Source organism: Sceloporus occidentalis, unplaced genomic scaffold, assembly GCF_023333645.1.
Source record: "Sceloporus occidentalis isolate IW3139 unplaced genomic scaffold, rSceOcc1.0.p SCAF_5, whole genome shotgun sequence".
NCBI lineage: Eukaryota > Metazoa > Chordata > Lepidosauria > Squamata > Phrynosomatidae > Sceloporus > Sceloporus occidentalis.
The window spans coordinates 53,231,386-53,519,743 of NW_028316985.1; the positions used below are offsets into that span (position 1 = coordinate 53,231,386).

At 40.1% G+C, this 288,358-nt stretch overlaps 3 protein-coding genes across 14 annotated transcripts in view; all 3 read left to right on the forward strand.

The window, feature by feature from the left end:
• LOC149312162 (uncharacterized) overlaps nt 1-4,950 on the forward strand; it is a 9,369-nt gene extending 4,419 nt beyond the window's left edge. The window contains exons 3-6 of the mRNA XM_089526812.1: nt 80-146; nt 1,716-1,806; nt 3,757-3,866; nt 4,436-4,950. Of these exons, the coding sequence (XP_089382938.1) occupies nt 80-146; nt 1,716-1,806; nt 3,757-3,866; nt 4,436-4,710 (543 nt within the window). The 3' untranslated portion in view covers nt 4,711-4,950. The remainder of the gene's footprint in view (nt 1-79; nt 147-1,715; nt 1,807-3,756; nt 3,867-4,435) is intronic.
• A 3,214-nt stretch (nt 4,951-8,164) lies between these two features.
• Nucleotides 8,165-45,864, forward strand: LOC149312163 (calcyphosin-2-like). 6 transcript variants are annotated; one of them, XR_016281229.1, is made up of 21 exons: nt 8,165-8,401; nt 8,620-8,699; nt 13,347-13,441; nt 14,137-14,183; nt 15,147-15,192; nt 19,048-19,173; nt 21,035-21,066; nt 21,657-21,834; nt 26,418-26,540; nt 27,598-27,665; nt 28,176-28,295; nt 31,050-31,124; nt 32,034-32,129; nt 32,225-32,318; nt 35,555-35,673; nt 38,093-38,169; nt 39,022-39,176; nt 39,871-39,990; nt 40,634-40,823; nt 41,799-41,863; nt 43,430-43,514. XR_016281229.1 is itself a non-coding variant. In XM_089524086.1 (21 exons), exons 4-21 carry the CDS (start codon nt 13,364-13,366, stop codon nt 44,701-44,703), a joined length of 1,827 nt encoding a protein of 608 aa, XP_089380212.1. In that variant the 5' UTR covers nt 8,166-8,401; nt 8,620-8,699; nt 10,115-10,152; nt 13,347-13,363; the 3' UTR covers nt 44,704-45,864. The 6 variants fall into 6 exon arrangements, 4 of the variants coding, with proteins under 4 accessions (XP_089380212.1, XP_089380210.1, XP_089380211.1 ...); XM_089524086.1 differs by lacking the exons at nt 40,634-40,823; nt 41,799-41,863 and adding exons at nt 10,115-10,152; nt 44,528-45,864 and having other exon boundaries at nt 8,166-8,401; nt 43,430-43,526; XR_016281230.1 differs by lacking the exon at nt 40,634-40,823.
• Nucleotides 45,865-66,042: 20,178 nt separating this feature from the next.
• Nucleotides 66,043-240,267, forward strand: LOC149312164 (voltage-gated potassium channel KCNC2-like). 7 transcript variants are annotated; one of them, XM_089524090.1, is made up of 6 exons: nt 66,109-66,416; nt 68,052-68,965; nt 186,569-187,496; nt 191,955-192,122; nt 195,674-195,768; nt 196,833-196,919. In XM_089524090.1, the coding sequence occupies exons 2-5, from the start codon at nt 68,138-68,140 to the stop codon at nt 195,733-195,735; spliced, it is 1,986 nt and encodes a 661-aa protein (XP_089380216.1). In that variant the 5' UTR covers nt 66,109-66,416; nt 68,052-68,137; the 3' UTR covers nt 195,736-195,768; nt 196,833-196,919. The 7 variants fall into 7 exon arrangements, with proteins under 7 accessions (XP_089380218.1, XP_089380219.1, XP_089380221.1 ...); XM_089524095.1 differs by lacking the exon at nt 191,955-192,122 and having other exon boundaries at nt 66,049-66,416; XM_089524088.1 differs by lacking the exon at nt 196,833-196,919 and having other exon boundaries at nt 66,050-66,416; nt 194,801-195,762.
• The last annotated feature ends 48,091 nt before the right edge of the window (nt 240,268-288,358 follow it).

A 288,358-nucleotide genomic window follows, 5' to 3' on the forward strand; every position in this document is an offset into this window, starting at 1 on the left:
CTTTATTGGAATGCAGTTTTAAAAATAGTGAAAGATTTGTTGATATATATTATAGTAAATTCTATTTTACTAATTCCAGATGAAAGCTCAAGAGGAAAGTTTATCCAAGAAAGAGAAAAACACAGAAGATAAGGCAAAAGAAACAGGTAGTAATTGTTTAAAAGTGTCCCAAACATAGTTTTAATACATTGGCACAGCTTGATACAATAAAATATCACAACTCAGCTTAATGCAGAGATGGCATGTACACCCATTTTTCAGGGCACATGAAAGTCCAGCCCAAGTCCAGCCGCAGAAGTCTTGTCCCTGGCACTGGGTGTTAATCAGTGTCAGAAAGCCTTTTATTTGGGGCACTTGGTCCCTAAAGAATTCGCCATCACTGCAATATATTGTACATGCTTGTGTTCAGTTGCTTTGCTCCTCCCTTTACATTACTCATGAATAAGTATGCAACTCTTTAATTAACATAGGTGCAAAACACATTGCAAAAATAATCCAGTTTGAGGCAATTTTGACTGCCCTGGCTTAATGCTAGGGAATTCTGGAAACTGTAGTTTTGTGAGAAATTTAGCTTTCTCAGTCAGCTGTGGTGCCACAGTAAACTACAGTTCCCAGGATTTCCTAGCACTGAATCAGGGCAGTTAAAGCAGTCTTAAACTGGATTATTTCTGCAGTGTGTTTTGGACCATAGTTTATATTTTATTTGAACTGGGAAGCTCTGATTCCCAGTTTGGAACAAGCCTAAGCACATTAATACAGCTTCAGGCTTTGTCTGGATCCAACTCTGGTAGCCATGATTTATTCTGTGGATGAAATGGGAAAGCATGGTTAACTAGATACTTCATGGTTTTATAGATACTCCGTGGTTCAAAAAGGTAGTACACTTTGACAATGGGCTGTTCGATATCTCTGCTTATTGAGAAATATCCTGTCATTTGACCAGCATATACGGTACATTAATGAAGAAACTCATTACTGCATACAAAATGAAGTAAACTGAATTTAACATTATATGTGCCTCAGTTCTAAGCAGTATTATTTGATGGTAATTTTTTTTAAAAAAATACTTTTAAAATGATTGCCAAATTATATATGAACATTATGTTCATTCATCATAGTGGGGCTATTAAACTAAATTGGCTTTAAAAGTGCATCATCTTAAGTGTTTTGTAAGCTTGCCCATGAGAATTTTGTTGCAAGAACACTCCACAGTATTACTAGAAATGCACTCTGCCTACATCTTCTTGATAACTATGGCAAAGCTTTCTTGCAAAATTATTTCTGGGAAAATATGGAGGCATAACACAGTCTGTTTTGGAAACTAGAATTTTTAGGAATGTTATTATGCTGGAAATGAAACTTTGTCTGTACAGTATTTGATTTCCAGACAAATCTGTCTTACATATGAAATCTTACAGATTTAACAAGCAGTGAAACAGTTTATTTCATTACTGTCCTAGAAAAGATAGCTTTTAAAAACACTTTTTAAAAAACTGTATTAAATGTGTAATCCTGAGCATCATTACCTGAATTTAGTTAATTAAAATTACATAAGGCTCAGCAAATTAGTAGAATGCTTTAAATCCCATCTAGTAAAAAAGTTTTTCCACAAGAGTATATAATTACTTTTTTAAAAAATATGTATGAAAACTGTAATACAACAATCTGGCTTGTCAGTAATGTTACTTATTTAAAGTGTTGGTTTTCATTTGTAGAACGTCAGCTTTTGGAGTTGGAGCAACATCTAGCACAGACAGAGAAAATGCTAAATTCTTTATTAACTCAGTTAGATCCCCTTTCCAGTTGGTGAGTAAATTAGGCTAAATCATAACATTTTGCTTAAATAATGTAATTTTGATTCCTTAAGACATGCAAAAATTACGTTGGAGTACTTGTGAATTTGAATACAAATGCCACAAGAATATTGGTTAATATGTGAATTGTTTGCCAGTTGATATATTCTGGATGTAGTTTTAAGAAGAAAAAATTATTGGAATGACTTTTACCCTCTTAGATACTAAATATCATACAAGTTGGCTGGGAGAGTAAATCACATTTAAAGATACTAGCATAAAATGCTACTCAAAGCAGTTGGAATGTTTCCAGGTTTAGAATTATTTTTTTATTACTGAAAAATATTATCACACTAACATCAATTTTTAATCATCTTGATAAAAGTGCATAAAACTAAGTGACTGCTAAGCAAATATGATAATGCAAGTTTTGTGGGAATATCCATAGTCCTCTTGTAATGCAGCTTTCTTGAAGTTGTAGCAAAATTTCATTGGTCCACAGAGCTGCTTCTGACTACCTTGGGGACAGTGCAACTAAGTCAGAGTCTACATTATAAAGATGTGTTAGCTCCTTCACACTTCGCCCTTTACTTTTAAATTGATTCCTCAAATCCTGGCAACATGGGCTTTCTGCTGTTATCAAGCTATGACTGTAGTGAAACCCCACCCCTTTGGCTGGCATAGCTAAAGGGTGACCCAAAGGCCTTAATATTGCTATGATGAGAATTTATCTTTTAAAAAAAACAAATTAATGAAATTTCCAACATACCAAAAATAAACATATAACCCACAACAATTTACAAACAAAACACATCAAACAAATGAACAAATAACAAACATATTAAAATTTGCATCCTTCATTTGCACTTCTAACCAAGATTCATTTAAAATACAGCAATAATACACACTCCATTTGTAGAATCATAAATAGACAATTTCTCATTCATTTCCTCTTGTTCCTTTCTTTAGACATTTATTCCTTTTCTTCAGTTCTTGGGTATAATTATCAACATTATTAAGTTTTAATTACCTGCTTGCAGAAGCTAGCTTTGTTCTTTCAGCAATTTTGAGTGCCTTAATTTCTCTGTATTTTCCTTTTCATTACAAAGAATGTATTTTTGAGAACTTAAGTATGTGATGATTTGTGGGTGGCGACTCTAAATGTTTTTGACCTGAAACTCCCATCATCCCTTTCACTGGCAGTACTAGCTGGGGTGGGTGAGAGTTACTGTCCAGTTAGGTCTCAATGTGCTCATCCCAGCTTTAAAACAGATTTGGTTCAGATATAGCACTCATCTGTTACTGTACTTTCTGAGGATGGTGTTCAGTGCATCAGAGGGTACCTGGCTGGAGGATTTTATCAAAAGAAGCCAGCTTTATAAATTGTGGTCTGAACCAAGGACCTCAACACCTCCCTGTTTTGTTTTTAAACGTTTGGATGGATTTTTCCCCACTCACTGAAATAAGCCCAACTGCCCTCAGAGGTTGGGTGGCAATTATGCCATGTTGTGGCCTACCTAGAAACTAATCTTCCTGTCACTTCCTGTTGTTAAAAGGCATCTTCTAGATTTAAAATGTTTTTTTGCGGGGAGGAGGTATGTCATAATTGCCTCTCGACTCCACTGAGGGGGCAGTTTGAATGGTGTGTGTGTGTGTGTATATAATTTTAGGTTTCAGAGGTGAGGGTAGCAGAGAGGAATAAAGCCCCTAAGGGCCTCTGGGGGACAGTGTTGTTCCAATGTCCAAAAGTTGTCCACCCCTGCACTAAAACATTATGCATTTGGATGCAATGATAATGTGTGAAGGGTAGAATTCAGTTAGTTATAAAGATTAAAAATATGTATGTAGTTATTCTGATTTAATTTTTTCTAAAAAATTTATTTTGATGGACTACGTAACATCAGTCCTCTTGCCACCACTTGTTCAATTTTCAAGTCTTTTTTTTTTCTTTTTGGCTTTTCAGTATTAATGCCTTGGCTTCTGAACAGAAAGATGAAATTATGATACAACTTGAGTCCATTAGGAAGTTGATGAAAGAAAGTGGATTGGACAAATCAGCAATCAAACCACAAGGTAATTGTTGTTTTACAATTTTTCTATAACAAAAACTCATATTTGATAACTTACATTTCAAAAGATATTATACATATTTTTTATGGTCTCAACATGGCATTGTGACATTTTACTGGTATAGTGCAGTATCTAAAGCAGTTGCATGGCAGCACAGCGGTGCCTTTTCATTAGGTTATTGATTTTCTAAGCTCACACAGATGTTGTGCTTATATAATGATTTTCTTTTATTTTAATAGAGGAAGATGATGTATACAGCCATTCCTTTTTTGTGTACGAGTTGGCTTTCCCTGCTATCGTATATTGAATGGTATCCTAGGTGGGAAGGAAAATAATTCTTGCTGTTTCTTTCTCTTTTGCCTATAATGACTGTAGTGCAAAAGCTGTTTGCTGCTACAATGCAAAAGGAACTTGGTTTATAATTTAATGTGGAAGTCAAAGAACTGGCCATTTCATCAGAATATTTTAAAAGCCTCTTACATGTAATTTGATGACAGCAGCTATTTTAGTTATTGTAAAGACATCAAACATATCAGTAATTTTAAATTTTCACTTTTGCCTTTGAAAATCAGATATTAGCCACACATGCCAAGAGAAGCTCGAAGATCTTATTCACTCATTCAGTGAACCTCCTGAGACAAAGATGGGTGAGGGGACTGATGAAACATGTGAGGAAGAAGTGCTGTTTGATGGTACTGAGGGACACTGTGATGAAGAGGAGCATAAACACTGTGATCACAACTTCTTACTTAATCAAATGGAAGAACCACAGATCATGGAAGCTACTGAAGTAACTAACCAAGATATAGCAGAAACTGGATTAAGACGACGTATTAGAAATGAATGAAATAGATAGAAGTTTGTGGTGAACTATTGCACATCTTATTATGCACTTTTAAATTCTCCTGTAATGGGTTCACATTTATTGCTATATGCTTTAAAGTGAGATATTTATGAAACTTTTCTATTTATTCTATATAAAATTATTTCTGTATATATTATGCTGAAAATCCTATATGGTATTTCACTATGCTGTCAAAATTTGTCATATTTTTACAGTGATTAAAGTTGAGGAATGGCAACAGAATATGTTGTAAGCATGTTTGTTTTTACTCACAGGAAATAACTTCAGGTGTTTCTTACTGTTGAAATCACTTCGAACAAATGCTGAATGGATTCTGAATGGATAGTAGTTGGTTGCTGTGTTTATGGACTCTTGGTAGAGATTGAATGCACTTCTTGTTTCTGTTATTTTTTTCCTTTGATTTGAAATAGTAGAAATACTCTGGAAGGCTGTGGAAAAGCTTGTTTACATTTTGCTAATTTGTATAAAAATGCTGTAGAAAACTTGCTGCATAACAATCTGAAGCTGCATCTGCACTGCAGAAATAATACAGTTTGACACCACTTTAATTCCCATGGCTCAATTTGATGGAATTCTGGAACTGTATTTTTGTGAGATATTTAGTCTTCTCTGTCAGAAAACTCTGGTGCCAAAACAAACTACAGTTCCCACAATTTCATAACATTGAGCCATGGCAGTTAAAGTGGTGTCAAACAGGATTATTTCTACAATGTGCATTCAGTCTAGGCGCAGTCTTTTTTAACCCAGTACCATCCAGATGTACTGGGGTATAACATTCATCATCCTCAGTCAGCATGCACAACGGCTGTATTGGCTGGGAGTTATGAATATTGGAGTCCAGTTTGGAGGGCATCATGTTAGAAATGGCTTGTGTAGCAAACAACGATAGTAATCAACTTGTTGCATCACATAATGTGTATAGATAGATATGAATTGATGAATAAGTTTTAGTTTTATCACCTAAACTTGCATATGGATAAAACAGTATTTTCTAAGCAAGAAATATTATTTTTTTTGCTTTTAGATCATACACTAATGTATAGTCAAAGCTACCTAGTAGTAGTTTGTCTTTTCATGTACAATTTTTATAAGTCCTTTTATAAAGTGGCCAAACTTAGATATATTCTTTTTAAAAACATCTTGGGGACAGCTGGTGAGGAAGGCTTAGCTGTTTCCCTCCTTTTCCTCCGTTTTGCTTTCTTTCTGCATGCTTGGTAAGTATTTTTGAGGCAGGGGCTCTTTGCCTGATACTCTAGATACATTAGAGTAGAATCCTATTCTTTCTCAGCAAAAGCTTTATGGTGCAGCTTACTGAAGATCTGTTGTTGCAACCTGAATTGAAAGGCTGTGTTTCTTCAACCTTCCTTTACCATCCTCCCAGCCCCAATGCTGCTAAAAAAAATCATTCAGGTGGACAGAGGAAGACAAAGAAAGTGAACTGGGTATCTATAAAATATGTTGTAAAAATTTGTCAGAGGCTTTGTTAATTGAGGAGTGCGTGTAATCATCTGTAAATCAACACATCCATAATGGTATATTGATACTATCCTCAGATTCTGAGTTGGAAGAGACTCTAAGGGCCATCTAGTTCACCCCCTTCCATACAGGAATATACAGTCAAAGCACCCCTGACAGATAGTCATGCAATCTCTGTTTAAAAACCTCCAAAGAAGGAGACTCCATCACACTTTGAGGCAGCATATTCCACTGTCAAATAGCTCTTATGGTCAGGAAGTTCTTCCTAATGTTTAGATGAAACCTCTTACCCTGTAGTTTGAATCCATATCTTTCTATCCTGTCTCTGGAGGGGCAGAAAACAAGCTTGCTCTATCCTCATTATGACAGCCTTTCAGATACTTAAGCACGGCTATTATGTCACCTCTTAACCATCTCTTCTAAGGCTAAACATATCCAGCTCCCTAAGCTGTTCCTCATAGGGCTTGATCTTTATGGTTTCCAGACCTTTCACCATTTTGGTTTGACAGTGGGAGACGCTGCCTCAAAGTGTGGTGAAGTTTCCTTTGGAGGTTTTTAAACAAAGGCTGGATGTCCATCTGTTGGGTGTGCTTTGACTGTGTATTCCTGCATGGCAGGAGGCTGCATTGGCTGATCCCTGAGGTCTCTTCCAACCCTATGATTCTGTGACATGTTTACTTATTTATTGAATGAATGCATACCCTGCCTATCTCCCATGATGGGATCTATTATAAAGACCTTGTCTTTATGTCTGAAGATTTTTAGTGGTCCTAACTGATATTTTAAGTCCCTATCTTTACTTTTTTAAAATATGATAGCCTACTTCAAATTATGGAGATGAATGAGGCTATGATCTATCAAGGGTTCCCAAGCTTTGGCCATCCAGGTGTTTTGGACTACAGCTCCCAGAAGCCCCTTTTAGCTTGGTCAATAGTCAGGGATCCCAAGGGCTGAAGTTCAAAACCTCTGGCGGATCAAAGTTTGGGAATCACTAACTGCAATGATGAATCACTGAGCAGTTTTCTGACTTCAGCTCCCAGAATTCCTGGCTGATGGCCAAGGCGACTGGGGCTTCTGGGAGCTGAAATCCAAAACACCTGGAGGACCAACGTTCAGGAATTGGTTCCCAAATTTTATGTTTCCAATTGTTTTTGGACTTAAGCATCCAGAAGCCCCAGCTAGGTAACAGTAAGGGCTGAAGTCCAAAGCACCTGGAAGACCAAAAGTTTGGGAATCACTGCTTTAAGGGTTCCTAAACTCTGCATCTCCAAGTCTTTTTATTGACTTCAGCTCCCAGAATGCCTTACTGTTACCTGGCTGGGCCTTCTGGGAGCTGAAGTCCAAAACACCTGGAAGACCAAAATTTGGGAAGCACTGATTAAGGGTTCCCAAACTCTGCATCTCCAAGTCTTTTTGTGGCCTTCATCTCCCAGAATGCCTTACTGTTAGCTAGCTGGGGCTTCTGGGAACTCAAGTCCAAAATAGCTGAAGGACCAAAATTTGGGAAGCACTGCTTCAAGGTTTCCCAAACTCTGCATCTCCAAGTCCTTTGGACTTCAGCTCCCAGAATGCCTTACTGTTACCAGGCTGGGGCTTCTGGGAATTGAAGTCCAAAACAACTGGAGGTCCAAAATTTGGGAAGCATTGATCAATGGTTCCCAAACTCTGGGAACTAAAGTCCAAAACACCTGAAAAACCAAAGTTTGGGCATCACAAGGGTTCTCAAACTCTGCATCCCCAAGTCTTTTTTGTGTGGACTTCATCTCCCAGAATGCCTTACTGTTGGCCCACAGGGCTGGGGCTTCTGGGAGTTGAAGTCCAAAACACTAGGAGAACCGTTGGAAAATAAAATCTAAACACGAAGCCCAGAGAGAGGCCCTTGGGAAGCGAGGCGGGCGGCGTGAGGGGAAAGCAGGGTGTGTGTGGGTCCTTTTCTGTGTCTCGAGGCCTTCTTCCAGTTTGAGAAGGTAGCCTTCGTGAGGGAACTGGGAAGGGCCTAGTAGTAGCCTATGTTCCTGGGCGCCTAGGAAACCAGGAGCGCTTCCCTCCCTCAGGATAAAGAGGAGGAGGAGGAGGAGGAGAGGAGAGCAAACGAAATAGTATCTGAGATTTATCCTTATTTTCTCTCTCTGTCTAAACAGGGACCGACCCTTGGAAAGCTGTAGGCGTCGTATGTTTATTTTGCTGCAAAGCCCAGGTGTGTGTGTTGTGTGTTGTGTCACTTGTGTGTGTTTGTAGAGCAACAAAACCCAGCACCTAGGAGGGTGAAATGAGGGGTGAATAACCCCTAGTACGGCTGGGTATTGCTGAATAATAGCAATAATAATAATAATAATAATAATGAAATTTATTATTATTATTATTATTATGTTGTTGTTGTTGTTGTTTCTTACCTGCCTTTCCCCATGGATTTAGGTGAAGGACCCCTATTACTGTTGAGTATTACAGAATATTAAGAAGAAGAAGAAATACTAAGAACTAATAATAATAAGTAGGTAAGAAATTATTATTATTATTATTATTATTATTATTTCGTACCTGCCTCTCCTCAAGGATCAAGGCGGGGAACAACAACATATCAACAATGAACAACATCAGTTAAAGCACATTAATTAAAGCATGCAACAGTTTAAAAGGACAAATAAGGCCCTGGGTGACCAGATGTCCTCAGCGCAAAGGAAGACACCACAAGATGGAGGTCATGACCAATTGAAACTAAAAACAATAATGTAAATTCGTGCTTCTTAGTTATGCTCACATCGGAGGACGTTTTGGAATCCTTCCTGGACAGAAGGTTGAAAGGTAGGAAAAGGAGGACATCTGGTCACTCTGGGTGAAGCAGCCTTGACTATCGCTGCCAGAGGATATTAGGTGAATAATAGTAATCATCATCATCATTGTCATCATTTATTACCCACGTCTCCCCATGGATCGAGGTAGGGAACAGCAACAAATCAACAATTAACATCACTTAAACCACATTAACTAAAACATGCCACAGTTTAAACAGACATGTAAGACATACACATTAACACATGCACACATATATTCTTTCACTGCTGCTGCTAAAGCTCAGATAATAAGTTATTAATTATTTGGAAGTTTTGTTTTCTTGCCCTGTTTCTCAGCAATAAAGACTCCTGGAGCTTTTTGCAAAAAACAAAACGGTAACAGTAAATTAGAATTTTAGAATAACTGGTTGTTTTTTTAGAGTGCATCTATACTGTAGAAATAATGCAGTTTGACACCACTTTAACTACCATGGCTCCATCGTACAGAATCCTGGGATTTGTAGCTTTGTGAGGCACCAGCACTCTGATAGAGACAGCTAGAGACCTTGTAAAACTACAGATCCCAGGATTCCATAAGATGGACCTGCAGCACTTAAAGTGCTGTCAAACTGCATTACAGTTGTCCCTCCATATTCGCTGGGGTTAGGGGAACCCCGTGAATATGGAAAACACCACAAATAACAAAAACACCATGTTTTTACTGAGAGGACACCTCTCTAGGAATCTCTAGGTCCTCCAGTGCAACTCTGTGGTCAATGTCCAACATACACTGACCATAGAATGGCACTGGAGTAGCTACAAATGGTCTTTCAGTGCAAGTTTTAGTTAAAGTTGACCACAGAGTTGCACTGGAGGACCTAGACAGTCCTAGAGAGAACATATTAATCAAATCCGTAAATAATCAAATCCGCAAATATCAAAGCTGCAAATATGGAGGGATGACTATTTCTACAGTGTAGATGCACCCCAGTGCACTCCAACTGTATTTATTTCTCTTACATGGAAAGAAATCTCTGTGTGGGATGTACTTTGGTATAAACCTGCTTAGGTGGATTGGTAGTTACACGAACGATTTTAAAAAGCTCTGTGCACTCTCTCTTTTTCCCCTCTCACTACAGTTTAATTAACGTCTTTATTATTCTGCACATTGCATGAGGTAAGGCTGGCTTACAGCACCTTCAACAAAGATAGTCGATAATTCACAGTCTCCAAAGGACTTAATTTGTTTTGTTTAAGTACAAAGCCTTAGAAATAATGGGAACAGTGTAAAGGAGTAACGATATTGACATTTGAATCACATGATATATATGAAAACATTTTCTGTGTCATAATATTAGTGAGAGTATGTCTGCTCAACTTCTGGGTGTCTTATATGTTTCTATTAGACCCAAACAGAAAAGAGAAGTAGCAGTTACATAAATAGTAAAATATGCTGCTGGCTGAGGATGTTTAAAGTTGATGTTTGACACATCTGGAAGACAGCAGATTAGGCAGCTGATGTAATATTTATCCCAGCACCAGTTACAGCGTTAATGAATGTTGAGCTAAAGCAGTGGTGAGAATCATGTGGTTCTTCAGATTTTATACTGTAACACCCATTAGCCCTTCCTAGTATAACTAAACAGGAATCAAATAACATCTGTCTGGAGGATTTCCTAATTTCCATTTCTGGACTAAATCTAAGGTTAGATACAGATTACAGTCCTCCCTCTATTCTCGTGGTCTTTGGACACGTGTCCCTCGCTTATGCGCGAGGGACAAACAGAAGAAGAATGAATGGGGTGCGTGCCCCCGTGCCTTTATTCAAGCCAATGGGGCTTGAATATAGGTGAAACTTCGTTTTTGTGAGGGGGTCCACAATGGATCCCCTGTGAAAAAGGAGGGGCAACTGTAGAACAATACAGAATAGAACCATTTAAACGACCAGGACTTCTTGAGTTACATTAAGTTCTGTTCCTTTTAATAGGTTTGCAGTGGATAGGATTAATTATGGATTTAGCCAGTTGTCTTGGTTCTTATTGCTGGGATATTTGGTTCTCTGGACTTTATCACATGGAGGAAAATTGGGGGATGCAAAAGGCATTGTCCAGGGAAAGTTGCACGATTGTGGCTAGGATTATCCCACACATTGGCCGGTACAGACTGCCCCAAAGGGGCGGCCTGCACCCGCCCCTTTTCTCGCCAGATTAGGGCCAGGGCAGCCTCACTGGCAGCCCTGTGGCCCCAATCCACCATTTTTCCAGGCCACGGAGAAGAGGAAAAATGCTGTTGCTCTGTGGTTTGGAAAAGGGGTGCTCTTGGGGCTTCATGTCCCCGTACACCCCGGGAGCCACGGCCATGGGAGAAAGGGGCCACCCAGCCCCTTTCTCCTCGGCATAGTTCCCGCAGCCATTTAGTTGCGGGAACAATGCGTATGGCAAAAAGGAGCTCCACTTTGGAGCTCCTTCCTGCGCCACAGCCAGACTGCCATAACAGACATCACACACGCCCCACGCCGCTTGGATGCAGCGCATGCATTATGTCGTCATGCGCCCTGTGTAGATGACGCTACGTAATGACGGCGCCATCCTCACAAACTAGGGTTAGGGAGCGTGCTGTTGGTGCACTCTCCCTAACCATAGAATTGGCATGAGTATGCCACTATGGCGGTCTATACTGCACCATTGTGATTAGTGTCATGGCCAGCCAAGATGAGCTCTTGGAGGATGAGGAGGAGGATGAGCCTCCTCCAGAGCAAGGGCTGATTGAGGCTACGCCAGGTGTTAGTTCCACTCTGCCAGGTCCCAGCTGTGCTTCCCCAGCCCCAGAGCAGGAGGTCCAACCAGGTCCTAGTGCTGAGGAGAGGTCTCCTGTGGTGCCACAGCCTAGTGGTGACTCTGGAGACGAGGCTTGCCTGCAGGCGTCTTCTTATCAAGAGAGAAGGGTCGAGAGTGCTTGCAGGCGCAGATCCAGGAGGATTGCAGAAAGACAATTAGCAAACCAGCCTCAGGTGGCTCGAGGGAGAGTTTCCCTGATTTAAGTGGGAGAGAGGCTTGAGTTTGTTGCATGAGCCCTTGGTGTGATTGCTGACGCTCTAGCTCCTGACATCTTGTTACCTTGCTACTTTGTTATCCTGACCTCGGACCGGACCTCTGTTATCTCTTGGCTATTGTGACCTTGGACTGTTTTGACCACGCTGCTTTCTGGCTTCCTGACTTCGGCTCGTCTTTCGGTACGCTTGACTTTCTGGAACCCTGACATCAGCTTGCTTCCTTGGCCTGCTCCTAGACTGCTTCTCCACAAGGTTTGTTTTGCTTGCACGTGTTGGCTGAAGGCTTGGTTATCAGCATAAGTCAGAGATTGCTGGCAGCAATCCCGGACAATTAGAAAGGGTTTATCCTGGGAATAACCAGGGAATAACCAGCAACAAATCATTCATGGGATTTTCCCTCTCTAATTGCAACGTCATGTGAAAATCTTAGCTGCGATTGTGCGACTTTCCATGGATAATGCCTTTTGAATCCTCCGATTTCCCCCATGTGATAAAGTCCTAAGTCAAAAGAAAAGTACAGTATAGTATGCTAGGAAAAGCACCTATGGATTTTTTTTTTTGGGGGGGGGAGGGGTAAAACTGTCACTTTCCAAAAACCTGCTGGTCTTCTGTTTAAAAAAGGACTGCAAGGAGGGAGCCACCCTAGGCTCTCTGGGAAGGGAATTCTAGATTCTGGGAGCAGAATCCACTGTCCAGAAAATATCTTTTTATCAGTGATATTGTTTTACTGAATTTCTATCTACTTGGCCTGCACTTACATGAATATAAAAAGTGAAAGAAAAATTGTTCAGAGGGGGTTTGCCACTGCCTTCTTCTGAAGTTAAGAGTGTGGTCTAGTGGGCATCTAAACTTTAGTCTCCTACAGTCCTATTCCACCTTTCAAACCACTACTCCACACTAGCTCTCTTGGAGAGGCAGGACAATACATAAATAAATGACAGATAATTTTTATGAAATAAAAAAACCTGTTTGTTTACTTTGTTTTGAAACACCATGGCAAACTTATGGTGAAGACTGGAAAATAAAATTTATTAAAGCTGATAGGTACTATTGTTTTTAAACAATAAATTATGACCCATAACTTCATTGAATATTTTTAGACAGAACTACAATTCAGAGAGAAATATAATGATTGCCAAGGAATTTATTGCTTAATATGAAGTCTAAGGATTTCACGGCTGGTATCCTTATTTTTTTTTGTTTTTTTGGGCTATTCATTGTTTTTCTAAAATCTTTTTAAAAGCTATCTTCCTCATCCATGAAGATTATCTTTATTTGTTTTGCTTTTGTTTTGCACTTTTTTTTTTAAAAAAAAAAAACATTGATAGTGATCCAAATGGATTTAGAGATTAAAGGAGTTGCTGCATCTCCAAGGCAAGCACTACTGACTTCAAGGAAAAGTGAACCTGCTCAGGTAAGTTTAAATCAATGATGTTAATAATTTTAACACGTGAAATGGTTTTTCTTTTAAAGTATTGTATATTAATGTAACAGATCTTTATATTTCAGATAATTGCTTACATATGAGATTGATACTCATGTATCATTGTAGAAATTTTAATCAAAAATTAAACCAAAAATCCTGGGCTGACTTATCCACGGGTCATTTTAAGTACAGCCAGCCCTTCGTATTTGTGGGGGTATTCCAGACCCCCCCCCCCCAATGGATGCTTAAAACCACAGGACCATAATTCTCATGGCTTTTAATGGTGTGTAATACTGCGACAGCTGCATGCACTCACTGCCATTAAGGACAATGGGGCGGAGATGAATAAGTATATTATACAGTATATTACATGGATGACAATAAAACCCAGAAAAATTATACCTGAAATCTGTGAATAGAAAAATGAGTCTGAATCCATTATTGCAGGAAAAAATGTAGTAATGTTGTCATTAGACACCATCTTACTCTCTGATATTTCAGGAAATTAAATCTTCTGTGGAATATAGAATAGGTTATTAAACTCCTTGCTATGCCTTTGTTTTAAAAAGTTATTTTGACTTAATTTGATTTTTATTCAAAAGTTTTGCAATCCTTCCCTGAGGTTTAGGATTTGAATATATAGACAAACTTTGAGTAAGAGCTGGGTATGTGTTCTTTTTTAGGGTTGGGGATTACAAACAAAACCAAGTCATGGTCCTCGACCAGCAGAGTAAGTCTGTTTTTTTCTGTTTTAAAGAATTGTGCAAAATACATGGAAAATTTAATTTGAAAAACGTTCAACTCATTTAATTTTTTTAAAAAATGCTCAAAAGCCAAAAAGGGGGAGAGAGACCAAGGGCCTGAGCAGATGGAGAAGAAAAACCTGGTTGATCCTGGTTTTCCCCAAACTGGGTAGAAATTCTGCTGTCTGCCCACTCCCAAGGCAGGCCAAATGCCCATGGGCACTTTGTACCATGCAGTGTTGAGCATCACCCCTTGGTGTTTGTTTTTTTACCTCCACACCATGCATGTGCACTATTGCATGAACAAATCACCTGTGACTGCCAATTACCTCTCTTTTTCTGCCCAGCTGCCATCCCTTTTGATGCCTTGTGTGACCAGCTACACAGTCGCACAAGCAATACACTACCCATACATTGTATAGGTGCACCCAGTGACAGATTGACAAAGCACACCCAAGGAGGCCCCCATACATGACAACTTTTCTGTCCTTCACCCCATGCCCTGCTATTGGTCCGGATGCACTGTACATGATGTCAGCTTATACATGAGTAAGTATGGCAAATAAGCCTGAGGCCTTAATACCACTCGGTACTGCATCCAAATAGTGGATTTAATTTCATGAAGTCTCCTGCAAAAATAAAAACCAGTTGGTGCTGCCAGTTTTCTCCCCCCCTTCCCCTTCCTTCCTTCTTTTTGTGCTGCAAGAGACTAACAAGGCTACTTCTTTGTATACATGATAGTGCTTCCAGTGTCCTTTTCAATCATAGGTGAAAATAATTCAGCATTTTTCTTTTGCTTCCTGAAGCTAAAGCATGTTAGTAGGAAAATTTATGTTAATGAGGGTTAGACCATTATGAAAATTAGTAAACCTCCTTCACAGGAAGACATCTGGTGGCCCCTGAAACTTATGGGAGTTTGCTACACTTCCTAATTTCTAATTTTTCTGCAGAGTTCCACGTCTTGACTTGGGAAAGCTGAGAGAATCAGAAGATGAGGTAACAAATATTAGTTATTTTCTGAAAATTATTATCAACCACCCAAATGTGATAATTACCAGGATATAAACACTAGGGGAAATATTAGATTTGCTGTCCACATCTCATGCTGTGGTTGATTTGTGTACCCTAGCTGTTCTTCTGAATTCATGAAAATGTTTTTCTAGTGCAGGGGTGGAAAACATGCAGCTTGCTGGCTTCAAGAAATTCTCAAACCTGTTTATGTATGTCATTCAGACTTCTATTTTTTTTTAAATCCCCCTCCCTGGGCCATTTTAGGCCCTGAAGAGGCCTTTTCCCAAATACAAGTGATCCAAGGCCTCCCCGCCCCAACAACTGGAAAAATGGTTGGAAAAAGGCCTCATCTGGTTCAACAATTAACCAAACATGTAGAAAATTTGGTAATGTTGCCTTCACATCTCACTGGGGTATTGGATTTAAAAAACAAAACTGGAGGTGCACCCCTTCAGGGGTCTAGTATAGTTTCTGCTTCCCAACTGTAGCCCATCTTATTTCAATAAGTTAATAATAAGGGTTAAATGTGCAGCTGTGACATTGTTGTTTGTTAACTGCCCCCAAGTCAACTTGGACTTATGGTGATTCTGTGAATGAGATATCTCCAAGATCCCCTATTCTCTAGATCTCTGCTCATTTCCTGCACGTTCAAGCCCATCCCTGATTGAATCTAGCCATCTGGCATGCAGATTTCTCTTTGTTGCCTTCTGCCTTTCCTTGCATTATTGTCTTTTCTACTGAGTCATGCTTTCTTATGATGTAGCCAAAGTACAACAGCCTCAGTTTTGTTATGTTGACCTCCAAGGAGAGTTTAGACTCAATCTGTTCAAGGTCCCATTTGTTTGTCTTTTTGACTGTCCACAGTATCCTTAGCACTCTTCTCCAGCACTAAATCTCAAATGAGTTGATGTTCTTTCTGTCTGCTTTCTTCACTGTCCAACTCTCACATCTGCACATGATGATGGGAATGCAGTGGATTGGACAAGTCTGATTTTAGTGCTGAGATGTATATCTTTACAATTTAGTAACTTGTCTAGTTCTTTTATAGTTGCTAATACCATTTCTAATCTTCTGACTTCTTGATTGCAGTCTTTGTTCTAATTATGGTCTGATTCAAAGTATGGGAAGTATTTAACTATTTTGATTTCCTCATTATCTAGGTGGAATTAATGTAAATCCTCTGTGGTCAATATTTTTGTTTTATTTATGTTCAGTGGTAAGCCTGCTTTTGCACTTTCTTCTTTAATTTTCCTTAGTTTCCTTGTTCTAAGTCATTGATGTTTTCCAGTACTACTATTGTGTCATCCACATATTTTATATGGTTGATGTTCCTTCCTCCTACCTTTACTCCTTTTCCTTCTGAATCTAAACCTCCTCTTTGTATATTTTCTGCATATAAGTTGAACAAGTGGGTGATGGTATTCACCCTTGCCCCTTTGCCAGTTGGGAACCATTCTTTTTCTATATATTCTGTTCTAACAGTAGCCTCTTGTTCTAAGTACAGATTTCTCATTAAGGGTGTTAAATGTAGTAGAGCTTTTCTTTAAGAGCATTTGATAGCTTATTGTGATCTATGCCAGGCAAAAGCTTTGCCATAATTTATAAAACATACTGATTATCCCTGGAAGCCAAGGTGATCAAACTGAGGCTGTCACACTTTGGACATACATTAAAAAAGACAGTAATGCCAGGAAGGATGGAGGGAAGTAGAAAGGGAGGAAGACTGCATGGTATATGTGTAGACTCTATTAGGGGGGTCACGGGTATGAATTTACAGAAGCTAAGCAGAGCAGTGGAGGGACAGGGAGTCTTGGAGATATCTCATCCACAGGTTTGCCATAAGTCGCAGTCAACTCCAAAGTGGTTAATAACAACTATAGTCCTAGCTCTTCTTCAAGGTATTTCCTTGCTTTAGGTTGTTAAGTTGTTGCGTTGCTCTTCCTTCTCTTGGATGTTCTGTATTTTCCTTCTGAATTTGTAACTTTCTCTTTGGTATTTTTTTCTTCTCCTTGGCTCTCCCTTTCCTTAATTATTTTTAAAAACCAACAAACCATACTCCTGCCTAGACTCGCGTATTCTAGCAATTCACAACAATTCCTTTTTTCATGTCTGTGCCCTGGCCCCTCTATTTAATGAAAAAACTCATATCAAAAATATCACCTTAGCATGAGTCAGTGGATTTTGAGATAGAGATAAGTCTGGTCCCAAAGATAGATATTTGAATAAAAGACTCATAATTGCTTGTTCTCCATCACTTTCTTTATTTCTCACCATCAAGAGGATGAATTCTTTAGTAGCACCATTCCTACTGCTATGGAGAAGGTTAAAGGATAGCAGTTGTGCTACTGAAGAATCAATCCTACCATTCGTTCTTCATCTCTATTTTTGGGCCCAGTCATCTACTAGATTGTGACTGGTTGCATCTACAGTAGCTGTTACTGGCAAGACAAGATTGAAAAAAATGGGAGAGAGAGTCAACGCATTCAACGGAATAAAAAATAGTCTTGTGGCTTCCTACCTTTGAAACTGATGTGAGGTGATAGAAGCTTAGTGAAATGATATCAATCAAGGCTTTGTGGATTGCTCTTCATCACATGCAAGAATGACTATATCACAGACAGTACCAACCCCCTCACTGAAGGTATTGTTAATACTCTGTTTTCTTCTCTTTCAACCTAGCATTAGGGTGTAAAAGACTACCTGGAAGACTTTCCTTCCTTAGTGCTAGATTGGAAATTTTCCAACATGGAGTCTACCATGCTTCAGACTTTGTAATGAATGTCCATTCCTATATGTGTTGAAGGAATTACACAGAGTCATACTTAATCTGGCACTGTAATATTCTTAGTGGGTGAAGGTTGGTTGTCAATCACGTTTGTGCCACTCCTTTCTGCCTGTTCGGTTAATAGGAGTCTCCATCTGCAGCATTCTTGGCTGTATTAAGAAGTGTGTGTGTGGGGGGGGGAGCAGGTAGGCATATATATATTTTAAAGAAAGTTTTTGGACACATGTTCCTTGGCTTGGTTGAGAAGTAATAGGAATTAACCCCATGGATGTGTCTCTTCCACAGACAAGAGTGGTCTTTCACAAAAAGTACCCAACATAGATCTGATAGTGTTAACAGGTGGCCTCCTGATTAAGGAGACTGAAACCTTTAAATGCCTGTTGAGAAGATATTAATAAGGTGTTAAATTCGGAGGTATCCAGTATTCAGATGGAAAGATTTTTGTTGGTTCCATCTGGACAAGGAAATCTGTAACAATAAATATGCAAGAAGGGATTTAAGCCATCTGCAGTGGTTTTAGGAACAAACTCTTTGATGATACAGTTTTACTGCTTATTGTACGTTAGTGGCATTCTAAATACTTTAAAGATAGTTCATGTGTTTTTCTGTGAATATTTCAACATCAGACATGCTAACATAGTTCTAGCATTTAGTCTGGTACATATTATAGATTTATACTGTGTCTGCTTTCAGTTGTAACCTGGGTAGGCTTAAGTGAAAACTAATTTCATTTCAGAATATACTGTCAATAATCATCAGTTACTATTTTTATTACATCTGATAATGTATTTCTACTTGATGTGTGGAAACATTCCTATAAAAATGTTACAGACGACTAGCAAATCTGAGGTGAAAAAATGTTCTTGGATAGTTTGCATGTTAATATTAGGCCCTTCTATTTTCAGTATCAGAGTGTTGTATTTTCAGTATCATAATGTTGTTAATTTCTCTCAAGAATTCTTAAACAGCTGATACTTTGCTACTAAATTATCTGAACATTATGTTTTGAAACAGTTTTGAAATATACAAGCCAAGAACCTTCTCTTTTATTTTAGAATGGAGATAACTACACATCATATAGAGTTCGGAATCCTCGTACTGGTCCTCTACATTCAGCTTCAAGTACTAGCTGGGATACTCCATTACAGAGTCCTTATGCACAGCATTATAGTGTTCAGCAGGTAAGTTGATTTCCTTTTTGTAGATATAGTTGGCCCTCCATATTTGAGGCTTTGGCTATAGCAAATGTGATTATTCACGTATTTGATTAATATGTTTTCTCTAGGAATCTCTAGGTCCTCCATCATGACTCTGTTGCAAACTTCTGCCAAAAGTCACGTTGGAGGAGCTAAAGATTCCTAGAGAGAACACTTCTCTAGGCATTTGTAGTCCTTCAAAGCAATTTTATGGTCAGCTTCTGGCAGAACGTGATCATAGAATTGCTCTGGAGGATCTTAGAGAGGAGTTCTCTCGTATTAAAAAAGGTGTTTTTTTATTTGCGGTTTTTCCACTTTCACAGCAGTCCTGTGCCCCTAACCCCAGAGAACGTAGAGGGTCCACTGTATACTAATGAACACATTCTTCAAGAAACAAATGCTGCACCAAATTACTGTATTATGTTCATGGATAAAATGGGAGCATTATACCAATAAATTGCCTATTAACTTCCTGTTGATCAAAGTTATGCTTATTTAGGGGTATTTTTAGAAGATTCCAAAGTATTTTAAAGTATTTTTTTTTCCATTGCAATACTATAATTAGTTTAATTTGATGTAACAATAACAACACTTCATTCATCTGCATTGGTCAAAATCACTGAAATATTGTATAAGAGTAACTATGTGTGACTTTGACCATTAAAGAAGGTATACAGTCACCCCTCCTTTTTTGTGGGAGATCCATTCTGGACCCCCTCACGGAAATGTTCCAGAGTTGTTCTCCTGCACATAAGTTGTCTGATTGTGACAGGTATATAATAGGATTCTTGTGTGTATGTGTGATTTTGAATGATCACTATGTTAGGATTAGTGTTTTAAGCTACAGTCCTATAATTCTGATCTGGATATAAGTCCCAGTGAATTCAGTTTAGGTGTTTTATTGCTAACATGAGGAGCCCTGGTGGTACAGTGGTTAAATACTAGTACTGCAGCCACTCACTCACAGTCACAAGATTGTGTGTTCGATACCAGCCAGGAGGTCCAGAGTCAACTCAGCCTGGCATCCTTTTGAGGTTGCTAAAATGAATACCCAGCTTGTTGGGGGCAATTAGCTTACACATGGTAAATTGCTTAGGTAGTGCTTCAGTGTACTGATAAGCAGTACAGAAATGTATTTGCTATTGCTATTGCTAACATGATGTCTTTTCCAAACCAAAGTTCATATCACATTTCAAAGAATTTTTTTTTCCATTATAACAACTTGCCTAATTTTCCTCAATCAATTAACTCTGAAATTAATTTCTTCCTTACCTTATGATAAGTAGCTTAATGTCTGAGGATCCTGGATTATAAGATGTAACTCACATGTAAATGTCTCCCATTAATCACATGTAACTCACATTTAAATGCCTCCCATTTAATTCCCTAACCCACCTTTTTCTGCAACAGCCCTCCCACCCAGTGGTTCTTTCCTGTCTGGTGGAGAGCAGCAGAGAAGTGTCCAGCTGTTTTCTTACAGCAGGACTCACAGAATTACATCATCCTCAGAAACCTCCAGAAGACCCCTGAAAGAAAAGTGATGGAGGATGCATGCCAAGCTGTAAGAAAATAACTGGACATTTCTTTTCCGTTCTTCCTCCTCTCTGCCAGCTAGGGAATAACTGTATTGGGAGGGAGGGCTGTCACAGAGAAAAGGAGTTTTTTGAAGGGATTTGGGTCATTGTGTTATTGGTACCGAAGTCTAACATCCATAACCAACAAATAAGTGAGTTCTAATGGTTAACAAAATGTAAGATTATACCTTTTTTTAAAAAGGGGGTTAAGTATGATTATATGAAATATTCTGTCTCTTTCATTGAATGTTTTTTCTATTTCTTTTGTCCAGACAGCCAGAAAACCAAGTCTAAAGAAATCTGAGGTAAATTTGTTGTAGAAAAATGTGTTTTCTGTACCAAAATTGTTTTTGTAGTGAGAAATAATGAAATCACAAATATTTTTACTACTGTCCATTAATAAAAGCAAATCATTCAGATGTTGAAAAAATCACATATTGAGTTAATTTGTTTAAATTCCACCTTTCTACCTGTGTGAGACCCCAAAATGGCTCACAGAATACGGTAGATTAAAACAGAATGCAGCTAACAGCTCACCATTAGAAAAAAGTATGCTGGTTTACATTTTCATATTTATGAAGTTGCTCTTGGTATCGACTGCCATATTTAAATTTTTTATATGGGATTTTGTAGACATTTCAGGCTATGTTCTTGTACTTATTAATCAGTACAATAATAGGCCAGACTATTCACCAGTATTTCAATTTCTGTTTTAGATCTGTAACAAAATATTTGGTTTTTTGCAACATTATCACAACTAAATATTCTTTCATTTTTTTGTTAAAGTGGCTCCTGTTCTCATATGTCAGTGTCTTCCAGAAAATACATGTTTTAGAGACAATAGAATTTGCTGTAATAACTGTTTGTGATTGTTTACTTATAACTTTTTTTGTTGGAGCAAAATGCAGTACCAGAAAACCTGCCGCCGCCAACAGATAAATACAAATTGAAGTATCAGCAGTATGAATCTGAAATGAAAGAGGGATATAAACATTACTCTCAAAGAGTTGCAGAAAAGAAAGCTCATAAAATCGAGACTTCTGAACCTCCTGGAAAAACAGATGAGAAAAAGGTAATGTTCATACTAAATTCGACAATGAAAACTATACTGGTCTCTGGTTAAAAATACAGTGAGCCCTTCCCTTACGCAGGGGAGCCAATCCGGATCCCCCTGCGTAAGGGGAATTCCATGTATGCTCGAGTCCCATTCAGAAGAATGGGGCTCATGTCCGCAGTGTGCCATGACCCCTTCCAGGGTGTGCTGAGCATTCTTCTGGCATGGCTTTCAGCATATGCTGAAAGCCATGTAAGTCGCGCCCATGTATAGCGTGGGCGCACTGTACTGTTGTAAGACCAGAGCCTTTGGACCAAGAGTGAGACATATAGGGGCACAGTCACAGTGATTCCTAAAGCGGGCAGTATACCCCCCTGGAGCAGTGAGAAGATCCAGCAAGACAGTGAGGAGGAAGGGGGCAGGAGGGAGGCAGTGCGAGGAATAAAAGAGTGACAAGTCAAAGTATTGGTGTGCAAGAAAGACACGGGAAACCAGCAGCCTTTAGGAGCATGGTGGGAATGAAGGTTGCATGATACCTCTTAAAACCTCTGCAGAGCCATGCTGATTGCTTTATGTGGTGGTGTCTCCTGCTCTTCAGTTCCCCACATGAACTCACTCCTTTAGCTGCATCTTTCACTAAGTGTGGTGGTTGGGAAACGCTGATGTGGCTTGGGTGGAGGGCATCTCTTCCGTGGCTTGCAGAAGTGTTATTGTGAGACAAATTGGCTCCTGAAGCAGAATCCCTGGATTTCTCCTGCACCTTACTCGTGAAACTGGAGACGACTGTCTCCCATTCTAATGACAGTGTTCTGCTTTGGGAGTTAATAGGAGGAAGAATCCCTGGATTCCTCCTGCACCCCACTCCTGAAGCTGAAAGATCTCATATCAATTGCAAATAGCAGCCTTTCTCACACTCACTGGCTCCCTGATTCTTCTACCTGCTTCTCCCTCTCTCGCTGATGGGGCTAGGCCATACCAGGAGGTTAGAGGATCCCAGAAAGTCCTGCCATGTCTCTTCCTCTACTCCCAGAGTGTGTTTGAAGCTCAGTGGTAGGAGAAAGGAGAGGCCTTGTTTGCTCCACTTTCTGGCCACACCATTTCTTCCACTGAGCCTCTCGTGTCTTACGAGGTACACTAATGCTAAGTCCCGTTTCTTCCAAAAGGCAGACATTTAGGGAGCAACAGTAATGTTGCTAGGATGGTGGCTGTTCTATCACGCCACTTAAGGTATCACCTAGTGCAGCCCACACCCTTCATGGCCCCTAGTGACACCTCTGCCACAAGGCCAGCACAGGCAAGAATATTCTCTGTCACTTCTCAGCCAGTTACTTGGTTGCTGCTCCTAAGATGACTGGGGGGCAGCGGAAGCGCTGACTTAGATTGGTTGTTTTGAATGTGCAGTGAAACAGTAGATCTAATATCAAGAAATATGTGTTGGGGGAGGGGGTGCTAGAGTTTTCATCCAAGAGGAAAGGGAGTGGTTATGCAAAAATGTTTGGGGACCACTGGTCTAGAAGATATGCTAAAAACACAGGTTCTGACACATTGTTTCCCAATTCTCTGTCCATTGCACTTTTCTCAATCTAGTCTCTGCCTATTGCACTGTACATACATACACACATATATATTTGCCTGAGATAAGACTCATATGTGGTGATGGTAGTTTTTGCATCTCTGTTGCTGTTCTCTGTCACCCCTCTGGTGCAATTTTCAACTCAGATATTGTTGCCTGACTCACCCTTAACTGTGCCATTTTGCGTATGCTCAAGCCGCGTATGGCGCAGGCGCGCTGTATATTCTGTTGGACCCTCTCTTGATCTTGTTATCAGGGGCTGCTCTGTTTCAGATGTCTGCTCCTGCATTTTCTCTTTCAGAGATGTTCTACTGACCCCACATTGTGCTTTTTTTTGCATTATGTCCCTCAAATCCATTAATTACTTGGCCTTCTTCAAAACATTGTTCTCATTTCCCTTTGCTGAGTTTCTTTTTCTTGTTCATTATGTGCTGCAGTTTATACTTGGTTAATCCCTGTCCTTAACACACAAAACATTTGCCCCATCCCCTCAGTTAACTATTCATCACTCTCATCCCTAGCCCTGGGTCACTGCCTGTTCATGTGCTCATGTAGCTGCAAACTTCTGGAAGAAAGCAAAAGAGTTGGCTGACGCACATGCACATTATATTATCTTTTGTCTATGCCATCAGCTTCATTAAACAGCAGTACTTAGCTTTCTGATCCACACTCCTCAGCTATCCTTTCTCCATATTTCATATCTGAAACTCTCATCATCATTTTATGTTCAAGATTTTGCTGCACTCTTCAGTGCAAAAATTAAATCTATGTGCTCTCTCCACATCATTCCTTCTCCACTTTTCTACCTCTCCTTTCCTGAGCATCTCTTTATACCCTTTCATTTTTGTCCCATCACATTTCATGAGCTGATTACTGAAATCCCCCTATAACCCTTTCATATGTCCTTGATTTTGTTGTTTCTTGATTTCTTGTTGCTAACCTCCCTTCCATTATCCAGCTTTTTTGCCATGTTATCCCTTCAGCTTTCAGCATGCTTATCTTCCTGTTGTTGAAATGTGGTGCTTAAGCTCATTGCATCAACTTCTCTTATCCAACTTTGTTTTTGACAGATCCGTCTCTTGCTCTGCGCTCCAGTGAGACGGTCCCATGATGTTAACTGATGAACACTTCATCAGTGCCAAATATATGGGCCCTTGGTTAGCCCTAATCTTTCTTGAACTTTTTGCCATGTTTGACATACATAATTCTTCTCTACAGCTTCATACTCTTTAGGTCTCCATGATTTTATCTTCAGGTGATTTACTTCCCACCTGTCTGGTAGATCTCTCAGGATGTCTTCAAGGAAGACTATTTGCTTTCCTTTTTTCTATTGTCCCTCAAGAGTCTGTACTTTATCCATTAATATTATTTCTCTATCCTTTGTCTCTTGGTACCTCATCAGTTTTGTAGCTTTTCAGTATCACCTATTCACTTGTGGTACCCACCTTTTTTTTTTTTTGGCCTACAACCAATCCTGCATCTGTAACTGAGTCATTAGTATTTTTACTTGAATACTTTCTCATCATCTGAAGTTCTATATGTCCAGGATCAAATTTCTAATTTTCTATCCTAAAGTCTCATCTCTTTGTTCTCTCTTCTTATCCACAGAATGTGTTAGCTGTGAAGACTTGTTTTTTCTTCTTCCTCCTGCTGCTCAACACTGCCCCAATTTAACCTGTTGCTGAGTCATGACACTTCTGCCTTTACAAAGTTACAAAAATAGGATTTTTCTGTCTTCACTTGACCAAAACCTCCTGTCCATTCCCTGGTCATTTTGTCTTCTGTTTGGTTTCCTTTTGTCCCACCTTCACTCATTCATATTTATCCATTATGCTGCCAAAATTAATTTTTCTCAGTGCTGTGTCCATGTGACTCATTTCCCAAACTCTTCTTACTGGTTTCCAGTATCCCCCAGATTTGCATAAGTTTCTTTTTCTTAGGCCCAAACACATGGGCCAAAAGAAGCTGCTTCCGACTGCATTGGAGGCATACCATTTATACGACCCATGTCTCCAAAGTGGTCGGAAGCTGCACGGAGGCTGCAGGAGCTGGAGTAATCTGGCTGATGGCAGCACAGCTTGGGTCTGGCAGCTTTCGGGGTGGGTTGTGAGGCTGCTGCGGATCTGATCTGCTTGCAGCTGGAGTGGCCTCAAGCTGTGCTTTCCTGGCCGTTTGCTCTGCTTCCCAGTTTCCAGCCCTGTTGAGGTTGTGTGTTTCCTTATTGCTCTTCCCACTTTAAGTAGTTTAACGGCAGTGGGAACAGCACCTACAGCCTTAGGGTGTGCAACCCCATACTATATGAATAAGTAAATCAACATTAATAAGGATTACATAAATTGCTTTTTCACAGTTGTACTATATCTTTATTTGGACCAAGCACAATGCATTAGAAATATGTAAACTTTCAAGCTCTCTAGAACTTTTCATTGGGCTAAATAATTCAGAAAGCAAGAGAATAAACTAAAAAGTTCAACAATTAGGCCATGATAGTTTGTAGTTTAAATTGAGCCACAAAATGGAAATCTGTTGGAGGTTCATGACTCTGCATTTGGAAGTGTATTCTGGAGTGTTGGCTGATCTCCATTTCTGGATGGATGAAGGATAACTGCAGTTCAGGTCTGTTTCTTGACTTGGGCAAAGTGCTTAGGTTTGTGATTGGGTTCAAAGCAGAAATAAAAAGAAACAAAATACTTTATATATTAAGTATTACAGAACTTAATTACACTTGGTGTAGTACAGTAGATAAAAAAAGTCAATTGGAGGAAAATTGTATTACGTAGCTCTGTTGCATTTCAAGCATTGCCATTGCTTACATTTGTTTGTGTTAATTTTGTTAATTTTAATTTTGGCTCCATCAAAGCCTAGCTATTTACCATTATCAAACATAAATATTCAATAAAATTGACTTTTCCTTTGCATTTTTCTGCACATCCTGGGCAGTGGGGGTCAAAACTAAAATGGAATAAAATAATGACATGGCTGGTTGGTGATGTTTTGTCTCTAAGAAATATATTGTGTCCCAGTGCAGGATTTACAGCTTGAAGGTAAAACAGATGATGAATTGACAGTTCTTGATGAGAAGGCACTTCTACAACATTGCTATGCAAGTAAACCGTACACAGTACAGCACAGTATAAGAAAATTGGAAGCTGTAAGTTTTCATGGGACTGTTATGTTGTTAGAAAAGTAGATACGGTACATACCATTGAATTTAATTGTTACATTATAGAAGGGAAATTGTTTATTATTCTGGAGCATTAATACCACAACCTCAGGCACATGGCATATTTATTTTAGCTTAAGTTGGAAGACAGTAAGCTCATACATAAGCCATACATAAGCCATTGCTACTAGAATTATTTTCTGCTCTATTAGAATATTTCCATTCAATAAGCATTTAAAATGTTTTTAAAATGTTACTCAGGCTGTATGTGCACTGCAGAAATAATGCAATTTGACACCGATTTAAGTGCCATAGCTCAGTGCTTTGGAATTCCATAATTGTAATTTTATGAAATATTTAGACTTCTCTGTCAGAGAGCTCTGGTGCCACAACAAACTACCCAAGATTCCATAGCATTGTGCCATGGCAGTTAAAGCGATGTCAAACAGCATTATTTTTTCAGTGCAGATGCCGCCTCAGTTACTTAAAACCCTGGGTTTAGAATTAGAATAGCACAGAACTCCAGTTTCATTCAACTTTATATTGAGCTTATATTTATATTTGATTATTTCTAAACATGATATTAGATATTGATATCACTGAAATCACTCAGATCAGGATAGAAACAAATATAATGGAAGTATTTCCTCTACCTATCAGAGTGAAGTTTGGACATACAGCAGATTCTCAAATCATTATTTCCTTATCCAGTTAAATCAGTGGTTCCCATACTGTGCTCTTTAAGGGATTTTGCACTTCAGTTCCCTGACGCCTTCGCCATGTTGGCCAATAGTTTGGGATTCTGGGAGCTGAAGTCCAAAATACCTTAAAGAGCACAGTTTGGGGACCACTGAATTAAATGGAAAGAATTCCCTCTTTTTTGTTGACTCAGCTATAATTAATAAGCTTTGAAAACTTACAGAACAACATTTCACGTATATCCTAGATGATCCCTTGTTTTGAAACTTTATCGTAAGTTACACATTTAGCAAGATTTTCTGAACTACTTTAATTTTAATTTTTCTTTTCCATGGATGCCTTTCAGGAAGATGTAGCAGCAGAGAAGAAAAAGCAAACAGTAGTGGAACAAGTGATGATAGATCAATTATCTAGGTAAACTAATAAATATAAGTGTTAATTTACTAAATGGAAGACTGCAGTTATAAAGATGTGTGTATTCCTTCCCTTTCCAGAATGAAATGATAAACATTAATGCAGTTAATTTAAGTCACAATTCCACTTACAGTAAGCTTAGTTCTTTGATGTCCCTTTAATTTGGAATAATGAAGTACGTGAAATTGGTGGAATTTCAAAAGGTTTGTTAGATTATATCTATATTATATCTCCTGTTGCTAATATTCTCAAGATACTGTAATTCATATGTTACAAATCATACAAAGTAACATAAGATGTTGAGAAAATAAAACTTAAGCAGCCCACATTTAAGCATATATGTAGAAAGAGCTACATTAGTAGCATTAGTAAATACTCAATGAGTTGTACAGTTTTGGTGTGAAGCAGAAAGATTGTGTAATGCAACTATTGTGTAACTACATGAATGGAGATTTACGCCACACAAACAGGATATATGATTTCAACCAACGTTTTTTAATTATTATTTAGAGCAGTGATAAGTGACCCTGAGCAAAATGGAAAGGCAGATGCTTTTGAGAATGATTCTGTTCTTCCAGGATTAAATACAGCACCTCTTCGCTTTAGGAAAAGAACATTGCATGAAACAAAGCAAGTATAAATTATTATATTATTCCCCCCCTCCCCCCCCCCCCCCCCATCATTGAATTGTCAGCTTTGGTTGATTTAAGTTGTGTGCCTATATTTCTTTGTTCTGTGTAATGGAAGACAGTAAACTCAGCAAAGTAAGACCAATCCTGTTTTTGACAGGATTATTATTATTATTTTATTTATTTATTTCATTTATATGCACCTTTGTCCCAGAGTAAGATCCAAGGCAGCACCCAGACAAATCAATTAAAAAAATTCACAATAAAAATTTTAAAACAATTAAAATCACCACACAAAAAAGTATAAAATTATTTAAAAGACATACAAAATTTTAAAAACAGTTGATGAAATATCCCACTAATAAGCTCCCCTGCTTAAACCAAAAGCTGTTTGCCCGCTGATGAAGCAGTTAGATGGGTTCTATGCAAAACTGAAGCTACAGACCTTTTGTTATGTTTGATAAATCACACTGTTTTATATTTTACTGTTCAATTGTAACTAGTAATCATGTTCAATTATTACCACTCTTCAGTTTTGTGGATCATATGGGCCACATCCAACTGTGTTGGTGGAGATACTTTATGGGCCTCCCCCCCCCCCCCCCAAAGTCCCCTTGGAAAATATGTCAGAAAATTAAAAAACGTTCTGCTGAAAATCCTGAGGATGTGAGATTGGAACTGCTGGCTGTTTTAAAAAAAAAAGCCATGTGAAAGAAAGCAGAAGCAACTCCTGATTTCCCAAAATGTCATTTCCGGTCACCATTGGGAGGAAAAATACACCTTGCCAGACATTTGGTATAGCCAGAATTGACCAGCTGCCCTAGACATGTAAAGTGGCGTATAACCCTTGATTTAAAGTAATGTGTAATAGAAACCAGATAATACAGATATAGTGCCCTCTTTAGATGTGAATTGCATGAAGGACTATTATGCAATAACCAAATCTGGTCAACTGTTGTCTCATCCCCAGTTGCCCATGCATTGACAACTGATGTGGACTTTGAATGAGCAGCTGGTTTTTCAGTGCAGATGCTCTTATCAACTTATCAGTGTGGCCATTCTATGATGTGTACCCATTTCTAGGGTAGAGACAGCATCATGCATATGCTCTCAGCCACAGCATGGCACCTCTACTCAGTTCGCATGTAAAGTGATACTTTTGATTTGAGATCCACTAGTTGTAGATTAGGTGTTGTCTAGAGCAACTCCCCTATGAATAAAGGTTACCATGTTTGAGGATATTTTGACCCTGTGTGGTTCAGAAAAGTAAAGGAGGATATTTATTTATTTATTTATTTATTTATTGATGGTATTTAGCTCTAAAGGCTATCAGAGTGGCTTACAATTATTATTTTTAATTAGATGGTTCCTTGCCCTCAGGCTTACAATCTAAAAGACACAACACAAAAGGAGAAGGGAATAGTGGTGGGAAAGGGGATGAGGTCCAGAGGCTCTTCTCTCCCTCTGAGGCCTGGACCAAGGCAGATGGACTGGAGGGAGGGCTCTCTTTCTTTAGGCTAGCCCTGATGGAGCTGGACCTGCCGGTTCACTCCCTCACAGGCCGAAAGATGACAGTTATCATGGAGGGAGGGCTCTCTTTCTTCAGGCTAGCCCTGATGGAGCTGGGCCTGCCTGTTCACTCCCTCACAGGCCGAAAGATGACAGTTATCATGGAGGGAGGGCTCTCTTTCTTCAGGCTAGCCCTGATGGAGCTGGGCCTGCCTGTTCACTCCCTCACAGGCCGAAAGATGACAGTTATCATGGAGGGAGGGCTCTCTTTCTTCAGGCTAGCCCTGATGGAGCTGGGCCTGCCTGTTCACTCCCTCACAGGCCGAAGGATGACAGTTAATGACGTAAGTGTAGAAAAATTTGCACAGTGAAAAGAGTGCTGGAGAGCCAGCATGGCATAGTGGTTTGAGTATTGCACTATGACTCTGGAGACCAGGGTTAGATTCCCAGGGTGATCTTAGGCAAGTCACATGCTCTCAAACTCAGGGGAAAGCAATGGCAAACCTCTGACCAAATCTTACCAAGATAATTCCATGATAGGAAAGCCATAAGTGAGTGGATAGGGATAAGCTTTCTTATTTCTCTTGGACCTGGAGTCATCTAGTGCAACTGAAGGGCAGGAGCTTCCAGAGAGACAAAAGGAAGTACTGCTTCACAACACATAATGTAACTGTGGAATGCATTCCAGCAAAATATGGTGATGAACACCATTTGATCATTTTTAAAAGGGCTTAGCAAAAATGGTGCTCGCTAAGGAAATGAAATTACTTGTTGCCATGATGGCTGTGTGCTGCTTCCAGGGTCAGAGCAGCATGCCTATAAATATCAGATATTGAACAATAGTTGGAGAAGGCTGTTGATTTCTTGTTCAGATTGCAATAAACATCTGGTTAGCCACTACGAAAAACATGTTCATCATTATAGTTTTTGTGGTGAGCTGGAGTGTGTTATTTGGTTCATTAGGATTTTGAGGCCAGGTTTTTACTTGAGAGCCCTGGAAAAGGTTTGCAACCTCCTGAGGTTATGTTACACTAATGAACAGTGAGGGGAACATAACTACTTTCTATGATGTGTGTGTCTGTGTATGTCTCTGTATATTTGTGAGACACATTCACATTTTTGCTTTGTCCTTTCATGATTGAATTCACTTTTAATTCATCAGCATTTTAAGTTCTAAAATCAGTTGGTGTGAGACTTGTCTTGTTTTGCTCACATAGAACTTTAATATTATGAATTCTTTTTACAGAATAAAGACTAGGTCAGCATTAACGGAAAATGTGCTTTCCAATAAATTACGCTTTGATGGTAGATTAATATCAAGGTATGCTAAAAATATTTTTCAAGTCTTTTTTGTCTGTATGTGATATTTTTGTGAGCCCTAGATTGTTAACAAAAATCTGTCTTTCCTTAGTTTGAGAAAATGGGTGTTATAAAGGGGGTGATATCCAGCCATCAGCACTCTTCAACAGATGATACAAGGGATACAAGAACAGTTCAGATTCCTACTCAGTTTTAGAGCCAAGCCAGACATATTAAATGTATTGTAGCACTTCATGTAAGCACTTTTTAAATCAACTATTGCAGGGGATCCAATTTATCCCTCCCCTCTATTGCTATGATCCTGATGCAAATTTTGTCAGCATTGTGGCAGAAGAGGAAAAGGTTAAAACACCTCCCTTAGCTGCAGTCTGAATTCTCAGTGCAGGTTGGAATCACAGCAAATTGCATTTTAACACTATATTCATGTTAAATGCTAAAACTTGTAAATTAGCCTTCATATTTCTTAATTGTATAGAACAACAAGTTGTGAATCTTTTCTTCTTGAGCATGTCCATTGAATGAATAGATTGGCTGCTGTGGCTGAGCCAAAGACCCTCCCAGTTGATAGAATGTTGGAGGTGTGGGGATGATATGCTTTACTCATTACTTTCTCAGAAATTGAGATCATACTTTTTGGGTTGATAGTGTTAAGTGTAGAATTTCTCCAGTAGGTAGTCAGCTTCATGACTAAACACACCCTTGTGCAGGCTACTATAAGTTGTGACAGATCTGGAGGAACTATTTGTACTTCATCTATGAAATTATTCTTATGGCTGTATGATATTTAATCTGCCAAACAAATCTCAAGACCATGTGCATTTCTTGTCTGTTTGGTTGATAGGGATTTTATTAAATAGGGATTTTATTAAATAAAGTTTTAAAAACTTTATATGTTCTGTTAATATTATAGAAATGGGCGTGATGCTTGTCGAGAACTAATTGGATTTTACTTTGCATATGACAAATCTCTGACTGTATATGAATATCGACAGTTTGGTAAAAACAGGTAAATAGGACAAAGAAGAGTTTCTTCAAAATTGTATTGAATCATTGTTGCTTAGTGAATTCACAATAACTTAAAATATTTTTGATTCCATGCAGAACAAATGCTTTACCTTTTATTCAGAAAGGAATTTATAGTCATCAGCGGGGACAAAAGAAAGGAAAACAATACTGCCTTAGTGACTTCTGTGTTGTAAGTATTGTGATTGTTATAATTGTTAAGGAAAATGCAACATGGGATATACAGTGATGGAAATAAAACATGTATGTGAAAGTCACTATGACTAAGCAAAAGCAATTGAGAAGCCACACAGGTGTAAAAGGTAATGTAATTAGCAGTCCTAAATGCCAAGGACAGAAATGCAGAGTGAATAATTGAAAACACCTGAGAATCGATGAGTGGACAAGGTGAAATGATGAAATCATTAATTATGGGTTGAACCATGAGAACCAATCAAAATGGATGTACACGCCCACTGGGTGGAAACTGGCTAAGTGGGTGGTGTTTTACTATGACTATAATAATTGCTTTGATTCCCAATGTATTTTGTGGGTAGTTGTTGGATAGTTGTGGTATTTGTATATAGTAGAATAAAGTAGATCTTTTATATAAGACTACTGAGTTGTCTGGTGTCTTGAGTCAAGATACAAGAGCCAGCTGGATCCTGGAGAAGTGTGAAGACTTCTGTGGAAGAAGAGAGAGAAGGCTTGGAGAGTTTGTCAGGGTCTTCAGCCTATTCTCTGAAACTCTGCTGCTTTAGAGCAAAGCTTTAACCACTGGCCAAAACTGGTCAGCACCGGTGCATAACAAGGTGGTGAGTTAGAGCCAGAGGTGAAGAGCTACAACTCCCATCATCCCTGACAATAATTTCACATAAGATCTAATTCCTCTATAACTATTAGATAAAAACAGCTGGCCTTCAGATCTTGCTTTAATCATTTTCTTATGTTCTGGCATTCACTGTTTTGAGAGATGAACATTGCGCCTGTGTCATATGCGGGTGCGCTATAGACGGCTTCCAGCATATGCTGGAAGCCGCACTAGAAAAGCTCCCGCGACCCGGAAGAAAGAATGGGGCATGCGGGGTATGCGCCACGGGAACAAGTCCCATTGTTTCTAATGGGGCTTGACTTTACGTGGTATTTCCGTTACGCGGCAGGGTCTGGAACGGATCCCCTGCATAAGGGAAGGGAAGCTTGTGGATATATTGATCCAGCATTGCTTACTGGGAACTGTCAGGTAAAAGACCTATTCACATATAGCCTTGCTCCTTGATATCATTTGGCCTCACCCAAATTTTATGTACATCTGTGCAAAGTTCTGCACTATTTCTTCATAGGTATATGTCTTGCCTTAGGAACTGCCTTCTATTGCAAAGCTGCTTACCTGGCACCTAGAGGAACTGTTCTTTAAGTACTGGCTAAGTACACACCCACTTTGTTAGCTGCTCACCATCCCATTCAGCTTCTCTGTTCCAAACTGATTTCGTTGCCTACTCCTGTTCCCTGATTTTGGCTTCCATGCCAGAGGGTCCCCATCTGTGTATTAAATCAACATTTGAGGCATGGGTGGAGTGTGTATGTTTAATGGCATTTTTGAAATTTCAGATCAAAAGCCATAATAATAATCAGGAAGATTTTATACTAGTTTTTCATGACTAATACAGAAACAAAATGATATTTTAATGTATTTCAGTTAATCTACATTCTTTGCCTAAATTGGTGTTATGACTCATTAAGTGTTCTGTTGGCTAAATCTGCTGTATATAACATTACCATTGTAAGACTGCATGTCTTGCTTTTCCCACAAGAGGGCAACCAGGAATAGTCAGGATAGATTATTGAACACAGTTTGGATTTGCTTACTGTTATAATGAAGTGAATCACAAGTGTTTTTTAATGGCTAGTTCTAATTAACAAATTTAGCAAAATCTAATGATATGTATTATACAAATTGTGTATCACAATTTATAGAATATAAAAGGATTACAGCTAAATGTTGAGAGAGCAATTTACATGTTTTAGTTTTAGGTACTAGTTTTTAAGTGTGTGTGTGTGTGTGTGTATAATCCAAGAAAAAAATAACTTGTGTTTAATAAGGTAGATCTATAGATAGAATAGTTCTGTAGGGGAACTTTATGCTCAGTTTGGAAAGGAATTTTTTACATTAAATTTTGAATATGGAGTCAGTGATCTAACAATTGCTTCTGTATCAGAATAGGATTCATAATGTAAAATATCAGAATCCATGCTGTGAATATAATATAGAATCTTGGATCCAATGTTAAATCCAGTGTTAGCTCTATCTAAAACAGACTAAATGGACACCTTTGGGGTACCAAAAAGTGCCAAATCACAGTGACTAATTAATACAGTAAGAGTAAACATATAGGCTGTACAGTCATTTTGTGAATGGAGGAGTATAGCACACCTTGCCTTCAGAGAATGCAAAGCTCCATTCATAGGCAGCATCTGTCGATGCTGCCACAGAAGATAAGACTAGTCTCTAATAGCAACAAATGGGGCAGAAGAGACAGCTGTGAAGGACCAGCTACTCCTTTTTACGCCAGCAAAAACTGGCTTTTCCCACCCTGCCATGGCTTTATGGTGTTCTGGTGACATGCAGCGTCTAAACGCCGTGCCGCCAGAGCTGCTGGCTTCTGGGTGTCATGGGGGCATGCAATGTGCTTACGCCACGCCCCAAGCTGGCTTTTCATGCTGGTCTATACCTGCCCAATGTCTAGTCAAGGTTTGTAGCTGATTGCTAAGAGCCCTTTCATGGTTTGACCATTTGCTGCTGTCTTCATTGTGATTATGGCAACTGGGCCTGGGACTTGCATAAGGGAGTAGATGTGGCCTTTCATATGAATACTGTATGTATATAGGTGGCAGAATTTTCCATACACAGACAAAGAAATGATCACGCACTGTACATTCTCTTTAGGCTCTATGTGGATACCGGTTCTACATTTTAACTCAAGGGGAACACATTTAAGATAAGGAAAAAGGGATTTAAAACTAGAATTGTGAATCTAGAATTGTGAAAAAGCATCTGTATGGCTTTTAACGTATGCTTTTCTAAGGATTATATATTTCTTTACAATATTTCCTGTTTTGATACACAAAAATCCAGTTTGATATATGAAGTCTTTGGATTTAGCCTGAGTCACAATGTTGTATTTTTTATAGATGTGTGTTCATTTTAACCTTACAAGTATATTGGAAAGAACTACCTGCCCTTCTACCTTTTGCACATGTGGGCTGTATGATGATCATGAATCTTGATGCTTTCTAGTGACTCTTGATTCAAGCCTATGTGATAGAGTTCATATCTGTGAAGGTAGTAGTGATGGCTGAGTTATATTTTGTGGGATAGCATAAAAAGAGTGTGCACTTGTAAATAAATCACTCTTACATTATTGCTCACAGGGCGCAGACCTAACTTTTTTGAGCCTTCAGCATCCTAGCCTTCCAGAAAGTATTAAACAGAAGCCACTATTTACAATCCGTGTCACAAATATTGATGAAACTGCTAGAGCTTTTCTCAAGTAAGTGGAAACAGACTAACTGGCCAGATTTTATTTCCTGTCTTGAAAATATGTTCCCAGAGAAAAAGTTATACTTATCTTTAGAGGTTGCACTTCCTGACATAGACATTTATATTTTATTAGAGATATTATGGAATTGTATTGCTGAACCATATATTGTAGAATTTCAGTTAGGAAGATAGAGGGTTTTTTTGTATGTGGGGGGGGGGGGGGTCACAATCCTACCTCTGAAGGCTCCATCCAGACAAACAAAGAGAACTGCTAAAAATGCTGTCTTATTTGTTTTAGAGATTTTTCTTTCAGAAAATTTTTGAATTTTGGACTGGTGTTGGGGCATGGGGCTTCTTCCCAGTTACCCATTTTCTTGCCCCAAAACTTCCTTTCTCAGCTTTTCCTGGCCTTTTTCTGCAAGGAGAAAGGAATAATGCAGATCTTTCCCCTAAGAGTATAACTTTAGTCTGTGCATTTTATACAGCAAAACAGTTGTCTGATAAAAGAAACACAGAACTGTGTATTACATGTACTTTTATCCTCAAAAATGGAGCTCACCCCATCATGCAGCACCCAGGCCTCGAACTGCCAACCTTCCGATCATCAGAATTGGTGTCTTAACCACTAAGCCACTGCAAATGCCCAATGCCTTCCTATAATTCTTGCTCCCTACATCCAGGGACTTCATTGATCAGCAATAAAACCATAGGATTATATTTGGAGGTAAATGAGGATAAATGTTATGGCTGATCATACTTTACTATAGCATTTATATTGGTTAGCACCTTTTATGTGTTCCTTGGAAGCTCTGCGTGACTTTGGGACCAGGTTATCTGAAGAACTGTGATAACTCTTTAGAAAAGGGTTGAGCAGTCACTCAATGGCTACACATATCCTTCACCAAAACCTGGATGGCTCACCTATCCTGTTATGCCCCCACCTCTGAAAGACAAGTTCTTCTTTTCTTTAAAAAGATGTACTCACATTGCACCTCTACAACATGGAAGGACACTTTCACTGTATTTTTGGATGCTCTGGGCAACTACAAACTTTGTGTTGTTAACTGCTTTTGAGGTGACTTTGACCTATGACAGCCACATGAATGAGACACCCCCAAGACCTCCTGTCCTCAACTACTGTACTCTGCTCAGGTGCTGGAGGTTCAGGGCTGTAGCCTCCTTTATGGAGTAATTATATTCAGTGATATATCTTTGTATTTGAAGATCTTGTCTAGTTCTTTCATAGCTACCCTTCCCATTCCTAGTCTTATGATTCCATGATTGTAATCTTGGTTCTGATCAATAATTGAACCAAGGTATGGGAAATCTTTATTTCAGTTTACAACTAGTACTGTAGAAATGACATTCACTTTGTGAAGTCGGAGGCTTTCATGACTGGAATCCATAGCTTTTTATGGGGTTTTCAGGCTATGTGGCTGTGTTCTGGAAAAGTTTATTATAAGAATAAACTCTTCCAGCTCATGGCCACAGAGCCTGAAAATCCCACAAAAAGACTTTCACTTTACTTGATTGTTCAAAAAAGGCCTCCCCTGTGCCTGAAACAGCCCAGACCACCAAAAAACATAGTGAAATTGCCTCATACTTTCCTGATTTTTTTTCTGGCTCTGTGCTGAAAGTGGCTAGCTTTTGTTGCTGTCTTGTTTTTACAAAGTGTCTCTAAGGCTGCTGCCACGCTGCAGTTAATAATAATAGTTTGACACTGCTTTAACTGTAATGGCTCCATCCTATGGAATCCAGGGATTTGTAATTTGTTGTGACATCAAAGCTGTCTGACAGAGAAGGCTAAATATCTCACAAAACTGTAAATCTCATAATTCCATAGCACTGAGTCATGGCCATTAAAATGCTGTCAAAATTGCATTAATTCTGCTGTGTAGATGCAGCCTTAGATGCCATCACTGTGGGACATAGTGGGTAATTAAAATGGTAAGTTTTGGCCCATATTATGCTGCTTGATGCTGCTACCATCATTCTTGCAAGAAAGCTCACCAAAAGAATAGGGAGCCCACCAGAGGGGATGTTGCCCAGGGCCCATCAAACTGAGAACCAGTCCCAATTTGAAGCATAATTTAGTGTCTGGTGTATGACTTAGGTGATGTCATACTATGAATATCTTTAATTTACTTATATTACAATTTTGTACTCTTGTTTATATACACCTGTAAAAAGTATACACATTTATTACCTTGGGGAGGGGAATTATTTTGTCCCTTTATATTAAATTGGTTTCAAAATTTGTGAGCTCTGAGAATCTTATATAAAGTATTTGCATGTTATAGAAAGCTGCCTTCTCCTCCCACCCCCATCCAGGACTTGATTACAGAAGATGATTCTTTGTATTTTTATATCTGTGGAAGTTAGTTGCTTTTGTGTGCAATGTGAATGCTTAATGAATGCATATATTATAGGACTTCTGGTATAGAAAAAGAGGAACATCCTATCAAGCAGGAAAGTGATTGCAGGAGTATTTTTAGGACTGTTCAAGGTATGCATGGCTTCTTTACTTTAAATTTTTTGTCTTGTGACATCTAGACTGCAGTTTACTCCAAAGATAAATCTTATGTTTCTGTGATATGTAGGGTACAGTTCATTCCAAAATAATTTTATAAACATTAGTAGATCTTCAGAATAAATTGGCTTGGGATTGTAAATAATAATAATAATAATAATAATAATAATAATAATAATACATTTTATTTATAGACCGCTATTCCGCAATGATCATAGTGGTGTACAGAACAAAAATGCAGTACAATACAATCTCTCTCCCTCAAGAAGGTGGCTGAAGGGAGGTCTTTTCTTCTTCCAGGCAAGCCTGGTGGAGCTAGCCTGCCTTTCTCTCCCTCAAGATGGAGGATGAAGGGAGGGCTTGTCTTCTTCCAGGCAGGTCTGGTGGAGCTAGCCTGCCTTTCTCTCCCTCAAGATGGAGGATGAAGGGAGGGCTTGTCTTCTTCCAGGCAGGCCTGGTGGAGCTAGCCTGCCTCTCTCTCCCTCAAGATGGAGGATGAAGGGAGTAAATATGTTATTTACTGGCACAGAGTAAGTGCTGTATGTATCCATTTATTTGTTTGTTTTAATATGTTATACCTTAGAATATTGGAAAAGCACCTACTTTGTGTGCATGATTTCCCAAACTGAATTCTCAGCATCTCCACTAAGTTGTATTTACTGCATCAGAGTTGGGAAAGTACTCTGTGTAAGACCTTGGGAATAGACAGTGTTGAGCTAGATGAACCAGTGATCTAGCTTCATGCACAGCAATATCTTGTGCTTTCTGTAAATAATCAATTTCATAAAAACAAATTGTCATAAAAATTTTTTGTTTCTTTCTTCCTAGGTAGGCTAAGAGAAAAACTAAGTAAGAGAGGAGTTCGTGTTGTTACAGGGTTAGGAAAGTACTTCCGAGAGTTAGACAAAAAACATAATGGAGTTCTTTCAAAAACAGACTTCAAGCAAGCATTGAAAATGTTTCATTTAGAAGTTCCAGAAGAGGTATGTTGTCATGAACTTACTCTTTTGAGTGATGCTGTCAGTCTCCATTTGTACATAGCGTTGTAATTTGTATTAAAAAAAATTACGCTGGTTTTGCCAGAAGTAAGCCTTTCCCAGTGCTCTTTTGATTGCTTTCCTTCCCCAGTACTTTTATGGAGAGATAGCTCAAAAGAGGAGGAGGTAACAATAGGCTTGTGATACTCATTCTCCTTAGTTGTGCCATCTTCATCATCTGTATGAGTTCAAAATGCATGTATAGTTGTAACCTTTTGTAATTAATATAGATCCAAAATACGCTGCAGAAATAATCCAGTTTGAGACCACTTTAACTGCGCTGGCTCAATGCTAGGGAATTCTGGGAACTTTAATTTTGTGAGACATTTAGCCTTCTCTGTCTGAGAGAGCTGGTGCCACAATAAACTACGGTTCCCAGGCTTCCCTAGCACTGAGCCAGGGCAGTTCAAGCAGTCTCAAACTGGTTTATTTCTGCAGTGTGTTTTGGAGTACAGGTTGGGTTACACAGTTCAAATATGATGGAATAATAATGATCTGCTTTTGTTACACAGTGTTCAAATTATGACTCACCTTCAAGTGATAACTTGGACTTTGCCACTGTTTTACTATGTAATAGTGTTAAATCTTGTGTCCTCTGCTGTATAGTAATTTATCTGACATACAGAATTATAAATTTTAGGATTTTGAATCTCTGTGGTCAATACTGGATGACAACAATAATGGTAACATTGATTATACTGACTTTACTCGTGCCATTCTTGGAGAAATGAATGAATATAGGAAAGCATTTGTCAGAAAAGTAAGTGTATTTTAATTATTTAGTTTGTCAACAGATAATTGAGTATTACCAATTCATAACACTTTAACTTTATATTTTATAAAGTACCTTTTATGCATTTGGTATTATTAATTAATACAGTTGTACAATGAAAGTTCATGTCTGTTTCTCTTCTCATTTATGAGTTAATTCTCGTTGCCTCAAAGTACTTATTTTGGTCCATTGACTTCTCTGGAGTTACTCAAGAATTTTGGGGACACCAGTCAGTAAAGGCAATAAATAATGCAGTTTTTCATCCAATGCTTTGGATTCCTCGTGGTTGTACTGAACAGGTTTACTAAAATTCTGAATGTGTTTCTCAGTATATGTAAAAGATAGATAACTGTTTCCTTTGTGAAAGGCAGACATATTAGTACTCCATATATAATATATATATTATTTCCAGTGGTAAGAAAAAGTTTATGAACCTGTTAGGAATTTTGCATATTCCCAAGCAAAAATGTTATTAGATCACATAGCTCCACAGTTCTAGATTTTTTTTTGACAAAAATAGTTAACCTGCTTAAACAAATGATGCAAAAATATGGCTCCTTTTCAGCATTTATTTATCCACAACTGATTGCACATTCAATATGTATATCTGGAAAATTATGTGAATCTTTAGATTCAGTACCTGGTGACACCCCCTTGAGCTGTAGTGACATCACGTGTTCCTGCCATTGTTGATCAGTCTCTTACATAAGTTTCAAGGAATTTGGACTCACCCCTCCTTACAGAACTGCAGTGATATTTGATGATTTCCTTGAATGAACAGTTCACTTCAGGTCTTGCTACAACATTTCAATGGAGTTTAGGTACAAGCTTTGATAAGGCTATTCTAAAACAAGGGATTTCTTTTGTTGATGTGCTTGGTTGTTTAGGATCATTGTTGCTTTGCTAACCTACCTCTGATTCAGCTTTAGTTTTCTAGAATATTTTTATACACTGTAGAATGACCCTTCTGCCTCAACAGTTAGAATGCTCACAAAATGCGAACATACTTAGTTCTAATTATTCCATTTAACTGAGCTGTGCTGTCAGGGTTTCACTTTTGCATTTGTTGCTTGCTTAATCTATACATTATTTTGTTTTGCAAGACATTGAATTGATTACATTATTTTGTCTTACAAGACACTGAATTGTTTGATATAAACTCTGCTGGATATTTAGAAAAAAGACTGTTTTTGATTAATGAAGGCTATCTATAGTAAATCTATAGAATTTCAGTAATTATAGTCAGAGTTTACAGACATTTTTTTTCACTACTGTATATAAAGCAGGGGTAGGCAACATTTTTGACCCGGGGGCCAGGTTGCTGTCCCTCAGACAACTGGGGGGCCGAAGCCAAAAAATAAATAATTTAAAAAATTATATAAATAAATAAACCGGGACAAATGTAGGGCAAATTTTTCAAACAGAGGACACTTTTTTTTAAAAAATGGAAGACACGTGAAAAAATTTGCTAATTTTTTAAATAAATGTTAATATAAATGCATGTTTCTGCGGCATCTATAGACAATTGCCCCCCTTGCCCTCACATGAGAGGCCAAAGGCCCCGGCGGCAATCGGCGGCAGGACCGGGCTGGGGCCGGTCCCAAGGCCTCGCCGGGCCGCATCCGGCCCACGGGCCATAGGTTGCCTACCCCTGATATAAAGCCTTTCATGTATACTGGGGTGGCTTTGTGTCAAATTAAGGATTAGATGAGGGAAAGGGTTTTCATTAAGTAGATACTGTTAAAAGGATAGATATTACTTTCTAAAACACTACCTACCTGCAATTTATTTCCTAGCTGTGAATGTATAAGTCGTGGAAGGGTATGCTCAGCTGTGTGATATCCTGAAATGTTTACAACTTGTGAGTATTCTAACTGTTGAGGCAGAAGGATCATTTATAAAAATATTGACAAACATTACAACTTTTGTTAAGTGGAAAGTCACCTTTCCTAAGGAAGGAAGTCCTATCACTGGCTTGCAGAAGCCAGTAGAAATTGGAGGTTGACAGGTAACACGAATGAAGAGATATCAAAGTTGTGAGAAACAAGAGAGCAGGAATTCATTTTCTTGATCATACTGTTAACTGCAATTTTGTGTCAGCTTATCTTGGAGAAAGTCCCACTTAACTCAGTAGGTCTTGTTTCTGACTAGACAGTGGATTTCACTGTTAGACTGTAGGCAGGCAAAGCTTACAAGCTGAGTATATACAGAGATCATATTGGCTCCACCAGCACAGGTACAGCAAGAATAGAGTAGCAATAAAAATGCTGCAGTGTGGAAAGGAAAAACAAGACAGTGATGACAGGAAAAGGATGGTACCATCTTCAAACCAGTTGGCTTTTTGGTGACGAGGGATGTAATCAAAGCCAGGACTGTATGGAAGAGACAACTTGGATAGTTGCTTGTCCCATGCCATGGGCAATTAACTAAATCTCTCCTCCTGTACCACCTTGGCTTGAAAAGCACCTTCCTCAAAAGCCAGACTTTTGACGAAAAGGCAGCTTGGAGCTAGAATCATCCTCCTTCCATTGCTGCCATTTCCCCCTCTTTGTATGAGTGTTGAGGAACTAGAACTACTTATAGGTGGTGTGTCATGTAGTTAAACATTTCTTTATCTTGAAATATGGTAATGAGGATGAATGTAATACAGTGGCACAGTGCTACTGATTGGCAAATAGCTGATTGAGTTGCCTTCAGTTCATTTGTGTAAACATTCAAAAAATGTGTTTGTTACAGTAACCATCCACAACATGACCATTTATGAGAAGGCACTCCTGAATTTTTTATATTGAAAATAATATGTCATATCTTTAACTGCAGGCCTCTCAAACTAATTTACTTTCATCTGCAGGCTTTTCCCTTATACTAAACTGAATGTATGCTTCTTGGTATTTAATTATACCGTCCTTGAAGCTACTAAAATTTCACTTCGTGAAAATATAATTTATTCTTTGAACAGTATCAAGCCAATACAGTTTGGCAGGGATGGGGAAAGGGAGAATTTCACTTTCTGAGTTATCTAAATGTAATTATCAGTAAGTCACAAAACAAACGAGACAGTGAGAAAATACTTCACTGTTTATGCAACAAGAAATATTGTGTTAATTAATTGTTAATCAAAAACAGATTTCTGGGTATAAAACACCTATGTTTTGTTGTGAGTATCAGTGGTAAAGAGCCTATAATCCTGAGGCCATTTTTAAAGGTGTATTTATTCTGAAAGTAGTGCACTTAATTATGCCCTAGTGTTTATGTAATTGTTTAATTTGTGTACTGTCTTTTCCAGTTTTAAATACATGTAGACTTGCAGCAAATATAAATTCTACGTTTTTATGATTTTGTTTAAATAGATACATACTTCTGTTTTTAAATATTTCTGTTGCTTTGTTCCCTCCCATACACTTTTCTGATTGTTACCTGTATTCAGGCTTATATGAAGCTGGACTACAACAAAACTGGCAGTGTGCCTATGATCGATATCAAGAAATGTTATTGTGCTAGAAAACATCCTCAAATCTTAGCAGGTAATTAATGCACCAGAATGTAGTTATTCATTTGTTTTGTTACCAAGACGGTAATGTTATTCTCACTGCTTCTGACTGGTTCTCTAATCTTGTACAAAATGACATTTACCTTGAGTGCTCAGAGAATTTTCAGTATCTTACAAATTGCTGCGTGGATTTGTCTCCAATATTTTGTTTCTTTTGGACTATTCCACCACATGTGAAACCAAGGACCAATTGATTGTTGGTACCGTATTTTCCGGCGTATAAGGTGACTTTTTAAGTCTGCCTTATGCGTTGGAATTATACCCCAGAGACAGGCGAATGGCATAGCCACCTCCCTGTCTCTGGGGTCCTTGCTGGGTCCTCTCCCAGCTAGCTGGCACTCGTGCTGGCTGGAAGGGGCCTCTCTAGAGGCCTGAGAGAGGATCCTCGGCGGCTGGGTTCTCGCCGCCATTTTTTTTCAAAAGGCGGCGGGGGAAGCGGCTCCAGAGCCGGCCGGGCCGAGGAAAAGAACCGGCCCCTTACTCCTTGGCGGTGCCACCGCCGCCGCTGGGGACCCTCCGAACCTCCAGCGGCTTCAGAAGTCCTCTGCAGAAGCCGCCGCCGCTGCCGCTGCCACCCATGATCCTCCGCTCCTCCAGCGGCTTCAGAAGTTCTCCGCGGAAGCTGCTGGAGGATCAGAGGTTCATCCTTCCATGTGCCAGGCATTTTTTCATCTCTTTCATATAGCTCTTCTGTGTACTGCATCCAATGTCTTTTTATTTCTTCTTGATCTTGTAGTATGTTCCTCTTCTTGTCATAGAGCATCCCAGTCCTTGGTTTGAACTTGGCTTTGAGTTCCCAAATCTTCTGGAAGAGGTCTCTTGTTCTTCCTTTTTTGTTGTTGTCTTCTCTTTCCCTGCATAGATTATTATAGTAGTGCTCTTTATCCTTACACACTAGTCATTGAATAGTTTCATTTATGGTTCTGATTTTGTTCCTGTCTCTCTTTTCTTTTGTTTCTCTTCTTTCCTTAACAGATAGTGCAACAGAGGAAGAAATTAAATCTGCATTTCTAGAAACACTGAAAGATGCCTGCAGCAATCCCCATGAAGTTTCATTCTCTGAATTTGAGGATTATTATGAAGGATTAAGTATTGGAATTATGGATGATGAAGATTTTGTTAATACATTAAGGAATCCTTGGGGAATTTAAAAGTGAAGGAAATAACGCATTGACAGTAACATCTAGCTTGAGAAATCAAATACTAGAATTTGAGACATACTAGCCTTTGAATGATAATTTAATTGATTGACCTGAATAGTTTAAAGATAATTTGGTAAACATTTGAAATGTTGTTTGTTCAAATCCATACATATAAACATATGTATTTCCTATAAGTGCAGTCTTTACATAGTTTTGGATCAAATTTATAACGTTTTCCTGCAAGTCAAAGTACTACTAGAACAACATTCTAGATAAAGATGTGTAAAGTTTTCTAAATCTGTGAACTGTAAAATTTATAAAAGTATATAAGTAATAAAAATATGAGAGAGATATAATTGATACATTCTTGATAGTCTTAACTGAAGTACAGCCATTAAACCAGTGGGATTAACACAAGTGTAGATTCACCATTCAACTGTTGATTCAATAAATTTATCCTATTGATAGGATTTAGGCCTATGATGTATGTTTTAGTGAATTTGTATAGATTTAGCCTTGTTTACTTGTTAGCAGAGCACATATACAAATCCTCTACCTTTCTCTGACATTCCATGCTACAAAATGTATCTGCAACTTCTCAGTTACCCTAGTTGTAGGTTCATCCAGTATCATACAATTTTTTTTATTTATATGTTCCTTGTGCCTTTTAAAAGACTATCTTGAAAGATAATCTTGTTGCAGATAATCCAGGAGAGTCTTGCTATAGCAGCTAGACTGTAGAAAAAAAACTGTACAATGAGTTACATAGTTAAGAGTAACTATTCTCATAACCTTTTTAAAATTTTTTTTTTAGTTCACCAGATTCTCTGTTTAGATTTTAAAAACAGTTTCTTGATTATTGTTAGATTTACTCCTATACCTTACCTAATAACTTCTTTAAGTAATTTAGTCCACATCTATTCCATTGCTGCAATCTGTCGTTATTTTAGTTATTTTTAATCAAAACTAATTTAACTAATAGCTCAACTCCATTTGAAGAGGTTGTTTAATATTTCATTCAGTCTAAATGTGCACATTTTCTTTAGTACCGCTAATATGTATTTTATTGCACATGTAAAATAATATAGGTTGCATTGATTTTTAATATTTTTCCATTTTTATGGTTTAAAAATCTTGGAAATTAGTATACGGTAGTCTGATTATAGGAGTCTTAAGATGAAATATACTATTTAATGCTACAGCTTTTCATAACCAAATTTGATTTTCAATTATGTACTATTAAACTATGGATATTTAGTATATTTGCAAGCGTTGCTGTGTTTTATTGTTAATTCTTTTAATGTCATATATTAGTAAAATTATTAGCTCATGTTGTTTGTTGTTGATGTGTGTCTTAAAGTCATTTCTGACTTATGGCAGTCCTAAGGAGACCCTACTATGGGGTTTTCATAGCAAGATTTGTTCAGAGGAGGTTTGCCATTGCCTTTCCATGGAGGCTGAGAGCATGTGATTTGCCCAAGGTCACCCAGTGGGTTTCATAGCCAAGATGGGAATCAAACCCTTGTCTCCAGAGCTGTAATCCAACACTCAAACTGCTACACCATGTTGGCTCTCATTCTTGTTAACATTTCTCATACAGCAGGTACTACTCTTCTTCCTTGAGTAAAAGGACACCTGGGGTATTAGGAAAGACAATGCTTCCTAGCAGGAGAGGGATATGGTGCTGATAGCTATCAGATTATAAAGAGGAGTTATTAACTTCTAAATTTACTTCTTCCATCCTTCTAAGAAAGAAGTGAAGGAACTTTTGGCCTTCCAGATACTGGAGTGTTGTCCTCGGTATCCCTGTCCACTAGACATGTAGGTTGAGGCTAGTGGAAACTGAAGCTTAACACTTGAAGAAAAATAGCTTTCCCATTCTTTTCTAAGACCATCTGCAGTTTCTTTTAAAGATGAAGATCTTCCTGCTGAGTTTAAGCACATCCCTTTTGAAGCATGTTCAGTATCACACTTAGACAGGGTAGGAGGAAGAGCAGGTAATTATAATCAATGTCACCTCATTTTTCTCCATTTTTTTCCTTTAAAGGGAAAACAAAGTCAGAAACATTTGGAATACATTTAAAACACAAGTATTTAAAATAATTGCATATAAATCAGAAATAGTTCCTAGTCTTTTTTGGAGATATCTAATGACTTTTCTTTAATAAGCATCACCAGTTTATTCTATCTCAGCCAAATGTAAATGTTTAAGAATCCACTTGTCTTCTGAATATAAAGTGTCCATTTTCCAGTACTAGACAGACAATAATCTTGCTGCTTTAATCATAGAGTGCATATAGATATAATTTATATCTTTAAAATTCTCTTTTGACATGCCCAACAAGAACAACTCTGGCCTTAACACCATCCTACATTTTCATATAGATTGTATTAACTTTGTGACTCTGTGACTTTTTGCTTTGTCACAGGACCACCACAAAGAGTAAAAGGTACCTTCATGTACCCCTCATTTCCAACAATTGTTTTTTATTCCTTTGTACCTTTTAGATAATCTCTCTGGTGCCAAGTACCATCTGTACATCATCTTATAAAAATTATCTGTCATATTGTAAGATAATAATTCTTTCAAACCCATTGTCCACATTTTCTTCCAATATTCCACCTCAGTGTTATACTCAAAGATCTGAACACAAGTAACTATACAGTCTTTTACCTGTTCATCTTCCATTTGCATTTTCAATAACATATTATACATTTTCCCAATCAGATGCTCATCATCACTACATAAATTCAGTACAAACTCTGTTTTTCTTTATGAAACCCCATAAGTTTCTTACCTGCTTTTAATCTTTCCAATAATTGCTTATAATGATACCAGTGAAAGTCAAGTCCTTCTCTGGCTAATTCCTCCTGAGACCTTTAAAAAAACAGCTTCATTAATCTCCCTTTTAATTAAATCTTTGTAAATAATCCACTTTTAAAATCTCTTCTGAACAAAGTGTCCTGTGGTATTTTTGGTGACAACCTTAATTTATATTTATTCCATGTGCTTAAATTAGCACACCTTATGAAATGATTATCAAAATTTTGGTTACGTTTATCATATCATACCAAAGACATACCACCCACATCTCACATAGTTACCCACCAGGTTTAACAATATGTTATCCTTCAAAGTTATCCATTCTTTTAACCAAACTAGTGAACATGCAGCATAGTACAGTTTTAAATCGAGTATTTCAAGATCTCCCCTTTCTTTAGAATCCTGTAACAATTTTAGTCTAGTCCTTGGTTTCTTGCCTTGCCAAATAAATTTAGATAAATCTTTCTGCCACTTCAAAAAAGGTAACTCATTAGTTAAGATAATCAAAGATAATGTCACACCATTCCATCTTTCTAAATCCTGTCTAATTTCCTGCCAAGTCTTTTCATAATTTTTTGAAAATAGGTTTGAGTTTTTATTTGTCAAGTTATTTCACTTTAGCCTCAACTGTAAATTCAGATAAAGATTCTAACGGCTCCTTGGAGCTGAGGCAATGCGCCAGCATAGCATGGGCTGAGCCTGTGCTATTCTGGCCCTGGTGCTCACCTGGGTCAGTGTGTGGATAGGTAAGTGTTTAAACCAACCGAAGTCCCCATAACCGAAAAAGGCCAAGATAATAACCAAACAAAACAACCGAGGGGCTCTGGTAAAAACTACAAGGGAATGACAGCACCCTGGAGCAAAAAAACAACATTGTTTTTTTGCTCCAGGGTACTGTTATTCCCTTATAGTTTTTACCAGAACCCCTCGGTTGTTTTGTTAAGGAAGTGTTTACACATCTGTCCCTGCATCAACCTGGAACCTGTTATCAGCACCTTGCCACGCCATTGCTCATACTCAGAAGCTCCCTCTTGCTGCGTCTAATGTGGAAACAGAGTATCTAGTTACACCCACATGGCCAGGTGTCCTGCTTCCTTGGCACAGCAATGGGACAGGGGCATCTGAGCATGAGCAATGACACGGCAAGGTAAGGCACACGGGGTGCTGTCTAAACAGCTGGGGTTTGCTATGGAATTTCCAGGGATCTCAATGGCAAGCTAGGGGTCAAATTGTTTACCCTGGGGTTGTGCCAGCTCCACCAAATCTGCAACCGAACTGGCAGAATTGGGTCTGATTCTGACCTCGGCATTATCTGAACTAGACAATGTGAGGCCAGGAGGAACATGCCTCATTTGGCCCATGCAGGCAACCCCATAATTTCTTTTCATCATGGTCATGATTAACATATTAGTCTTTTGTGTGATAATTTTAAATCCTGAAACAGATCCAAAACTGTCTTGATTAACATATTAGTCCAGCAAGGCAAAATCAGTTCCAATGGATCTTCCAGGGCTATGATGACATCATCAGCAAACACTCTCAGTTTTATTCTTCTTTTAATTTTAATCCTTAATTTTCTCCTTCTTTCTAATCACTCTTAATAAAGTCTCTAGTGGCAAACTAAACAATAATGGTGAAAGTGGAAAACTTTTCTCAAGTCTTTCTGGGTATCACAACTTCTAGTCAGTTCTTCATTAATCAGAATTCTTGTTGATTGCTCATTATAAATCACCTTTACCTGGATATTGAAATTATAGCCAAAGTCCATCTTTTCTAATAGAGCTAACAAAACGTCCCAATTTAAATTGTCAAATGCCTTTTCTGCAACCAGAAAAACCCAATGCAGCTTGTCTTTCATGCTTGTCTAGCATTTCAATAATAACTGATACATATCTTAGGTTGTATCTTAGTTGCCTTTTAGGTAAGGAACCACATTGGTCTTCATGAGTATAGTCTTGTAATATTCCTTTTATTCTAGTAGCCAAGACAGAAACAAGTTGTTTATAATCATTATTCAATAAGGAAATTGGTCTATAATTACCAAATCAGTTTCTTCTCCTCCCTCTTTTAAGATTATTATTGCTTGTTTCCAAGAATCCATAATTTTAAAGGCAAAGATGAATTATATGTTGTTTTAAAATATGGAGCTAAATCCTATTTAAACGTCTCATCATCTAAAGCTGTGAAGCCGTCTGGTTCTGGAGCCTTCCTTCTCTTTACCATATCAATCACCATGTATGCCTCCTTCAAAGTAATCAATCCATTCAGTTGTCCTTTTTGAATTTCCAACAAGTGATATGGGTCTAAATAATTTCTGATCTCTTCTTTTGAAGCTGGATTCTTATATAAATCTGCATAAATTATAAAAAATAAGTCCATTTTGTAATCCTATAGTTTCAAAAGATTTGAGCAATTTGACTTGGTTTCACTTAATAACATTCTTTGATTTTCCATCCAGATTCAGAAACTAATCCATTAAAGGCCTGAAACAGATGGCTCAGATGCAGCAGTGCATGGCTGCTCTGGTGCCATTTGCAACGGGGCAACCACATGCACTTGGCCCTGATCCGGGCTGCCTGAAGGAGCAGATCCTATAAGATGGTGCAGCATTGAAACAACTTCTGCCCACGTTCAGAGTGTGTGTCATCTGAACGCTACACCTTAAATGCAGCAGGAAGCCACATCATTTGGCCCGTGTGTTTTGGGCCAATGTCTCCCATTAATACCAAATTTTCAAAGGAGGTTTCAAGCAAAATCTGTAAGAGCTTAAGAAAAAATTATGACCTGTTCTCTGTAGGAGCATAAACTCCAACTATGAGTATTTTTTTCTCCTTGAAACTGAATCTCTATTTACACATTCCCTACATATATACACTCGGTCCTTCTTATATATGGATTTTTTTATACACAAATTCAAGCCTCCACGGTTTGAAAATATTTAATGGGACTTGAGCATTCACAGATTTTGTTATACACGGGGGATCTTGGAACCAAACTCCAGCATATAACAAGATGTCCCCTGTATTGTTCTCATTTTCAACATACATTTGGAGTCAATTTCTCAGGTGTCATATATATCTGGATACGTCATTTTATAAAAACTCTTCATGGTAAGTTTCAACCCCTTTGGCCACATTTTTTCATTGCTCCAGTTGTATATTATATATACAGTGAGTCCTTGTTATCTGCAGGGGTACTGTTCCACCACCCCCATGGATTCTCCATCAATCTCTCTCTTTCCTTCCTTTCCTCCCTTCCTCCCTCTCTCTCTCTCACGCCACTTGCCACCGCCCACTAGCTGTTTGGCAAATTTGGTCTGATTCCTCAGCAAAGGCTGTCTGTCATAGGATACCCTACCTCTAGCATTGCTGATGTCATCATAGGCTCTTGCATGCAACACCTCCACCAAGGATAGATTGATTTTGGTGATAAAGAGATTAAAAGCCTCTTAATTAGATGCCCATTTAAGTTGGTTTTGATTGTGTATCCAAGAGGTTGTGAAGGACAAGGTTAAAATCTGAAAGTAAATTGAAATGATTCTAGATCATTATTTTAAAATCTTCAGAGACAGGAGGCTACCTCTTTAAAAACCTAAAACTTTTCCCCTTAAGATAAAAGATGTCTACTAAAAATATTTTCTAATACTGTTTCCAAGTTTATATACAGTCTTCTCTAGATTCTTACTCATAGTAAATTATTTATAGACCCGTCTTTTTGGTGGAACTGTGTGATTTATAAATTATCTCATTTTCCACTGCTCAGATTATCTAATCTCATATGTCTTCCTTTGACACTGAAGATTTTACGTTAGCTGGGAAAACTGAAATGACAAGTACATAAAAATCACAGCCTGAACATATTCTAGATACATAGACTGAGCAAGGATTCCCTTCTCCAACAAGTGATAGGTGTTGTAACTGAAAACATAAACCATCTGTCTAGCAGGTATGCATATGGAGAGTTTCATGTATAGCAGTATCTGTAGATCAGTAGAATATAGCCATTACATAGAAGTAAGTTCCACTGAAAGATTTAAGAATAGTGGTGTGCAAAAACAGCAGGATTCACTGCGTGGACTACCTGCTCCCATTAATATGGATGTTACATCAGCATAAGCAGCCAGTGAAGGTGCCCACAACATCCAACCCAGTCAAAGAAAGCCGAGTGGCCCCTTTCTCCCTTTCCCCGCCACTGGTGGGGTATCCTTGGGGCCTGAAGCCCCAAGGACACCCCTTTCCAGGCCGTGGGGAAACAACGTTTTGCCACTTCCCTGCGGCCTCGAAAAGCGGTGGCAGCTGAGGCCCCGATCCGTTGTGGAAAGGGTCGGGTGCAGGCCACCCCAAACTGCCACTGACTTCTTTTCCTGCATCTACCATGCAGAGTTACATTTAATATTAACATATTTGGACAGTCATAGGATCATTCTGTACCGGATTTTTTATACATGGATTCAAGCTTACATGGTTTGAAAATGTTCAAAAAAGTATAAATTTCAAATATCAAACCTTGATTTCCATTTTTAAATAAAGGACACCATTTTGCTATGTCATATTTAATGGGATGAGCATACATGGATTTTGTTATCCACTGGGGATCTTGGAACCAAACCCCAGCGTATAACAAGGATTCACTGTATTGTTCTGTTTTCCATTGTATTCCCTGCTTTAAGGGATTATGGCTATGGGAGTGAGTCAGAGATGCAGTGAATTGTAAATTATCTAGAGGCCACCATTGTTGTCATGGTGCTGGAGTAGATCAGAATAGATTGAGGTGGGAATCACATTTCTTCATGTGTTAATCTGCAACCCTGTGTAGCACTAGGAAGGATAGCTATTGGGAAGTTCCAACCCCTTGGCATGAACCATTCTTGCTAAGGCACTGGAAATCATAATGCTGATTGGGGAGAAGAGGCCAATAATGAGAGCAGACATCCATATTTACCTTGTCAGCAAACTATTATTATTATTATTATTATTATTATTATTATTATTATTACCTGCCTCTCCTCCCGGCTCAAAGCGGGTTACAACATAGTTAAAACACAATCATTACATAAAATACATATATTAAGCTGCATCTCTATGCAATATTTATATTACAATAAGTATAAATATAAAACATGATATTGAAACACACACACATGCCCAAAGCAATACTTCATGGCTGGAGAAAGTATACAGACAAACAAGATTGCAGCAATCAGATTCATTTTAGATTGTTGGGTTTATCACAGCATGAAAAAGCTACGGTTGATCTTAGGAAATGAGACTGAACAAATTTGGACAAGAAGCTTATTGTTTGGATTGTCAGAAAGAAAGTGCAAATGTCCTGTGTACAAAAAAACCTCTAGAGCAGGACAATACCCTTATCCAATTTTCCTCTATACAGGGGTATTGTTCGGCTCTAGAGGCCCTGTCTAGTTTCCTTCTGGGGGAAACGGTGGCTTAGTGGTTAAGATGCCGACTCTGGCGATTACCAGGTCAGCAGATCGACAGTTCTAGACTCAAGTGCTGCATGACGGAGTGAGCTCCATCGCTAGTCCCAGCTTCTGCCAAACTAGCAGGTCAAAAGCATGTAAAAGTGCAAGTAGATAAATAGGTACCACTTTGGTGGGAAGGTAACAGTGTTCTGTGCAATCATGCTGGCCACATGACCACGGAGTCATCTTTGACAACACTGGCTCTCTTGGCTTAGTCATGGAGATGAACACCACCTCCTACAGTTGGGCACGACTTAACAATCTTGTCAAAAGGGAAACCTTTACCTTTACCTAGTTTCCCTCTTAAACTAAAAACTAATTTTTCTCTTATGGAGTAAGAGTAAATAGAGTTTAATTTAAAACTGATTTATTTATCACCAATTGCCTGTCCACACCCCCTCTTCATTTGATGGAATCTCTTTGTGCTTGGTTAACGGTTGTTTTTACATTGTTTGTACATAATATTTCAATTAATAGCCCAAATCAAGCAGAGACCTCTCATGGTCTGCTCTTCAGACAGTAGAAACAAAAGAGAAAGCAATTCTTGCCCCAGAAACATTATAAGGGGCAGTAGTTTGATTAAATGAATGGTTTGAAGGCTACCTGAAGTGAATATAGCACAAATGTCTCATCTTTTTACTTAGCTGCCCAGCCACATCAAAATGACAGAGCAAAATAAGAGCTTGAACAGTTTCTTTGTGTAGCAGAAGTTTCCAGGTGATTTCAACACCTAAGACATGAAATGACCAGCTGCTTTACTTAGGCACGTTACAGACTGCCATTTAGTACGCGCTCTGCGCGTACTAGGATTAGAAAGGGGCGTGCTAGGGTTAGAAAGGGTCTTACCTTCCTAACCGGCCCTGTCCCTAGTACACGCGGAGTGTGTAGTAAATGGCGGCACCCGTCCACACGGGCGCCGCCTTCTTTATGTCTCAGACGCACAGCGTCCGGACGTGGCACGGCGGAAGCAACGCCACAAGTGTGCGCCTTGCGCCTCGCGGCGCCACTTCCGGGTGCCAAGAAGAAGCGCCATTTTGGCTCTTCTTTTTAGCTGCGCCGGGAAGCCTCGTGGTCTGGCCACTGGGGCTTCTCGGCGCAGCTAATGATGGCGGCGGCAGACTTCCAGCTTTTGAGCGGTCTGTAACGCGCCTACGTTTCATAGAAATAGAATCACACTTGGTCAGAGTTTTCCTTTCTTTCAACCATACAGCTGGTATATGACTGATTAATGAAAAGACTTGGTAAATTAAAAACATTTTTACTGAATTATTTCTCCCCTTAAAATTGAACATAGGTGCTTATTCTGGATGTGCTACCCACTTTTATGGGCACCATTCCAAACACATACAATTCGAGGGCTATCAATAATGCACACTTCAACCTGGCAGTCAAAATAGATGTCAGACAACAACATAAGAACAAAACAAAGCCTCTATAACTTTCACCCCATAAAGATCAAAAAGCCTAGAAGGCAAAAAACGTAATATATTCCAAAACTTTCTCAACATATCTATATACTAGCTCTTAAATGGGCATGAAGAATATTTCTTAAGCAGGAAAAAAGTCCTTGTGGAGTAAAATGCTCCCTTCAGTTGTTTGAATCCGCTGCAAATCCATCCCCTAGAACAGCTGTATTCAGATAGCAAAATAAGACTGAGGTGGCTTTCCATCTGACTAATCCCGTGTCATTTACAACTGAGAAACCTATAAAATCACTCCTTTGAATTTCGGCTGGAAGCTTACCAGAAGCTAATGCAGATCCAGTAACATGCTCCTGAAGTTATGCTCTAATTAATCTGCAAGGCATGATATTCTACGTAAGCTTTAGATGTTGCAGTCTCTCAGGGTGATATCTACTCTCCACAAAACAACTACATGGAAGGTTGTGGCACAACCAACAATGGGCACAAATTAGAATTATTTTCTTGGTATAAATTAAGGGTTGTCCAAATAGGATTAAAGGAAAGCAGAAAAGGGTTACTAAGCTGGATAGCTTCAACACTAAACCTTTCTGGCTGGTTAATCAATGTTTATAAATGAATCTTGGACTTAAAAGGTTTAGAATTGCTACAGGGACAAACTATTGGCCTCTTTTTAATTATCCAACTAAACAGGAAAGATGCAAATTTCTCTGTAACATAAGAACAGTTTCATTATCTATGTAACTGCAGCACAGTGTCTGCATGTGCTTTGGACCTAATGGTCCTAATACTGTATTTACAATGGATTGATGTCTCCTCTCTGCTGGTCCTACCATATTTACTGCCATCATTTATTTATGGTGCTATGTGTTTTGGTAACTTGAAAGGAAGTATAACCCACTGTACCAGTGAGAGTTTTATCCTCTTATCTTTTGTGGGCAAGAAAGCTAGGTGAACTTCACACATATACACATGGCTTAGAAGAGATAATTCCTACAGCATATCTTGCTTCTAGAAGCTACAGATAATTATACATGTAGAAGAACACAACCTATTCTTCAGAAGACAGGGTCTTGTCAGTCAGTGAAACATTGAAATGCTCCGTAAAAGTATCTGGTTTGAGTAATGGTTGGTTTGATGGTAATTAGGATTGCTTTCAGAGATTCCAAAATGTGTCACAACAATGCAAAATCTCATAGGAGCATTTGAGTGGGATGGAAAAGTTCCCATTTCTTCAATAACTGATGTGAAACATTGGTGAAATATGCTAACAAGAGACATCTGGACAAAAATATTATTTCCACGTATTTACTGTAGATTATCTAATATGATACTGAAACTTGTAAAATGATTGAAATGCTTTAGTCCTCCTGACAATTTTCGGAAGCAAAACAGAAACTATGATGAAATGGCTTGGATTGTAATATAAATCATTATAGAGAATGTCACAGAAGACTCCTGTTCCAGTGGTCACTCAAGAATAACTCCCAAACCATGAACACTGAGGTGCACAGTCTTGCAACAATGTGAGGTTGAGGTGGCCTTTCCCATCTATGGATTTTTTTTTGAAAATAGAACTAATCTTAGGCCTCAAGATTAATTTTGTGTGATGCCCCTTTTTGTCAGCAGCCACCTACATGCCTTCCTACATAATTTAGAAAGCTTTTGGTAGTGGTGGTGAAAGGAACCACAGGTAGGTTCAAGTGGAAAGAAGCAATGGAAAACATTATTTTCATGAACATGATTCTTTGGATTTGATGTGTTTTCACTGCTATTCCTTCAAAAGAATAAGAATCTACAAATACACCATGCTTTGGAATGGATATTTGCCAACTGGCAGTCTTGTACTGGACCATCAGCCCTCTCTATGCAGAGGAGCAAAACAGTTCAGGGGATATCACAGGAAGCCACTGAAGCACCTCTTAAAGACTTGACTAGAAAATACTGCTTGAAAATAAGCAGAGAAATCTAAGCACTGGTCCTTTGTAGAACATTGTTCGGTTTCCATGGCAGTAGACAGCTCTGTCCAAACACAGGCAGTTTTCTCTGCAAAAATATTACATGGGGGGTGGGGGTGGCAGCATACAGCCCAAAGGAAGGTTGTTAGCACTTGGTCTAAAAGCAAGCTGTGATCGTTTGTAAATGCTTGAATGGGGAATAGGAAAGCCTCATCCTCCACATTGACTTCTGCTTACATTTGAACATAGTATCCCTTGTAGTTGATTCACACATCTTCCACTTAATTACACAAACAAACAAACAAACGCACCCATTATGTTGTTTTTTTTGTCCTTTTTTGGTATCCAGCACAGATTCTTTTCCAACAAATGCTACTACAGCTGTAAACTGCTGGAGGGGCTTATAAGGCTTGCTTATCCATTAACCTACTCCATGCTTCTGGAAGGTTAGATGAGCCATTGACTACTGCACCCTTATCTGTATGTGGTGGTGGTGCTAGCAACAACACTTAGCTTTTTGCAAGGCATCAATGTACTGCTCTTTATGTCAGTAATGTCCCTTGCTGGCTACGAAGAAGATCAGGAATAGCATTCAAATGATATCTCAGCCGATTTTTCTGTTTTCTTTGGCACTCCCTCAATTGAATTTCATACAAACAGAAGCAGGATGAAGCTTCTCTTCAGCTTCAAGATGGTTCATGCTTGAATCTCGTCTTATCTGTAATTCTCTTTGCCATGCTTTCAGGGTTGCCAGGTTTTTCTGACAGGACAACCTCCTTTGTTGCCCAGTCAGCTCAAGATTGACTCGTACACATGAGGCAGACCTACATAAAGCCTGCCTCAGGTCCCATGGGAAAAGATGTTTGCCTGGGTATAAAGTTAACAGATCCTTTCCACACCTTTTTGGCGTGTATGCAGAGAAGAAATGTCACAGAAGTCAATCAGACTTACTTCCAGTGAAGTGCTCTTAGATTGTACTTTCAAAAATACATTATCCTTGTAAAATAGCTCCCTGCAATTACTCTAAATCAGGGATAGGGAACTACTAAGAGGAACGGGACCATTTCCTTCTGAGACTTCTCTTCCTGGAAAGTCATCCTATTTCTTTCAGTGCAACTGGAAATAACACTGTATAATTTGTTTCTGGAATTTGATTTTCTGTTTGGTTTTTGCCAGTTTACTGAGGTTGGGAATGAAAGAGGTAGTGTGTGTTAAGGGTGAAGACAACCCCAACAGCCATGTTTTTTGTGGCTGTTTTTCTGGTCAGTTGTGTTTTATAAATGGAGGGAAGTGTGCTTTTTTCCCCTGGACTCCTTGGGATCTTCAAGGCCTCAACCCTTTTTCAAAGGCTGTGCTTTGCCCACCCCTTCTTCTAAACTGTGCCATTTGAGTCCTTCAGCACCCTTCAGCACTTTCTCCTTCTAGTTGTATTTTTACATTTCTCTTTTGCCCTGCCACATTTCTTGACTGTTCTTATTTGATACTGCAACTAATGCATGTATTCACTATTGATGCATATTATTAATTATTAATGCATTTTCAACAACGAAAGTACTTGTGCACGTAGTTAATATCTTCATGGTTTAACATATATTTGTATTTCTCTCTGTTATTTCAGTTATCAGATTTTGTACTGGCTAGAGTTTGCTAATATGGAACAATGTAATAATTTAATGTGTCTTAGTAGAAATGCAGGCCTTTATCTTGTCCTTTTCTGAATGTCAGTTAGGCCTACAAGGCATAAATTACCCACAATTTTAATGTAAGAGTAGCATTTAATCTGTAAATTTCAAAATAGTTTAATGTTATTGAATCCTAGGGAAACCATTTGTACAAGTACAGCACAAGTAATTTTCTGTCGCTAAAATGCCAACACAACATCAGTGTGAGGAAAGCAAGCAAATGGAGGAAGAAAAATAAATTGAAACTTTAAAATGGTAGCAATATATGTTGTGGTTGAAACTTTGTTTAGAAAGGAATGTAAATACAGTAAAGAAATAGTAACTATCTCCCTTTCAACAAATCATAATGCCACATGAATATATTTCCCCCACTCTCTATGCTCCTTTCCCCATTTGTTCAAAGAAGTTTTTTTTGCCAGTGGTTTTGCACCTTCTCACACATTCTGTTTCATTAACAAAAAGCTAACAAAATGAAATTCAACACGGAGAAATGTACTGCTCTTAGGGCGGAAAAATGAAATGCACAGATATAGGATGGGTGACACCTGGCTGAACGAGACTACATGTGAAAGGGATCTAGGAGTCCAAGTAGACCACAAGTTGAACATGAATCAATAGTGTGATGCAGCAGCTAAAAAGGCCAATGCAATTTTAGGCTGCATCAATAAACATATAGTGTCTAGATCAAGAGAAGTAATAGTGCCACTCTATTCTGCTCTGGTCAGGCCCCACCTGGAATACTGTGTCCAGTACAGGGCACCACAATTCAAAAAGGATGTGGAGAAACTGGATTGTGTCCAAAGGAGGGCAACTAAAAATGGTGAAGGGCCTGGAGACCATGCCCTATGAGGAACGACTGAGGGAGCTGGGGATGTTTAGCCTGGAGAAGAGAAGGTTAAGAGGTGATATGATAGCCCTGTTTAAATACTTGAAGGGATGTCTCATTGAGGAGGGAGCAAGCTTGTTTTCTGCAGCTCTAGAGACTAGGACCCGGAGCTATCGATGCAAGCTCCAAGAAAAGAGCAATGGATCCAAGCTCCACCTCAACATTAGGAGGAAATTCCTGACAGTAGGGGCTGTTTGACAGTGGAACAAACTCCCTCAGAGTGTAGTGGAGTCGCCTTCCTTGGAGGGTAGTTAAACAGACGCTGGATGGCCATCTGTTGGGGATGCATTGATTGAATGGCCGGGGGTTGGACTGGATTTACGTTGCGGTCTCTTCCAACTCTATGATTCTATGATTCTAAGATTCTAAGCAGTCAGGGATCTAAGAAAGCTTTGCAGGAAATCTTCCAAGAGGAAACCTCTTCTGTACTGTTCAAATGCTATTCTCATCATTGCTTTTTGGTAATACAAAATATGTACCTTTCTTTCAAACTTTGAAAGGGATATTGTTTTTTGAAAAAAGTCTGTTCATTCCAACACATTTTCTCAGATCTTCAGTTATGAAACCAATAGCTAGTGAAAATTTGTGTAGAATTCAGTTAATGTTGGTTGAGGTCTGTGTGTGTGTTTGTGTGCAGATATATACATTAAGTGTATTATAGAGAAAAAAATTGGGAGGAAGTAAATATGAAAGTACTAATAGTAGGAAAATTGACCACATCTAAATGTTTTTCTGTAATCATATATATTTAGCTATATGGATATCCATATTGTGTGCACACAAAAATATATATAGTATTCTAGCTGTGATAGAAAAAGAATTTGAAGAGAATAAATGTGAAAGTATTTCTAATAGGGAATTTGATTGTATTTAAAGATTTTGTACTTTTATATTATTGTGTGTTTGCATGTCTGCCGAAAATCATAAATGACTGGATTCTTCAGATAACTAAACCCTCTCACTAGGAAAAAAGAAGTTAGAAATGTTTCTATGTAAACAGCCACTTATGAAAATGAAAGCTACTGGAGGGGATTAGTTGATTCACAGAGTTGATTCAGGACTTGATTTTTGAGAGTAACAGTGTTTTGCCTCCCTTTCAATTTCACCTAGGAATATATTTATACTATAATATAAACTGTTTGACTGTTTGGCTGTCTGGCTAAAGAAATACATAAGAAATCCAAACTTGATGCGTTAAATCTAATGGGGCCAAAACAAAGAGACTAATAAAATTTTGGATGCAGTCCATCAACTAATCTGGGTATCTTTCAATGAAATATTTTTATTTATATCTTTTTTAAATAAAAAAAGTTCATTTATAAACCAAGTCTGACAAAAACTAATATTTAAACTTAGGCTGATACCTACATTTTTCATGTAAATTCAGGACTGATCAGCAAACTTAATCACTTTTAAAGAAAAAGGCTGTTTTTAGTCCATGTTGTATGGAAGTGAGTGCGAAAGAAATGTTATGGATTTGTCGGCACGACCACTCAAACTTTTGTTTTATTCAACTCATGAGAAAAATAAGCAACACCCATTCTGGTCACCTGGTTCAGGACCTTGGAGGCAGCCCAGATCAGGACCGGGTGCATGTAGTTGCTGTGGTCCCAGTGTGGACAGCGCAAGCTCAGCTTTGCGCTGGTCTATTTGGCCCATCTGTTTCAAGCCATGGCTGACTATGACTTGCCCAAGGTCACTCAGTAAATTTTAATGGATGAGTGGGGATTCAAACCCTGGTTTCTAGGGTCCTAGTCTTGCACCTTAATTACTACACCATGCTGGTTCTCCAGGTATAGCGGTATAATTGATCAATGACTCTGGCATTGTCTGTGTTTAACATTTCTATTAACTGTTACTACTTATTTATTTATTTATTTATTTATTTAGTGCCATCACTATACACGGTGCTTTACAAGTAAGAGGTAAACCAAACCTCCCTCATTCCCTGCCCTCAGTCTTACAATCTAATTAAGACATTACACAAAAGGAAATAGGATGGCAGTGTAAGAGAGGATTCAGTTCAGCAGATATTGCCTTTTCTTATCTGCCTCCAGGAACAATGGCAGCTGGGATGGAGGGAGGTCCTTTCATTTCCTTCTGAAATAGTATTCATGGTTCATTTTCTCACTGCAAGGCATGTAGACAGTAATCTCAAACAGATTGTTGATTAATGTGGATAATTCCTCTGATAGTCTTTGTAGTAGTTCCTTCTTTTGTTGACTCTTCAGTAATAGTTCAAGGTGAGACCTGTGATTTTATTTTATTTTACTTTTTTTCTTTGGATATATTGTGCAGATTTCCTAGCACCCAAAAGAACTAAAGGGGAAAAGAACCATATATGGTATGCCAAAGAATTTGTTGGTAGGTGTGGCTGTGGTGAATAAGCCCTATGTATCTATCCATGGATTCAACCATCCATGGCTTCAAAATCTTTTTAAAAATCAAAAAAGCAAATCTTGATTTTGATATTGTATATAAAGAGCACCATATTACTACACCACTGTGCATAATAAGACATGAGTACCCACAGATTTTTGTATCCATGGCAGGTCCTAGAACCCTCCGGAGGCAGCTAGAGGTAAGGAAAGATCCTTCTCTTCCTGGACCTTTCCCTGCCCCCATCTGTCCCTCCAGAGGCAGCTGAAGAGTCAGGAAAGGTCTGTGGAGAGGAGGAGAAGAGGGCACATGCCTGGTCCTCCTCCTCCCAGACCTTTCCCTGCCCCCAGCTGTCCCTCCAGAGATAGCTGGAGGCCAGGAATGGTCTCTGGGGAGAAGCAACCAGCATGCACCAGTTGCTCTTCCTCCCACCTGCCCTATTCATGGCCTCCAGTGGTCTTGTAGAGGCGGCTGAAGGCTGGGAGAAGGCCAGGAGGAGGAGCTGGAGGTGCATGCCTGTGGCTCCTTCTCCCCAGTGCCATTTTCCAGCTCCCAGCTGTCTCTCTGAGACAGCTGGAGGCTGAGAAATGGCAGGGAGTAGCAGGAACAGAGGACGTACTTGCCTGTTCCTGCTTCTCCCTGGTCCACGCCAGGCGAAATGGCATCACGTGTCACCTGTAGCACATGTGTCATAGGTTCGCCATCACGGTCATATTCTATACTGGCTAGAATTGCTGGAAATTATAGGCCAAGAATATCTAGAGGCCCATACAATTCCCAATCCTACCTTAGACACTATGCATGCACACAATCTGTAGATCTCAGGGTAACCACCTACAACTGCATTTACAACCATTCAGTGAAACAGTATGTTTGCTTTCAAAATCTTGTCTTTCGGTTTTTGGAGGACATAACAATCCTATTTTTAAAAAATATAAGCTAACAGTGGATTGAAATAGTTAATATTTTAGGTAGTAGTTCACAATCTAAGGCTCTCCAGATAGTTAAGACTACAACATCCATCAGTCCTGACTATCTGGGGATGATGGGATAATTCAGACTAGCTTAAATCTACTCAGATGGGATTTCAGACCTCTCTTTGATCTATTCCTGCTTCTTGATTAAGAATAACAATCTTTTAAGTGTGCTTGAGCCTTCCTGAACCCCGGGGAGGGGAAGGAAATGAAGAAATATGAGACTGGTCTTCTCTAGGCAGTAGGTTTTACTCTTGCAAAATAAAATAAAACAAAATAAAATAAAATCTAAATATTTTTAGATCAAAAAAGAGGCCCATGTAGAGAAACATTTTGTTCAAATAGTAACCAGGTTGCCTATGGGAATCCTGCCAGTAGGACATGTGCAAATGCATTCTCCACCTTATGTTCCTCAAGTAACTGATATTGAGAAGTATATGACTTCTAATACAAACAAACTTCATTTATATACCGCTTCATACCACCTAAGCAGTGTCTAAACGGTTTACAACTGTAAGCTAATTTGCCCCCAACAATCTGGGTACTCATTTTGGCGACCTTGTAAGGATGCAAGCCTGAGTCAAGCTTGAGCCCTTTTGCTGGTCTTGAACTCACAACCTTGTGGTTTTGAGTGAGTGGCTGCAGTACAGGCATTTAACCACTGCACCACCAGGACTCTAACCACATTGATTGACCTATCTCTCTGAGTTTAGTTTATCTCCTTTTAAAGCCATCCAAATTGGCAGCCATCACTACTTCTTGCGGCTGTAAATTCCACTAGATATGCTCTGTAAAAAAAAAAGTACCTTCTTTTCTGTGCTGAATCTTCTATCACTCAGTGTCAGTGAATGTCCCTGAGGTTCTAGCATTATGAGAAAAACCTCTTCTTACCTGCTTACTCCACATAATATTATACAGTTCTATCATGTCTCAATTTACCTACCTTTCTTATGAGCTGAACTGCTTCCAGTTTTGTAACAGTTCCTCATAAGGGAATTTCTCAGTTCCTTCATCATTTCAGCTGTCCCTTCTTGCAATTCTCTTCTCTCTACAATTTCTATTTTAAAAGATGTGGTGATCAGAACTATCCACAGCATTCCAAATGTAGTTCCACCATGGATTTGTATTAGATCGCCATTATATTCCATCTTTGTCCTATGTCTGATTTAAGCTCAACCATTCCTAGGATTTTCTTAGTGACATTTATTCAGAGGGGGGTTGACATCACCTTCCTCTGAGGCTGAGACAGAGTGACTTGCCTGAGTTTACCCAGGGGGTTTCCAGAGCTGGGTGGGGATTCAGTGCCACATATCTCAAGAATCTTAGTTCAATATTCAAACTAATACACCATGCTGGGTCCATACAGTATTTTACTGGCAGTACTTTTTTTGTTTACTCCTTTTCTAATAAGGCCCAACATGGAATTTGCCCTTTAAAAAAAATAACCACACAGTGGGGTAATGTTTTCGCTGAGCTTTCTACTACATCCTCAAAATGCTTTTTTTGGTCAGTCACTATCAGCTCAAACCCCATCAGCATATCAGTGAATTGGTTATTATTCTTTTTTGCCTCACTATGAATCACTTTACTTATGCTTATGTTAATTTTTATTAGCCATTTCAATGCTCATTCTGCCAGTTTGGAAAGAACATTCACAATTTATGAGAACACAAATGTTTGTTCTCATTACTCTAAACAAGTTCTAAATAACTTCAAGAGAATAATGTTTGGTTCTCACAACCCTAAATAAATTTGTGTCATCACCAAATGTGGCCAACTCACTACTCATCCTTAGCTCCAGGATGGTCTTTTTGCTGGAAAATTGAAGCAGTGAGAAGGGCATGTGTAAGTGTATTTAGGGTTGTTGCTTTTGTGTGACTTCAAGTTGTTTCCAACTCATGGCAAGCCTAAAACAAGCAAGCCTATCATAGGGTTGTTTTTTTTTTTTTTGGCAATATTTGTTGAAAGGGTTTTATATGCCTCTGTGGCTGAGAGTGTGACTTTTCTAAGGTAACCCACTGGGTTTCCATAGCTGAGCAGAGATTCAAACTCTGGTCTCCAGAGTCCAATACTCAAACCACTACATGTTGACTCTTTAGGATTACGTCTGTATATGTAGCCCCCTGAGCCAAAACATATCTTCCACCCATTTTTCTAGATCTCAGAACAAGATATACTTCTCTGTTAAAAGGGATGCACCAATCAAGTCTAAGTGCTTTTCTAGTATAATTCTTTAGCTCTTGGAAACCATTCTATATTGGATGATGTCCTCCAGTTCCTTGAAGTTAGTACTGACTTCCTAGAAATAATAAAGACAAATTCTTACGGAGTGGGGATTTAGTAGTGACAGAGAGAGCAAAGGCTAGAACAGTATAGGAGAATTATTATCTGTGAGTCATGGGATAGGAAGGTCAGTCTAGAAACACACATCAGAGGAAGGTCCTATGCCAAGACCTATCTGACCCCTCCCCAGCTACTGTGCCTGTCATAGCACTCCCTTAGCAACTGGAATTCATGGGCCAAGGTGCAGAATTTCTCTGTGTCATCCTCACCTGTGAGGAAGACCACTTTCATAGCAAAGAAGATGCCAAGTTCCTGTGTGCCATCCTCACCTGCGAGGAAGACCACTTTCCTATATGGTCCCAAGGTCCTCTGTGGCATCCTCACTTGTGAGGAAGGCCACTTTCATATCAAAGAGGGTGCTGAGTCCTTTTGTGCCATCCTCACCGGTGACGAAAGCTACTTTCATATCAGAGAAGGTGCCAAGGTCCTCTGTGCCATTCTCACCTGTGAGGAAGGTCGTTTTCTTATTAGAGAAAGTGCTGAGTCCCTTTGTGCCATGCTCACCTGTGATGAAAGCCACTTTCCTATCAGAGAAGGTGTCAAGGTTCTCCACACCATCCTCACATATGAGGATGGTAATTTTCCTGTCAGAGAACGTGCCGAGTCCCTTTGTGCCATGCTCACCTGTGATGAAAGCCACTTTCCTATAAAAGAAGGTGCCAAGGTCCTCCAAGACTGTGAGGAGAGCCACTTTCATGTTAGTTATGGTGCCAAGGTTCTCTGCACCATCCTCACCTGCAAGGAAGGCCACTTTCATATTAGGTAAACATTTCTATAGAGCCAGCATGGAATAGTGGTTTGAGCATTGGCCTATGACTCTGGAGACCAGGGTTCAATTCCCTGCTTTGATACGGAAACCCATGGGGCGGCCTTGGGCAAGCCACACTCTCTCAGCCTCAGGGCAAACCTTCCCTGAACAAATATGTCCAAAAAACCGCACAAGAGGGTCTGAAACAACTTGAAGGCACGGGTCAACAAACAAACAAAGAAGCAAACAAATACCTCTGCTAGCTCCCAAGGCTTTTGATGTGAAATAAAGGCATGAAGGACAGGAAGGCGGCCTCTTTAGTGGACAAACAGTCTTAAAGACATATAGGGTTTTTTTGTGTGGGTTTTTCGGGCTGGGTGGCCGTGTTCTAGAAGAGCTTGCTCCTGAGGTTTAAAGCCTTAAAGGCAATTTGTCCCATAACCGGAGGATCAAGGGCAAAATGCGTCAAGGTTGCCAAGGGCTGGGTGGGTAGAAGTGGTGCTGAAAGGACAGCTCCTTCCTCACCGTCTTTATAAAACCAGGGATCAGCTGCTTCTTCTCTCCCGAGCATGAAACCTGGGCAGTTAAACCGGGATCAACCTGGATTATTTCCCCAGTACAGATGCAACCCAGGTGGCTTTTCACCAGAGACGAACTGGAGCTTGGATGCCTGGCTTTGAGCAGCATCACAATTGCCCCCTCCTTCATTCCTCCTTCCCTCCCTCCCTTCCTCCCTTCCTTCTCCCCTCCCCATGTGCTTGTGTGTGTGTATGTGATGGTTGTGATGCTGCCTGCTCTCTGTGTGTGTCTCCTCTCTCTGTCTCTCCCACAATGACACCAGGGAGGTTCCTTAGCAGCAGGTGGGGAGACTCTGCTCTGGCTCTCGGGGCTGGCTACCAAGAGGGGAGGCATGGCCACCTGAAGCTGCCCGGCAGGAGGAGGAGGAGGCGAGCCAGTGGCCACAACAAGTAGTTCCTCCAAGGAGCAGGCATCCGGGGAGCCCGAAAGAGCCACTCTTCTCCTCCGAGGTAAGGGACCTGGCCGGGGAGGGAGAGGGAGGCAGGGATGGTGGTGGTCCCTCTCCATTCAGGGAACAGCATCCTCTCTCTCAGGTGGAGTCCAGCGGAGGCAGGAGGCTGGAGGAGCCCAGGTAGGGCGTGCCTCGGGCTCTCTCTCGGACCAGGCTCCCAGGCTCTCTGGGTGTCTTTTCTGGAGGAGAAAGACCTTCCCTCCTGAATTTAGGGAATGGGGTTTGTTGGGCTGGAAAGCTAGTCCGTGCCCAGGAGGGACAAAATGGGCACCCAGGTTGAATCCGCACGGGAGGGCTAACCCGGTTTGATACCGCTTTGACGGCCACGGCTCAGGGAGAGGGATATTCTGAGGGTGATCGCTTGTTGTGGCACCAGATCGACCCCACCCTCGGAATCCCCTCTCTTTAAGCCACGGCTGTCAAAGCGGTATCAAACCGGGCTATTCCTCCGGTGCGGACGCAGCCTTGATTTTGACTCGACGGGGAGGGAAGAACTGGAAGGCTCCGCTTCTGAAGGCTGGAAGAGATGGGACAGATAAACCACCCTTCATATACATACATATATATGTGTGTGTATAGGGTGGTTTTATATATATATATATATATATATATATGGTCTATGTGTGTGCGTGTGCATATATATATATATATATATATGGTGTGTGTGTGTGTGTGTGTGTGTGTGTGTATATATATATATATATATATATGGGGTGTGCATGTGCGTGTGTGTGTATATATGGTGTGTGTGTAGAAGGGTGGTTTGGAGGTCAGGGGGAAGGTGCCCAGAAGTCCTGACCACCAAGGCACCACAAATGGAGGACCTTCCAGAAAAGAAAAGAAAAGAAGGACATGACCAAAAATACAAAGCTCAATACACTCCTGGGAAAAAAAAGACAGAAGTAAACCCATGCTTCTTGGTCCGTCTCAAAATGGAGGCACTTTTGACATTCCTCCTGGGCAGTAGGGGGAAATGGGGGAAGGTCTTGGAAAAGGAAAGCGACTGGTCAACCTAAAATAATATGTCAATTTACGCTTTCTTGGTCCGTCTCAAAATGGAGGACCTGTTGGCATTCCTTCTGGACAGAAGACTGAAATGGAGGACAGGAAAAGGAGAACCTCTGGTCACCCTGAACTAAAATGAATCATTGTGCTTTTTTTGTCCTGCTCCAAATGGAGGACCTTTTGGCATTCCTCCTAAAAGGAAGGAAAGGTTCTGGAAAAGGAGGACCTCGGTCACCCTGAGCTAAAATGAATAATATGTCAATTTATGCTTTCTTTGTCCTGCTCCAAATGGAGGACCTTTTGGCATTCCTCCTGGACAGAAATTTGAAATGGAGGGCAGGTCACTCTTAGAGGGAGGAAACAAAGAAAGAAACAAAGAAAGAAAAAAAGAAAAAAAGAAAGAGGCGGGAAAACATGGGGCAGGCAGGTGGCATTGGTGGTGGGGAGGCATGGAGGTGTGAAGGCTGGTTAGAAAGGGAGTTAATCCCTTCCCCCCAGATATAAAGGGGGTGAGGGGTTTCTCTCATTTTCCTGGGCTTCCTTCACTGTCTCCCTTGGGAGGCTCAGCATCCGGAGACAGGTCACAACCACCTCCTCTCCCTGACCCTCTCTGTCTTGTCTTCCTCAGGCATCCTAAAAATAGCCGTCCGGATGCCTAGCGTCGCCTTTCCTCCTCTTCCTCCTCTCCTCAACAGTCATGTCTGAGCCACAGAGATGGGGAAGCTCGAGGACAACGAGAGGGTGATCCTCAACGTCGGGGGCACCAGGCACGAGACCTACCGGAGCACCCTCAAAACTCTGCCAGGCACTCGCCTGGCCCTCCTCGCCTCCCAGTCTCAAGGCGAGTCCCCGGGAGGCGCCGGAGGAGGAGGCATCGTTGTCATTGGGGAGGACCAGCAACACCACCATCCACACCACCACCACCACCACCATCCCCACCACCCGCCTCTCCCATCTCCTTTGCCAGCTCCCAACCCGGGCCCCAACCCCGGTGTTGTTGGGGGTCCCTTGGACAACGGCGTTGGTAGTGGTAGTGGCATCCCTCGTGCTCATGACGGTGGTGCCATCGTCTCGAGTGCTGGGGCTGCTTCATCCACCTCGTGCTGCGAGTTCTTCTTCGACCGCCACCCAGGGGTCTTCGCCTACGTGCTCAACTACTACCGGACAGGGAAGCTCCACTGCCCGGCTGACGTCTGCGGGCCCCTCTTCGAGGAGGAGCTGGCCTTCTGGGGCATCGACGAGACCGACGTGGAACCCTGCTGCTGGATGACCTACCGCCAGCACCGAGATGCCGAGGAGGCACTGGACATCTTCGAGGCGCCAGACCTTATCACAGGAGAGCCTCCCCTCGATCCTGACGATGACGAAGTGGCTGCCAAGCACCGCCTGGGCATCGAGGATCTGGGTGCCACTGGGGGAACCTCCTCTGCCTCCTCTTGCACCAATGGAGCCCCGCTGGACGGGAAGGGAGGGCGCTGGAAGAGGCTTCAGCCCCGCATGTGGGCACTCTTCGAGGACCCCTACTCTTCCCGCGCTGCCAGGGTAAGGAAGGGAAGACAGAAAAGGATAGATGGGACAGGAAGGGATTCCCAGGTCCAGTCAGTGGCATCACTAGAGTTGGTGTCACCCGGTGTGGTCACTCATAGTGTCATCCCCATTGACCTCCTACTCCCATTTCACACTATACAGTATCCTTAGAAATGCTTTTTTTGAACTAAAGTTACTTATAAATCATAAATCCCATATATCATTGAATGTCATGTTAATAGTTGTGACATACTGTATATAAACATGTATAAGTCTACTTATAAGATCGACTTATCCATGGGTCAATGTAAATACTATACTTTAACCCAGTGTGCTTCTAAAGAGATTTTGAACATCAGCTCCCAGAATCCGAGGCTATTGGCCAACATGGCTGAGGCTTCTGGGAGCAGAAGTCCAAAATCTCTTAAAGGGCACAGTTTGGGGACCACTGCAAGTTTAACCCTTATTTGAAAAGGAAAGCATCCCCTGGTAAAAGACAAGAGTGCAATCTGTCCTGGAAGCATTGACCTCCCTCTACTCTCTCTCTTCCATCCAGTTTTTAGTGTGAGTCAAAACAATTATGTCTGCCATAATTTTGTAGGTTATTTGGCATTGTTGTCCTTTGCTTCATCATTTAGATCCTTTGTTGCATGTCCCTAAGTTTTACCCTCAACCTACCCAAGTGTCATATCAAAATCCATAATTATACCCCCAAAACCTGCCCTCAACTAATTCATGAGGTCGACTTATAGTCGAGTATATACTGTAAAAACTAGAAAAATTAAAATTTTACCTTCCAATTACAATATCATATGCATAACCTAAATGTGTTTACATATATATAGTGAAGATTGGGTTAAAAATGTAATGTTTTAAAGAAAAAATTAAAAGAATATGTTTTTTTAAAAAATCAATTTTTTTTAAAAAAATCAAAATTTGAAATTTGAAATTTGAATTAAAAAAAATCTGGTGGGGGCTCCTTTTTTCTCCCACTGAGCTTCACTTCACTCTCACCATCTTTCAAAGCATTTTAAAGAGATACAGGTAAACGCCACAATGTTTCTGTCAAAATACAGGTATTTGAACAGGCTGTGGCATTCACCTGCTTCCATTTAAAATGCTTTAAGGAGTTTATCACATGGGCGGGAAATTGGGACTTTAAACAGTGATTAACCCAAGAAAATCAAGCAATTGACATTAAAACACGATTAAAATGCGATTAACACAAGAGCCATTATCCTGTGAATAATGAGGATTTGTGAGTAATATTGGTACAAAAACATGACTATGAATTCTATGGGCCTGTTACAGACAGCCAAAATAAAGCTGCTTCAAGTCACTTTGGAGGTATGGTATTTCAATGATGCATGAGTCCTAAGAGTCTGGAAGCTTCACCAAAGCTGCACTCCAGTCTTTAGGACTGGAGTGTGGCTTTGGTGTGGCCTTTGGACTCTTAGGACACATGTATCATTGAAATACCATACCTCCAAAGTGACTCGAAGCAGCTTTATTTTGGCTGTCTGTAACAGGCCATAGTGTGTGGTATGGGAGGAAGTTTTTTTTTAATCAGTCTTTATTAAATTATTTTAACATATATACAATGTTGCATATGCCCCATTCCCTACTTCGCCCTCCCCCCTGCCGCACGGCTTGAAAGAGTGTAGGATCAATACATGGTTTACAGTTAATACCTATCATTTAATATGTGGGCTTTAATTACATTACTGACTTCGTTGTACTCTGTATTCCCTTTAACCTTCTCAAGCAGGATTTCCCAATGGTATGGGAGGAAGTCAGTGGGTGTATGTGTGAAACAATGAGTTAATGCACCAGGTGACACCACCCCTAGTGACAACACTGCCCACCCGCATCAGTCAGCCCCTGGGATTTATAGTTTGTTGTGGCACCAAAGCTCTCTGACAGGGAAGGCTAATGTCTAACAAAAATAACAGTTCCCAGAATTCCATAGCCTTGAGCCATAGCAGTTAAAGTGGTGTCAAACTGGAGTGTGGTGGCATCCTAAAAATCTGCATGAACTTGGTGGAACTTACTTCTGAGTAACAGACACAAAAAGTGACATGCAGATCATTATATTCTTAGGGTTGCTGTGTATATTTTGATAGAATCATCATTACTGTTTTAGAAAGGGCCATTTAGTTCTTTACTGTCCATATTCCCAATTGAGTTTATGTGGTCCCAGCAAAGTGCATTGTAACCTGCTTTGTAACCTGGCAGGGCTAGTCAGTCACTCTGAAGTCAGTGAGGTGGTGAATTTACACTGGGTCTTTGAATGAACTTTAATAGAGCATTCTAAGGTGTTGCATTTATTATGGGAATTGGGCTGAGCACCTTGGAGATGTCTTAAAAAACAACTACTACTTGGGTCCATTGCTTCAGTGATATGGAAGCCACCAGTCATCATTGCAGTCTTAACATGTTGATTTTCTTTAAATTATTATTTACTATATGAGATACCTGCTTGTTTCCCTTTCTATATGGGGTGGAGGGGGTAATGTGGCAGAGTTTGGGAACTGGAAAAGATGTGTTACAGGCCACAAGTAAGGCAATTCTTAATCATGTCCATGTTTTAAGTGAGCCATCCATAACCCCCATGGTAAAAATAACATGCTACATAGATTGGACCTCTTTGTATGTAGCATTAGTACCTGCATACTAATGAGTGGCCAAAGGGGTCAGAGCATGGGACAAATTCATCTTCTGGACTACAACCTCTCAGAATCTCATACCTAATATGGCTCTTGTACTTTTCAGGCTCTGAAAAGGGTAAAGAACATGCTTTTTCCCCAGATGTTTTGGGCTACAGCTCCCAAGGTCCCCGACCACTTTTCATGTTGGCTGGGGCTGATGAGTAGTCAAAAAATTCTTTTTATATTAACATTACATGTTGCCAATATACATGGTAAGTGATGGGTACTCATTGGATGCTTTTGCACAAAAGTATAGTCGTAGGCAGTTACTGCCACCATTTGGTACTTTGTAGGTAGTGATGTGACCTAATTTTTCTGAAGGCACCAGATCCTGTCTGATATTGGAAGTTAAACAGGGTCAGTACTGGTTAATGCTTGGATGGGAGATCACCAATGAATACAAGGTTCTGTAGGCTATATTTCAGAGGAAGGAATGGGCAAAAATCACCTTTAAGTGTTTCTTGCTTACAAAATGTTATGAAATACATGGGATCACCATAGATTGATGACTTGAAGCCACACACATACCCAAAGGTAATGAGATGTGTGAACACAAGTTTTCATATGGAAGCTCATTCAACTAAACTAGTTTGACTGTAGCCTTGAATGGAAAAAGGCAAACTTGGAACATTTGCAAGGACAGTCAAAGGCAAGTCAGCCACATAAACTAAGAATAACCCAGAAGACCTTCTCTTACAGTAGCAAGGCCTTAACAAGCCCAAGGGCAGATGCATGAAAATGAGAGACAGTTTTTCCCAGGTTTCCACCTACATTATAGATCTGTAAGATGGTTTCTCAAATTTCTCTGATGGAGGTTTTCCTGTGAGAAAAGTTCATCACTTTCTTTTCTATCTGACATCCTCAAAAAAAGATAACCTTGGCTGGACGTGTGATTATCATGTTCAAGCTGTCTTATTTCTCCATACGAACACATATTGGAAATATTCAGCTTGTTTGAAATTCTGCCCTTGAATATATGTTTGAAATGCTATGCAGTGAAAAGCAGGTTTGAGGAAGTAGGATGAGTGTAGAAAACCATAAACTTCAGCATGCTCCTTTTCTGTGTATGTGCCTTCAAGGTGACTGCCAACTTAAAACAACAACACCAATTTCATAGGGTTTTATTAGGTGAGGAATGCTCAGAGGTATTTTTTTATTGCCTGGTCTGAAATAAAGCCTATAGCACCTGGTAATCCTTGATAATCTCCTATGCAAGTACTAACCATGTCTGACCCTGCCTAGGTTCCAAACTCAGATGGAATCTGGTGCTTTCAGGGTACTTAGAGGTTCGTCATGCTGTATTTTCTGGGCTCCACAAACCCTTGCAGATGAAGTAGGGCATTTTTGTTTACAAGAAAAAGAAAGGAGAAGGGAATAAAAAAAGAAAAGGAAAGGAAAAGGAAAAAAAAAAGAACCAGCCCTTTCAGGAAACACCTGAATTCAAAGCAGAAAGTGATATAGAACAAATTAACATGTACAGGTCTTGTTCTCTATTGTGTGATGAGTGGAGATGACTGTAGGCTGAAGCGCACCAAAATGACTCAACTGCAGGGGGCTGGAAGTACTGAAACCATGTCCTTGGATCCTAAAATCAAGGGCTGTCAAGAAGTGCTTAGGTAACAAAACCTGGAGAGTGTTGTGGGTTTATCAGGAACCATTTTAAGGATACTGAGTTCTGCTTTGGGTCTGGCTTTATCAGTATGAAGATTGAATAAATGCCAGGAGTTACATTAACATATTTACTCCTAGTTACTGTAAACAGAGTACTCTCAGATTTGTTTCATTTCATTGACAGCATCATTTTATTTTAGCATCATTAACTAAGTAATTCCCACACCAGTCTTGCTTTGTTCCCATGTAGATCTGGTTTGTTGATGAGAAGCTGAGGATGAGAGGTGGTGAAACAGTGACTTACCCATTTTGAGCTGGATTTTTGTTGTTGTTCTAGGAGAGTTTTGATTTTTCTTTTCTTTTTAAAAGTTTTTTTTTTAGCAAAAAAGCAGTGAATTTCAGTGGAAGAACAGCAGAAGGGCTGTGTAACCTTTTCTCTTCTGTCTTTTCCTTCTTTCAGAATCTACCCAGCCACTTTTCATCCCATGGAAAAAAGAATATTTTACGCATTCTGCTTTTCATTACATGAATGTAACTTGTATGTTACTGCAGCACTATTTGTACATACAAGAAGACCGTAGTATACTTACTCATGCAGGACAAAGCATAAACATAGCATAAATAGTGCTTATAAAGAGGAGATAACTGTCTGTTTACATCTGGTGATGAATGCTGCGTGTTGCTGTACATGGATGTGAGCAGTATGAAAGTGCTGCACTGATTTTCAGTGGCTTGTCTGTGTATAACAGGTATAAGTTCTAGGTGTGGGTAATATTGCAAGACTGTACATGGACAGAGAATCTATACAATTTTTAAAGCATTGTAAAAAAAACTATCTGATACTACACATGCCTCTCACCAGACCTCGGGAGCTGCCTTGGGCCCCCACTCCCATGTCTGAAATGTTATTTTTTAAACTCAAAATACACCCAAACCCTCCAGGAGTCCTGAAGGAAATTTTACCATAGTTTTGGCCTCCCCTGGGCTGGTTTACCTACTGGATTGTTTTAGGTCCAGGAGGGGACTTTTTCTGAAATAGGAAGTGAACTGCAAGTCACTTTTGGTTCTGAAAGAATGGTCTCTACTTAACTTTGTGGGCCATACCTGGGCTGTGAGCCACATTTTAGTTATCCTTGCTGTAAAGACTAGTTATGTTAATTTACTGTTTATCAGATTACCTTTGAAATCAATGGACCTGAGCCTATGAAGCAGTTATTGATGTGAGTATAAGTAGAGAAGATGTTATATGCTCAGTGAAATGCTTCATCTTGGTAGGTATTTCCCATTTACATCACATGGAAATCTTTATGGAGTGCTTATTCCTAATTCTCCAATTTTAAATCTGGGTCCAATTACATCTGATGTAATTGATTGGATAGAGTGAATTTGTACTGGAGAGATTAACGTTAAAATATCTCCCCACCCACAGAGTTTACAGCTGGCCTTGTGACAGCCACCATTTCTTAACCTAACTTGCCTCCAGTTATTGTTACAAAGAGGTTGTTGCAAAGAGAGAAAGAATTTTTAGAAGTGTTCATACTACTATGAACTTTTGTAAAGCAGATGTGGGATACTTGTGATAATATGTGATTCTTAGTTCTCTTGACCATAAAGTATGAAAAAGCAGTGTAAAAAAATAAGCAAATTTGTGTTTACCGTAACCATAGTCTTTCAAGGGAACGCACCAGTCTCCTAGGTAGATGAAAGATTTGTCTGCAAGGACTGCAATCAGAGACTTACATGAAGTACAGTTCCCAGAATTCCATAGCATTGAGCCAGGGCAGTTAAAGTGGTGCCAAACCAGATTATTTCTGCAGTGTGTTTTGGACCTGAGGAAAAAAAATTACTGTTTATAAGCTATTTTGGGCCTATTATTGTCTCTTGAGGGCTGAACAGACTGCCTCTAAGAGACAGCCTGCAGCTGCCTCTGTCTTCACCAGATTGGGGCCGCTGCAACTACACACTGCACCCGCAATCTGGCCTTTCTGTGGTGTGAAAAGGAGCTACAAAAAGCATTCCTTTTTGCTTTGTGGAAAGGGCACCATAGTCACCAGCACCATGGCTTTTCAGTGCTCCTTTGGTGCTATGTCATCTCCAGAGGAGTGCTGTGATGCCGCCCACCGTGTGATGGGGCGTGCAATGTCATGTCAGCATGGGGTGGAGTCAGGGCACCTGTCGTGCAGGTGCCATGCCCCCACTCTGTTCCAATGCTGGCCTTCGATGCTGGTCTGTTGAGGCTGTTGATCACTGGATAGCTGTTTATTTTAATCCACGGATTCAAGCATCCACAGCTTGAAAATATTTTTAAAAGGTATACATTCTAAATAGCAAAGCTTGATTTTCCATTTTATATTAGAGACACCATTTTCCTTTTCCATTCTATTTAATGGGACTTGAGCATCCACGGATTTTTTTATCCTGGAACCAAACCCCAGCGGATAACAAGGGCCCACTGTACCATAACCCTGCTAAACTGAGTATATGGCCACAGATCTCAGTGTATTTGTGTACAGAGTTCATCTTTTCTGTTCTCATTCTATATGTCCCAAAAGAATGGAACAATTAGCCAGAAGGGAGGTATTCAATGACCTCACCAGGATTGAAGTGTGAAAGATTAGATCAGACATGGGGAATCCTTGGCTTTCCAAATGTTTTCACTTACAACCCCCCACAGTCCCAGCCAATATGGCTAATGGTAAGGAATAGTAGATAAGAACCACTGGAGGGTTCAAGGTTCCCCTTGCTTGGTCTCATCATTCCCTTTGAACAGAACCTTTAGCTCTTTCAAAATGTGCACTTCCTTTCTAGCCCATGCTTGTGAGTTTGAAACCCAGTTTGCTTTTTTAAAAAATAGAATACAGAGGTGCCCCTGAAATTCTAGGGCTTATGTCAGAAGGGGAGTTTACTGCACTTCTCTAAATGGTCACTCATATCATCATTTTCATTTCAGTTTCTAGCAGCTCTGTATTATCATGTCAGTTGGAATTCCTCAGGTCTTGACTAAAAATTATACTGATGCCCTTGTTTGTGTCCTCCTTTGAAATCTAGATCTCTAGAGAATGTAAGTTTAATGTCAATGCCAAACACATTTACTGGAGAATAAGTACCATTGAACTTGGAGGAACTTAGTTTTATATAAATCTGTTCAGGATTGATTTGCCTTGTTACAGAAGGTTAATCTTGATTTCCCCCCTCATCTTTCATTGAGCCCTCGATTTCACAAGGTGATTTGTGATATCACTTTTGACTGAATGCGAAACCAAAGGAGTGTGTGACTGCATTAAGTTATCTTTAGGTGGGAATTTTAGCATCTCTTTTATTATCTGCCTTTGAATTTGACCTTCTTCTTAGGCCTTCATGTAAGTTTCTGATTTCAGTAGCCAGCTAGATATAGCCTCTGATATCCTTTCTGCCTAATTCAGACTTAGTCTGGCATGTTGGCATTTTCTCATTTAATACATACACTGGCTATCACTGTAGGTGGGGAAGACAGAAGGAAATTCTCCCTTGTGAGTTTGATGAATCATATGGCAAATGGACTAAGTTTTAGAAAATTGGATTGGAACCCTGTATTACATGTTACATATAATGCTGTGCATACCATTGTGAGCTGTACTCCCCCCCTTTCCCTCTAGACACACATGTACAGACATATGGATTAACATAAAAATAGATGTCAGATGAACAATTTCTTATTGGTGTTTGTTTGTTTGTGTCCCCCCCCCCCCAGTCACAAATTTTTCATGCATCCTGATTTTTGGACAAAGGCTAGGACCCAATGGCAGTGGAATTGGACATTTATTCTCCTACTTCTCCCACCTCATATTTCTGTGATGTTTGTATCACCTCTTTAGCTGTTCCCCAAGTTAAGGGTACATAGAGGGTGGGGCTTTAGAAGAGAAACAGGGTTATTGATTTTGGCCAAGACACTGAAATCTGATGTAAATAGATTAGGATCCTCATCTGTGTCCTAAATATTTATACTTAGAGGAAATCTTTTTCTGAGATTGTTATCCCGATTAAGGATATAGTCCTTAACTGTAGGTGAAGTCTAGAGAAATAGATTAGCAAAGTTTATCTTCTACGTATTGTGTCCTAAGGTCTTTGTCATTTGAGTCAATGCACAGAACCAAACATTATTCATTAATGAATTCTGTAGATTACAGAAAGTGTGTTTTATAGATGGAAAAGTATCTATTAGAATGAATGAGATAATGAAGAACTTGTCTTCACTGAGATGTAAACAAAATCTTTGAAAATGGTACAACTTGCTGAATTCAGACAAATCTGATTTATCTCAGGCAACTTTTTAAAAATGTTATAATAACCATGTGGAGTACAGTCCATTATGTCCAACAAAAACTTTCAGTTTTTAATCACTGCTGATTTTTCACATGGCTTCAGTTACTGAATTTTCATCTGTAGCCTACAGAGTAAAGACTGCAAAATGTTGAGCTCTCCAGAACAAAAGCAAGTAAATGAGGGAGGGACATGGCAGTTATTTATAAAATTATGATGTGTGAGGAAACTGGATGGGGAGATGTTTTGTCCCTCACTTTCTTATAAACCTAAAACCCAGAATCATCAAAATAAGTTGAGTGGTGGGAGATTTAGGACAGGTAACAGGAAATAGTTCTTCACACATAGTCAAACTATGGAAGTGATGATCTCAAAATGATATAGTGATGTCAGGCAGATTGATGTTTTTAAAAGTAATAAGACAATTTCATGGTAAAGCTATCAATTATTGCTAGTCATGATGGATATATATTATCTTCAGTATGATGGTATGTCTCTGAATACTAGTTGCTAGGGAACAAAAGCAGGAAGGTGATATAACACCTGTTTATTTATTTATATCAATGTTTAGACCATCTTTCTGTGTCATGTTTGTGAATTCTCATAGGTATCTGGTTGGTCATTGTAGGAAGTGAATGTTGGACTTTATCCTGCTGTAGCACAGATCTTATTGTATTCTTAGGTTTATCGGATAGGTAGCATGCCATATTAAAAGGGCATTTTTGTTATAAAATGTAAGATCTCTGGAGATCAATATATGAAGGCAGTGGGCCTCAATGGATCAACTATCATACTGGATGTGGGTGAAGTGTGGGTAATTGCTATAGAAAAAGCAAGAGGAGTTGCTAATTTTAGGCTCCGCATGAGTCATATTGTTGCTTCGTCTTTATTGAAGGGCAGTTGCTTTCACATGTCATTAAACACGGGCCAGACTACTTCTATTCAATCATCATTATCATTGTAACAATTGAAATATTCTGGGTTCAAGGTGTCTTTTTTCTTCCTAAATTGTATCTATTCATGTTTTTAAAAGTTAAAATAAACTTTGTGGTTTCCTTATGCCTGAAGGCTTTATTGTTAAATAGACCAGATGAATATATCTACAGTAATATTGTTGTTAACTGGCCTTGAGTTGATCTTGACCCATGACAACCCTCTGGATAAGACATCTCCAAGACCCTCTGTCCTCCACTGCTCTGCTTAGTTCCTGCAAAACGATGCCAGTGATCTCCCTAATAGAGTTCATCCATCTAGCATGCAGTCTTCCTCTTTCTACTTCCCTCTACCTTTCCTAGCATTATTGTTTTTTTCCAGTGAGTTGTGTCTTCTCATGATGTGTCTGAAGTATGACAGACTCAGTTTTGTCATCTTAGTTTCCAGGGCTACGTCTGGCTTGATCTGATCTAGGACCCATTTGTTTGTCTTTTTGGCTGTCCAGTCTTCTCCAGCATCACATCTTGAATGAACTGATTTTGTTCCTGTCTTTTTTCTTAACTGTCCAGCTCTCACATCCCTATGTGGTAATAGGAAAAACAATGGGTTGTACAATTCTGACTTTTTGTGTTCAGTTGTATATATTTGTATTTTAGAATCTTTTCTAGTTCTTTCATAGTTGTCCTCCTTATTCTTATCTTCTGATTTTCTGACTGCAGTCCCTGTTTCTATCAATATTTGATCCTCAGTATGAGAATTCTTTTACTACTTCTATTTCTTCATTGTCTAGGATGAATTTGTCTAGATTTTCCATTGTCCTTATTTTTGTTTTCCTTATATGCAGCAGTAGGCTTGCCTTTGCACTTTTTTCCTTGAGCTTCTTCAGTAGTTGTTCCAGGTTTTCTGCTAGTATTATGGTGTCATCTATGTATCTTAAATTGTTAATATTCCTTCCTCCTATTTTCATTCCTCCTTCCTTTGTGCCCAGGCCTGCTTTCTTTGCGATATGTTCTGTGTGTAAGTTAAACAGGTGGGTTGATAAGATGCAGTCTTGTCTGACCCCTTTGCCAATTGGTAACCATTCTGTTTCTTTGTGTTATGTTCTGACAGAGGCCTCCTGTCCTAACTACAAGTTAACAGTGGCCTCTTGTCCTAAGTATAAGTTAAACAGTAACATTAGACTACCATTAAAAAGGTGGTACTTTCTCAAACGTTTTATTTGTAAGTGCACCTCTCTCTCTCTCATTCTCATGAGTGGGGAGCTTATTTAACCAATGAGTAATAATAATTGTGCTCATTATTTAATTGGTTACATGCTGGGGAGAATACAGTGCAACTGTGCTGGTGTATATTTAGGTTACAACAAAAGTGTACATGGTTTTAACTATATTATCAGCATGTTCATGTTATTTGCTTTAGTTGGGTTCCCTTGGTGGGTCTAGTATCTTCTTCCTTGCATATTGTGGATCAGTGAGACCCTGAAATTAATAAGTATATATAGAAGATTATCGCATCGCGTTCCGAGAACGTTTTTGGAACCCGATTGGAACAGAACACTTTCAACTTTACTGCACGTTTATGTCCCCATCGGGTTCCCATCGCGTTCTACATACCCCTCAAAGCGTTCCATATGTGTTCCTCTGAGGGAACGGATGAGAAAGTGATCCAAGCTTGTGGAAACGTTTTTAAAATGGTCCAAGAAATGGGAGAGCGGTAATGTAATCCGTTCTTACTTCCGTTCTCATGATCTGCCTTGTTTTGATTGGCTGAACGGACTTCCCTCCCTGCATTCCTCCCCATTCCTAGAGCATCGGTTTTCTTGCTCTCCCTGGGACTCATCAAGTAAAATAAATAGAGAAAAAAAATCAAGCCCCACCATTTGTGAGGGCTATGTGTAGATAGATGTGTGTATAATTATGGTATTATATATATGTATATGGAAAACTTTCTCTCTCTCGCTCTGTCTGTATCTCTCTATATATATACATATACATACATACGTATATACAACATATATATATATATATATAAGAAACATATGTGAAATATGTAATAAATAGAAAACATGTTTTATATATATATATACACACACACACACACACACACACACACATATATATATATACATGACATCTATATAGATTATTAAATTATATCAATGTTTGTATATATAGATAACTGGCAATATATATGTATATTTATATATTATATCTATATTACATATATATATATATATGTGTGTGTGTGTGTGTAATATATTATATATATATAATATATATATATGTGTGTGTGTAATATATATATTATTTATATATTACATATTTGTGTGTGTGTGTGTGTGTTTGTCTATATGTGTATATAAAAAATCAAGGCAGTGTTTGAAAACAATTTTTTTCTGGGAAATCCTTTCCTTCTGTGCATGTGGTACTCATGGACAATAATACACTGTATGTCATCTTTATGTATGGTCATAAAGATGATTGTAGTAGTTTTTTTGCATTAATGATTAGTTGTCACAATACATGATGGACGAGATAATAAATAAAACAATGTGGTTGAGGTATCATTTCAGTAACAATGGGCCAAAACTTAGTACTGCAGCAAATAGGTCCAATACGATCAAAAGCTGTATTACTGGTATGTTGTATGTGGTGCGTAAAATATGTAAAGTGTTGATGATTGTTGACTTCTTATCTTGCAGCTTTCTTAGATTTTCATGTCATCCATAATATGTAACCTTATCTTAGTAGTTAAAAAGATCCTGACATGGAGCTTTTTGTTAGGAAAGTGAAATTAACTAAATTTATCACAACAATCCTCAAGATGAATTATGTGTTAATGGGTGGTCATGACCACGGTATTCCCTGATGACATGGATCAGAATACTATGCTTTCATTTTAAAAATGGAGTTTTTTGCATGTCGAGGAGGGAATATAATAATGTAAGGTTGAAAAAACATGAGCCAGCAGAGGCCGGTTACAACAAAATTGTATGGGGACGTTATATTTTGTGCCTTTTTAATTCTTTCTTCACATCTATAATGAAGCATTTTCTAGCATCGTGGAGTAGGAAGAGTCCACAAGGGCCATCCAGTCCAACACCATGCCATGCAGGAAATCACAATCAAAGCAACCCTGACACATGGCCATCCAGTCTCTGTGGGAAGAACTCTAAGGAGAGTCCACCACACTTCATGGGAGTATGACAGCCCTTATTGTCATGAAGTTACTCCCAATGTTTAGGTGGCCAGGTGGACATCCATGCGAGACAAGCGGTAATATTTACATTTCCACCGCCAGCTAAAATTAACAATTTTCTTAAAGCAGCTTTTCGTCGCTTCAAGAGAAATAGAGTTTTTGCAGTGTGACTTCTTCTCCTCCGTCTTTGCTCTTCATCAATCTTTATAATACTGCACAGTAGCTCCAAAAACACTTCCTTAGACGCCATCTTTACACCCCACAAAAGGTCACCCGATTCAGTTCCGGGTGAAAAGGAACAGTAGAGTGATTACGTCATCATTACAAGGTCCTCCGAAATAAATACGCATGCGCGAATATTGAAACGTTCTCATACTTATCACGCTTCCTATAAGGACAAATGCGGTAAATTGTGTTCCCGTTGCGTTCTCGGAACGCTTTACATTTTCGAATGCGATAATATCCGTTCCCATAACGTTACCTCTTGAAACGTTTTGGGAACAGAATAGAAACGTTTCAGGCACTGATGCGATAAGGTTCATAGTTTTGTGTCTAGCTGCCATCATTATTGCCCACATGTGAAGCCTAAGGGCTGTGTCTCTATAGCAGCCTTTAAAAATGGTTTTTAGTTAATCTTAGTGCATTCAGCAGTTTCATTGGTGGGGGGGAATCTTATTTTTCTAGAAAGTTTACATGCTTTTTATGTGTGGAAATAAAGGAGGAATGCTATTGTAAGCAAGTGTGATAATATGTGGCCAGGCCATAGTTGGTTTATTGTAAATATAATTATGTAAAATGTGTGTGTGTGTGTGTGTGTGTGTGTCAACCTTGACATCCTCACCATAGGATGTGCTGTTATTGAAAATGTGTTTTTGTTATTTAGGAGGTTTTTTTTTCCATACAGAAAATGACTGGATGTTTACTTCCGGTTTTGAGAAGAGATAAAACCATGGAAACAGTGCCTTTCATTAAAGCAAGGTCTCACATCTTGCTTTAGAGTATGCTGCGTCTCTCAGTTGTCGCACTGCACAATTTTAGCAGTTTGATCCCACTTTACTGAATAGTTCCTGCCTATGGAATCCTGAGATTTGTCATTTGGTGAAGCACTCGAGATCTCTGTCAGAGAATTCTCGTTCCCTTGTCACCAATTTACAAATCCCAGGATTCCACATGATGTAATTATAACAGTGGCATCAAAGCAGTATAATGGTGTAGTGTACATATATTCTGGGTCTGCTTTTCACATATGATTTTGATCATGGCAGTGTGGGAACATGTTTCCAGACTTGCAAAAATGGTATAGGGTTGTCGTATCCAGCCTGTATGTGGTCTATCCTTGTTATAAAAAGTAGGTAACACCTTTTAAAAACCCAGGTACAGTGGGCCCTTGCCATGCATAAGGGAAATCTGCGTATGCTTGAGCCCCATTAAAAACAATGAGGCATGTGCTTGTGGCTTGGGGACAGCATGCATGCCATGGGCATGCACACCATTGCTTTAATTGGTGTGTGGTTTCCGCATAAGCTGGAAGCTATGTATAGTGTGCCTGCAGAAGCAATTTCTGCTTATTTCTTTAATTTCATCTGAAGAAAAGGTAAAATCTCATGCACTTGATAAGAGAACTATCTTACTTTCCTACATATACACACAGCTGCTGTCCCAATACTTTTGCTCATTCTACTCAGTACAGCTGTAAATTAATATTTATTTATTTTTATCCCGCTTTTCTCCCAAGTTGGGACCCAAGGTAGCTCACAATACACACACGCATACACACACTAAAACAACACTTTAAAAAACAATTAAGATAGTCCAGTTAAAACAGTAAAAAGTTAAAAGAATTACAACGTACACAATTAAAAACATACAAGGTTAAAAATAATCTAAACCAATCCCCCCCATACCCCAATAAAACCAGGCCTGCATGATTTTAGAAGGCTTGCTTGAATAAAAATGTCTTTGCTTGCTGGGGAGAGGCCAGCAGGGAGGAAGTCAGCCTAGCCTCCCCTGGAAGGGAGTTCCACAGGGTAGGAGCAGCCGCTGAGATTTGTACTCTGGATTTAAGATGATTAATTTACCTGGGTACAAAGGAAGAATGAATTCAGGTACAGAGGTTCTCGCAAACATTTGAACAGTGTTATATGCTGAAACTCCTACAGTCTTTGGGGAAATGGAAATGTATGAAGTAGGCCTAATTCTTGAATTTAGCTGACTCTCCAAGTGCCTTTTCAGTGACTTGCATTCAGGAGTGCGGGAGGTGCAGACTGCACCAGGTGACACCTCAGAAGGTGGTTTCTCCTGGTGCACTTGTAAAGGAAATCTGTTTTACTAGTTTACAAAATGATATACAGTAATAGCAAAATCCATTAACCTCTCCGGTCATGCTCTCTGAAAAATTACAATTCTTGTGGACAGATGTACTACATGAAAGAGAAGTGAAAAGTTTTTTTAAAAATTAAGTATTCAAGTATATTTTGCTGACAGTTCTAGGGGGTGCAAATCAAAATGTGTAGGATTGTGTTAGTTGTCTGTTTGAACACTCCTGCTGTGGATTTTGAGAGGAAGACAGCTGGAAGGTTGACTGAAACCTGTTGCTTAACAAGTTCAAGGTATATGAAGGGGGGAAAATGGCTTACTCATCCTACTGCTTGGAAGCTATATGTTTGAACTGATGTGTGGAAAAAAAGGTAAAATAGGGAAGATTTCTCTCTGCCCAGCATCTGCATTTCCCCCAATAGAGCAGCACTGTCTGGTGCTCCTCTTGTTTCCATGGAAACAGGTCAGCTTCTGGCTTCTTGTTTTCATTGAAAACAGCTTCCCTCTGCCAATTATTAATCTTAGAATACATTTTCTCATTGCTTTGACACAAACATCATATACTGATCTGGGCTGTCATTTCAGATGAGGGCTCTATGAGAATGTATGTGCATGTGTCCAAATTCAGCTATGGTGGAATAACCCAGAGAAACACCTCCAAGTTGTGATTCAGCCCTAGTTTGCATTAGCATAGCTGGGAGCAGAAGTTGGCTGGAGATTGTAATGTTCACATATGCAGCGATGGTTAAATAAAACGTGGGCATCCTTTTTCGTTTGGAAAGTCTCAGAGACAACATTATGTTCTTCTTCTTTAATGGCTAAACAGAAGGGATATTCTCACATGTTTCAGCACATGTTTATATTTAAATATTTTAAAATAAAAGGATAAAAAACACCTTGGTGCAATAAAGGACTCATATAAAAACAGCAGGAAGAGGGTTTCTGATTTTGATTCTGTTGCCATAGATCTCAAGACTGCATCATCTTAGCAAAGGAAAGATGATGAGATGGCTGGAAGAATTGCATACATTTTTGTTCTCAGGCGGCAAGAAAGGTTATGCTGGTATCTACAATTGTGTATATTTTCCCCCAAGCTTTATAACCAACATTTAGAGAGCAGAGTTGAGAGGATAAGCTATCATTGGTGGGTCTCTTCACAACCAGCATAACGGTTAAGGGTAAGAGTACACACAGCTTAAATATTGTTATTCTTATCTGCCCTCAAGTTGACCACATCTCATGGTGACCCCATGAATGAGACATCTCCAAGACTCCTTGTCCTAAACTGCTTTGTTCAGGTATTGTAGGCTCAGACCTGTGGCCTTCTCATGATGTGGCTGAAGAATGACAACTTCAATTTAATCATCTTGGCTTCTAGGGAGAAATCATAGAAACATAGAATCGCAGCGTTGGAAGAGACCACAAGGGCCATCCAGTCCAACCGCCTGCTATGCAGGAACTCTCAATCAAAGCATCCCTGACAGATGGCCATCCATTTAAAGACCTCTAAGGAAGGAGACTCCACCACACTCTGAGGGAGTGTGTTCCACTGTCGAACAGCCCTTACTGTCAGGAAGTTCCTCCTAATGTTGAGGTGGAATCTCTTTTCCTGTAGCTTGTATCCATTGCTCTGGGTCCCAGTCTCTGGAGCAGCAAAAAACCAGCTTGCTCCCTCCTCAATATGACATCCCTTCAAATATTTAAACAGGGCTATCATATCACTTCTTAAGATTCTGTTCTCCAGGCTAAACATCCCCAGCTCCCTAAGTCGTTTCTCATAGGGCATGGTTTCCAGACCCTTCACCATTTTAGTCGCTCTCCTTTGGACACGCTCCAGTTTCTCAATGTCCTTTTTGAAATGTGGTGCCCAGAACTGGACACAATATTCTAGGTGGAGCCTGATCAAAGCAGAATACAGTGGCACTATTACTTCTCTTGATCTAGACACTATACTTTTATTGATGCAGCCTAAAATTGCATTGGTTAGCTGCTGCATCACATTGTTGACTCATGTTCAACTTGTGGTCTACTTGGACTCCTAGATCCCTTTCACATGTAGTCTCGTTCAGCCAGGTGTCACCCATCCTATATCTGTGCATTTCATTTTTCTACCCTAAGTGCAGTACATTTCTTCTTGTTGAATTTCATTTTGTTAGCTTTGGCCCAGCTTTTTAGTCTATTCAGGTCATTTTGAATTTTGATCCTGTCCTCTGGAGCATTAGCTATTCCTCCTAATTTGGTGTCATCTGCAAATTTGATAATTTGTCATCCAAGTCATTGATAAAGATGTTGAATAGCACTGGGCCCAGGACAGAGCCTTGTGGGACCCCACTGGCCACTTCTCTCCAGGATGAAAGGGAGCCATTGTTGAGCCTCCTTTGAGTTTGGCCGGTCAACCAATTACAAATCCATGTAACAGTTACCTTGTCTAGCCCAAATTTTACAAGCTTGTTTGCAAGAGTGTCATGGGAAACTTTGTCTAAGGCCTTACTGAAATCAAGATATACTATATCCACAGCATTCCTTCATCTAACAAGCTGGTAATTTTATCAAAGAAAGAGATAAGATTTGTCTGGCATGACTTGTTTCTCTGAAACCCATGTTGACTCTTTGTGATTATGGAATTGCCTTCTAAATGTTCACAGACCCTCTGTTTAATGATCTGCTCTGGAATCTTTCCAGGTATTGATGTCAGACTAATTGGACGATAATTGTTCGGATCCTCTTTTTTCCCCTTTTTGAAGATGGGGACAACGTCTGCCCTCCTCCAGTCTGCTTGGACTTCTCCTGTTCTCCAAGAGTTCTCAAAGATTATTACCAATGGCTCCGATATTACATTTGCCAGTTCTTTTAATACCCTTGGATGTAGTTCGTCTGGTCCTGAAGACTTATATTCATTTAGATTAACCAGGTATTACTGTACTATCTCTTTGCTTATTCTGTGCCAAAATTCTTCTATTCTGTCCACTGCTCCATTATCCTCAAGTTGAGCACTCTTTGCCTTTTCTGAGAAGACTGAAGCAAAAAAGGTGTTGAGTAATTCTGCCTTTTCTCTGTCTTCTGTTAGCATTTTGCCATCTTCTCCACGCAGTGGCCCTACCATTTCCTTTTTCTTCCTTTTGTTGCAGACATATCCAAAAAAGCCCTTTTTATTGTTCTTATCCTCTCTAGCAAGCCTGAATTCATTCTACACTTTAGCTTTACTGACTTTACCCCTACACATGCTAGTTATTTGTTTGAATTCCCCTTTGGTAATTTCCCCATTTTCCCATTTCTTACATATGTTCCGTTTAAAACTTAGCTCAGTTGAAAGTTCCTTAGTCATCCATCCTGGTTTCTTGAGACACCTCCCATTTTCTTCCTCATTGGAACTGTTTGAAATTGTGCCTTCAGTATCTCCCTTTTGAGAAACTCCCATCCGTCTTGAACTCCCTTCTCTTTTACTATTCCTGACCATGGGATCACCCCCAGTATTTCTCTAAGTTTACTGAAATCAACTCTCCTTGAGTTTAGAATGCGTGTCTGACTATGCCTGGCTTCTCCTTTCCATTGTATAACAAATTCCAGGAGAACATGGTCACTTCCACTTAATGATCCCACCAATTGCACCCCATTAACCAAGTCATCCTTATTGGTTAGGATCTGATCTAAAATAGCTGATCCCCTTGTTGCCTCTTCCACCTTTTTGAAAATAAAATTGTCTTCGAGGCAAGTGAGGAATTTGCTAGACCTTGAGGATTTGGCTGAGTTTGAATTCCAGCAAATATCAGGATAGTTGAAGTCACCCATTACCACTACATCTCTCCTTTCTGAGTGTGTAGTCATCTGTTCTAGAAAGGTGTCATCAAATTCCTCCATCTGACTGGGGGGGCAGTCTGTAGTAGACTCCCACCGTAACATCCTTATTGTTTACCTCTCCTTTAACTTTTCTCCAGATGCTCTCCACCTGGCTTCCAGTATTGATGTCCTGGATCTCTTCACTGGTGTAATTTTTCTGACATATAATGCTCAATTAACAATTTTTATAACTGAGATGCATGAAGCTGGCTTTGTCTGAAGGGTGAAGATTTCTGTCAAAAAGTCCACTTAAAACAGATACTGCTTTTTACAGATTTAGGCACATGTTTATGTTTATTGTTCTTTTTCAGTTCAACGTCTCATTGAAGTCAGGCACTGTAAGTGTTTGTTAAATGTACATATGATGCAAGTTTGTCTGTAGAGAGGTGTGTAAGAAAGAGGGAGAGTATGTCTTTATATGGGATACCCAATATGCCCTGGTAGAGCTCTTCTCAAACACTATGCCTGTTTTATGAGAGGAGACAGCTGCCATCCCTCCATTTATAAATGCCATTTCATTATCCTTGGGTTAATGTTTTATCAGTTGTTTTGCCTGAGATGTGGCAAGGGCTGGTGAAGAAGCACAGTGGATAGGAAAGGAGTATGTGATGCCAGCTAATGTGGTGCAGCAAAGAACCTCCATGTTCTTTCCAGTGTGAGATGCAGAGCAGAGGTGGCAGCAAGGGCTGGCTGGAGATGGCAGCACAGAGACCTAATGGCAATTAACCACTCCTGCCCAATCAGCAGCTATGTACAGTGTTGCTTCCACTGCTTCCTCAAGTAGAATAACAGTATCAGAAAGCCGGAAGGGACCTTAAGAGTCATTTCATCCAATTATATGTCAATTCATGAATCCATAGCTAAAGCATCCTTGAAAGATGCTCATCCAATCTTTGTTTACATACCAGCAACAGAGGAGAGCCCACCACTTTTTGATGTAATCCGTTCCACTGTCAAATAGCTCTTACTGAGAGGAAGTTCCTCCTAATTTTTATTTAGAATTTCCTTCCTTGAAATTTAAATCCCTTCCTGCAGATCCTCTTCTTTAAAGCAGCAGAAAAAGCTTGCTTCCTCTTCCACATGGGAGTCTTTCAGATATTTGAAGATGGTGCCATAGCACCTGTGAGCCAGTGTGGTGTAACCATTTGAGTGTCGAGCTACAACTCTGGGATATCAGGGAGCAGTCTGGCAGGGAAAGGGTCTTGTGGGGTGGAGGTTCCTCCTGCCTTTCCCTGATGGTTTGCTCCCTGGCCGGCTGGGAGAGGGATGTGCATTGGCTCCTGGGCTTTTTCTCCTGAGGAGAAAAGCCCGGGAGGGAGGAGGAGGAGGAATGCATGCATTAGCGGCCTTGACCTCACGACTAATTGAAACCATGAGTCTCAAGGCTGTGAATGTGAAGGGCCAACTGTATTTATTTTGCCATCTTTCCAAAGAAAGTTGAGAGAACAGGAAAAGAGAAATGCAACAGTTCAGTTGAAAATCTTTGAGATAATGTCAGTTAGTCTCAAAGGGGGAACTACCTAAGTCACATGGTTAGTTTGAATGAGAGAAAGGGAGGAGTTTGCATGCAGGAAATCCCTATCTAAGGAGGAGGAAAGAGGATGCAAAAATCTTCCAACAGAGACTGGTGGTGGTGATTTTATAATTACAGTATTCTTTTCTATATGCTATCATATCAACAATTTTTTAATCTGTTCTACCTACTTCTTTGATATCAGTGTCAAACTGATTGGTCAGTTGTTGTCCATGTCTTTTCCCCTGCCTTTACAAAGATGGGTAAAACATTTGTTTATACACTGAATTAGCCATGAACATGTTTGCATGTTTATTAACCTTTTAATAAAGTGATTCCATGGATCCAATTGGGAGAGTCATTAAATTCTGGCTCTTTGCTTCGATAATCACTTTAAGGATATTTAAGAAGCTTATTTAGAGACCATATGGTAGATTACATTTGATGTCTTTAATCGGATCACGCAGTATTACAAAAACACTGTAAAAACACATATGAGGTGTTTACTGGGTTGGTATATCCACTGTCCCTGCATGAAATCAGGCTAGGAGTAGATAATCCTTTCTCACTGCTCTCTTTCTACAATTGATATACCATTCCTCCAAAGCTTGTGTTCACTGTACTGGATGGAAAAAGAGAAATGCTCAGTACTGGGTTGTTGTTTTTATGTTCAGCAGGGCATATAGCTTCACAGGAACAGAGGAATTTGTCTTATTCAAGGTCAGATTATTTGAGCATCTAGTGTCCAGAGTTTTCTTGCTTATAGAGTGGCTCTACAGGCCCCAGGGGTCTTTACATCATGTGCCAGAAGATTCTTTGAACTGAAGGTGTTGCACATTTCATGTGTTATTTTCTGTATGTAAAGTGTGTGCACCTGTGGTCTGGTATGCTATCTTTGGAAGGGTGGCCAGAACAATGGTGTGGAAAGAAAAGGTTGAACTCTCCTCCTGACCCCACCTCAAAGCCAATCAAAGCCAGAGTCTACTACTCAGTTTGCATGTATTTATTTATTTAGTTAAATTAAGAGATTCAATCAGGAGATCTTCTGCATAATGTATCATTTGGATCATCAATGGCAGAAGACACTAGAGATGTGGCACATCAAAGCATATTATGCAGTACCCAGATGAAAAGCAGACTCTGTGCATGAAATAAAGGATACTGATCTTGCTGCTGATGCAGCTAATGGCTTTTACTGAATATGAATCACATTACACTTTTTATACAATGGAAATCAAATATGTAGTTCATTTATACCTTGCTACTCCATTTAAATCTTTTGGTTAGTTTTAATAATTCTGATTTGGTATGGTATCTCATCCACAGGGTCGCCATGAGTTAGAGTTAATTTGGGGCAGCTAACAGCAGCAGCAGCAGCAACAACAACAGAGTACTAAAAATATAGGAGCCATTTTGAAGTTGTGGTTTGAATGTTGGGCTAGGATTCTGGGAGACTAGGGTCTGAATTCCTCTTTAGTGATGGAAATCCACTGGGTGACCTTGGGCAAGTCATACTCTTTGAGCCTTAGAAGAAGGCAATGGCAAAGTTCCCCTGAATAAAGCTTGCCAAGTGGTAGGGTTGACATAAGTCAGAGGTGACTTCAAGGCACATAACAAGGCAGCTGAAGTATAATGTATCATTTTTCATTCCCTGCATGGACAAAATAATGTGGATTCATTATTCTAATTAAGGTGAAACCCTTCCTTCATCATGAAAAAGCAACTATCTGGTTACATGATCTATGCTAGAAAATGATTTTGCTGAATTTGTACAAAAATTAATAGTTCTCACATAATAAATATCCTAGCTCAACTATATCTGTGCTTTCCATATAGGCCAGTGATGACGAACCTTTTTCGTTCGCCGTGCCAAGGGTGGAGATTCTGCCCTCCTGGGGGCGGGGGCCCGTGCCAGAGGCGGGGCTTCCACCCACCGAGGGCGGGGCTTTCCCCGCACCCTTTCACGGCCTCCAGCTGTCTCTGAGAGACAGCTGGAAGTCGGGGGAAATTGGGGGAGGAGTGACAGGTGCACATCTGCTCCTCCTGCTCTTCCCTTGGCCTCCAGCTGTCTCTAAGAGACAGTTGGGGACCAGTAAGGGCCCATGGGGGGCAGGAGCAAAGGGTCCGCAGGCCCTGCTCCTGTCCTCGGGGCTTCCCCAGGCCGGAGGTGTCCTCCAAAGGACACTTTTGGCCTGGCGAAGCCCCGCGGGCAGGAGGAGGAGGAGGAAAACCATGTGTCCTGGTTTTCATCTCTGAAGTATAGGGTTGCAGGTAGGATAGAGTCATACAATCATAGAACCTTAGAGTTGGAAGAGACCACAAGGGCCATCCAGTCCAACCCCTTGCCATGCAGGAACAAAGCATACCCAACTGATGACCATCCAGCCTCTGTTTAAGGATAGGATATGGTATAGGGTTTCTATATCTTTTACAGTCACCCCTTGATATCCACAGGGGATCTGTTATGGACCCCTCTGCAGATACCAAAAGCTGTGGATGCTTGAGTTCCATTGTCCCCAATGGTGGCACAGCCACCCAGCTATGCTGCCTTTCGGGACAAAGGAACATGACCTGAATGGCAGGCCAAAGATGGCGGGGTAAGAAGACTACCCCCAAGCCAGCCACTGGGATCCTGGCCCTCATCTCTCCTCTCTCCCTCCTGTGTGCCGCCCCTGGTTGCCTGGTCTTGCCGGTCTCACCACTGGTGGGTGACAGAGGTCCACCATCACCTCCTTGGTCTCATGCTCCTCCTTGGCCTTCTCTTCCTCCTCCACCTCCACCTTCTGCTTCCTGTCTGCACATGCTTCAATCCTTGGATGGCAAGTCCACAGATACCAGGAGCCTCCTGTAATTGTTAACAAATCTTAAAGTAGGAATATATAGTGTGAAATTCCACTAGACAGATCTATGCTCTCCCATTCTGTACCCCATCTTTCAGCTGCTACATCCCCTCCCTGCAACATTGTGTTTACTGATATATGGTGACTGGTGGGAGATGTCATTCTTCCACGTTGTACATGAAGCTATAGAAACATATTCTTTGTTGCCTCACTGCTCTCCACCAGCCAGTAAATGGCCATCTTAGGAGCTGGGTATGCAGCAAGTAAAATGTGGGTTTGTGGGAAAGGATGAAGGAAGAGATATTTGGTGGAACTTCATGCTACATCTGCAGAACGTTACATTACATCTTCCTTTTCCAGGATCTGTTAACTATTAATGATGTAGGAGCCAGGATGATGCAGGAACCCTCAAAAAATGGCATTTCACATATCCCTGATTTACTTTATGAACTTGTGTATGGTATAAAAGGTAATGATAAAGGTTTCCCCTTGACATGAATATCTAATTGTAACTGACTGTAGGGGAGGTGCTCATCTCCATTTCATGGCAGGAGGTTGGACTGGATGGTCCTTGTGGTCTCGTCCAAGTCTATGATTCTATGATTCTACTAAGCCAAAGAGTCAGTGTTGTCTGAAAACAACTCCATGGTCATGTGGCCAGCATGACTGCACGGAATGCTGTTACCGTCCCACTGAAGTGATACTTGTTTATCTACTTGCATTTGCCTGCTTTCAAACTGCTAGGTTGGCAGAAGCTGGGACTAGTGACAGGCTTGGGCCCCAAACTGCCAACCTTCTGATCTTGCGATCATCAGAATTGGCATTTTAACTACTAAGCTGCCACATTCCATGTCCCGTGTCCTGCATATGACCATTAGGAAAATTCAGGTTCAGATTCCCACTCAGTCAAGAAGCTTGCTATGTGCCATCAGAATACCTAATCTACATCACAAGGATATTGAGAACATAACTGGATGCTCTTGCAGGCTCATCCCTGCAACACTAAACCACTGTTGTCTGAATCAAACCATGTTCTGAGATCCTTAAAATAAAACATTCTGAAAAATTCATCAGTTGGTAAAATTAATTGTCCCCATGGATCTTCAATCCCTAGCGTCTCTTTCTACAGTACCTCCTACATGCTAGTGGCAGTTTTCTAAATTGGCTAAAGATTTCCTATAACATACAGGAAATCTAGAAAGAGTGAGCTGACACAGTTGCATGCTGGAGCTTCTAAAAATAGCTATAGTTGGGATATCAGTGCAAGCCCCCCCCCCCACATATTAAGACCTCAAGGATAGATACTCAGAAGCTGCTGAAGAGAACTGATGCCTGTGAAATGACAGTTAATTAAGATGAAAGACTGGGAGACAAAGTCTTTGGGGAGGGGGGAAGACTGAGAGTGAAAGCTTTTGAAGACCAAAAGAGAAGAGACAGACATGGGGTATCAGATAATGGCATTGCCTTGAAATGTAGGCTGTGTTTGATGGTAGTGTCTTCCTGCTCTTTTCTTATTCTGCTGCCTAGGGAAGAGAAAACACATGTTAACCATTTTGTAGGGTAAAATTATTTGCATTTATCACAGACCTTGGGAATTCTTGAGCTGATTAGTGTGAAGCAATAAGGAGAAAAATCTTTAATGCTTTCTAGTTTTAGATGTGTTAAGTCTTAATTGACATAATTGCATAACTGAAAAGAGAGAAAGAGAGAGGCATTATATGACAATATTTTGTTTCTGCACTTGGTATGGTTGCGATCCAAGGAAGAAAATTTGACTGATGCAATGTAGGTACTTCAGATATGGTCACAAATAGCTCTTCCACACTACAGAAGTAAAGCAGTTTGACACCACTTTAACTGTCATGGCTCCATCCTGTAGAATCCTGGGATTTGTAGTTTGGTTGGTGAGATATTCAACCTGGCCTGTTAAAGAGCTTTGGTGCCTCACCAAACTTCAAATCTTAGGATTCTTTAGGACAGAGTCATGGCACTTAAAGTGATGTCAAATTGCTTTATTTCTGTAGTATGGATATACCCCTAGTGTAAGGTTTCTTTTTTTAAAAGAGGACTATGGTTATAGGTCCAAGGTTTCTTATTTTGTACACATTGCCAAGTCAACTTACATGCTCTTTACCCATAAGCTATAAGGGGATGCCAAGAGTTCATAGGGATCCATTTGATTTTATAAAGCGGCTGTCTTGGCCTGCTTCTCCATGCAAGGTACCAAGGAGCGGTGCCTCAGTTTCTTCTTGCTTGCTAGCATGGTCACAGGCAACTTTATATACTTGAGTATTGCAAAAAGGTTTCAGTATTTAGTATGGATTTAAAGAATACTTCAAAATGTTCTCATCTTTGATAAACAAGTATGTCTCAACATCCTGAGACATTTTGTAGAAGAAATGGTCAGCCATGAACATCCCCCCCAACATTTTGCTAGTTCTTTGAGAAAGTTTTCTTTGCATGAAAACCCCTGGAGTGTTTTTGTATGAAAAACAATGCTTTTGTTCAGAAAATAGTGTAGTTTTCAGAAAATACTTTGTTCTTACACAAAATGTTTTGTGGAAATGAAAGTTCCACCAAATAATAATAATAATAAAAATAAATCCTCCAATATGAAAAAATAATAAAAAACTGTGCAAAAATTCTCATAATCTCATCCACCAAGGAGAAAGCCCATAAATGTCTTTGCTCTTGCATGTGAGAGCCAGCAAAGATTTACATCCCTAACATTTAAATGCATTTCTTCCAATCTGTTGACCTACAGATGTTTTGGACTAGCACCCTTATATCCAAAGCCACCACAATTAACCTACCAGGAAGACAATAGATTGGAAAAGACTGAAGAACATTAGCAATGCATGATCACCAAAGTAATGCTTAAGGATAGGGTTTTTTTTTACAAGCAAAGAATGATTGAGAGTGCTTCTTCTGTATTACTTTGCTTATAACAGATAGAATTATCCTTATCTAGTAACTCCTACACACAGTTCTTTATGTGTCAGAATGCACAGAATTTTCACTGCAAATGCAATTACTTCTTTGCATGCGTAGAACTCTGGACAAAAATGAATTGTGTATTTTGTTCAAATTCAAGATAGTTCTATTTAATTTTTTTTTAAAAAAGAAAATAAATGTTTTATACTTGCAGACAAATAGACATTCTCTACTTGGACGTACTGGCCATGTGAATTGCTAGGTTCTCCATAATAGGCAATGGAGAATAAAACAAATTATCTTTGTTTGGGAAACACTGATGACATATTAGTTTGTAATAATATTAATAAGAAAGGGCCTATCTGTCTATAGTTATTTATTCAAATTCTAATGAAGTACATAGTACAAAGAAAGACACTTTTAAGACTATGAGGGTCAGATTGACTTTTCACAAAAGTCAATTTGCAGAAAATAGGGAAATTAAAAATAGGCCATATTAATCATAAAGGACAACATAATGAGGTAGAAGTTTGATAGGTAAGTTTGCAAAAATGACTAAGCAGTGCTAATGACAAAAGGAGTGTCACTTCCTGCAACCTAATGAACTCAAACTAAACAGATAAGGAAAACTAATCTAAAAGAGATAGCAGGTATGAAGAACTGAGCGCTAAATTAACTGGCTAGTCAGCCATAGTGAACTTTGTTCTATTTTTCTAGTATTTTAAAGGGTTTCCAATAATGGCCTGGGTCATTAGTAAGTGAATGGGAAGAAGATGATGGAGTGAAAGCCCATGCTACCTCCCAGAGAACCTCTCTGGGGGATCATGGAGCCCTCCTCAACAGTACAAGATAGGATGTGCATGACTTGTGGTGGAGGGGCAAGTTGCTTAAATGAAAACAGTGGAAGGGAAATTGTCTGTGATGAACATCCTTAAGTCAGCTGGAGCTCTGTCTGCACAGGTCAAATAAAATATTTTGCTGCTGTCCTCTTGGCAGGGAGTCTGGATGACACACCACCTAAACCCCAGTTCTTGTGTGTACAGTCCAGATAATGTTCAGACAGTTGAGCGCCAAACCTGAAGTGTACCCTCCCCCACCTAGAATAGATTTTAAAAACTCACTCTTTGCTCTCGATCTTCTCTCCATTGTGTCCAACTGTGCTGTGTGGCGTGATAGCGGTAGCAGTGAGTTGTTTGCTTTGAGGTCAGAATGAGGTGCTCAGCCATGTGATCAATGCTGGGCACAATGCAGTTGTTCTGAACTTAGAGCAAGTGATTCATTGTTTGTGACAGCTGTGCTGGGTGGCACAGCAGGATGAACATGCAAACAGCTGCCTGATGTTACAGTGGAGGATCTCAGGTAATGGAGGGGGAAGACTGAGACAGCTCTGGGACCAAGATACTCTGGGCTGTTCCTGCAATATTCTGGTCCATGAAAATACTACTTTAGTTTAGGAACCATTTTAATATTCCTTCTATAACAAAAACAACATGATTGTTAAAAGATAAAAGAAAGGAAAATGACAAAATTCTCCATCTTATGAAGAAATCGTAACATAAAAGTCAAATAAGTAAAGTGGAATAATATGGGGTGTAATCCTACAGCATCTAAGTCAATGTGAGCTCATCATAATTAACTGGTGAGACTGCAGAGTTTATTACAATTACTGAGTTTGCTAAATTTTCTCTCCCTTTATTCTAGTCTGCAAATTTTGTAATTTCCTCCTAATATTCTAATGTCAAGATGAAATCATTTCTACTGGACTATTCATGTTTTGTAACTCCTTTTTCATGGTGTGTCGTTGCTGCGCTGTTTGGTTGGCGCGGGCCACAATCCGGGGGAGAAAGGGGCGGCCTCTATCTGCCCCTTTCCCCCCATCTGTACAGGTCCTTCATCTGGATTACAGCTATGGCTTTTAGAAACGAGACCCATTCCTTCAGTCACCATACTTTTTGAAAATTACTAAATTTTAAGAATCTATGGGGCTTCTATTCCTATATTTGTGCCCCTCCCCAATGCCTGTTATGTCTACTCAGAAGTGTCTGAGTTTAATTGATCTTACTCTTTATATTCCTGGGATTATAGATGTGATCAAAAGCTAACTCCTGAAAATTAAACTTGAGTGAAATTAAGGATGTAAACCCCCTCCCTCTTTAAAACAGAAATTTGTTTTAACTTTTACTCAGGACCATCTAGCACTCCATAATTCAAATGGTTGTTTGAATGAGTCATTTGTGAAGTGAACATTTTCAGCTGTGGACTGCTTATTGTTTTATAAAGGAAATTCCACAGAGAATTATTTCTGTTATGAAATAAGAGTACAAAGTAAAAGCAAGATTTTGCCCTCAATTGTCATGACAGTCTTCTTAAAAAAGCTTTCATTTTTTCCTTCTCAAAGAGCTCAGTTTTAGCACTACATACATTTTGGTTATGGGAGTCTATGCACTTCAGTTTATCAAGAAAAGACTGACTGGCTAGGTTACATGGATATTCCATATCATTTGGCCTGTGGCGTCTCTGTAGATTATTTCTTAAATATTAGGTTGTAGAACCTTGGATCCATACCCTCTAGTTAAAAAGTCTCTTCTGAAAATACCAGATGCAATAGAGAGAAAAGTCATGATTGAAATTTACATTTCAAGCTTTAAAATATCTCTTTGCATTCTAATACACTGGTAAATACTACCTCTGCCATCTTCTAAACCATTTTATGTCAACAGAAGCTTTTTGGAAAACTGCAAAAGTGCAGAAGTGCAAAGATAAAAGATTGGGGTCATAAGTGATGATTTAATACTACCTTTATTTCATGCACTGGAGAGACCCAAGTGTTTATTGTTTAAAAAGTGTAAATCTGACCGCCTATATAAAATTGATTTTTTCACTGATTCGAGATAGCTTAGTTTTAGTCCAGCATCAATGGCATTGTAATTTTCTATTCTGATTCAATTATATGACATTTCGTGAACTTTGTATTGCATTGTGGTACTTTGTCTAGCCGCAAATTGATTTTCCTCTCTTTTGCCCTAATTTTATCTTCCTGATGTTTTCAGCAACTATTTTCATACGCTGTATTTCATTTGTCATTCTGACTTTTCATAGTTCCAAACTAAATTCATGTTTGCTTTTCTGTAGAACCATATGTCCAAGCGCTAACTTCTTTTGCACTTGAACCATATGTCCAAGTGCTAACTTCTTTTGCACTTTGGTGTCAATTTACAGCAATTGAAGTAAGCTGGGGACAAATGAGGAAGGTGGGAGGATGAGAGAGAAACTGATACATTTTAACTGCCAAATTGAGACAACTGGAAGGTATGTAATTGCATTTGTAGCAAATGTTCCAAAGCCCCCAGCAGCTGGAAATCCCATGTTGCTGCCACTTGCCACCATATACACACAAGTTTCTTGTACTATGAATCTGTCAACAGTAGCTTCTGGGAGAATGCTGCTTCTGGAGAGAGGAGGTCTGTAGATCTCTCTCACCTGTGCTTGCCAAGGGTTGGTAATTTACTGTTCACCCTAACCTGTTTTCCAGCTCTGTTGTATGTGACAGTGCAGGTACTTCCTTGGTGTTGTGGCCTTGGAAACTCTCATGTCAGTTATATCAGATGGCATCCAAGCAAGGAGCATGCTTAGAGCTACTTCATCCCTCAAGCCTGAAAGGGGTTGGTTCTGGCCTCAGGGAATCTTTCTCTTGGTCCAGCAGTACCACCAAGCTTCATTGACCATAGCACAAAACCAGCCTTGCAATGCAAAGGTTCATACATATGCATAAATGGCCTCCTGTTTTTTGAACTGCTTTAAGTATCCAACCATATTAACCTGGCCTTTCAAGTGTCCAGTTCTTTGTAGTAGGTCATGAACCCTGTCATGAGATCTCAAGAGCAATGGCATGGCTGTTGAGCGGGAAGAGATGTATAGAGAAATAGGAAATCCCACTGAGAAGAGTTCAGGCAGCCATAAAACTGCTGTGAGTTTCTTTGCACTTCAGGAAATATTTATCTGCACAGAAATACACGTATGTTTTCATCATATAAATTAATTTTCTGCACAAGAAATATATTTGTATTTCTGCACAGAACAACCACATGCATGTCAGAAAAAAATGTGCTTTTCCATAGAATTTTTATACAGGAAAAAAATGCATTTGTGCACAGAATACATTTTCCTGGCTGATAATCTACTTGTATGTCTGCACAGAAAGTGTATTTCTACACAGAAAACATATCTTCCACACAGAAATATTACATGTACTTCTGTGCAGGAAGCATGTTGTTTGCACAGAAAACATGTTTCAGTGTGGAAAAAATGTATATCTGTACAAATGAACATTTCCTGACATGTGATTATGCAGAAATCTTTGTGTTCTCATCTAATGGGGAGAATACTGATAGAATTATTCATTCTTCCCTGTACGTCTGAAGAACATTAAGAAGTTCATCCTTAGTGTGACTGGATGATGATATATGCAGCCAATGCCAAGTGCTGCCACCTGCTCAACAACTGTGTGCCTGCACACTGTTGATGTTGGAGCCCATCATCTCCTCCACTGCTCCCTTGTGATGCTAGCTGTGAGTACTTCAGTACCTGGTGCTTTCCCTCTGTCTGGCCCATTTCCACTTGAGCTGGGAAAGTCTATCTGACCTCAGTTTCAGAGGCTACTCCTGCTGCTCAAGGTGCCTAAAGACCATCTTGGTTGAGTCTTGTTTAGGTGTTGTTGTTGTTAGTTTTGATCAACTGTAGTAGTTCCTGTATGTTTTTATATTTCTTTTGGTAGGCTTCATTGGTATGAAATATTAACAGAGCCAAGTTCAGTTTTTTTAAATCTTGTGTCGTTATTCAGGATGAAAATTGTTTTTCTTCATTCTTGGGTACAATGAGAAATATTCACATTTGGATCTTCTTCTGAAAGATGGCAATATGTGTTTGTTTGGCAGTGTCAGTATGAATTTGGGCACTTTGCAAGATTATTTTTTTGTGTGAAAATTGTACAAAACTCAGATAGCTGCTGTCTTGTTGCATGGATGACTTTTAAAAACAGAAGCATTAGGCAACTGATGCTGGCGAAACGACAGGAAGATTTTTTTTTTATCATGGCCACATAGCCCAAAAAATCCACAAAAAAAAAATGGATGCTGGCCATGAAAGCCTTCGACTTCACATTAGGTGACCTATTTGCAACTTTTTGTTTGTCAGCTGGTTCTTCTGTACTTGTGTGTGTGTGTGTGCGTGTGGCGCACACATGTGTGTTCCTTTCAGAAAGGGAAAGACAGATATTTTGTGCAAATACATTATGTGTAAAATTCTGAAAACGTGATAGGGGAAATGCTCATTGCCTTGTTCTGGTGCTGGAGGTAAGAAATTTGAAAGGCTTTAGAAAATTCTCAACAGGCTATCTCAGCATGTTCAACTGATTTGTTATACGAATGAGATGATGAACAAGATTTTTTCCATGTCTCTTAATACCTATGAACTACTCTAACACTTGTTATATTTTGTTAGAACTTAATGAACTATCTTGAAATGCTGCTATACCATGTAAGTTCATCTGATATTGCTGTGAATAATTTGGAGAAGCAGCACACAGATAAACTCATTATGACATGCTGCCCAAATGTCCTGATTTGGAAGGGTCAGTCCTGATGATTCCTCTCTCATTTCAGCTTCTTGTAAAATGTCCCAGTTTCTCTCCTCCTCATCTCACTTTCTTTCTTTGTCATGAGCTTACTTCAATTGCTGCAAACTGAGTTCAGAGTGCAAAAGTACTTTGCACTTCATTAATTCATCTGTAAAATGTTGTTGGGTATGTAACAGCATCCTTTATTGATGGCATTGAATGGCCCTCTTCCATTCAACAGGGTTTAGCAAGTTCAGTTGGTATTTCTCTAGTGAGTGATATGGGCTGTCGCCACCTATAAACAGGACATGAGTAAAGAAAGTATAGTCCCTGCTCCCATTGTTTGTTGCGGGTATCTGGTTTTTAGAATTATTTGGCTTTTGAGCACAACATATTCTGTTTAGTTATCAGAACTAGTGACCAAATGACTCTGGGGCAAAGGTGGCATCTGTTCACTTCTCAGGTGCATAGTCACTACACTACAGAACACCAGAATGAATGGATGTGCTTTGGGACAAACCATGATAAGACCTGAAAATATCCACATCAGATATGAACAGAAATTGATCAGGACCAATAATCTCTTCCTGTCCTAAAGTAATTTCTGTTAGAATCATAAAATCATAGAGTTGGAAGATATCACAAGGGCCATCCAGGCCAACCCCCTGCCATGCAGGAAATCTAAATCAAAGCATTCTTGACAGATGGCCATCCAGCCTCTGTTTGAAGACCTCTGAGGAGGGAGACTCCACCACACTCTGAGGGAGTGTGCTCCACTGTTGAACAGCCCTTACTGTCAGGAAGTTCCTCCTAATGTTGAGGTGGAATCTCGTTTCCTGTAGCTTGTATCCATTGCTCTGGGTTCTAGTCTCTGGAGCAGCAAAAAACCAGCTTGCTCCCTCCTCAATATGACATCCCTTCAAATATTTAAACAGGGTTATCATCTCACCTCTTAACCTTCTCTTCTCCAGGCTAAACATCCCCAGCTCCCTAAGTCGTTTCTCATAGGGCATGGTTTCCAGACCCTTCAACATTTTAGTCGCTCTCCTTTGGACACGCTCCAGTTTCTCCACATCCTTTTTAAATTGCGGTGCCCAGAACTGGACACAATATTCCAGGTGGGACCTGACCAGAGCAGAATAGAGTGGCACTATTACTTCCCTTGATCTAGACACTATACTTCTATTGATGCAGCCTAATTAGATTGGACTTAAATTTTACTATGTATGCCCCTGCCTCTAGCTTGTGTATGGGTAGTAGATGTAGTATGAATGCTGCTGTACAGTGGGTTGTCCTGGGGTGTAGATAAAATAAATGTGTAGGGTTAGTCATCCTCCTTCAATTAACCATCCCATTCACCCTTTTAGTGGAGATAAAAGGGAGGGAATGGGAGAAGAAAAGCATCTCTTTGTTTCACATGAAATGCTTCCTTTCCCCCTTTTGTTTTCCACCTTCTTTTAAATACCTCCCTTGAAGCTGTAAACCAACTCTCTCTGCTTGACTGAACATTACAGTGTTCCTTGCTCATGGTTATGGTTTCCAAAGCTTCAGAACCAGTTTGACTGGCTGATCAAATGTCACAGGAAATGTCATAAAATTGAAAATAACTTGACTTAGACTTCAAAACCTCAAGTCAACCCACTGGGGATCTAACCAAGGACACATGGTATAAAGAGGCTGATGCAATTTAAAGTGATTTTAGTTTGAACTATAAAAGTATTTTCTACTGGATAGGAAATGGCAGGAAGGCTACATCATCTCTCTTGCAGACATGCATCTCCAAACAGGATGCAATACCTTGAACTCAGTGGCTCTTTGGCAATGATGTAAGATTCAAGTCAAGTCTCAAGCTGAGTCTCAAATCTGGGAACCAATATTAACAGAAAAAAGGAGGTAGTGGTGGCGTCTGTACTGTGGGTGGCTTGAGCTGGAAGGAGCTACAATATGCAGCAGGAGCAGGCTGCTGAGTAGATCTCACCCCCTATCTCCAGCCCATTGCCTAATGCATTTGCTGTTGACCTTTGAGAAATGTGCCCCACGCTCTTGACTTGAGGTCTACTTAGCAGCCTGTCCCCACTGAACATCGGAGGAGTCTGCTAAAGCTTTTCCTAGGAGCAGCAGGCAAGTCGTGCACCCATAATGCAGGCTATGCTTCTCGGAGGGGAAGAACAAATGCATTAAGCAATGGGCTTAAAGCAGAGATCTCCAGGATTCCTGTATGGCACTTGTAAAATACTGCTTCCATCATTGACTTTTAGGCAAAAAGCAGTTAGACAGAAGTATTGTTCAAAGGAGGAAAATCATTTTCTATTCCCTAATGTTTTTGGATGAAGTAAGGCCAGTGAGTTGATCACTAAAAATATACAAGGCATGAGTTGAATCAAGTCAGTGCCATTTATTGCAGAAGTGAGTCCAAGTTGAGTCATTGAAGTGACTTGAGTCCAAGTCAATCGACTTGAGTCTACATCAGTTCTCTTTGGATTTAATCAGTTTAAAAATCTATCAAAATTCTAATCTATTTTAAAATACATCCCCTCTAAGGCTTCCCCTTAAACATTTTTGTTAGCAAGTATGTTAGTGGCTCATGCTTTTAACCTGAGAAGTAGTGGGGGGTGGGGGGTGGGATTGACCAAGTGCCAGTTCTCCACCTATTTGCTTTTGAATGAAAACCTCTTAGATCAAAGCAATTTACTTCCAAGCAAGTACCTAATGGTTCATAATGGATTGCAGACCCAGAAGGCAAATTGATAGAAACCAGAGTTAAGATCTTTCACATTTGTCAAAGAAATGCTTTTATGACCATACATATACCAAAGCTTAGCCATCTTACTAAACTCCAAACTAACTGATTTGTTTTTAAATATTTATTATTTCCTCACATTTGAAAATCTCATGGGTAAGAACAGCCATCAAGAAAATATGGAGGTTTAACAAAATTGCTATGGAGAAAATTTAGTGACAGTAAGGGGGAAAAAATCAAGATGCTTTTCAAGTTTACATACTGTTCAATAGGGAAGATAAAAAGAGTTTTATAGTTTCATTTCTCAGGTAATGTAAGTTTTACAGGAAGCTGCAGGGAGAATGATTTACACTATCTAATAGCAGTTGGAAAGTGTTTGAACTAAAAAAGGAGGCTTATTTATTTTCATTAAACTGTCTATATACCAGCTTCTTGAATGCTTGCTGTCACTCTCTCAGTGTATTGAAACTGTAAATAAGTTTTTTTAAAAAAACAGTGGTATAAAAGTGCAGCCTATTTTATGAGAAAGTAACCAAGAGAAGATCAGTAAGTAATGTTTGTCCATCACTCTGTGCTTTTGGAGTAGATTATTTTGCCTTTTCTCTTGAATAGTATTAAAACACATTTGGAGTCCTTATAGATATTAGTAGAACAGCTGGAGTAATGAAATTCAGCAGTCAGCTAGAGCCTTGTGGGAGATCTGTGGAGATTACCTCTCTGGGTAATCTGTGTAGAACAGCCACACTTTAGCAGCCACACTTTTTATGTGCATGTATGTGTGTAAATTTGGATTTAGACTGGGGCCTGAACAAGATGCCCTTATACAGCTAATGTTTGTCCTGCAGTTAGGAACATTATGCACCTCATATGTTTGTTGTTGTTGTGTGCCTTCAAGCCATTTCCAACTTATGATGACTCTAAGGTGAACCTATCATGGGATTTTCTTGGCAAGATTTGTTCAGAGCAGGTTTGCCATTGCCTTCCCCTGAGGCTGAGAGCATGTGACTTTTCCAAGGTCACCCAGTGGGTTTCTGTGGTTGAGCTGGGATTTGAACCCTGGTCTCCAGAGTCATAGCCCAACATTCAAACCACTACACAATGCCTCCTCTCTTATCTCATATGTATACAGCCCAAAAGACAAATAGCAACTGAGGGAGGGGGAATTCCATAAGGAACATGACATGAGAAAAGACCATGGAACGCATACTTTATGATTACAACTCCCAGAATGCTCCAACCAGGATAGCAGTGGTTTTGGTGGCTGACGATTCTGAGAATTACACATGTCCCTCCATATTCACTAGGGTGAGGGGCACAAGACCCCCGTGAATATGGAAAAACTGCAAATAACAAAAACACCATATTTTTACCTGACAGGACATCTCTCTAGGAATCTCTAGGTCCTCCACTGCAACTCTGTGGTCAACGTCCAACAGACACTGACCATAGAACTGGAGGAGCTACAAATGTCTAGTAGAGTATTTTCTCTAGGAATCTCTAGATCTTTCAGTGCAACTTTTAGTTAAAGTTGACCATAGAGTTGTACTGGAGGACCTAGATATTCCTATTCAAATCTGTGAATAATCAAATCTGCAAATATCAAAGCTGCAAATATGGAGGGAGGAGTGTATAATTTAAAAATGGCTGACCTCTTGTATAGGAGACATAGCTACTGATTTCTCTCGATGCCACCATTCAAAATCCTACTTTTGAAGCCTTGCAGTCCCTGCCCCCCGCACCACTATACATCCATTTTCAAGGTGCTGGAGAGTGGAAATAATGACGTGCCCAGGTAGAATTTTGATGGTACATTTGGTTGTTGTGATATGCAATGATTGTAAATGTGAAATGGAATAATCATAAATAATAAAGACTTACAACATTGTAATTACTAAACAGGATGCTAGCCAATTTTTTCAAAGTATGTCTGTGTAAAGGTTAATCCCTTTTCCTAGCACAACACTTTGAATTTGGAATCACCTTGAGGCTGCTGCTCAATTTAAAAAAAGAACATAGGCTGCCCCTTTTCACAGTTCTACTTTTGCCATGCCAGGTGACCTCAGGAAGACGACTTCTCCTCCAACTCCCCAACCTTACTTACCCATCTTGCATCAATTCATTCCTATCACTAAAATAGATCAGGGGAGAAAAAGGCTTGGGAGGAAACAAGAATGAACCAAGCCTTCTGTTTTAGCTGTGAATAGGGCACAGTGGTCAGTAGACATGGCTGCCCGATCATAGCCTTTGGATGCGGACTGCATTCTCTGACACTGTGGAGCTGGACACAGAACGTGCAGAAGTAATTTAAACATTTTTCTATTTCACAGTAGGAAAGCCACTGATGCTCTCTGTAGGCTAGAGAGAATGATAGGAGGTAGAGAAATTGCATGGAATCTGTATCAGTGCAAGTGAAACTAGCTGCAGTGTGGTCTGAAAGGAGCTCATTTATTGTGACATATTTTTAAATGTTAAAAATGGAGATCAACCTTACAGAAATATAAAAGCAATGGGTTATTTAAGAAGTACTTTTAGAGGAGTAAAGAGTGCTAAATAATAATGGTTACCAGATGGTTTAGTCCCATGATCAAATGAGTATTGTGTTAAATATGAACTGTACTCACTCTTTCTTTAAATGCCCCTTTATGCAGGTTAATTACAATTTGTAACTTGATTTAGCCTTGAAAAGAATTGTTTCCCCAACAATATGCCACTTGATTTGCTTGCATGGGGTGCCTTACAATTTGGTTTTTATATTCCTATGCACAATGAGGCTGTTGCCTTCAGCAGGATATAGACAGCCTAACTAAACCTCATGCTAAACACAGTCACATTTACTTGGGGGTTGGTTGTGTTGATTTCTGAAAAACATAGTGTCTTTTTGAGTCAGAAAAAAAGGAAAAGAAGGAAGAAGGAAGGAAAGATTGAAAAGAAACTCAATTTAGAATATATATCAAATGCTCATGCAATGCCTTGGGGGAAAGTAACGTCCCCCCAACACATTGGGAGGGAAGGGCTTGTTTTGCTTAACCCTCCCGAGATCACAGGCAGTAATATGTTGTTGCCATAGAGGGGAGTTGCCACAATAAAGGCCACAATGCAATTCAGTTGGAAGGAAAGGCCACAACTTTATTAACATCCACATCTGTAAAGTAGGGTTGGCCTACAAAGCATGAGGTCTGGATCTGCCATCAATCAACCCCTGGTTTGTCAATGAAACTATTTGCTTGGTCATGGCCAAGCTTCAGGATGACATAGGGGCAACCAGTTAAATGCCCATCTGCAACTCAGGTAACCGGCTACTCTTAATCACCAGGGGATGAGCTGCTTGAGCTGGAGCTGAATCGTGTTGCGCTCACCCTCTCCTCTTGGCCCAACTGCACTCGCTTGGATGCAGATAGTTGGTTGGCTTTGGCTGCCTGTGTTATCAGTGCTGTGACTGAGCAGGTTAGATCAGTCACTGCATCCCCGCTCAGCATTGGTGAGGGATCTGGTGAAGCTACGGATGTTACTGGGGTTAGGGACTGCTGTCATTTTGACTTGGGGGCCAAGTCCACCCAGGACATCCTAGGTTGACCTATTTGGTCCCTAGTGGCAGGGCGGGCCAACCCTATCACTTGTTTAGACTTTTTCAGGGGTATGGCTGAGCAGTACTGAATTGTACTGAACCTATGCAGTGATTATGTGTGTATGTGTATATATTTATAAATGTTATGCACCCAGTGATTAAGGGCAGGGGTGGGAGCTGTCCAGTGGCAGGTGCGCTGTGAGCTGCCACCTCACTGGAGTGTTGGGACAGACAGGCCAAGCTGGCACTGCTGTGCCTGTTCGTGCAGCTACGGGAATTTTGGCGCCATTGACAGCGCCATCATTGATGGTGTTGGAGCCGCTGAGCTGCTGTCAGTGGTGTCAGGGCAGCTGTGCTGATGTTGTTGTTGGGGCGACTGCTGCTGGTGGTGTGGCCATTGCCAATATTGGCATGCACTTGCCGCCACCACCACTGCCACCTGGGCCCCCTTAGCACCCCAAACTGCCGCTTGGCACATCTTCCCACTGGGTGAACTGAGCTGGAATGGTGCCAGCTACATGTGCTGTGGTAAGTTAGGCAGCCCCTTTTTTTTGTCTTCTAAAGCAGCAGGAATCACACAGCACTCCAGGGGCCATTTCACATTGCACAGACATAGCACTGTGATTCCACTTTTACTGTCTTGGCTGCAGACTCTGGAATTCTGGGGGTTTGGAGTTTGGTTCTGCACTAAAGTTCCTTGGCTGAGAATTCTAAGCATCCTTCCTAAATCACCAATCCCAAGATTCCATAGGATGTTACCCTGGCAGTTAAAGTGGAATCATAGTGATATAACTGTAGAATGTGAAAGGGCACTAATATCATTTGACTGCAACTCCTAACTATTCTCAACATTGACTATGATAACGAGAGCTGATAGGAGTTGTAATTCAGTGATAACTGGAAGGGTGCACAAATCTCACTCCATAGCGTGATGAGGTGAATGTATGAAGATGTATGAAGTATAAATGTATGAAGTGCTGTCTTTGAGTTCTGTGAAAGAATAATTTTTGAAAGATATTTAAAACCATCACCATACATTGCAATACCCTTGTTCCACATGTTGATTATGTGCTGTGTGAAGTGCCTTATTTGTCTGCTCTAAGTATGCTACCAGTCGGGATCTGCTATGTAAATATATAGCCTATGCAAAGGAGAAAGATGCATCTGTCTCTACATACCATGCATAATTTTGAAAATCTCTTAATAGTGCCTCTCAAATGTATCTTTTCCACTATATTTACTGGCATACAAGGCTTCAGCTCTCTTTTGTGGTACAGAGAAGATGCTCCTTAATTAATGTTGGTTATTCCCTCCTTTCAAACATCTTGTAGCGATTTTCAGTTATTTCTCTTTTCATTGGAACAGTGGTCAAACCTGGCTGAACAAGAAGCAGTGTCAATGTGTGTGACATCAATGTGTGTGAGTAGAGGCAGCAATATTGGGCAAATACTGTGCCCATATGGGTCAGCAAAAGACTGCTAACCTTCAGAATGAATCTAGGCCTTGAGGAGCCCATTCACGCACCAAAATTGAAGGATCTAATTTCCTTCCTCAATCTATGAGCCTAATTCTGCTTCTTCTTCTCACAGCTCACCCAGTTTTGTTCCGACCCTGGCTTTCCTATCACTCTTTCCTAGTTCTCAAGGTGAAAAAGGCTTGTCTCATGAGCACAGTTATCTCATCCTTTTCTTTTCTTTAATGGGAGAACCTCACCTGGGACTCTCCCAGGGTGTCGCTTAAAACAATAAGAATTCTGGTTCCCAAGTGAAATTTCCCTTCTAGCATTGGAGAGAGAGAAATATTGAAAATTATTCATTGTATCTGCTGTGTGTCTGTTCCCTTGGTAATGTTGCCTGTCCCTTTTCTTTATATATTAAAACTGTATCTCTAAAGGCTCAACTAAAGTTTTAAATTACTGCAATGCCAGAAATTCAGGTAGCAAAGAAAACTTTCATGGGGAGGGAGGATTCTTCTTGGGGGACAATGCCCTCATTTGGACCCCTGCCTCACCACTGGACTTTCTTTCATTCGTTGAATGCTTCCTTCCCCTTGGAAGCATAGTGGTTGAACTCCCAAATGCTAACTGGGCTGAATTGGACTTTTGTCTCAAGAAAAGCCAAAGGAGATGCAGCAGTGTGGAGATATTTTAAGCTTCTTTTCTAAGAGATGTGTATGGGGGGAGAAGATCTTCCCATCCATGAACATACTTCCATGCCACTGGACCCATCATTATCTGCTTTCTTGGTCTGTGGATGCTCCTGCTCCCTAACCCCCCCCACCCCCCACCCAGTGATCATAATAGTTTGATAGGAGGGACATGTGTCACAGGGATTGGGGCTGGCAGCCCTCACAGTTTAGAAGACACATGTTTTGGGACTTCTCAAAAGGAGCTGGGATTAAGTTGGGAGATCCTGGGAGTGGTTTAAAAAAACAAACAAACAAAAACAAAAAAGCCTTTCCAACATCTGGCACTTCTCTTTGACTCTGCTTTCAGGACAGGGGAATCACTTGGCAGTCATCCAGATGTTGTTGAACTGCAGCTCTGATTGGCCCATCCAGTCTACCCAATGATAAGGAATTCTGGGCATTGCAGTCCAACAATATCAGGTGGGGGCATGCATTTCCCATCCCTATTTTAGAAATGGAGCAGATGCCTATATGAGCACATGCTGTTTTCTTATCTTAAGCATCCTGTTATGGTGGCTGGCATCATAAGTAGGAAAAGTTACTTTTTTAGGACCCCTCTTTAGTCAGCAGATCTGGTGGGCTACACAGTTCTGGGAACCGTAGTCTGAAAAGTAACTTTGAAAAGCTCGGAATGGGGAGGGAGGAAAGGAAAGGAAAGGAAAAAGACCATCCTTTTAGAGGACCATTTTATTTATATGGAGATAACAGAGCAAGGACAGCTTAAAATAAAAGCAAGTTGCTCTGTACCACCTGCTGTCTCGTGAGCAGATGACCTTAGTTTGACTGGCCAACAAAACCTCTAGGAGAATAAAAAGCATTTTGAGACTATCCACCAAATAAACATTCATGAAGAACAAAGTTATTTTGGGTTTTTTTATTTTTGGCCCCAAAGTACATGCTGACTCTTTCTTGTAGTGATCTGTACACTTTTAACAACTGGAATCAAATTGATCATACCAGTATCCATTTATTTATTTTGACAGCACAAGCACACTGTCTTGTTTGCTTGGTATATGTGATTTAAAAGTGTTTTAAGTTTATGGCTTTTGTCAGTATTTCTCAGTTTCTCAGTTAAACAGTCCATATGTAACACCTCCATTTCAGCTTACTGCCCCAATTTGAAAGCTCCCTTCTTTAAAGGTATATGTTCATTATTTCTATTGGGTTGGATCCAGACTTAGTCATCTTAGAGTGGATCCACTGAAGTCCATGGGATTTAAGTTAATCATGGCTGACTTAAGTCTCATACATTTCACAGGGCCTGTTACAAGGCTGAAGAAGACTAGATTTATCCTACTAACACTAAAAGGAGTTGAGTTCAAGTATGTGGGTGATAGAGTATACCTCTAGATCTTAAGATGACACCATAAACAGGATGAAACTTTTTTGTTTTTGGGTTGTTTTTTTTTTAAGTAAAAGAGGTGTTGTGTATATCATTGTGTGTGTGTAGTATCTCAAAATCAATTCAGAACATCATCAGAATATCAAAGCTGGCACTTTGAGCTCAGTGAATGAAATGTGGGCTATAAATGTAGCAAATACTTCTAATGTAACAAATGTTCTACCTCTCTCAACTAAAAGGGGCTGTAACAGTGGCAGAATACATGTTTTGCATTTAGAAGGCCACAATATTGATCCTGTCATGTCCATGTGCCGGGTGACCAGATGCAATAACTGCAAAGGAGGACAAAACACTGTAAAATATAGTACATTCAAGAAAAATGTAGGACATTACAAAATAAAAACAAAAAACCCCACTAATATAAATATAAATCCATGCTTCATAGTTATGCACAAAATGGAGGCATTGATGCCTCTGGACAGAAGGCTGAAATGTAGGACATGTCCTGCAAAAGAAAGACATTTAGTCGACTGTCCATGTAGGGCTAGGAAAAAATCCTACTTGAAACATTCTTCTGTTGTATAGAGCTAGTTATGCCAGTGCAAATATATGGAAGATCACATGAGGAGCCTTTTGTTTATGTCAGCAGCATGTGATCAAACTGGGAATGTTGTTGAGCTCACTTGATTTGTGCTTGAAAATGTTCATTCTTTTTGGAGAGGATTCTGGGAGCTGTGGTTCAAAAAAGTAGTATTTTCAAGCTGTGCACTGGATATACTTCATAGTTGCTGTCTGTTGATCTTCAAATGTGTGCCATAATGCGTGATCTTATCAAATTTATTTAGTAAGCATAACCTGGCTTTCTTTTGTGCCTGAGACCTCAGTAACCATACTCAGTTTGCTTGTAATTTCTTTCCAACTGTTTGAGATCTTGGGTCAGAGTTACTGCATATAACTGAATGTGCCATTTTGCAGCTGCCTGCTCCTGTGCAGTGATGTGATTCTTTGTCAGATTTGTTCCTGCTGTGGGGCACAAATGCTGCAAGAATGGGGAGAATGTCTCTGACCATTTTCCCGCTCACCCTCCATGGCCATGCGGTGGTTAGGGATCAGCAAGGAAGTGATGACAGTGTCATCCTCTGGGGCCTCTGAAAGACCAGAAGAAGGATCATTTGTCCAGGTGGGAGCCTGCATTCTCAGGCAGTCAGAACAGCCTGAGGATTCTCAGCTGCTCTTACCTTTGTACAGTCAGTCACTACATGGTCATGTTGGAGGATGCAGTGGGGACTAGAAAGGCAGTGAGCAGCTAGCAGTGGAGACTTAACTAATCTGCACTGATGAAGGATCATTGGATCAGGACTTGTCCTTGATGAAGTTTCACATCTTTTGAGAACCCCCTTTTTTGTACCCACCTCCCTGGTTGTAAATTGCCATTAGGTAAATTTTGACTTATAGTGACTGTGAATGTGAAATGTCCGGGTTAGCCTGTTATCAATAGGCATGTTCAGGACCATGGCTTTCTTGACTGAGGCTTTCCATCTGTAATGTGGTCTTCCTCTTTCTACTTTCTTCCACTTTACTAAACATTAGCCAAGTACAATGGCTTCAGCTTCGTATCTTGACTTCTAGGGGAAGTTCAGGCTTCATTTGCTTTGTTGTATTATTGAGTGCCTTCAAATCATTTCTGGCCAATGGAAATCATAAGGTGACCTTATCACAGGGTTTTTTGGGGCTGAGAGTTTTTGATTTGCCCATGTTCACCTAATAGGGTTCAATGGCTGAGGAGGAAATTGCATCCTGATCTCCAGAGTCGTAGGCCACCATGCTGACTCTCTTGATTTGCTCTAAGACCCATTTATTTGTTTTTTTAGCAGTTCACAGTATCAGTAAACCTTTTCTCTAGCACCACATTTCAAATAAATGTATTATCTTTCCCTGTAATCCCCCCCCCCCCCAGGTCTTTGGGTATTCTTTCCATCCCTACTCTTGAAATATGTAGAATCATATATACATGCGCCAAAATAAATTACCTCTCCTTGAGAATTTTTTGGTCTTTTTTTTCAAGTTTTGCACCCAGAACAGGAATTCTCCTTTTGCTGTAAGCTTGAGAGTACCCATCTATGCTAGCTAGGAGCAAAAGGTGACATACCCTGAGTTAATTCTTCTTCTTGAGTAGCTGTTAAGCAGAGTAAAGGCTGATTTTTTCACTGGGGAAAACTAGTCCTTGCAGCCTTGACTGCATTTGTGGGTAGGGTGCAGTCACAGGATGGTGCCTCAAAAATACAATCAAACTGAAATCAGATGAATAGTTACAGGAAATGCCAACAGCACTATTATTACTGACTCCAGAGTGATAAAACAAATATTTTGCTGACCTTATTGAGTTGCCTGCTCAAGGATATAAAAATAAATGAATGTGAAAAGAGGCAGGTGAGAGCCTTTTGGACAAGAACATCAGAGAAGTCATCTGCTCATAGCATAGGGACAGTTTTGTTATTGATGTCTCTGTCTCAGAGTACTGTCAAGGTTAAGTGTCTGTAGCAGATATTCCAGCAGGGGTGTTCAATTCCTGTTGACTGAAAGTTTGATAATGCCACTTTCACCACCATATATTTTTCTGGCATCCCAAATGTCAACGGAACACTTTCTCTGCATAGAACAAATAAGTGACCTTGCTGTAAATGGACAGAAACATGTTGAAATAATGAAAGCATGTAATCTTGAATGCTGAGGCTTTGTGAACTCAAATGACTTGTGCTGTGAAAGTTTTTTTTTAAATCATGGGTGTGCATATGCACGGGCATACAAACACATACAGTCAAATGTCATCGTTTGGGCATGAGTATGATCAGCTGCAGGCTAATGTCTACATATTTAATAAGCCTCAATATTGTTTTAGTTATTCAGTCAGCCCTCTGTATCTATGGATTCTTTACCCACAGATTCCACCATGCATGGCTTGAAAGTACTAAAAAAACATTAATTCCCAAAAGCAAACCTTGATTTTGCCATTTTATATAAGGGGCATCATTTCACTATCCCACTGTATTTAATGGGAGTTGAACATCCACAGATTTTGGTAACCACGGGGGTGGGTGGGTGGGGGGATACCAACCCCCCAGTGGATTCCAAGAGCCCATTGTATAATATTCTTCCCACCATCCTTATTTATACCTCAAGTGAATCCAGCCTAAAATTGACTGCATACCAGGTAATGAATGCAGTTTACTGAAAGCATAGCTGGCTCTTGCAGCCTCGTTGTCCATGGGAAACTTTGCTGAGACAAGGAACCGGGCTATGCACGAGCTCATGCTCCGCCCTGCCCCACCCAACCACCTGACATTTCCACTGGTGCCTGCCGTGCCCACACAGACTGGGCCGTGTGTTGGAAATGGTACGTGTACCATAGGTTCACCAACACAGAGATAGAAGATTAAGATATACTAGAGAAAGGAAGGAAGTAAGAAGCTTGGAACTTGGTTTGGAAAATTCTGCTTGAGAAGGTCAAAGGGAATATGGAGTACAGTGAAGTCAATACTGTAATTAAATCCACATCCTACATACTGAATGTAGGTTTTTAACTGTAAACAGTGTCTTGCTTCTAATCTCGAATAAGCCGTGGGTGAGGGGGGAGGGGAGCATGGATATATGTTACACTGTATACTCATTAAAATAATTCAATAAAAATGATTTTTTAAAATACAATTAAAAAGAAAGAAAACTGACTAAGGAAACCTCTCTGTATGTTTCCTGGAAGTGTGTATGCTGGAAAACATATACAAGTCAGGCACTGTAATGTTTGAATCATTAACGCACATTTGGTTTCACCTCCATGATTGACATTTTTTTGTGTGGACACATAAAAGAGCCTTCTTGGTAGCTGATCTCATGCTAGAGATTTTCTTTCCATGGGAGACCTTGTTGGGTCCCTCTCTGCTCTCCACCAACACAGGGCCTTTATCTAGACAGGTCTTTGGATGTTAACTGGCTGTGTCAGAAAGGTCTTTTAATGGGATGCACTGTACTTTTATCTTCTCTATTAAATTTTGAATGTATTTTAAATTGGTATTTAAATAGGATTGCTTACTTAATGGTTTTAAAATTTCTTTATTATTAGATTTTTATTGCTATCTTGTTTTTATCTTTATTACAAGGTGCCTTGGGTCTGGTGCTTTGAGAAAGGTAGAATTAAAATTCAATGAACGAATGAATATTTTCTTAAGCCCTTTACAGACTGTCCTGAAAGTGTAGTGTCCTCATGATGCACAACCAACTCTCCCCCCCCCCCCCCGGGTGCCATGATGCCGTTTGCCGCTCCATACAGCGCACGGTGTCATGGTGTGCCTCCGCTTTTTCTGGCTCCCTTTTGTGCCCTTGAAAGGCTGGATCAGGGCCACGGCATGTGGCCCCAATCCGGCTAGGAAAAGGGTGGTCTGTCGAGCTGCATAGTTTACCTGTACTGAAGAAGCCAGGATAGGGTAATTCTAGAAACAGATTTCATTGTTAGATGTGGCAGTTGCAGAATGAAAATCAAGAATTTGGCAGCACCTATAAAGGGCATCCCCTCCAATTAGTTTATTGCATGGCTTAAAAACCCGACTTACCCCTGCTGCATTGAAGTCTCTTTCAGGATAAAATCAGGTATTGTCACACACAAAATGCCACCAATGCTGCCACTTGGTTGAATCCTGGCTAACTTCCGGCTAGAAGCTGTGCTCAGCCAGGCTTTTTTTCAAAACTGGGAAGATCCCAGCTTTGCAAATCAGCTAGCTGAGCATAGCTTCTAGTAAGAAGTTAGCTGGGATTCAGTCAGGCAGTGTCATGAATGCCATTTTGCTTGTGATAATACCCAACTTTATCCCCAAAGATACTTCAATGTGGCAGGGATAAGTTGGGTTTTTAAGCCATGTGGTAAACTCCTTCGTGTTTTTATTTGGTAGAGACAGTCTTGATTATCCCTCTGCCTTCCCACTTTCTCAGCTGCTTTTAAAATATCCCAGATTTATTCTACTTCCGCTTTCCTCCTTCATTTTCAGCTTACTTTAACTGCAGCAAACTGAGTTCAAAGTTCAAAAGTAGTTTGCACTCAGTTAACTCAGCAAGGGGGAGAAGAGAGGAGTGCACAGAATCTTGCCTTTCCCAGGAGGCTCAGGCAAAAGCAAACTTTTGCACCCTCTCTTAGCTTGTGGTGGGTTCCCTCCCCTACTGATCATATTCTGATATTGCTTGGCCACATGTGTACTGATTTTCATATGTGAAATGTTGGAGAGTTTGAAAATGTTCATACAGATGTATGAATAATGAAGAATGTGCTTTTTAAAAATCATTCCACCAATACTAGGCATTCTGTCTTGTTTGCTTGCTTCAGAAATTCCAGTTTACTATAAATTCCAATTTACTATATTCACAGTGGACTGGACATGACCATTTTCCTTCTCTTTCCTTCTGGGCTGTCATGGAAATCTTCTGCTCCTCCACTAGACACCTCCATATTAAGATAACATCAAACTACCTGGAGTGATTTCTTGTCTTAGGAAACTGGTAAATATGTTTTTTGTGGGTTTTTCGGGCTATGTGGCCATGTTTTAGAAGAGTTTCTTCCTGACGTTTTGCCAGCATCTGTGGCTGTGAAGATGCCAGCCACAGATGCTGGAGAAACGTCAGGAAGAAAATCTTCTAGAACATGGCCACATAGCTTGAAAAACCCACAAAAAACCATGGATGCAGGCCATGAAAGCCTTTGACTTCAAACTGGTAAATAGTAGTGAAGATTGCAGCAATGGACCCAGTGAAATCTAAACTTCATTTTAATGAACTGGTCTTGAACAGAAACAAATTCAAATGATCCAGGTATCCAACTATATACAAAGGACTGTAAAACACTGGGTACTTGTAATAGTTACTGATTAACTTACAGGAAAATGAAGGTAAAAGAAAAGATGAAAAAATAGGGTAGTTCCTGGATGTTGGGAGGCCTACAGGACCACAGCTACTATATTTGGCTAGGATAAAAAGCAGGCAACAGTTGCAGATGGTGAAAAGAAACAGCAGTGCTGCTGTGGATGGTCCTATCTTTGATTGGGCTATTACCTGAGTATTAAATCTCTCCTTCTGTTGTGCTGTACTATTTCCTAAGTGTGGCAGTAACTAGGTAAAGTACTGGGTTACTTACAATGACTACATTTTCAAATAATGAAAGTACAGCTCATTTTGTTTACAAACTTAGGCCCTGTAAGACCAGCACTTTGTGCCGGCCTGTGGGTGGAGTCAGGGTGCAGCATCATGATGCTGGATGCGCTGACTCCACCCCCAGGGCATCATGGCGCAACTCTGTCGCTGCATCCAGATGATGCAGCACTGAAGGGGTGCCATACAGCCGCACTGTTGTGGCAATGGAGCCCTTTGGAGGGTGCAAAAAGAAGCCACTTTTTGAGGCTCCTTTTTGCATCCTCCAGAGGCTGGATCAGGGCCATGGTGTGAGATTGCCTTGTCCAAGATCACCCAGTAGGTTTCCATGGTTGAGTAGGGAATTGAACCCTGAGCTCCAGAGTCATAGTCCAGTGCTCAAACCATTGCCTTCAGTATTTTAATTCTCAGCCTCATTTGTTGGCGCATCTTCACATCTACCAGTTCAGGAGATTTAGCTGGTATTCCCTGGTCCCCCAGCTGTAGTTTTGTGCCTAGAAGGACATCTTTGTATACTTTCAAGTGTAGTTATTGTAATTCATCTTTTCCATTCAGAATGGAATGACTTTAAAATTGTCGTTATCACTTATAAAGAGGATTAAAAATTACAAATTAAAATGGTAACGGGTTCAAAAATATAGGACATTTTTCTATTTTTAGAAACTTTAATGCAGTTTTATCTGCAATCTGAGCATATATCAGAGTGATAACTATTCTAATTATTAATGCACTGTCACTTAAAGATGTAGTTGGCTTTATGGATTGCAGTCTTTCTTTTATGAAAGAAAAATTTTCCACTGATAATTGCATCACTTAATTTGTCATTTTATTCTTTATATGAATTATATCTAAATGAACCACAGGGAAAATATTGCTGTCATTTGCACATTAGTTTTGTTATGTCTAATTAATGTACTCTCATAACAGAGCTGATATCAGAAGTTGGTGAAGATTTTCAAGATTGATTTACTTAAAGTGAAAGTTGAGCTATGTAATTTTAACTAAATGAGAGGAAAAAGCTCAACATTGTCCAATAATGAAGATGGAGAACTGAGTCATCCACTTCATGTCTTCTCAAATGATCAAAATATTGGCAGTGGTGTTGCACTGGTTTACACTACTGGAAGCCAGTAGGAGATGTGTACACAGTGGTCCCTACACATTTTCAAGTTAAGCACTCACAGATTTAATTATTTGCAGATTACCATTTCTGCCTCCTCCTCCACTGTTGCCCTAAAAATGCCCCAAAATGTTCTCTCTAGGCCTTTTTAGGTTGTCCACCTAGAAATGCCTAGATACGTGTTCTTTCAGGTTAAAAAACATTAGACTTATATTTGTACTTTCCCCACTTTTGTGTGAACCTGCACCCCTATCCCCAGTTCTACTGTATATCTAGATATCTACATAGGTAGGTATTTTATTTAAAATGTTTAAAATTTGCTTTTCTGTCTCATGCAATATGTCCAAGTTGAATAGAAATAAAAATACAATAAAAAGGTAAAACTATAAAATATAAAAGGAGCAAAAAAAAATCATTTAAAAATCATTTGACAAATGTGGATAAAGTGCACAAATCAGCTAGGCCAAAGATCTGTCAGAACAGATAAAATTCACATTGTGTTAAAACACTTATTGAAGAAGGTCAGATGGATTTCCCAGAGCAAGGAGTTCCAAAGGCAGAGCACTAAAAGAGAAGCAGCATTTCACATTCACAAGAAGCAATTAAAATGCACCAGAAATACAAAAACGATACTAAAAGTGGTTGAAATTTTAAAATCTGTAATTCAGTGCTTATTCTTAGACTCAGCATGGCTCCTAGAAGGCCAGGTGGGTCCTGTGGTCAGAAGAAACACAGATCTATACATATCTTATTCTCACACACAAAAATGAACAATTTCAAAAGGCTTTGCTTTGTTGGGTAAAAAATAATAATCCCAAAATGTGAAAAACTTGTGACGGGCAATGGCAAACCCCTTCTGAAGAAACTTGACAAGAAGAAACCTGTAGGATAGGTTTGCAGAAGTGACGTGAAGGCCACAACAACAAGAGCTACAGTATTGGGGGGGAGGTGTCACTCCTTGTCTATCTATGAAGTGGTAAAGAGACACCACTTGCCAGGCCCACCTTTCTCCTGAGGGAAGTGTGTTGTTTTGCAACAGCATAAAGTGGGTGAGCGGCAGAGGCCACTGGCAGCTGGGTGGCTGGGTGAGCCTGCTCCCTGGGGGCTGCCGACCTCTACCAGGGGCTGGGGGTGTTTTCTGCACCTCCAGAGACTAGGACATGGAGCAATGGATTAAAACTACATGAAAAGAGATTCCACCTCAACATTAGGAAGAACATCCCGACAGCATGAACTGTTATACAGGGGAACATGCTGCCTTGGAGTGTGGTGGTGTCTCCTTCTTTGGAGGTTTGTAAACAAGACTGGATGGCCATCTTTTGTGAGTGCTTTGATTGTATATTCCTGCATGGCAGCGGGTTGGACTGGATGGCCTTTGTGGTCTTTTCCAACTCTACAATTCAATGAGAAGGAAATCTCCCTTCTTGTCATTTTTAAAAATTATATCTCATTTTTTCATTTCCTTAAGCATGAATCAGGCAGTTGCGGGTAATTGCTTCCTTCCAGCTCTTCAGTGGAAAATTTCCATATCTGTTTTATGTCTGTCTTGGCAGTGAAGAATATTTTACATCTCAAAGGAATAAATGGCAGGAGTCATGTACTACCTGGCAAATTTAGATGTGTCATTTAAACGATTTCAGATTACACCAGCAAAGTTTTATCATTCTCTGCTACAGGGAAGTGCCTGATATTTCAGCAATAAGAATGGATTAGCAGGTTTGTGAAACCTGTGAAATTAATTTAATTTAGAATGACTGTTGATGTGTAATCGTATTCAGCAGCACTGTGAACTCTGCTAAGCTGCATGCAAAGCTTCCATTAAAGGTCACTTCCACAAATGATGAAAACATCTTCTTGACCTGATTAAGTTTCCAATTATATAAGCTTCTTGCTGGCATCTTTTAATTCTGATGTTAGCACAGCCTTTCCCAGTGTATCACTTTCCATATGTACAGTGGTGCCTCGGGTTACGAAATTAATTCGTTCCGCTGTCAATTTCGTAACCCGAAAGGCTTTCGCAAGCCGAATCCCCATAGGCGCTAATGGGGAAAAGCCGCGATTTGGTGTGAAATCGCGCCGAAAAGCACCAAAAGTTTTTTCGTAACCCGAAAAAACTTTCGTAACCCGGAAAATTTTTTTTAAATTATTTTTTTTCGTATCCTGAAAATTTCGTAACCTGGGTATTTCGTATCCCGAGGTACCACTGTATTGAACAACAGCCCTCCTCATGCCATACCTAAGGGTTGACAGGAGTTGTAGTCCAACTCAAGATGTTAAAATCTCTCAGTCTCAGTTTCATCACATGTTCTAAATCCCACCTACATTTTCTTGTGTTTTCATTGGGTTGGATTATGAGGCTTCACTTTTTTCTCTCTGTGTAAGGACATTCATTTGTATTTTAGTACACAGTTTTGAATACATTTTCTTAATATCTTGTTATGTCTTGTTTGTTCACTGCTTAAAGAACGTTGCAAAGATACAGTTTTTGTTGGGCACATTTGTATATTAATCACAACAGAAAAACAAATAAACAACTAAATGATATGGATGCTTGCAGATTATGGGACACCTCAAAATATATTTACTTGCTTTTGCTAATAGTCTAGCAGACTGTGCATGAGGCACATTCCTAAAATAATCCAATTAATGCTCTTTTCTTTTGCATCCATAAATTCCACACATATGGGGGATATCAGGCTGCATCCTAAGAATCCGGCAGCTGCACCAAAGCTGCACCCCAGTGCTTAGGAATGGAGTGTGGCATTGGCGCGACCTCCGTACTCTTAGGACCCATGCATCATTTAAACAGCATACCTCCAAAGAGACCCGAAGCAGCTTTATTTTGGCAGTCTGTATCAGACCTAAGCAAGATTAGCCTTGGCTAGTGCTACCAAGGAATACCAGGTGTTGTAAACTATATTTTAGAGGCTAGCAGGGGCAAACTCTAGTTTTTTTTTCTTAAAAGGCATCAAAGATTACTCAGTATGTTGTAGCACTGGACATAGGGTTGCCATAACCCGGCGGCCCCCGTGACAATCACGGTTTCGGGGGGCCCCTCCCGGTCCCGGTCCGGTTTGGGCCCCCACCCGTGCCTTGTTCCCGGTTTGGGGGCCCGCTCCAGCCATTGCCGCTACCGCTAACGCGGCTGCTGCGGCGCCAAGACACCTCCTCTTCCGGCTCCGCCTTCCTCCTCTTCCTCAGCGGGCGGCAGAAGCGCCGCCGCCACCGCGCCCCCACTGGGAGGGCTTGCGCGCCGCCCAGGCCTCAGCAGGGGCCAGGGGCAGTGTGCGCGCCTTCCCCACTTCCCTCTGCGCGCATGCGCGCCTGCCTTCCCCGCGCGCCTGCCGCGCGCGCGCACCTGCCCTGCTTCCCTCCGCACGCGCGCCAGCCTTCATAAGGAGGAGGAGGGGGGAGAGGAGGAGGAGGAGGAGGAAGGAGCCGGAGGAAGGGTGCCTGAACTTAGGCCAGGGCAGAATTGGGCCAGAGGAGGAGGAGGAGGAGGAAAGCTGAGTCAGTGGCCATTAGGTCTGACTTTGTTTTTGGGGTTTTTTTAATTATTTTTAAAAATATAAAATACTTATTTTATTTAATATTTTAAATTTTTATTATTGCTTTTTATTTTATTTTATTAATATTTATTATAGCTTGTTTTTATTTTATTTTATTAATTTTTATTATTGCTTGTTTTTTATTTTATTACATTAATTTTTATTATCAAATATATACACCCCTGCCTTGTTTATTTTTTCATTATTTTTTATTATTAAATATACGCAAGTGCATTTTTTGTGTATTTATGGTGCTTTGAATGCTAACAAGTCTGCCTTTCTTGGCCAATTATAGTGGTGATGATGATGATGATGATGATGGTGATATTGATATCAACAAGCCTCTGAGGCACGGCCAATGTAACTTGCTTATGTAACTTGCTGTGCTTTTTACAAACTCATGCGCAGTGAAGAAAAACCACAGTCCCTTGCCCAAGTACACACTTCTGAGAAGTAAAGTTGAACCCGAGGGCAAGTACATTCCTGCCATCTGTCTAGGAATAATGCCAAAATGTCCTCCATTTTGATCATGCCTAAAAACATGCATTTATATTAACATTTTTTTTAAAAAAAACCTCATTTTTTGCGCGTCCTCCATTTTTATAAAAATGTGTCCTACATTTGAAAATGTTGCCCTACATTTGTCCTACATTTGTCCCGGTTTGGAGGTCCTCACTTATGGCAACCCTAACTGGACAGCCAACTTTATCAGTCTTCCATGGCAATATGCAGCTGCTGGAGAATATTGGTTGTGTCCTATGAAACTGTAGTATCATTTGAAGTACAACAACACTGAGATCTTACAGACCTAAGGTGCTGAGTGCAACTGACATAGGGATTGCCTTCAGTGAGTTGACAGTGGAATTAAGCCTCCCACACACTGCATGAAATGAGTGTCTGCTGTTGTATATGCCCAGAATCTTCCACAGTGTACTGAATTTCCCTGTAGATGTACGAGGCAAGGTGGAAAAGGAAAAGTCTCTCTGAGGACAGACTACTTAAATAGCAGAGGCTTCAGAGGCATAATTTCTCTGATTTCACAGACAGTTGGCTCATCTAGGCTAGGCCTATTTTAACACTTTGGCCTTATGTTTGGAAAATATTGCAATTATATGGCATACTCCACTTTGAAAAACAAGTCTGAATACCCAGTAGGGAATCATTGTTAATAATTTGAAAGTATGTTTTTGGCTCAGTTTTTGGCTCAGTAAATACTGAGCATGATGAAATTGCTGTGACTGAGTTCATCCTCTTCTTGGCGCTGAAGAGCTTTTTGGTTTTGTAGTGTCCATCCTCCCTCTTCTTTGTCCAGTAGCTTCTCTTTGTTGCATTGCATTTTAACTGGAAAAAAAAAAAAAAAGGAAGACATGTGACATGAGTGAGCAACTGATCATATGAACAGCAAAATGCTATGTTGTAACTGAAGGCACAAATCTACCTGCATGCTTTTGTGTATGCTAATTCATTATAGTTTTCAAAAATAATGATGCAGTGATACTGACCTTTTTTTAAAGGGCAGAGTATTTATGCATTGTCTTAAGAATACCATTTCAAGCTATCCCTAAAACAATGACAATAATGACAACACTGTGCTTCTTTGTGGGTTTTCTTAAGATATAATTTTCCTTTTGGCAACAACCATCCATAGACGATGCACAAACATATTTTTGCTGGACTTTATCCAATCTTCTAACTCCCTTTGCAGATTCTGTTAGGTTCTTTTCCTTCAAAAAATGAAGAATTAATGAGCATTCTTTGGTTCCTTTTAGTTCTCTTTAAGCTCCATATGTATCTGGCTGCCTGATCTGTACATAGCCAGATATAGACAGAACCAGCAGTATGACATTCTGTGTATTAAATATACACGAGTGTAATTTGAAATGTGATTTGGACACTGCTTCCTTTTCTGGGATCTAGTGTCAGTTGTTTTGCACACTCCAGAGACCAAAGACTCATTTACTGACATATGTTATGGAATTTGGTTAACATAATATTATCACATTCTCTCCCTGGCCCAACGATGGCAGGATCCCTGATTAGAGCTAGGGAGAGTTATGTTTGTTTTACAAATAAACCAGGCAACATGGTTAATGACACTAGGAGATACAGTTCAAAAAGTAACTTTTCCAGACTCTGTCCCTGCTGCTAATAATACTCATTCTGTCTCCATGATGTCAGCCCATACCCCAACTGGCTCTTCCTGCCAAGGTACAAGAATTAAAACAGGCATTAAGGGAATCTGGGAATTCTAAAACTTCACTTAGTATTCCATATATGGAGGTACATTGAAGCCCTGGAGTTGCTTCTACACTATTCCCCTGACTTCCTAGAAGCTGGCTGGGGCAAACAGGTTATTATTCAGAAGTCTGTTCTGAGGTCAGAACAAGATGCCCAGAAAAGGCACCAAGCATATTACCATCTCCTTGTTCTGATCTCAGAAATGGATGATTCACAACAGCAGTGGATGTGACAGGAGCCACAGCAGGGTGACCATGCAGACAGCCACCAAAGTGATGGAATAGAAGGGCAGATAATGAGAGTACACTGGCGCAGCTGTGGGGCCAGGAAACTCCAGGCTGCCCCCAGAGTATCCTGGTAAGTGCAGACAAGGCCTAAGACTGTGTAAACTGAAATGATGCAGGAAGTTTTTATTTTAATTACAGAAACCATTAAGTTTTGTTCAACTGCTGAATCTTCCAAGATAAGAACATGACCTTAGTGCTCTATCTGTGAATTGTTTTGGATTTTTCTCTATTTGGGCAGGAAGAAATATTATCCTGAGAAATGACCAGATGTTTTCTATTTGTAAAATTCAAAATCAGAAGGAACCTCTAATGAATAAAAATGCAAACGATCTCCCCTTCCCCCAGTTAAAGTTTGTGTAGCTTTTGTTCTTCCTTCTTTCATCTTCTTTGTGTGTGGAATGGGCCTGAAATCTCACTACTTTTCCTTGGGTGATAAACATTTGAATAGACCTGCTCATGAATTCTGGTTCACAACACAGAAGTTGTAGGAAATGAACACATATTGATCAGCAGACTTGGTGTTTCTAGTTCTTTGAATCTTAAGGCAGTTTTCTTAACATGCAGGAAATGTTAATGGCATTTTGAATTATGCAGAACTCAGTAGATTTCAAAAAGGCATAACAGCAAAGGAATCAGTTCTGCTTTGTAATTCTACAATATATCCGGTGACATTTTGAAGGTCATTTGTATACATACTTTACAATATGGCTTCTCTGATAACCAATAGCCTTTTAAATCTATACTGTAATTATGACATTTTCTGGGTTCTATGTGGATGCAGAATTAACCCTCTTAGTAGATATTTGCAAAGTTCAGGATAGAAATGAAACTGTATTTTCTGAGATGAGAAAAAAAAAAAAAAAGCATTGGCTCAAATTATATATACTCCAATGAAGGACACAAATTCCCCCTTAAGGGAAAATAATACCCAGAACTCTGACATTTATTTATTGGAAGATGAACATGAACATCCTGACCATACCCAATGAGGCAAACTTGAAGAGTCCAGTGGAGAGAATTTTGAATGTCTGGTAGGACACCACAAATCTTTCCTTGTGAAGATACTTATATTGCATGCATTAATGATGTGAGGTCTATGAACATCGCTCTACAGATTCATTTAGCTTCACATAATATGTCTTATTCTAATGTAGCTAAATGCTTTGTGCCTAACAAGCTCTGTAACGTTGCTTGTCAAATGCAATACGTTGTATCTAATGTTGTGCTTGCTTTCCCTATTGTAAATGAGTTCTTGCACAACAGAATAGAAACCAGAGACACTATTTTGTCTTGACAAGGTTGAAATAAAGCAAACAAGCTGAATCATACAATTTATATATGTGTGTGCGTGTGACTTTCAAAAACTCTGTTTGCCCTTGCACTGCAGAATGAATGCAGTTTGACACTGTTTTATGACTCAGTGGTAAGGAATCCTGGGATTTGGAGTTCGTTGTGGCACCAGAGTTCTGTGACAAAACTATCCCAGAATTCCATAGCATTGAGCCATGACAGTTAAGGTAGTGTCAACCTGGATTATTTCTGCAGTACATAGGCAACCTTAGTTTAAAAACAACAACACCAACAGAAGAAAAAACAACACCAACAGAAGAACATCTCATAAAAACATTGAGATAATTAATTCAAATGTTCTAAATATGATCATGTTAAGTGTCTTCTTGTGAAGAGAATCCCAAAGACAGGGTCCATATCAGAAAACGATGCTCCCCCCAGATGTATGAATTCCACCCTTTTACCACTGCAGAAATATAATTTATAATTCCATCTTCAGCTTTTCATGGCACACTGTTTTCTTCCTATTACAGCAAAATGAGACAGCCTTTTCAGAAAATTCCATCAGATACTGGTTAAACTCCAGCTGTTGCAAGAACTTGATGTTTACTACTTGGAAAAGTTTTCAAATCACAGAGCTTTCCTAACAATTTTAAATATACAGCTTGACCTTCACACTGGAGGATTTATTCACATGTTATCCACAGATACTGGAGTTAGAATAGAATATGACTCTGCTATCTTCCAAACTTGGATATAGAACCACATAAAGATGCATAAAGATGCAAACCAGAAGGGCCATAAGGAGTGGCCAGAGGCTGCTCCAGCTGCAATCACTCTGGGACTGTGGTGACTGGATGTCCCACTTCCAAAGTGGGCTGCCGTGGCAGTCCTGAACAGGCTACTGGCAGGAGTGGATAACTGTATATACTCATGTATATGTCTAGAAATTTTAGTCAAAAGATTGACCCCAGAAACCCGAATCAACTTATCCATGGGTCAATGTAGGTCCTGTACTTTAACTATTATTAAAAGGGGAACAATCCCCTGGGGAAAGGAAAGAGCATAATCTGTCCTGGAAGCACTGATTCCCTTCTGTTATCTCATCCATCCTCAGGAGTTTATCGCATTAAAAAAACAAAACAAAAACAAAAACAACAACCAACTTACCCCTTCTATTTTACAGTCAATTATTTACAGTCAAGCCGGACGCCGGACCTCCTCGCCACGCCCCCTTTTTGCCTCCTCGCCGGACCCTGCAGCCAAGCCGTGCTTTGCCGGGCGGCCTCCTCCCGGGGTGTCGGAGGTGCGCATCTGCGCACCGCCCCGGGAGTGCCGCCCACGGACTGGGGAGCACCGCAGCGGGACTCCGCAATAGCGCAGCTGCGCAGCTGCGCAGCTTTTACGGGACCGGGAGGCTGTGGGTTAGCGTGGAGCAGAGGATGCCTGTGGTGGCTTACCTCTGCTCCTTAAGTTGTTGGAGTGGGGTGGGGGGAGGACATGGATACGGGGGATGTAGGGGCTGGGGAGGAAGGGAATAACACCACCTTGAGCGGAGCTCCTATTGAGGTTGTGTGGGGCAGGGGGAGATATGGCGGTGGGAGGAGGGACTTGCGTTCCAGGGGAAGGCGAGATCGATGCCTTATATCTATCTCCCCTTCTGGTCCCCCTCCCAACCTAAGGGACCTGAGGGTCACTCCAACCGTACCACAAACCCTGTCGCTGCTCCTGTGCAATGCCAGATCGATTAACAACAAGACCCACATCCTTCATGATCTGTTGGAGGACCGTAGTTGCGATCTGGCTTGCATTACCGAGACCTGGCTGGGGCCTGAAGGGGATGCTGTGTGGGCTCAGGCCCTGCCTGCCGGGTTCTCGGTGAAGGACCAACCCAGGTTAGGTGGGCGGGGGTATGTGGCGTTGATACATAGGAACACCGTATCCCTCACCAGGAACCACATCCGACAGACGTCCTATTTCGAGTGTATTTACTTGACCCTAAAGGCGAGGGACAGTCTAGGGATTCTGTTGGTGTATCGGCCACCCCGTGCGCTAACGGACTCCCTTAACGAGCTGACACAGCTGGTCGCTGAGCTGATGCTGGAAACGCCCAGGCTACTTGTCCTGGGCGACTTCAACATCTCCCTCACGGCCAGCTATATTCCACCCGGTGCAGCTCGCGAATTCATGGATACCATGGCGGCCATGGGCCTGTCCCAGTTGATTACGGGTCCTACGCATTGTGCGAGTAATACCCTCGATTTGGTCTTCTGTTCTGATGTGGAAAATCCGTGGGTGGAAATAGCTAATATTTCCCCCCTGCCATGGACGGATCACTTCCTGATTGAGGTGAATATCAAGGTCTCTACCCAGATCCCTCCCGGGGGTGGCGGACCTATTAGGATGGTCCACCCTCAAAGGCTAATGGAACCCAAAAGGTTCCAGGAAGCCCTAGAGGGAATGGTTGGAAGTGACGGCGACACTGTTGATGCCCTGACTGGTATCTGGAATACCGGTCTCTCAAGGGCTATACACAGTATCGCTCCCAAGCGCCCTCTCAGACCCGCTTCCAAACGGAAGCCCTGGTATACGGAAGATCTCCGGGCAAGGAAGCGGGAGCTGCGACGGCTAGAGTACCGTTGGCGAAAACACCTTCGCTTAGACGACAAGACTCTCCTAGCCCAATGGTTAGAGGACTACGGAGAGGCGATACGAGCAGCAAAGAACTCGTTCTATGGTGCTCGTATCGCGTCCGCGGAGTCGCGTCCAGCAGAGTTGTTCAGGGTAGTCAGGGAGCTAACTCAGCTCCCTCCTGCCCTGAACCAGATCCTTGAACCTTCTAAGGCCTGCTGTGACTTATTTAACGACTTTTTCGTGGATAAAACTTCTCGGATAAGCGAAGGTCTTAACGCTGACATTCAGGCAGAACCTAGGGTAGAGGCATCCAGAGCCTCCGTGGACTTTGTTAAACTGGATCAGTTTGAGTTGGTAAGTACCGATGATGTGGACAAGATCCTCGGAAGTGTTCGGAAGACAACCTGCTCTCTCGATCCCTGTCCCTCATGGTTAGCAGCCCAGGGGGGACCGGCAGTAACTTTGTTGCTGCAACAGATTATTAACACATCTCTGGGGGAAGGGCAATTTCCATCTAAATTAAAATTGGCCATTGTGAAACCTTTATTGAAAAAGCCCTCCCTCGACCCCCTGGTACATAATAATTATCGGCCAGTGTCACTGCTGCCATTTCTGGGAAAGGTGATCGAGAGGGCGGTTGCAATCCAGCTTCAGGCGGTTTTGGATGAAACGGATTATCTGGACCCATTTCAAACTGGCTTTCGGGCGGGTTACGGGGTTGAGACGGCCATGGTCGCCTTGGTCGATGATCTCCGTCTGGGCATTGACAGGGGAAGCGTGTCCCTGTTGGTGCTCTTGGACATCTCAGCGGCTTTCGATACCATAGACCATGGTATCCTTCTGGGGCGCCTGGCAGAGGTGGGAATCGGGGGCACTGCGCTCCAGTGGTTCCGGTCCTACCTCTCCGGGAGGTCCCAGATGGTGCAGCTGGGAGACGTGTGCTCCGATGAGAGGGCCCTTAAAACTGGGGTCCCTCAAGGAGCCATTCTGTCTCCCATGCTATTTAACATTTACATGAAACCGCTGGGAGAGATCATCCGGAGACATGGGGCGCGGGGTTATCAGTACGCTGATGACACCCAAATAATTTTCTCTATGTCTCCGACTGATGCAGTGACTGAGGATGGCGTCTCTCCTCTCGTGGCCTGTCTGGAGTCAGTAATGGGCTGGATGAGGGAAAACCGACTCAAGCTTAATCCAGAGAAAACGGAGGTACTCGTGATAGGTTCCCCTGGTCCAGGAATGGCGGTGGTTCCACCTGTCCTGAACGGGGTCACGCTCCCTGTGAAGGACTCCGTGCGCAGTCTGGGGGTGCTTCTTGATTCGTCCCTTCACCTGACTGCTCAGGTGAATGCGATGGTCAAGAGCACCTGTCACCAGCTTCGGCTTATTCGCCAGCTGCGCCCATACCTGGCCCAGAGGGACCTTGAAACTGTGGTACATGCTCTGGTAACCTCGAGACTGGATTTCTGCAATGCACTCTACATGGGGCAACCCTTATACCAAACCCGGAAGCTACAAATGGTGCAGAATATGGCAGCCAGGCTGGTCACTGGCACGTCCAGGGCCAGCCATATAACACCAGTATTAAAAGAGCTCCATTGGCTGCCCATTCGCTTCCGGGCACAATATAAGGTGTTGGTAATGACCTATAAAGCCCTAAATGGCTTGGGCCCAGGATACCTGAAGGACCGCCTCTCCCCATATATTCCGTCCCGCACCCTCAGAACATCTGGGCAGCAGCTACTCAGGGTTCCCGGGGCCAGGCTAGTCTCCACCTCCAGGAAGACATTTTCCACCGCCGCCCCGGCCCTTTGGAATACGCTGCCCATGGAGCTCCGCTCGGCCACCTCCCTGGCCAAATTCAAAAAGGATTTAAAGACCTTCCTTTTTACTAGCGCATTCCCCGATTAAGAGTCCTATGTGCCTCCTTCCCTCCTCTCTAGCAAAGGGACCAGCTAACTCGGGGCTTTTTGTGCTGTTTTATGGTAATCTGTTTTAATGCTGTGTCTTGTTTTTAATATGTACTGTATTTTTTGTAAATGTTGTACACCGCCCTGATCTGAGGAAGGGCGGTATAGAAATAAAATTTTTATTTATTTATTTATTTAATTATGGGATGCAGATGGGAATTATTGCATGGAAAATGAAGCTGATGCTGCCGCCCAACTGCATCCTGCCTAAAACCTGGCTCTCAGATGCACTCAGCTGGCCAATTTGCCAAGCTGGGAGCTTTCCATTTTTGAAAAATGGTGGGCTAAGTGTGGCTGGAAGCTGAGTTTTAGGTGGGATGCAGTCGGGCAGTGGCATCGGTGGCATTTTCCATGCAATAACTTCCAGCTGAACCCCATAATCAACTGTAAAATGGAAGGGGTAAATCAGCTTTTTTTTAATGCAATAAACTCTTTAATGTCAGCACAAACAGATATGCCTGCTGGAATTTTGCAAGTTCTTTGGCATTGCTTTCCTTTGCTTCATCTTTTAGATCTTTTATTACAGGCCCCTAGGTTTTACCCTTGACTTATCCATGGGTCATATAAAATCTATAATTTTGACCCCCAAAGCTGTCCTCAACTTATACATGAGGTCAGCTTATAGTCAAGTATATACGGTAAATTTCATTCTTTTGCTGGTGGCTTCAGGCCACCTTAGGTGGTCTCGGAGTGGCTTTCAGCCACTTTGAGGCATACCTCATCTAAACACCACAACCCCAGAGTGGCTGGAAGCAACTCTATTTGGCCCATCTGTTTCAGGCCCTTACACTTTACCAAGTAGTTCCCAGAGATAAGTGAATGTGTAAACCTTTGTAGGTTTTACTGTGGATTGTTTCTACCTCCCAAGGATTATATTCTGCTCTGCTTCAGCAGCTGCATTTCTGGTAGTTCTTCAGTGAGTTGCTACACATGTGTACATTAAAAAAATAGTTTGGGGATGGGAAAGTGATCTTGATTGAGAAAGCTTGGCTGAAAACTTTAAACTGATCAGATTGGGAGACACGTTCCCCATCTTAACTAAACAAACATTGGAGACCAATCCAAATCTTAGATATAACGGGTAGTTTGGCACTGTGTGGCTTGACACATTAGAATATTCTCTAAATGTTTTTGACCTGCTTTCTTGTGATATTGTACTCTTTGTGAAAGTCTTAAGCAGAGACTGTTGCATGCACAAAGCTGTGAAATACATTAAAATCCTAAAAGTGCCACATGAAAAATTGAATCTCCAAATGTATAAAACCTACATAGCACATCATCCTGCTACATATTTAACAGTTTTCCTTAAGCACTAAGACGTTCCAAGCTGCAAAAAGCATGAATATTTTATTAGTGGATATGAAAAGTAACTGTGTAGCAAAAATAAAACCTCCTGCATTTTTTATTTTGCTTATTTCTCTACCCCACCTCCTTTTGGGGGCTTTTGTCTAGGCGATTAAGCTCTTTATCTACCATAAATATTTTAAAATTGTGACCAGTAATTTATAGCCCAGTCCTATGGAGACCATTGGGCTCAGGTGTGCCAAACTGTGAAGAAAAACTTCTGTTAGGATTGGAGCTCATTTACAGAGCTATTGCCCAAAGATGAACTGACAATAAAACTAGGGACTTCACAACATGCGGATTTTAAATTACAGTTGTAGCAACAGAATAGTACCTTTGACAGTACCTATTGCCCAGTGTCACTCTCAATCAGTTGCTGCTATGCCTCTGAAGCATTGTTAGAGGGCATCTTTTCATTGATGGGAAAACCCATGAATAAGTGGCTTCTCTGAGTTGTGTCACTGAGCAAAAAGAATCAACCTATACTTTAATGAGTAGGGTGGGATGCTTTGAGAATCACCTGGAACTATTTCCTCTTTCAGAAGAGTCAATATGTCTTGTAAGGTTTAGTTCAGTAAACCTTTGTTAGCCAACTAAAGAGTTAATTACCTGTTTCATTAAGGCCTTGTTAACTGAGGTATGCCTGTATTTTGTGTAATTCTTACACTAGCTTTTTCAAGGACAAATGCACAGTGCAACATAGATTAGATTTATGAATTTATGAATTACCTTTGAGGCATCTGGTTAGCTATTTTTGAACTCTTTGGTCTGACCTTCCAAGAGAATTCTTGGAATTATTTGATGGATAAAATAGATTTTTTTTTTTTTTAAAAATACAGTTTTTCAAAATGTTAGGGACTATACAGTGGCACGGTCTGCAGCTGCCCCTTTACTGGCTAGATTGGGCCTGTAGCAACCTCATGCCATGGCCCCGATCCAGCCTCTGGAGAGTGCAAAAAGGAGCCGCAAAAAGCAGCTCCTTTCTGCGCCCTCCAAGGGGTGCCATTGCCACAATGGCATAGTTTTACAATTCCCCTTCAGCACTGCATCATGTAGATGCGGCGCTGAATGTGTGTTATGATGCTGTGCGCAGTATGGACTGGTGCATGCCAAAATGGTGCCCTGGGGTGAGGTTAGGGCATCCAGCTTGAGGATGCTGAGCCCTGACTCCACCCACAGGTTGGTGCTTTCTGCCGGTCTGTATGGGGCTGTTACTGGAGGAAATCAGTAGAGTTAAATGTTAACTGGGGCGCGTTACAGACCGCCCCTTTGGGGCGGCCTGTAGGCGCTCCTTTCCCCGGTGTATCGGGGCCTCAGCTGCCAGAACGGCAGCCTCTGAGGCCCCGATCCACCGCTTTCCAGGCCGCGGGGAAGCGGCAAAAGGCCGCTTCCCCGCGGCCTGGAAAGGGGTGTCCTTGGGGCGTCAAGCCCCAAGGATACCCGGCGACGGCAGGGTGGAGGAGAAAGGGGGCGCTTGGCCCCTTTCTCCTCTGCATCACTGGCGCAGCCATCTAAAGGCTGCACCCAGCGACGCAAAGCTGGAAGGAACTCTGAAACGGAGCTCCTTCCAGGGCCGCAGAAAGGGCGCACCAGGCACCCTCGCATGGCCCCACTACATCACAACCGCGCCGCCTCGTTTGGAGGCAGCGCGGTCGTGATGTAGTCATGGCGGTGGCCATGTGGAATGGCCGCCGCCATTTTGTACGTGCTGAGCACGTACTAGGGTTGGGGGTGTGCGGAAGCGCTGCCGCTTCTTAACCCTAGTACGTGCTCAGCACGTATTTAGAAGCTCGTCTGTAACGGGCCTGGTAGAGTTATCGCTTCAGGAGATTGTGAGTATGCTGTGGGCACAATATATATTCATTTCAGCAAAACACTGTACATAATCATGGAGTTCCCAGTGGGTTGGCAGGTGAAACATAAATGTCACAGTGCGTCCATTACGTCGTGAGTGTGCCAATGACACACTCGCGGCATAAACAGGGTGCCAGGAAAAGAACCCAGAAAAAAGGGTTCTTTTAACTCCGGAGGCATGTTGCATGGTCTAGTGGCTGTGGATTCCTTCTGGAGTTAAAATGCAGGCAAGCTGTACTGCGCCATAGTTGGTTACTGCTGTAGTTTCAGCATTTTAAGTTGGAAAAGATAACTTTAAAACGAGAACAAGAACCCTTCTGAAGGAGCTATTAACAACATATGCTCTCCTCAGATCAACAGTGACAAACTCTCTTCCATTCTCTGTAAATTTCATGGTATGATCCAACACTAACATGTTAAACAACAGATCATTCAATGCCAATGCATTAAATCAAACAATCTCAGTTGTTAGTGTTTATGGTAGTGAATTAATTTTCCAATTTCTAATGCTTAACAAATTAATTTTCTAAACTAATGTTCCAGGCTCTGTAAGTACCAGCCACTGATAGCCTTATTCCCCATAAAAACAGTAAAAGTGGCAAGGTCTCCTTTATCTTCTTGAATTGTTATGTAGAAACTGAAAAGTTGGCAGTTGCAATTTAGTCATGTCACAGTCTACTATGTTTAGTCTACATAGATGTAGAGGTGTGAAAATCTGCATTCACCAACATTCCTAATTTTTCCCAAATTGTAAAGTACAGAACCCTATCTTCTGTTGCATATAGTCATCCTTGTTTGACATTTTACTCTTGTAACACCTATGATCTGAACTCTGTTTGGATTTAATTGTAAGCTTTAAAATATTTCTTGATGTTCATAAACTATATGTTCACCCCACTTGCTTATTCTAATACAATGTCATACATTATGCTTTGCTTTATCACATTTCTGCCCTGTAATCAGCCCTAAATTGCAAGGTAAAAGACATGGAATTTATCTGTGCACTTATTACGCAGAATGGAAGCTTATTACTTTCCTTCACTTTTGATTGGCAATTGAGCTAATAGCCATGTGGGTTGGCCATGTGCTAAAGATGGACTGTGATTGCTTTGATTCACTATCAGTGCTTTCAAGTACACCTGGTATTCATTTGTGAATTTTCAGCTGGAGAAACTGCCATCTGGATTGGCATGAGGCCTTTGAAATGGAGGAAATGAATAGATTTAAATTTAGGTTAGAGGACGCTTTCCCCTCAGCTAATGAGAGACTAGTTCTGCTTCTGCAAGGAAGCAAACAATAACATAGCTTAGAAAGAAAAATCTGGAGACAAATAGGAACTAGCTAATTTCATATGACAGGCTGAAAATAAATTATGTGTACCGAGGGTATCAGCTAAATGTTTAAAATCTGCTGATTGCTTCTCAGCCCCCTCTCCTCTGCTTCTCAAACTGAATGCCTAAAAAGTAAAGCAGTTGAGAAATACTTCTGCTTGATGGAAGAGAACCAAGAACGATGAAATGAACACAGGAATGGCCGTATATTCTACCTGATGGCTCCAATCTTAGCTCATCTATTCTTGAACTTGAAACAGTGTTGACACAAACCTTCTATCAGTGACATCTCATGCTGAAAATTACATTCACATTGGCCTTGTCATTTGAAATTAGAAAGAGGTGGCAGATAAAAGAGTGCTTCACACTGATCCTTAAATAATCCTGAATGTTTTGCTGTAGTTCATTTGAATTCAGTGGTGTTGGCTAGTTCATGGCAAGATCCTGTCTGACTTAACTTTTTGCCACAAATTTGAGCTCATTTCAGCATCGCTAATAGGCATTTGATCTCTGCGTACTATGTTGGCAATGTGAGGGAATTAGCATTGATGCATGGTGTTAATGTGTGTAAATTGTACTAAATTGACAAAGAGCATATTGTCCTAGTTTGGTTTACCACTCTGCAGAATAGTGGGTGGAAGTTAAGTCTGCAGATTTTAAGTGTATGCCAAGCTTGTTCACTCCCTGTAGTTCAAAATGCTAGGCTAGGTTTCTTTTTTCTGCCTACTGCATACCTTGATTATTCTTCACTCAACTCCACAGCAATGTGTCTGTGTGTATAGGGGAAGATTTTTCCAGGCGTACAAAGGAGAGGATGGGGTTATCATGCTCAGCTGTTGTAACGAATGAATGTCCAGCGCCTGGCTTTTGTGTTTTTTCTCCACCAATGTTCATTTGTGATGCCATCATAAAACTCAACCACTTTTCTTCCCTAAGAGGTTGTCTACATGAGCCTAAAGGCTCATGTTGCTCCCAGCATTATCTTATCCACTTTAGAAAACGCAGACCAAAATCCTGGGGCCAGGATCAGGCATGATCCTGCCTGGCCAGATGCTATCTCATGGATCTGGCCCAATTCCAGAGTAAACAGCCTTTACCCTGGGGTAATGTGACTCATGGGAGGATATCACACGGGACAGAAGGCTCTCAATTTTGAAAGAGAAGCTAGCCAAGTCAATTTGAAAATTCACGCAATTACGTGATTACTTATCACACCTTAAATTTGCTGTAATGGCCTCCCCAAATGTGACTCAGATTCTCTGCGAAGTAAGCCATCACATCGGTGGGTTCTTAATTGCGAATTGACACCCTTGCACATGCTCAGTGAGACTCCAGATGACTGGAGCATAGCATATTTAGGCAAGTGAGAGGAAGCAAGGAACCCCACAATTTACAAACGAGGTTGGAGGGGAGGCGGGAAGAATGGTTGAAAGAACATGCTCTATTCACTTTAAAACGAGCATATATTCACTCTTGTCACATTAAAATGTGAATATAATGGTTATCCTATAGCTCCCAGTCCATGCCTCTTAATTAGTAGGCAGCAGCCCCCCCTTAGCAATGCTGAAGGACAAGTGGAAGCAAAATTGAAGCGGAATTGCAGCGTGGCTTCATGGGAAACCCCCTCTTCTGGATTTGGGGGGGGGGACCAGGACCAAAAGAGACATGCACATTACACCAAACAACAGAGCACTGAGTGCGAAGTTGCCTAGGAATAGGGTTTGTGACTTTGCTAGTTCACCGAATTTACTTAACTGTGGATTGACGCGTGATTGCGTTTGGACTGCCGACGATTGCAAATGGTAACCTTTTGCACAATAACGTGAATACGCATGATTGCATTCAGGATGACACTGGATTATACTTCCAATTTCAGTCGTGTGATATCCTCCCTGGTTTGGTGTGGAGTTTCCTGTAAACTCTATAGAAAAGCCCAGCTGTTCATATGCCCACCCCATGTTCCTTCCTGTCTGTCTATGTATCATCAGAGAATCTCTTTTCCCAAAGCTTCAGGAGCCAAATTTTCATAGCTCAGTCATAGCAGCTAGAGCAAGTTATGGAAAATTTGACTTTTGATATTAAAACTAGATTTACAAAAACATGCAAATAGTTGTTTGGCTGTTATAATCTTGTCATGATGCCATTGTGACACTTCTGGCTTTGCGGGGGAAAAACCCTTCAGGCTTTGAAAAAAGTCCCATTCCATCTTCTAAAAATGACCCCATTTGCTAATCTTGTCCCCTAGTGATTTCTGCATGTGTATGTGTTTGTGCACACTGTGTGCCTTGCAGCTGTTTCTGACTAATAGTGACCATAAAGTGACTCTATGATGGGATTTTCTTGGCAAGATTTATTCAGAGGAGGTTTGCTGTTGCTTTTCCCTGAGGCTGAGAGTGTGTGATTTGCCAAAGGTCACCCAGTAGGTGCCATGGTCAAGCGGGAATCTAAACCTGGCCTCCAGAATTGTAATCCAACACTCAAACCACTACACTATGCTGGGTCTACAACTGGCAAATTATTTTGCCAAAGTACAGTATATGCAGACCTCTAAAATTCTAGGAGTGGATGGTGTGGTCCTTTCCAAGGTTTTTACACCAGGTTTAAAGGGCAGCTTATCTAGTGGCCATATCTGAGAATATTCTCCTCCAATGAATATGAGTGTATTTATGAATGTTTAGCTTTTTAAGATAAGAATTCCCTTTTGAATGTTCCCTTGTTGAGCTATTGTTTGTGCTCTTTCTTTATTTCCATTGTACTCTTTCAGTGCTAATGGCTGTGTTAACATTCGTTTTCAGTGTTAGTACTTCCAATTTTGTATACTTTTCTCTCCAGCACCCTTGATCATGGTTATGAGAATATGCTTTAATTTTTACTTAAGAGTGTGTATGTGTGCGTGCATGTGCGTTTGTGTATTAGTGTAATCTTTACGTTACGGCTTAAAACCAGCATCACATTAGCAGATGTCTGCTAGCATAATCGAACTTTTCCTTAGAATAATAGAATCAGAGAGTTGGAAGAGATGAGGGGCCATCCAGTCTAACCTCCTGGCATGTAGGAACACAGTATCAAAGCACCCCCTGCAGATGACCATCCAGCCTCCATTTAAAAACTTTCAAAGACGGAGACTCCATCATACTCCAAGGGAATGTGTTCTAATGTCGAACAGCTCTCACTGTCAGGAAGTTCTTCCTAATGTTGAGGTGCAATCTCTTTTCCTATACTTTCCCTCTCTCACTTGAAAATCAGCTTCATAGAGTTTTCCATTCCCCCTCCCATCCATTTTTTAATGTTTGCAGGAACTGTGGGATGAGAGAGAATCCCTCTTCTTAGTTCTGTTGAAAGAAGGCATTTGTCAAAAGAATGACAATGCCACTTGTCACCATGTTTGGAGGTAGATACTGTGTCATTGATTCATTCTTTATCTGATTAGTCTAAAAGGCTTACTTGAGATTTTTTTTTAAAAAAAAAATACAGACACATGAGAGATAATAACTGCAAAACCAGTAGACTGCTGAGGAAATTCCTATGCTACACACACACACACACACACACACACACACACACACACACACACTTTACTTACAATTATGTATATGTTTGGTTTGTTGGAAATTACATACCCTCCGACATTTCACAGATGAAAGGTGGGGCATTGTGGCCAAGCGAGTGTGCTCAACGTATCAAAAGTTATTACTTGTGAAAGAGCACATGAGCTAGGAGAGGTTACAGAAGTTGCTTTTGCCAGAGACTACTGGGAAGGGCAAGTTCTAGCCCTTCTTCTCTTCTCCTTGCTGAGTTAATTGTGTTCATATGACTTTAGCAATTTGACACAAAGCATATGTATCAATTCCATTAAGTTCAGAGTAAATAATTCCATAACTTTCAACTCTTCTGATTTGGCAGAGACAGTCTCAATTAATCCTCTGGCTTCTCACTTTTTCAGCTGCTTTTAAAACATCCCAGTTTCTCTCTCCTCCGTCCACTTCTTCCTTTGTTCTTGGTTTACTTCAAAGTGAAAAAATAGTTTCAGTTTGCAGCAATTGAAGTAAGCCACGGGAAAAGGGGAAAGTGGTAACGTGAGAGAGAAATTACGACATTTTAAAAGCAGCTGAAAAAGTAGGAAGGTGGGACTGTCCTTGCCAAATTGGAATAGTTGAAAGTTACTCCGTGGAGTTGGTACATACAGTTTGGGTCTTTGCATTTGTTTTGTCTATTTTTACTATATTACATATCCCAGTTTGCCATTTGGATTAATATTTAACTGCAACCATAAACTGGTGCTGGATTTTGTTTGAAGACACTGGTGATGGTGGTTTGAAAACATGCTGTCCTCCATAAGGGCAAATATGCTACTAAGCAGATTGAATGATATCTTCATATTGAACACTGCTGACATCTGCTTACTTGCATTTGTCATCATTATGTAAAACACCGTCTGTCAGGAAGAAATGCTGTTCAACTTAACAGTGGAGTAGTCCTGTGCAAAACATCTACCATCTGTGCAAAGTTCTTAACACATTTAAAAGAATGTCTAGTGACTTACAGAAGTTCCATTAAGAGCGCAAAGAATGATATTACCTGCTTTATTGTGTTTGTTCCAAAATTAGGTACCTTCTGATCCATCATGGAATTTTACCAGTTCACCTTCTGATTGTCAGTAGGTGACGTAAATGGACCTACAGTAATAAGAACAAAGCAGTCAATATGTATCTGATTTACCAGTGAATATCTGTGCTTATAATAAACACTGTGTCTTCTCATTTTGACTGTAGTCTATCAAATGAAGACCTTTTCCCTCTTTTGAAAGTTCCTTGTGGATCAGAAATAATGATTAAAAATTGCACATGCTTATCTACTGAAATACATTATTATGAGTTATGTAAGATTTCAGTGAATGGTTGCTTCTTAAGGTACCTTAGAATTTGGATTTCTCCTTGTAGTATGCATCTATGAAGGAGTAGCAGAACTGGATGTATTAGCAGGCTGACTGTGACATTTCAAGCAGCAAGCATTTTAAATCCTGGCTCCTCTAAATATTAAATCCTGGGTCCTTCAAATAATTGTATACATATTTTACTTTACTACTGTGGGTAATATTATATCCTTGTTGAAAACTGTAGTGGGAGACTTCACTTGGTACTTCACTCTGAAAAACTGCCACCATGGTGACAAAGGTGGAAAAAAGCGGCTTTCTGCCACTTCTTTTTGTGCCAGAAAAATGCTGGGTTGGGGATATGGTGTGTTGTTGACCTTGCTATTTGTTTAAGAGTCCATCTCCTGCTTGTGAGTCTGGCTGAAATGAAAGCTAAAACAGTGAAGAAAATTCTCTCTTGCTATATGCGCAAATACACACACTAAAGGAGCCCCCATGTTTTACCCTCAGCTTATCCATCAGTCATGGCAAAACCTTGACTTATAAATGAGGTAAACTTATAGTTGAGTATATATGGTATATATGTGTACTGGCTCTCAGAGCAGAAAAGGACATTTGGGGGGTTCTGTCTAGTAACTTTATGTTCTTGATTCATGCTGAGAAAGACAGGAAACTTGAAAATCTGAGGCCAGCTACTTGCTCTCCTGACCCTAAAGCAATAATTCTGAGAACAGGACATTTTGTCTTTAAGGGATGGTGTCACCCTTGGGAGAGGCAACATATGAATATAAAATGTGGACTTGAACAACCTTAATAAAATTACTTGTTATCCTGCCCACTGTTTCTGAACTGCAGTGCGCCTGTGTCATACGCGGACGCACTATATGCGTTTTTCAGCATATGCTGAAAGTTGGGTGGGGCAGCGCATCCCATTTAGATTAATGGGGTGCGTGCCCATGGTATGTGCATGCTGCTGCACCATTGCACCACCATGCCGCTGTCATATGCATGAGCCCCATTACTTTCAATGGGGCTCGAGCATACACACTTTATTTTTACGTGGGGGTCCAGAATGCATATCCCGCATAAAAAAAGGGTGCACTGTATATATTTATAGTTCTAATGGTTCTTATGTCCAGATATTCATGGATAAAAGTGACAATTTAAATACTTTCTATTCTATTTGGCCTGTTTTTGGAATAGAAACCTCTTTGCCCCAAAGTAGAGGGCCAGGGTAGGGATAGGAGAAGGGCAGAATTTTTCACTCATATATAAACCTTCCCAACTTTTAGAACCAGCTTCAAGGATCTTGGTATCTATACAGGCCATAGAAAGAGGGTGTATGTGAAAGCCAAGTGGTGTTGGGGCTGCTATTATAGAACTTTCTTCCATTCCTGAGTTTCTGAATTTTGTCTCAGTATTTATGTGGGTAGGAAAAGACTTTCTGCCAGCATCTCCCCACTGAAGAGGAGACAACAAAGCTGGATATTAAACAGGGCTAAACTTTATTTAAAAGAACAGGAGAGACACTGCAGACTGGGTCAGCCATTAGAATCAGCAGTAGTAGAACATGTTAGAAACCATACTGGGCATAAAATGCTGTTTGGTCACGCTGGAATTCTGGACCATGCCAACAACTTTCAGGTCAGAATGTACAGGGAAGCCATTGAAATCCATAAACACCTGGACACAGGAAAGAAGAAACTCTTAAAGTAAACAAAGGCCTCATACAGACAGGCCAAAATAAAGCTGTTTCGGATCACTTTGGAAGAAAACATAGATTTATGAATTGTTTTCTTTATGTACTTATTCTTCTTTGGATGGCATACTTTGGGACATTTACAAGGCAGTGCCTTTGCTGTGCTTTGTGATTTCTCCTCTCACTCTGAGACCAAGGATGAGAGTCCAGACCTGAAACTCATGACCAAACTATACAACATCTTCTGTATCAAAGACAGAATGCCTCTGCATATCAGTTACTGGACCTTCAAAATGGAGGGTAGGGAGATCTTGCAGCATGAAAGAAATTGGCAGCATGAGCTTTTGTAGAGTTCAGTCTACCTCCTCAGATGCATTATTTCTTTCTTGTTGTTAGTCTCAAAGGTGCTGCAAGATCTCTCTACTTACTAATTCTACAGACTAACATGGCTATATCTTTGAATTCTACAAAGATGGTGCGTGTACTTTCAATCATGCACTGCAGGTATGTTTCCCATAGGCATCTGGTTGGCCAACCTGTGAATAAATCCTGGATTCAACAACATTTTAAATTGAACCAAACAGGCTGTTTTATGAGGCCCGATGTAGAGCTTCCTGATTGTCCAGAATGTTTCATGGGGGTGAAGAGAGACCTCAGTAAGGACATCTCTCCATGAATCTACCTCTGTGTATATAAAGGAGAGATGTGCCCTTAAGTAGCCTCCTGGATTATACTGGCATTAATCTACACTATGGAAGGGCTTTGGATCACTTATGCTGGGTACTCTGGGAAGGTACATGTTTTGATCACTTTTCACTCCTTACCACAACTTGATGTTATTAAAAGGGACGGACTTGGCTATATAAGATGACCCTCTCTTTTGAGGACTGTGACTGTCTTTCCCTGTTTTTCACTTTACAGTCTCTATTGAAAAGCCTTAGGGCAGGGAACCATCCAATTAAAAAGATTGTATGTACAGCGCTGTGTAAATTTACAGCACTTTATAAATAAAGGTTAATAATAATAATGATAATAATAATAATAGTGTAGCTATTGCATCCTATTTATTTATATAAAGTTTACAGAAATAAATGTGGAAGGATAACTACAGTCCTCAAAAGAGGCTTCAGATGCTATTGTGATGCCCAAACCAATCCTGTACAAGGGTAGGAATTTCAGACCAATTAGGGAATGGGTAAGGAATATCTGTATCAACTTGTTTATGTTCTAGGTCTGGGATGGGAAACTACTGGTCCATGGAGATGTTTCATCCTACCAGTGACCCCTTCAATTAGGTCCTGCAACTTCATGTATTTTCTGTATGAATGTGAAAATCTCTGTCTCAATTTTGTTTAGTTTCTCTGAATCCCACCTGTATTTACTTTGCATCCTTGTTCTGTATCAGCTTGCAAGACTTTGTGTTTTCTCCCCTGCACTGACATCTATGCATATTTTGAGGCTTGTTTCAAATTTGTGCATTAATTTGTGCATTAATTTGTGCAAAATGTTTTCCATTGACCAAAACATATTTCTGATTTTTTTTTAAAATGTGCATTTCAGCCATTCAAATTTTATAATATCTCCATTAGTCTGTATGCACTTTATTTCCTGGAAACGTCCTGCAAGCCTCACAAATGTGTGGATACTCTGGACAAAGTGTGCTTTTTCTTGCAACATGTCTTGAGAGACCCGAAAATGCTAACTTTTATCAACAGTAGAGCCTTTCCACTGTTTCTTCTCCCTCTGTCCCCCCCCCCCCCCAATTTCTCTGTCTGCGGTCAGAAGGAGAATTTGAGAATGACAGCTGGAGGCTCTCAGCTTGCGTATGTGCCTGTGTGTCTTCATCATTTCATCTTTTTCTTTTGTTGTTCTCACAGTGGCACATGAACTGAGGCATGGAGGATGAGAAAGAGAGAGAGAGAGAGACAGAGAGGGAGGGAGGGAGGGAGAGAGAGAGAGAGAAGCCTCAGAATTCCAGCCACAGAATGTGGAGCCTAAAATGTCAAAAATGTTCTAGCTGTTGCATTATGTGGTTTGACCATCTTGCTTATGCTTCTGCCTCTCCCACCTTTCATTCTCCTTGGACTGGTACCTGGGTTGAAGTGAGAAGGAAACGCATGGGTGTGAATTCAAAGGCCAACCCAAAAAGTGCAGAGGCTAGGGTATCCTTTAAAAAGGTGGCACACTCTATGTCAAGCCTCTGAGACCACCTGCTACCAGCCTCTAGTCTCTGTTTCCTCCCGCTGTGGTGCAGGTGTTTCCTCAAGTACAATTTGACAGTTTCACCAAACAGAATTGAAATCTCAGTTGCAGTGCAGTGTGAAGATTGAGAGGATGCAGGATGGCAGTCACAGGTTGAAGGGAGATTATGGGGATGGTGGGAGGAATGTCCTAAAGATTAAATGTGTGTATGTGTGTGTGTGTGTGTGCACGCGTGTATGTGCATATGTGTGTGTGAGAGAGATATGTATGAATGGAGCGGGTAGGTGGATGGTTTGTTTCCAGATGGATAAGTGAGTAATTGGGGTTTTGGGGTTTAAAAGATAGTGGACCTGGTTTATGATCATATACATGTACTCTTTTCTAATTCATATTAAGCTATGATAGTTAGAGATTGTGGGAACTATAGCCCAGCACATTTGGAGGTTACCAAATTACATAAGGTTGCTTAAGCTCATCATTCAACAGTCTGCCTTTATTTCTTCTTAAGGACATTTCCCATCATCTAAAGATTCTTGAGGGAGAGGATGATGATCTTAAGAGGGTTAGAGGTGGTTCTAGCCTGGCCATCATTTGTATGATGCTCCAAAAAATATTTCAAGGGATTGCACATGATCAATTTCTTCCTTAGCAGGACTCCATATACATTCTTGTCAGCTTGTTATTGGTCAATACATCTCTTATTTCCAAGAGCTTTCCTCTTCTTTTCATGCTCAGCCTGCACTAAGCCTCCTAGAAACTCTGAAAATATGTGACATGTGCTTTTATAGCTTCCTTAAGGCTGCATCTGCACTGCAGAAATAATCCAGTTTGACACCTCATTAACTGCCATAACTCAATGCTATGGAATTCTGGGAATTCTAGTTTTGACATATTTAGCCTTCTCTGTCAAAACTAGAATTCCTGGAATTCCATAGCATTGAGCCATGGCAGTTAAAATGGTGTCAAACTGGATTATTTCTGCAGTGTGGATGCAGTCTAAAAGTGGCTCAAGGCCTGGGATATCTCCTCTTGTCAAACCTGCAACTCTTTTAAACCTTTGAGGAAGGGTGGGGAATATCCCAACACCATGCCTAGTTTTTGAAATGCTGAATTGGGGGTGCTGCTGCATCTGCACAGAGGCCTGTCCCAAGTAGCCCAGCTCAGTGTGCTTTATATAACGTGTTGAATCACCATTCAGTTTTGTTGATTCAGTTATTCTATTCTTGTTGAGACTACCAATAGGATTCAGGTCTTAGTCTTTAATGGATAACTAGTAGAGGAAAATAAATGGCTCATTTTCCCCTACTTTAAATAGCAATTCATTTACTGTAAGCCAACCAGTTAAGAAGTAGGCCAAATGAATGTTCTTTTGCTAAAGCACCCTACAGCAAGCTGCTAATTGTCCATATTTGATGAGGAAATATAACCTGAAGGGAACCAGTTGACTGTGGTCCCATTAATAGCAAATAGGAGATTGGTAAGAAATGTGACCCTTGGCTGAATATAAAACTCAAACCAACACACCACATGTGTAAATCTGGACTTAAGCAGAAGCATTTAATTTAATGGTTCTGCTTTTTTCTTTTTTCTTTTTTTTTGCAAGCTAGAAAATCTTCATGCTGAGAGAGTGAGGATTGGCAGAACAATTATATTTATTTCTGGGTATCTGCCTTGAAGGCAGAAGCTTGGAGCTAAACAAGGAAGCTGTGATTTCTATGCACTGTTTAGTGAACCACAAATGGTGTGTGTGAATAATTAGTTCTAAGATTTTAAATTTAAAACAGTATGACACAGTCACAGGACTTCTGTAGCAGTAAGGTCAGTTCATCCCAAGCTGATGTAATTCAGTTGACCAAATTCAGGACAAGCATCATTTAATTTTTTAAAATTATAATTATTTTATTATATACAATTAGTTTATTATGGATGCTCAAGCCCGTGTTGTACCTAATGGTGGTGTATGCACGCAGCCACATCACCATTAAGGACAGCCCCCATTGTCCCGTGGTGGTGCGTGCATGCTGCCGTGCCACCACTGGGGACAATAGAACTTAATGGCAGTGTGGCTGCATGCACACGCCACAACAGGACAACGGGGGCTGTCCCTGATTGTGATGTGGCTACGTGCATGCATCATCTTGAGGGACAATGTAGGCTTGCCATCCGTGGATGCTTGAATTCATGGATGGCAAGTCTGTGGATACTGAGCGTCGACTGTATTTAATCCTGTCCCTTTCAACACATTTCCTTACAAGAAGCGTTATTGCAAAAAGAAGCCATTTGGATTCAGACACTGTTTACATCGTGTTTTAAATGCCAAATTTGTATTGATATTCTTTGTTACTCTATTTTCTGAGGTAATTTCTGGTATTTTTATTTTCCAGTTTATAATATAACTTTTGGCAGTATTTCATGCAAGTTTTCTTTTTCATTGTACGTTTTGACATTCTGTTTAGTTCTGTCTATATTCATGGTAATTTGTTATCATTATTAAATTATCTTCATTTATTTTGTTGTTATATTCTTTAATATTCTTTATCTATGTTTTTATGATGGTCTTTTGTGGTTTATGCATTCATGATTAGACCCTACTCTTCCATATTTATTTAGGTTTTATAATGCAGCATGATTTAACTCCACAAGAAGTAATTAGCAAACATTTAGATCTTGAAATGGATAGATGATTGTATCATAAAATCCTAGAACTTGGAAGCAGATGAATACTACAACCTGCATCTGAAGGCAGGATTATCAACTTGCCAGCCCCACACAAATGAAGCCAGGTACTAGCAATAGCAACAGCAAAAGCACTTGCATTTCAATACCACTTTAAAGTGCAGAGCACTCTATAAGCGGTTTACAGTGTATTAGCCAATTGCCCTCAACAAGCTGGGTACTCATTTTACTAATATACAAAAGGATGGAAGGCTGAGTCAACCTGGAGCCCTGCAGATTCGAACTCACAATGTTGTGGCTGCAGTGCAAACATTTAACCACTGTGCCTTCAGAGGTCCATACATTAGATTAATTCACTCATTAAAATATGTGCACATATTTATATCATAGAAATTGAAAACTGGAGAGCATGCAGTAGAACCTACAAAAAGGGAACACTTACTCTATATACTCATGTATAAGTCTAGAACTTTTTGTCAAAAAATTGACCCCAAAAAGCTGGGTCATCTTATCTATGGGCCAATATAAGTACCGTATTTTAACTCTTCCCTTTCTCTGAGTAGAGTGGCAAAAAGTAAGAGCTTAGTTCATCCTGGGAGCACCCAAAAGACGCAGCAACCCCCTCTACTCTTTCCATCATGTTGCTGTTTCTGGCCTTTTTGAAAGCTTGGCACCTCTTTGGTGCTTCCCCTCAAAGGGGTGCCAAAAGGAATCGGGCTTTGATGGATCTGAATAAGACATTTCTATATGAAGACAGTAAACTTCATCTTTTATATCTTTTTTTACATGCCCCTAGGTTTTATCCTTGACTTGACCATGAGTCATATCAAAAACCACAATTTTGCCCCCAAAACCTGGCCTTGACTTAAACATGAGGTTGACTTATAGTCGAGTATATACAGTATGTAAACATGCTGAAGTATGTGTTTAACAGTTTAGAAGCTCAACACAAATTTGACCTTTAGATATTTTAAGACTTTCTTCAGGGGACTACACAAAAAATATAAGGGACAATGTTATACAAAGCATTAATATAGCACCATACATAAATACTTATTCCTGTGGAGTTTACAATATAAATTAAATCAACAAGCCATATAGTAAAACTGTTGTCAATGAAATAATTGATATAACTAAATGACAAGTCTGAGCAGCAGAGTTAAAAAATTCATTCCTCCTGTTTCAAAAAGCTGTGTCCTGTTCATACCTGGAAAAGCAATCCTGTGCATTATCACTCTGCCATGTTGTGGGACGATGATGTATATATAGTTTGTGCTGCAGGAAATACCATGATCTTATGGTTATGTTGAAATGGCTGCTATATTTGTATACTATACCTATCTAGCCTTGAAGAAGAAACAAAATATATATCGTTCAGAAAATCCACAAAGTGCAAAAAACAGCACAATGGCAAAGCATGAAAAATATGGTCCCAGCAACCTGGGAAAGACTATATCCCAACATTGTTACTTTCAGGCAGTGGGTAAGAGGTCCAGGAATCCTTTATTGGTAAGTCAGTATAGTTGGCCAGACAGACAAATAAATGCTTCCATCACTTAGGGCAGGGGCGTAGCCCGGGGGGGGGTTCTTGGGGTCTGGACCCCCCTTTTGTTAGATAAAATGAATGGTGTGTGCTGCTGCGCCGCAGCACCCAAGCCCTATTATAATGGTGGAACTTAGTCTGGACCCCCCCCCCCCCTTCCCCAAATCCTGGCTACATCCCTGCCTAGGGAACACTAGTTGAAATACACAGCAGTAAAACCAAGAAACCTCAGGACTATGTGAACTGGAGAAAGGAAGAGGTTTGCTTGTTTAAAACATTTATAAGCTCCCTTTTAGAATAAGTCTCTTCTGAAGATGGCTCCTGTCAAAGCATGAAAACACAATGATGGTATACAGTGCACCAGCACCAACTGCGGGCTTGCCTTCCACCACTTGAGCTTCCACGGATGGCAAGCCCCAGTTTTTTCAATGGGTTCACGCATGCATGGCAGCGCAAACAGGAGCCCATTGAAAATAACCAGACTTAACTTCCCGTGTTTTTGCTATCTGTGGCGGGGGGAGGGGTTGTCAGGAACTGATCCCCATGGATAGCAAGGGCGTACTGTACATCAAAATGCAATGACATAATCATAACCAAAATAATTATAAAGACAATGTACAATCCTAGAAATAAATCAAAGCCATAAAAATTATAACACTGCTTAGCATAAAATCATTTTAACATGGCAAGTTCAGGTGACATTTGAAAACCAGTTGAAACCAGAAAAGTCTTCAAAAAGGATGTGGGGGAGGGTTTTGCCAAAGAAAGGTTCACTGATGTTCTCTGGCCTCACCAGTCCATAGCACATATCAAAAAACAGTGTTATGGGTGAGGTTGGCCTTTACATAATCTAGTTCCATACCATTTATGTCTTTCTGGTTCAATAGTTGTTGTGTGCCTTAAAGCTGGCTCTGTCATATGGTAACCTAGGGTTTTCTAGCCAAGATTTATTCACATGACCTTTGTCATTGCCTTCATCTGAGATGGAAGAATGTGATCTGTGGCTGAATGGTCTCCCATGGGCCTAGTCCAGCATGCAAATAACCACACTGGTCTGTCTCCTCTGGTTTAGTAACACCACCTTACAAAGGGCCCAGAATGTTTTGTCCTTATTTTGTTGGAGAAAAAAAAACTTCAAACCACAATTTACTTTCTTTTATCCCCACAAGGCTGATCAGAGGTGGCTAATTACCATTTGTCAAGTCACTTTTATTTCTAAAAAGTCAGAAAGGTTCTTGTGCTATCTCATGATCCAGAATAACCTGATACAAAAACATTTACATTTGCTTCCATTTGATTCTGAATCCTTTCTTCATATGTCAAAATAGAAATTAAGACATACAGAAATTTAGCCCTGCTCATTTTATGGAATGCCTTATGGAACCAGCCCTCTTTCTTGAGGAGACATGTTCTCAGTTGCTAAGTTGCAGGGTCAACTGGAAGGCAAAGGTGCAAAATTTAGCTATGCTTCAGCAGAGGCTGTACAGATCTCTATTGATGAAATCAGTTAGTGACACACAGGGAGGGAACATTGTATACAAATAAATCACTCTCGACACATCCCTTGGGCACTTGGGTTTCTCAGGCTCTGCACTGAACTGGGACATACTATTATTACTTCCCATGTGATTATGTGTGCGCATATGCTGTCACTTTCCATTGTGGGAATGGGAAAGAGCAATTTAAACTTGATTATTTTCCTTTGGAAGTACCCCCCTCCCCTTGGCCTCTCTTCCAAAGTGAAATGTACTTTCGTCATTTCAAAGCTTATTGAATTTGAACAGCAAATGAAAGCAATTTTCTACTTTCCCCTCACCTGTCTCCAGAGCTGGAATTAAAATGGAGAAAAAGAGGGAGGGAAGAATATATTGTACAATGTGATTGGCCATGTTTATTGGACATTCAAATAAAAATGTGGCCAAAAGAAACATAGATGGAGCTTTGGCTGTCCAGTCTAGTTAGCATCTAGACTTCAAGCCAAATCTTGCTGTTTCTCAGTATGAGGAACTGCTGCCAAACTGGTTTGTGTGTGTGTGTAAAACATATCTGACTTCTTCTGACTGCCATCTCTGAGGTTACATGATGACTGAAACATTTCTACTGAACATTTATATATACGAACAGAAACACACTGTTCAAGGTACTGTGTAATAACAGATGAAAATACACACTTGGAAATGAATTGCAAGTCTACCTTTGATTAATGGTTTGGTTCTAGATGATTAGTTGTTTGTAATTCTCATAGAAATCAAGCTGTGATTTAGTTTCCTCTGAAACAAATATGGGGCATAGGCCTGTACATTATCTACTTAGAAGTAAGCCTGCACTGAATTTATGGAGATTTTGGGGCTGTACAGACTGTCCCTAAGGGGCAACCTGCAGCCGCCTTTTTCTTTGCCAGATCGGGGCTGTGGCAATCTTTCTCCTTTCTGTGCTGTGGAAAGGGCACCATAACCTCTGGCATTGTGGCTTTTGGCACTCCTTTGGAGCTATGTCATCTGGATGCAGCGCTAGAGGAGTGCCGTGATGCTGCCTGCCATGTGGTGCAGTGCACAGCAACATACGACATGGCGGCAGTGTCAGGTCGTGCATCGTGTGAATGCCATACTCCCCCCCCCCAAAAAAAAAAATATGCTGGCCTTTATGGCCGGTCTGTACAGCCAGTTAGTCCCAGGCAAATGTGTATAGAATTGCAGCCTTGGTCTAGATCCAGTCCAGTAAAACTTTTGTCCTTTTTCCAAATCTTATTCCCTACTAATATAGACCCACTGAATCAATAGGAACTTGGTAAATAGCCCCTTATGAGAGTTTAATTGAATCAAATTCAGATTCACAATTGGATTTAGCTTATAACTACAAGAGGAATTATTTTTACAGTGCATAAGAGAAGCTGTAGAAAACTGAAATTCCATTGTATGATCTGTTTTGGGGAGGCAGTGGCATTGCTGGGGAGGTTGCCTAGGGTGTAACTCACACCGGGTGAGAATAGCGGTGACATCCAGTTGGTCCCTCCTCTTACTGTGGGGTGCACTGCTGCTACACCTATCCTTTCTTCTCCACTGCTTTGGCTCTCTCCATGAGGAGGAAGTCAAAGACAAAGCCCTTCTGTCCTCTCCTTCTTTCTCACTTGCCCACAGCGTCACTGGCAGTCCTGGGCAGGTGGCTTTCGGGTGAGTGCATAAGGCAGTGGGAGAGGACAGGGGGAGAGCAGAGTTCAAGCACATCCCTCTTGGCTTTGCTGCCACTCAGCTCCCTCCTCTGGAGGAAGCCCAGTGCTAATGAAGGAAAAGGGGTGAGCATGCCGCTCCTGGCTTCTCTCCTCAGTGAAGGAAAAGGGGTGAGCATGCCCCTTCTGATTTCTCTCCTCAAGAAGAAGTTTGGAGTGGCAAAAAAGAAGAGATGAATATGCCCTTCTTTATCCCTCAGTGCCTCACTTTATCAGCCACTCCCCAGCTGCCCTGGGCAAGCAGGCAACTGAGTAAGTGAGTGAGTGAGTGAGTGGGAGAGGCAGGGGAGGCAGGGGAGGTGCTCCCCATCTCCTGGCACCCCCCTCTTCAGGTGACACCAAGGCTAGGGATGCTACTGTGGGGCATGTTTTTCAAGTATTGCAAGACCACTGATGTTCAATAAAACAGAATATTTGGTCTCTGGTAACAAGTGGAACCTGCTGTACTGCTTAACCCCTAGGACTAAATAAAAGAGTAATAATAAAAGTAGCAATGTTTCTGGCAGCAGAGGTCTCTGAAGACTAGTAGGAAAAGATCATATTTCATAATACCATAATATGAAGGATGAAGGAAGATTTGGATTTATTTTTCTTATGAATTTGATCTGGCGTTTTCTTTTCTTTTTCTGACTGACGTAAAAACTGTTCAGTGAACTTTCCAAAGATACAGGCTGTTGCTTGCATGTCTTTACATATGTATATGTGCCTTCAAGTTGCCTGTCAAATGGTAACGACCTCATAAATTTCATAGGTTTTACTTAGGCAAGGAGAACTCAGAGGTGGTTTTGCCAGTTCCTTCCTTGGAAATGCAATGGACTTTCAGTATCTGCTGAGGTTTGGTTCCAGGACCCCTCCCTTGGATACCAAAATCTGTGGATGCCCAAGTCCTGTTATGTGCAATGGTGTATTGAAACAATGTTCCTTATAAAAATAACAAAAATCAAGGTTTTCTTTTTGGAATTTATATCTTTTTGGTATATTTTCAAGCCATGGATGGTGTAATATGTGGATAAAAAATACATGGATATGGAGGGCCAATTGTATATCTTACAGCATCTGGTATTCCATACTAATTATGTCATCAGAACGCTGAAAGCCATGGGCCAAAAATATGGGAAATTTATTTAGACATGGTGCAAGACATCTTTGCAGGCCTGAGGTGCCAAATAGACTGGCCAAAAGGAGTGGCCAGAGGCTACTCCAGCTGCAGTCATGTGGAGACTGCAGCCAGAAATAGACAGACCAAATAAAGCAGCTTCTGACTGCTTTGAGGGCATGACGTTCAGAGGACGGACACCCCAAAGTGGCTGGAAGCTGCGTGGAAAGTGCGCTGAGATGGGAAAAGGTGCAGAAAAAAGCCACTCCTGCCTGCATCCTGTTTGGGACTGTGGCAGCATCCCACTTTGAGAGCAGTCACCTCAGTCTTCACCTGACCTTGGCTGGAATGGCCTCTGGCCACTCCTTTTGACCAATCTGCTTGACACCCACAGCAACTGCACTGCCCACTCTTTTTTGTGCCAGCTTTTCCTGACTTGACACTCTCTCCACGCAGCTTCTGGATGCTTTGGGTGGCTTGCATTGTCTGAATGCCAAACCCCCAAAGCAGCCAGATGCCATTTTATTTGGCTTCTCTGTTTTGGGCCTGTGTCTTCACTTCTTTTACATCTGCATGTACTTTAACATGTAGTTTTGCATTCCTTTGTGTGGAATGAATCATGGTCTTGAATTTGCCCCGAAGACTAGAGGAGTAACATTACTGAATCCCTCCCCCCCCCCCCCCCCCCACATATCACCTTATTTGTTTTATTATTTGGGGATAGTTTTAGAAAACTTGGTTAAAAACCTTAGGCTAAACATTACTTTTATCTTTTTCTAACTTTTGTTTTGTGTACCTTTAAACTTGCAAAGATTTTATAAGTAACATGATACTCTTTTCCAGACCCATCACATGTTATCATCTGGTTCTTAATAAATGTCTGCTCTCTTCTAAGGAGAGATGTACACTTGTAGGTTAACAATGGTGGAATAGACAATAATCTTTGCCTTTACTTCTTATATTGCTAGATGGTGCATATCATGCCAGCTGAGCTACTTGGTACTGGGGGAGATTAGCGCACAGAGCCCTAAGTACCAAAAGTTTAAAATGAGTGCTGGCCAGATTGGCAGCCAGAGAAGGTTGTGATCCCCTATACACAGAAGCTGTGCCTTCCTTCAGAGCAATGATTAACTAAGCAGCTGAAGCAGGATTTAAAAAAAAATGAGAGGGTTGCTTCCAGAGTTGATGATTTATGCTAAATGTTTGTGTTAGTAGGTCCTTTCTTTAGCATCTATGGCTGCATCCACACTGGAAAAATAATACAGTTTTGCACCACTTTAACTGCCATGGCTCAATGCTATGGAATTCTGAGAATTGTAGTTTGTTTTTGTACCAGAGGTCTCTGACAGAGAAGTCCAAATGTCGAATAAAACTACAATCCCCAAAATTCCATAGCGCTGAGCCATGGCAGTTAAAGTGGTGTCAAACTAGATTGTTTTTGCAGAGTGGATGCAGCATATATGAAATGAGTCCTTGTCTGCACTTGCCACAGCTGCTCCAACATGTTCCCATTACCTGGCCTTCAATTTCTGCACAGTGGTGGTTATATGCATGGGCATACCACAGAGCTGCTTGGTGTGTCTGCTGCCGCTGTAGGTCACTCAATTCTGGGGTCAGAACAGGGCACCCTGCAATACATGCAAGGCTGGGCACCTCGTTCTGACCGCAGAATGAGCTACCTCCCTATTCCATGAGAATAAAGTGTTCTGGATCTTCCCAGGAACAGGTAACCTATTTTAAACTTATGCTCAAGTTCTGGTTTGGAATGTGTCAGACATAATTCGGATTGTCCTCAGTAGAACTGGACCATACATCATCTGAACAGAACAACTGCAGAAAGGGGAAGGATGGACCTTTTGGCTCATGCAGACAATGGCAGAGAAAATAGCTACAGATATATGAATTATATACCAATAAAGGTATATATTACAGGATACAACCCTGTAAAGACAAGGTGCCCCAAATGTAACTTCTTTGACAAGAGTCAGAGGGATCTGCATATGACCTTTACAGACAAATACAGGCGCCTATTCCAGGCTAGCTGCAAGTCAAGTGAAACCCTGTCAGTAAATCTGTTCTGTTGAAGTGAGTTCTCTTGTGACATAGCATTCACAGGGAAATGACACAACCTTCAACTACTCACACTTTCCAGACTGGGATATAATTGGCTCTTATAATTCTCAGTTCAGGCTAAAGACCTTTCCCTCGCTAAAGTATATATCTGAGCTAGAGATCACCCCTTTTTATAAATGATCGAAAAGGAAAGCTGTCATCTCACCTAATTTAAATGAATGCTATTAACATAATTAAGCTAACAGCACTCCTTGTAAGAATAAAAGTCAATTTTAAGGCTAATTTAACCTATTAGACATATGGCTCTTCTTGTCAGTTTTTATTTTCATGTTACCAAACCACATACGCTGGATAGTAATACAACCTACACTCACAGAGAGAGGCATAGAAATGAAATGTTATTTTGTCATGTCAGAATATGGGAAGTGTGACAACACATTATTTTTGATGTGTTTGTTGTCAAAACATTGAGCAGGCACAGTACAATATTATTGTTGTTGTTATGAGTCTTCAAATCAACTATGGCTTAGAGTGACCATTTTGTAAGGTTTTATTGGCAAGATTTATTTAGAGGACGATTCCTCATAGACTGAGAAAGTGTGATTTGCCGATGGTTACCCAGTTAGTTTCTATGGCTGATTGGGGATTCAAGCCCTGGTCTCCTGGACTCCTAGTCCAACAGTCAAACTGTGACACCATGCTGGCTACAATACAGTGTTACACTTTACATTTTCCGAACACCATACCTTCCGACTCTCCCAATTAATCCTGTTATTCTATTTTTAAAACTGCTTAAAAATATCAAATATTTCACCCTTTCTCACTTTTCCCCTTTGTCTTGAGCTTACCTTATTTATTATAAACTGAGTTCAAAGTGCAAAAGTACACTCAATTAACTCAGCATGGAGGTTGCATCTGCACTGCAGAAATAATCTGGTTTGACATCACTTTAACTGCTCTGTTGCTGCAACAAACTGCAGCTCCCAGAATTCCATAGCATTGAGCCATGGCAGTTAAAGTGGTGTCAAACTAGATTATTTCTGCAGTGCGGATGCAGCCAAGGAGAGAGAGGAGAGGAGGGAGCAGAATCTTGTGCTCCCAGAAGGCTCTGGCAAAAGCAAGCTGCTGCATCTTCTAGCATGTGTGTTCTTCCTCATTAATACCTTTTCCTATCTTGACCATACTCTGATGTTGCCTGGCAACAAATGTCCCAGTTTTCATATATGAAATGTTGGAGGGTATGGTATGATGAAAATTAAGCTTTCAAAAACAGTGACTTTCCAAGCTGATCTTGGCTTATTATGCATGCATTGAGACATTCTAGATGCTTGACCCCCACTCCCAATTTGTATCCATAGACAGGGCTACTATGCTCAGTTGGTGGGCCATGTTATGCATAATTTATAAAATTGTTTAAGAATTTTCCAGTCAGTTATAAAAGAAAGTATGTTGCAAAACACCTCAGCAAGCAAATATTTCTTGGTTTGTATGTTCTGTACATTGTGTACTGCCATTTATTTTAGTTTTTCTATAAACTTTAATTAGTAATAGCTGGCTAAATATGAGGGTGTTTGAGACTAGTTTAGAATTGGGTACTCTTTTTTCTAGAAAGGTAAGTTTCTGCATTCCCTCCCCCCTTTAGCATTTTACGTTCTGTGTGCTCCAAACATGAAGAAAGTTCATTAACACTTTAATGAGAACATGGAAAAGCATCTTAGCATCAACAAATGGATGAGAGAAAAACATCTCAAGCAACACCTCCTGCTTTCAACCACAGATTTCAAAGAAAAAAGACCAAAGGTGTGTTTTAATGCAGTTTTCTCCTAATGTAGGCATCCCTCACTTATTCAACAGATTAGGAACTAGAGCACTATTGAAAACCAAAGTTGCTGAAATTGAGAAGCCAGTCTTTAAGACAGCCAGGGTGGTGGTGAGGCTGGCTGTGAGCAAGAGAAAAACAATGTGCATGGTTAGAACACATTGAATAGGAGAAGAAAAGGGGCAAAGGATTAATAGGTGGGTGGGATACTACTACTACTACTACTACTACAACTACTACTAAATAATATTTTATTTCTTATCCGCCTCTCCCCATGGATGGAGGCAGGGAACAACAACAAACAATGCACAACATCAATTGAAACACATTAATTAAAACATGCAGCAGTCAAAAAGGACAAATAAGACACATTCTAAAAAAAAATTCCACATTTAAAATTCATAATTTAAGATAATTAAGAGAAAAGGATAAGAAATAAGAGAAAAGAAGAAGAGAAAAATGATTCCAAAAGAAGTACACCTGCACAAAACTGACAAGAACAATCCACCCCCTTTTCTGTAAGGACATTTCTGATTGGGGGAGGTTTTGAGATGTAGTTCTGGGATTTTTGAAGAAGGGCATAGTTGAAAAGTGGGAGGACACATGTATGGGGCTAATATCTCCTCTCCCTAATGTAAAAGAAGAAAAAAATTAGGCTTGATTGATAAAATACTCAAGGGGTACCATTCAACTGTTTTCTTCTTTTTACAAGTTAGGTATATTTTTACCTCTCCATTGATGCCCCCTTGTTGTGGGGGAGAGGCTTGTGTACCCGAATGAAATTGTGATCTATGCTGGCGGTGGTATAATAGCCACTGGTAGGGCCTCCCATGCCAGACAGATCACAACCGAAGGGTCTGACCAAGAGTGCCAAAGGGCAGGATGGGCTCTCTAGCCTTATGGCAACCATCCTAGGAGAAGGAAAACTCTAATCCCAAACCCGGGCAGATGGTGCTCGTCTAGCCCTGTAAGGTCAACCATCTAAGAGAAGGAAACTCTAATCAAACCTACAACCTGAGGACCTCGCTGCCACCATCCATGCTTGTCAAGGCCTCAGCAGACGAACCTCTGGTTTAAAGGGTGAGGCCAGTTCTGTGCACGCTGCGCTCCACCAGAAAAATCCATTGCACAGCCTCAAAGGATACATCCAACATCCGAAAAAGCTCTGTAGCGATAGGCAAGGGACGAAATGGCAGGTGTAAAGATGCACTGGAAGCTGCCGACCCAACCCTGCATGCAGGCGGTTCAGGACTTTGGTCGCTTGAGACTGACCCAGGGGATGACAGTCTTGTTTGGCAGCATCCTGAATGACCAAGCAGCTTTTTTAAAGGAGAGCACTGCTTGCTTCATATGGAGAGGGGCCTAGAAAAGGTGGCCTAACAAAAGCTCATCCCCATCTACCCAGTTGGCTAGCTGCAGCCAATGGGCATCTTCTGATGTGGTCAAACAAAGACAAAGAAACTAAGGCACACACCAGCCTCCACAGGTGCAAATAGACTAACGCTTGCATGCTGGAACATCAGAACCATGCAAGATTCAGCAGATAGTGGATGTCCTGAGCGTCGTTCTGCTCTAATAGCCCACGAACAGTCACAACTTAACATAGTGAGATACGTTTCCACGACTCCCTGAAACAACATCTCAGGCTTGGCCAAATTGATCACCAACAATGGTCCGCCCTGACCTCGCATCGGGAGGCATGGAGATGCACCATCCACGATGCTGCAGCCTTTTTTGAAAGCTCACGCCGAATGAGTCTTGAAGAGAAACGACAAAGCAGAAAGAACCACAATCCAGAAACATCACCCAAGGAGACTTTCTGCTGTGCTTTCTGCAACCGGACTTGTTTATCTCGGATTGGCCTTTTTAGTCATCAACGTGCTTGTAGAAAGCACAGGATGTAAAGCCAGAGAGATATATATTTTTAATTGTGCATATAAAATACTAAAAGGACTTACTGATTGTAACTGAAGAAATTATTAACTTTGATAAGTATACTGAAAAGAGAAGACCCTTGTCATAAATAATAAAACAGTAGAGATTCAGTTCTTCCCCTCTAGACTATGTGAGAGATCGTATCACCATGCCACTGAATTTATTGTTGAATTCCCCATAAAAGAAAGAAACAAAAGAAAAAGGATGTTAAAGTGTTTTTGTTTTAAAGGAAGCAGGCAATCTAGAGTGCACCATGTTTTAAAATAGATTCAGGGTCTCCCTCATGTTATGGAATCCCTTTAAAATATGGTATTGTTGCTTTCATCCTGAAACATTTTGTCGACAAAAATTCAAAGAGAGTCCAGTTTGACCTGCATACAACATCTAAGACAAAGGGGGTTCTTTGTCACCCATGGGTGCATTTAATCAGTCAGTTAATTTTATTGATTCAAACTCACATCACAGTTATAACTTATGAATCAAATGTGGCACAAAAAGTGAAAGAAAATATATGTGCGTTCATATAATAATAACTCTGCATTTTCCAGCAATGTACAATCAACTATTTTACACTTTGAAAAATGTTAGTTTCCTTACTTGAGCCTTTCAAAAGTGGCGATGTTGTGACCTAGAGAGCCTCTCAATGAAGATTATTGCACTGGGGTTAAAACGTTCCCCAGTGCGTTCTAATGGGGTCGAGCACGGAGCGTGATGGGAACCCGATGGGGCCCAGAACGCTAATTTAACGCACGGCAGAATGCTGCCGCTGCCGCCAAACATTCCCATCAGGTTCCCATTGGGTTCCAAGGGACGCCATTTCTGGGCACGCTTTGAAACCGTCCCCAGAAATGGCGTCTCCTGGAATCTGATGGTAACCCAATGGGAACGCTCGGCGGTGGTGGCGGCATTCTGCCATGCAGTAAACTAGCGTTCTGGGCCCCATCAGGTTCCCGTCACGCTCCATGCTCGCCCCCATTAGAACGCACTGGGGAACGTTTTAACCCCAGTGCGATAATCTTCATTGTTAGATTTCAAAGATGTAGCCATATTAGTCTCTTGCAGCATAAAAAGGAGGAAGGGAGAGGGAGAGAAAAAGAACATAGCAGCACCTTCAATACCAACTGATTTTTTATTTATTGTTATGTCCCTTCAAGTCATTTCCAACTTATGAACCCACTTTTTCAGATGTAGTAGTGATATCAACAGTGATAATTGCAGGAAAAAACAATTCCACCCAAATCTCAGGGGGAACTTCCTGATGGTCAGAACTGTTCAGCAGTGGAAATATTCTACCTTGGAATGTGAGGGTCTCCTTCTTTTAAACAGAGGCTGGATTGCCATCTGTCAGGGGTGCTTTGATAGTGTGTTCCAGCATGGCAGGGTGTTGGACTAAGTGGCACCTGTGGTCTCTTCCAACTCTGGAGATTATCACACCCAGTGGGAGGGACGCGGGGGTTTTAAAACATGAAAATGCATTTACTTGGTGCTGGGCTATAGGCAATCCATATCCACTTGGGCAGCCTGTCTGCAACCTGGACTTCTCCTGTGGCTTTTTCAAGAATGGGAAAATCTGGCTCTTGAAACAGCTGCAGGATATGTCCGGGTTGCATACAGGCTGCCCAAGTAGATATGGACTGCCTACAGCCTGGACATGGTTAATTGCGATAACATTGGTTTTCATCATTCTGTGTGCAATAATCTCCTCTATGATTCTGTGATCAAAACCTCAGATTAAAAAGCATATTTATAGAGCTGTGGAAATGGGATAGAACACAATATGATCCAATGAGATGCCAATCATGTTCCTTGTCCTAAACTTTCAAAAGGGTACTGAGGTGATACAGATCTTTCGGATCTTTACCATAGTCAGTTAGTGTGGGTGTGTGAAAGCAATCTGTTTACCAAAAGTCAATTTGCCTGGATTCAAAACTCTCTGAGAAGATTCCTTTTATTATATGTGCAGTAGCAAAGATTCTTGTATTAAAAACATAGTGTGCCATGAAGCCATTGTCTTTGTTCATACCTCTGCTAATGGATTAGAATTTGTGAATATAATTCAGTTCAACTGTTTCTCTTTCTAATCTTTCTCTGCCATTACTCCAAAAATTTGGAATGACCTGCTGGAAGAGATCCACCATTTATCCTTGCTGTTATTCATCTCAATCCCCAAAACAGAAGAGGCAGGATATAAATAAATATTTCATTCATTCATTCATTCTTCCTTTGTCATTTTCTTGTTCAAGGACTGTGACCTGTAAATGCTGTACTATATGTCCGGGAATATTGAAATGATCTGCAACTGGTTTTTGGATACTGACATTTCTAATGTCAGATTTGTGTCCTCCTACATAGGGGCTGTCCTGTTTGTCCAATGTAGAGTATAGAGAGACATTGCTGACATAGGATGGAATATATCACATTGGAGGAAGAGCAAGTAAATGCACATCATTGCTAGGATAATTATTACAAGTCTTAAGAGAGTGTTACATTTCAACATAATAGGCTTTGTGTGCCTGTCAGAAAGTTCAGAGTGAATTTAACAGAATCCAGTGTAATGACATACTTAAATGACCTAATTTGAGGAATGTGCATCCTGGGTGAGAATTTCCCATCGCAAAACATTGGCATGAATTCAGGCGATAGTCTCAATGATATTAAACCCACTGAGTTATGGATTTATCTAAGTGTTGACTCACCACTCAGCAATTGGCTAATGAGTCTTCTCTAGTTAGACTAATAAATGGGATTCAGAAAAGGCTATATCTTGATTCTCTCACTTATATATCAGTAGCTTTGCATTCAGACCCATAATGTCTTGGCCTTCTGTCTAGAATAAATTCATAATATATCTAAGTTGTTGTTGCATGCCTCCAAGCTGTTGCTAATTTATTGCAAGCCTATGGCATACTTATCACAGGGTTTTCTTGGTAAGATTTGTTTAGAGTGTCTTTGCCTTTATCTTCCTCTTGGGCTGAGAGAGTGTAACTTGCCAAAGGTCATTTAGTGAATTTCCATGCCTGAGCAGGGATTTGAACTCTGTTTTGGAGAGCCATAGTCAAATGCTCAAACAGCTATACCATCTGGCTATAAGAGGAACATGATTTTATTTCAAATGGTTTTATTTTAGTTGTGTGTCTTCAAGTTGTTTCTCACTTATGGTGAACCTATTACAGGTTTTTTTTTGAGGCTGAGAGTATGTGACTTACCTAAGCTCACCAAGTGGGTGTCCATGGCCAAGTAGGTAATCAAACCCTGATCTCCAGAGCTGTAGTCCAACTCTGAAACCACTACACCATGCTGGCTCATGGTGACTACACTATGCTAGCTCTATAAATGGTTTTATCCCCTTTAAAATAAAATATTTTCAGATATTTCATACTTTCAGTTAAGTTAAAATGCTTCCAGAAACAATACATCAGCTCCTTATATTCAGAGGTCTCCAGTATAGTTACAATTTTCAAAACATTATGTAAACATGTAGCCACCTACTCTGAAAGTATATTTCCATTGATTTTTAAAACCATTTCTGTGAACTTAGAACTTTTGAAATGCACATCAAATCCCAGTGAAAGTTCTATTTTGTACTTTTAAAAATATAATTAGGAGGATATGTCAGGGCAGCCTTGATGCTGTTGTTAACTGTCCTTGCCTGTACAGCCATATTTCAGTTTTTCCTAACAGAATGTTAAATTTGCTGTAGTGTCTTTTGGTGAATGAATAAATGATAGTTCCTTATAACAAAACATAAATGTTTAAGGAGTAATTGAATGCTGTTTGAATTCATTCCTAGTGGAGTACAGAGGTGAATTATACTATCATTTCCACACACCCCCCCCCAGGAATAAAGTGGGAATAACTCACTGAACTGTATGCAAGCTCTTTGAAAAATATAATGATTTTACATTATCATGAATGGAAAGGATCTTCAAAAATATTCAAACAAGGGTCAAAAATGTGTTTTGCACATTTTTGTACAGTAAACAGCATTTCCTGCTCAGAAATATTAATTTTTTCATGCAGAATAATGCTTTATTATGCATAAAAATCCTGTGTGAATTTTGCACAGAATAAATCCTGAACTAAAAATAGCCTTTAAAAAAATATAGACTAGAAGTGCTTCTACACAGTAGAAATAATGTAGTTTGACACCACTATAACTGTCATGCCTCCAACCTACAGAATCCTTGGATTTGTAGTTTTGTGAGGCACCAGCACTCTTGGCAGAGAAGACTAAAGACCTTAGCTCATATTAGAGGTTTCCAGATTCTTAACCAGTTCTGAAAATTTCCACTGTCCATGTGTAGCATAGTTACATTTCTTTAGCCTGTAGTTGTCTCACACTTGTAATGCTTTTAGCTGGTTTTCATTTGTAAGGTAGAGAGCGAGCAGGAACATCTTAAGAACCTCCCAGTGTGATCTGGAAAACTCTTCTAGGGACAGTGTGAATGCCATGTTGACTGATTTGACATTACACTGCAAAGTGATCAAGAAATAAGCAAGTTTATTGAGGAATGGGGACTTTGTAATTGAGAATTTCACCAAGGTCAATAGGGCATTAAAAGAAAAACCATGTGTATAAAACTGGTTCACTGATGAATGGTCTGATCATCTGCAGAATGCAGTCAGAGACTGCAATGAATAATTGCCAGAGGACAGAATGTGCCACAGTATCTATTCAGAAATACTCCAAATTACTGAACAAAATGATAGCTCTTGTTTGTTATTTCTATGTTGCAATGTTGAAAGTTCATTTCATGTTGAAAACCCACCCAGGGCCTTTTCTTCAATATAAATATGGAACATGGTGGCTCAGTGGTTAAGAGGTTGCTTCTGACAATTGTAAGATCAGCAGTTTGAGGTCTAACTGCCACATGATGGAGTGAGCTTCGTTCACTAGTGGCAGCGTCTGCCAACCTAGTACTTTGAAATCATATAAAAGTGCAAGTAGATAAATAGGTACCACTTTGGTGGAAAGGTGAGAGTGTTCTGTGGAATCATGCTGGCCACATGATCATAGAGTCATCTTTGACAACACTGGCTCTTTGGCTTAGTAATGGAGAATGGACATGACCTGACAATCTTGTCAAAGGGGAAACCTTTACCTTTAATTATGGGATGTCTATAAATATATTTTTCTTTAAAATATTCTCAATTTAACATAAAACAGAAAAATTCTGACAAGACTGATTTCTTATATTAATGTAGACATATGACTAGGGATGTATATATAATTAGATTTATCAGAACAAATTGATAATTTACTTAGAAAATGATTTTCATATACTTGATTCTTGTGTGCCCAGGAACTAATACGCAAATGTCTCTTTTATATCTCAAGATATATCTCTTATATATTTCAAATCATATTGAGAGCTATAGATATTTTAGCTGCTAATACATTTGTAACCATTTTGACATCACTATGTCAATATACCAAGTAAATCACCAGTAAAAATTCAATAAAACATTAAACAAAACTCTTAATTATGAAAGTGAAAATGGGATATTAAGTGAACTTGAGAGCAGCTGAATAAACCAAGGGACATGATAGTTCAATCCAGTTTTTGGCCATACAGTAAAGGATCTAGTGTATGTATAAACGATATATAGATCTTTAAACTTAGATATAAGAGGGAAAGGTAATGAGAGAAAGACTCAATATACAAAATTGAGCAATGTTTTAGCAATGGAGGTGTATGGGGGGGGAGAACATTATGTTTTCAAAAGACAAACTTGGAGTTACTAAATTTGATAGATGTACAGCACCACTTAAAAGGCTAGTCTTGAAGCAAAAGCAGTGTTTGAATATTTTGGCTTACTCATGGTTTAATTCTGCTTAATGTGTTTAATTTGTTTAGTTTTATAAACATTTCTTGATCCTCTTGGTGAACTTGTCAGGAACCCATACTGATAAATATTAGCTTTTGTACGGTAAAAGGGTTACCATACTTGGGTTAGGAACTAAACTTCAGAAGGCAATTGGAGGGGATGTGTACTGTAAAGGAGGACTAGGCTTGTCAGATGTCACAAAAAAAAAAAAAGGCATTGACTGAAGTCTCAGGGAGTTGGTAATACAGTTGGCTCTCCGTTTTTGCAGGTGATCCGTTCTGCCCCCCCCCCCCCCGTTAAAATGGAGGCTTGCACATATTCAAGCCCCATAGGCTTGAATGGGACACACACATCTCAGGGATAGTGACACTTGGTGTTTCTGTGCAAACTGGGTTTTCTTTCCTCCTCAGAGGCCTCCATCCCTGCCTCCATTAGGGCCAGAGCCTCTTTGCCTTAGCTGGGACAGCCTAAGAAACAAGATGAGCACATGGTTCTAACCTCCCTTGTGCAAACTAGTGTTAGCCTTAGCACTTCTCAGTAAGAGCAAAGGGCTTTAACAATACAGATTTGTTTAAAGTCTAAGAATCAGGGGGACTCAAGAAAGGATAAAAATACTTTCCTTCTCTGGTCACTCAGTGGATCTGTAATCACCACTGAAGGTGTTTGAAAAAAATCATCTGATATGGAGTGATAGATATATTGGATGAATATAACCAACCAAGCTCCACACAGGGAACCTCAGTCAACTAGCCTCAGGAGAGGTGGCTCCCCTCTCCTTCCCCTCTTTCATAGGAGAGATGTCTGTTAAAGGGAAGAATAAAAAAATACAGTTTCTTCTATGAGATGGTTCTCACTAATACAGGGGGTTAAGAAAAATTCTTCATCAGAAACAAACAGACAAACAGCCTTCTCTCCATCCCAGGAGAAACCCCCCCTTCCCCCATGAGTGTTTCAAAACAATAAAAATAGGTTTTTCTGCTGAGGGGTTGCTTCAAATCCCATACAGACATCCTGTAGAGCCCCAAAGGGATCTCTCTCTCTCTCTCTCTCTCTCTCTCTCTCTCACACACACACACACACACGCCACAATTACCTGTTGACTAGTCTAAATAGTTGCATTTTAAGTAAAAAAGCCGGCTGGTGGGCTTGCTATTCAACTGGTCACTGGCTTGGTAGACCTATTGTGACAAGGTCTATCACGCATATTATGAATTGGGCTCAAGGCCATGAAGGTTGATGCTGCCAATCTCTCTCTCTTTTTTTAGTTGGTCTCAGGGTGCTACAAGATTAACCAGCAGAAGGGATAGAACTGGGGAGAACTGCCCAAATTTTCCTGGCCCTCAACTGGCATATTAGTCATTTAGTCAAATTCTGTACATATTAGCCAAAATTATGCTCATACCAACTTTGACACTCAGCTATTCTGGAAGCAGTTCAGAAATGGTCCAGAGTCCATTTCCCTCCCTATGCCATGTTTCACTGCACCCAAAGTGATGCAGACCTCACTTCTGGCTGCCATTGTTTCCAGTTTGGCATGAATTGAAAAAAAAATCTTTTTGGGCTGTCTGCAGGGCTTCTGGGGCTCCAAGTGCTACACTGAGAGGTCCCATGGGCTGCATGTGGTCCACTGACCACAATTTGGCCACCTCTGCTCTAACCCCTACTTGCCTCCATATCTGTGAAATCTCAAGTCTCTCCCTCCACCTAGTTTCAGGGAATGGGATGTTGCTTACTTGCCCTCACTAGAGAAGACAGCGGCAGTGTGTTTGAAGTCAAGAGCTTGAATAGGCACTGGGTAAGGAACTAGAGACCTGAGGGAAGAACTGCTTGTGGAGACTTCTAGATGAAATAAATGATGTAGAATGGCCCCAAGAAAAGAGAAGGAAAAGGTCATCACTTAAAATAGGGGTTGATTATAGAAGTGGGCTATTGTAGAGGTGATGGCTTTGTGTTCATCGGGACCATGGGTCAGAGTGGTCATCAGGATCAGCAAGGAGAGATGGAGGCAAATTTCACATATTGATTAGAAATAGCCAACCAAGCATTGGCTATGATTGATTATTTAATATGTTGTTCTAAATTTACTATTCCCATTTTACTGAGGTAAAAAGTTGGATTCAGAGACATCTAGGCTTAATTAGTGAATTAGTAAAATGTACAAAATAAAATTACAGAGAGGATGAAAACAATTTTGGACTACAGTATTATTGGAAATGAGATAATCCAGCTTACTATGAGAGAGACAGGGGCACACACTGTAAAAGAACAAAAGGAGAATTATGCATCCAGGTGTTTTTTCAGAAGGGGCAATTTGTTAGGTTAAGATGGCTCAATACATTCTGATGAGCACTTTTACTTAGACACAAATGGTCTTTTTCAGAGCCTTAGTGTCAGTTACCAGTTGAAATATAGACAAGATATTATTTTATAGGATCAGCATTTGGGGAAATAACTTTTTGACTATGATACTCAGAACATGGCATCCATGCTGGTTAGGGAGTCCTGGGAGTTGTGATCCAAAACCTTTCAGTTGGATGTCTGGTTGTTGGTGTGGGAATAGGCCCTGCAACTACAATGCTGCAGTTGCTCCACTTGCCATTCATGGTAGCTATATATGCTGCAATGTCACTAAATTCTGAGACTTAACAAGCAGAAAATATATGCTTTTAGTTTACAAAATGGGACAGATGCCGTCTGCATTTCCCCCCAAACCGGAAATTGGGAGCTTATTTTTTTCTGCCGTCAGAATCTTTTTGAATACAGTGTGAGGGACAACAACATATATACATCTGTTTTGGCTCCAATATCATTTTTCCTTCTGAGTAATATATGGTGAATGTGTTGTAGGTTTAAAAATATACTAAAGTTTTCCTGTCAGACACAGCTAATAAGGCACATTAAATTTCTGACATCCCATTTTCACCACTTTGGAATGGAATTAGAAATAACTATTAGTTCTTCACAAAGGGGATTCCTCCCATTCTCTATTTGTTATTTCCTTGGTACATGTAAGTGTAGAGATGACTTGTAACACAGCTTTTCATTGGAAATCTACCCAGAGGATGACAATAACTCCAAGCCAATAAATAAATAAATAAAATCAAGTAGATGTTACTAATTAAATGGGTGTGTCAAAATTCTGGAGCAGTGATCTTTCACTACTGTTCTATGCAATTGCGCATGCAATAATGCTCATATGTTACTCTTTATCTGACTATGGAATTAGACATACAGTTTCTGTATGTGGTAGTTTCAATATACACCACTCAGAAATCCAGTCTGAAATGGGTAAACATGTGAATTCTTCAGAAAACTGCATAGCCTCACATGTTTCTGCATTTGAAGGGTAAGCTGATGATGTGTCTCTAATGAGTACAATATGGCTGGAACTGGGGTTGATTATAATATCATGCTCCAAAGGTTCCTTGCATGGCTGTGCATAATAAACAGCAGTACTTTTTGCTCATATTTATCAACTAATTATGCAACTGCTTAATTTCTCACAGCATTTACATCTGGATAATTATACCCTATACTCTAAACTTCTTATGAAAAGAAATGTTCTGATATTCTAGAGAAGCATTTTAACAATGTAAAACAAATGCTGTATAGCTTTTCTGCAACTGCAAGTAACCTAAAATGACTGTCTTTGGCTATATGAGTATCCTATGTACCTCCAAAAATATGGAGATTGATAATTAAATTTGCCACAAGATGTCATTTTATCTCACTCTTAAATCTTAGATAAGATAAAATGTCCAACAAATGATGCTTGATAAGCTTTGTTAGGTTCTATATGAATGACTTTAGTTATGATCAAATTGGATTGTGTAAAGAAACAGCCACTGTCTAAATCCATTGAGTTCTTGCTGTACATTATAGCATTGGCCCTAATAAGGCCAATGCTATAGTTTACCACACAACTCTTTGTACAAGCTAATTAGAATGATTTACTAATAGATTGTTTCTAGATTTTCTGTGCCATTCTGACTTGCGGGGTGGTGGCGGCGGTGGTGGGTGGGTTCAAGCTTCATCTGAGCTACAAAATGCCGACACACATTAATTCCATTTATTTAGATGGCACAACTCATCCTGTTATTCTAAGAGTCCTGAACCTCACATACTGAGACAAATGGAAATGTAATGGCCTTTTCATAAATCTTGCTTCTAGAAAATTATTTCTATCTATGTATATTTGTCTTTGTAATTGGAATTTATGAATTATGAATATTGTCATACTGATTATTTTCTTCCCATTAATCAATCAGTGCCTTCCCATAATCCACATTATGATCAATGCCATTGTGTGCCTACTATCACTGGAATTATTTGCCAGATCCTGGATTCAGATGCAGAAAAATGGAGAATCTCTATCCAAACCAAATTAAGAATGATTTGGGACTAACTCAGTGCATTATGTGGAATTAGGATTTGCTGAATGACAAGGCTTTAAAAGAAAGAAAATGGTAGTTGCCAAATGTAGAATTTCAAGCAATTCTGATAACTGACCAGGGCCCCACTTGCATGCAAGGGAATAGTTTGCTGGAAGGGCTTTCTTTAAGATAAAAGCAGACAACTAGAGGGCTATTTGTAGCTCCTAGTGCCATCTGACTCTCTGGTTCCTAAAGATCCACTTCCACTCTATCCAGACAGTATTTTAAAGAGATCTGTGTCTATATAGCATAGACAATTGTCATAGAAATTACAAGTTAGGAAACAACCTCCATATCATTTCACATAGTGAACTGAACTATAGATTATGGCTCAGGTCAGATGTGTACATCACATAAAGAAAACAAACATATAGAAAACATATATGTATTTTACCAGTGATGAGCATTGAGGTTGACTATTTTTTAGGAAGGGGATAATAAAAGATAACACAGAAAGTATTCCCTAATGGGTAACCTGCCAGAGTTGCTTGCTAGGGATGTAATTCTTCACTACATTTTTTCTTGACAGTAGTGATAATTTATTTCATCTATTTTCTTCCTGCTTGAGAGAGTTTTCAAAAACCATGAGTTTTTGAAGGCTATTCACAATTTGGGACTTATTCTGTGAAAAATTCACATATGGTTGTTTTGCACAAAAAACAACATTTTCTGTGCCGGAAACATCATTTTCTACATGGAAAATGGAGTTTTCAACCCAGGCAAACTGATTTTTAGTAAGCAGATTTATTGCTTTCACTAACTGACCACAGTAAAGATTTGAAAGACCTGTACCACCTTGCCCTGCCTTTTGAATTAGGGCAAGGGACATGATTTTCATCTTTCATATTACATTTAATCTGCTTCTTACAACTGTGTAATATGCCTTATAGCCAAAGGATTTGATATCACACTATGTTGCATCTGAACAAGTGGGTTTATATCCATGAAAGCTCAAACTAAAATAAAATCCAATTAATATTAAAGGTACTGCCACATTCCTTTTTTTCTTCCCCACTCCCTTCCTCCTTTTTAGGAACCACAAAGTTAGGCTTCAGTTTATCCATACAATTCTGAAAAACCCTAAAGTACATTATATCGGACCATTCCCATCTATGGGGGTTTGGTTCTGCCTTCTACACAAATGGCAAAAAAGAAAAAAAAGAAAAAGAAAAAAGTGAACAGTAGCACCCATGTTATTCAATGGTGGTAATGTGTGTTTGGATGCAGGTGATCAAATTTACAGGTTATCAGTCCATTGATACAAAGGGACCACTGTATATTGTGAGGCCTTGAGATACAAATTGATATGATATGGCATCTTAACACAGGTTCTTTACATGTTAACATATGGCATCTTAACACAGGTGCCGCCCTTGTTTGCTGCGTGAGGGAGCCACAGTAGACAAATTGCGTGGCTCCCCCGTGCAGCAAAAGAAGCCGCAAAAAGCGGCGTCTTTTTCCGGTGCCATTATGATGCCACAAGGCGCCAATGGCACACTTGCAGCATCATCAAGGCACCGTGACATGCGGACGCTAGGCGTCCATCATGTTAAAATGGTGGCGCCCATGTGTATAGGGTGCCGCCATTTTTATGCCCTTGTTACGTGCGAGGGGCAAGGTGCCTCGGGAAGTGCCGCCCCTCGCACGTAACGGCGGCAGCCAAAAGGCCCCATCTGTAAAGCACCACAGACAAGTTAAGTTCTTATTAAAATCAGCAATACCATTGTAGCTTTAAAAAAACCCTACCAAATATAACTTGGTGAGGGACACATTGTTACCAAGTAATCCATTCATCATCAAGATGAATACAGAATTATCTCTAATCAGTAGATGAGCAGAAGGGCCAAAGACCAATGCTTCAATTATGGAAAACATATTTTGTCTGGTAGCTAAGAGGTTTTTGTTTTAAAAATGACATGGCTCTGTGCCAGTAAATGTAATTTAATTTGAAAAGAACTTTCATTAACTGAGTACCTACGAAGCAGTCCCTTCTTGTATTGAACAAGGCCTGGAATTGCTCCAGACCTTTCCAAGAGAATCATATGTGATCAAGACACCCACACAGGCTACTTGTGTAAAAGAGGTTTTTTATTGGTGATTAGTGTATGCAGCAGGTATTTCATGGCAAAGAAAGTTCACAGATTTTCTAGCCAACAGGAAACGGAGGTATGAACAAAGACAATGATCTCATAACTGGTCCTGTGTTTGGATCCTCAACAGTTCCACAAGCTACCAAAGCTTCCCTTCGAGTCATGTGGCCTCTCCAAAACAGCAAGTTTGTGTAGCCAATGTTATAAAAGAATCTTTCCTGTACAGGAACAAACTTTTCTCCCTCCCAGAAACTCTGAGAACTTGTATACCATAGTTAGGCTGAAAAGTGGTGGCCTGTGAGTACAAAATCTTTCGCCATACCTGTTGTGCTGGGTGATACCATTCTGCTGAGAAATTTTCTTGATATTAGGGAGGGCTGTACTTCCTACACTGCCTCCCTGAGAACCTGAGAAACTGCCCAAGGTACCTAAATACTATGTAATGTCTGTGCCCTGGGCTGGAAGTGAGAATGAAATATTTGCCTGTGTGGCTCTTCTCTGAATTTCCAAAGCCTGAAAACTCAGCAACTTCCAGAAAAGCCAGTATACACCTTTAATGCTTGGTCTTATTCTGCCCATTCCAAATATCATATTTTTTATAACTCACAATGTCTCATTACTTTTCACTCTCTATTTCCTAACCCTTCTTTCTACCCCCCATATTTCCTGAATTGTTGATCCCTTATCTAGAAAGCATCCACAGTGAATATACTGTCCCAGCCTCCATTGCTTCCCACTTACTCTTTTGCTTTCTTTGTCTATTTAAGATCGTAAATCCCATTAAGTTGGGACATACAGGGCTGTGGCGTTGGAGTTGGAGTCATGGAGTCAGACGGACGCAATAGAGGGTGTATATGGATTCAGTAGAAATGTACGGGAGTATAGAAAAACAGAGGGGTTTGAGTCAAAGTTGTTACAACTCTGGGGACTTAAATCCAGTATGTGTAAAGTATGATGTAGATATGTGAATTCAATGTCTGAGATTCTGTTCTAGCTATCAGAATCTAATACCTCCTCCCTTTGCAGTTTGATTTGCTGAAATTCAGCTGATGGAATGAAGATCCCCATTTCAGTAATGGAACACATACATATTGACCCCTATAATAGTTAAGAAATGTTTAATTTGTCTGTTTTCTGGGGGGAAACAATGTTCAAACACTGTGCTTAGAAAACAGTCATTTTCCTATAAGTGGATATATGCCAGTATTTCATAATATGGACTATTATTATATAATTTTTAAACAAGGGTCACCAAATTGAACATGTGATCAGGCTTACTGCTGTTTTAACACCACCAGCCTTGAACTCTGCCAGGGGATCAGTCAAAGGAAGTTGTGCATTCCCTTTCAACATGGATTTGAGGATGCATAAATTACAGTACAATTCTAGTCTCCTTCAAAATATTAAGACCCTCAGTGCTCTAGGCTTTCTGTTCTATCCAAATGCTTTGTTTTCTTGATAAAACAATGGTTCAGTTTTTTTAATGCCAAGCTACTTAAAATGTTGCCTTAAATTATGTTAACACGCAAGCCACAAATGTTACTGATGAATAACCATGAATTAACAAGACCAGACACAACCAAATGGGTTATATAATGACCACTTTATTGACCTATAACCCTATAAAATGATTAGGGCCTGGGGATCAGCAAAAAGGGGGGCAACCTGATGCATGTTTATCTGAGTCCAAGGTGTCAACCTGTGTCTACCTCCTTAGCCTTCCTTTGGGCAAAAAACCTGAACCCAAGGGCAATCCAAAAACTATTGGTTGCTACCCAGAAAGTCATTTGCTGGAAGGCAAACCCAGGGGATGCCACCCAAGTAACAAAGCAGCCAGATATGTCTCTGTGTATACACACACAGAGAGAAACATATCTGGCTGCTTTTTATAATGAAGCTTTTACGAACACCACTTTATTGCTTCACTATAGGCATATATATATATATATATATATATATATATATATATATATATGCACGCATGTATTGAATGTTTATCCCACCTTCCTTGCCACATGGAAATCAAGGAAACCAGATGATACATAGCTGATCTAACCCTAAAAGGCCTAGGTGAAGTGTATCTCCTCATCTTTAGGTCTGTCCCTTGCTTGTTTCTGGCTGCCATTCACTACTTTATCAGAAGCCAGGCTGCACAGAAATAACAAAGATAATCAAACCACATAATATATTTTTTGTAGAGATATTCTGAAAATGGAGAAGGATGTCTATTTGTCACAGAACATAATTCCCCCCATTTATGTATCTTGTATTTGCTACGGTTTCACTTTATTGGTCATTGGAAAGTCAGCATGGGCTTCATTTGCAAATCTGATTGTTAGGGCATTCCTAACAGGAAATTCCATTGTGGAAAATAAATAAATCAGGTTAATCATTCCTCTTCTAGTCGAGTTTGACCCTGATTGTATTTATATTATCCTTGGATTCATATTGGAGCCAAGGACAGTTTGAATGTGGAGCTAATGTGGAAACAGTGAATGTTCCTGAGAAATAGGGCTGGGATTTCTGCAGAATGCATTCCCTTCCACTCCATTTGATAGCAGCCTGCAGACTAAATGGGAGATAATATGTATACATTCAAGTGTTGGGTGTCATTTCCAGAAAAGTGTTTTGTTTTGGGGCTTGTTTGTTTGGAAAGAGAATGCTTTTGTTTTCTTTTTATGTCAGTCTTGAACCTTTATCAGAGAATATTAAATGCTAACCTTTTCAAGAGCATTTTAAATATTTAGTAGTTCTCCTGCAGTCTTCATATCAAGGGCAGTCTTGTAAGTCCTGAAATCAATGCAGATAAGCTATCTGAACCTTAATAACTGAAGCCTCTGTTTAGAAACTGTATTTTGCATAGCATTACATTACAGAGAAAGAGCAAGTGGATAAGGAGGTGATGAGAACAGAGGCAACATCTTTTACAAAGGTTACTGTAAAGGCAAGAACAACATTTTATACAAACAGCAATAAGCTCAAAACAATTGAAGCTTTTACCAACACCACTTAATTATTTCACTATAGGCTGATTATTATCTGATTCTGCTCCCCTCCCCTCAGTACTTAGTGACATTACCTGAATGGAATGGGAGAAAAGCTAAAATATAAAAATAATCAAATGTTCATCAGAAACAGTTACAGAGACTGGACTTGCTTGGAACCACATAAAAACTAGAAGTAAGCATGGGAAGAACATGTCATGCTTGTCAGCAGCAAAATGCCAAGGCAAGCTGAAAATTTTCCAACTCTCTATACTGTGAATTCAAATGACAAGTAGATTAGACACCAGTACACAAGTGGCCCACCTATAGGAAGGAAAACGTCTGTATTTTGAGTGTAGTAGTAGATTTTGAAACGGGTTAGATGGGACCAAAAAAATAAAAATAAAAATAGAACATACTTTTCTTGAGTATTCTTTTAGGTTTGTTTTTGCTACCACGTTCTTACACAGATACAGACTACTTAAATTCAGAATATTTCTTTAAGAAAATCTGGAATCATATTTGTAATGGTGACAAGGGGATTAGATGAGCAGTTAATTGACCATCCTTGTTGTCTTGGTAGGGCAACTAACATAAGCATCTGATTTTAAATCATGACTTTAAATCAACTTTTCCGCTGTCTAAGTCTAATATTTATTGAACGAATATGCATACTAATTTCTTGCTATAACAATTAAACACAAAAATGTATGGTCATGCAGTATCATCTAATACCAATTGTTATGCAGCCCACATGCCTTTTATACCACACAGTTTATAGTAAAATATTATGATTTGCTTAGGAGATCAATTATGAAGTTAAAGATTTACATTTGTTTTTCTCAGTTTGCATGGAAAGTGGCATACATACCAGAAGATGTAACTATCACTGAACTTAGGGGCTATGCAGACTGCCCCCAAATCCGTCCTAATCTGGCCTGTCAGGGATGTTTATCACACTATACTCTTAAAGTGCTACTATTCCACTTTGACTCCTCTAGCTGCCTCCTGTTGCATTCTGGGATTGGCAGTTTTAAGGAGGGGTATTTAGAATTCTAAATAACCCTCCTTAAAACTGCCAATACCAGAATGCAACAGGAGGCAGCTAGAGGAGTCAAAGTGGAATAGTAGCAATTTAAGAGTATAGTGTGATAAACATCAGGGTGTGATAGCCTCAGTGGCATTGTCATCCGGATGCAGCACTGGAGGAATGCCGTGAGGCCATGCATCATGTGGAGCAGTGTGCAGTGTCATGGTGCCCTGGGGTAGAGCCAGGGCATGTGTCATGGAGATGCTATGCTCCGATTATGCCCCCCCAGCCAGTGTGAAGAGTACCTTAATGGAGTTTACCCCTGAGTAGCCCTCAGATTTTCCTTCCCTCATGCCTCCTCCATACCTATATGGAACTGATTTAACAATTTTCTCCCACATTTGCATGAATGAATTTTCTGCATGCTATATTGTCTGGATTCAATCCATTTTAAGTGATTTTTTTAAACAAAAATACCTTGAGAAATAGAAGTGAAGATAAAACATTAGGCTCACATGTAGGAACATTGTGATTATGGTTATTAGTTTCAGTCTGTAATTTATACCACAGAAGAATGATTTGAGCTAAAATGAAGTTTTGGCCTGGAGTATTTCAAATAATAAACAAATAATTTATATCCCACCTCTCTGTCAATGACAATTGAGGCGGCTTACAAGTTAAAACTTACATATAATCCCAAATCCCCTATCCCAACCTCCCTTTAAAACATCAGTTTAAACCTTAACAATTTAAAATTGTTGTACATTAAAACAACATCAAACAATGCCAATATCAGCATCAACAATCAGGCAATAAACTGTAGCAAATTCAGAGACATAAGAGGGTTCAAATTGGTGGCCGGGTTTTCTATTCAAGAAAGCTATTTTGCAACAGTCCAGGTGTTGTGGTCCTTGGGTTGTGGCAGAACACTGAGAGGGATTATGTGTTTAATTCCCTCTTTCTGTAATCTGTGTATGTATGGGGTGTAGATTTCCATCCTGTTAGGCTGAGTGATGATTTGTCCAAGGTCATGCAGTGTGTTTCATTGTTGAGTTAGATTTTCTGAATCCATGTCCAACAACATATGCTATGTCATTGCTTTCTGTAGCAGGTGTTTATGCAATGTGCCTAGTTAGGGTATGGGAGAAAATTCTGTTAAGAAAAATGAAAGCAAAGAATGAATTTTTCACAGGACTGAATTAAATTTTGCCACAGTATCAGAATTCATTTTTTTTAGGAGAGTGGATGGGTGGGATTTGTATTATATCAATCAAGTCCCCATTCCTTGTGAAAGGTTAGCTAAACTGATGCCAGTAGAGCTGCTTAGATTTGGATTTCTGCCAGACTTTGAATGGCCTCATAAATGATAACGGCATGAAACTAAATGTACTATGCTGCCTTCTAATAACATGTCATAATAATTTCTCTGAAGATGCCAGCCACAGATGCTGGTGAAATGTCAAGAATAAACTCTTCTAGAACATGGCCACATAGCCCGAAGAACCCACAAAAAACTATATCCCTTCCCTCCCTTCTTCCAACTGTCATCTTCTGGCTTTAGAGGCAGCAAAAGGACAGGCTCAACGCCATCAGGCCTGAAGAGGAAGAGCCCTCCCCTCCTTCCTTCCAACTGTCATTTTCTGGCCTGGGAGGGAGTGAAAGGGCAGGCCCAGTGCCATCGGGCCCAGCCTCAATTAAGAAAAATAGCCCTCCCTCCAGTCCATCTGCCTTGGTCCAGGCCTCAGAGGGAGAGAAGAATGCTGGACCTGATCCCCTCCCCACCACCATTCCCTTCTCCTTTTGTGTTGTATCTTTTTAGATTGTAAGCCTGAGGGCAGGGAACCATCTATTATCCCCTCTGTGGTAAGCCACCCGGATTCCCAGTGATTGGGCGGATAATAAATAAATCCAATTATTATTATTATTATTATTATTATTATTATTATTATTATTATATCACAATAACGTTTTACAAATATCATTGAACACAGTACTGCAGCTAAAGAATAATCAATTCAAGGTCCTGTTTACCATTTAAGTGTTTTTAAGACATCATTAAGTCCTAGCCTTGCATCGTATATGGGGCGGGTGTTCATTGGGGGCTCTTCTGAGAGGTAATGTATGTAGTGGTTAAGAAGGTGAAGTGTAACTCACAAAGGTTTTAGTACAAGTCTCAGCTGAGCTACTACCTCACCATTTGACCTTAGGTATGTTCCTATACCTTGGCCTTGCAACTGGAATATAATAGCATAATTCTCACTTGATTCATGGAGTAGGCAGAGAAGTCACTGGATTCTGGATCATGCCTGTGAAGATAAATGCACATTATCTGTTGATATTATGGAGTATTATCATTTGTAGCTTGAATGGAAAAGATGATGGGTGGGTCCACATGAACAATGGGCAAACAGCTGTGCCATCTTCACCTGTGGCTGGATGCTGAATTGGGTAGATAGAAATGGGTGACTCATACTTGAGGACGCACATTTTTCAGAACAGAAACAGATGGGGAGAGATAGATAAGCAGTATCACAGTTGATGAATAAGATAAAGAAAAAAGAAAGACAATAAGAGGACTAAAGCATCCTTATTATCATTCTTATCAAAGCCATCATATTTCAGTCTGCTGTTTCAATTGAAACGGCTGCATTTTCAACATAACATGTAATCAACACAAAATCGGAAACGGACTCCGCCTTTTTCATCCTCAGTGGGAGTAATTTTAGTGCTTACAGATGTTATTTTCATTTGCTCTCTGGTGTTCCCTGGGAGATTATTGCAATTCCAGGCTACACACCTCAAAATTTATTGAACATATTGATTGTGACTTGGCCCTGCATGAAAACAATGTGAGTTGCTTACGTTCTAGATGCTTTAAAAGAGCACATGAGGCTGCAGTCTTACAGCCTTCTCAGGCTGTAGCTGAATTGGAGTTTTAAATCCACCTGTACTGACTTGTTTTGGTGGCTATAAATCAGTGGCCTTTCAACTTTTCTTTTACATTCTCATGATTGTTTAAATTATTCCATGTAGCTAATTGTTTATTTCTCTCTCCATGATTGTTTTTAAAGTGAAAATTCCCCTCTGTAGCCTGCAACTGAAGGTGCAAGAAGTGCATGGGGGAAAATATTGCTTTACTTTCTTTTTCCCCCCTTGCTCAAAATCACCTCTGAAGCTTTCATCCTGCTGAAAGAGAATACAAATGAAATCAATGGCGCGTAACAGACTGCCCCTTTGGGGCGGCCTGTAGGCGCGCCTTTCCCAGGTGTATCAGGGCCTCAGCTGCCAGACTGGCGGCCTCCAAGGCCCCGATCCGCTGTTTTGCAGGCTGCGGGGAAGCAGCAAAAGGCCGCTTCCCAGCAGCCTGGAAAGGGGTGTCCTTGGGGTTTCAAGCCCCAAGGACACCCCACGGCGGCGGGGAGGAGGAGAAAGGGGTCGCTTGGCCCCTTTCTCCCTTGTGTTGCTGGATGCAGCCGTCTGAAGGCTGCACCCAGTGACGCAAACCAGGAAGGAGCTCCGAAACGGAGCTCCTTCCTGCTCCGCACAAAGGGCGCATTAAGCGCCCTCGCGCGGAGTGATGGCGTCACATCCGCTCTGCCTCGTTTGGAGGTGGCGCGTTCGTCATGCCATCATGGTGGCAGCCGTGTGGAACGGCCGCCACCATTTTGTACGTGCAGAGCACGTACTAGGGTTGGGAGATGCGGAAGCACCGCCCCTTCCTAACCCTAGTACGCGCTCTGCACGTACTTTCATGGCGGTCTCTAACCCGCCTAAGTATCTTTTCTTTCAAATGGGAAAAGCACTATAGAGGAGGGAAGTTTTAAAGGATAAAAAGCAATGTTCATTAACACCTCCGTCATTACTGTTCTGTCACTCATTGCCATTTCCAAGACTTTGGGCCGAAACAGATGGCCTTTGATCGCTTGATCAAGGCCGTGGCAACCACGCACTGTAGCCCTGATCTGGCAGATTTCTGGTGCAAAAAGAAGGGGCAAAATGCGACTCTTTTTTGCACCAGAAAAAAAGGCACCTTTTCTGCCACTGCTGTGGCTTTCTGGCACTCCTGTGACATGTGGCATCTAAATGCTATGCCTCCAGAGTGCTGAAAAGCTGCTGCTGTGTAAATGGCCAGGTGGCTTCACAGAGGCTTCCTGCCAGCTTGGGGTGTTTGTCGTGTGTATGCCATACCCCCAAGCTACCTGGAAGCTGGCTTTTTTTGCCGGTCTGTTCTGGCCCTCAGATAGAGAAGAGATATACAACTGGCTGATCCACAGAGAACACATATGCTGAAAGGCAAAAGGTTGCAAGGATTGTCTCAAAAATGCATCTGCAATATGCAAAAGCATTCTTGAAATCAATTGAAAGACACAAAGAGAAAGATGTTTCTTATTTTGTTACCTTGGTATCAATTCATATGATCTTTCTGTATGATGTCAAAATAAAGGGCTCAAGAACACCATGCATATATTTGTTTCTATCAATAAGTTATCTCTGCTTTCCTTTCCTCTGTCCCCATATGCTGAATTTGGATAAGATTGCAATGTTATCGACCGTTCTGTTACCAAACTTAGGAATATACCATTGTTATTGCCTTCTTTTCTTTCCTGTGTTCTCTGGATGAAATTAGGGAGACTGTGGAACAGGATGCTCAGTTATTTTTGTTTTTCATGCTGATCTCTCTTTTTCTCCTGTGAATGTCTTTTACAAAAGCAACAGATGTACTCTGAACTTTCAAGAAAAAATGGTATAGAAAACATAGGCCCGTTACAGACCGCCCAAAAGGGGCGGTCTTGGGCCGCTGCCGGTTGCAGCGCGGAGGAGCCGCAGCAGCCAAACTGCGCGACTCCTCCGCGCTGTAAAAAAGGAGTGCAGAAATCGCACTCCTTCCAGCAACCCGGAAGAGCCGCCGCAAGTGCCAAAGCGTGCACTCGTGACGGCTCTTCCGGGTTTAGACGTCTGGACGCTGTGCGTCCATTACATCAAGATGGCCGCACCCGTCTGTATAGGGCGCTGCCATCTTGCCGTACGGAATATGTGTAAGGGGCAAGGCGCGTCCGGAAGCGCCGCCCCTCACGCGTATTCCTGGCGTAACGACGGCGCCGCTTAGGCCCGTCTGTAAGGCGCCATACTTAGCTTTGGCCCTAATCAGGTCTTTAAAAGGCATCCGGTTGCATGATGCTGTAAGGTAAGGAACATGTATGGTTATCAGTTTCAGCTCAATATTTAGAGCAGGGAACACAGTGTGCTGTATTATGCTGAGTGAGATCATTAGTTAACTCTGTACATGATCTGGTAAAGTCTGTCCAGACATGTAATGACTCTCCCATCCCATCCAAGTTCCCAAAGACTGAATCTTTTGAACCAGCTAGGTTTTATGATGCCATTGTGACATCTTTGCCATTACTTTGCATTTATTGATGCCTCCCATGCATCACTGTAGGGCGTTTCTGCATTGTGATTGGCTGGATATTGGCTTATGTTAGCAGAGTTGCTGGTGAAAGTGTCTCTCAATATTGCAACTTTGAAGTCTATGTTGGGGTGGTGGTGCACATTGTAATTATGTAGTTATAATAATGTTATTCCACAGCCACTGAATCAGCCTGTGATTTGTGGAACTTTCTACAGAAATTAGTTTACATAGGTGATCAAAAATGCACATTTGAATCCACATCAACTTCAGAAAATGTGTGGAATCTGCTTACATGGCTATCCTCAGAAAGCACTCTACTGGTGGTTCTAAATACCATTTTATAATTTCTTGTTCTGCAGTGATAACCTTGTATATTTAAAATAAAAATGCTGTTATTAACTGCCACCAATTTGACCTTGACCTATGTCAACCCTATGCAAGAGAGACATCATCTTCAATAGCTCTTCTCAGGTCTTGCAGACTCAGGGCCATGGCTTCCTTGATTGAATCTACCCATCTGTATTGCAGTCTTTCTCTTTTCCTAGTGCCTTCTATGTTACCAACCATTATTGTATTTTCTAGTAAGTCTTGCTTTCTCATGATATGGTCAAAGTATGAGTGTCTGGCCAAACACCAAACACCAAAATCAAGAGTCAAGACAAGCAAATAAACACTACCCAGGCTCAAGGGGTTTTCTTGCAGACAATGGATTACCTATTAAATAGACACAAATCCCCCTTGCATATCCTCCACACAATATACCTCCAGGCTGTGCCATTCAACACAGTACAATACACAAACTAACTCCACCATTAACGTGTAAAAACACAAACAAAAAAACACTTCCTGCCAAACAAGGGTCCCACAGGTATATATACTCCACACATTTCCCTGCCACCACTCTCTGAAGATGCCAGCCAGCATTGCAGGTGAAATGTCAGGAATAAATTCTTCCAGAATGCAACCATACAGCCTGAAAAACCCACAGAAAACTATGGATGCCAGCTGTGAAAGCCTTTGACTTCACATATGGCTATCTCAATTTAGGTTTTTTTTTTTTTTTTTGGCTTCTAGGGAGAGTTCAGGCTTGATTTGCTCTGGGATCCATTTCTTTGTCTGTCCATAGAATTCTTAGAACTCTTCTCCAGCACTACATTTCAAATGAGTTGATTTTCTTCCTATCAGCTTTCTTCACTGTCCATCTTTCACGACCATACATAGACATGGGAAATATAGGTGGGATACAGACTGCCCCTTTGGGGCAGCTTGCAGGTGCCATAATCCCCGCTGGATTGGGGTCTGAGCAGCCACAGTGGCAGCCCCGGAGGCCCTGATCCGCCACTTTTCCAGGCCTCGGGGAAGCAGCAAAATGCCCCAGGACACCCCAGGGAGCTGCTTCTGGGAGAGAAAGGGGCCTTTCCCCCTGGCTTCATTCCCACAGCCATTTGGTGGCTGCGAGAATGAGGCGCTCCCCAGGAAGGAGCTCCATTTTGGAGCTCCTTCCAGCACCGCTGAAAGGGCAGCACAAGCACCCTGCAGTGGTGCGAGCACGTCACGCCTGTGCCGCACCATTTGGACGCGGCATGGCCATAACATCAAAATGGCGGCGCCCTTCTGTACAGGGCGCCACCATTTTGACATACAGAATATGTGCTAGGGTTGCGGGGCGTCTGTAAGAGACACCCCAAGGCAACCCTAGCACATATTCCTTACGTGCTAAAAGGCCCGTATGGAGAGGGCCATAGACAATCCCAACTTTATTACTTAATGATATATCTTTATACTTGAGGAACTTGTCTAGGTCATTGATAGCTACCCTTCCAACTCCTAGTCTTGGCTTCAGTAATTATTATTTTCTTTTTTCTTTTTGCATTCCTCTGTGACAATGCCCCTGACTTTAGTAGAGAGTTCATCTGGCTCCCGGTCAATTATTGTTGTAGTTTATTTATTTATATAGTGCCGTAGGTTTTGCACAATGCAACAATGAGGCGTAATAATGCAAGTCTATTTTTTACATTTCTTATATTATATGGGGATATTCTTCAGGTTGTATTTTGACATGATGGTTGTTTTAGTATTCTTCTTCAGTTTTACTCTAATTTTTGATTTTAGAATTTCATGGTCTGTGCCACAATCTGTTCCTGGTCTTATTTTTGCAGAAATAATAGATCTTCTATATTTTCTGCTCCAATTATATAGTCTGTTTGATTTCTATATTGGTCATCAGGTGATGCCCATGTATACAATCACTTCTTGGTTTGCTTCAAGAATTTTTCTACAATTTTATTTCCATTCTGTTTCCTATTTTTGCATTCTAATTGCCTATGATTTACACAAAATCCTGTTTTGGTGTGTGATCAATTTCCTCCTGAACTCCAGCTTATATTCTTTCAATTTCTTCTTCTTTTGCCTCTGTAGTTGGAGAATAAACTTGTACTATGGTTATAATGATGTATTTTCCCTGAAGTCTCATTGACATGATTCAGCTAGACCTTGCATTATATCCTTTGACTGTTTTTGCTACATCTCTCCTCACTATAAATGCCACATTTCTTCTTACATTTTCATTTACTGAGTAAAACAAAACATTGACTAAAATGTCTAATACCTATCCACTTTAGCTCACTCACTCCAAGTATTGCAATATTTGTATGTTGCATTTCTTGCTTTACTGTGGTCTAATCTGCACTGCAGAAATAATACAGTTTGCCACTGCTGCAACTGCCAACGCTCAATGCTATGGAATGCTGGAATTTGTAGTTCTGTGAGATATTTACCTTCAGTGTCAGAGAACTCTTGTGCCACAACAAACTACAGACGATAGGCTTCTATAGCATTGAGTTACATCAGTTAAAATGGTGTCAAACTGTATTATTTCTTTAGTGCAGATTAGACCTTTGTTCTTATAATAGGTACTGTGTGGCTTTGAACTTTCCTTTCACCTTGAAGCATGATAAAAGTTGAACATCCTTTTATCTTGAGTCTAGTTGCCCCATTAGCCATAGCACATCTCGTAGTTGTCTACTGATGTTTCATCTTCTGGCACTATCTCTTGTTTCATTTTGGATTGTCTCATCATATTGTGATAAAAGATCTTCAAAAGGAGGTTTACAGTGCCTCCCTCTGTGCAGTACTAACAACTGTTAGCTATGGTGCCACTGCCAATCTCTAACCGCCAGAGTTGCCCTCCATTGCTGTTGCTGCCCAATAGATCTTTGGCAGCTTTAGTCTGGTCCTCAGCCAAAGCTTGTCTGACATGGGAAACCCTACCAGCAACACTGATGCCAGCAAAATAGCCTCTTGCCTCACAGCAATACGCAATCTCACCACCATGGAAAGGTAGTTCCACTGGTGACTAGCTAATAATAGGTAACAATAATAAGAAATTACTAATAATTAAATGACTTTCACATATGTTTTCTTTCTACTTTTCTTTCTGACCTGACTTTGAGATTCCCATCTGCTTTGGCTTAGATTTAACACAATGTCTGTTAGTTTCTGCCTTAGTAAGGGACCTTATAGATGCTGAGTTCAGTGTTATTATTGCAGGAGAACAATGGCCTGAGTTTATTAGGGAGTAAGAGGCTCTTTTCATTCTAAGCTCTAAAGACCCTTGGGTGAGAATTAAGGGTTTTGATTTCCATTTCAGCATTTGCTAACAATGGCTTCTATTTGTACTTTTGATTGCGCTGTATGACTATAAAAATTAGCAATGTTCTGAGCAGATTTGGGGAGGTTTTAAAAAACGCAATTGCTAATATTGCTTTGTGGATTTTACACTGATTATCTGTTCTCTGTGCCCTTTGTGATAACAGCTTTGGCAAGCTAAATTTAGCTCTGCATTTTGGAACAATTAAAATAAAATGTCAAAAATGTGTTTGAAGATGCAGGCAGGGTGACCAGATGTCTTCCTATTCCAGGACATGTCCTACATTTCAACCTTCTTTTCAAGAGATATTTCAAAATGTCTGCCTTTTTGAGCATGACCAAGAAGCATGAATTTACAATTATATTAGTGCTTCTAGGTTTTATTTTGTAATGTCCTACATTTCTCTTGAATGTCCTCCATTTTGTGGCTCCTTGTCCCCCCCCCCCCGCACTTGTAGTTATGACATCTAGTCACCCTGGAAACAGAGATAAATGTATCCTATGAAATATTGTATAGAAATATCAAATCTTATTGGTACACATCTTGCATAGTTTAAATACAGCATATACAAATTTTACAACTTCCATGACTGAAGTACTTTATTTTCTGCTAGACTTTTAAAAAGAACAAGTCTCTGTTTTGCTTTTTTGATTGAAGTTTAACTCTGGAGTGTGCAAGGGTTACAGCAATCTGTCCTGCCAACCTGGTGTCATTAAACTTTTAACACCCTCTGGCTTTTGCAGAATAGATGTCTGCATAAATGTGCAATAACTTGAAATAAATAATCACGCCTGCATATTTTTCATGGACTAGATAATTAACTTTCCATTATACAAGTTTTAGTCTGTTTTTAATGGATTAAGGCTAATTGTCAAACCCTGGAGTAAATTTACTAAATTTGTCTCTATATGCAAGAGAATTAAAGGATGCCTGTATTGTATTGCCTGACTTACCTTTTTATTCTCATGTTGTTTGTCCAGAAGACGAGAATGTCAGTTCCATTTTATATATAGGCAGACCACAATCCTGCCTGCCAGAACCTTTAGAAGAAGGAGAATAATAATTATTAAAAAGAACAAACACTTGCAGGAGTGTGATATTAAAAGAATAAATGCAGTGGAAAAGGCATGTCACTCCCTAATACCTGGAGGCATGCAATATCTTATAGCTCCAGACACAAGCAATAGGAAGCTTGTGCTTATTGTTTTAGTGATAATACCCATGGTTGGCTGAGATCTTCACCAACATGCAAATTGCAGATTGAATAGAGCTTAGTAGAGTTTCTCAGGATCCATGGAACAACAAAATGAAATAAACTAAGACAGAGAACTAAGCCTTTAGAGTATCTTTGGATATGATCCCTGGAAGCTGTTCCTTCTCATATCAGCTATAGAAAGGGAGAGTGAGTTGCAGTTATTCTGTGGGGAGAGGAGTAAAAGCACACTTGTATCAGATATTCTGGGTAGGGATGGGAAGAACATTCAAAAATTGCCCAAACCACATTTTTGAACGTCCAGAAGCCTTGACCAGAAGAATCCCGGACAGATTACAATCTTTGTTGTTTGGGGCTTATTCTGCACAAAATCTGCATGTACAATGTGCAGAAAACAATATCTCTAAACAGGAATATTGTTTTCTGCACAAAAACTGTTGTTTCCTACATAGAAACTGCTGTTTTCTGTGCAAAGCAACCACATTTAAATTTTATGTAGATTAATCCTCAAATTGTGAATAGGATTTGAAAACTGTGTGGTTTTTGAAGACTTTCTTGCAGTGGGAAGAAAATTGCTAAAATTTCTTGTTACTTCTTTTGAGAAGAAACTTAGTGAGGAATTACATCTTTAATTCTTTTAAAAATATTTTATTAGTTTATGTATATTAAAAAGACAAACAAAACAAAACAGTCAAACAAACAAAAAAGGTGATCAAGCAAATTGATAAATATGTAATTAATTATATGTACATATACTCACTCAAACATTTCTTTAAAAATATAGGCAAGCAAATAATTCTATTAGCACCAAAGTTTTTCTAATTTCCCCCACTTTCCTTCATATTGTTGAGTTGCTTTCCCTGCGATATACATAGCCTATCCATAATTGCAAAATCATTTACTTTAACTTTCCACTCTCCTACAGAAGGTATTACATTAGTTTTCCAGTATTTAGCATATAACATGCGAGCTGCTGTTATCATAAACAGAGTAACATTTTTCTCATCCTGGCTAAACTCTCCTTGTGTGGTGTTCATTATGTTCAACAAAAATAACTCAGATTGAAATGGAATAATTTTTGCAATGTTTCTTGCATCACCTTATGTATATGTTTTTCCAGTATGTTTTTGTTCTATCACATTGCCACCACATATGATACATAGTTCCTATCGTATCTTTGCATTTCCAGCAGCTGTTATTATTTTGTTTTATTATTGGTTTTTCCCCTTTCTCTTTCTTGAGTTTTGATGCCAACCATTTCCCCGCTTTATTGACATTTTCAAAGTGGTAATGTTTTACATATTTTATTTACATCTTTAATTCTGAGACACATCCTTGGCATTCAGTGGAGTTTTCAGGGCTGCATGCTAATGAGTTTAGAAAAAGACTGTCTGCTTTAGTTTAAACCTTCATTGTAGCATCTCAACAATGACCTAAAAAGGACATGTGTCTTGATTTAAAGTAGAAAATATGTTGTTTCATTTGTCTAGTATGTATCAGTGTCAAGCAATCTTTACTGTTTATAATCTAATCTGCTAAAAAAGTGGATTTAAAAAAAACAGATTGGTGAGAATTTGTGAGGCATTAGAAATCCAAGTATGTTTGAATGTGATTCATTCTTTTATCTTAATTTAAATCATGGGTAGGCAGCCTTTTGGGCTTGGATAAGGGTATTTGTCACCCAGGGACCCTTAGGGGGGTTGTGTTCTTCCCTTGCTAACAAAATTAGTGCTGATGCTGGAGCTGGGGTACAAATCCCAGGGATTACGGTGGGAAACAGGTAAGGAAGGAGCATGCGCATGATTCCTCATGGAATTATGTTGCTGGCAGTGTGTCAGGCAGCCTCAAAGAAACAGTGTGTAAGAGATGAGCCACACACATTGTTTCACAGCATAATTACTGGGTTTTTCATTAACACCTATGGCCCGGGGGGCAGGGACTCAAAGGGCTAGATAAATACCATTGAAGGCCACACTGGATAATTTGAGTGAAATCTTATTGTGATGAATTCAACCATTTATTATTTGAGCAGAAGATAACTAAGAAATATACCATTTTTGAAGTACAGGGAATTTTTACATTGTAGCATTGATAATGTGTGTTTGTGGAGAGAATACCTCATCTTTTGTGAACAACAAATAGCTAGTAAATTCCTTTTGTCCAAGTTGTTGTTTACCAACCATTTGTCCCCTTCTCATTGATCTTTCTGTATTGAAATTGTCAATTTCATGAGAGCTCATGGACACCATGAAGCAAAATCCTACTATATGTTTTAGTGAAAATTGACTTGAGTGTTTTGGTAATAAGCTATATGATGTTGTTTGTTACATTTCCCCCTTGTTTTTAATTTTTTAATACCTAGTTGTGACATTTCTTCCTTTTTCCCCTCTCTGCAGTTCATTGCTTTTGCCTCTTTATTCTTCATTCTACTTTCAATCACAACCTTTTGCCTGGAAACCCATGAAGCATTCAACACCATCAAGAACAAAACAGAGCCAACCGTCAATGGTAGCGAGGTGGTTCTACAGTATGAAATAGAGACGGATCCTGCTCTGACATACGTTGAAGGAGTCTGCGTGGTGTGGTTTACTTTTGAATTTTTAGTCCGTGTTGTTTTTTCGCCCAACAAACTTGAATTTATCAAGAACCTCTTAAATATCATTGACTTTGTGGCAATTTTGCCCTTCTATCTTGAAGTGGGCCTCAGTGGGCTCTCCTCCAAAGCTGCTAAGGATGTCCTTGGGTTCCTCAGGGTGGTGAGGTTTGTGAGAATCCTGCGAATCTTCAAGCTCACCCGACATTTTGTCGGCCTCAGGGTACTGGGTCACACGCTCCGAGCCAGCACCAATGAATTTCTTCTCCTGATAATATTTTTGGCATTAGGAGTGTTGATATTTGCCACCATGATCTATTATGCGGAACGAATAGGTGCCAGACCCAATGACCCATCAGCTAGTGAGCACACAGAGTTCAAGAACATCCCTATTGGTTTCTGGTGGGCTGTGGTCACAATGACCACTCTTGGGTATGGAGACATGTATCCAAAGACATGGTCAGGCATGCTAGTGGGTGCGCTGTGTGCTTTAGCTGGGGTGCTTACCATAGCCATGCCTGTGCCTGTTATTGTCAACAATTTTGGAATGTACTATTCTCTCGCCATGGCAAAACAGAAGCTTCCTAGAAAGAGAAAGAAGCATATCCCACCTGCTCCTCAGGCAAGCTCCCCTATATTTTGCAAGACAGACTTGAACATGGCCTGCAATAGCACACAGGGGGATGTCTGTCTGGGAAAAGACAATCGACTGATGGAACACAATAAGTCAGGTAGGACACAATCCCAAATGCATGTCTGGTATGTATGGCAGTACAAGGCATCAGAAAACATTTAATATTTCTGTAGCTAGAGAAGATAGATCACATAAACTCTCCCCTCACTCACTGTTCATCTATATCAGTCTAGTAGATGACTAAGTAATTGAAGCATAAGAATAATGTTCCCAGGTCTGTTCATTGCTGGATCTGTAGTGTTTGATAGCTTATATTGTGAATGCTGAACTGCTTTTAATTTTTCTTTCTCTTTATTATTTTGCTTTATTGGTGGAAACTACTCTTTCTTTTGCCTTTTGAATTGTACAGATGTTTTGTTTTGTTGCTTGCATGGTTGTGACTGTACAGTTGTGCTTCCATTCGTTGAAGTTCATGCTGTTTTGTGTGGTGTTGTCTCTTTGTCTGCTTTGCCTCTGCCACATAGTGGCGTGAAATAGTAGAAGCAAAATAAGCATTCATCTAAACATGGATGGTTAATTTAGGCTTGCATTCAGTGCAATTCGTAACAGATGTGTGCTCTTTAGATTGCAAGAACAGCATTTCTTTTTCTGGATTAGAATGCAGTGTGCCTGGCCTGGAACATCAGAGTGTAATTCTTGTTTTGTGTTTGAAATAACATTTGCTGATTCTGTAATGGCAGCAGCCTTTAAAGCTTTTCTTATGTGTTGTTTACTTTTCCTTCACAATTAACACTATTATCCCTGATTTTAGGAAAAAGTGCCTCTCATGAAATCTTAAGCTTGAAAAAGTTACTTTTTTGGACTATAGCATCCAGAATTCTTCAGGCATTATGCTCCATGGGAGATTCTGGGTGATGTCGTCCAGAACAACTTTCCCAAGCTTTGATTAAATTACAGTTAAGGCCAGGCTTAATTATTTGGAAGCAAGTGTGTATCCATACTGCAGAAATAAAGCAGTTTGACACCACTGTAACTGTCATGAACTAGAATCCTGGAATTTGTAGTGTGGTGAGGCATCAGAGCTCTCTGACAGACCAGGCTGAATATCTCATCAAATCACACCACCAGATTGAACTATGACAGTTTAAGTGGTGTCAAACTGCTTTATTTCTGCTGTGTGGAAGACCAATAAGTCACTTCATCTGGAGCAATTTCCAAGTTAGGATACTTAAGGAATCCTAACCCTATTCCAGGCAGATGTGTCATTTTAATTCACCAGATTTGATTCAGAATTTACCCAGAATTAGACCTAAAAAGCAAGCATTTTACAACATTGTGATCTGAGGAATTTTAAACAGTGTTGCCATATTTCAGCCACCTACCTTGTACAGGGTCTTGTTTTTGTTTTATTTTTGCCCCAGAAAAGCCGGTGGCCTTTGCTTCTGTCTGTCCAGGAATTGGGTTGCCAGGCCATAATACTAAAGTGCAGTACAGTATGAGTGATTTGTAGGCTAGATGTAATGACATTAACAGGAGTTAACCCAAGTCTAAATCCAAATGCTAGCCCAACTGGATGAGGTCCTCTGAATCAACTGCTGAATGGTATCTCAGGAATTATGGAAATCCCATTCACTGAGTGGGTCTACTCTTGTTGAAATGAGCAATTAGATTCATGCTCTAGAGCTTTAGGTTTAGAAGTTTTTCATAATTACATTAATAGTGCAATTGTATACATATGTACATAGAAACAAGCCCCATTGAGATCAATTGAATTTTCTCTCAGCTAAGTGTCAATGGGATTGTTATCTTAAATTATAAATTACTTCAGTGATTGGCAAAACTTCTAAAAATATTGAAGTACTAATGTTGGGGAGAGAGAGAGAGAGAGAGAGAGACCCCAAAAGTCTTTCACTGCTAGTTCCAATGATTTATCCTTTACAGAAAAAAAGAAAAGAAAAAGAAAACCTATTGCCTTATTCTTATGATTCCACTGCTACCAAGTTAAAATGTTATCCATTTCAAAACCATGTATTTTCCAGGAAACAGCCAATTGTTAGTGCTTTTTCAGAGTTTAGGTATAGGGTGGGGGTCTTTGCATTTGTTTCAAAATGCTAAATTTGAAAATGTAAGAAAGGGAAAAAATCTTGAAACAGATTCTGTTCAGTGGATAATATATATTCATTTCCTCAGTGCTTTGATGGTACATGCTAAAATAATGATAACCGTCAATTTTCTGCCTTTATTCAAGCCCTTTTTTTAGGAGTTGGCAGGTGAAGAAATAGTGAGTCTGAAGATATATCTCCAGGTGTTAGATTATATGATCTATCAAATGTGTATTTTTTTAAACTATGCTTTTATATTCTACAAGAGAGTCCTTGTAGTTGTCTTTAAAATGGTTCTTGAGTTTTGAAATGTTAAAATATTATGATGAGGAGCCACTTTTTTAAAAAACAAATAAGCCAGTTAACCCATATGGGAATATCTTTAAAGAGTGAGTAGATATTTTAATAAATATCCGCTGCTTTAAAGCAAGTCTGAATAGTTTTTTTCTACTATAGTGAGCCTTTAGATGGATAAATTTGCCTTTTGATGGGTGAAGACCAAGTAACACATCATGCTGCTATTATTATTATTATTATTATTATTTGTATCCTGCTCTTTCCCAGAACTGGGACTCAGAGTGGCTTCACAACATTAAAAATAGTAGAATTAAAAACATAGAAAAAAGTACATTAAAAAGGAATTAAATTATTACAGTATTAAAACAGAATGAGATTTATCTTTAAATCAAGTTAATAAAATAGCCGGCATAGAGAATAATCCAGTTTGGGCCCCTAGCATGAGAGGGGAAACTTTAGCCCATTGTTATCTCCTATGATTCTACTCTGGATTTTACTTAAGGAAAAAAGTCCCCATTGCAGTGAATGGGGTAGCTAAGGGTGAAATTAAATACACATAGAGCCACACAGACCAAATGGGATTAGGCTGTGTGGCTAATATCTAAATATGCACTGTAATGGGACAAACTAGAAAAGCCATTTATATACTAATGTACAGCAAACCTGTCCCCAAGACAAATGCAGCCCATAAACCATTCATGATGTCCCATCAAATCTGTGTTTGCAGTCACAAAAGGTGAAAAAATGGAGGCATTATTAAACTCCTAGCAGGTCATTTTCATGGCTCATGGGACACATTGGGATTGGTGTTTTATAATCTCTAATCAGGCCAGCCTCCAGTTAGGCAGATATTGGAGTGCAGAGAGAAATGGGAAGTCATTGGAGGACAGAATTGTGTCCCACATTACTGCCCTGTGTCCCTTATGTTTGCCTGCTGTTCTCAAATTAAGTATTAAAGGAATTCTTGAATTTATTTTATTTAATTACTTCATTTCTCTGCTGCCTTTATTCCAAAAAGGGATCCAAGGCAGTTCGCTGATAAAATGATTTAAATGTTTTACAGTAAAAAACAAAACAAAAAAACAGTTAAAATCATCTAGCAAAAAAAGTATAAAATGATATAAAACATAGAAAAGTTATAACATATCTAATTCACATACCCTTTATGAAAGCTTCCCTGACATGATTATATACTGAAAGTATGCTTCAATAAAACTCCCTTTGCCTGTTTGCAAAATGAAAGCAGCGAGGGGACAGGCTAGCCTCACATGGAAGGGCATTTCCAGAGGGTTAGGAGCAGCCACTGAGAAGGCTCTCTCTTGTGTCCTCACCAAGTGAGCCTGCGATGGTGGTGGGACCATGAGAAAGCCTTCCCCCATAGATGTTAGGATCCTTGCAGATTCATAGGAGATACAGTCTTTCAGATAGTCTAGACCTAAGCCATGCCTGATTGGGTTTTATACATGGAAGGGAGAATTTGTTCCCTTGACCTTTGCCTCAAGCAGCAGAATGTCTTGGCTCATCCCTTATAAGGTGCGTAAGGTTCTAATGTGTTAGTATACTTAACACTGAGTATACTAATTATGTAGACCTCCAGAAGTTGTTGAACTGCAACTCCCAGAATTCCTCATCATTAGCCATGCTGTCCTAGGGCTGCAGTTCAGTGCCATTTTCTGACCTGTGAAATGTATTCTTAGTAGTGCAAATTCACACACAGTCTGGAATTAAAGAGTTATTATTTACCTTCCCCACTCATGGTGGTGCTGGTGATGATTGTAGTTATCCTCATCATGGTTGCTGTCATCATTGCCATTGTCATCTCTGGCCACAAATTTAGAACATCTTTTTAAATACTGAACGTTTAAGGCAATAAATGTAATGTAACATTAAATATGGCAGCATCTACAACAGCAGACATTAACAAAAATATTTTCTTCTTCTTCTTTGCATAATACAGATTTGCAAGTGTGCTACATTTGTCTAGTAATTAATGATGAACTGCCACCCCACCCCCATATCATGACCCAGAAGCTCCATCTCTTTCTCTGTCTCTCTTTCTCTTCTATACTTGAGTAATAGGGTATCAGGCAAGTTGTTTGTGATGTTTCATTTCCTCGCTGGCTACATGATATAAATGGGCATGGTGCTTTAACCAGTGTTATCAGGTGAAGACAGTACAGAAAGTGAGCAGCCACTGTCACCTGTGGAAAGGCTCCCACCAATCAGACGCTCTAGTACCAGAGACAAAAACAGAAGAGGGGGAACATGTTTCCTACTGACAGCAGGTGATTACGCGTGTGCTACTGATGGAGGGATCAGGAAAGGTATGGACTCTTTCATTAGACTATAAAAGTTCATTCAGCACTGTTCATTTAAATAAATAGCCTGGAATGAAACAGTCATGAACAGATGTTCTATAGGAAAAACTGTATCTCCCTTTGTTTATTACCTCCCTTTTTGCTTCCTATTAAAAACAACAACAGTCCATCAGTACACTGAGAACTATATCACTGTTGTTTCTGATAGCTGTTCCATTTGTGATTTCATTTGTCTGTCCTACATGAAGATATCTGTATTATAATTTTGATCATGGTCATTCAATCACTTTCATAACAATTTCTTTAGAAATTGCTTTCGGATATCTTAAAATCCGTTAATAGGCCATTAATGTAATTTAGTGCTGTTTCTGAAGAAGATGGCACAGTCAAGCATGAGGTCTGCATCTAATTGCCCAAACCCTGATTTGATAAAGTCCAGATACAAGACAAGATACTAAGATACATATTTCGGAAAGTGTTTAAATTGAAAGAAAAGGATTTGATGCTATAAGCCATGAGGCTCAGTGTGGCTCTGCTCTACAAAGCAGAGTATTGCTCCTGTGTTACATCTGTTTTTTCTTCTTCTGGCTAACCATGGAAAGTTCAATGGCAAACCTATACCTATAAGCACCCATATATCCGCATTGTTAGGCCTTGACCTAATCAGGATGTGAGCATAGGGTGTGAGCCCACATGGGTGAGTATATATGTCACCCATAGTTTGTGTTTTTTGTAGAAAAACTGGTTTACATACAGCTGTTGTAAGGGCAATTTTACACACTCCTACATGCTCCAAGTGGGCTGGCCCCATTTTTGAGAAATGTTTGCTGAGACAGTGTGAGCTTCTGCCTCATCTCTTTCTAGACAACATCTCTGAAACATAGCCTTTTTGTGTGCAGAAGTCTTATGGATATCTTTGAGACTTCACTCCTTGGTAGAGATTGAGGCAGTGATGGTATCAGTGCACGTCTTCAGTGTTATTCATGTACATCTTCAGTTGAGGTAGTGGTGTCATCAGTGTACATTTTCAGTTACAAATGGTGACATATTATATTTCTATATAAATGTACTTAAAAGCAAGCCCCACTGACTTCAGTGGGACTTATTCCATAGTAGGTGTGTGCAGAATTGTAGACTAAATATGTAGCTGTAATCCTGTATACCAGTACCTGTGAATAAGTTTCATTACCTAGAAGTTTCAGAACCTTGGATAGCTCTTATGATACCTGGAATAGTTTCTGCAGAACCCAGCATGGATTCATTGCTGTAAAGTAATGGACCCACCACTTCCCTCTGGACAGAAGTGATGTTTCACAGTAGCCCAATTTACATGCTCTACTGCTGTAAGGGATAAAGTTGCATACTCCTCCATTACACGGCCCTTCCTTCACTGTGAAGGAGTGTATTAGCCTGTATTAAGCAAGACTTACTGGGTACATCTTAACCTAGGATCTTAGTTAATAAATAAGGCTCATAAGCCAGGATTACCATGCTACAGAGTGGAAGGAGGAGCATTCGGCCTTGATGCTTTCTGATTTCTGACTTCATTAAACATGGTTTATGAAACCTGAAATGTTTTTTGGAACTGCAGCACCTAACAAGTGAACTTATGTAGGAGCAGGATTCCATGCTGTTCAGTATTGTTTAATAACATGTAAATATATACATCATAGGATTTCCATGGTAAGATTTTCAACAGGAGGATTACCGGTGCCTCCCTCTTTGCAGTACTAACATGTTTTAGCTATGGTGTCACTGCTCTTGTCTCCACCAGTGTCACCTCCTCAACTGCTGCTGCTCAATAGCTGTTTGACACATTTAGTCTGGATAGACTCAATCAAGGAAGCCATGTCTGAGTCTGCAAGACCAGACCAGAGCTGTTGATGATAGGGTCTCTCATTCATAGGGTTATCATGAGTCAAAATTGACTTGATGGCAGTTAACAACAACAAATATGTACATTCTAGTTATTTTAGTCTTATAAATAGTCATATTGTGTTTCTTTCATTAGTACCAGTTAGACAGATTTTGCAAAAGATGTTATGTTGATTACTGAAAAGCTAGGAATAAATCATACATTGTAATGAATTGCAAATCACTTCAGTATTGCAAATATATCACATTAAGTAGCATTAGATACAGACTATCAGACGCTCAATAGAAACTCTTCTGGAGATGGAGCTTTTTAACAATATATATTTAAATTATTTGTCTCTGTGATTAGGAAATACAATTAGGCAATTAGGCAAGCAATATCCTGCAGTTTAAAGTATAAAAAAATAGCCTTGACACACACACAAACACACACACACACACACACACACACACACACACACACACACACATTCAACATATTCAAATGTTTCTTCCTCGGTCTTCCTCTATCCTACAGAATTGCACTACAGAAGAGCCAATAAATTCTCTATGTTCTGTCAGTGTAACTTTGCTGAAACCAGTGGACTTGTTCTGAATGTATATTAGAGGCTATTGGCCTTAAAAATATATGAAGCAAATCTTTTAATCTCAATGATAAGAGCAGCTCCACTTAAACTTTCTGTCTGTTCTTAGAAACAGTCTGAGAATGCTATCCTTTTAGAACCCAAAGAGTGTGTGAATGTTGCATTGTATTGTTTGTCTATTTTATGGTTGAATTCAACTGATGTCTGTGCATTTTCTCATGAAAGGCTATGAAAAATCCAGAAGTTTAAACAACATAGCTGGCATGGCAGGCAATGCCCTGAGACTGTCTCCAGTAACATCACCCTACAGCTCACCTTGTCCTCTAAGGCGCTCTCGATCTCCCATTCCATCTATCTTGTAAAACAGATGGCATCAATCAGCTACATAACTATAAGTGGAGTGCTGTTTATCACCCAATGGAAAAAGTATAGCATTAACTGTAGATACCACTAAAACAAGTATAAATCATTATGTGATATAACCATCAGTAGCAAATAATGCTACTTGGGTAGCTGAAGACCTCAGTTTTGCCTACAAACTCGTTCTAAAGTAGTGTTTTCCCCTCTTATCTGCTTTTGTCCTAAACAGCAATAAAAGGACAGTTAGTGGACTTCACTGGCCAGTATAAATAAAAAAGTCTATTTTCAGGGATATATTTTTAAACCAGTGTGCTTCCACTTGACAATCACTTCATTGGACCTTCATTTCTTGTGACTCTAACCCATTCTGAAGATGTCTGGAATTTTGTCTTGATTGCATACAATGTGACTTCAGTTTGATCATTTGCATGGACCATCCTGTCTCCATCATATGAAATCCGTCTTGCAAATTTACCAGGACCCCAGATGGCTCAGGATTTTGTGGGTTTGCGGTGTTTTTTTCCTTCTCCCTTCATTGCATCATCTCACTGAAATAAGAGCAATGGTCAACAGGTGTGCATGTGGGATTGGGTTGTTTCTTGTGTTTCTTTTCCTTTCTTTAGATCTCTTTGATTTATTTTTAACTTGCTTTTTCAATAATGTTACTTCTTGATTGATTAAGTTTGGTACTGGATTAATGTATCAGAGTTCTGAATGTTTCCGGTTGTTTGCACACAGATAACTGCAAAGAGGTTGTCATTACTGGTTACACGCAAGCAGAGGCCAGATCTCTTTCTTAATGGCTTGGGGAAGGCACAAAACATGAAAGAAAGGTAAACAGCATCCAGGGTTGCAGTTTTAAGGTAGCAAGTGCTGCTTGGTCCTATCTCTCCTCCAGGGTTCTTCAACATTTTCAGAGGCAGAGTGCTCAGTGAAAGCAAGAAGTCTTTTGAAGGCCTTCTTTTTTGTTTATTTCACTTCATTTTGTTAGAGCTGTAGGAGAGCAATATTTTTCCAGATGGGTTGTTGACCAGCCTCAAACCTCTTAACTCTAAAGCTTTCACACTTTTTTTTGCTATCAGTGTTTTTTATTTTCCTTAAAATGCTTTGTCCTGTGTGTTGTTTCCGTCTGCTTGCCTGCCTGTCTGGCTACCAGTCTGAATTTTTCATCTGTCTCCATTAAGCACAGTTGCCTTCTTTAGAAATGCTCTCTTCATATAAGATTAGCTGCTAAAAGCATTTCCTTCCTTCCCTCACTTTTTTGATATATGTATCTATGCATATCTCAAGAATAACTGTATATCTTTTTAGTGGGCACTTTTTTGACATTTTCCCCAAATGTTGGATTCAGTAGTGGTTTTATCATTTCAGTAGGGTTGCTGCTTCAATCCCACTCCTTACCAATCTGCATTCATTCTTGTATTCAGACTTTATTCCCTACCCTGGCTTTTTCTTTACAATGAAACAAGACAGCTTTGTTTATGCAACATCATGAATGCAGTCACAAGTAGGATGTTTTGGGCTGGTGAGGAAAAACACCCAACAGTGTAAAAACCTTAGAGAAATAGAAAACAGGGGGGGGGGGGGAAATCAACCAAATTCCTTGAGATTGTTGAAAAAACCCTGAATTTTCCATGTTGAGTTTTGTTGGGAAATGAAATTGATTTGATCATGTAACATATTTGTCTGTACATAAACTAGCATGAGCTGCATGTGAAAATGTTCCTGTATAAGAATGTATTTATCAGTACTTACATTTCTGATATTTAGAGATGTACATTGATTTAGTTTTGGTAAAAAGCACTGGTAGACAGAGATTAGTGTATTGTATATACTTAATATGCAAATAGCTTCTAGAGGAGAAATTAATATCTGGTGCTGCTGTTATTGGCTACAGTGTTATACCGAATTTATCATGGATTTTTGACTGCTGAAAAAGGGACAATGGAATTTAGCCATACCAAGGACTGTGCTGGAAAGAGACTGCTCCTCCTGAATGGGCCCTGATATTCACCTGCCGCCTTGAAGAGATTCTTCTAATTTCCTATGGAAGTGGAGCTTGTTATGAGGATTAAGGACCAATTCCAGCTTCTGCTGTCAGCAGACGCTATTATTAGTCACTATTGATGAGTCAGCTGTATATAAGATGTGTGTGCATGGAATATCCGCATTAGTCATCTATGCCAAGGGATGCTAAACTCAAAAGCCGTCACCTCTAAGACTCCATGAAAAAGAAATGCTGACACACCTCTTTGTATATTCTTCTTGGTCCCTACAGTAGGTTCATGCTGCGGATCATACAAAGGCACACATGTTTTAACAATAGTGATGTAAACGCTGTCTGTCATAGGTTTCCTCATAACAACTGTATTTTTGCAAAGTTTTGTAATGCGTGAACATTAATGGCATAGGATTTTTGCTACAAGTCTTTGCACTCTCAGTTTGCCATATCTATATTTTTATGAATACTAGTGAACATGCCTACATTTTTGGTTTACTTTTGACTTGGACAAGGAATCTGTGACTGCAAATGAGAAAAAATAAAATGCAATCACCATTTTGTCCTGAAATTTAGAGAAAACTATTTTCTTTTTCTTTCTTTTGTTCGTTTTTTTTTTGTTCACCTCATTGTTACCTCAACTTATAAGTCTTGACAAATATAAAATATTGGAAGTAAAAATATTATAGGTTTTTTTTTATTGAAATTATCACAGAAACAGCATCAGTAAATATAAAATAGGAAATATAAAATAGATCCTAAAAATGTATATTTTGCATAAGAGAGATATTCTTTACCTTTTTGTGACTTTTGTGGTAAAATTGTTCTAGTCTATTCGACGTCTATGATGCTTTGTAGCCGGGTACTGTGTAATAACTTATGTTCTCTCCATCCTGTTCAGTAAGATCTTCTCCAGAAACTGTTTGTCACCCTGGTATTTTGAATGTAGGGACCTTTCCCACATATGAAACTATGTATTGTAGACCTTTTTGTGAACACGTCAAAAGGTGCATGCACAAGCCTGGTGGAAAACAGTGGCCATGTAACTAACAGAAATGGAGAATAAAATGCAAATGATCCAGGGAGGAAGTTGGAACATATCTTACAATGTGGCTCGTTTTTTTTCTTCCCGTCTGTCTGTCTGTTTGTTTCTTTCTGTTGTTGTCCTCTCTTTGACAACTGTTGTTGAAATCCTTCACAGAAGTTATTTCAGGATTAAATTCACATCCTGTAATGGTACATACAAATGAAAAGCAAGCAAGGAAGGTCTAATGTGCACGGCTGAAATAATTCCATTTGTCTTGATAACTGCCATGGCTCAATGCTATGGAACTTTGGAATTTGTAGCTTTGTGAAATATTTACCCCATCAAACTACAAATCACAGAGTTCCACAGTATTAAGCCATGCTGGTTAAAGTGTTGTCAAACTGCATTATTTCTGCAGTGCATATGCAGCCTACGTGTGTAACGAATGAAAGAGAGGGGCTAGGTGATGAAGTAGAGGGGAGTGACATAGCCCTCTCTTAATGTATAACACATAAAGGGAACTTGTAGCACCTTTGAGACTTAACTGGAAGAAATAGGTTTGCAGCATAAGCTTTCATAGACTGGGTGTAATTCATCAAATGCATGCATCTCCATGCATCTGCTGAAGTAGACCCAGTCTACAAAAGCTTATGCCACAGACTTCTTTCTCCCAGTTAGTCCCAGTTAGAGGTACCACAGGTTGGTTTTTTGTGGCTTTTTCGGGCTATATGGCCATGTTCTAGAACCTGTGGAACCTGTACCACAGGTTCTTTTTGCAGACTGATCCAAACAAACACAACTATGGTGCTATACAGACCGCAGCAAAAAGGACTCGCAAAAAGCAGGTCCTTCTTGTGGTGCCATAAAGATGTTGCAGTGCGGCAATGGCACACTCGTGACATCTTTATGATGCCGGGACGTGCGGACGCTAAGCATCCATCACGTCAAAATGGCAGCACATGTGTAGACAGGGCACTGCCATTTGTACATACTAGGGTTAGGAAGTGTCTGAATGGTGCCTTCTGCCGCCGCCGCCATGCTACATTTTGCCAGTCTGTATCCTGCCAATGTCAGTGAAATAATAATTTGTAATAGTCTTTCCTAAGGCAAATTGTTGCCCATGTCTGACACTTAGAGTGTAGCCACACTGCAGAATTAAAGCAGTTTGACAATACTTTAACTGCCATGACTCTACCCTACACAATCTTGGATTTTGCAATTTAGTGATGCAACAAGAGCTTTCTGACAGACCAGGCTGAATACCTCACCAAACTACAAATCCCAGGATTCTGTAGTGTACACTTTAACTGTCATGGCAGTTAAAGTAGTGCCAAACTGCTTTCTGGAATATGGCTACATCCAATATTCATCTTTATTTTTTCCTGTGAAGAATTAAGTTCCATGGAGTTAAATGGGGCTAATAAATAAATGTGATGTTGCAACGGTAAATTCTTGCTTATAATGAGCAACCTGATACACTTTTTCTGGAAGTCCAAGGTAGCCCAGGCCTTAGGATTGGGATCACACACACTCTCACTCACTGTAATTCAAAACTGGATGTCAAGCAAGCAAGACAAATAACCTTGTTGGGAGATTCTGCCCTTTTTGTGTAAATATGACACTTTATTTTTCATGCTTTAATCATATTTACACAGAGGACACTTCTTTGCATGCCCTTACTGTCAGGACATAACCTAAAAAGTGTCTCCCTTAACTTTTTCCAAGCTATATGTAATATTCTTAATAAAAATTGTTTCATTATTGAAAAGTTGAAATGTCTCTGAGAAACAGAACTCTTTTCTCCAGCACAAAAAGAAGGAAAGGAGGGTGGGGAAGAAATATGGCAGCACCTTTCAAACTAACTGGTTTTGATTTTAGCATAAACTTTTGTAGATATAAGCCCACCTTTTCAAATGTTTGATGTTGCTTGTATTATTTCATGGGATGTTTTGACCTTTGATTGTACTTCCAGATTCTTTTGCAGGCTTTTCCACTTCTCAGTCCCCTAACAGCAAAACAAGAATTGCCTACCCATTTGGAAGAAGGAGACAGCCACACAAATGCATAGGTAAAATAAAGGTCACTTGGTGAACTATTTGAACCAGATCTGAAACAGGGCTGCATAGTGTTGTGTATGCTGAAACAAATGCTTAGCCACTTCTTTTCCAGCATGTCAAAGGTAAGGAATCCAGATTAGAGACCCAAGCCAAGAATTGTAACTTGTTCCTGGTGAGTCTTCTCCTAAGATGTATGTCCAGTCTGATATTCTGCTCAAGCCCCGAGCTCTAAAAGAGAATGTCAACCACATCCAACCCCAAATGTTATACCCCTGTCCACTCTAAGTTCCAGGACCCAAACAGCAAATGCAGAGAACCCCCTTTTATAAAATCCCCTTGATCTTCCCTGCTTAGTTTGCCTTGGTTGACTGTGTAAACTGACATACTCTTTGCTGACCCAGTTGACCAGTTGTCTGAACTGGATGCACTAGATTTTGGCCCTTGGCTGTGAGGGCATATTTCATTACTTTACTGTAGTATTGGTCCTCCACCTCCAGTGAAATTTCACTATAAAAAACCCATGATAATCTTGCTTCTATGAGAGCTGTAATCAGGACTTCATAGCCTGAAAAAGTTATATATGGCACTGTACAGACGTCTCAAAGGGGTGGCCTGCCAGCAGCCTAATTCCCTCCGGAGGGAAGCTGCAGCTGCCAACCGCAGACACCAATGGCACACTCACGATGTAAGCAATGCGCAGTGCTGTGCAGATGCCACACAGCGCTTATGTAAAAATGACAGCGCCTATGTACAGAGGATGCTACCATTGTTACACCGCCACTCTGTACTAGGGTTAGGTACCGTGCGGTTGGTGTGCGGTCCCTAACCCTAGTATTGCCAGGAATACACCACATTTGGGCAGTCTGTACCACGCCTATTTTACTAATTGTGGTGTAACTTTTCAGAATTCCTGTGATCATCTCCAAAAGACATTTTGTGAACACCAGAAACCTGGCTCACAATGGATGGCTTTGGAAAGAAGTAGAATGGAGGAGAAACTTCATAAAAATCACTGGCCCAGAACAGATGGGCCTTTGAGGCACCCTCGTCATGTGCGAGGGTTGCCTGGTGGGTGGAGCACCCACATGACCGGCAGCACTTGCATGTGATGAGGGTGCCGCAGTTGCGGCGCTCCCACCAGACGTGGCATGTAACGGTGACATTGCAGCTGCGCCGCTTCCAGATGGGGCAGCGCAGCTGTGACATCATTGTGACATCTCTCGTGCTTTGCGACATTGCAGCGACACTGCAAAAAGGAATCGCTTCTGGGCACTCCTTTTTTGATCTGCAGGAGCGCCACACAATTTGGTTGCTGCAGCGCTCCTGCAGAGCAAAAAGAGTGTGTACCCTGCCAATATATTAGTTATAGGCCAGAAATGAGATACTAAAGAGACATTGTACAATACTGTCAAGCCTAACTGAATGTGTGTTTGTATAAAAAAGTATTAGAATAATAGAATTTTAGAGCTGGAAGGGGCCACAAGGGTAATCTAGTCCAAATCCTTTCCATGCAGGAATACACATCTAAAACACGTCTGAAATATTCCTGTCCAACCTTTGTTTAAAATCTTCCACTTCCCTCCGATGCAGCCCATTTCATTGTTAATCAGCTTTTCCAGCCACTGCTGTCACATCCTCTCTGAAGGCCCCCACCATAGTCTGTAAGGGCAGAAACAGGGGGCCTGCCTACACCCATGTGGCTAGGCAACCCCTTTCCAACATTACAGGTCACAGCAGGGGCCTTGAAAGAAAATGCAATGCAGCACCAGCTAAGGGCCATGTGCAAACATTGCAAACATCTGGTCTTTTTAGATCAGATTAAGGGCCTTTGGGGCTGAGAATGGGCTGAATACACTGGATCCACATTAGGACTGTCCAATCCCAGCTCACGGCTAATGACCTGCATCACTGGGACAGGACAATGCCATCAGATATTTTGGCCTCTGTGTACAACACACAAGTGACCTTTCAATCTTCTTTTCTCCAAATTTAAATACAGTCTGCCCTTCGTATCCATGGGGGATCTGTTCCTGATCCCCCCACAGATAAAAAAGGTGGACTTTCAAGTTTCATTGTTTTTAATGGCAGGCACAACATGGGCATCTATTGAATTCAAAGGGGCTTGCTGTTTGTGAATGTTTAAATCTGCAGATGGCAAGCCCATGAATATCAAGAGCCCACTATATAACCAACTCCCTAACTTCTTCCTCATAAGGCTTGGTTTCCAGGCTTTTGATCATTTTGGTCACCCTTCTCAGGACATATTCATTAAAATGGTTTATTTAGCAATTTTAGAAAATAAATGTGGGTAACATTAACTTCCAGAATTTTACATGAACTGTTATGTAAGTTCATAGAATCATAGAGTTGGAAGAGACCATAAGGGCCATCCAGTCCAACCTCCTGCCATGTGGGAACACACAAAGTACCCCTGACAGATGGCCATCTAGCCTTTGTTTAAAGACCTCCAAAAAAGGAGACTCTATCACTGTCTGAGGGAGCGTGTTCCACTGTTGAACAGCTCTTACTGTCAGGAAGTTCCTCCTAATGTTGAGGTGGAATCTCTTTTCTTGTAGTTTGAATTCATTGCTCCAAGTCCTATTCTCTGGAGCAGCAGAACACAAGCTTGCTCCATCTTCAATATGACACCCCTTCAGACATATAGACAGGGCTATCATATCACCTCTTAATCTTCTTCTCCAGGCTAAACATACCCAGCTCACTAAATCTCTCCTTATAAGGCATAGTTTCCAGACCCTTCACCATTTTAGTTGCCCTCCTCTGGACATGCTACAGCTTGTCAACATCCTTTTTGAATTGTGGTGCCCAGAACTGGATGCAGTATTCCAGGAGAAGCCTGATTAAAGTGGGATAGAGTGGCACTATTACTTCCCTTTCTAGACACTATACTTCTATTGATGCAGCTTAGAATCACATTGGTCTATTTAGCTGCTGCATCACACTGTTGACTCATGTTCAACGTTTGGTCCACTAGGACTCCTAAATCCCTTTCACATTTCGTCTTGTTAAGCCAGGCGTCTCTCATCCTATATCTATGCATTTCATTTTTTCTGCCTAAGTGCAGTACCTTATGTCTCTCCATGTTGAAATTCATTTTGTTAGTTTTGTCCCAGTTTTCTACTGTATTAAGGTCATTTTGAATTTTGATCCTCTCCTCTGGAGTATTAGCTACTGCTCCTAATTTGGTGTCATGTGCAAATTTGATAAGCATGCTCTCTATTCTTTTGTCCAAGTTATTGATATAGATGTTGAACAGCACTGGGCCCCGGACAGAACCCTGTGGCTCCCCACTGATCTTTTCCTCCAAGTGGATATTTCCTTGGAGGTTTTTAAACGGAGGCTGGATGGCCATCTGTCGGGGATGCTTTGATTGAGAGTTCCTGTATGGCAGGGGATTGGACTGGATGGCTCTTGTGGTCTCTTCCAACTCTGCGATCCTATGATTCTAAGAGGGGCCATTAGTGAGCACTCTTTAGGTTTACATATACTAGCTATGTAGCAGAGGTGCTAAGAAACCACTTTACCGAATAGCAATCAATGGTCTGTCACAGGACACTTGCAAGAGTTCCTGATATACATTGAGACTGATGTGTACCAGGCACTTTGCTGGCTCTGCTGGGTAGCAATGTAACAATAGCCCTCTACTGGATATAGGTGTTACACAACTGCACAGTTCTAATTTCTGCAGATTAGAAAGTCCACTTACACAGATCTAAGGCCTCAACAGGATTCCACGGACAACAAGGTGGAAAGGGTGAATTTAATTTATGAATTTAAGTTTTAATAGTGGATAACATTAAAAGTAACAATTTTTTAAAATTAATCAACTTAATTTTTGAATTCGGGATAACAAAATTATTTGAACCTTTTTTTCACCTGATTATTGAGAAGAAGTAAAACAATAAAATACATAAGTTTATCACACAGGACTCAGAGAACGGGAATGGAGTCGAATGGAATGGAAAGGGGGGAAAAACGTATGCTATTGCACAGGATAACGCAGCTGATGCCACCAGAAGTCCCCAATTCATTCCCCAACCGTTCCACAGCAGCCGATTTTTAACAATGATTCTGAACAGTCCTTCAAAATTGGCTGCTGTGGAATGGTTGGGGAATGGATTGGTGACTCCCAGTGACATTGGCGGCATTCTCCCATGCGATAACATACGTTTCCCCCCCTTTCCATTCCGTTCCATTCCCTTCAGTTCCACTCTGTTCCTGTTCTCCACGTCCCGTGCAATATAATCAGTTACAGTAGATGTCCATAGCCATGGATTCTGCATTCATAGATTCAGCCATCCATATCTTGAAAATATATTTTTTAAAATTCCAAAAAAGCAAACATTGATTTTGCCATTTATATAAGAGATGCCACTTTACTATACCATTGTATATAATGACTTGAGTCCTGGAACCAAACCACAGCTGAAAGCAAGGGCACACTGTATGGTAATACTGTAATTGCCATTCTATATAATGGGAATGCTTGAATTAAAAAGTCATGAATGAATTATAATAGGAAAACAGTCAAATTATTATCTAAATAAATCATGCAGCACCTGTTTTCAGTAATGAAATTGGAAAAGAAAATGGAAAATGAGTCACTTAACATGCCTGATTACAAAGCAGTAGCACAAGTGATTTCATTAATACTAAGAGACCCAGAGGGAAAGACAGTAAAGATATCTAAGTGAAAATTATCAAATTATTAGAGGCATCTGGGAATGAGGAATGAAGTGGAAATAGAAGCTGTAGAACATACAAATACCCTCCAACATTTCACTAAGAAAATCTGGCCAAGCAGCATCAGAGTGTGCTCAAGATGGCAAAGGTTATTGTTACTAGCATGGACACACAAGCTAGGAAAGACTGCAGTAGTTTGTATTTGCCTAAAACTACTGGAAAGGGCAAGATTCTACCCCACACGTCCTTCCCCTCTGCTGAGTTAATTGAGTACAAACTACTTTTGGACTTTAAATTCAGTTTGTAGCAATTGATGTAAGCTGAGGACAAGGGGGGTGGGTGGGAAAAGGAGAAAGGAACTGGGACATTTTAAGAGCCGCTGAAAAAGTGGAACCTATGGACGACAAATTGGTACTGTCTCTGCCAGTGTAGACCATTTACCTTTCTTCAGAAATTCCACTGAGGCCTAATTTTTGTCTCATGCCTTGAATTCCACATGAAAACCTGACATCAAAATTCAGGCCTTGTATTTGGAAAATCTGACACTGCAAAAATAACTATGAGTTCATATTTCAGAGCCCCCTCCATTATACCAGGTCTGGCATCTATTACCTAACCCTTGCAGGGTCCTTTCCTTATGCATAAAAGGAAAGAGGTTGCATTACTTGGGAAGCATTGTGTGACTAAGGGGGACAGGACTACCACGGAGTGGGACTTCCACCTTCTGGGGGTGGGACTTCCTAGGGTGGGACTTCCCGAGAGACAGCTGAAGGTCTGAGAGGGTGGGGGCTGTCAGCTGTCCTCTCCTTTCCCCCATCTTCCTGTGCCTTTAGCTGTCTCTGGGGAGGCAGCTGAAGGCCTGGTAGAATGGGGGGGGGGGGGGGGGAGGAACAGGTGTACACCTGTTCCTACTCTTTTCCTGCCGTCCAATTTCCACACACCCTAAAAAATTGCTTTATATGCCAGAGAGGGCATACATGCCATAGGTTCACCACCATGGTTCTATAGGATGGAGCCATGGCCTTAATATGGTATCAAACTGTATTATTTCTACAATGTAGATGCACTCCAAGAGAATGAAATATGTTAGATTTGCAGTGCTTAGAAAGTTAAGATACAAGAAGAAGCAATTGATGCTTCTTGAACAGCACTTCTAGAAGGAAAGGCTGCTGAGAGTTGGCTTGGGTCCTAGGGCTGGAGGCATGAACTGTTCCTAAATTTAGCAGCAAACATTATAGGCACTCTGGTCTGTTCAAATGCTAACATTCAATTTGTAATATAGGACCTTATCACATGAGGTTAAAACCCCCAGCTTACCTTTACCAAATTCAGTGCTAATTCGAGAGGCAGCCTGGTGTTATCACACAGAAATCACCACCAAATTGCAGCCCAGGTCCTGTAAGCCACTTTGGTGGCCCCTTTTTGAAAACAGAAGCTTCCAACATCTAAAATTGGCTGCCAAAGCAGCTTACCAGACCTGGGCTGCATCTGGGACAGACCCAAGTGGCAATTGAATGGTGATTTCTTTGCAATAACACCCAGCTGCCTTCCGAATTAGCACTGAATTTGGGAAAGTACTGAATTTATCAATTAGCACTGAATTTAACCACATGCAATACAGTCCATAGTGTTTGTTTTTCAGTGTCTAGACCAGGGCCAAGAGGTCTGGGATTGGTAACCTAGCCATCTTCAGGCCCAAAGAAAGGAAATGTTTAAGACAATTTTTGAGGACCAAACAACCATTAAAATAATTAACACCATAATATCATAAGAGAATCTAATAAATCAAGATCTCTTGCATATCCAGAAGTTTCTAAAGGGTTGAAACCATCACAGCAAGCAATGAGTTTCTGAGGCCTCGTTTGCTATACACATGTGGAAGAATACATGAAACAAGAATCCAGAATATGTTTGCAAAAAAGAAGGTAAGTTAAGTTTGTGAATTTTGAAAATTAGCATACCATCAATAGAAGTTACCTGTGACTCATCCTCCGTCATACAATTTAAGAGCTTAATTTTCATGGCTCTAAAGAATCATTTCTGGTGTCATTCATATAATTCTGCTAGTACAGTCCGCCCTCCCCATATGTGGGGGATCTGTTCCAGACCCCCCGGGTATGGGGAAAAGAGCATATGCTCAAGCCCCATAAAAAATAATGGGATGCATGCTCATGGTGGTGCATGGGGCACATGGCATGAGTATATGCCCCATTATTTCTGCCGGCGCTTGCCTTCCGTGTAAGCTCAAAGCCACAGAAGGCAAGCCCACCTATAAGGAGGGCCGACTGTAGTAAGATTTGATTTTCAAAAGCCTAAGAATTTGTATTCCTTAGAATATTTGAAATGTTTGAACAAGACAATGGATATATGTATATTTCCTTTAATTTTATGGCTAAGACTTCATGGTGTTCTTCTGTGTGCACTGCTATACTTTCATTCCCAACACCATAAAAACTGGGATCCCCCCCCCCCCCCCCCGCTGCAGTCTTCTGTAGTATAAAAACCCAGTTCCGGTATGTTTTCCACCCTGTCAGCACAGGTTTTTCAGGTTAAAGCATCTTAGAACTTCTTGTTACTTTCCAAAGCTGTGACAGAATGAAGATGGCTATACTCTTTTCTAACACCAGAACAGAACTGGTTCCTTGATGTTCCTTGAAGAAGGAGTTCTACAATGCAAACTGTACCACTGAGAATGGTCTACCAAGAATGCAGATGCCACTACCAAGAAATGTCAGCCAAAGCAGAATTCTGAACAAGCCCTCTCCAGATTTCTAGACACCATGTTGGTTATATGCTCCGGTCACTAGCATCATTCAGCACAACATTTTCCTGTTTTTACACCATATACGGCTAATAGCTTCAACAAACTGTTGTCACATTATTATTTTTATTTTGTTTAGTTTAGATATACAGCGTTTTCATTTTAGCACTTTTATAGAGTGTTCTGTATCATGTGTATCAAAAGCCACAAGGGCTTCCCTTCAGAAAAGCACACATCATTTTATGTGACTGGACTATAAATATTTTGTCCATTTCTTGACAATCAGATTTATCACTGAAAGATTCTCTTAGGTTAACTGCCCATCAGGCACTGGTGTCCTTTAAAGGCTTACATTTAAATGTTCTGGTCATTTGTATAAACCTGGGGGCATTCTTTTCAAAAGTTCTCTCGGAGATGCAGCTACTTTTTTTATTTTATTTTATTAGATGGCCTAGAGTGGGAAACTGGTAGCAGGAGGAATAATTTTTCAGGTCAGTTATTTTTACTTGGGGTGAGGATCTCAAATAATATTTTGATGTTTATGTTTCAGCATTTTAACCTTTAGGATTTCCTCTAGATCTTTTTAATATAAAACAATTATTTCAATTATAAATAGGACAGAGTTCAAGTAGCTCTGTGTGCACTCAGCTTAGGACAATATTTTCGCACAGTTATAATTTTTCTTGACATGGTACAACTTTAGCAGCTTACATTTATTTTTGGTGTTAATTTCCTGTGAATTTAAGAAGACCCTATGAATGAGAGACCTCCATGAGGCCCAGTCATCACAGCCTGGCTGAAGTTTAGCGAATTCAGGGCCCTGGCTTCCTTTGTTGACTCAATCCATCTGTAATGTTGTCTACTTCTTTTCCTACTGACTTCCACTTTACTGAGTAATGTTGTCTTTTCCAGTGAATCACATTGTTTACATGAACACATCATAGAGAAAGCCCAGGATGAATAGGGAATACATCTAGAGTGGTTATATTGTCTTTAGTATGATCAAGGATTTTAAATGAGTGGGTGAGCTTAAATACTCTAAAGGTATCAGATCCTGTCTGATCTTGAAAGTTAGTCAGGATCAGATCTGGTTAAGTGCTTGGATGGGAGACCACCAATGAATATCAATTACTATAGGGTATATGTCTGAGGAAGGAATAGCAAAAAACACCTCTGAGTTTTCCTTGCCTAAGAAAACCCTATGAAATCACCATAAGTCACCATAAGTCAACAATCTTGAAGGCTGTACACATGCACGGGTGTACACATATATGTGTGCACACACAGACACATATGTGTGCACATATAGGTCCTTCATAAATTAGGGGGGGTCATTCACTGCAGATAGTCTGAATTTGATCTCACTGAGAACAGAAATTTCCATTTTCTGGTGAAGAAACAATATAGATTATGGAGAACAATATTAAAGATAAAAAAGATCAAGGGAGTAATCAGCGATCAACATATTTTATTTTCAAAGACAGCTGAGAAAATTAAACAAAAATGTAAAAAGACAAAAAGCAAAGAAATGGAGTCATTAGAAAAGCACGGCTTTTCTATTTGTAGCATTGTTTTCTTAAAAGTAGGGTTTTGGGAAAATGTCCTGAGGTTACATGGGAGGATGCGGGTGGAATCTTTGTCCATTTAATCTGTATTATTTGGAAGTTATTTTGTAAACTGCAGAAGTATTTTTATATTGACCAAAGTTGTACAAAGATAGCGCAAAAAGGTTAAACTGAAATAGTAAATTTAGCCAATCATATTTTTCTTTAAGCCCTCAATTGAATTCAGGTTGCTGTTCTGATGAAACAAATCAATATTTAGAAACTGCCCTTTTGTTTCATTGTTCTTTGTTCAGTTCTATAACCTTTTCAGTGTTTTCTACTTAAAAAGAAAAACAGCAACAAGTAAATCAGAAATTACTAAAGATTGATTTGTTGGCCAATGATAAAATTTCTAACCTCTTACAATAAAAGTTGTTTATACTGAACACAATATTTTCAGCACTGTTACCATTGGACAGCTATCCATTTAAATGGGTCTTTTGTGGGTATATTGCCTCCAAAATGTCAGTGAAAAAATGGGGAGCCATTTTTGTTGGTGTATTGCAAAATTATTATATTAGTTCACAAAGCGTGAGTATTTCAAAATGTAACACATGTGTTCTAATTTGATATGCAATGTAAAATGTTGAACATCAGAAGTTTAAATAAACAAGTTAAAACACTTCAGTTCTGCTTGCTATTCTTTCTCTACTGACTTCATGTTTTACACCTGATCAGAAAACTCAACAGGAACCATGCATTATGCATTTTTTAAACAGGGAATTAAACAGTGCTACTCTCCATAAAACATGACCTCTATAGAAGAGCTATCTGCATATTTGATATATTTTTCATGTAGAACAGCAATGACCAAATCTGGCAAAAATATTAAATATCAAATATAAATCCTAGACAAAATGTGTCATACTGTCTCTAGGAGAAAGGTAGCAAACCTGTGACTCTTCAGATATTGTTGAACTGTACCTTGTCCCAGGCCTATGATACATAGCCAATGGTGATGGATGGTGGGATTTGCCAGTTTTTAACATCTAAAGCAGTAACTCCCAAACTTTGGTCACACAGATGTTTTGGACTTCAGCTCCCAGAATTCCTGACAGTTGGCCAAGCTGGTTGGGGCTTCTGAGAAGTGAAGTCCAAAACACCTGGAGGACCAAAATTTGGAACCACTGATTTAAAGAATGAATGTTTTCTGCTCCCTAACCTATTAAGTTTATCACGCATCATTTCCAGACCATTCTGGGCACTGGGTGGGATTGGCATGGAACAGGTGAGAATGGGTATTACCACACAGGAGAATGCCGCTAATGCCACTGGGAGTCCCGAAGCCATTCCCCATCTGTGTTATGGTAGCTGATTCTGAAGAAAATATCACACATCTCCTGTAAGTTTATGTTTAGCCTGGAGAAGAGACAGTTAAGAGGTGATATGATAGCCCTGCTTAAGCATTTGAAGGGGTGAGGATGGGGTTTTCTGCTGCTCCAGAGACTAGGACATGGAAGAATGGATGCAAGCTACAGGAAAAGAGATTCCACCTCAATATTAGGAGCAACTTCTTAACAGTAAGAGATGTTCGACAGTGGAACACACTCCCTCAGAGTGTGGTGGAGTCTTCTTCGTTGGAGGTCTTTAAACAGAGGCTGGATGGCCATTTGTTGGGAATGCTTTGATTGTGATTTCCTGCATGGCAGGGGGGTTGGACTGGGTGGACCTTGTGGTCTCTTCCAACTATGATTCTATGATTCTAAGTGCTGCAGTGCATGTGAAAGGAAAAGGTATCATGCAGGCCTCAAATTACAAGGGTGGGGAGAGAGAAAAATAATTCATTAGAAAGTTGAATCACACATGCATGAATATAATTTGATGGTTTGCAATTGTGAATCTCCTCCATTAAAAGTATATGAAGTGATGTCAGATGATCTTTGGCATTATTTTCACCACGGAAACCATCTTTTGTTGCAATAAATCACAGATCTAAAGCAGAGGTAAACATGACTTCCTGCTATTGAAAGAGCTCTATTTATGTTGCCCACAAAGAGTGGATTGGAATCTTTCAGAACTGGTTTGAAGCAAATGACAGTTCGTTGTGACATCTGAATTTGGGGCACTGTCATTATAGAATAGTTCAGGATGAGCTAATGTTTGAAATCATTGTAAGATTTTGACTTGTTAATAAACCTCAGATGCCTTGGGCCCAATTTAGGAGAAAGGCAGCATATTAAATAAATAAATAAATAAATTCAGATATCCAGGAGTTTCTAAAGCAAAAGCAGATTGCTTAATTGCTTAATTAATTAATTAATTAATTAATTAATTTTATATGCTCCCTTTCTCCCAGGATGGGACCCAAGCCAGCTTCCAAAACAAGTGCAGATTCTTCTGATCCCCACTGGTATACAAAGGAGAAGAGGGAAGGGGAAACACATGAACACAAGGTTTGTTTGGGCTCATTCACACAGGAGGTAATGATGGCTCCTCATTAGTTCTAATAAACTGGGTCATTAAGTGGTTGACACTCAGTTTTGGGGATTGTAGTTGAGAATTTGATATTATATCCAACATCATAATAAGTACCATGGAATAACTATGGGGTTTTGGATTAAAGCGTTCATCCTTAGGTATGAATCAAGCATTTGAGCAGTTGTATGCTGACAATAACTACCCAGCCAACCAACCAACTAACCAACCAAATAAATATATCCTGCTGTTTATTTGGGTCTTCCCTTGAGTCTGGAAATATTTTAACGTCTTCCCCATGTGGACATGCTAAAATAAGTTGCAAGGGCCTAATCTGCAAGCATTGTTAATGTCAGAGCCCAGCTGTTTTCATGGGGAGGCTTTCAAATATTCCTGAAACATTTCAGATGTATAAACTACTTTCCCTGATTTACATTTCACTGAAAGTGAATTGCTTGACACAGAGCTGTGAAAATGTGACTAGATTTGGATCAGCACCAAGCACAGCAAAATTTCACACTGTGAAACAAAAATATAAACACACATCTAAAAGCATTATTTTAGGAAGGTGAATATGAGCACCACGTCACTGAACAACAGATGCTTGGACTTGGGCAGATCTGGAGCATATCCAAAATTTTCTAGGCATTCCCTTCAACTCAGTCTGCTACCGGGTGAAATTATATATGGAATCATATGGATAAGTGCCCAGAGCTCATCTTGAATAATGAAATAGACACGCTGGTTAATCACTTTCTCATTTTTTAAAGAAACAGACATTTTCCTGTTTTAAATTTTTTGAATGTTTTTCCTTGTACTGTATCGGTTTAAAGTTGCTCCTGAAAAAGCAGCCATTTTGATAGAGGTGCCAGTTGCTTTAATGATCTGAGCCAGCTGCATTGCCTCTAGGGACTTATATTTCTGGCCAATGCTCTCTGTAGTGGCAGGGGACAGACTCTGCCCTCTTATGCCTTTGGGAAAACCAATGTGCAGATGACAGACAACCTGCCAGAAATCATCAAGAGATTCGTCTCTGTATTTTCTTAATTTTCTGTTTTTATATTCATTACATTAAAAAAAGAAGAAATTGGATTAATTCTTTTGAAAAACCAAGAAACAGAGTTGTTGCTTTAAGTTTCTGAATTATGATATATTATGCTGAATAATTATGCTGAATTATGCAGCACATTTAATCAAGTTTCACTATGATGTGTAAATGTAAAGCTATTAGCAGAATAAAGATGTTTTAGTTGATTTCTATTACTCATTTCCACCCTGCCTGTCTTCCATAGAATACAAGGGGATGTCCTTTTTTCAGGGTGCTTGACTGGACTACGAGTTTAAATTCACACAGTTTGTTTTGCACAGAATGTAAATTGAACATATCAGGATAAGAGGACACCACTCTCTCTGTCTCTCTCTCTCTCATACTCTTACACATGCTTGTTATGTGCATGTTGACTGTATAAAAATGCTGTTGTCAGTATGTCATTTAAGCCTGGCTCTCCACAATGAAGGTAGGATTGAAACATTTTTGTTTCTGAAGTCTCATTGCCAGCGTTACGAGCTATCTGCATTTATATTATGTGTGTGTGTGTATGTGTGTGTCTACTACATAGAGATAGCTGGTGAACCTAGCTATCGTGTCTGGTCTAGGACATGAAGAACTGAAAAGACAACTGCCAAGGAAAGTTCTAGAGATATACTTCCCCCACAATAGTAATGACTGCATGTTAAATGTTCCCAGTATATTGTGAGGAGCAACCAATCAGGCAAGCAAAATGAATACTCCTTCTCCAGGCAAAGTCCTTTCTCATCTACCATGACACTCCCACCTCCATTTGGGAAATGATGCATTATGGGCAGGAACTGATAGAGACAGGAACACACAGGCAGCATTACCTGTTGGGCAGAGTAAGCATCTCAATATTTCTCTCTGTTAGCAGGGATTTATCTCATGTCAATATATTTCTTATCTAAGACATTGCTTTGTTGTTGTGTGCCTTCAAGTCATTTCCGACTTATGGCAATCCTAAAATGACCCTGTTATGGTGGTTTCTTGGCAAGATTTATTCAGAAGAGATTTGTTAAATTAAATATTCCATAACCTTTCTCAGGAAAATCAGATAGGCACTCTTTGTTGCAGAAGATCCCCCCCTCCCCCAAATCTGAGATTTTGAACCAGATAATATCATTGGTTAATTTTCTTTCGTCAAATTCCTGGCTCTGATTTAAGGACATTGGCTAGTCTGTTCTGCATGCCTTTGCTCTTTACCAATCCAAACTACAATGCTCTCCCTGGGAAAGTCTCACAAGGTTCAGGGGAGATAATTTCTGTCACTCTTAGTTCGGGGTGCATATTTGTGTGTGTGTGTATATGTGTATAGTCTAGGGAAAGGTCCTTGTTGTTCAGTCTTTGAACTCCCTATCTTTTCTTCCTTTCTTCTCTTTCCAGCCCCTAAACCTCACATTGACCCAAATCCTCTCAGTCTTAGGAGCTTGATATTTGAAGGCATATTTTCCCATCCTGAAGGAAAAGTGCGCTACTAGCTAATGATTCATGTTTCCCGTTTATTGTTTACAATTTGCAGAGCTCAACCATACACTAGCTTCTCCCTAGTGCAATCATTATGTATATTTTGATTCTTGTGTGCTTCAATAAAAATTACCTTTAGAATAGCTCTGTGTGAATGTAGGTTATTTGACCCCAGTCTGTCTTAAGGGACATTACGACCAAGGTCACAATATCCCTTAAAGGCAGGTATAGTTTGAAACAGGTGTACCTGTTAATGCCTATGGCTTTTATGGCAAAGAGCCTATACCATAATCCCAATTTCCAAAGTGAAACATGCATGTTGATAATGTAAGGTGCATTATTAATTTCATTTAATTACTGTCAATATGATTTGTCCTCTTTTATTCTTCTAGAAACAAAACATCCTTGATTGATCCTGAAATGCATAGTATGTCACAACTAATTACAGTACATGTAATATTTGCAGAGGGAAGAAAAACTGGTTTCTGTATAAACGATATAAAACATGAGATTCTGCCTTATGGTTTTATTGATAAATCTGGAGGAAAATCCATATTTCAGTATCTTTTTCACCATGTTTGGCAGAGTAAGGAAGGAGGTGCCGCCTTTACAACTGTGATTTTCTTCAGTCTCTCTCTCTCTCTCTCTCACACACACAAACCCAACAAAAAACCAACCAACAAAACAAAACAAGAACAAATTTTAATCTGTATCTAAAGGTTTTGTTGATTGTCTGCATAATTACATTGAGTAATACCTGCAGCCCTAGTATAAATGAAGGATGCTGCCATCTCAACCTAGTCTGAAATAACAGTGTTATAAGTTATAACTAAGGGAAATTAGATCGTTCATGCATTTGTTATGTAAGTGAGTGAAAAATAAAGTACACCTGAATGCCCTAGCTCTGAATACTAGAGTTTAATGCTATGTTGCAATGCAACTGGAACACCATTTTCATTTCCCCTGAATTTAACTGAGATACATAGACAACTCTATGAGCCTTTTAAAAACTGAAATGCTTTCATGTGTGGTGAAACTGTAGAAAGCTGAAGGAAAGCTATCAAGAGTGCCTTGTGCCAAATATGGAACAGCAGCCTGTGGACAGAAGATTCTGCCAGAGAGGAATGTTATCTGCTAGGCAAACTTTTGTGGAATTCCAGGGCAGGGCCAATAGAACCTTCTTTCATAGCAGCTTTACATGAGGGATAGCTTAGAGGTGTGGTAACATCATATACAATTTGTGCAATCACATTTCTTCAGGAATTATACTGGCAATGTTTCCATTTTAGATCCAGACTTAAGGCTTAGATCCAGACTCCATCCTGGAAGAACGGAGGCTTAAGGACAGATCCACTGAAATTGGATTTCAGCAAATCTTATGTACTGCTGATTTCAAAGAATTTCCCCTAAGTATGATTACAGTTGTCCCCCCACATTTGCTAGGGTTAGAAGCACAGGACCCCTGTGAAAGTGGAAAAAATGCAAATAAAAAAACCACTATGTTTTTACCGGAGAGAACACCTCTCTAGGAATCTCTCCTCCAGTGCAACTCTGTGATCAATATCTTGACCATACAATTGGGCTGGAGGAGCTACAAATGCCTAATGGATTATTTTCTCTAGGAATCTCTAGGTCCTTGAGGACAATTTTTGTTTAAAGCTGATCATAGAGTTGCACTGGAGGACCTAGATATTCCTAGAGATAACATACTAATACAATCTGTGAGTAATAAAATCTGCAAATGTGGAGGGATGACAGTACATCTAGATATATTCTTCATTTCTTGTCTTTTAAAGAGCTTCTCCAGACCATTCAAAGAAAATTTGTAGAATGATGATAGTATTATCAGTATTCAGGGACATAGCCCTGTTAGACTGAATCAGTATGCAAAGAGATTTTGTAGCACCTTTAAATCTAACTGAGAAAAAGAAATTAGTAGCATAAGCCTTTGTAGACTAAGGGGTGAAACAGATGACCCTGAAGGTGTGCCATGATGCTGCCCCTGAGAGAGCCAGATTGGAGCTGTGACAACTGCATGCTATGGCCCCAATCTGACCAGTTTCTACCCTAAATAGGAGCGGAAAATGTCCTCTCCTATTTGGGGCTGAAAAAAGATGCCTTTTGCCTCTACAGCCGTAGAAATGTGTTTCTTCGCTCACCTCTTTTAAATCCCCAGAAAACATACTAGCAGCATCTAAGATAAATCTGTTCCAGGCCTACCACCATTTTAAACTTCAGAAATCCTACCCTGCCTTGTTTTCTTGCTTCAGACATCTTCGCACCAGTTTCTCAAGAGTTATGGCAGGTCTTCATTTTGCTTTTAGGACACTCACCTGGGCACTGAAACTTGGACAACAAGCAAAAACACAGTGACAAATAACTGAGTTTTCTATTATGATTTCTTGATGAATAATGGCTATCCCCTTTTTGTTTCTAGCAAGCCCTCATTTGGAATTTTAACTTTTTGACTTGAAATTCTACACTGTGACATGGATGATAACCAGAAACACTCTGTGAAATTATGAGGCATCTAGCATGCTGTCCCAATGAGTTTTGACTGCAACATATAAACACATATAAACGTATATACACACAAACATTCTCTTTTATTATTATAAATGTGTTGAAGAGATTATGTTCATTGTAATTTCATAAGTGCTGATCTTGTTATTGTAAGTGGTGAAAAATTATAATGCCACATGTAGTGTAAAAACAGTGACTGGAGTCATTGCCCCTGATATTTCTGCTTTGTCACTAGAAGTAGAACACAAATGCTCTAAATAATCATCTCCATTTTGCATCACATGAAAAGATATTTGCAGTATAGGTTATGATGTTGTTGAGGTCACACTGGAGACCTGAAGGCAGCAAGGTGCTGCTATTTATACCTTTTACCCATTTGGGGAGCTTTATACCCAACTCTATGCTCTTGGTCATCTTTTAATCAATACAACCTATATATAGCACAGAAGACAAAACAGCCCAAATACATATAGACTTGTCTTCAGCAACTACTTTGAGGTATACAATTCTCATCATCTCATAATAGTTAGTCCAGCTGAATGTAGATCTGATGTCTCGATGTAGTCTTATATAATCATCTGTTTATTTCAAGTCAGCATCTGTCCAAAGCTGTGTGTCTGTATATGAATAGTGAAACTGACATTCTCACAATTCATCTCCACAAAAACACTTCACCCACAGACCTTATTCATGTTAGAGTTTCAGCAAAATATGCAGTCTTCTTTCACTGTTGACGTGGGCGTATTCATACAAATGTGTGAGTAGAGATGCAGAATACCAAAACTGGTGGCTCAACAAATGACATTTCCCAGAATTCCATGTTATTGAGCCATGGCAGTTAAAATGGGGTCAAACTGGAATATTTCTGCAGTGCAGATGCAGCCTAACTAACATGTCCTGAACTAAAGGCCCATTCAGACTACGAAAAAAAGCGGTTTTCAAAGCGAATCTTGCACGTGAAGTTCCTACTCACCCCGAATCTCACACAAGCGAATCCGAGGCTTGCACACCCGTTCCGTGGTAAATGGCCCCTAGCGCGGGTCTTTTGAAATCGGCGCAAATGCCGTTTCTTTTGAAAAACCCCGGGTTCTGGGAATGAGAACTTTGGCCTCAATCACAATCGAGGCAAATTGAGGGAGGGATTTAGGTCAGAGGGTGGGCAAAGGGCAAGGCATTTCCTCCCCTCATCGGAGGGGAGGGGGAGGAGGAAAGAGCCCTGGGAAGAAGGGAGCAAGGGAAGGCATTCTTTAGGAGCCTCTTTTCCCTGCATCCCCTGCCCAAAGCCCTCTTTTCCCTGCATCCCCTGCCCAAAGCCCTCTTTTCCCTGCATCCCCTGCCCAAAGCCCTCTTTTCCCTGCATCCCCTGCCCAAAGCCCTCTTTTCCCTGCATCCCCTGCCCAAAGCCCTCTTTTCCCTGCACCCCCTGCCCAAAGCCCTCTTTTCCCTGCATCTCCTGCCCAAAGCCCTCTTTTCCCTGCATCCTCTGCCCAAAGCCCTCTTTTCCCTGCATCCCCTGCCCAAAGCCCTCTTTTCCCTGCATCCTCTGCCCAAAGCCCTCTTTTCCCTGCATCCCCTGCCCAAAGCCCTCTTTTCCCTGCATCCTCTGCCCAAAGCCCTCTTTTCCCTGCATCCCCTGCCCAAAGCCCTCTTTTCCCTGCATCCCCTGCCCAAAGCCCTCTTTTCCCTGCATCCCCTGCCCAAAGCCCTCTTTTCCCTGCATCCCCTGCCCAAAGCCCTCTTTTCCCTGCATCCCCTGCCCAAAGCCCTCTTTTCCCTGCATCCTCTGCCCAAAGCCCTCTTTTCCCTGCATCCTCTGCCCAAAGCCCTCTTTTCCCTGCACCCCCTGCCCAAAGCCCTCTTTTCCCTGCATCTCCTGCCCAAAGCCCTCTTTTCCCTGCATCCTCTGCCCAAAGCCCTCTTTTCCCTGCATCCTCTGCCCAAAGCCCTCTTTTCCCTGCATCCCCTGCCCAAAGCCCTCTTTTCCCTGCATCTCCTGCCCAAAGCCCTCTTTTCCCTGCATCCCCTGCCCAAAGCCCTCTTTTCCCTGCATCCCCTGCCCAAAGCCCTCTTTTCCCTGCATCCCCTGCCCAAAGCCCTCTTTTCCCTGCATCCTCTGCCCAAAGCCCTCTTTTCCCTGCATCCTCTGCCCAAAGCCCTCTTTTCCCTGCACCCCCTGCCCAAAGCCCTCTTTTCCCTGCATCTCCTGCCCAAAGCCCTCTTTTCCCTGCATCCTCTGCCCAAAGCCCTCTTTTCCCTGCATCCTCTGCCCAAAGCCCTCTTTTCCCTGCATCCCCTGCCCAAAGCCCTCTTTTCCCTGCATCCCCTGCCCAAAGCCCTCTTTTCCCTGCATCCCCTGCCCAAAGCCCTCTTTTCCCTGCACCCCCTGCCCAAAGCCCTCTTTTCCCTGCATCTCCTGCCCAAAGCCCTCTTTTCCCTGCATCCTCTGCCCAAAGCCCTCTTTTCCCTGCATCCCCTGCCCAAAGCCCTCTTTTCCCTGCATCCCCTGCCCAAAGCCCTCTTTTCCCTGCATCCCCTGCCCAAAGCCCTCTTTTCCCTGCATCCCCTGCCCAAAGCCCTCTTTTCCCTGCACCCCCTGCCCAAAGCCCTCTTTTCCCTGCATCTCCTGCCCAAAGCCCTCTTTTCCCTGCATCCTCTGCCCAAAGCCCTCTTTTCCCTGCATCCTCTGCCCAAAGCCCTCTTTTCCCTGCATCTCCTGCCCAAAGCCCTCTTTTCCCTGCATCCCCTGCCCAAAGCCCTCTTTTCCCTGCATCCTCTGCCCAAAGCCCTCTTTTCCCTGCATCCCCTGCCCAAAGCCCTCTTTTCCCTGCATCCTCTGCCCAAAGCCCTCTTTTCCCTGCATCCCCTGCCCAAAGCCCTCTTTTCCCTGCATCCTCTGCCCAAAGCCCTCTGTCACTGGGCATTCCTTCCCTTGCAGGAGGAAAAAATTCAGGTCACTAACGGAGCTCACGTCAGGCTACCCCCCCCCCCTTTTCAAATTCAAACCATTTTTTTTGAGCAACTATGCGCATTGTTTATATTCCAGAAGCAGATGGAGCCAGGCTTGCAGTTTATATCTTTGGATTTCCTTGCTTTCTGCAGAGGCGGAAGCTACAAATGTTGCAAACAATCATTGTTACATTTTTAACAATTTTTTTTTGAGCAACTATGCGAATGATTTGTCTTCTTGAGCAGATACAGCAAGGGAAGCAAAGGTAAAGCTAATGTTGCTTTTAAAAGCATAAAAAAAAATGCATGGCAATCCCATCCTTTGCCTGGGACAGGGGCAGATCTGACCCAAAAGCCCACAGGTTTATAAAAAAAAAGAGAGAGAGAGAGGCATCTCTCTCCCTGCTTCAGCCGCTGAAACCCCTGTGCCTGGCTCTTTAAAAAGGGAGGACACTTTCCCCGATGCCCTGCAAACGTCACCATGACGATAGCTTGATTGGCAGCAGCCACCTCCAGAATGCATTCGATTTCTGTCAAAATGCATTCGATTTCAAATTTGTAGTGGGCACTTGCTAACGGAGCGATTCGGGGGAGGGGCATCCGGATCAGCCCAGTTCCTTCCAGGTCTTTTAGACCAGTATGAATGGGGCCTAACTCTACTAGTACATCTTAAAAGCAGATGCATTGACCGGAACCCTCTTTCTGCTTGTTTCCTTGCTTGCTGGCAGGAGTGTGTGTGTGCATGTGCAAACATCCCCCCCCCCCGGTTGCTTGCTGATCGGCAGCTTAATATACCTTCTTTACTTGAAATAGCTGGTAGCTGTTAAAGAGGGTTTGGGAAGCATTTGAGATTGTATCAAATATCCACTGTTGTGACTATGTAGTTTTACTGAACACAGAGCAGTTAGAGATCCATAAATCTATGTTATGAGTCCATAACTCCTATACAGATTGCCAGACATTATTTAAGATCCTTCTACTACACCTGTGGATGTTGTAGCCAAAATCCTACATTGGAGTTTTGTAATGTGAATTTCTACATATAGAGTTATGTATTAACTGTATTAAACATCTTGTGCTTTTAGTGGTAACATTGCACAACTGAACCAAGGCACAAAATGTACAACTGGATGCATAACCGTGTGTGTGTATCCATGTGCAATGTGCCATGCATACCCATATGCAATGTGTTCTGTGCAACATGCATTCATGGCACTCCATGTGCAATTCTGCTTCTGCAACCTTGCACAGAATGTACCCATTCCACATTGGATAACAATGTCCAAGCACTTCCACTGAGAGACAAAAACAGGATTCCAGCCTTTGAGTTCCTGTTGGATTATACACTCGTCCCTCTATATTTGCAGCTTTTGATTTTGTGGATTTGATTATTCACAGATTTTATTAGAAATAAATAGAAATATCTGCTGTCCTCCAGCACAACTCTTATGGTTAACTTTAACCAAAGGTTGCACTCAAGCACCTAGATATTCCTAGAGAGAACACTCCACTAGGCATTTGTAGCTCTTCCAGTGCAATTCTGTGGTCAATGCCTGGCAGATGTTGACCATAGAGTCACAGTGGAGGACCTGGAGATTCCTAGAGAGGTGTTCTCTCAGGTAAAACATAGTGTTTTTGTCGTTTGTGGCTTTTCTACATTCACGGGGGTCCTGTGCCCCTAACTCCAGCAAATGTGGAGGGATAAATGTATTTTCAAAGTATTTTGGGATCAAATTACAATCTGTTTAGAATTCCAGAATGATACAGCTTGAGTCTCCCTTATCCAGAATTGCAAAATCCAAAATATTCCAAAAACAAAAACGTATTTCACGGGTGGATGAGTTAGTGACACCTTTTCTTTCTGATGGTTCAGTGAACAGAAACTTTGTTTCATGCACAAAAGTATTAAAAATATTGTATAAAATTACCTTAGGCTATGTGCATAGGGTATATATATGAAACATAAATGAATTTTATGTTTACACCTGGTCTCATCTCCAAAATATCTCATTATGGACATATTTGCAAATGCAGGTATTTCAAAATAAAATTAAAAATCCAAAATCCAAAACATATCTGGTCCCAAACATTTTGGATAACAGAGACTCAACCTGTATTGATTCTTTGTGGATCCAATGCATTATTGCACAGTCCCCCCCACTGTTTATATTGATTTCAGATTATCCTGTATTTTACAATGTCTTCTGAATATGTTCCCTTCTCAGTTCTCTTTGTAGATACCAGAAAAGTTACCATCTGGCCTACTTTGGGATTCTCAGTATCAAGAAAACTAAGTGCTTGATGCATTTGTGAGGAAGGTAACTGATTATATTATGGCTTGACTGGGTGAAAAGTTATGATTAGCCCAGCAGGCAGAATAATTTATAACAAGCATTATGCTTGAGGACTTTTAATGAATTTTGAGTGCACAAAATCTAAGCTGAATCATATATCAAAGAGGCCGTGTAATACATTCTTCAGGAACTGAGACATCATACATTCTGCTTGTGGCAGATTCCATTGTAGTGGTCTGTTATTATGCAGCTGCTGAAATCAATGCTTAGTATTACTGTAAGGAAAGCCTAGCAAAGTTTATTGGAAATAAAGAAGCACACTTTCTAAATCATTGTTATAAGATACTGGTATACTTTGAGATATCAAGTTCACATCTTAAGCTGAATAGGAAGACAATGTCAAAAATGGATGCATTGTCTTTCTGGAAGATCTGTTTACACACAGTTTTTCTGAGAAAATAACCTTCTAAATTCCTGAAATCTCAATTTTTTCCCACAGACTAAAAGCAGAGATGGGGAAATCCGTGAATACATTTACACTTTTTAATTTTTTTTAAAAAAGTCCTTAGCATCATTAAAAGCTGACTTTAATTTCATTAAATATAAACAGGTATGTAAATTTACATCACACAATTGCATCAAAAACCTTAGTGGAATATATGGCTTTTCAGTGTTTGAGAACAAACATGGTGAAATACTTGAATGTAGGATTAGGTTTTGGGGAGATTGGAGCTGAAATCCCATCTGAGCCATGAAGTTAAGCGGTTGGCCTGATACCAAACACTTTCAACTAATGCACCTAAAAGAGATTTTTGCATAGATTAAAAAAAGGGGGGGGGGTTTATAAAAGCCACCTTGAGATCCATAAAAAATGGCATATAAATGTAAATAATAATAATAATAATAATAATGATAATAATAATAATAGGGCTATGATATGTTTCTCTGTTTCATCCCAGGATAAGGATGTGTTTGTGTATCCATTTTTTATTTATTTAACTTTTTAGATGTGAAGTCAACTTTTTTAGTGGTTATGATCTGAATGTTCATGAGTGAAAATTACAGCCCTATAGAAGCCCTGGCAGACTCAAGCAAGCAATAGGCTGACACCAAAACATCCTTCAACTGCAGGTACAGATAATGAAATTACAATTTGGGGATAATAAAGTTGCTATAACTTCCCTAATTATCTTCTCTACATCTGAATTGTTTAATGTTCTGAGAAACAAGACAGGGCCAGATTGAGGAGAATCCCATCTTGGTTGTCACATTATTGTGCACTTCCCAGGGTTAAAACATGAATGTATTAGAACAGAAATCCAGCATGGTGTAGTAATTTGAGTGTTGAAGTAGATTTCAGGAGACCAGGGTTTGAATCCACAGGCAGCAATGTAAAGGACAGGATGATCTTGGGCAACTCACACTCTCTCAGCTTGCAATGGCAACCCCCTTCTTAATAAATCTTAGGGTTACCATAAGGTAGAAATGACTTGAACACACCCAACAACAGATATTGTAATATCTGAAAATCATCAATTTAAAGAAAAGATTGATAAGGAAGCCTTGAATACAGACGCCTCAGTGGGTAATTCTTACAACTGACCTATGCTGCAGCTGATAATGGGCTGAGTTGAGTAGTTAATTCTAACTAAAGTAGAAATGAATGGAACTTGTGAAGTCATATTTATGCAAATCCCATCAATTCAATAGGTTTAACAATTACATTTATTTAGTTCAATACTTGGTTTATTTAGCCCAATTTCCTTCAGCTCTCTCTTCACTCTTCTCAGGTCACTTAATGCTTCAGAAATGGTTTTACCTTTAGCATAGTGCTTTTCAATGATTTCTTTAATTACTGGCTTCTGTCATTTAAAGCATGTAGAGAAATATTGCATTTGTTGGTGGAAACTGAAGATAAAATAGAGCAATTATAGAGCTTTGTTTTGAACAAAGGTAGCCAAAATATCCATCACAAGATTTGACAAGGACAGTTTAAGTGTGTGGCTGGGAACTCCAGGACAAATGTAAGAGTGAGGAAATTATGCCAAAAAAGGTAAATATTTGGAAAGCTAACCATATTATTCATTAAGAAACATGGCTGTCATTCACTGTCACAGTTATGGATGCATAGCCTAGAATTACTCAACTGTAACTGATTCATATTCACAGTCCCTACATAGTCATAATTGTGGCACCATTGCCATGTTTGTAAAAGTCTCGCAATCCCAATTTACCAGGTAGCAGATGCTGAGAATGATGGAGGTCTTTTCAATCAATCAGGGACAGCATATTGATATTTCCACCCTCCTCCTGCCAGCAATCTCTACTGTGGAATTGTGACAATGATCCTGATCCTTGCTCATATTTGTAACATGTGCAATCCTGCATTACATATCTGTAACATGTGCAATCCCTAGGGAGGCCAGGATGGCTCCATCCCTGCTGTCCTTCTGATGGCAAATAAAGATACGTATATATAAACATAATAATAATAATAATAATAATAATAATAATAATAATAATAATAGTCTATTCAGAAGGAATGTCAATATAGTTTAATGAGATTTACGCTCAGTACTGCCAACTAAATTAGATATTTGCTCACCAGAATGCAACATCACTGTGAGCTATTTTATGTTCCATTTAGTGTGACAAAAGCCTGTGTGTCATAAAACATGTGAACATTTCATTGTCATGGGTTTTGTATGAAACTCAGTCTTAGTAAACCTTAAGAGGAAGATTTGTTGGTAATTCCATAAGTCTCCCCTCAGTTGGGCTTCATCCACTAACAAAGATACACTGAGTAAGTACTATAGAACTGCAACTGAAACACTAAATGCCATTATCAAGTTCACAGGTGTGAATAAAACAGATTTGCAAAAATAACATTTTCAAGGTCTCTTCGGGTTCCAAGCTATTAGCACTCTGATGTAGTGGAAAGGTTTTGTCTAGTCTTTTCTATTACATTAATAGTGTCCTTCCATGGGAGTAATTTTCAACTACTGTATTTTTCTGATCTGTATTTCTAACTTATTATGCATATATGAAACGGTATGCTGGGAATTGAGTAGATCACATTACTTACATCCATTTATGTTTCAGGCTGCATGCTAAGGATGTAATCGAAAATGCACTTATGTGGCCATTATCCTAAATATACTCTTCCAGGGCTACTGCCTCATTCTCTTCTTATTGTTACATTTTATTCTTAATTTCTAATAAAATAAAAGCACTCAAGGCATAAAAGGAAATAACTAAAAACAGTGTAAACAGCAAACACAACTGAAATCATCATACTTATATAAACAGTTCAAAATGCAAGATTCCAGTCTCATCAGAAAAATGTAGTGCCTCTGTGCTCTTGGCATCTACGCTACCCTTGTGAAATCATGTCGGTTACAAGGGGAACATGGAATATTCTGGAGTGAGAAATGCAAATTCACAAACTTTATTTTCATCCAGCATAAAGCTTCAAACAAAAGTCCCCATTAGTTTTTCTCCCCCTGCCACAGTGGAATTGGGAATGCTGTTGTTGCACTATGCTAGCATATTTCCCAAGAGTTGTGCAGTGCTGGTCAGGGGAGACAAAGGCTAGCACTTGTTAGTGACATACACAGGCATTACAGCACTGTGCCCCCCCCCCCCCATGGTGATACAGTGGCTCATGAAGAATGGGAGTAGGGGAAGGATCAGAGAAGCATCTGGATATAACCCCATAGTCAAGTGCAGAATTATTACAACATCCACTGAAACCTGCAGGAGAACTTGGTGGATCTTGGTATAAGGTATCATAAGGAGTCAGATATTCCTCTGTCCCCCCCCCCCCCTCCAGTTCTCTACCAGCCATGGAATGGCCACCAGGAGGGACTGGTGCAGTTAAATAGTGAGAATGGGTTTGACATGAGATTTGTAGGGTAGCTACACATGTGGAGCTATCGTGATCATATAGGATCTTGGCCAAATTCTGTTGGTTCCAAACAACCAGCCTTCCTAATGTTTGACTTCCTTCACAACCGCAGTGTCTTGGGGCTTTTACTTTTAGCCACTATCACCTACTATGATGTAGATATGCTTTTTTCAGACTAGGTCTATAAGAATGTTTTCCCAAACTCACATTTGCTGAGGCAATAGGAATGAAAAGGAAGGAAATTGATGGGCAAAAGAGGGATGTTTAAACCTTCCCAAGCTTACATCTTTACTCCTTGAAATGGTTTGTGGAGTGTTTCTGATATTCTCTTAACACCTCACAGATCAAAGCCAGGACACATGTAGCCAGGCAACATCAGAATATGGTCAAGATGGCAAAGGTTGTGAATAAAAAAACCACAGAAGCCAAGCGAGGCTGCAGCAGGTTTTGCTTGAACCTACTGAGGAGGGCAAGATACCACCCCTTACTTTCCCCTCCCTTCTGCTAAATTAACTGAGCAGTGACAACAAACTACATTTTGAGCTGAGTTTAAAGCAATTGAACTAAGCTGACAACAAAGAAGGAAAGTGGGAAGACTGGGGCAGTGTTTATGGAGGGGATTTTTGAAAGCGAATGAGTAGGCTTTTCAAGAAACCCAATTCCTTCTTACATGTAAATTTTCCTCCAAAATTTTCCCCAGGTTGAACATTAGCATCACAAAGGGAAAAATGGGCTGCAGATGCTGGTTTTGCTGACTCAAAGACAGGGTCTCTCTAACCCAGCATTCTCTTTCCATTGCAGGAATATTACAGTAGTGCGTAAGCACTGTAGAGCACTCTTCATGATGTGTGTTTCTGCTCTTAGAAAAACTCATACAGTCAGAGAGAATGCATCTGTAGGTATAACTGCATGACAGGCTGGACAGCAGCAGAGGGGACAGTAATGCTATGTTGCTGGATAGAAGCTTTCATATCATGTCCTCTCAACATCTCAGCTGCCCCACCAAAAGATAAACCAGTAACTGAATTCCTTACAGTCTGCATGAAGGTCCCCCTCTTGTGAAAATTAATTGCATATATACTCATCATGGAAAGAAGGCTATTTTGCCCTAAACTCACGTGCAATCTGCAAGGATGGCAGCAGTCGTGGCAAGTGCATGAGAGGATGGGGAAGATGCTTTTCACCTGCATTCCCACAGCATCGCTCTAAGCTTGTCCCACAACTGAGATAACTTGAATTGTATCATCTTTTGCTAACCGCCTTGGGAATCATGCAGCAAATTGCCAATGGGGATTAAAACATCTCACCAGCTGCTGTTTCCAAATGACTAATATAACCATCTGCTAGAAGTAGCTTAATTTAAATTGCCCTGATTAAAGATAGTGGTAGGCAGGCTGCAGATCATTGTTCACATCCACTCCAGTTCTTAAGCACAGTATAAGGCACTATTTTTAGCTCAGTTTGCTACATAGTGGTGAGTTTATGCTGAACAATTTTCAAATATAGGACCTGCTTTTAACTCTCAGACTACAACATGGGACCTACATTTTACTTTGGTCTTTCTCTTGATCCTTTTATTTTCTCATTATTCTTCACTTTCATTCTTATTCCATAAAAAAACCCAAACCCATGAAAAAGTAGTGATAGTTGTTTCACTGGTATAGTTACAGTAATTTTAAATCTTGAAGTGACCCAGTTTAGGCTCAGGAACAGCAGTGAATTATGAATCAATATTCTCAGGAAACTATCACAGCAAAATGACCTTTCATAGTTTCACTCACCCTTATAGTAATGTAACTGGGGCATATTATTTTTACCTTTGTTTCTTTGTTGGCTGTATTTTATTTTTCATTCATGTTCTGTATTGTATCCCATCTTTAACATTTTCCTAAGACATTGTTAGAGCAGAGGGTGGAAATGTGTGGCCATCCAGATGTTGAACTGGAACTCCTAGCATCATTCATCATTAGCTATGATGGCTTACCTTGTTGGGCATTGCAGTTCAATAACATCTGGAAGGCTGTATAATTGCCACCTGGAGCCTCCTGAAAAGAATAAATAATCATAGAAAAATTAATGTCACCCAGCATTATTCTTGCCAATCAGACCTTAATTTGTTTGTTTATTTCTTCCATATTTTTACTCTCATGCTATCACTATAAGTTTGAGTGCATCTCCAATGTAGAAATAATGTGTGATGTCACTTTAAGTGCTGTAGCTCCATCCTATGGAATCCTAGGATTTGTAGTTTTATAAGATATTTAACCTTCTCTGCCAAAGAGTGCTAGTGCCTCACCAAACTACATATCTCAAGGATTCTATAAGATGGGGCCATAGTTATTAAAGTGGTATCAAATTGCATCATTTCTACAGTGTAGATGTACCCCATGATTAGTCTTAGGCCCTATACAGACTGGCCTGAAAGGCCGGCCTATGAGTGGAGTCAGGGTGCAACATCCTGATTATGCATGCCTTGACTCTGCCCCCAGGATGCCATGATGCCTCATGCTGCTTCAGACAGTGCATGGCACCATGACGCACCTCTGGCACTGTGTCCAGATGATGCAGCTCCGAAGGGGTACCATACAGCCACACCGCCACGGCTATGGCACCATTTGCCATAGTCTATCCATGGGTGTTATTGTTTAACAGACAGTAATATTGGAAATACTTATTCCAAGTTGACATTACAAGCTCTCAGCTTACAAAATATCACCATTTTTCAAGTAGAAAAATTTCCAGGACCTCATGTGCCAGTATTTGGCAGAGAATGGCTGGACTTACTATGATTATCTGTTGCAAAGGAAAGTTCATTGCAGCCCCCCCCCCCAATTTTTTTTTAATTAATTTCCTTGTCGGAAAACAAGGAAACTGAGATGGGGCAGAAAAAGAGAGACAGAGATTAATATATAAAATTAATCCATAATTCATCAGGTGACCAAAGAGCTAAGCAGACACAACAATCAGGAAACATTGCTTAAAATAGAATATATGAACACATGTAAGAAAACTAGGCAGATGGCTCATCTTTAGGCAGGGCTTACCCATATGGCAAGAAACCTGATCAAATATTGAATGGTATAGGAAATCCCAATGAAACAAAATTTTTAAAAAATGACTCATACATGAAATCTAGAATTCTAAATATTTTTCTTTGTCCTTTGAGATGACAGCATAACCATCCCTGCATAGTCAGCTTCTTAAGTTTAATATGCATGCTGAGCAAGAGCAAGATAAATAAAGCATAATGAAGAGGCGTTAATGAAATGTGAACATCTACAGAGAAAACCAAGCCACTTGGGCAAGTATTTGAATAAAGAAAAGAAGAAGAGATACTTAAGAGAAATGTTGTCTCAGAGAGTTGAAGATGGACTGGAAATTAGTTAGAATCCAATGAATGCAATGATGAAAATTTCTGACTGGAAAGAGGAAAACATCAAATAGCAAGCTGTATAGCAATTATGGGATTGTAAGCTGTATTTAAGATTTTGTAACTGGTGTGAATTCATGTTTGCCATGGAGGGGAGCCGTAGCTGGAATGACCACAACACATAACAGTTGGAAGGGAAAAGGCTACAGCTTTATTCATAAACAGCTATAACATAGGGTTGGCCTCAGAGCATAAGGTCTGGCTCTGTCATCCATCAATCCATGATTAATTGATGAAACCCATTTTCTTGGTCACAGCCAAGCTTCAGAATGACAAAGGGGCTGACTGGTTAAGCACCCATCCGCATCTCAGGTAACCGGTTGATTGCCTGTTTGCATCTCTGCTCCTTGTCACCAGGGGATACTGAATCGATGTTGCCCCCACAATAGCAACATTGCTCTCAGCGCCCTTGTGCCTCCATTGGACTCCCAATCCAGTGCTTCACAGCTTTGGAAGCCATGCTCACCAGATCCAAGACCTATGCTACTGCCCTTGAAGTTGTGATACAAAACCCTGTTCCCAATAGAGGGAGAGTGGGTGGGGAGAGCCGAGTTGCAAACTTTAAAACTGTCTCACGTGTCCTGTGCTGCAGCCAGGACACGGGATGGAGGCGGGGATTATCACATGCTAAATTGCTGCCTGCCATCAGCCTGGGTCCAAACCACACTCCGCCAGGACTTTTTCGAAGCTGGAAAGCTTCTGACTTCAAAAAAGTGCTAGCAGAGTGTAGCTGGGACCTGTCTTGGACCTGGGCTGATGGTGGGTGGTGATTTAGCATGCGATAATCCCCACCTCCATCCTGCATCCTGGCTGCTGCACAGGACCCTTGAGACAATTTTAATAATAATAATAACAATAATAATAATAATAATAATAATAATTTTTATTTATAGACCGCTATTCCGCAATGATCATAGCGGTGTACAGTAAAATTGCAATACAATACAAAAAAAATTGTTTTAAAGTGCATGCACTCAGTTCCTATATAAGGTCTGTTTCAGCTAAACAACATACTGAATCCTGTTAATTGTTTTGCTGGTGTGTGTGTTTGTGAAGCTCAGAAGCACTGGTAAAACATTGCAGTGAATCATTTGGGGAGAGGGAATTTCCTCTGAACATGAAGTTTCCGTTCAGAGGAAATTCCCTCTCCTGGAACAATTCACTGACGCTAGAGGGAGCTGACGATTCCCTGATGATGAGGAAGCACACTAGGCTTTCACACACGCATGCTTCCTCAACGATCCAGCAATGTTTTACCAGCGCTTTTGAGCTGACATGGAAATTTTATTTGTGTAATGATATATATTTTAATCTAGTTTTAATTTTTTTTATTGTTTAATCTTGTTTTAACCTTTGTATCTTGTGAATTTTTAATACTGTGCTTTTAACTTCTTGTAAGCCACTTTGAGTCCCAGACTGGGAAGAAAGGCAGGATAGAAATATCATCATCATCATCATCATCATCATCATCATGATCATCATCATCATCATCCTGGGACTTGTACTTTCATGAGAAATTTAGCATTCTATGCCAGTGAGTTCTAGCCTCTCCCCAAACTGCAAACTCCAGAATTCTGCAGGATGTCACCTGGCAGTTAAAGTTGTGACAAAACTGACAGCTATATCTAGTTGTCAACTTGCTCAGTTTTATCAGTTTACTCAGAACCCACACAAAGTAGTTTTGTTTTTTGTGTGGGTTTTTTTTGTAGAGTAGGCAATTTTATTGACCTTATTGTGGTTATATGTGTGTACACAGAAGACCCTTCCATTAAATTATTTATGCATCTTCCTTTTACCTTCTGATACCTGATACTGGAATATTTAACTTCAAATGAACTATTCTGGAGGCACTGATGCAACTGTTGGAATCTGTCGATCCTATTGTAATCACAGGTGCCATTTTAAAGATGATTAATTATTGCTATTTGGGACAAATGTCCCTAAAAATTATGCATTTCTCTGGAGTAGTGCAGCTTTTTTATTATTTACATATTTTGAATAACACTGTTGACTCTAATCTAGCATATGGACAGTGAAGTGTTCTTACTACAGTGTTCTCCACAATTCATAATGTATTAGTCCCCCTCCCACCCCCAAATCAAGAGAGAAATGAACAATGTGATCTGATTCAAGAGCAGTATCTAAGGCTCAGTAGCCACTTAGCAACTGCCTCTTTAGAAAGCAAGTGAAAATCTGGCAGGTCCTTGTTCTTGCTTCTGACTCTGTAGCTTGAAATTTGCGGATATATGTCATACGCCAATGAGTCATCCTAGACCAGCCGCTCTTTCATTACAGCTCTCAACTGGACATACCTTTCTATTCCGTGTAACATAGTTAAACTTCACTGCACAAATGCAGCATAGTTGACATTATTTTGTGATTGTCCCAAAGTGATTCAGCGGTATTAAAATAATAAATGAGGCCCTTTGGATTTAAAAACAACAAGCTTTAATGAGCATGTTTCTGAGTCTGGCAATCCATCATCATGTTTTATTTATAGAGCAGTGTATGATTCATCATTAGACTTTCTTTCAGATGTTGGAAGGGGGAAAGGGGATGGCACATACATGAGTATCTCCAGACTCTTGCAGCTGCTGCTATTTTCAACATCAAAAAACCTGCACATTGACAGATTTTTGCTTCATTTTTCTTCCGTGCTTATATTTGATATTTTTGTTTTGTTTTGTTTTACTTCATACAATCAGTTTCATTGTAAGGACAGACGGCTGTCTCTGATATCACAGTTCTTTGGCTTGTCACCAAACAGTGGAAGATACTTCCCATACCATGGAGGATTCAATGGAAATCTTTACTAATCATTTTTATTGTCTTTGCTGCTGTTACCCTGCAAAACACAGAATGCAGTCTCTCCTGGATAAACAAAGATATTGACACGGTGATGAGGCTGACATCCATGCCACCAAAAATATCTGTTCTAGGGTGTTTCCCAGTCTTTGGGAGCAAGAGTTTAGGATCACAAGCACTGTCAGGGGGGAGGGATGCATTGATTCAGGATCCAGCAGAAGTAGACCATGGCAAACTAACCATTTTATTCCCCCAACTTTCACACTGAATGATGTTACAAGATTTTAATATTTCAGAAGAAAAGAGGATGTAAAGAACAGAGTTAATACTTAAACATTATTTACTTTAAGCAACAATACCTGAGATTTAGCTTCAAAATGGAGGTTTGAAATCAAATGTTGAAAATGACTGGCTGAGATCCTGCATCATCAGATATAATTGTGATGATGGAATTCCAGTTCTGGCATAAGTATTTTTGAACTTTGGCTCACTCATATGATTGCCATTAGTTGATGACAATGCAGCTCACAACAGCAACAACAAACACACAGAGGAGTGTAGCTACAAGAAGAGAGGGGGAGAAGGCAGTCATTGCCCTTCCTAAATAAAAATTCTGCTCCCCTAAGAAATTTTCCTTCAGCCCCCTTGTTTCCAGCATGACAGTAATTTAAAACTTCAACTCAGCATTTTGAAACACAGTTTAATATTTTTTCATATTATAATTCAGTAATTGTGTAATGTGAAAAAGTAACTCTTTCCATTACTGCTATTTAGCGCCATTCAGGATTTGATTTTGGCTGAGCATGCTGACTTGGCCTGTATCACAGAGAACTGTTTGGGTGAGGCTGGGGGTAGTTGCAGTGGTCTGTTATGAGTCCAACCCTGTAGCCAGGTGCTCTATCCCACAGTCTGCAAGTTTTCACTGCACATACCTAAAGGTGGGTAGCAGGACAGAATAAGTAATATCCTACCTTGCTGCTCAACAGTCTCACTTCCTGAGCTAGCCCCCATAGTCTTGTTGTTGGTGTTAGAGTCTCTTTGTCAAGTAGTGATGGGAGACTTCAACATCCATGGTGAGACTGCCCTGTCACAAGTGGCTCAGGATTTCATGGCCTCCATGACAACTGTGTGTCTGTCCCAAATGGTATCTGGCTGTACTCATGTTGCTGGGCACATTCTGAACTTTGCTTTCTGTGCTGGATGAGTTGATGGTGCCATTAGTATGGAGGAAATTCCTGTTGATGTCATGGACAGATCATTTTCTGATCAAGTTTAGACTCACTCAGATTTTGAACCTCTAGAAGGAGGAGGGACTGGTTAGCAGACTGATGGATCTGGATGGATTCCTGACAGCTGTTGGGGACTTTCCTGTCACCTGAGTAGGTGATTCTGTCTAAGCTCTGGCTGATTGTTGGGATGGGGAAATGGCCAGAGTGGTGGACACAATCACTCCCGAGGGTCTCCTCTTATGGAGTGAAGCTAAACCAGCCCCCTGGTTTTCTAGGGATCTGGCCATGATGAAGTGATATGGAGACTAGAGCAACATTGGCAGAAGACTGAGTGAGTCTGAACATGGCCTAGAGCCTATTTGAAGGCAGCAATGAATTTTTTCTTTTGCTATTAACATTGCATCTGCAAGGAGCCATCGAGCAGAGCCATTTTCAGCGGTCAGAGGTCTATTTCATACTGGTCCTCAAGCAGAAAATGGAGACCACTCAACACCCTGTTATGGAGACTTTGCATAGCACTTTACAGATAAAATCACTTAGATCTGCTCCAACTTGGATGCTGTAGCTGATACAGTTCCAGTGCATGTAAACTTGTCCCTTGCTTGTCCAATGATATTGGATATGTTTCAGTTTGTGCACACTGAGTATGTGAACTGAAAAATATCCTTGAATATATGAGAGCAACCACATGTGTACTTGACCTTTGCCCTTTCTGGCTCATTCAATAGACCAGAAGGGGACTGGCTGGATGAGTGAAGGAGATAGTTAATGACTCCTTACAACAAGGCAGAGTTCCAGTGTATTGAATCAATCTATAATGGATAGTTATCTGCCAGAATGTAACATACCATTCCTGGGCAAGGTACTGAAGCATGTGGTGGCCCTCCCAACTCCAGGGGTTCCTGGATAAAATGGATTATCTAGATTCATTTTAGTCTGGTTTCAAGCCTAGTTATGAGACAGAGATAGCTTTACTCACTTTTGTGGATGACTTATTCAGGGAACTTGACAAGGGAGTGTGTCCCTGTTGGTTCTGCTGGACCTCTCAGCAGTTTTGCTGCTTTGCTGCCTTGAGTCTCAATTTTGGGAAGAAGGCAGGATACAAATAAATTCCTTCATCACCACCACCACCGCAAAAGGAGAGGAGAGACATAGAGAAGGGAAGAGATTTTACCATACTCCATGACTTCATTTCTGTCACAGGACCAGATGCATTTGGTAGATGATAAATGAAACATGGGACTGTCAAGACCTTGTAGATGTGCTGCTAAAGAATGGTGGAAGTACTCCCCATTTTCTTGTTTGTGAACTCATATGCCACTGGCTCACAGTGGTTTGACCTTGGAAACTTCCACAAAGCCTGCACTTAGGCTGATGTAGGATCCAGCATATCTAAATCTGCACAGAAGGTATGATAATATGATAAATCTATACAGAAGGTTCAAAGTCCAAACATTCAGGCAGGATACATACCAGCAAAATGTAGCATGGCGGCAGTGGCAGTAGGGTTAGGGAGTGCGCACCATTCATACACTCCCTAACCCTAGTATGTACTAGGGTTAGCCCAGTACGTACTGGGAATGAAAAATGATGGTGCCCTGTCTACATGGGCACCACCATTTTGATGTGATGGACACCTAGTGTCCGCACACCCTGGCACCTTTTTGACGACTCAAGTGCACCATTGGTGCATTGCAGCGTCACAAATGCGCCACAAGAAGAACCCGCTTTTTGAGGGTTCTTTTTGCTCCATGATGGCGCCGCATGGTTTGTCCGCTGCAGCTCCCTCACAGAGCAAACCAGGGCGGCGGGAGACCACCCTTTTTGGGTGGCCTGTATCCCACCTCAGTGACCTATTTGAAAGCAGCTTCTTATGACATTTAGCCATCATAAAACACAACATTTAAACTGCCATGGAGGGTGGATGAGTTAAGTACAGCATGTCTGTCATATATGTCATCATTTTGCTCTGGAAAGCATTGACCAATGTATAAAACAATGCAGCTGGAGGTTTTGCCCCTTCCTTACTTTTTCATAAATAATAATAAGAATAAGAATAAGAAAGCACTGCCCTACATTAAGTGGCAATGGAACTGTAAAGCAACCTGACAGCATGTCCATTTGCCACAGAATACCCCCATGGCACTCATGCTATGTAGCCTCTATCCTATTAGGCCAGTGAAGACTGTAATAGCAATGATTGTTATTGGCCCTGAAGACTGTAATAAGATTATTATGGTGTCAATAATCTCCTAAAACTATGAGTCTTAGGGGGAAATTTTCAAGACACCCCATCAAAAACAATGATGTCTTCTGGACTGTCTGCTTCAGCTCATTTTCAAAACATGGATGAAACGTACACACACAGGGTGCAGGCCCTTGCTAACAGTTATAACCAGCCACCAGTGATATAATGGTAGATACAAATGTAAGTTTTCATCCCTCATTGTGACAGTCCATATAGCAACACTACTAGGAAAAGTCCAAAAATATAGATGACTGTGTTGATTATCTATTGATCTGTCCATCTATCTTTTTAAAAAACAAACAAACACAATTTCTACCAGTTTTCATCTCCATTAGAAACAGCTTTTCCCCTTCCAGAGTTTTAATTGCCCTCTCAGCACTAAGCCACCATAAAATACTTGGTGGCAGGGAAAGCTCATAATAATATTTTTGTGCTGGGAAAAATAATTTCCACTTTAGCTACAAATGGAATAGATTGCTATGCCCTCCAACAGGAACAGTTCTCCCTGTCATTTGACTTTCAGATGCTTTTAAAATGTCCTACTTTCTCTCTTATCCTCCCAGTTGCCCCTTTTGTCCTCAACTTACTTTAATTCCTACAAACTGAGTTCAAAGTGCAAAAATGGGTTGCACTCAAATAACTGAATAGTGGGATGGGGAGAGGAGGGGTGGGGCAAGCTCTTGCCCTTCCTTGTAGATTCAAGCAAAAACAAGCTGCAGCAGGCTTGTGTGTTCTTCCTGTTTACAAACTTTTGCTTGGCCACGTATAGTTTCTATTTGTGAAATGTTCAGAGGGCATGGATTGCACCTAAACCGGTGTACTTGAATTGAATGGGGATGGTAGTATATGACTGATAAAATCAGAGTCCTTGCTAATCAAAATGCTGTGAGACTTCAACTGTTTGAGCCCTAGTTCCACTGCATCACTGATAGCAACGTACCTGAGTCCCTTTTATCAAACAAAGTCTGACTTTTTGACTTTGTTTAATAAAAGGTCAAGTGAGGGCTTTCAATATTTTCCTCAATATGTTTTATTGTGAATTAAATCTTGTTTATGATGGATAGTTTCTCCCTTCCCAAATCACTAGTAAGTTACTAAGTTACTTAAGTGGGGCCTCTCTTTTTCTGCATTTAGACCAATAGGACAAGGAGTTGTTAAATCAAACCTGCCCACTGTTTCAATTTGGCAGGGGCTCAATTAATCTTCTGTAGTCCCAGGGGTCATTCAGACGTCATCTTTTATATACCAGATCGATGTGAATAACCTTACTCACACATTCTGTGTCTGTTATTCACACTATGGAACCACATCTCTCTGCATCTCTACAAGTTTGGCTGCTCACATGTGCTGCCACCCTTCCCTTTTCTCTGCACCCACCAGCACTCCTCATTCAGGCAGAGGATCATCTTCCCACCACTTAAGGGGGTTGGCATCCCCTTTTCTCACCCCTGGCTCTTTTTGTCTCTCTTTCCCTCTTTTCTCCCTTCCTGGTTTCAGCGGAACTTTCTTTGGAAGCTAATATGACTGAATTGAGAGTGTTATATTTTGGCCACATGATGAGGAAAAATGAATAATTACAAAAGGCAATGATGCTAGGAAAGGTAGAAGGCAGTAGAAAGAGAGGAAGATCACATTCCAGATTGTTAGACTAGATCAGATAGTACACATGCCTAGGCCTGCAAGACCAGAGCAGAGAACTTGAGGACAGGGGATCTTGGAGATGCCTCATTCACAGGGTCACCATGAGTTGAAGTCAACTCAAGGACAGTTAACAACAAACAATATATTTGTGCGACAAGTTAAAAAGTTGAAGTATATTCAGATTTTTAAAAATAGTTTCTAAGATAAAAAAAGAGAGTTAAGATTAAGCTGTGATTAGTTTTATATTGAAGAAATAGGAGAGATTTAATATTTGTGATAAATGCAGTAATACAATTTGCTTTGGGTCTTTTTAAGGGTTTTTTCTTAAATGGTGAGAACTTTATAAGAAATCTTAAGACAAATATAAATAATAACATTTTAAATAAGTATAGTTTAAATGACTTGGAATAAAATAGCCAAGGATAGAAGCTGAAAGTTATGATCATGTCTTTAGACTAAATTTGTTGTTTTGCTGTTGTGGGATACTAACAGAGGCTAAAAGCAGAAGTCTAACTGGCAATGTTTTGGAGGAGATAGGATTAGCAGAAAACTACCACCAATAGCTGGCAAATTGGGAATCAACTATGTAACACCCCCCTCCCCCCAGTTTGTTTTGATTGTAGTGTAGTGTTATATGGGTTTTATGTTGTATTTTATGTAGAGGTTTTGCCTTATATATAATTTTATGCTACAAAAATGTGTTTAATAAAAATTATTATACAAAAGAAAATATAATGTCCCACTTTCAATCTTCTCTTCCATTATCTCAAACCTAAAGGACTATTAACACAGCATGAATGTAAGCAGCACTTACTAACCATATTGAACACAATGAATTTCTAAAAGTTTACCATAATGGATATAATCCAGGTTGAATATATTTACTACTATCTTCTCTTCCAACTTTCTCATTTTGTGCTAACCTTACTTCAGTTGCTGCAAATTAAGTTCAAAGTGCAAAGTTAGTTTGTATTCCATTCACGCAGTAGAGGGGAGAGGAGTGGAGGAATAAGAAAAAATCTTGCCCTTCCTAACAAACTTATACAGCCTCTCCTAGCTTGTGTGTTCTTCATTAATAATGTTTGCCATCTTGACCACACTCTGGTGGCCTGGTTTTCATCTGTGAAATGTCTTTTAATACACTTAATGGTTAAATATATTAAAAAACACACCAAATTATAGGCATACTGCCCTAAAGAATCGTACAGTGTTTTACTGCCACTAAATGGAAGCAATAACTAGGAAAATATTCATGGGAATATTTTGCTTTCTATATAAAAATAACAATAAACCAAGACTGATACTGGTTTCAATTATATTGGAAAGAAATCATGGTCTGGTGCATGAGTTACACTGGCCTATTTATAGCTTCAAAGATTGTGCCAGCAAAACAGTGAAATGGGGAAAAGGAAGAGAGGAACCCTTTTGAAACCACTTCACGCTGAGAACACTGAAAGAGATATAACATGATTAAAGGAATAATGCAGCATGGGCAAAATTTATATTTGGGGACATGAAAAGAAAGTTTGGAATGTTTCAGGGATGTAAAAAAGATGGTTGCCATGGAAAAAGAATGGTGATTGGACAACTGGCATGAGCCCTGGTGGCGCAGTGGTTTAATGCCTGTACTGCAGCCATTCACTCAAGACCACAAGGTTGCGAGTTCAAGACCAGCAAAAGGGCCCAAGCTTGACTCAGGCTTGCATCCTTCCAAGGTCGCTAAAATGAGTACCCAGACTGTTGGGGGCAAATTAGCTTACTTGCTAATTAGCTTACTTGCTGTTCACTGCTATGATCTTTGGAACAGCGGTATATAAATAAAAAATGTGCATTTGTGTGTGTATATGTGTTTGAAGGGATGAATCAATCACATAAATGGCAAATGAATGAGATGTTGGTAAGAATGAAACAGAAAATAATTTCTGTTAGATATATCTAGCAATCTATCAAATCCTGCATCCTGTCTTCCAGAGTAGCCAAACAGAAAGGTCTGATCATTATATAGCACTGTGTAAATCTACAGCACTATATAAATCATCATCAATCATCATCATCATCATCATCATCATCATCATCATCATCATCCTATTAGGTAAAGAAAGGTGACCATAGATGGTGGATCTGGGTTGAAGAGCAATGAAGTGTTGGTGGACAAATCTACAGGATTACTCTAGTTCAGACTACCAATCAGTCAGTAGGTGGTGGAAGTGGGGTGCAGATTTCCCATCATTTCATTTCAGTATGAAAAAGACAGGGAATAAAAACAGACAGGTTCCAGCATATGATAGACCATGAAAAGATATTGAAAGGAGTTTGTGTAGGTAGAACATCTCTGGATTTGGTGGCAACTTTTCCCTTGCAATATACTTCCATGGTAGAAAAAAAAACTGCTAGCAGAAAAGCATGTATGAGTACAAGCAATTATTTGCAACGTTGCCAAGTTTGGAAAAGTTGATTTAAGAGCTCATGATCCAGAGGTTACTTGTTCTTGACACTTGTTTATAAAATTGGTAGATGTTTTATTTTGGGAGTGTATCAGAAAATACATTGAACTTATTCTTGAAAATATTTCACAGTTGCTGCTAGCAGACTATTCCATCCTACACAGATGCTCTGGTGTTGACACCATTAGTGAAAACAAATGTGACAGCTCCTGGTTAGATGTGTCCCTCTCTCTGTCCTCATATTTTCACTGTACTACTGCTGATTTAATCTTGTCTCTTTCAATTTACATGCTGCCCACCTTCTACTTGCCTTCAGAATCTTCCATTATTATTATTATTATTATTATTATTATTATTATTTCAATATTGTTTTCCTCTTCCTCCAGGTTCCTTCTTTAAAAACAAACAACAACAACAACAACAAAACCCCCCACAATTGCTACAGGTTCAGGCATGTCTTCATGCTGTCAGTTTGTCATGTACTTGCTGGATGAATCTTCACTGGAGAATGAATTTGATTGCTCAAAACCAAGAAGACCCTATTACAGGGTCTTGAGACAGCTGAGGAAATTCTACAAATCTTGGAACAGACAGACATTGAACCTTTCATGGAAGATATGGGAAGCCTCCTTTCTAAACTAGTGGGAGATCTGGGATGACATCTAGCTCCAGAAAGCCCAGGGGCAATTATAGTACTATCATTCCACTTTAACTGCTGTGGCCGCATGCTATGGGATCCTGCGTTTGTAGCATGATGAGTCACTAGAGCTCTTTGGCAGAGAATGCTAAAGTGTCCTCCCTAAACTACAAGTCCCAGCACTCCATAGGTTGGATCCATGGCACTAAAAGTGAAATCATAGTGCTATAATGTGTAGTATATAAGGATACAAGGTGCTTAAATATGTACTGTGGACTGTCCACATTCACTTGGGTTAGGGGTACAGGACCCCATTGAAAGTGGAAAACACACACACACACACACACCCTAAAAGAACGGAATCACTAGGACTTCCACTGCAATTCTGTAGTCAGCATCAGCTAGAACATGACCGTAGAATCATTATCTAGAGAAGTGTTTTCTCTAGGAATCTCTAGATACTCCAGTGTAATTCTATGGTCACCTTCCAGCAGAATCACACTGGAGGACCTAGAGATTTCTAGAGGGAGCATACAAATCAAACCTGTGAATAATCAAATCCACAAAAGTCAAAGTTACAAGTGTAGAGGGCTGACTGTATATAAAGGTGTTCAACTTATGAAGATCTCCTCATAAGCTAAATGCCACACATGAGCAGGATACTTCTCATGGATTCCACAGGTGATAATGATAGCTTGCAAATGTAATGTGGATTGAGTTCTGAAGACTCAGGCTTAAAACTTTGTTGAAAATAGTGTCTTTGTAGCATGCTACAGGTTTGTGTTTTCCCTGTCAAACTGAACTGACATTATATCTGAACTGTCTCCTGAACTTACTGCCTATAGTGATCCTGCCTCAGAATCTTGTAACTGCTTTCAGACCTTGATTCCGGTATTAGCTCTTGTTAATTTATAGCTTCTCTGTTGAAATTACCCAGGAGGATAGGACTTCTGCAGGATATATACATTGTGCATCTTTCACTATACTGTGATGGCTGAAGACTGGTGGTATTTGAACTCAGTCTTTTTGTCCTCATAACTGATGCACTAATGCTGTGCCACAGTGGGATGTGTTGTACAAGTGATGTCTTCACACTGGGACCTCCCTTGGTGGATTAGGGCACAGACAGGTTTGACATCAAGAATAAATCTGAGGAATAGATTTGGATTTTTTTCCCTCTGACAATAGCAAGGGAATAGAAGTCCCTTGGCTTCTTTCACATGATTTATCATAATACGCTTCTGCAGTTGTATCCATCCATAGTATTTATTGCAGGGGTGAGCAGCTACAAAGGGGCAGGAACCATTACTCATTTGCTTGCCAGGTGGGCTGAAAAAACAAACACTGCCTTTATTTTTCTTGTATTGGGGGGATTCAAACCATCACATTTTTGTGACATTTTTTATGGTTTAGGAACATATTTGGGCCTATTTTTAAATGGGGAGGAGGACTCACTGGGCTAGCCTGGACTTTCCCCACCCTTGATCTATTTCAAAGACCTTTTCAGTTCTTGTTGTATCTTTCTTGTATCTCCATTTTCACCAGCATCTGCACGCCGTACCCCGATCTGGTCTTTGCAGGGCACAATAGCCACATTTTTACAGGGCTCCTTTGGTGCTGTGACTAAAGACTTCTTTGGAGGTCTTTAAGCAGATGTTGGATAGCCATCTGTCAGGGATGCTTTGACAGATGGTCGTTCAGCATCTGCTTAAAGACCTCCAAAGAAGTCTTTAGTCACAGCACCAAAGGAGCCCTTTGGTGAGTTCCTGTACGGCAGAGAGTTGGACTGGATGGCCCTTGTGGTCTCTTCCAACTCTATGATTCTGTGATCCACCCTTAACTGCATTAATTTTATAATAGTCATGCAGGCACAATGTCAGTTTTCTGCATTTGAGCTTGGTTCAGGTGTAATTTAAGCTCTATATTATGATTAACATTTTTTGTTGCTTTGTTGAACTATCAGATCACTTTTTGTAAGAAAATTTTGAAATGTCTGCATTTTCAAAAAATACTCGTAACAGTGAAGATATGTAGTTATTTCTTTCTTGTTTCTGAAATCATTGTGTTATTGTCTACACTCCAATGATGTTATTAAATGTTCTGCAATAGCTGCTGGGTCTCTAAGATCTCTATCATTGACATATCCCTGGATTAATGCCACACCCACCAAATGAGGAGAAATTGAGTTACTTTTTGAATTGGAAACTCTGATCCTGGAAGATCTGCTAAAGATAAATTTGTCTAATCTTTTAGGAGATAAAGAAGCACTATATTTCCCAAGATGTATAGTGACATATGTATCACATTTGGATTTTGCACTAAAAATCACTTCTCTGTTTTAGGCTGTCTATTGCAGCAAATATTTATCCTGCATTTTGATTGTGTATTCTAACATAAATTGTTTTCAATACATGTTTTAATCTGATTTTAACTATGAATATTTATGCAGTTTCCACTGGATCAGACCAGACATCAATCTTCTCCAGTATTCTCTTTCCATAGTGGGCAACCCGATATCTATGGGAATCCCACAGAGAGGGCATGAATATAGTAATAGTAACACCCTAAATTATATGCTTGTGTTTTATTTATTCACAATGTTTGTAAATCATCCAGAAGTGGATGATATAAAAATGTTATAAATAAATAAATGCAAATATTTGGAAATGTAAACTTACAATTCCACTAAAGGTTGTTTCCTTTAGTGAACAGCTGCCTGCTGCTTGTATGGAACACCAGACTTGTCCTCCTCTGATCAGATTTCAAACTTGTGAATGTCCTGCATCTAAATTCATTTCTATATTCATGTATTGCATGGTGGAATCATACAAGCATTTTCTCATAATACCTCAAAAGATTCATATGTTTGTTCAGGGCTTTTGATTTGAGTGGCAGTGTGGGAATACAGGACACCTAAGGAGATGCACACAACTGATTGGCACTCACGTCCTCATTCTGTTCATGTACTTCAAACAGAGTGAATTCCTAGGTGTAGAATTTAAACAGACTTTTATGTGAATCCATGGTCATCAAAAGTTCTTCTTTGAATTTGCACGTATCTGTTCCATGTTCGATTAACTACTCTTGAGGCTGAGCCCAATGTACCCTCTGAACTCTTTTTCTTCAAGAACGTCTTTCAAAGCTAATTAGCCATGTATTCTTTAGTCCAGAGGTGTACTGAATGTAGTGAAGTCATCCAATAAGGGGGGGGGGGGGGAGCTAGAAGTTGAAAAAGATTACAAGTAAATTTCAGGAATAAAAAGTCATTGAGGGGCTGAAGATTTCACTTGCTAACACGGAGTGAAAAATCTGGCTTTGAACCAAGTCGAGCCAAGAAGACATATATTAGAAGGCACAGAAATATTGTAGACATCCAGATTTTGAATTTTGTGCCATGACTTGCTGATCTGGATTGATGTTGGAAATTTCCATCTCATGGCCTCATACTCCTGAAGCACAAAAAGGTATTACAAAGGCATAAAAACTTACTGTAACTTTCCTGAAATTTTTCATTCTCCTATGTAAGAATGGAATAATTAATGATGTATATTGGCTATTTTGGCAGCTCATTGTCCTCTCTTTTCATAAAGTGAGATCTGGGTAAGAGATCTTGCCTACACCTGTTTTCACCAAACATTTGCCAGCATTATCAGTTTTCCCATTTTTTAAAAAAGTAATTCTGAAACAGAACCACAGAGCAAGGTTAGTTTTTAAAATCATAACTAGCTTCTTGTAAAATGCAGTTCAAGTGGGCAAGTTCTATTTCTTTTATTTCATGGAACAATCAACCACATTAGCCACTACACTGATTTTGAGTGATCACTGCAGACGGTCCAAATTAGTCCTTCTTGCTCTTGTTACTATTTTAGGAGTCTCTTGCTCCATTTAATTTTAATCACATGAGCCTGTTGGGCCTGGGATTATATTAAGAGGAGTAAGGAAGCATTTCAGTGTCTGATGTACTTATTCATCAGAGCATTTTAGAAAAAAAAAATTCAGGAACACAAGGTAGCTTTTGATGATAAATAATTCACAGTTGAGCTATCTAAATGAAGAACTCATCACCCATGGACCTGGTTGGCGACATGATGTGTATTTGATTTGACCCAATGTAAGGGACTTCTAAATCACCCTTTTGCAAGAAGAGCAGTCCCTGACTCCAGAGCAAAGAGAACAGTCTAAATTTACAAAGAGCTCTTTGTGTATGTCAAAATGTATAAAGCAAAAGTGGAGAACTTTGGTCCTCTAATATTTTGGGCTATAACTCTGCTAAATTCTTCCCATTGGCCATGCTGGATAGGGTGTATGGGCCTCATAGGCCAAGTCAGCTAGGAGGGTAATGGTTATCCACTACTGCAATGGAGATTAGAATAGAAACATATGAATGAAATAGTATGGATCACTGCACTTTATGAACTGTGATGTGTAGCATCTACATTTACATTGTCACAGTACTGTTGCAATATTTAGCTTCACAGTAGGGCAGGAATGCTTGGGAATTCTGAACAGAATCCATTTGACATTAGAATTTGATATTCTGAGAAAATGAAAGCTGCATAGGTTGTGTGCATGATGTGTCATAGAATCTGCAGTCCACAAAATATAACCATGAACTTACCTGAATGCTTCTGCAAAAGGCTATTTTTGCTGTTTTTGACATTTTTGTGCCTTGGTGCCGAGCCTGTCATCTATCACTGAAGTGTCAATGAGTTAGATGCTTATCCTCCCCTGTCCCTTTGTTACTCCTTACCACTGAAATCTCTTTCCAGTTCATTCTGTGAAGTTCATGTACTTGTACACTGATAATTTAGCATTCATATTATCAACTTATAGTACTTTGATCCCACTTCAACTGCCATGGTTGCATCCAATGAAACCCTGGGATTGGTATTCTGCTGAGGGACAAGAGCCTTCTAGAAATCTCAGGCTGTTAAAATGGGGTCAAATGCTATATGTAGTGTGAAAGAGACCAAATAATCTAGAACACAAAAATTTATGATGGACTGGAAACTGCTGCTGAATCCAATACAGTTTCAAAGCGAGTCCAATAATGTACCCTCCCAATAAGGTATAATGCAAATGATATCACCAAGCAGTATCTCTCCATAAAATGTAGTAAATTCAAAATCCTAGCACTTTCTGACAATTAATATTCATTTTTTCTAGTTAATGTACATTTATATACAGTTTTCAAAATACAAGCCCCATTGAACTTTGGCTACATTCGCACTGCAGAAATAATCAATTTCAAGACCATAGTTTTTTGTGGGTTTTTCTGGCTATGCGGCCATGTTCTATAAGAGTTTATTGCTGACATTTTGCCAGCATCTGTGGCTGGCATCTTCAGTGAATGCTAACCTGGCACAGAGAGAGAGAGAGAGAGAGAGAGAGAGAGAGCGCACACACACACACACACACACACACACACACACACACTGTGTGTGACCCTGTGATTCCCATGTTAATCTGTGTATTGTTCTGTTGCTGATGGCCACTGTTTGCTGGGAAAGCTTCTGACCCTCAGTGGTTTCTCATTTGTATTTGCTGAATCCTGGTTTTGATGTCCTTCTGGAAAGCCTTCGACTTCACAAATTTTAACACCACTTTAACTGCCATGGCTCAGTGGTATGGTTTTATAGGAATTGTAGTTTTGTGAGTTATTTAGCCTTCTCTATCAGAGAGCTCGGGTGCCAGAACAAACTGCAGTTCCCAGAATTCATAGCATTGAGTGATGGCAGTTCAAGTGGTGTTAAAATTGATTATTTTGGCAGTGCAGATGCAGCCTAAATATGCATTCTCCTTCAGAATCCTGTGTATGTCTCTGTGTGTATGTTGTCTACTCTGTACCCTCTAAAAGTAGTTACTTTTGTGTTGCTGAAAAATAAACTTTCTCAGAACAGATGTCTATATAAACACTTAAAGGGGTAACTTTTACTGCTTTTCCTCTGCCACTCTTTACCAATGGAGAATTCCTTGACTTGTCAGTGATACTTCAGCTGCAAAAACACACACTAGAGTCTGTTTATGGCTTTACAATTTAATCCCTCCTGGGTTTTCTAATAAAACTACTTGGATCTGATTAGGATTCTGATAGAGACAATTTCTCACTTAGGTGCATTTAAATTCACTCTCTCCTCCTCATGTCTACAATGGTGCCAAGAGACCCACCCACTTATAGACTATGTGTCTCTCTAATTCCGATATTTTTTCAAAGAAGTAGCCCTGTTAGTCTCTAGCAGTGTAAGTAGGAGGAAGGAAGGGAGACGGGGAAAAAAAGGAAACATGGCAGCATCTTTAAGACTAACTGGTTTTTATTTTCACATGAGCTTTTGAGTGGTACAAGAAGGCCTCTGATGTTTACCAGTCACCCCCAGATTAAACATTTGCCTCAGGAAGTGCCATACCTCTATGATGTCTTGCCACCATGAGTGAATTAAAAAATCAGCATGTCCTTGCAGTATGTTTTAAGGGTTTTTTGTGGGTTTTTCGGGCTATGTGGCCATGTTCTAGAAGGGTTTCTTCCTGACATTTCGCCAGCATCTGTGGCTGGCATCTTCAGAGTATGTTTTAACTTTGCTGAAGGATAAGGTACAGCTAGTAATTGTTGTTGTTGTTGTTGTTAACTGTCATCAAGTCAAATTCCATTTATGGTGACCCAACAAATGAGAAAACTCCTCCTTCAGTGTTTTATTTCCATCATCTTTTTATTTGTACTTGGTCATGTAAAGTGTTCTACTTACTTTTTATTATGGCACACAGCCAGCACATGTAATGTGTTCTCTTGGTTGAATAGGATCCCTACTCTTGGTTTAAATTTCCTTTTGATTTCTCTGATCTTGAGGAAAATTTCTCTTGTTCTACATTTTTTATTGTCATCTTATTTTTCTATGCATTGATTATCACAGTAGTTCTCCTTGTCCTTACACACAAGATGCTGAACAGTTGCAGCCAGGATTTTGACCTATTTCTGTCCTTTTTTCAATAGGCCCTCCATATCCAAGGATTATTTATTCACAGATTCAACTATCCACAGCTTGAAAATATCTCTCATTCATACATACACAAACACACACACCAAAAAGCAAACTTTAATATTGCTATTTTATATATGACTATGTCACTATATTTAATGGGACATGATCATCCATGGATTTTGGTATCCATGGTGTGTGTGTGTTCCATTCTATGGGGATGTTTCTGAGGTTGTATTTTGGCATCATGGTTGGTTTAGTGTTCTTCTTTAGATTTACCTTAAATTTTTATGTTAGCAGTTTATAGCTTGTGCCATAATCTGCTTCTGGTCTTGATTTTACACAGAGAATGGAGCTTCTCCATCTTCTGCTTCCAATATATATTTGATTTCTATACCGACCATTAGGTGATATCCATGTACACAGACCACTTTTTGGTTGTGTTTGCGTTGATATGAACCAATTGTTAGCCTTGAAAAATTCAGGCAGTTGATTTCCTAATTCAATATTTGATCCCAGCCCAAATTTTTCTGCAATCTTTGATTCTGCTCTGTTTCCTAATTTGTATACCAACTGATTATGATTAATAACAAGTCATTATGCTTATTATTAATAAGGGTGCCTTATTAGTTTCCTCCTGGACTCCAGCATAGAATCTTTCAATTTCTTCTTCTTCCTCCTCTGTAATTGGAGCATAAACTTGGATTTGATTATACTGATAGGTTTTCCCTGAAGTTTAATTGACATGATTAAGTCATACTTTGCATTATATCCTTTGGCTGCTTTGTATTTGGGAAAAGAGCTTGTGAACCCAATTAGAAAATGAGACCACTTTCATTAGACCAACTACTTCACTTGACTCGGCCAGTTTTGGTGAAAGGTAGGTAATGGATCCATTACTTTTGGATAACTACTAATTTTATCAATTTGTTGGGGTGGGGAGAAATAATCAGACAGTTGTTAATTCCCAGTTCTTAAAAAATGGAACAGAACACATACATTGAATTCCTATAGATAATAATACTCCACTGAAAGCAGAGTAAAGGGGAAATCCTGGCATAGTTCAGCAACATGAAGCTCCCTCATCCAACAAAGCTTCATACAGTTTGTTGTGGCTGTAATATTTTAGAGACTGGCAGCCTGAGATCTCAGTCAGTTTGATCAAAAATGTATTGAATAGATAGACTTTGAATCTAACCCTCCTCTTGTCATTGCATTTTCATCCTAGCAGCATTAAACTATGATTTCTATCTCTAGGCTTTAACAGAGTGTTGCTTGCATCTCTGATTCTCAGCAATCTCATCTGCTAAGGCTTCTGTCTCTCCAGTCATGTTACACAATGCAGCTAATCCCTTTTGATATAGTAATGTGTATTATGTCTCTTCAGTCCTCTGGGAAATTAGCTATAATAAAAATAGTGACTCTGACTGTAGGGAGCAGCTTGTAATAATGCAATATTGCACTACAACAACACTGAGTATTCTGGGAAGAGTTCTTAACTTCTCCCCACCCCATCTGTGGCACCCCATCCAGTTATTGTTTAATTGCAACTTGAATTGTTCCTAGCTATTCTTGGCAGTAGGGTTGCCAGAGTGAGAGGGGAGAAGTTTCATAGTGGGAGTGCTGCTTTAGAAAGGATGTGTGTGTGTATTCTTCCTGTATAACCCTTTTTAATGAAAAAAAAAATGAATAGTGTACTCTGCTACTGTGATTGATGCCTGTTGCTTAATGATTAATGACATCACCAGGAGCTGCTCTTGCAACACCACCTGGTAGCATTGCCAGAGCCCACATTCTCTGACATCACAAAGGCTCACTCTAGGTCTCAGATTTTGACCCTGAAATTTCAGGGCCTGGGATAGTCCTTTGCTGTCAAACCTATTAGACATTGATGAAGGATTGTGGATATTATAATCAACAATAGCTGGAGGACCCAGAATCACCATTTCCTGCCTTATAGTGATAGAACATCCACTAGTAAATTGGATTTAAAAATTTCAAGAGGTAGTCATATTGATTTGTTTTAGCAGACAACAAACTATCTTGTGGTGTCACAAAAGCTAAAAAATATATTATGGCATAAGAGTTCACAGGCTACATGTTGAGAACATTATCCTCCACTTGTAGTTGTGTGCCTGCAAGTCATTTCTGACTTCTAGTAGCCCTAAGGCAAACCTTTCATAGGATTTTCTGAGGCAGAGAGTGTGTGATACATCCAAGGTCATTGACTAGCCTTTCTATAGCTGAGCAGAGAATTGAACTATGATCTCCAGAATTGTAGCCCAGTGCTCAAGACACTGCACCACACTGTCTCTCTGTCCTGAGCTGCAGCCATATACAGCTATATAAATACATAGCTTGGAGGTGGGGAGGAAACAGTGAGGTCACTGCCATGCCAGAACCTCCTATAAAACATGTAATACAACTTTACCTACTGTTTTTGTTCCTTCGCTCAAAGCACTAGAATGCCAAGAGTAGCATTTGACAATTCTTGTTTTGTTTTTTATTTTAAAAAGAGCACTGTGTGCAGATGCTGTGAGTATGATATATCTGCAGTTTGATGCCATTTTAACTGCTGCAATTAACTAGCAAAACCAACTCTAAGTATTCCTTGCTTAAGAAAAACCTATGAAATTCATGGGGTCACCATAAGTTAACAGGTGATTTGAAGGAACATACACCCACACGGTTCTATGCTGTTGAATCTTGGGACTTGTGGTTTGTTCAGTTATTTGGAATTTTCTGCTATATATTAGTCTGAGTGACTGCTATATTTCAGCATGTATATGTCAAGGGCAAGTTTTGGGGCCAAAATTATGGATTTTGATATGACCCGTGGATAAGTTGAGGGTAAAATTTAGGAGCAGATAGCAAAGGATCTAAAGGATCAAGCAAAGTAAAACAATGTCAAAGAACTTGCAAAAGTCCAGCAGACATAAATTTTTGTGCTTACTCTTAAGACTGGATGGATGGGAGAGTAGAGGGTTTTGGTGCTTTCAGGACAGATTATACCTTGCTTTTCACCAGGAGATGGTCTCTTCTTTTAAATAAGATTTAAGATACAGTACTTACATTGATCCATGGATAAGTCGATTCATTTTTTTGGGTTAATTTTTTGACCTTAATTTCTAGACTTATAGATAAGTATATACAATAAGCAACATTTGGGGTATTTATACCCTCTCTCCAGGAAGTATTGAAAATTGGAGGGATGTCATAACTATTCAGGCTCCTTACTTTTGTCTGGAAGAATTTCATAGATGAAAGTTCAAGTACTTCTTAATTTTTTTTTTAAAAGAGCATTACATATTTTTCCCACCTGGCAGGTTGACACTGACTTTATTAACCAAAGCTTTGTGCTCCTACTTAGACACAGACTTCAAAAACAATGAAGTGAAAGATGTTCTCTAACTTTGAATCTGTCTTTCTGAACACAAAGCCTTTTGGTTGATCTCAGAGGTGTTTCTAATACTTTTCAGAGAGACATGACAGGAAAGAAAAGTGAAATCCTGGGAGGGGGTGGGGAGGTGGGGATGAGATGAATGTGAAACAAGATCTGAATAGCAAACAACAATAAATAATGTATATGGCATAAAAGTCAGATAAAAAATGTCATGCCAAGTTTTAGATGACTGCAGGAGTTTTTGTTTCAAGGTAGGAAATAACACTAAAGAACTCAGCCACCACAAGAAAGACACCAACAGCAGTATCCAGTGGTGTGGGCTTTGCATTGCAATATAGCCTCTGGTCACACAAGCTGAAGTCTGTGGAGCTTCCAAATAAATTTTGACTGATAATTCATAACTGGTATTATCAAGGAAGAATGCCCTGTGGTAGAATTGGCTATATCCCAGTGGAGCTGCAAGCTCTTCAATGTGTAAAATAGTTGTTGCAAAGTAAGAAAATGATGTGCAACCATGCTTTCTAAAAAGACAAGTTTTTATTGCAGGGGCAGTGGTGGATCCTTGCATCCACATGCACATTACAAATGGCAGTGCACTTACTACATTGCTGAAGAAAGGGTCATAGCCAAGTCTCATCTTTCATTGCAAAGAGGCAAAATATTATTATTATTTAACTTCAAGAGCCATGGAGAAAAGTATGAAGAGGTATGGGTAGTCTTTCAAATGCTCTAGCAGTGTTTGTGAACATTTATTCTCTAATATATCAAGAAGTCAGCATTTCAAGATCCTATAGGAGACTAAATTTACAAGAAATGATCTCCTCCCTAAACTAGTTTAAGTTGCAGTATTGATGATTTACTGACCAGCAATTTAAAGAAAATTAAAATATACTAACTTAAGAATATTATAGAATACAATTGATTGATTGATTTTACAAAAAAAGACATTTCATTTTGAGGGATTTGGCCTACGTTTTGTAGTTTTATTGTAGGTAGGATTACAGCCCTTGCCATTTGAGGCCAAAACTGATTTTTTTCTAAGGACAGACAAAAGCTATTCTCACTGTTTAATAAACAGTGGTCTAATATGAGTGGGTAGCTGTCAGTCTTGCATAACCAAGACTGAAAAACAGTGGCTTAGGTGAGCATATTTTTAACTTTTATTTTAGTTTGTTAAAATATTTAATTGTTGTTGTTTGTTTTTAATTGCCCTCGAGTCAACCTTGGCTGATGGCAACCCTGTGAAGGAGACATCTGCAAGAGTCCCTGTCTTCCACTGCTCTGCTCAAGTCCTGCAGATTCATGCCCATGGCTTCCCTAATTGAGTCCAGCCATCTGATGTGCAATCTTCCTCTCTTTCTTCTACCCTCAACCTTTCCCAGCTTTATTGATGGCCAAAGTTTAATAATCCTGGTTTCTAGGGGTATTTCAGGTTTGATCTCTTCAAGGACCCATTTGTTTGTCTTTTTGGCTGTCTATGGTATCCTTAGCACTATTCTTCAGTATCACATCTCAAATGAGTTGATTTTATTTTTATCTGTTGTTTTCACTGTCCAGCTCTCACATCCATACATAGTAATTGGAAATACCATGGCTCAGATAAGCCTGAATCTAATGTTTAGTTGTTTATCTTTGCTCTTTAGGATCTTCTCTAGCTCTTTCATGGCTGCCCTTTCCATTCCTAGTCTTTTTTTTTTATCTCTTGATTACAGTTTCTGAACAAAGTTTGATCCCAGGTGTGAGAAATCTTTTCCTCATTGTCTAATTTGAATTTATGTAGGTCCTTGGTGGTGATTGTTTTTGTTTTCCTTATGTTCAGTAGCAAGCCTGCCTTTGCACTGTCTTCCTTGTCCTTCCTTAGTAAGTGTAAGTGTTCCAAGTCCATGGTATTTTCCACTAGTAGAATCATAGAATCATAGGCGGGATACAGACGGGCAGGGAAAGACGTCTTGGAGGTGTATTCTGCTGAATACGGAGCCTCCAGACCGCCCGCCCCGGGGGCGTGGCTCAGGAGATGGGGCTTCCACATGGGGGGCAGTGAAGACGCCTCACCTGGGTCCGTTTCAGACCCGGAGTTTCCAAACCGCCGCCTGGGAGGACGCTGCAAAGAGAGAGGCAGCTTCCTCACGGGTGGCCAAAAATGGGGCTTTTTTTTTCTTTTGCCGGCTGGCGGATGCGCAGCTGCAGCGCTAAGCAGCGGCGGCAGAAAGCCTATGGGCACATTTAAAGTGCCCAAGCCCCTTTAAAACTTTTTCCCCCGCTCTGCCCAAGAACAATGGTGGTCTCCTGCCAGCTGGTGATCAGCTGGTGTTGGCATCCTTGCCCGCTTGCACTTTGCCAGTGTCACCAGCATCATGGATGCCTCCTCTCCTTTGGTCCCCGCGCTCCTGCTGAATCTGCAATGCACAGCCACAGCTGTCGCCGCTGCCACCACTGTCCCCCTGCCATCCCCCATCACCTCCCTTGTACATATGTAAATATTTACAGTTTTAGCGGTTTTTATTGTTAGGTGAAAATGGCACAGGAATGTGTGTAGGGGCTCACTTTAAAGTCCAAACTTTCCAAGCAGCGCATGCGTACATGTTGCTCTAGGGTTAGGGTTAGGGTTAGGGTTACGAGTCTTAAAATGCGCTGCAGCTGTGCTGCAGCTTCCACACCTGCATGGCAGCTGACGCTGCAATTAAAGCCTGACTGCAAACTGCGCATGTTCCAGGACCCCGACTCATTATGCGACGCAGCAGACACGGAGCTTTTAAATGGGCAACTTAAATTAGCGGCGTAGCAATTCTGGCGTACCGGTGCAGCAGCTTACAGACGGAGCTGCGCAGCTGCGCATCATACGGAAAAGAAGCGGAGAAAAGCAGCACCTTTTTAATGCCGCTTCATCCCGCTTGGGGCGTGCGGGGGGCGTGTTCATGGCGGCATTCAGGTAAGGCCCGTCTGAAGGCTCTACCTTCATGACATCATGAATACACCCCTTTTTGCCCGTCTGTATCCCGCCATAGAGTTGGAAGAGACCACAAGGGCTATCCAATGGAACTCACAATCAAAGCATCCCCGACAGATGTCCATCCAGACTCTGCTTAAAGACCTCCAAGGAAGGAGACCACTACACTCCAAGGGATTGTGTTCCACTGTCAAACAGCTGTTACTGTCAGGAAATTCCTCCTAATGTTAAGGTGGAATCTCTTTTCCTATAGCTTGCATCTATTCTTCTGTGTTCTAGTCTCTGGAGCAGCAAAAAACAAGCTTGCTCCATCCTCAGTGTGACCCCCGCTTCAAATACTTTCCACACAAGGCATGGTTTCCAGACCCTTCACCATTCTGGTTGTCCTCCTCTGGACCCACTCAAATTTGTCAACATCCTTTTTGCATTGTGGTGCCCAGAACTGGGCATGGTATTCCATGTGGGGCCTGACCAAAGCAGAATAGAGTGACACTATTACTTCCCTTGATCTAGACATTATACCTCTATTGATGTAACCTAAAATTGCATTGTCCTTTTTAGCTGCGCATCACACTGTTGACTCATGTTCAATTTGTGGTCTACTATGACTCCTAGATCCATTTCACATCTAGTGTCGTTAAGCCAGGTGTCCCCCATCCTATATCTATGCATTTCATTTTTTGCCCTAAATGTAGTACCTTACTTTTTTCCTTGATGAAATTCATTTTGTTAGCTTTGGACCAGCTTTCTAACTAATGACTATAAAGATTTGAAAGATCTCTATTACCTCAAACAGTCTTTTGAAGATTTAGAGTGAGGGTCATGATTTGCATCTTTCTGGATCCTATTACATTCTAACCCACTCTCACAACTATATAAATATGCTCAATAACCCAAGTCTTTAATACCACTCTATTGCATCTGAAGACGTGAAATGATTTCAACAAAAGCTTATGACAAAATAAATTAAAGATTGACCTTAAAGATTAATTTAAGAAATCTCTCTCTCTCTCCCTTTCCCCCCTTTTTATGCTGGAAGTTATCAGTGTGTGGATTGACTAGGTTATTTCTGCCAATGAAAAGCTGTAGCTGGAAGACCAATCAAAGAGGGCCCCAAGAATTTCCAGACACAGAATACCTCTGGGCCTCCAATGACAGAGATATACTCCTAAGCCATGCAACTGCTATTTCATGGGGACTACCATCCTATCCAAGACAGATAACTTACCCACTTCCCAGATATGGAAACCACTAAGCAATAGTGTCCTCCATCTTATCAGAGTGTAAATGTACATTAAGGAACAAGGTATTGCTGAAAACTTGCTCAGCCCAAGACTATGATCAGGAACAGAACCAAGCTTACAATATTTTCACATAAAATCTGGCCTTAGATTTATTCTAGGTGTTTCCCCATTTTAGCTGTTCCTATTGTTAGAGAGCTAGGAGTCAAAAACTCTTACCAATTTACAGCAGACAGTCATTCATCATCTCTCAGTAGGCTGGGATCTACTATAGATGAAAGATGGCCCCTTACCTGACATAATATTTCTACACTATGAGAAACACACACACACACACACACACAGAGAGAGAGAGAGAGAGAGAGAGAGAGTCTATGATAAAGGATGTACTAACACTGTGTTTTTCAGTCAGTTTCTGCATGAAGCAGACTGTTACACAAGCCATAAAGATAGAAGGGGAGGAAATTAGTATGGTTACTCTTCATTTATTGGTTGTGCCCTACCAAGTAGGACATCCACCAGGTAAGGATAGTGTGTTAATGAACACACTGAGAAATTAGAACAGTAAAAGAAACTATTCCCAGACCTGGGTATCAAAATGAGGTCAGGCAGAAGGAGGTATGTTTGGGTTGCTGCTGGGGAATTTTGTTATTTCCAGGATGTCTTAGGTCATCCTACATCCTACATAATGGGGGCAAAGCATAACTTTATATTTATGGAGGTTATGTGGTGGTTGTGCAGACCTACTTTGATAGTTTATTGGGGCATTGTGAAACCAAACATTTAACCATATTTGCATGTAAAATGCACAATCATACATAATGTGCAAGCATGTGCACTACACATGTGCATCAATGTACATGCACATTCATGAGCAATGTGCAATCAATCACAACTGTGCTTCTGCAAGCATGGAATTAATATCACCATTCTGCATTGGAAAACAATGTCCAACCACTTCCATACCCCATTTCCCCTCTTTGAAGTCCCTAAATTTTCCCTGCCTATCTGATCATTAAAGGATTGTTTCAGGTCGCATCAATGCATTTACACCCACATTAAGTTCTACGGGCTAGTTTGTCCATTTCTTGGGGAAAATAATCAAAGCTTTGGGTACACAGGACATGCACTGAGGGTAGGTTCTTGGGTAGAATACCCCCTTCCCAACCCAGTTCACTTTTCCTGGTGCATCCTTAGATGCTGTCTGAGTCATCAGTTAAATTCTCTCTCCTAAATATACCCTTTCTTAACCCTTAATCTTCCACTATCCAACCTTTCAACTTTCCGTTGTGTAGCCTTGTGTGAATCTAAGATTGAATCCATTTTTGTGTGTCTGAGTGCTTCTTTGCACATTTTCTAAATAAAAACATTATGTTTACTTCAAAGTGAAATTTCATGTACTTAGTATTAGCATAAAAAGGCGTAAAAGATCCTAGTAAGTTACTAACCTCTTGCATGCCTCCTTTTGAGATAATGAATACCCCCAACATTCAAAGGAGACACAGACACTGTTAGTAGGGTCCACCCCCTACCATTTTTGGGCAAAATACAGCCCATATTTGTATACTGTGATGGGCAACTTTAGAGGTTAGGAGCTAAGTTTCAGCCTCCAGGATCCTCCATGGGCCAAAATAGGCCCACCACCCCTACTTCCAAGTTACACGAGACTGGTCCCAAAGTAGGTTTTTAACAATAGTTACTAGGGGAAGTCAGAATGGCTTTGAGGAAGAATCACATTGTCCTTTAAACGTCAGGACTATTTCGTAAATCACAGTGAAAGCTATGGAATTAAAATTTTTTGTTATAATTTCTTCATCTTTTTATCTGTTTAGCATTTAACATTAGTTGAGGATGTTCTGCAAAAGCTGCTGTTCTACTAAAGATTTGGCTGTTTTATGTTGCTGTTTTTGGTTTCTTGTTTTTGTTTTGCAACATATGACTTAATATAGGAAAGAATATTCCTAGGGCATTCTTGGGTCGTCCTTTGCTGCAAAATACAGTCATTCTTGCAGCAAATTCATCCTTGTAAAGACAAAAATAGCATGCAACTATGTCAGTCCATCAGGAAAAAAAATGCAAAGCTCTATGACTGTTAATCTATTAAAAAACATAGCTGATTTATCTATAAAGTTTTGGTTCATACTCTGTTAATTAGATTGCAGATGAGGAAAACAATACATCCAATCATCTTTATTGCATTTAGCCAAAGGCTATTACAGTTTAGCATGCATTAAAATAAATACAATCCATAATAAGATAGAACAAACTTGGATAACGTTTGCTTTTGCATCACTTTAACTGTGACAAAGAGTCAATACAGCTGATATGCTGATGAACCTTTAAAACTAATAATAAAGGCCTTTTCAAATTACTATTAAAACATGAACCTACTTCCCTAGCAAATAATGCTACCATGAAGGGGATACAACATCAACTATCCTCTGAAAATTGAAACCCTGTATCCTATGCTGTCCGAGTAAAATAGGAACATATATGATAGAATCACTCTTCTTGTGCCTTCATTTAAGAGACAGAACTTGGTCTCTCATGAATTTTTTCCCATCTTTCCATTTGCAGTTTGATTGCAGCAAAAACTATATGCTCATTTTGTCCAAGATGTCCATGTATTTCATCCATGAGATAAGTAGAAGCCACCATTAAGTTCTGTAAAAACTTGGTAGGTCTGGGGAAGCATCAAGATTGGAAAGTCTGAAGCCCTGGGGTTCTTACCTTCACCTAAAGTTCTAAGTGTAATATTTTAACTGGTTTTAATTGTATTGATAATTTAATTACACCTTTAACTTTTGTATCACAAGAATTTTTAGATGTATTTGTTTTAACTTTTGTAAAGTCAACCTAGACAATTAAGAAACTGAAATAGTTAAAGAGTTCCCATACCCAGGAACAAACATTGATCAGAATATTGACTGCAGCCAAGAAATAAGAAGTCGCTTCTCTCCAGGATGAAGAGGAGCTATTGTTGAGCACCCTTTAGGTTTGGCTGGTCAACCAGTTACAAATCCATTTAACAGTTGCATTGTCTAACCCACATTTTACTAGCTTGTTTGCAAGAATGTCTTAGGGAACCTTGTCAAAGACCTTACTGAAATCAAGATGTGCAATATCCACAGCATTCCCTTCATCTACCAAACTGGTAATTTTATCAGATTAGAGATCAGATTAGTCTTGTTTTTCAGAAACCCATGTTGATTTTTTTTGTTATTATAGCATTCCCTTCTAAATGTTCACATACTCTCTATTTAATGATCTGCTCTACAACTTTTCCTAGTATTGATGTCAGACTAACTGGACGATAATTGTTGGGATACTCCTTTTTTCCCTTTTTGAAGATGGGGACTACGTTTGCCCTCCTCCAGTCTGCTGGGACTTCTCCTGTTCTCCAGGAGTTCTCAAAAATTATTGCCAATGGCTCTTAGTTAACATTTACCAGTTCTTTTATACCCTTGGATGTAAGTCACCTGGTCCTGGTGATTTAAATTCGTTTAGATTAATGAGTCATTCCTACACTTCCTTTTTACTCATTCTGTGCTGCATGCTGCATTTCTCTTATTGTGTCCCCTGCTCCATTTTCCTTAGGCTGAGCACCTTTTTCATTTTCTAAGAAGCCTGAAGCAAAGAAGGTGTTGAGTAATTGTGCCTTTTCTCTGTCTCCTGTTAGCATTTGACCATCTTCTCCACAAAGTGGCCCATTTCCTTCTTCTTCCATTTGCTATGGACATACCCAAAAAAGTCCTTTTTATTGTTCTTAACCTCTCTAGCAAGCCTGAGTTTGTTCTGTGCTTTCTGACTTTACCTCTACATGTGCTAGGAATTTGATTAAATGTCTCCTTGGTGATTTCCCCCCTTTTCCATTTCTTATACATGTCCCATTTAAAATTTAGCTCAGTTGAACGTTCCTTAGCCATCCATCCCAGATTACTGAGACACCTCTGTTTTTCCTCCTCAGTGGAACAGTTTGAAATTGTGCCTTCAGTATCTACCTTTTGAGAAACTCCAACCCATCCTGACTCCCTTCACTTTTACTATTCCTGACCATGGGATTACCCCAGTATTTCCCTGAGTTTATTGAAATCAGCTTTCCTAAAGTCTAAAATGTGTGTCTTACTATGGCTGGCTTCTCTTTTCAACTATATAACAAACTTTAGAAGAACATGGTCACTCCCACCTAAGAATCTCACCACTTGCACCCCATTAACCAGGTCATCCTTGTTGGTTAGGATCAGACAGGGAGGTAGCCAAGGGGGGGGGGGTTCTTGGGGTCCGGACCCCCCCCCCCTTCCATTAGAAAAATGAATGGTGTGTGCTGCTGCGCCGCCGCACTCAAGCCCCATTATAATGGTGGCACTTAGTCTGGACCCCCCCCCCCCCTTCCTAAAATCCTAGCTACGTCTCTGGATCAGATATAAAATGCCTGATCCCCTTGTTGCTTCTTCCACCTTTTGGACAATGAAATTGTCTTCCAGGAAAGTGAGGAATTTGCTAGACCTTGAGGTTTTGGCTGAGTTTCATTTCCAATAAATATCAGGATAGTTGAAATTACCCATTATGACTACATCTCTCCTATCTGCGAGAGTGGCCATCTGTTCGATAAAGGCATCATCCAGTTCCTCCATCTGATTTGGGGGTCTGTAGTATGCTCCCCCAATAACATACCTATTGTTTTCCTCCCCTTTCATTTTTATCCAGATACTCTCCACTTGGTTTCCAGGATGTAGCAAGTCACTGAATACACATACTCTCTATTGTTCTTCTCCTGTGAGGGGAACATTACTAAATTGCCAAAACTGAAGAACTTCATAGGAACTCCTATTGTATCTTTTATTAACTAATCTAGATCAATCTAATGGGGCGGCATGAAATCACCATTGTGGTAACTGTAGCTGAAATTCTCCAATGTCTAGTTTGACCAATAGAAAAAGTATAAGCAAATATGAGCAGAAAAGATCCTGGGATGCTCTGCCTTATTGCAATTTCTTTTGATAGTAATAAAATGTGATCTAGTAATATTGTAAAGAACAAAACAAACAAACAAACAAACAAAAATAATGGATTGACTTAAACAAATTTCCAGAATAGCTGATTTCTTTATACTTGATTTATCTAAGAATATATGTGCTGCCATAGCCAAAGAATTGTAGTTGGAAGTAAGTTTCTGACTGGCAGTTGTTTGTCACTTAGGTTTGCTTCACTGAAAAGACAAGTCTAACTCATTTTACTTAGACTGTCACCAAAGGGAAAACCCTGTCAGACTCCATTGGTCTGTGCTTCAGCTGGAAGGAGCTAAAACACCTGCCTCAAGCAAACAGTTGAAGGATGGAGCATTGCCTCTCTTTCAGTAAATCCATAAGATTGGAATATTTTGATGGGAATCCCTATGTCCTGTCATGTATGATTTGAGGAGACCTTTTCAAGCCTATGTTAAATGGCATCAGCATGCACTCTAAAAGCTGACTTAATTATGAAAAATGTGAATTCAGTATTCAGTATGAGGAAATGGAAATATTCCCTGCAGATACTGCTAAGACAGCCCCGAATCTGCTTAATTAAAATTTTAATATAAAATACAAGACTGGGTTTGGAGTGAGACTTAATGAATAATCTTATATATTTTGAGGTACTTTATCTTGTTCCTCAAATTTATTGCTAAGAAATCAAGTATCTTTACATTTCAAAGATAGAATTGCATAGCTAAGACTGGTTTTTGACATCTGCTTATTTCCTCTCCATCTGGTGGAGTGCACATTAATAAATGCAATTGGTGATCTTCTTGATATTCCATAATTAAAATGAATTAAGATTTGACCAGATAACTTTTTAATGTATTAAATGTGTAATGCACCCAATATACAAAGTTCTCTGGGTGGAAAACAAATTAAAAACAACAATAAAATAACAATAGATGTATTAATGGGTTTGTAATGTTCATTATTTCTGACCCTGGAAGCTATGGTGATATTTTTGATTTTGAAAGTTCTTTTCTGTATATAATATTTTAACACAGAACAAATACAGTAAAAACCTAACTTGATCTTGATAATCCAGAATGCACCAAGACTAATTAACAACAAGCAGAATTAAACAATTCTAACTAAGGCAGAAGAAATAGAATGAAATGTGGTCACATATTTATTACATAAGTGCATATTCACAATTTCTTGATGGAATAATGCAATTTTTTGTTATTTTTGTTGCTCAAATTTTTTTCTCACATGAAAAAACTTAACTGGAGACATTTCAGCTGGATCCAGACTTAGCCAGTCCTAGCATAGACCAGTGAGACTTAAGATAGTTATAATGGACTTCCTCTAGATGTTGTTGCACACTGCAACTCTCAGTAGCTCTAGCCTGCGAATGATAGAAGTTGGGAGTCTAGCTACATCCAGAAGGCTACATGATTCCCAACCTGGCATTAATTTGCCAGTAAGATGATTTTGTTGCAGCTATGTGTTCTGAAGTAGGAATAGTGCTATTTAAAGAATAAAAGCAGAGAGCAGGAAGGAAGAATTATAATTTCTTACACAGCTAGTATTTATTGTCAGTATGCCTTCATCAAACTCTTTCTTTCCTAAATTCTCCTTGGAAAGGGGAATCACTGTAGCCTACTTCTCATGAATGTGAATACGTGACATTATTTTGGTCTCACCTCTCAGTGAACAAATGAATAATTCAAACAAAAATACCTTTAAAAAACACCACATGCTATATACAGATTGTTTGTGTGTTTATTTGATGCTCCTTTGAGGCAAAGGGTTGAAAGAACCCAGTGATCAGAGCCTATCTTTAGTTCTGAAGCATCACTGCACATATTGTACAGCACTCTGTGGTATCTAGTCATAGGATTCGATATCAGGAGGTGTTGGGAGAAAATAGATTCTGTCACCTCTCAGTTCTAGTTAGGAGATGCAAAGACTATGGTAAGCTTGAGCTCTCAAAAAATGATTATGAACACTGAACTCATAGCTTATTGAATTCTTTTCAGTTGAATAACCATGCCTTTCCAGAAGAATAGCCATATTATTCTTAGTGGTAGAAATACAAACAGTATCGCTTGCCATGCAATCTTAGCCCTGAAGAATATGTGAACCATGGTAATTATTATTATTATTATTATTATTATTATTATTATTATTATTTAAGCATAATAATAATAATTATTATTATTTAAGCATGCTGAAAGGATGCAGTTTTTTGGGTATGGGTGGCAGGGCAAAACCACTAACAACTCCACTCAACAGTACCAAAGATAATTAAATGACTTGAAGAAAAAACATTGGATTGGATTCAGACATCATCATCCTGACAGATGATCCACTGAAATCAGTGGAAGTAGGTTAGTCATGACTGATTTGTCCTATTTATTTCCAGCTGAAGCATGACAAAGTATGGATCCAATCATTTGTGCTTTTTGTGTGGTGCTGCAGTTCACTACACATAAATTGTGTCCTGGAAATTACTATTTCAAATTTCAAAATTTGGGAATGTTCTGGAAGACCATAATCAAATATCTTTGTTGCTATGAGCTTGCAAGTCAACTCAAACTTATGATAACCCTGTCTGAGGATTTTGTAGGCTAGATTTATTCAGAGGCAGTTTGGCATTGCCTTCCTCTTAGGCTAAGAGAATGTGACTTGCCCAATGTTACCCAGAAGGTTTCCATAGTTGACGAGACATTCAAACACTGGTTTCTGGGAGTCCTAGTTCAAAACTTCAGCCACCACAATTCTATAACCCTCACTATTCCAGCATTCCCACAAAGTTTTATTGTATGAATTGTGGCCACCCATCTTTAAGTAATTGAGCTTTGGTTACAATCCTATGCACATGTACTGAGGATAAAAGTGCTTTGGGGCTCAGTATTTGTAGAGTAAATATGATTCAGATTGGACTGGTGGTATCTTATGACAGTTTACAACATAAAAATGAACATTAACAGTACATAAAGTATAATGAATTACCAGGAGCTAGTATGGTGTAGTGGTCTGGATGCTGAACAAGAACTCTGGAGAGCAGGGTTTGAATCCCCACTCAACCATGGAAACCTACTGGGAAACCTACTGGGTGACCTTGGGCAAGTCACTCTCACCCTCAGAGGAAGGAAAAAGGAACCCCTCTCTGAACAAATCTTGCTAAAGAAACCTCACAATAGGTGAACAGTGATAGGTTTGCATTAGGGTCACCTTAAATTGGAAATGACTTGAAGGCACAATACAAAAAACAACACAGAAAAAAATTACCACTGTTTTCAAGCTTTGACTTTCAGTACTGACATGAACCAAGCTAAATGCTTAGGTATAATGTAAAACTTTATATAATTGATGGAATGGGTCTAAACTAACAGGGTAAACAGATGGTCAAAAAGAGCCGGCTTCCTGGTGGACTGGGGGCATGGCGTTCAGACAGCAGCATGCCCACAGTCTGCCGGGAAGCCGCACAGCTGACTGCACATGTGGTGGATCCACAACGTTTCAGTGGTGCAGAATTTACACAGGCTGCACCAAAGAAATGCTGAAGAAATGCAGCAGCAAAGGCACCCTTTCCCCAGTGCAAAAAGGAACGGCTTTCTGAGACTCCTTTTTGCACTGGGGAAAGACAAGGTTGGGGGCATGGAGTGAGGTTGCAGCTGCTCCAACCCAGCGAGCCAAGGGGTGGCCAGGAGCTGCTCCTTTGAGGCTGTCTGTTTTGCCCCTGAGTTAAACAAGCTTAAAACTCCCTGAAATCCATGTGAAAAAATCAGTCACTGCTTACTTAAATCACACTGGTTTTCATAGGCCCTAAGTATGGAGCTTGTATTCATGGTCCAACTCACAATACATAATCCCACAGTGCACTAATTTAATAACTTTTTTGAGCACCACCATACTACAGTTCCAAGATAAGAAGTGGGACACCAACCTTTGAATTCATTACAGCTTTTCACAACAAATTTAACTTTACATGAGCCAAATGCACCATTCTGCTGTCTGACATATTCCTTTGAATTAAAGGCTGCTTTTAATTTGAGGGTTGTAAATCATTCATGGAAAGCTATATTAGTGATCTGTTGTGATGTTCCCTTCTTATTCTCAGGAGCTCAGAAACTGCACAGCACAGTTCTGCTAGACATGAAGATAAAATTTGAACTGTTTTTCCTTAGCAGTATACCTGCTTTCTCCAAAAATAAAGTTAAGTGGTGGGAATCAGAATAATGTTTTCCCTTAGGAAGAAATAAGATCAAGTATGGGGCCTCCTGTGTGTTTTTAAAAAAATATTATTAACTGGCAATATTTTAGACATAGCAGCATGTTTTTACTCCATCTAGTTCTGCATATGCTACAACTCAAGAATCCAACTTTGTCTTTGTTTAAAGTAGAGGAATTTCTATGACATTTGTTCTGTTTGTACAAAATGACTTTGGGATTGATATTACAAGTGTATCAAAAATGAAATTTATTGTGAACATCTAGATTTTAGTAGCTGAGTTGTCCACTATGATCATGAAGATATATGGTGTCTGATGTGGTGGAATTCTTCATAAAGAAAGGTTCAGGGCTGCTGCACCCAAAACATGGAAGCAGCAGTGGAGAAAATGCAAGTGACCTGCATTTTCTGTGCAATATACAAATCAGAGACTTATTCATGTCTTCTGCTGAGAGATAGGGAAATATGTGCTACTCTGCAGGTAAGTAGATGCTGAAGTCTCATTCTTTGCAAGCATCTCTTGGTTCTCTTATCAGCCTAGGGCTGAATCAAAGGAGCAAGGATGCAGTTTTAAGATTAATTTGATAAAAACAGTTAAAACACTGCACTCATGATTAACCCATAATAGATGACATTACTGATGACAGCTGATGACTTCCCAGTTATGCATCTTTTCAGTTCAAATTTGAAAGGAGTTGTCTACGGCATTGTTGTTGTTGTTGTTTGCTTTCAAGTAATTTCTGGGGTTTTCTTGACAAGATTTGTTCTAAGGAGATTTCTTGTAGCCATCCTCTCAGTCTGAGAACATGTGACTTGCCCAAGGTCACCCAGTGGGTTTCATGGCTAAGCTTGGAATCAAACTCTGGTCTCCAAAGTCATAGTCCAACACTCAAACCATTAATGCCACACTGGCTTTCATGATGTCTATGTTTGAGAGCCCTAGATTTAGCACCTCAAATAGTTTTTTAAGCATCACACTAAAATCCAGAGTAGGCTTGTATTTGCAATACAAAAAACCCACCAACCATAGTTAAACACTAATAGAGAATTGTTTGCTTATTTAGTTTATATTTCACCTCTCTCCCAAGAATGGGAATCCAAATTTGTAGTCAACTTCACAGAACTTCACAGATAAAAAAATATTACATTTTTGGACAACAGTTTTCAGATTCCACCAAGATTTGCAGTTTTCTGAACTCCCACTAAGATACTTGTGATGATCAAAGCCTGGAAAAGAAAGAAACAAGTTCAGCCAATCAATCAGTCACTTTATAAATATGGGCAAATCACAGGAAACTGACACTAGAAGCCTGAGCAAGTAAGAGACAGATAAACCAGTCTTAAGTGGGAAACAGCCTCTTATCATGTGTACTAGACCCAAACTAGCCTATGGGTTTGGTCTCTCCCAATCCATCTAAAGGTTGAAAGGCAGGCTATAAATAGCCTTTACCCTAAGAGTGGGGCTCAAAGTGGTATTAAGTTCTTTAAGGAACTGGAGGCTCACGGACAGCTTCTACTTGGATTGGGGTAGACAAAACCTATTTGTAAACAGCTGATGTCAATGGACAGTGACTCTGAGAAACTACGGTTCAGTGGTTCAGGATCCAATGAATGAAATCTAATTGTTAGCTCTAACAAGAGTAGGCCCATCAAATCAATGGGAATTTGGTAAATCAACACTTACAACAGTTTGACATTCCATTGATTCAATTGAATCAAATGGCACTAACAGTTGCATTTACCTCAGTTTCATTGAAGTAAAGTTTGATGTGGTTGCATTGATTTGCACTAATTCTGAATGTAGTTCCGATCACCAAGCAGATATGTCCTTAGGAAACCATAGGCTAACAATTTAACTGGACAAAAGACTTTGGGACGTAGTATCTTAAAAAAAAGTTTTTGATTTGATTATTTATGTGACCTATGTACTGTATCATATACCTGGTCAACCTCTGTACTAAAAGGAACATTTGAGAATGTTAATTCAGGCTCATTTTGGTAATACAGTGGATCCTTGTTATACGCTGGGGTTTGGTTCCAAGATCCCCCGTGTAAAACAAAATCCGTGTATGCTCAAGTCCCATTAAGTATAATGACATAGCAAAATGGTGTCCCTAATAAAAAAATGGAACATCAAGGTAAATTTATACTTTTTTGGAACATTTTCAAACCGTGTATGCTTAAATCCGTGTATAAAAAATCCGTGTATAAGAAGGGCCGACTGTAACAAACAAACAATGCCCCAAAAAACCAAAACTATAGGCTTATGACTATAATGACTATTTGTTCAGAGAAGAATGTGGCATATGGGCATTCACCATTTTCATGGGCAATACACATGGCTGCACTGACTAACCTTTAATTTTTAATATACACTTCAAAACTGTTATTTTGCTACAGCCAGACAAATAAAAATGCATTCACTGTGGCCTGAATCCCGTTGCTAGTTGCAGCTTGATTAGCCAATTAATTTGATAGCTGAATTGTCATACAATACCTATGTAAATCCCATTGTTTCAATAGGTTTTCTCTAGTTAGGACTAGCAGTTACCAAATTGTCCACATGGGTGGCTGAGATAGTGTTGAGACATTATATGATGGTTATATTATTTCAATGCACTCTTTTGTATCAGTAGTTACAACTGACCTGCTTTCCTGCCTTTTCTGTTTTCATCAAAATTCATTTGGCAAAATCTACAATGTCATCCTCTTATTCAAAACATGGTGAACTTATTGACAAAACCAGCAGTATCTCCCCATAACAAACAAGATTAAATGGCAATATGAGCAAAGGAAGGTAAGGACTCAGAGGTCAAACAAGAAGGAGAATGAAAACAGTTCAGATGAGAATAGCATTGAAACAAAGAGGATGTGCTTGCAACAAAGTCCCAAAACATTTTTTTTAAAAGGTATTGCTTTTGGACACTTATGCAAAATTCACTGGCTGTAATCTTGTTGGGATGTCATATGCTCATAAGTGAACTGACATGTAAGGGAACTAGGATTGTGAAGATATGCAGTTCCATACAAGTTGAGACTCCCTTATCCAAAATGTTTTAGATCGGAAATATTCTGAATCTTGGAATTTGTTTTTGTATTTTGGAATATTTGCATATGCATAATGAGATGTTGAAGATGGGACCCAAGTCTAAACTTCATATACATAGCCTGAAGGTAATTTTATATACAATATTAACAATAATTTTGTGCATGAAGCAAAGTTTGAGTATATTGAACCACCATCAAACAAAAGTGTTACTTTCTCAGTCACCCATGTGGATAATTTTGGATTTTGGAGTATTTTAGGATTCAGAATTCCTAATAAGGGAGACTCAACTTGTATTCAATAGAAGGCTGTTGCTTTATAACTATGTAGCAGAGTCAACAGAGGGACCAATGTGCAATGAGACACCATTGAGGGGCTCTAGTGCGCATTAGGAACTCCCAATGTGCATTCGTTATGCATCTTCACAATTCAGTAATCAGAACCTCTGCTACTTAGTTAAGTGCATACACATTTACATTGCGCCTAAGGACATACAAAATTCTGGTCATTATTTATTGTATGCATACATGTTCCATAGGTTCTTGGTTCATATTTTGGATCTTTGTGGAAAAGGGGAGATTTGCAAAGTGGAAACCTGCTTTTACATGTGCTTCACATTCAAATCAGTAGTGTTTGAATAATTTAAGAATGGCTGATGGATTATTTTCCTTAACATTTCCTGCAAAGTTTAAAAAAATGGGGAAAAAGTAAGATTCCATCTCTGTTGAAAGGTACAATTCTGGGGCTTATTGCCATCACCACATAAAATAATCTTTCAGATAGTGGGAAAATGTAACTGATGCAGCAGCAGACAGCGAGTTTTGCTGTAGCTGGTAACATTTTGTTCTTTTTGAAGGAATGCCAGATACAGACCTATTCATATCCTCCATCCAAGGGGGAATTCCTGCTTTTAAATAACACGTGGGTGGATACATGTGAACACAAAGTTAAAAGATGCTTCTGAAAGTCTGAAATGGCCCACACTCATTCCTTCTCTGAGAATGTCTGAAAATCAGTTTCCAGGGAAAAAAAATAGTAACAGGAGGCTCTGTGTGAAGAAAGAAAGATGGGCAGTCCCTTTCTAGCACTGAGAGAACTTGAAATTTCTTTGGGAAATAGCTTGGATCTCACTAGGTCCAAAAGAAGAAATGAGCTTTCAGTATATACTGCAGAACAATATGGGGATAAAAGCATTGCTATTTTGAGAATCGGTAGAATCTTTTAAGAATACTATTTCCATGCAGAACTGAGTCAAAGGCTATTATTTTCAAGGGAAAATTGCCACTCTTCTTTGGGTGTCATCTCTTGAGTAATGAAGAGACATAATCAAGACACATATTAGGAACCTGTGCACTCACAGTTTGCGCAGATACAGTTTACTAACTTTTAGTGGCTCAGAAAGAGAAGTGACCACATGGTTACATGTATATAGCTGGAAGAGAAATGGGATCTTCACCTCTTCTTCATTTGATCACTCTAAAAGATCTACTTTTTTGAATCTTGGTTGATTAAGGTAACATACGAACCCTCAGGGATGAGACCAAAGGCCTCTCTAGTCAACTCAACACCTTCATTGCCTCAGTCTTCTCACAAAAGGAAAAGGGTTCTCAACCTGAGGAAAATGAAGCAGAGGATGCAATAGGGGAAGTGCAGCTCAGAATAAGTAAAGAGGTGGTACAAGGATACCTGACTAATCTAAATGAATTTAAGTCTCCAGGACCAGATGAACTGGTATTAAAAGAACTGGCAAATATAATCTCAGAGCCATTGACAATAATCTTTGAGAACTTCTGGAGAACAGGAGAAGTCCCAGCAGACTGGAGGAGGGCAAACATTGTCCCCATTTTCAAAAAGGGAAAAAAAGAGGATTCCAATAATTATCATCCAGTTAGTCTGACATCAATACCAGGAAAGATTCTAGAGCAGATCATTAAACAGAGAGTCTGTGAACGTTTAGCAGGAAATGCCATAATCACAAAAAAATCAACATGAGTTTCTGAAAAGCAAGTCATGATAGACTAATCTGATAAAATTACCAGTTTGGTAGATATAGGGAATGCTGTGGATATAGCATATCTTGATTTCAGTAAGGCCTTTGACAAGGTCACCCATGACATTCTTGCCAACAAGCTTGTAAAATGTGGATTAGACAATGCAACTGTTAAATGGATTCGTAACTGGTTGACTGGCTGAACCTAAAGGGTGCTCAGCAATGGCTCCTCTTCATCCTAGAAAGAAGTGACCAGTAGGGTCCCACAGGGCTCTGTCCTGGGCCCAGTGCTATTCAACATCTTTATCAATGACCTAGATGAAATAATAGGGGGCACGCTTATCAAATTTGCAGATGACACCAAATTAGGAGAAATAGATAATACCCCAGAGGACAGGATGAAAATTCAAAATTACCTTAATAGATTAGGGCCAAATGAATTTCAACACAGAGAAATGTAAACTACTGCATTTAGGGCAAAAATAAAAATAAAAATGAAATGCATAGATAAAGGATGGGGGACACCTGGCTTAACAAGACTATATGTGAAAGAGATCTAGGAGTCCTGGTACACCACAAGTTGAACACCAATCAACAGTGTGTTGTGGCAGCTAAAAAGGCCAATGCTATTTTAGGCTGCATCAGTAGAAGTACAGTGTCTAGATCAAGGGAAGTAATAGTGCCACTCTATTCTGCTTTGGTCAGGCCTCACCTGGAATATTATGTCCAATTCTGAGCACCACAATTCAAAAAGGATGTGGAGAAACTGGAGCATGTCCAAAGGAGGGCAACCAAAATAGTGAAGGGTCTAAAAACCATGCCTTATGAGGAGAGACTTAGGGAGCTGGGTATGCTTAGCCTTGAGAAGTGATGGTTAAGGAGTCATATAATAGCCTTGTTTAAATATTTGAAGTGATGTCATATTGAGGATGGAGCAAACTTGTTTTCTACTGCTCCTGAAAAAGGTACCCAGAGCAATGGATACAAGCTACAGGAAAATAGATTCCATCTCAACATTAGGAGGAACTTCCTGACAGTAAGAGCTGTTAGATGGTGGAACACAATCCCTTGGAGGGTAGTGGAGTCTCCTTCCTTGGAGGTCTTTAAACAGAGGCTGGATGGCCATCTGTCAGGGATTCTTTGATTGTGAGTTCCTGCATGGCAGGGGGTTGGACTGGATGGCCTTTGCAGTATCTTCCAGCTCTGTGATTCTATGATTGTAGTCTATCATTCTGTTTTCTATAATGCCAACTGGCTTCCTATGATAATAATCCCAATTCTTCCTGTACTCACTCCTCAGCAATTGGTACGGCTTCGGATGCTGATGGTAACATATATGTTTAACATTTATTGACAGCCTTATTTTATATAGTGTCATAAAATTCAAGCCCAAGTAAACTCGAGTACTGTTGTTGTGGATGTGTGCCTTCAAGTCATTTCCAATTTGTGGTGACCCTAAGGCAAGCTATCACAGGTTTTTCCAGGCAAGAAATAGAAGAGGTTTGCCTTCCCTGTCTTCTGATGCTGAGAGGGTTTAATTTGCACAAGATCATCCAGTGGGTTCTATGGCTGAGTCAGGACTGAGTTTAGTGCTCAAATCATTGTAAGAAGGAAGAGTAAGCTTTAGTGTTTCTCATTAACAGTTAGTACTTAGAGAAAAGACTGGGTAGGCCCATAGATTACCGGATCCTAGCTGTCCATATTACGATAAGATATTGCATTTCTACTAAAATTATAAATCTAAATCCTATTGTTGGTCTTAACCTACACCCATTTAATCACTGGGCTTTACCTATGTATTGACTCATCATTCAAGAATTGAATCAATGTATCTACTCTAATTAAGACCACCCAATAGAATTCACACCATTGTCCTTTTATATTTTTCATTCAGGCATTTAAATTTCCTCATGAATTTTTTTAATATGTCCTTTTTTCCCCTTTTGACAATGCATAAAATGTCCACTATATCATCCTGACAACACAGTCTTTTGACAGAATTACCAAGTAGAATGGTCCAGCTGGAATGACATGCACATGGAAGATATGCTTTCATTGTGGTGAGGCTCCATGCTGTTGTTCTATGCTAGGGCTGCCTGCCCAAAATCTTGGCAAATAGCTGTTAAAAGCTTTGCTTGGCTAAACTAGGCAGTTTGCCAGGAGTACTATATAAAGCTCTGTTTTATCTGGAAATTCTTCCTTCAGTTACCTTATCTAATTTCCAGCTCGCTTGCTCAAGGATGGAGACACAGGATCTGGCAGTATCATTTATGATGACTGACTATCTTGGGGAACGATGCCTCTCTGCGTAAGCAGGATGTGCCATAGCAACAGTTTCAATACACAGAATCCATGTATTTTTTTTTTAAATGCTGCCCTTCAAATTCTTTTTGGGCCAGCCACCTTCAGGACTAATAGGCAATAGTCTCCTACTAAGAGAATCCCCTCTAGCTGGCTAAGCTGGTTAAATATAACTGTGTAGTGGTTCTAGCCTTTGTGTGCTTTCCCTGTTATCTTGGATATAATCCATTCACATATGGAAGCTGGCAGATATACTAACAGATTGGACTCCTTAAAATAGCTTATCAGGAAAGTGCAGGGTACAAATGAACAGCGCTGTTTGTGTAATAAGAAAAATCAAAGGCCTGTTGGATAACAGAGACTAAAAAGAAGCATCTGTCTGGCTGTATGACTACAGGCTGAGATGATAAAGCATCCCTTCTGTAATAAGATAAATGGGTTTCTCAAATTTGTTGGGTTTTATGTCATGTAGTCCATACTGTATCAAATACTTCACTGGCATCGTAAAAGTATGATTATATTAATATTCTAATATTTCCATTGTAATGATACCCAGTCTACATTCATTGCCTGAATGTAGAACACACAGGTCTAGGTCTCTCAAATAAGATCAATGTCCAGGCAACGGATAATATTCTTCTGATATTTGTACATTTAAAAATGGGAGTCATGGCAATATTGGAATGCCTTGTAGGTCTGCAGGTTGAGTTATCTGTAGAGAAAATAACTGTTCTTACAACTGTTGCTATGAAGTTCCAAACAGGAAAAAAAAGCCAGGTACAATAAAAATTTGGGCTTTAGATGATAATGCAGAGAACCAACCTACACTAAATTTGAACTGGCAATGGCTGGATGGAGATGTAGTACAACCTATTTGGATGGTGTGACTCTAGGGGAGACTGTTCTAGACTCTGCTAAGCAGTGCCTGTCTATAGGATTAGAAGGTACATCTGTAAAGAAGAGCTTCAAATAACTATAATTTGAGTGATCATGAAATTTGGTGACCTTTATTATAATCGGCAGCCTATAATTTTATTCTTGCTGTCTTTTCAGTTTAGGATTTGGCCACTGGAGATGATAAGACTGCATCAGTCTGGGAAAGACTGGTCTAAAGGTTTTTATTCTCTAAACTTCTCCACAATTTTTTCCTCTCTAACTAGAAAATAGGTTTATCATATGATTCTATTTAATGTTTAATCACAGCACGTCTTAGTGGGGCATATGCATACTTTCCTGAGAGTCAGCATCAGTGAACACAAATGGAATTGTAACAAATGTCATTGCAACAAAACTGTGTTGCTTCCTAGCAAGCACCACTTACTGTCACATTCCAAAATTTTACTTGCACCCATCTTAACTCTAGGCTTTCTCATCCAGTGTCACAAAAACCACACGGAGCCTGTAGAAGCATGGTTCTTTCACCATGAAGATTGTCTATGAACCTTATCTCACCCCCCACCCCCATTATGGGCACGGGAAGGGGCCACTCGGTGCCACATGAGTCCGAGAAAAAACGCATTTTACCGCACCTCAAAGTGTCCTCAAAATGACCTCATTTTGAGGACACTTTGAGGTATGGTAAAATGCGCTTTTCTTGGACTTGCGTGAGCATCCCCTTCCCATGCCCATAACAGGAGAATGAATGGGTGCGATAAAGTCCTTTTTTGTTTCAATAAATCCTTGGGCATAGATTGCTGTGGTTCTATTAGTGTTTGCAATGTACACACTTCGACACAGTTGTGGCTCAGTTGTTGCTGCTACTGCTGTTTCTGATGTGCAGTAAACCCAACCTCCCCATCAACAGAGTTTCAGACAACAAAAAAAAAGCAGACTAATGTTTTCAACCCTTCCCGCCAGCAATTTCCAATGCAAAACAGGAATCCCTGTTGCAATTCCTCCTTCTGATGGAGCTAAGGGGTGAAGGGGAGTAGAAATGGTTGTCAGCTGCACCCTAATCAACAGAGGAACAGATCTCTGCTATTCATAGCTGCTGCTACCTGGTAAAGCAGGAAACATCAGTCTACAGAATTAGAATTATGGCACTAGTGTCACAATCATGAATATGTAGAGATTGTGAATATGAATCAGTTACAGATCCATAATTCTATTTTATGAATTTGTAACTGAATTCCAACCTTTAATGTTAAACCTAGATTTTAATTTGTTCTGTGTGTGTGTGTTTAGATTCTGATTTTATTACATTGATTGGTTGTTTTATGTGGGTTTTTAAAAAAAATATTTTAGCATTTTTAGTTGTACGTCGCTGCATGTAGTCACTGAACTGAAAGGTGATCTGAAAATAATACATTAAAATAAATTTTCAATTTATACCTTGCCTTAAGGCCTCAGCAGGACCACCCAGATTACTGCCAAAACAAGATTAAAATTTCTGTCTCTCACATAGACATTTTGTTCACTGTAGTGGTGCAACAAATGCATCCCCTTCCTGGCTCAATTCAAAGAACATAATATCCAGAGCTACCTGCTTTGACACTTGAGAGATGAAATTCCACAAGTGCCTTTTCCTAACTAGGGCAGTAAAATAATAATAATAATAATAATAATAATAATAATAATTGAACAACTTGGCACTGTTCTGTGACACAAAAAAATCAGCTGTACCCTGAAGTGGTCACAATACTCCAGCTAGCAGGGCTGGCTTAGATCATAAAATTAATACATAATATGCATTTATTATTGGTAGAGTTACACCTACCATTACACAAGGTGAGGCAAACACTTCAGGTAGCAGATACTGAGGGGATGACAGAATAGCATGTGCTGCATGGCCTGTCCTGCACTAGTCTGTAACTTCCCTGTTTTCTTTGGGGGCAAGGGAGGACTGTCCTGTCACCAGTGTTGAAGTAACATCCAGCTGGGAGACAAGTTCACATCTTTATGTGGAATATGTGTTTCAGGCAGCAGAAACTCTTGAATCATTTGAGGAAGCCTGTATACTGTACTCTAAATGGCTTGGATGAGGACCAATACAATCAAGGTAGGATTGAGCTCAAGAACAAGGTATGTAACTTGCTCTGGATAGAGTTGCACTCTCCCTGAAGGAGCAGGCACACAACATATGAGCACTCCTGAATCCATCCTTTCTGTCAGAAACCCAAGTGGACTTTTTGGCTCTAAGTGACTTGGAACCTCCTTGGCCTGACCTCTCAGATGTTTCCTTTCTTGGATAGTGATTACCTGCCCATAGTAGCTTGTGGACTGGTGCCATTCTAGTTACTCCCTTTATTCAGGGACCTCTATCTCCAGAGACTAACATTGGTAGATTCCATTAAACTGTGGAGTGTCTCCCATGCTGTTCAGTGAAGTCACTGGAGGAGGTCATTAATGGTTTTGGAGTTGGCTGCCATCAGTAGGATGATGACATTCAGGTTCACTTCTCTTGTTTATTGGCTGGGGCTGTGCAGGCACTGGACCACTCCCTGGGCTGTAAAATGCTGGAATGAGGGCCAGTAAACTGAAGCTGAATTCCAATAGGACAGAGGCTCTGTAGACTGATGTTTCCAGGTCCAGGAACTGGCTAAGTGACATGTCCTGGAACATGCTACACTCTCCCTTGGGGGGGGGGGGGAATACATAGCTTGGAAGTATTCTTAGATCCATCTATGGCATGTGAGACCCAGGTGGACTCTGTGGCTTGGAGGGCTTAGGACAAGGTTTGACTGATCTGCCAACTACAACCTTTTCTGGACAGGCATAACTTTTCTGCTAGTCTGAGGATGGGGAACTTTCATATTAACTGTTTATAAGTTGCTGTTCAAGTTGAAGTATACATACTTTAAGTAAAATAAATAAATAAATAAATATCACAGTCCATGCAGTGGTCATTTCCCAATTAGACTACTACAAAACATTATGTGAGACAGCCCTTGATAATGTGGTGGCTGCTTCTGGTCCACGTTACAGATGCTTGTGATGACAGAATCTTGACTATCTTGGGAACGTCATGCTTTAAAGTAAAATTGTTGTACAGCACCTGAGCACTGAGGTTTACCAGAGGAGTCATCCTCAGTGTCCCATCCATTGAGTAATATATAATGTAAAGATATGGGAGGACTATCTTTGCTGTTGTACCCTAATTGTACAATGCCCTCCCTGTGGAAGCATGGTTACTATTGTAATTGATCTCATAAATAAAACCTGGCTCTTAAAGCTATCAGGGCCTCAGAGTCATGACTTGGCTAGGTTGTGAACTGAATAGGTTGTCTTACATACTGCTTTAAACTGTATTAAATTAAATTGCTACACGGTTTTACAGTGTTCAAATTTTTCTGTTGTCTGTACCCTGTCCTGAAATCTCTTGATAGAGAGTAGAATATAAATATTTAAATAAGCAAGCAACCATGCAGTTTTGAGATTTGGAGGACACTTGAGAAAAAGTCAAAAGTAGAAAAAAGAAAGAAGCAATGAAAGAAAAAGTGCCAAGTAGAAAACCGTTAATGTGTTAAGATGGCTAAAGCACTGACTCTATAAAGTAAAAACCTCAAAGAATGGTAAACAAGCCAATCGATCATTTTTAATTAATAGCAAGAAGTGAAAGAACAAAGAAGCAAGGGAAAATTCCTTAGTTCTTAGAAATGGAATGATGAACTAGAGGGAAGGCATTGCTGAGATCTCTGATGCTTGAAGTAATATGCAATGACAGTGGGGCTCATTTTTGTTCCTGCATTATATAATATAGGAAATGTACCACTTATATGTGCCTAGGAGTGCTGAAAATGGGAACACTCCAGGGGTGTAGCTGGAGTGGCAAAATGAGGCCATTGCTCCCCAAATAAGAATTCTGCCTCCCATGAAGTTTTCCTTCAGTCCCCACATTTTTAACATTGCAGAGAGTGACACTAACAATAATTCATGCCTAGAATGTTTACGTTTGCTAAGTTTGCATTCCCTTGGTAACTTTGGCTGTCCCTTTTCTTTAGATACTTAAACTCTATTTAAAACACAACTGAAGTTTTAAATTTGCCACAGTACTAGAAATCTGAGGACCAAAGGAAAAAAAAAGTCTTTAGAGGGGCAAAATTTTCACTGGGGAGGGGCCAGTGCCCTCATCTCCCCATAGCTATACCACAGAACAGTCGCTGAACTCAAAAATGAGATATACATTTCAGATGATTTTCCTCCTAGGATAAACCAGAAGGGTGAACAGAAGAAGGAAAAAGTGTGGTGTGGTCGGACAGAATTTCAGGAGTTGGGGAAAGGACTTTGAGACACAAAGTACACACTCTATTGCTTTTCTACTTCTAATCACCCACAAGTGAAGCTGCTTTTCCTTAGAAGCTGTGGGCATTTTGTTACACATACTGAGCTCAAGTTTATTGATGGGATTTGGACTGTCCCCTGTGACCTTCAGTTAATTGGGGCTCTCTCCTCTTCTGCATAGTTGCGTGATAAGTGACCTGCTAGTGTTCTATCTTATTTCCTACAGAATTTGTGGGTCTGGTTGTATAAATGCCTTTCATTTCATGGATCAATGAGATCATGTACAATAATAACCCTTTGGAGCTGTTCTAATCTGTCATTTCCATCTGCCTGCCATGCATGGGGTCTGGAAATACATTCTAAAACATTTTTCTGCTATTTTAGCTGGCACAAGTTATCACACTAGGGCAACAGGGACTTTGTAAATGGGACAATATATTTAGTTTCTTACAGGTAGAATCCCCAAGTGCCTGGCTATGTAGCTGAGTACTTGGAGAACAAATACACACACACACACACACAAATATAAATCAGAGCCAAAGTTAGTAATTCTGTACAAACATACTTTTATGATTTTGAGGGTGGCAGTAGGATATCAATTGTGATTTCAGTTTATCCTAATGTCATTAAAATACCATTAAGAAATATACTGGGGACACAGGTATAGTGAGCCAGAATTTTTTTTAAAAAAGAGAAAAGAATATAGACCCATAAACATTTAGAAATGCAGGTTTGTCAGACTCTCTCAGATTTGGACAGTGGTTGGTATGAGGATAATAGAATAAGGGGAAGGAAAAGAAAAGGAGAGCTGAGAAAACGGAACATAGTAAAAAACTAGCAAAGAATTAACACTTTATGGTTTGTGGACTGGAATCAAATTTTGATGGGGGTTGTTGTTTGGTTGTTATTAAGCATATTTTTGTGAACAAATGGCAGGGGGATGGACTGGCCTCTTGTGGTCTCTTCCAACTCTACAATTCTATGATTCTATGTTCCTTCTCCCCAAATTTAGCATCATTTCTCTCAAAACATCATTTGCACTGATTGCATTAAAACCTGGACTCATATGTTAGTCTGTTTGTAATACAATATCTGGCAGGGCTGGGTTACTATCCCTGGGCATCTGTTGAGAGACATATTTAGTACAAGGGGCACAGCTAACTAAGGCCTGAAACATATGGGCCCAAAAATGTGACTTCTGGCCACTCAGGTGTGTGGTGTGCAGATGGCACATGCCCCTGGATTGGCTTGAAACTGCTCCATGGCTGCCTAAGGTGGGCTGAAGCCGGCTAGAAAAGGAGCAGCAAAAAGGTGCTTCTTTCTGGCAGCTCATTGAGAACCATAACAGTGGCTGATTTCAGAACCATGACATCTGGTCACTGCAGTCCTGGGATGATCAGGGGCTGACTGGGCTGGACTGGCCTCTGGCTGCTCCAAGCTGCCAGTCTTCTTCACCCCTAAAATAAGTATATTTACAGTTGTTCTTGCCCTCAATGAAATAAGATTGTTAACATCCACATAATTTCCATAATTTCTTCTCCATAAGCAAGCCACCTAAGCTTCAGAACCTCACAAATGAGTGAAACCTCCAGGTACACCTCAAAGGTTGACATCTTCCCCACCCCAAGCTAGAGATACAGTCCCAGAGGACTACCCAAGACCAAAAGAGTGCCAATGTGTACACTGAAACTCTTATAATCTCCTCCTGCTTTTGCATTGAAAGAGGCATGTAGAGGGGCAGGCAGGTATTTTATTGTCTATAACTCCACCCCATACGCACAGGGCACTGGTTGCATTGTGCCCGATACAAAGGCCTCTAATCTCCCTCCAGAGAGGCCATCAAACGTGGCCCCTCTCCTACAATGATGCTCATCAAACAGGTCCACAACCCCATTTCAGTAAGACTACATAGCCCCCCCTCTTGCCCTATTAAGGAGATTATAGCATGGAGAAAAAGACCCAAAATAGATTTGGGATTGCAAACTCAAAACTGGGTATTATCACATGTAAAATTGCTACCGCTGCCACTGGGTGACTACAACCCGAGTCCCAGCTGCTCTTTGCAAAAATGGAAAGCTCCTGCATGAAAGAATTAAATAAGTAAAGATTGTTGCCCCTTGGCTGACCCCTTCACTTCCTCACTTTTTTATTGTTGCTACATATTTGCCTTCTTTTCTGAGTAAATGTTCCATTACAAGATCGGGGGGGGGGGGATCCTTCTACTTCTGGGAGCCATCTAGATTGGATGCAGAGAAAGAGGTCAATCAGTTGGGCACAAGTGGGGTGGAAATGGCCCCACTCAGGAAGGAGAGCCAGATGAAGACACTCAGCAAAATCTGGAATCTTAGGTGTATTTTTATTGTCGTTAACAACAACATGGCAACCCTGTGGATGAAACACTTCCAAGACTCCTTGTCCTCCACTCTGCTCCTGTAACTTCATACCTGTGTCCTTCCTAATTGAGTCCATCCATCTAGCATGCGATCTACCTCTCTTTCTACTTCCCTCCATCTTTCCCAGCATTATTGTCTTTTCTAATGAATCATGTCTTCTCATGATGTGCCCGAAGTACAACAGCCTCAGCTTGATCATCTTGGCTTCCAGACAGATTTCAGGCTTGAACTGTTCAATAACCCCCCCCCCCTTTTTTTTTTTTTGGTCTGTCCAAGATATTCGTAGCACTCTTCTTTAGCACCATATCTTAAATGAGTTGATTTTCTTCTTATTTGCTTTCTTCACTGTCCAGCTCTCACATCAATACATAGTGATGGGGAATACAATGACTTGCACAATTTTAACTTTAGTCCTCTGTTTTACAGTGCACCCTTGCTATCCGTGGGGGATCTGGGCCATTTCTCATTCCTAGGTTGACCAAAAACATGTAAGATGTCAAACCTAGGTATATGTATTCACAAATACATCTCATTGAACTCAGTGAAACTTTAAAGTAAGTGTGCATAGGATTACAGTCTGAAAGCTTGATCTATATCCAATAGATAGTAAGTAGCATCACCACCTTTTTTTGTGGAAGACTCCTATGCTGTCTTCCATGTTCTGTAACATCTCAGTTTTTGATTTATCTAATCTAATCTTTATGCCATTTGTATTCCAATTTATGTTTATTAAAGATCTATGATATTGTGACATTGGTGGTTTGGTCATTTGAGGCCATTTTTCAATTTCTAGGTTGACCAGTAGGACGTAAGATGTGGAATCTTTGGATGTGGATGTTACTTGCTTTTTGCACTATCCAAATATTGCATTTTTTCTATGCAAATACAGTAATTATATTCATAATTAAATGATAGGTTGTCAGATGTATGCTTTGCCATCATGGCCAAATCAAGACAGTTGTAACAGGACTGCGGAGACATCTTGCCAAAAAGAAACTAGGCTTTTAAAAATATCTTTAAACATTTGCTGATGAGTGGCATAGCTTTTAAAGTTAATTATACAGAGGCAGCTTTAGAAGTCCCTGTCGTGGAGAAAGTGCATTTGCTTCTTTGGAGCAGAGTGCCTCCAGCTAACTGCATTTACTTTCTGACATTACTAGATTTAGAAGCCTGTCCTTTCTGAGGTCATGCTTATGACTGACAGACACCATGTAGGCTTGTTAACATAAAAGGGCATGTGATTTGCAATAAAATAAAAAGATAATTACAACTAGGCCATATCACCATGGTCTTTTCCATTGAAATGATTTGTCAGCTTGAATTACAAAGATGGAGGCATATTCCTGCACATTTTCACATCCTTGGATGGGCATGTTTTGATCTTTGTAGGATCAGGGTCATTCTTATGGTCAACACAAGACTGGCCTTTATAACAGTCTTGAAAAACACCAAGACCTCAGTATAGGTTCCATACATTAGCTCAGTTTCTAATATTTCCAGAATGCAGTACATTGAGCAGACAAGCATTTGTTGTACATTTTTAATGGCAAGTATAAACAGATAATTTGGACAAGTCTTCTCCAGTTTTGTGCCCTTTGGATGTATTGAATTATAACTCCAACTATTATTAACCATAATAACAAAAAGTAACACGGAACCAAGCTGGAGGAACTGGGACAATGTCTGACGAAAGATGTAAAACCTGGCTTTGTTTACTCTGTCGTGTAATGAGACAACACACACAGACAAATTCTACTCAGTATGATATGGTGGGGATTCTTAGGGTTGTCACCAAGACAATTTGTGAATTTCTGAAACCTTGCATTTTGAAAAACATAAAGACCATCTTTTTGCATGGCCTTGTATAAAGTATTGACACTGGATGTGTCTTTCTGATCAGTTTGTCTCTTTGAACATCCTGTTTCTATGTGTGTGCTCAGCTCCTGCATCACAAAATGGAAAAGGAACCTATTTTCCCTGGAGACACTGTGAAAACAGTCATATGTTGTTTGTTCCAATAGCATCAGAATTGAGGTAGGTCCAGCCTTCATCAAAATCTTGGCAACCATGGGATTTTTTTCTCCCACAGCCTTATCTCTTGATACTTGAAGGCACCACTCTCGCTAGATATACCTGCCTGAGAACTGAGTTCACTTGGACAAGTCCTCCTCTGTGTCCAGCTAGTGGGAATGAGACATCACACAGAGACTTGTGAGAGAGATTTCCTCCTACGGCATTCCATTTATGGAATGACCTCCCTTTGAAGGCCAACTTGTTTAGGCACCAAGTTAAAACATGGATTTTTTTGTGGGCTTTTTGGGCTATGTGGCCATGTTCTAGAAGGGTTTCTTCTTGACATTTCACCAGCATCTGTGGCTGGCATCTTCAGAGAATGCTTGCCTGGAAAAAATGGGTCTATATATACTGTGTGAACCTAGGAATGCAGGAGTGATTTGCATGTGTATTGTTCTGTTGCTGATGGCAGGCCTCAGGCTGGGAGGCTAATACAAAAGAGGATTAGTGTCTGCTAATTGGTGATTATTATCTGCTGGGAAAGTCCCTGACTGGGTGGTTTCCCATTTCCCACTCCTGCATTCCCAGACTCACACAGTATATATATATACCCACTTTTTCCAGGCAAGCATTCTCTGAAGATGCCAGCCACAGATGCTGGTGAAAAATCAGGAAGAAAGTCTTCTAGAACATGGCCACATAGCCCAAAAAACCCACAAAAAACTATGGATGAAGGCCATGAAAGCCTTCGATTAAAACATGGATTTTTTTTATTAAAATCTTTGGGAACTAATCTTTTACTTATGTGTGTGTGTTTCTATGTGCACATAATTTTGCAGTGTAGCATCAACCATGGTCTTGACATAATTGGACATGCTCCCCCACACTAGCCAGGCAGACAGACAGACAGCCAGACAGACAGACAGACAGACACACACACACACACCTGGTGATTGATTCAATATGCTTTTATACCTTTTAGGCTGTTATTTTTTAAATGGCCTAAATCATTTATTAATTGTAAGCCACCCTGATGTCTCATTATAGAAGTGGGCTATAAATAATTACATACCTTAATCTGGCCCTGATATTCTGGATCTGACTGGGGGGGGGGGGGGGAGGGTGTCCAAATATGTCAAGGCCAGGACTGCTGCCATGCTGCAAAATTGTTTGCCACTGCTTTAACTGTCATGGCTCCATCCTACAGAATCCCAGGATTTGTAGTTTGTTGAGGCACCAGAGCTCTCTGATAATGCCTAAATATTTCATAAAACTAGAAAATGCAGAATTCCATAGCATTAAACCATGTCAGTTAAAATGGTGTTCAACTGCATTAATTCTGCAATGTAGATGCAGCTCAGTACAATGTCAAGATTCTTTCCTTATTACTTCAGCTGCAAATGGTGTTGGTGCTACTTTGTAATTCTTTCTTCCTAGGAAAACTATGTAGTGGTATTGCTAACTTCATTTCTTCCATGATCCCCATGGAAAATATAATCTAAGAAATTCATCCCCCCCCCCCCCCTCAGGAGGCACTGTAAATACCTCATGAATTTTTGAGGGCTCTTGTAGTTGGAGGCAACAGAGGTTCAACCCTGTGCTGTCCTTAACTTTTGGTATTTTGGGAAGATGGTTGGCTTGAGGGGAAAAAGAGCCAGATGGTTACTCAGTCTGTAAAGCTGATATTAAGAAACAGGCATGTGTTATCACAGTAAGATGTATGATCCCTCACTAAAAGTCAATGGCTTTCCCTTAAAGTGAACATTCCCTGGAAGCATTCAGTTGAATGCAAAAGAAAATAAGATAGACACCAGGGGACACAGGGCATAGTGACAAACACACCATTTTGCTAGTGGAACAAATTGATATTTCACAGCACATGCCCCCACAGAAAGTGTTGCCATCTCCTGCTGAGCTGTCTAATAATATCAGGCTACCCTGCAGATGGTACTGGGCCAAAGGCTACATTTATACAGAGAAGATGTCAGGCAGGAAAATAGGAGATTTGAAAGGTAAAAAAACCAGAGGCTTCGAAAGCAATTCACATACACACCCATTGTTTAATATAAGAAGAATGGTATTAGTTCAAAGAGCACAAACCTTAACACATTCTTGGCATAAAGAAGGCTCCCAGTTTGATTCCCAGCAAAGAATCCTGGCTGAGTCCCTGAAGAGACCCTGGTGTTGACAATACGTGGATAGTACCAATGGTCTGATTTCCCTATAAGATGGAGCATTCTCTATTCTCTTTAATATCAGAGAAAGTTCCACAGGTTTAGAAAACTCTCAGCTGAGAAGGAAGCCACAAAGCTCATGAGATCTCTAGAGAGTATCTCTGAGATGGAGTTAGGCCTTGGCTTAAGAGTTGGAATTAGAGGACAAAGGCTTGAATGAAGTACTACAGAAGTCCCTCTTCCCTTTTGCTCACCTACCTCCCAGTGAAATGCAGAGTGGAGGCCTTGACTGAGCCCATTTGTAAAGTGTTGAGTATTCTTATGTGTGGTTGCAGGTCCCTCATTATTGTGGAACTGCTAAAGGCAAATTCCAGTTAGGCAGCTCCCCCAGTATAGAAGGTACAGTTTCATGTGACCATTGGAGTCCCTTCCCAGTCCATCGCTTGTTCCAAACTTAGGTCTGCCTCTGATTAACAACATTTAGACTGAACTACAGTACATTGCAGGCCCACCGAAACCTACTGTATTCCTAGGGCAGTCTATCTTGACTTTCATGTCCTGTATGGAAGAGGCCTCCTCAGATGAGAAAGGTGAAGGCGTGAGCCAAGATAACAGAACCAGAGGAGATTGGCAGTCTTGCTTTGGAAACAGAGCTGGAACTGATTCAGAAGAAGGAGATGGAGTCTAAGGTATTTCATCTTATGTAATGACTGAAGTAACAGCAACAAAAGCACAGGCAGTCGCAGGGTCTAGACTTACAAGGGAATCATTGGGACAATTAGGACAGCTGTGCTGAGTTATAGCTGGTTGTAAATTAGGCTATTTATATGCAAAATAAGTACTCCACTATCTTTTTTGGGGGCAGAGTATTCCATTCTTTCCAGTTCCCTGAATGATGGCTTTCTCTTTGCACTCTTCTCTCCCTGACTGGCATTTGACCTTACATTGCTTGCTTTTTGTGCTCAGATTCTACATTCTCAGATCAGTCAGGGTTCTGCTCTTATGGACCCTCTGGGTATGATCTTGAACTGGCTTGGTTTTCCATTTGCTTAATTCATAAACTACAGGTGCACTCACCTGTGCTCTTGCCACCCTGAAGCAGGACAGTACCAGAGAACTGCATTGCAGGGTTGCACTCTCTGTTTCAGTGCAACCTCCAAACTGCAATGAGGAAGCAATACTTCATGACAACACTGTAGCTTTGTTGTTAAATGCTCAGTGCCTGAGTGATAAATTCCATGTGAAACAATGCAGTGATATCTATTCCCTTCCTATCTGCAGTTGTAGTACAATTATGTGCATTTGCTTTGGATATTGTAATAGCAAACCTATTTTAAGTATTTCATAGTTTTTTTAAAAATGGAGAACTACAAAGAATATACATTCATTCATGCTGCCTTCTAGGTGATGGAAAGGTGCTGGTGCTGATACCCCAGCCCCACTACACTGAAGTCTTGGGTTTTGTGACAGATTTCTAAGGGTAGCTCTCAGTTCCCTTGCTGAGGACATTTGAAAATAGCATCTCAGTATGATCCCTTCAGGACAATAAGATGGATCTCTCTGGCATTTTCTGTTTGTGTCTTTCCCTCATCCTTCTTTGTTTGTTTTCTTCAGCAGAGGAAAGAGGAGGAGAGAAAAGGAACAAAGGGCAATGGAGACTCACAGAGAACATAGTCTCCTAAAATCAATATGTGAATATCAGTTCTTGTGAGATGTTCCTGGTATAGTTGTTGTTATTGAATAGTTTTTAAATGGCCTGTCTCTGACATAACATTTCTTCATTTAACTCATCAGTGCATTCCAGTTAATATAGATCTCTTGAACTAGGGCCATCACCCTCTCAAATACCACAGCTGCCATATTAGGAGACCTGAGAATGTTCAAGCAAGCCTGAACAGCTAATCAAAATAAAAGAAAAGAAAAAGGAGGAACAGCAATAAATGAGTAGATACAGCATGGAAGCTCACACAAACAAGCCCTACAGATGTAAAATTGAAGGCTTACAGAGTCAACTTCTGCTCTGAATGTCCACATCATTGTTGTTTTTTTTTAAAAAACAAAAACAAAATGTTCTGCTAATTAGAATAGAATCTTTATGTGGAAATAAGTTGGGCAACCATAGGGTGCATCTACCCAGTAGAAATAATTCACTTTGATAACATTTTAAGTGTTGTAGCTTTATCCTATGGTATCCTGGGATTTGTAGTTTTACAAGGTCTTAATCTTCTCTGCCAAAGAATGATGGTACCTCACAAAACTACAAATTCCAGGATTCTGTAGGACAGAGTCGTGGAACTTAAAGTGGAGTCACACAGCATTATTTCTATACTGTAGATACACATATAAAGTATTAAACTCTGGAGAATTCTCTTTATAGAAAAGTATCCTGGCTATGTGTAGGGTCCTTTTGCTATCTATTAGGCCTTTTTGTTTACCTGTTTCTTAACCAGTCTACACAGTCCTGGGAATTGCACTGGATGAATTGAACCCAGAGACCTGAATCGTATTGGATACTCTCACCTAGAGTAGACCCACCAAATTCATTGTTGAAAGCTTAATCAACATCTAGGTAAATAGCATTTATTCATAGATTTTCTCTAATAATCACTAACAATAGGACTGACCTATCCAGTATCCAGACACATCCACATGTGTTAGTCACCTGCAAAAAATTCTCTTTTGAGAGCTTTTTTTTTTTTTGCCACCAGCTGGACATGCCTTATTTGCCATATTCTCCACTTTCTGTTCTTTTTGGGCTACAACAGCATAAGTTCCAACTTCTTGTCCTGTCTGGTATTGCACAGAATCTGGATGCAACACATTACAAAGAGCAACTTTATGTGTAAAACATTACTTTGGGAGTATGGCAAGTATGGCGGCATTCCTTTTGCAAAAAGCATGTAACAAGTGGTAATGCCACTTTTCCTATATAACGAGTCCGCCCTCCATATCCATGGATTTTTTTTATCCATGGATTCAAATATTCATAGTTTGAAAATATTTTTAAAAATATAAATTCCCAAAAGCAAACCTTGGCGGTATCCAAACTGGCGGATACGGTGCCCCCGTCACGTGCTAGGGGTTGGCCGAGGACACAGCGTCCATATTGGCCTCACCCCTAGCACATGACGGGGGCATCAAAATGGTGCGCCCTGTACACATGGGTGTTGCCATTTTCATGTAATGGCTGTGTTGCGTCCAAACGGCGTGGCGTGGCCGTTATGTCCTGGTGCCGCTGAAGGGTGCCTGTGGCGCCCTTTCAGTGGCACCGAAAGGAGCTCCAAAACGAAGCTCCTTTCGCACTGTGTATCGCTGGCGCAGCCTTTACACGGCCGCGCCAGTGATACTGAAGAGAAAGGGGCTGAGCGGCCCCTTTCTCTCTCTCCCCGCCACTGTTGGGGTGTCCTTGGGGCATGAAGCCCCAAGGACACCCCTTTCCAGGCTGCGCGGAAGTGGCATTTTGCCACTTCCCCGAGGCCTGGAAAAGTGGTGGATCGGGGCCTCCAGGGCTGCTGCTGTGGCAGCTCAGGCCCCGATCCATCAGGGAAAGGGGCGGGTGCAGGCCACCCCAAAGGGTCGGTCTGTATCCTGCCCTTGATTCTGCTTTTTTTTTTTTTTACTACACTATTGTTTTTTATGGGATTTGAGCATTGACAGATTTTGGTATCCATGGGAAGTCCTGGAATCAAAACCAAGTGGATACCAAGGGTCCACTGTATTTTTCTAATTATGTCTGAGGAGCAAACATACCTTTGGGAGGCATTTTGAAGAGACTGTTTTCTTTTTCAAATTTTAGGTGATTTAAAAATGTAATTCTTTGTAGCAAATTACATCATGAATAACTTCTTTAGTTCTGCTTTTTCTCCTCTCTTATTGAACCTGGCCTTGTCACTTCTCCTGGATGGTTTGGACAAATCTGGATGATCATATTACCTGATCTGTTTGACAGAAAGCGTTATTTAGGATGTTTATCATTTGATTTAAACAGTATACATACAGCAAACAGGAATCTCAAGTATCTAGAGTTTGGGTCAATTACATAGAGCACATTTGTTCATGGATGGTCTGTCATTAACATTAGTTGAATAGAGCTGACTGCTGTGTGGAAAGTACACATGGGAAGTACATAAAAAGGAAAGGGAGACAAGTGAAGTTGTTGTAAGTGGATAAATTCTACAAAATGTACATGGACTTCCCTACTGAGAGCAGGAGGGGGCAATTGTTGGCAGCCACTTGTGTCATTATTACAAACTACCGTGCTGTTGATCTGTCATCACCTTTCAGAATAAAGAACTGCTGCTTATAGAAGTTACCTGCACTCTCAGGGCATGACTTACATTAAAAAACAACAACACTTGCAATAACTCTGATGTTTACATGGTCTGGCATCAGCAGCCGTATTCTGTACTCTAAAAATTAAGTTGTCAGATGTCAGATCAAAAAGAAAAGAGCATTATAACCTGGCCATTTTGCAATTAGTTTTTATGATTTCACTGGCAAAACAGTGCTCACCATCTGCCCCAATGATTGTTACACTGTCATGGTTTTCAACACTACTGCCCTGTGAGGTGGCACAACAGATTTATTTTTTTCTCTCTATCCCATACCCTACTCTCTCATATTTTGGTAGAAAGTGCTATTAAGCTTCCAGTGGTTGCTTCCAAATTAGTTGAGTGTTGAATCTACTCTGACTTTTTCTCCTAACTTTAAAGGAGTTATCCAAGGTGGAAGAAACTACTGTTGACCACCCACATTCTCTGGGGTTAAGGGCCCTGGACCCCTGTGAAAGTGGGAAAAAAAACCCTACAAATTAAAAAAATCCACACTATTTTTTTTAACTTGAGAGAACACTGTGCTTTGTAGGTTCTCCAGTACAACTCTATGGCCAATACCCACTGGATGTTAACCATAGAATTACACTGGAGGACCCACAATGGCCTAGAGAAGTGTTCTCTCTAGGAATATCTAGGTCCTCCAGTGCAACCTCTGGCAGTCATAAGCCATAGAGTTATGCTAGAGATTCCTAGAGAGAACACATTAATCAATTACATGAATCATCAAATTCACAAATGTCAAAGCTGCAGTTGTGGAGGGCTGACTTTAGTCACCAAATAGATTCAGCACCTTGGAGAGCTACTGTAATGGTTACTTTAAAGCCCCAGTGACATGGAAGCCATCAGCCACTCATCCCTGGAGAACAGAAAGTTTGGGAAACCATTTTTGTGAGATATTCAGTCCAGGAGGAAAGCAGTTAAGGCTCCTTTCAGTGCACTGCAGGCTTGATCCTGATTGCTAATGCTATCCTCTTGTTTCTTCTAT

Excerpts from the sequence above, each read along its gene's own strand:
- LOC149312164 (XM_089524088.1), top strand. The coding sequence starts at position 68,138 with ATGGGGAAGCTCGAGGACAACGAGAGGGTGATCCTCAACGTCGGGGGC. Across the intron at positions 68,966-186,568 it reads ACTCTTCCCGCGCTGCCAGG|TTCATTGCTTTTGCCTCTTT; the intron begins GTAAGGAAGGGA and ends CCCTCTCTGCAG. Across the intron at positions 192,123-194,800 it reads TGATGGAGGGATCAGGAAAG|GCTATGAAAAATCCAGAAGT; the intron begins GTATGGACTCTT and ends TTCTCATGAAAG.
- LOC149312163 (XM_089524086.1), top strand. The coding sequence starts at position 13,364 with ATGGATTTAGAGATTAAAGGAGTTGCTGCATCTCCAAGGCAAGCACTA. Across the intron at positions 19,174-21,034 it reads AGCATTATAGTGTTCAGCAG|ACAGCCAGAAAACCAAGTCT; the intron begins GTAAGTTGATTT and ends TCTTTTGTCCAG. Across the intron at positions 21,067-21,656 it reads CCAAGTCTAAAGAAATCTGA|GGAGCAAAATGCAGTACCAG; the intron begins GGTAAATTTGTT and ends ACTTTTTTTGTT.